General features: G+C 44.0%; 7 protein-coding genes and 2 long non-coding RNA genes across 22 annotated transcripts in view; 5 read left to right on the forward strand and 4 right to left on the reverse strand.

Moving 5' to 3' along the window:
• Positions 1-10,932: 10,932 nt before the first annotated feature.
• CCN1 (cellular communication network factor 1) lies at positions 10,933-14,042 on the reverse strand. Its single transcript, XM_035123273.3, has 5 exons — positions 13,685-14,042; positions 13,109-13,325; positions 12,393-12,731; positions 11,994-12,196; positions 10,933-11,861 (listed from the first exon to the last, which is right to left on the reverse strand). Exons 1-5 carry the CDS (start codon positions 13,745-13,747, stop codon positions 11,562-11,564), a joined length of 1,122 nt encoding a protein of 373 aa, XP_034979164.1. The 5' UTR covers positions 13,748-14,042; the 3' UTR covers positions 10,933-11,561.
• A 2,120-nt stretch (positions 14,043-16,162) lies between these two features.
• DDAH1 (dimethylarginine dimethylaminohydrolase 1) lies at positions 16,163-124,569 on the forward strand. 4 transcript variants are annotated; one of them, XM_088673877.1, is made up of 9 exons: positions 16,222-16,496; positions 23,355-23,452; positions 25,513-25,663; positions 72,796-72,987; positions 106,218-106,317; positions 107,646-107,719; positions 109,017-109,136; positions 123,312-123,455; positions 124,450-124,569. In XM_088673877.1, the coding sequence occupies exons 5-9, from the start codon at positions 106,227-106,229 to the stop codon at positions 124,564-124,566; spliced, it is 546 nt and encodes a 181-aa protein (XP_088530003.1). In that variant the 5' UTR covers positions 16,222-16,496; positions 23,355-23,452; positions 25,513-25,663; positions 72,796-72,987; positions 106,218-106,226; the 3' UTR covers positions 124,567-124,569. The 4 variants fall into 4 exon arrangements, with proteins under 4 accessions (XP_088530002.1, XP_088530003.1, XP_088530004.1 ...); XM_088673876.1 differs by lacking the exon at positions 25,513-25,663 and having other exon boundaries at positions 16,163-16,496; XM_088673878.1 differs by lacking the exons at positions 16,222-16,496; positions 25,513-25,663; positions 72,796-72,987 and having other exon boundaries at positions 23,429-23,452.
• On the reverse strand, positions 92,223-93,658 carry LOC148685012 (uncharacterized). The gene is made up of 2 exons (XR_015950986.1): positions 93,512-93,658; positions 92,223-92,527 (listed from the first exon to the last, which is right to left on the reverse strand). It is a non-coding gene; the product is annotated as an uncharacterized LOC148685012 (long non-coding RNA).
• Positions 124,570-140,140: 15,571 nt separating the features above from the next.
• BCL10 (BCL10 immune signaling adaptor) lies at positions 140,141-148,204 on the forward strand. Its single transcript, XM_035123819.3, has 3 exons — positions 140,141-140,377; positions 143,445-143,733; positions 144,610-148,204. The coding sequence occupies exons 1-3, from the start codon at positions 140,306-140,308 to the stop codon at positions 144,966-144,968; spliced, it is 720 nt and encodes a 239-aa protein (XP_034979710.1). The 5' UTR covers positions 140,141-140,305; the 3' UTR covers positions 144,969-148,204.
• A 2,060-nt stretch (positions 148,205-150,264) lies between these two features.
• Positions 150,265-154,592, forward strand: C7H1orf52 (chromosome 7 C1orf52 homolog). Its single transcript, XM_035123972.3, has 3 exons — positions 150,265-150,562; positions 152,482-152,692; positions 154,019-154,592. Exons 1-3 carry the CDS (start codon positions 150,272-150,274, stop codon positions 154,096-154,098), a joined length of 582 nt encoding a protein of 193 aa, XP_034979863.2. The 5' UTR covers positions 150,265-150,271; the 3' UTR covers positions 154,099-154,592.
• Positions 154,593-176,774: 22,182 nt separating this feature from the next.
• On the forward strand, positions 176,775-235,563 carry SYDE2 (synapse defective Rho GTPase homolog 2). 9 transcript variants are annotated; one of them, XR_015950983.1, is made up of 12 exons: positions 176,775-179,452; positions 186,156-186,854; positions 196,892-197,988; positions 199,171-199,297; positions 207,404-207,585; positions 211,043-211,274; positions 221,488-221,587; positions 225,460-225,649; positions 226,306-226,376; positions 229,771-229,839; positions 231,300-231,364; positions 232,876-233,251. XR_015950983.1 is itself a non-coding variant. In XM_060276766.2 (8 exons), the coding sequence occupies exons 1-7, from the start codon at positions 177,922-177,924 to the stop codon at positions 216,595-216,597; spliced, it is 3,879 nt and encodes a 1,292-aa protein (XP_060132749.1). In that variant the 5' UTR covers positions 176,775-177,921; the 3' UTR covers positions 216,598-216,641; positions 217,224-221,230. The 9 variants fall into 9 exon arrangements, 3 of the variants coding, with proteins under 3 accessions (XP_060132749.1, XP_060132745.1, XP_060132748.1); XR_015950980.1 differs by lacking the exons at positions 231,300-231,364; positions 232,876-233,251 and adding an exon at positions 235,213-235,563 and having other exon boundaries at positions 221,257-221,587; XR_015950979.1 differs by having other exon boundaries at positions 221,257-221,587; positions 231,300-233,251.
• Positions 226,855-264,854, reverse strand: DNAI3 (dynein axonemal intermediate chain 3). 2 transcript variants are annotated; one of them, XR_015950985.1, is made up of 23 exons: positions 264,773-264,854; positions 256,888-257,045; positions 253,165-253,206; positions 251,517-251,698; positions 250,515-250,619; positions 250,285-250,428; positions 248,138-248,340; positions 246,595-246,711; positions 245,750-245,940; positions 244,492-244,616; positions 244,282-244,371; positions 243,464-243,553; positions 241,895-242,023; positions 241,033-241,106; positions 237,868-238,015; positions 236,609-236,696; positions 235,675-235,805; positions 235,281-235,344; positions 233,949-234,152; positions 232,934-233,138; positions 231,993-232,084; positions 231,229-231,351; positions 226,855-227,282 (listed from the first exon to the last, which is right to left on the reverse strand). XR_015950985.1 is itself a non-coding variant. In XM_035121728.3 (23 exons), exons 2-23 carry the CDS (start codon positions 257,027-257,029, stop codon positions 227,136-227,138), a joined length of 2,763 nt encoding a protein of 920 aa, XP_034977619.1. In that variant the 5' UTR covers positions 257,030-257,045; positions 264,773-264,854; the 3' UTR covers positions 226,855-227,135. The 2 variants fall into 2 exon arrangements, 1 of the variants encoding a protein (XP_034977619.1); XM_035121728.3 differs by having other exon boundaries at positions 234,022-234,152.
• A 3,535-nt stretch (positions 264,855-268,389) lies between these two features.
• MCOLN3 (mucolipin TRP cation channel 3) overlaps positions 268,390-287,319 on the forward strand; it is a 20,587-nt gene continuing 1,657 nt past the window's right edge. Inside the window, exons 1-14 of one of the 2 annotated variants that reach the window (XM_088673853.1) lie at positions 268,390-268,604; positions 273,066-273,298; positions 274,758-274,925; positions 277,629-277,782; positions 278,491-278,575; positions 278,656-278,752; positions 279,021-279,120; positions 280,729-280,841; positions 280,949-281,098; positions 282,298-282,399; positions 282,523-282,645; positions 282,999-283,205; positions 284,352-284,482; positions 286,505-287,319. The exon at positions 286,505-287,319 is cut by the window's right edge and continues 1,657 nt beyond it. In XM_088673853.1, coding sequence (XP_088529979.1) covers positions 273,068-273,298; positions 274,758-274,925; positions 277,629-277,782; positions 278,491-278,575; positions 278,656-278,752; positions 279,021-279,120; positions 280,729-280,841; positions 280,949-281,098; positions 282,298-282,399; positions 282,523-282,645; positions 282,999-283,205; positions 284,352-284,482; positions 286,505-286,511 — 1,668 coding nt within the window. In that variant the 5' untranslated portion in view covers positions 268,390-268,604; positions 273,066-273,067 and the 3' untranslated portion in view covers positions 286,512-287,319. Of the gene's footprint in view, positions 268,757-273,065; positions 273,299-274,757; positions 274,926-277,628; positions 277,783-278,490; positions 278,576-278,655; positions 278,753-279,020; positions 279,121-280,728; positions 280,842-280,948; positions 281,099-282,297; positions 282,400-282,522; positions 282,646-282,998; positions 283,206-284,351; positions 284,483-286,504 lie in introns of both variants that reach the window. The other variant, XM_088673852.1, reaches the window with a different exon arrangement.
• Positions 277,041-287,319, reverse strand: part of LOC148685013 (uncharacterized) — a 13,930-nt gene continuing 3,651 nt past the window's right edge. The window contains exon 2 of the long non-coding RNA XR_015950973.1: positions 277,041-277,134. This is a non-coding gene — a long non-coding RNA (uncharacterized LOC148685013). The remainder of the gene's footprint in view (positions 277,135-287,319) is intronic.

A 287,319-nucleotide genomic window follows, 5' to 3' on the forward strand; every position in this document is an offset into this window, starting at 1 on the left:
GCTGATTGACTTGTCTGCTTTTGAGGCCTGCTTTTGAGGATTAGCAGCCAGCCAGGCCTCGATTTTAAAATATATTTTTTTAAAAAATCAAATCACCACATTGCTTACTTTTTCTTTTACCAGTAAGCATGATTATGGTCGTGTCTTTTTGCAATGCACGATCTTTTGGACTGTGCCGCTCCATGATGAGAGCAGAAGATAAAACGCTGCTAACTTGGACACTTCTTGGCAATCCGGGTTTTCATAGAAATCCAGAGATTTATAACGCTGACAAACTGCATTAGCTGCCTTGTGAGCAAATTGGATGGGACTGCTTGGCCTTTCCGTGGGATTTTTGTTTGTTTGTTTCATACCATAGTGGCTGCTTTGGTTCTGAGCAGCTCAGGACTTTCCTGTGTGTGCACAGTTACAAAACACTTGCTGGGGTTACGGAAGGGTGATTAAGCAGACCTTGTTGATTTAGGGGGTTGGAATGGGGGTATCTTCTTGATATGGAAATTGGCCTGAAGCTTTTTTTAAAAAAAGGCTTTATTTCTGGTGGCGCCTATTTTGTGGAACGATGCCCCTTATCCCAGAGATCAAGTGGGCACAGGCTGTTGGGTGCTTCCGCCAGAAATTGAAAGCATACCGCTTCATCCAGACTTTGCCTGACTTTTGTTACCTGCTCCTGGCATTTCTGGCTTTTATTGCAACTAATGTTATGCTGTTTTACAGATAGTGTTTTTATTGTTCGGTGTGGGTTTGTTGGTTATTCTATGTGGATTTTTTTTATTTTTAAAAAAAGGTAGTGTACAAATAATTTTCATAAATAAATTTTTATGATGATGGTGGGAGTACTGATTCAGGAGAGTGGAGGAAACAACTGCCTCTAGCTGCCATTCCCAACTTCCTGCCTCAAAGTCGATGCCTCAGATTTCAACTCCTTTCAGCTTCTGCTTGCACAGCTGTGCTAGCTGAAGCCAATGGGAGTTTGTAGCCTGAAACATCTGGAGGACCCGAGCTTGGAGAAGGCTTCCCTACAGGAAATGCATGTTCTCATCCAGGAGATGTTGAAATGTCAGTAGTCACCTGAGTTTAAAAGGATTGCAGTGAACGGATTGCGTTGGCAGGGAGAAAACATTTTCCTTGCACTCACTTCCATCACTTGAATTTGTGTTGCTGTTCTCTTTTAAGGGGAAGGCAGTCGACAAGGCATAGCAGTTTGACTTCTGTATTCCAGGTCAAGAACAATCCAAAAGCACAAACTTTGAGGTTGGGAAACCCATTGCTACTGTCTAGACCTTGCTACATGCCCGCTTGTCTAATTATGATTTGGACATGCCAGCAGGCTGCTATAAAAACCCAAATAGAAAAGGAATACAAAAGCCAGGCACTTGAGCTTCCCAGGTGGTTTGTGTGACTAATTCTGTCAATATACAAACACAAACACACAAAAACCCAATGCAGTCTGTGGCGGTACAGCCCCTTTATGTGTGATGTTTCTTTGGTCTCCTCTCACCTTGTCCCCAATGGAATGAATGTATGATGGAGGGACTGTACCACACACTTTGCACCAGTGATTCCTACGTGGTGGGGCAAGACCCACTTTTGGCACAAATGACATTTAGACTAGTCATTATGCCAAACCTGGTTGTCCATGCAGAGTTCCACCAGATTCTGACTTCATCAATCCCTTGACGAGCCTATAAAGTTGTCAACGACCCCTGACTCAAAATGTCAGGAATGTAAATGTCATAAAGCTCAGAAATCCTAATACGTACTCAGCATTTATTAATCATCAGTTACCATTACTAGGAATTGTACCTTGTTACTAGATTCAACTGGCTTTGGTCCTCTACGTTGGTTTCTTCCTACATCTGTATTGCAGATGCCACCAATCCTTGTTGTTCCCATAAATCATCTGATTGTGTTGAGTTCTGCCAGTTTTAATTCTGTTTCTCCAACACTTCCAATGAATTAGAGCATTTCTCATCTTTTTCATTCATTTCCAAAGCGGCTTCCCTACCGTATGCCATATTGTTCATTTGGTGAGAGTTCAATAGCCCGTATTTATAATTACCCTCATCGTTTTAAATTTCTCAAAACACCTTTCTCAAGACATCTCAGAGCAACTTCCACAACTATAAGATATACAGGATTTAAAACAAGGTGATAAAAACACCAGTCATCCATATAGTAATAAAATCACCCCAGCTCATAGAAAATTAATGCAGATAACATCAGCAGAAATAGAAACAACATCATAGTTCATCAGATGGCTGAGAGTAGACTTCTTACCCATGATTTCTATAAACACGAGTGCCTTATGGCTTCCCCTACTGCCAGTAGAAATATAATGTTAGTATTTGCTCAAAGCAGCATAGTATATTGGGGAGCTAAGGCCTGGTAACCACTCCCTAATATATTTTGGATGATGGCAATGTTGCGATGCCCTCACTCTAATGTATAATGTGCAGCTAGGTATATCAGATACAGATGGCTGTTTTGTAGAAACTCCCTCAATTCTAGGCCTTCACCACCACAGCAGTCCCAGAGGCAGCAAGAAACAAGCCGGCCCTGCTCATCTAGACAACTTAATATTTCTAAGCTGACAGAAGGAACTGTGCAACATAGCTTTATTAATTCCTTCAGCAGAGTATCAGCTAATTGAAAATAGATCTCCATGTGGAGACAACTGCTTTAACCAGCTTCCAAATTGATGTCATGATGCCTCGTGGTGTTGCTGTGTTGCACCTTGGCCCAAACACTTTGCCCAAGGGTGAAATATTGAAGAATGGATTATATTTACCCCAATCAGGACATTCTGAGCAATTATGTTTCCAAGAAGGGATGTATTGCTACTTTCTTTAAAACAGTTGGAACATGACCCTCCCTCAGTGATGCATTAACAACCTCTGGCGACCCGTAGGTCCTTGCCGTCCTAATCAGCCGGCATGAATAAGCGTCAAGCACACACATAGTTGGCTGCACTCCAGCAAGAATCTTGTCCGCATTCAGCGAAACAAGCTGAAAGATAGGAATAGAAACCTGATAACAGAGAGCAATAAATACCACCGGCACACTTTGTAAACAGCCAAAGCCGGAAGAGATGCAAGCCGTTATCTGGGAAGTGCTTTGCAGGCTGGTCATAGCAAACTTCCCAAGTTCTCTGTGTTCCTTAGTCTTCCTCCTTGAATTCTGCTCCGGGGTTCAGTTGTGCAATTCAGAGTTGTGCGGAGCAGAGCGGCAAGGCTGTAATCCTCCCCATCTGCTAAAATAATGAATTAGATCAGGAAACTACAGCTCCCATCATTCCTGCCATTGGCCATGCTCAATGGGAGTTGTAGTGTAAAGACTGAAAGGCACCACCATATTGACTACACTTGAGTTGGACCATCTAGTGCAACCCTGTAGTATCATCATCTATAAAATTGATAGAAACAGGAAGTGACGCCATATTGAGTGGAGCAGGGAATGGAGTGGGAGGGATAGAGCTAAGAAATGTGTTAGATCTGAACTTCCAGTAACACACTGTACTGCAAGCAATGTCCCTTGGGAATTCTGGACTCTTTGTGAAGATCCTGGTGTTCGGGGGGCAGTTGGAAGGCATGCAAAATATTTCAGAGTGTGGAATAGTACAAGTATTGCAAGGTTTAATATGCACACAGAGAGAGTTGTCATGTTTGTGAGCAAGACGTTTGAGACAATTACTGCATTGCCAAAACCAGGGTGGGCGAAGGCTGGGCTTCATGTTTTTTCCTGTTTATGACAACATAAAATTCTTCGTGTAATTTGTAATCTCGGAAGAAGGAAACTGCAGGGAGTGGAGAGCATCCTTGTTATTTACTTATGGATACCGCATTGACACCCAGTAATAAATCATTGTGCTTCTTGAGCTGACATAATCTAGCATACACTCTTGAGAAAGTTTCCAGGCTTGCCTGTTTTGCTGTAGCACAAGGGTGGCCCCTTGTGGCTTCCAGCCAATTCAGTAAAGGGAATAGAAGTTCACAAGAGAAAGATGGGTGAAGTAATGTTCATATTGTTTTAATGCAGCCTTCGCTAACCCGGTGTCCTGCAGGTGGTTTTGGACTACAACTCCCATCATCCCTTGATATTGGCTATTCTGGTGGGGGCTGGTGGAAGTTGTAGTCCAAAGCGTTATGAGGGTACCAGGTTGGCAAAGGCTGCTTGAAAAATAGTAATAGTGCTCACCTCACAAGCACTGAAATGCAGACTTGCTTCCATTGCATCCTTTCTATCAACCATTTACAGAGTCATAGACTATGCCAAGTTAACTGACATGAAATCTGGGGATAACCTCGGAGCATGCAAATCCGAGCTCTGTAAAGCATGCCAAGCAACCCAATATCAGATAGGATAATACTGTAGCTGTTTTTTTAAATGCATGAATAAGGTTGGAGGGAGGGAGGCTAAGGGACTTCGTATACTGTTCTATTGTAATAAGGTAAATGTGAAAGGCCCTAATCAACCATGGATAAAAAGTAAAAATATACATGCTCACTTAAAAACACACACAAACAAACCCAGGAAATTGTAGTTGCATGAAGCTGCTGATACGTATAATGTCAGGGACTGGGTGGATGAAGAGGAGTGGTGGGAGACACCAGTCTGGGAACCCCCAAGGGGAACCCTAGAGGAGGAAGGCTCAGAGCCAGGGGATTGGTGGTGGGACATTGAGGAGAGGTCAGAGGAAGAGGATTGGGAGAAAGTGCTGAAGGGGCAACGGGGTTGAGTGAGCAGGAAGAGCTGGTGAAAGGGAGCAGTTCAGACTCCGAGGCTAAAGCAGAGGAGGGCTCTTAAGAGGCTGCTGAAGAGGCCAGGGACTCTCCCACTCCTGCTGCGACAAGCTCCCTTTCCCCCTGGTCTCCAAGAACGCGCAGAATAATGAGGAGGGCAGAACAGAGACCAGAGGTGTGCAGACGCAGGTTGAAACTGCTTGGGAAACATCCAGGAGAGGAGGAGCCTTAGAAAGAATGGAAGGCAGGAACCTTTAGTCCTGGCAACTGCTCCATAGGGGCAAGACTTGCTGGGAAGTGTTGCTGAGTTGTATGCTGTTTCCTTTACAAAAGACAGAGATATCCCCCTGTGGCTCTGGAGGCAGACATTTGGGGCTTCTATACTGCCTTTTATGGTGTACCCTGGCTGGGATGGAGGAGGTGCCTCTGTGGTGGCCAAAGGGGGGTGGGGGGAAACACGTGACGGAAGGGGACTGCATATTTCACTGGAAAGTCCCTTAATTTTGGATGGTATTTTAAGTTCAGTGATGAATGTAAATGAAATGTCTCTCTGAGACTCCACAATGTTCTCTGCGTATTCACAGCTGACCTCGGAAGGGACAGAGCGCTGGTAGAGCTAAGGGATCATTTAGGCACTGTGAGAGCAGAAGTAGCATCATGTCTCTCATCTGTAAAATGGGAGTAATAATCTCCTACAACACAGACTGTTGTGTGGGCCAGCACAGTTAAAAACTGTGAAGTGCTGTGCAATCTAAAACTGCTGTATCAATAATTAGCTACAGTCACAGTCCTAGCTCAGAATAGATTGCTTTTTCCTCTCTCTTTTCTCCGTTCTCAGTTTTACCATTGAAAAAGGGACCTTGCAGTTTGTCAGGCAACTGGAAGATTAATAGGATCTTCTGCCCACAGTTTGTTGCTTTCACTCCTTAGCTCATGGGCAGGGGTTGCCCATGGTCTAGGGGGATTTAAAAAGGCAGGGATTTTTTGATATTCGGAACCTATCTGGAAGCCACTGAAGATATTGACACTGCTGAGTCTTTGGCTGCATAGAAAACTTCAGGAATGGCAATATAGTAGTGAGAATTTTCCCGATGAGAGGTTATAAAAGAGCTTGAGTAACCAAAGTTCAGCAAACTGCAATTTCTGTAAGCCATTGGATCATCCTGGAACATGCTGCCTTTTCCAGTATAATGTCTTTGGACTTAGTAACCCCACAGGTTACTAAGGGAGGCATTTCAAGAATGCTTTGTGTGTGTGTGTGTGTGTGTGTGTGTGTGTGTGTGACATCCACATGGATTTTCCATGGGGGCAACCTTTAAAGAGGAGAGGAGCCATAGTTCAGGGGCACTCGCCTTGAATGGAGAACATCCCAGCCTCAGTCTCTTGCATCTCCAGTCCATCAGGTAGCAAGGAGAGCTTGGAAATGCTTCCACCTGAAACCTCCGAGAGTTACTTTCAATCTGTGCAAACAGTGCTGTGCTTGAGATCAGCCAGTTAGTCTAATAAACTAAGGCTATTTTGCATGCCAAATTCCTGCTGGCATCAGCTTACAGGATTGTCCACATATTTCTACAGACTCCTTCCCCTCTGCAGTATGCAGAAGCGTTCTGTGGTGGCCCTCAGACTGTGAGAGAACAAGCCTCAACTCTGAGCCCCCAACTGCAGATTCCTACCTGTGTATCTTAGTTCTCTGTTATTTAAGAAACAGTCATGCTGCCTCTATTAACATCCAGGCACAGAGCAGAAGGAAAGACAAGGAGCAATACTGCCAGCTGCCCCTGAGCTGGAAGGGGCTTGATTCAATTTGATGCACGGCTCAGGTGAAACACAGAAGAGAAATACCTGGTGAATTCCTGTAACTTTTAAAGGAACTGCTGGTTGCAAACTCACCACTCATTTGAGCACAGGAACGTCTCCATGCAGTCACAGGAAATCAGCTGGCAGGTGAATCAAAAAAGCAGTTCATTGTCCATATTGCCCTGCCCCACGAGGGAAAACAACAGTTAGTCCTCTTTTAACTAGTACATTGCTCCTTCCCGGGATTAAATAGGAGCCTGGCCAAACATGCTTCAGTTAGTTTCAAACCTCTCTTGTCAACAAAAATATTGTACAGACAAGTTCAGATGTAGCTGCGACTGGTGGCCAGGTGGTACTTAAATTCCAAACCAGCTCAAGATTCGAATGCCTTGCGGGGAGAGGAACATGACTGAGCAGAGATAAGGAGAGCTGCCATTAAAAAGAAGAAGAAGAAGTGGAAGCTATGCTTATCGAGATCCTTGGCTAGTCATTTGATTGTGATGTATTACATTTATTAGTCTAACGCACGCTAGCAATTTGGTGGTCCATTCTTCCCTTAGACCTTTGCAGAAAATGCATGCATGCATGCATGGTGCCGGAAACCATAGCTGATGTCTCCAGGACTATTGCGAAACTGTAGCAACACAGCTCCCCCATGTGCATATGATGACAGATGTGAAGCTGTGAGGAATGCTAGATTTGAAAGGGAATCCTGGGTTCAAATATCCGCTGAGCTTTTTTAACCAGCTCTCTGCCTCTGCCCAAACTTCCTCACTGGACTGTTCTTTTAAAAGAACAACAACTCCACATTGCCCAGGGATCAAATTCTTCTTCTTCTTCTTCTTCTTCTTCTTCTTCTTCTTCTTCTTCTTCTTCTTCTTCTTCTTCTTCTTCTTCTTCTTCTTCTTCTTCTTCTTCTGCGATCACTCGTAGCGGAGTAAGATTAAGATTGTCTTCCATAAACACTTTTAACATTGGGTCCGTAAGTGACTGTGGAAGCCAATTCTGGATCCACACGTCCTTCCACAGTGGGGACATTGGTTTCCAGGCAGGAGTTGATCACGGTGTGGATTTGCCAAGCGTGCCTTCCTCTTAGCACGTTTCTCCCTTGTGTCCTGAGATCGAGTTTCTTCAAAGCCCACGACACCTTTGGTAAAGGCTGTTCTCCAACTGGAACGCTCGCAGGCCAGTGTTTCCCAGTTGTCAGTGTTTATACTACATTTAAAGATTTGCCTTGAGACAGTCTTTAAACCTCTTTTGTTGACCACCAGCATTACACTTTCCATTTTTGAGTTCGGAATAGAGTAGTTGCTTTGGAAGATGATCATCAGGCATCTGCACAACATGACCAGTCCAACGAAGTTGATGTTGACTAATCATTGCTTCAACACTGGTGATCTTTGCTTCTTCCAGTACACTGATATTAGTTCACCTGTCTTCCCAAGTGATGTGTAAATTTTTTCGGAGATACCGTTGATGGAATCTTTTGAGGAGTTGGAGATGGCATTTATAAGTGGTCCATGTTTCAGAAGCATATAGTAAGGTTGGTAGTACAATAGCTTTGTAAACAAACATTTTGGTTTCCCTGCGAATGTCCCGGTCCTCAAACACTCTGCACTTCAATTAGACCTACTTGATCAACCTGCAGTGTTCAGCTGATGGCTTATTCATATAAGAAGTGCTTGCATGACCCACACCGCTTTTATTTTGGGGGCGCCTTAGGGAAAGATGCTCTCAGTGGACTTTCTCCCCTGACGTTCCCACCTGTTCCTTGTCACTACGGCCCATTTGCTACATCTCCCTCTGGCCCCAGCCTGCCCCACCTTCCAGAGAAAAGAGGACAAGGCAAGCAAATGTTTATTTTCCTTCTCATCATTCCTCTCTTTGATTCTTTACTTAGAAAGTGCAGGTGAACAGTCAGTTAGGAGGAAGAGGAGCAGCAAGAGCAGGAGACTCCAGGAGTTGGCAGTGGGCCTTCCCACTTCGCCATGGGCCTTGGCAGACGCCCAGCCGTGCCAAACTCTTGACACCAGCCTTGTGTTTAACAATTGCTCCACCTAAAGAGCCTCTTGTACATATAGACTCACAAGACCTGTCTTGGCAAATCAGGCCAGCTCATTTCAAAAAGAGAACAGTTAAATGCATCTGGAAGCTTTTAAGGAAGATTGTGTACATCACCCAGAGAGCCCTGGCTCCAGGGAGACTCAGAAATGCAGCAAACAAACAAAAGTCTTTCCTTCCCGTGCTTCCTGAATGCCTGGTGCTCACAGGTATGCTACCTTCGTACGGGAAGGTTTCATTTAGCTGCCGTGGCTAATAATAACAATTGGTAGCTCTGTCGTCCATGAATTTGTCTCATCTACCCCCCCCCACACTCTTTAAAGCCATATATGAGCTAACCAACCAGTCAGGAACTCAAACCCTCAAGGCATTACCATAGACCAGGCATCCCCAAACTGCAGCCCTCCAGATGTTTTGGCCTACAAATCCCATGATCCTTAGCTAACAGGACCAGTGGTCAGGGAAGATGGGAATTGTAGTCCAAAACATCTGGAGGTCCGAAGTTTGGGGATGCCTGCCGTAGACCCACAAAATGGATGATTAGCAATGGGTGTGTTGAGGCTGCACATAGTGCTCTTGTAATCCCGTGGGAAAGTGTCTCCACCTGGCTGGATCTAAAAGCAGCCATTGAATCCCTTTTAGCAGAGTTTTCTATAACGTAGGTGCGAAGAGAAGTATGAACAAGTGGGCCCTTCAGGAAAGTGTTACAGTGTGGAATGCATTCCAGTTCAGCATTCCAGCCAGCCAGCCATGCCATTCTTCAGAATGTTCTCTTCTATTTTCCTTCCTAATGGACATTTTTAAACAACCCTGCCCCCAACAGCTGTTTTGGGGTTTTTCCCCAAACTTCTAGTTTAAAAATAAAATAAAATACCTGGTTCTCTTTCTCTCCCTCCCTCCCTCTGTGTGTATGTGTGATTTCTGTAAACTTCAAGGTTCACCCAAGCCTGCTACTCTACTTCCCACTTGTATGTGGGTGGTACCATTTGACTACATAGATGCATCCGCACTCGTAGCTGAACATCAGAAACCGAAAGGATGACACAGCTTGAGCCAAAGGGTTTCCAGAGAATTGCAGAGTCAGAAGGGGCATCTGGTCCAACCCCGTGCAATGCAGGAATCTTTCACCCGGCGTGGGGCTTGAACCCACGATCCTGAGATTAAGAGCCTAATGCTCTTAATGCCAGTTTGGTCCAATTCAAGACTAGGTATATAGCATTTGTGCAAGCTCCGCTCGCCGAATGGTCTTGCACGAGTCCCAGTCCATCAGCTCTAAGCCCCCCTAACTATGAATGGAAATATAAATTAGCTTTGTTGCTGGATTGTTGAGGATTGATAAATTATGGAGTGTGAAGCACTCTGAACACCAGAAAATAGGGTTGAAATTGTTTAGACTTTGGCTACACTCCTAGACCAACTTCCTTGGGAGAAAGCCTCATTGAACTCAGTTGAAACTTACCAGTAAATGTAATTTTGCCCTTTCTGTTCCTTTTGAATAGTTCTGTTTCCTTTACTCTCTCTTCGATGTTATATTTTACAGGGGTGGGGGTGGGGTGGGAAGCGGAGGCAAAAGGAGAGGCTAGCTCTTGGCCTTCTGGGAAAATACTATGAATTCCTAGCATTCTTTTCCTTTTAAACAACATGTTTACTTTTAATCACCATGTTATTTAGGATTAACACAAGTAATTGCTTCAAGCTCATTTAAGTTTGAATTTAGTGAAAGCAAACTACCTCCTGCAGACTGAAGGAAACCTTTCCCCCACAAACAAAGAAATGTATTCATCTGCAAGAAGCAGCAGCTGTAGAAATCCTTAAAAGCACTAGCAACAACCTATTTAGCTGCAGAGTTGAGTACGTTGCATTTTAGAGAAATGCCATCAATAATTTAAAAATACTTTGGCTTCACGGTGTACTTAACAATCAGTATATGATCTGATTTAGAATCCTTAAGAACTGACCTGGAACAAGCACAATTGCTGTGTTTAAAGATTACAAGTACAAAGATATGTATAATTTAAAAGAGCAAGAGTTACTAACTTTTCTTTGGTAAAATGCTGGCAGAACTAAAGTAAGTCTAACAATGCAGTGCTATACATGTCTATTTATAAACCACACTGAGTTCAATGGAACTTACCCCCAGGTAAGTGTGTATAAGGCTGCAGCCTCAAAAGCCAATGCTGAACATGTTTACTTGAAAGCAAGCCCTCTGAACATGTTTACTTGAAAGCAAGCCTTTAGTGAGACTTACTTTTCTTAGAAATTGCTTCCTATAGCCATCTAAAATTCCATAGCATCTCCTGCTTCCCTAAATCAACACACCATATTAAAAATGAAATTAGGTAAATATTTCTTTATTAAATGATTAATTTCATAAATAAATTCTCTTAATTCATTGAATATAAAATTAAAACATTTACAACTTATTCCAGTATTAGGGATTTTCCCCCCTCCAAAAAACAAAAAAAGCTACATTTTGATAAATAAAATATTCAGCTTTAAAAAGAACTGGTTTCTGTTTGTGGGTATGAAATATATAGCTGGTGCCTATAGCTGCCATAGGCGAGGACTCCAAAAGTGCCCACCTTGGGAAGGAATGTAACCTCGAACAAGAGTTTGGAACAACAACTAAAGCATGGTATTATGTGGAACAGTAAGAAACTGAAGGTTTTCATAACCGGAACAGACGGACAAAGTATAAACAGATCAGTTACAAACAGAAATCAGTCATCATGAAAGTGCTCCAAAATGAAGCAATAAGGTTGCTCCAGTACTATGAAGCTTTAAGTATGCTCAAACTGTTGCATTAATATCCAGTTGCACAGTGCATTTTTGTGTGTCTCAGTGTTGCCCTCCAATGGACAAACGCACCACTTCCGTAAGAGTTCATTTCTCCACTGTTACTTCAAAAAGTAAAAAAAAAAAAAATGGAGCGAGCCTTCCGCTCAAGCCTGCACAAATCACAACCTAGTCCCTAAATTTGTGGATGTCATTGAATAGCCGGTAATTAGGATAGGCCTCGTTTGCATGGGGGCAGTTGTAGTTGCATCTGCAAGACTGGATCATCATGACGTTCTTAGTGAAGGTCTCTCCATCGTCACAGCGGAAACGGATCTTGACAGTCCTGGTCTGCTGAGGCGTGCAGCATCTGCTGTCCACACATGAGCCGCAGTACTTGGGCCGGTACTTCTTCACGCTGGAGCAACCTGCGTAAGTGAACTTGACTGGCGCTTGGGATTTCTTGGTCTTTGTGCATTTCTTCCCCTTCTGGAAGGAAGAGATCAACAGCGTAAGTTAGGTTGCAATTCCAGCCAAAAGGTGCCCTCCACCCAAAACAACCTGGGAATTGTTGTGGGACGGTAATGGGGGCTGTGGTAATGGGGGCTGTGTTGTTTTTACCTTTAAGGAGTCATAGCTCGGTTGGCCGCAGGGTCTCACTTCACATATCCTGGTCTCTTTGACTAGTCTGCAGTTGTGATTATCGTTGGTGACTCGGGTGGAGACGCCCGTCCCACAGGTCTTTGAGCACTGGGACCACGAGGTTGTCTGCACAATGCACTTCGGGTTCTCAAAGAAGTGAGTGCGTGGCTCAGATTCAAAGACTAAAAAAAAGGAGGGGGGAGAAAAGAACAGTATAAATTTCTCATTCTTACGAGCTCTTTGTTTCCCTTCTCATCAACATGCATAGCAAAACACTGTAGACAGATAATCCCCCACACTAAAGAATTTCCAGTGGTAATCCCCCCTCCCCCCTCACTGGCAAAAGAATAACATGACCCTGGTCATCTTAAAACTCACCGGGTAACATTTTCAGCCCTCCTTTCACGATGGCTATGAGCTCATTGTTCCTGGTTAGCTCTCCTTCGGAAGCAAACTCTTTGTCCATGAAACCTTGCAAGTCATCCAGGTTATCTTTGGAGTCATCACAGACCCATTCCTCACAGCACTGGCCAGGGACTTTCACTAGCCTTGGGTTAGGGCAGCCCAAGTTAGGAAGGGAGAGTTCTTGGGGGCACAGCGGGATACAGCCAACCGCTCCATCGATGCATGTGCACTGGTGCTTGCAGTTGGGCTGGAAACTTTCTCCGTTCTGGTAGATTTTGGAGTTGTACTCACAGGGTCTCCCTTCTGATTGTGCTGCAAAGATTAGGAAAGAGGAGAGAGTTGTAAATGGGGGCTCAGTCTGCTGAAGCAGGGTGGGTGTCCCCCCCTTTTCTTTCTGCTCTGCTAAATTCGATTTATGGTAAAGTTCCCTGCAATCCCCAAGAGCTCTAGGCTAGAACAATAAGTTAGTCAGGAATCACTTTTCCTTATGCGCTGTTAGTGCAGCCCAGACATAGTGAATTGCATTCCAGACTGTTGAAGTCATATGCCCTTTTGCCAATCTACCAACAACAAAGCATAACCATACATGGACTGAAAATTACTAAACTTCATCTCTACAAGGACTGGTTGGAAATATATATGCACACACACACTCTCTTCAAAGGGAGCCAAAGGCACAAGCTTTTTACCTCTGCAGATCCCCTTCGGAGCTGTGGAGCTGGCGCCGAAATTGCATTCCAGTCCCTTGGTGTGATCGCAAGGCTGCGTCCTGCTGCAGTCCTCGTTGAGCTGTTTAGCACAGACTTTACAACATCCACAGCCGTCCAGGACCAGACCAACTCCCGGGGCACATCTGGGGACCTCCAGGGGGCATTGGCAAGCAGCTGGGCAAGAAGAAGAAAGCACCTGGGGAGGAGAAGCAGATTAAAAGTTTGGTGAGACACAAACAGGTACAACTAAGCGAAGCAGGAAACAGTCAGCCTTCCTGCCATAAATGCGGACCAAAAACACAGGCACGTCACCTTTGATCATTGCCACTTCAGAGCTCAAGTTCCTTATATTTCTATGAACTGGCAAGAATACATTCTCCTCACTTCCCTCACAACAGGCGTGCCGGCTGCCTCTGCCTTCTCCCAACTTAAGTATATGCCTCCCCAAAGCCACACTATATCTTTATTTTATTTTTTTAAAAAAACCTTTCTGCCCACAGCAGACCAGAGAAGGCAAGAATCCACAGCAAATTAGAAAGAAAAGTCCACACCTACCCTGTTTACTAACTGAAGGAGTGCAAAAGCCAGGAAGAAACAGCTGGTTCTCTGAGAGTTCATCTTCGGTTCCCTTTTTTAAGACGAAGGATTTCTGGTCTCTTTTCTCTCTTCTTCAGCCAGAAGCAAACTTGAACAGAGAGAGAGAGAGAGTAGGACCTAAACAATTTCTCGGTGTTGTCTGAGCGAAGTGGCGGTGACTTTTCGTTTGTTTTAAAGAGAGAGTCGCGAGTCCTGGAGAAGGGGCTTCGAAAGCCTCGGGGGCTCGCCTTGCTTCTCTTGCGGGGAAGGCGGAGAGGAGGACCCGGCTGCTTTCTCTTGGCTCCCGCTGCTCGTGGCGCCGCGCACTTTCCCGGGGATCCCTTTGCCGTCTGAGGAGGCTCTGAGAGGGAGCAGCCTTATATAGTGTGGAGGCGCCGCGTGCTGCAGCTGCACTGACGTTGAGCGTTCCAGAATTCTAAAGCACCAGGAATTGTAAAGCATCTCAGGAATGTTTCTTTGGCGCGGTTTGCATCCAAGCTCCGCCCTGTCTAAGCTGCACTTTTTCCCCCTTCTCCGTCTCACAGCAAGAAAACAGGTTCTCCCTCCCCTTCCCTTTCCAACGCTTTTAAACAATCGCGGAGTTGTAGACTGTAATATCACAAAACGCACGCCGCTCTTTTTTTGGGTGGGTGGTAGAAAATATTATGCTTGGCTATAAGTATTTCTCCTCTTTGCCCCCCCCCCCGAAACTTTCCCCATTCGCAGCCTAGGAAACAAGTGCGTTAGACATATTGTCGGTGTGTTTGCTAAATAGTTTATATGCTATTGAAGATTAAAGGGGAGGGGGAAGAGGCATGCAAATTTCTTAAGACATTCGGATTTGATCCAATAGTGGAATGAAAAGGTGTATCCCGTAACTAAGACCCAGATGGCGTCGTTTATTTTATTTTTTTAATGGGGCATGGGCAAAAGAAATTACTCCCCGTTGTTTGTACCGGTTCCAGAGGGGTCCTCTTGTGGCCTTTATGGGTTGTTGTTTTTTTACCTTCGGTTACCTTGATCTCGGAAGCTCAGTTTCCGCTATTTGAGGTCGTATCAAGCAGAACGTCTCCAGCAGCTCCCTCGCCTTGCAGCTATTAATTAACTTCTCTGGGTTTAATTGGCACATTTCGATGGCTCGAAAAGCAGCTATACAGACCTCCACGCTGCAGATGTTTCCAGCTTTTCAGGGAAAAGATTCGGCTTTTCTTATCTCTCTATCTTTTAAGCCAATAATCTTTAAACTTTGGATGTTGCTGCAAGAATTTCGAGACACTGAGAGTAACACACACACACACACACACACACACACACACACACACACACACACACACACACACACACACCTTTTTAAAGGTCCCTTTTATTATTCTTGATTCTTGGTCTGCCTTGAAGGGGGCTGTGACCGTGTGTGTGTGTGTGTGTGCGTGTGAAATCTGCTTCAATAAAAGCAAAATTGAAAGTGGTTCCTATGAAACAATGAACTCTCCGTGACCTTCCACTCTAGCGTGGAATGATAAGCAATTAGAATAAGCAGCGCCTACCCTGCGTGTCCCGCTTAGCGGTATTCAAATAATGTTTTTTGTGGTTTTTTTTTACTATAACGTGGAGAGTGTTTTGAAAGCTATGCAGATGATAAGCCATATATTGCAATACTTTTACCTACGTACGTTTTGTTCAAAGTACGTAACCCCCCCCCCCCAAAAAAACCCGAATGTTCCTTATTGGCGCTTCAATTATTACGCGGAAGGCAAACACTTTGGTGAACGTGGGCTCCCATAATAAGTCATTTAAAAGCGACGGCGGGCCTTCAGAACACGCCTTCCTTTGCAAGCCTGTTGTTTAGGGGTTTTAGGGGTTTGTTTGTTTTTAGTATTTTCCTCTTCAGTTAAGTTTCTTTCCTAATCCATCTTCTCTGGTTTTAGGATTTGGGGTTTTTTTTTTTAATCGTGGAGGGCACGACGACGACGACACAGAGGTGTTCCTAGCTTCTGTTGTGGCGTCTTTCAACCCTCCTTCATCGCCGTAAGTATTTCCAGATGGCGATTCAGACACCAGACGTAACAATATTTCCATATTTGGTCGAGCAGTAGTCCGCATTTTCCACATTTTTCTGCACTGTTACCCAACCACAAAGCATTCTTGACAGCTTCAGATGTTGTTAAATATAGACTTCACTTTTGTTCCCAGGGCAGGAAATTCTTCGGAATTCTTGATGGGGTGTTTTTCTCCTCCTCTCTACAACCCCTCCTCTCCCACCCCCCCACCCCCACCCCGTCCTTCACGCAATCTGCCTATTATGGTTTAGGAGGAATTGCATTGTGGCTTTTTGCTGGCCTGTTAGTGACAAATACATAACTTAGAAGAAATATCCTTTGCTGGGTATTTTATTCCCCTGGGGGAGGGGGGTGTTGTTGCTGCGCTTAACTTTTAATAAAGCAACTACCGATTCCGTCCGCGCCGTCTGATTTCCAACCACAGAAACGTGCTGCTCCCAAGCAGAGAGACCATATAGCAGTGGGGGGAGGAGAGGGGGGGAGAGAGAGAGGTTGTTGGAGGCGATGCGAAGGGGGGGAAAGCAATGTGATCGACCTGGCCGCCTCCCATGGCCTATACGGGTTGTGTCTTATATGCGCTATTCGACGCACAGAGGGTGGCCCGTGGAGGGGAGGGGAGCGGACCCCTCGCCAGCCCCGCTGCTTCTGCTTTGGAGCAGGGCAAACCCAGACGGCTCGTCGCCGGGTCCGCACACAGGGAGGCGTTTCAGAGGGGCTGGGAGCGTGTTTCCAGGGTAAGTTGCTGCTACTCCTGGGTCCTAATTGGAGGTGGTTGGGGGGGGGGTGCGAGTGTGAGTCTAAGTGAGAAGTTGGGGGCAATGTTCGAGGAATAATAAGCAGCTTTGTTAAATCCTGCAGGGAACTTCAGAAATGACAGGGTGGCTGTTGTTGTTGGGTGTTTTTTTTCCAGGGGAAAAGGGGTTGGGTGTCTCTGCAGCCAGGGAGGTAGAACCAATATAATGGAGCCCTGTGTCCTTTGAGGGGGGGGGGTTGCAGAAGCAGTTTCCACGCACATATACGGTTTCTCTCTCGCCCCCCCCCCCCCACCTTCGACTAAGGGACTACTCATGTAGCTCAGTTGGTACAGCATGAGGCTCTTAATCTCAGGGCCGTGGGTTCGAGCCCCACATTGGGCGAAAGGTTTCCTGCATTGCAGGAGGGCTGGACTCTCGGTGCTCCTCGTGGTCTCTTCCGGCTCTGTCAAATATGGGAGTATTTTCTGACTAGCTCCAGACACCTCCACCCCCCAAAAACAAAGAAGAAGGAGTAAACACGGGGTTGGGGTAGCATAAAAGACACGTCTTTTTGTGAGTGCTGTGCTTCAGGAGGGAATTCTCCATCCCTCTATCCCCACCCCATCAGAAGACAACATCTGTTCAAAAAGGAATTGAGTTCAGGGTTACGACGGCTGCGTTCTCCACAAATCTTCCCCAAATCTTCACCAGAAAGGGAGAAAACTTCAGTAGCTCGTGGCTCCCCCCACTCCTAAAAAAAAACAAAAACCCACGCCTGTCATAACCGATGGGGGGGGTGCGTTGGGGCCGGAGAGGAGCCGAGGTGTGTTGTGGCGCTCCCATGAGGCACCTCCTCCCATTTGCTCCTCGGATCTCAGACAGAAAGTGCTGAGTGGGGCAGCTTCCCTGCGAAGCTGCCTCGTCACTGTTAGGGAGAGTGGGGTTTCCCCACCCCCACCCCCTCTCTCTTGGCCCTCTGCAGCCGGGGTAGTGGGATCGGATCCCTTCCCTTGCTGCCTGGCCTTTGCTTTGGGAAACCAACGAAGCAGAAGTGGGGGCTTGGGGTGGATGGAGAGGGAAAGAGAGAAAGGGCCGGGCGGTGGGGAGAGATAGTTGCCAAAGTGATTTCCGGCTCGAGCTAAACAAACTCCCGAGGTTTCCAGCCCCGATCCATATTTGGTGAAAGTCTTGAGGAGCGTCGTCATCCGCTAGCCACCCCCCACCCCGCAGGAGGAGGACGATGATGTAGTCGAAAGGGTAGGCGTAAGGCGCGTCCGGCTCTCCTTTTAGCAAGGCGAGCTCATTTGGGGTCGTTGACCCTGCAGCGTTCCAGAGATCCGGATCACTCGGGAATCTCTGGGCACGTGTCTCGAGCCTTTCATAGAGAGGGGTTTTTCCTCCCTCCCGCGCCGTCGAATATCCTCTCCGCGCGCAGCTCTGCGTGTGCTCTGCCTCGCGTGCTACTAAGCCAGCTGCAAACCCGGTTAAGGACTTGGTATCTCGGGGCCCTTCCTGCAGGGGACATAGGAACCAACTCCTAGACGCCGAGGTCCTTTTGCCTCACCCACTCCCCAATAAAATATTCGAGGGGTGGGACAAAGTTAATAGTGTGCCACCTCATGTGATCAATTAATGTGGAGGAGGGATTATGTGAGCCCCCCCCCCGAATATTTTATTCAAGTTGGCATCCCTGGTAGGGGGGCTTGGGAGAGAGGGAGAGATGAGCCATGCAGGTGTCTTCCGCTGGATTTGGCAGTCCTTACTGGGCAGAGGTGGGTGACTAGTCTAGGAGTGTGGTGGTTTAACTTCCTTTCTTTCTAAGGTTAAGTTAAAAGGCACAGATTCTAAAGTTGCCAGACCGGCTTCACATGCGACCAAGAGGAAGCACATGGGAGCATCACTCTACATAGGGTCACTGGGCAAGCGGTGGCCAACCTGAGAGGTGCATCTGAGGAAGCCTTGCAATATTATGGAGGGTGCCAAGGCCTGATTCTCGGGCCGTACACAGCAGCAGAGAATCCGAGAGTAGGCCCCAGTATTTTCTCTGTGGTGCTTTGGTGCACCTCTCTTAGATCATTTGATTGCCAGCACAATCTGTTTGTTGGCTGTGTTCAAGCCATAGAGCAGCACCCAAGCCTTTTATTGAAGTCTGGCCTGAGACTTACCTGCACATCCTATTCCTTTGCTTAAGAACTGGAAAGCTGCGTGCCCAGAAGCTGGTCCTACGTGCACATGGGTCCTTTTGCCCACATCTGCTAGCCTGGCGCTCCACCCTCAAGGTTTTCTTTGGATGCCCTTTTGCCACGTCTAAACCATCCATTTCCCCCGTAGTTTCCTGGGAACTGTGGGTTGTTGTGGGTGCTTGGAGTTGTAACACTGTTAATTCGTTTAATATCGTCTCCTGTGAGCATCTGTTGCAAGACTGTGTCGAGCTCACTATAACTGCAGAAATGACTTCATGGTGCCTTGGTAGGCATAGACCAGGCATCCCCAAACTTCGGCCCTCCAGATGTTTTGGACTACAATTCCCATCTTCCCTGACCACTGGTCCTGCTAGCTAGGGATCATGGGAGTTGTAGGCCAAAACATCTGGAGGGCCGCAGTTTGGGGATGCCTGGCACAGCCTCTAGTGCTGTGAAAATGTCCCTAGGTCCTGATTGGCTACAGGAAATACAGGCCTTTTTTGTAATAAAAGATGGTATCTGGCTTTGGTTTGATCGCCCCAGTTGCAAAACCCACATGTGCCTGGATACAGCTTGTTGGTTCAGTAGTGTCTGAGACTCTTAATGATTAGTTAGTATTAGGGTGGGAGCAATCTAGTTCTGCTATTTTCTATTCTGTATCTGACTTCCCAAAATTATCTCTACACTGTTGGCCTTTTCTCAATTGCCCTTTCTTGGTCCTGGGTTTATAATCTCCTTAGTGAAGTATTGCATTTTCGCTGCTGTGGCTTCTTGGAGTAAACTTGGCTCTGAATCTGGATGCTTGGCTCCATGTGACTGGATAAAGTGTTTGGGCTTGAGTCTCAAAAGACAATGAATGGGACTGTTTGACTCCTGTTTTTGTGAATCCCAAGGATGTCAAGATAACAGCCTGAGTTTCCCCTGGCTCAGCTTGCAGAGCTACAGGTTTGATGGCCATATTACCTGGCAGAGTTGGTTTTCACCCTAGTCAATGATCATTCAAGCATCCCTTACACCTGGCATAGGCAAACTCAGCCCTCCAGATGTTTTGGCCTACAACTCCCACCATCCCTAGCTAACAGGACCAGTGGCCAGGTATGATGGGAGTTGTAGTCCCAAAACATCTGGAGGGCCGAGTTTGCCTATGCCTGCCTTACACCAAAGGAACTCCTGGAAACTTCAGGTCTAAGGACACCTTCCAGGAGAATCCTTTACATGGCAGCAGGACGGGATGAGAACGAAAGGAAAAACGAGATAAAACTGATAAAGCTCACCTTACCCAAACTATTCCTGCATATTTTCTTCCCCTCATAATTTCTTTCCCTCTCTATTTCTTGGTTTCCCCCTCTGGCTCTATCCCAGTAAATGTGATATCAAACCCACACACTTCACAAGATCCCATTGGGAGCCTTGAAAGCAGGGGCAAATCCATGCCATTTTACAGTCTTGAGCTGAATTTTAAGGAGTTGAATCCCGCAGCTATGTGAATGACTTTTGAATTCAGATTTCTCTTTTTTTTAAAATACATTTTATTCCAATTTTCCAAATTTAACAAATTAACAAAACCAATCTTTTATACAAAATCTTATATTCACATCTTTTACCTTGCTCCGCCGAGCTATGACTTCCCCCCCTCCCTTCATGCGGGTTTCTTGTTAATTCCCTTTTTTGCAGTTCCTTTTTTAACATATTGGTCAATTCGTAAGGTTTATTTTAATCCTGCGAGAGTTTTTAATGATCTACAGTTTTTCTCCATATAGTCCACATATTTACTCCAGTCCTTTTGAAACCTTGTCTCCCCCTGGTCACAAATCTTGCATGTCAATCTAGCAAGTTCAGCATAGTCCATCATTTTTATCTGCCACTCCACAATTGTAGGTAATTCCTGTAATTTCCATTTTTGGGCTGAATTCAGATTTCTCAGATTCTTTCCTGTTGCAATCTTTTCCGTAGTCTGTACCTTAGAGAATGAATCTGCTTCTCTCTAGACACCCATTAGAATAGCATATATATATATATATATATATATATATATATATATATATATAATCTGATTGCCGTTATGTAGTTAAGGGAGTTATTACCCTGTTTGTCCCACAGAGGGAAAGAGTGTAAAAGAAGATTGGAATGATTCTATTTGCTTCTAAATGAAAGTTGTACGATTACTCCCAGAGAGGAGACAATGTTGAACACAATCAATTGCATTCTGTTTTGATCTGAACATTTCTGCCCAAGGAAAAGCCTTGCATTCATGTATTGTAAGCATATGCCAGGGCTTCTATAGCAGCGGTTCTTGGGGTGATTTAGCTGCAACTACAGGTGCTGCCACAGGCCATGCATGGTGAATTCAGTACCAGCCCCTACAATATTATCCTTGGTCAATGGAGCAAATACTGCTCCGTTGAATTGTGTAGAGGAGAGGGGCAGGATCTGCAATTGCAGAAACCAATCAGTTGGAGGGGATGGTTTTTCTTCTCTTCCACATCCCAGGCCTTGTTATCCTGAGGCAGTGGGTGATCTCCATCAGCGTTTCTTCTGCCTCAATCCTTCTCCCATCTATTCCTACACTTATCTCCCATGAGCCCAGTCACTACCTGTCTCTTTGCTTCTTCTCATCCATCCCAGGGCTAACCTATGGCCCTCCAGATCCTGCTAGACCAGAGTTTGCCAAACTTGGGCCTCCAGCTGTTTTTGTACTACAACTCCCATCATCCCTAGCTAGCAGGACCAGTGGTAATGGGTGATGGCAATTGTAATCCCAAAACAGTTGGAGACCCAAGTTTGGGAAACCCTGTGCTAGACTCCAGCCCCCATCAGCCCCAGTCAGCATTACCAATGATGGGAGTTGCAATCTACTACCATTTTTCAGGTCCACAGATTAACTGTCTACTCTCCTTGGGAACAGACTTTGAATAGATTTCAGAAGTTCAACACAGAACATATTTGCTCCTATAGCATGAAGGTGACTTTGCCCCTTCACACACACCCCTCTTCCCCAAATAATAATTCACAATTCTCGTCATGGAAGGAAAGCCTAAAGTTTGGCTTGCTAGCACCAGTTGCATGCCAGGTTTATGATGCTTTGGCTGGAGGTGGAAACCAGAATTCCAGCCGGTCTTCTTGGTCAGCCAGGGCTCATGAGGCAGTGTTGTGTGCTGTGGGTTTCTGCCATGCTGCACCGACTTCCTGGAGTAGCTTGCAAAGACATGACAACATCAGCAGCAGAAGCTGACTACAGACCACATCATAAACACAGCATTATGGCACGTGGACTTCAGAAACTTTCAGATAAAGTTGTCCCTTCCTTGACATGCCAGGAGTTGAAGCTTGAACTGCTAGTACAGGCTACGATGGGAGAGAGCAGAACTCAACCCTATTGTGCCCTACTGGGTCGTCTCAGTTTCCTGTGTTCATTTAAGGACAGTAACTCAACCAAGGAGCATCTATTGGGGCCAAGGTTTCATTCTGCATGAATGTCCTGAAAATATATATTAAGAATGGAGATGGATGGCAGATATGTCCAAAGGCTGGTGTCTCAATGTTCTCTTAGGAAAGCTCTTGCTCAATGGAAACACCTTTTGTGGTGTTCTTAGCATTTCCAGATTCGAGTTTCTCCTTCCTATGTCTTTCATTCTTCTCCTTTTCTCCACTTTTGGTTTCTTCCCTCAGCTCTACACTTTTCTGCATTTAATGTTTGCGCTTACCTTCGAATGGGCCTCTCCTGCTGCCTTTGCCAGACCACTGGTTCCTGCAGCCCTAAATCATCCCTTCAGTAGTAAATGTCTTGGTTCCGTGACTCACAAGGGAGGTGAAAAGTTGGGGAGGGGGCCAGCTAAACATGGAAATGCACAGAGAAGGCAGCGGAACCAAAGTATGACCTCAGTGTTTAATGTTCAAGTGGTTTCAGGTTTTTGCTTCCTTGGTTTGCATGAAGTTAACGCAGTATTCTTCAGGAACAAATAGACAAGTCTACATTCCTTGTGCAACAACTGTATAAACAAGGCCCGCTAAGAGCAGGTTCTGGGTGCTTTTTCAGTCCTTGGGAATAAGGATTTTCTTTCATTCCTGTGCCTCTACTTTCTTCTGCCATATCTTTGCAGATCTCATGGTTCATCTTACCTACAGAGCCTTCTGGAACTTCCTGTCTCATTGGCTTATTTTTCTTCAGGGAAGAGAGTGGGGTGGAAATCTAACAGTTACCCTGGCGTTATTCAGAATTGCGTGTTCAGGACTGAAAGTGGATGTTAAAAAAATGTTTCGTTTCAAATAGAGGAGGTGCAGGGGCTTGAGCAGAACTCGACGCTATGTTGCTGACCTAGAAGAAGCCCCATCCCCTAATATGGTTGTGGTTACTTACCGGGTAGTGGTAAGGAAAAGGTCCTTGGTACACGCTCAACAATACTCTTTATTGTAACCAGTGCGGGTGGTGCTTGCATTTCAAACCACTTCAGAATCTAAGCCAAGCCCTAATCAGCCCTGAACCATATATTGGATGTGAAGAAAATATGTACTAAATCGTGCAACTTTTCCCCAATAACATGGAATCCAAATAAAAATAAATGCAGATTTCTAAGAGCCAAAACAGACAAAACATTTCCATGTGGTGGTGAAAACATTTATATGTGGCAGTGAAAAAACCCCCATGAAATCTTTATGCTGTTTTTCACCTGAACAGGAGAAGGCTATTGTGACTGACCTGTGAACTTCTAATAACCCGTAAAATGACCGGACAACGAGGGACATTGGAGGGACAATTGCAAGCTAAACAAGAAGGTGAGACTACTCAGCTTTTTGAAAGGTTATTGACTTCCTTAGCACAAGTTTTGGCATGGGAATTTCTGTCTGATGTGTGTTTCTGTGTTCTGAAACTCTTCTGAAATCAGATAGAAGGAGCATAGCTGGGCTATGATGATGAGATCACTGAGCAATTACATTTGATATGAGCTTTTTTTTGCTGCATAGCTTGGCAATCTTAATTGAAACACCTACCCTGTTCTTATACACATTTACTCATTAATTAAAGTAGCATTCTGTTCCTAGCTGCTACTAAGAATATACACACCAAGTTTCAACTTTCTTGAGTGCCTAGAAGAGTCTTAGCTATTTGGGGGGGGGACATTTTTATCCCTCATTTCCAGGAAGACCCTTGCAGTTGTCTCCCTTTTGGATTTTTTGAGTAATCTGCATGTTTTGGGCAACCTGAGTGCCAAATATTCAGCTTCTTTGTTGTCAAGAAGTACCTTAACCATTTGGGGTGAACTTGTGGGGAATGGTGTTTTTAGCTTTGGATTACATATGTGCCAAGCTTCAGAGCTCTAGGTCCTTGGGAACTTTTCTAACAATTTGGATATCCCCATCAGTTGGACACAAGCGTGCACGACTCAAATCACCAGAACCAGTTGAGATGAGATCAAGAGACCAAATAAATGCAAAGGAAACACAAAACAAGTTCTGCTGTAACTGCTAAATTTTAGTTACAGTCTCAGTATGATCTAGTTTCAATTTAGCTCCAATGTGCAAGTAACATGCTACCTTGGGATGTGGCTTTGTGCATTATGCAGAGGGTTTGGAAGGAAGTGGTAGCACTCTTAGTCTTCTGCACTTCAGGTTGATGTGTGAAGGAGGAACTCAGGCTTCTTCCCCGCAAAAAGATGTGTGATCTGTCTGTGGCAGATCTTCAAGTTCCCCTTTCATTAAAGACTTTGGGAACGTGAAAAGCAAATGGGTGATTCATGCATTCTCTCCCCCATACTTGCCGCAGGCAAAGCTTCTATATGCAGAAAGATATGCCAGAGCTGATGGTGGCTGGTGTGTGTGTGTGGAGAGATAATCTAGTGAATTTGTGAACAGCAGCCAAGGATGTAGAGGCAAAGAAGGGCTGAGTCCATGCATGGTGTTAATGACGTAATATTTGAGGGGGTGGGACAAAGCTGAGCCCCCACAAGGTTGTGCCCCTGTATAGCAGCAAGTGTGCTGCTGGCCACATATTCCTGTAATGTGCGCTTCTGTTATGCTTTTAGATGTGACAGAAGGTGTTCTTGTGATAGTTGCCTTCTCATGATCATTGAACCCTTTTGCACCAAGCTATCTCCTACAATCTCACCAAATCCCTCCCTCTGTTTTATGCCAAAGTCAGTTATGTTTGCTCGAGGATGACTCAGTGGCTTTGATCCGAACTTGTTTTTGGTTTGTTAATGCAAGGGAACATCCCAGTTGCCACTCATTGCCTCCTCCCAGAGACGCTACCTGTGCCACATTGTTCCAGAGGGTCTCCCAAATCCTTAGAAATGGCTCTTTAAGAGGGCACGGGAGGTGCAGCAAGAAGGAGAGGGTAGGAAAGTGCCATTGTGCTATCGGATGCATTGCAAGGCTACCAATTCCATGATGCAGTCTGCTGTTGGAGAAAATATGCATGTTTGCGAGTGATTCAAAACCATTAATAGAATGCAGCCATGAGCCTAAATAGAATCTTGGTGCTAAATTGCTTTGAACAATGGTAAAACACCAGGAGAATGCGCATTGAATTTTAATTTGACTTTCTGCAAAAAGTCACTGTTGGGGCTTAGATAATGGAAGTGGAAGCACACTTTTCTTTTCTACATTTTGCACATTAACTGCCACAAACCTGTTAACAGATTTTGCTTGCAGTCAGGATGCCTGATTTTCTCAACCTTTGCTGGTGAATATGTGAGTTAGTTGCCAGCTCCAGTACTCCTTTTCATGTATTTGTGCTTAGAGGTTCTTGCAATGTGCTATATCAAAATGTTTTATTCATCTCCTGGTGTTTATATAACGCTTACATTAATATTTTTTCCACTTCTATATGACCCAAGACCGTGTTAGGCATTTAGAGAACAAAGCAAGAAAGGTGTTGTCCTTTCTTCAAGGAGCTTAGAATCTAATTTTACACATGACGGAACAACAAGGCCATGACAAACAATAGGAGAGATGGGGTGAAAAAGGACAAAAGATCCAGCACGCTAGGTAAGCTTCAGTCATCCATTCAAAGAGCAACATATCACCATGTAACTTAGGTGACTGCCCTGCTCTCAAAATAAAAGCCACATAGCCAGAGCAAAGAATTAATGAGCACCCCTTGTGCGGAAAGAGGTCTACGTGAATTTTAGATTTAATATTGCAATCCAAAGAATGTGCGAGTTAGTCAAAGAAGAAGAAGAAGAAGAGTTTGGATTTGATATCCCGCTTTATCCCTACCCGAAGGAGTCTCAAAGCGGCTAACATTCTCCTTTCCCCTCCTCCCCCACAACAGACACCCTGTGAGGTAGGTGGGGCTGAGAGACTTCAGAGAAGTGTGACTAGCCCAAGGTCACCCAGCAACTGCATGTGGAGGAGCAGAGACACGAACCCAGTTCCCCAGATTATGAGTCTACCGCTCTTAACCACTACACCACAGTGGTTGAAAGTCTGAGAATAATTCTAGCTTTAATAAAATTATCACCCACCCACCCACCCCCATCCCTCATGTTGCCTTCCCAAAGCTGGCTAAGTGTGGCGCTGGGCGTTAGGAAGAAAGCACGGGGGCCGGGGCTCTGGCAGGGTACTGGGACCCCCCCCCCCCCGCTCCATCCCAAAGCTGGGAAACTGCTTTTACATGTACGTCTCAAGGTAATTTACAGACATCGTCTATGGGACAATGTGGCTCTCGGCTCCAAAAAGGTTAGCCACCTCATGTCTGGTCCCTCATTTCCAGGAACTGGAATGCAGAAGCATACATCTCCCTGAACATGGAGGTCCACATATTTGTGGAAAAAATTCCAGCTGAGCTCATATCCTATGAGTTAGTTTCTGACCCAGGCCATATAAGTTCCAGCCGGGAAGGGGGGGGGCAGGAATCCATTGACGCAGATGTCACCTAAACCGACATAGCTTTCATTGTCACAATGACTACAAATAGAATTTGGTTACTCAAGCAGTCGACTGAGCAAACATATAGGATGATCAAACTGCTGCCGTCCTAATTCAGAAAAGAGCTCCTCTTACCTATGTGGTTTGGCTAATTTATCAACAGGAGACAAGTGAACAGACATGATGTCACTCTTATATTCATGGAGGCATTCCAGGAAACCTTGGGGTCAACATACCTGACTTATTGATGAATGGCTTTTTTAACACACACCCCAACCACAAAGACCCCCATTTAAATTAGTATTTAAATTATGCCTTCCGATTTTATTTCAGTGAGAGTATAAACCATGCGCAGATAAACTAAATATGTAGTCATCCTTATGTTGTCGTGCTGGGTATAGTGGTTGTAGAGTTGCTGATCCTTGCCTAAGCTCTTTGCATGACACCTAAGCATAGCAATACAGTGGAACCTCGTGTTACGCACTGTCCTTGCGAACTCTGTGGGTTACGAGCCCTGCTAACCCAGAAGTAGATGCTCCCGGTTGCAAACATTGCCCCGGGATGTGAGCGGAAGTCGTGCGCCGGCAGCAGCGGGAGGCACCATTAGCGAAAGCGCGCCTCGGGTTATGAACGGTTTCGGCTTAAGAATGAACCTCCGGAACGAATTAAGTTCGTAACCGGAGGTACCACTGTTTTGTCTCCAGCAGCAGAGTTTAAGCGCAGGGGAAAGAGGCAAAGGGAATCGTAGAATCATAGAGTTGGAAGGGACCCTGAGGTTCATCTAGTCCCTGGTTCCAAACTTGGGTCTCGCAACTGTTTTTGGACTGCAACTCCTATCATCCCTAGCTGGCAAGACCAGTGGTCAGGGATGATGGGAATTGTAGCCCAAAACAGCTGGAGACCCAAGTTTGGGAAACGCTGATCTAGTCCAACCCCCTGCAATCCAGGAATCTCTTGTCCAACATGGGGCTCGAACCCATGATCCTGAGATTAAGAGTCTCATTCTCTACTGACTGAGCTATTAAGTCCCATTATGCAAATGGAAGTCCACTCGCACAAAACTGGATGTCACCTATGACTCTGTCGGTTAATTTGTCGTATTTCGTTTGATATGGGCAATGGGTTCACCAAACATTTTGGAAGGAGGTGCACATATCACTTTTTTTGGGGGGGAGAAAACCTTATTTCAAAAAGAAAGGGGATGTTGCTGCCAGTGCAGCTTCTCCCATCACAAACTGAAGCAGAAATCACTTAGAAGTTTGTATTTTATACTTCATTACCTTCCTTTCCAGGAGGACTAGCAACTTAAAGAATAAAATAAAAATCTCATAATTCATCCCCCTACTGGCTGTGGGCTCAGTGCTTCTGTACCCTCTGTACTTGCTTCTCAGCTTCCCCACCTCCATCCATTTGTCTAATTGCCTTGCAAAGTTAAAACGAATGGCTGACACTACAGTGCATCCTGTTGCAATGAGTTCCATAAACTTATGCTAACATTCGCAGTCCTTTAAAAGATTGAAGCCCTGTCTCTCTTGGAACACAGATACTGAGATCTGACTATGAAATAATAATAAAAAATGCCAATTTCTACATGCATTACTGTACTATAAGCAGAAAACATTCTGCATTAAATCTTAATGGAGTTTGATGTACCAAAGTCCCACTTGCTCACAGTGAGATACATGCCCAATAGTCACATCTGGTGCCCAGTCCACGCATTTTACTATGAGAGAGAAGCAAGAATTCCCTTTTGGATGTTGTGTGAGAAGCAGGTGACTGTGTCAGCTGCACATCTGCATTCTCTTCCAGGTCATAATATGCAAAATCCGTAGGTCACAAATGCATATCAACCTCTTGATTTTTCTTCCTTCATGAACCAGGCCCACTGAAATACACTGAGCATGTCAGGTGTTGGTGAGATGATACAAGTGTTTCTTCTGTGTCATTTGCTTTCTGATGTCACGTTCACACATGCAAGTCACCACTTGATGCCGCGGGATGAGGGACCTCATCGTGGCTGGAAGTCTTTTCGCTCCGGGAAATTACCGACACTCACTCTCTGTTCTTCTTCCTTGCAAAGTCGTCTATATCATTTTCTGTGCGGCATCCTGCCCATACTTAGCCACACATGGCATTGCTCTTGGAGATAAGGCCTTCCTGCGGAAGAGTGGGCATTTGCAATGTCATGGGACCTCCACATTTAGGCAGCTTTGTGTTCCTGGGAGGAAAAAGCCTTTGAGAAGGAGAAAATGTAAGCAGACACGATGTCATATTTTCCTACCGATAGGGAAGACTTGCTGGCAGCCAAGAAATCATGCATGTGCTTTAAGAGTGATGGTTGACACAGCGTTTCTATTTAGAAATGCACAAGGACCTGCCCACCCCCCCACCCCAATATTACACGCCTGTGAATAAAGCAAATGGTGGCATGCGAAGCTAACCTCTTAGCACGACTCATTTCCAAAACTTGATGTTATTTTATACCTGAGGTTCCTGGAGTGATGGGTTTGGGGCCAGTGGGAGGAGTGAAATTTCATAATTCTCTTATTTATCCATGAGACTAGAAACAGATCTTAGGAAAGAGACGAGCAAAGTTTGGAACAAAAAACAACCCCGGCTCCTGTCCCTTCCAACCCTACTATTCTGTGATTCTATAGCTGCATGTACAATGCATAATTCTTACTTTGACATCCTGCTTTGTCAGCCTAAGCCAACTTCAGCAAAGGATGTCCTGTTGAGCCAGCCAGAATTTTAAAGCAGTGTATAGATTGTGCATCCCTGAGGAATAAAAGTACATTTCCATGTTATGCAGTTTGTGAGGTGTAACTACATCTTTCATTGTGGAAGATGACCAGCTTTTATATTGGTGACGTGAAATCCATTTATTCGTGGTACCGTGTTTCCCCTTTTTTAATACGTAGTCAGAAAGTAAGCCATGGCAGGGTTTTTAACCATTTGAGAGCTATTAGACATACCCCGAAAATAAGCCATACTTCCGCACCAGCTAGCAGGACCCAGCATGCCGGCCGCGACAGGAGGAGGAAGCCTGCCGGGTCGGGTCAGTGCCCGGAAGCGGCGGTGGCTGCTGCAGTGCCGATAAAGCGTGCAGCAATGCCGCACGGAGCACCAGCCAGCAGGACCCAGCTCCTGTAATGCTGGCCGCGGCAGGAGGAGGAAGCCTGCGGGGTCGGGTCGGTGCCCGGAAGCGGCGGCGGCTGCAGCGCTGACAAAGCGTGAAGCAGCGCCGCACGGAGCACCCAGGGCACGAGCAGCAGGAGGAAAGAGAGAGAGGCTCGTTGCTTACGCACTTTAAGAGAAGCAGCCAGAACCGATCTCCACATTCCGAGCCTCCCTTTTGCGCGTGCGGGCATGTTAAAGCCCCGATCAGTTCACTCCCCACTTCTTCCTCGCCATCCCTCCCTTTCACACGTTGCCTCGACCCCGCAGCCCCCCTCCCTGGCCATCGTCCCCTAAGTGCAGCGCTGCTTCGTGCTTTGTCAGCGCTGCAGCCGCACTCTCTCTGTGTGCGCGCGCGTCTCTTTCTTTCTCTCCCTGTGCGTCCGTCTCTCTGTGTGTGCGTGTGTGTGTGCGCGCGTCTCTCTCTCTCTCCCCCATGCGTCTCTCTCTCTCTCCCCCATGCGTCTCTCTCTCTCGGTGTGTCGGTGTGTGTGTGTGTGTGTGCGCGCGCGTCTCTCTCTCGGGGTGTGTGTGTGTGTGTGTGCGCGCGCGTCTCTGTGTGTTTGCGCGCGCGTCTCCCCCCCCCGACAGAGAAAAGGTTCCGCTTCGGCTCGTCATTCAGCCGCCCCGGCCTCCTCACTGAGGGCCGAAGCTGCTCCCCTCCCCCTCCTCCCCTTTCATCCCTCCCTTCCCTCAGTTGGTCCATCAGTCGGGGTTGTGTGCGCGCGCGCGCCAGGAGCATGGCCCAAGCCTCGTCCCCCTCGCACTTCCCTCACAAGCGTCTCGGAGTGGGACGGGTCATGGCCTCCCTCACAAAGTCCCCCCCCCTGTGTGCACATCTGTCTCCGAGGCAGGTGGCCATCCAGCCTCTGCTTAAAAGCCTCCAAGGAAGGAGAGCCCTTGACTCAGGATGGGTAGGAGGGGAAAGGGAAAAAATAGAAGAGGCAGAAAATGGAAAAGACCATAACAGAGTGGCAGAGCACCCTGTGCTCTGTATGCAGAAGGATCCCAGGTTTAACCCCCAGGTACCCCCAAGTTTGAAATCCTGGAGAGCTGCTGCCAGCCTGGTTGACAGTAAAACCTGGAGAGCTCAGTTGGCTAGAGTGTGGTATTTAAATGTGCGCGGAAGAGAGCGCCGAGTGTCCTGAGCCAGTGGGACCCAGTTGTACCAGCACTTAAAAAAAAAAAAAGACACCCCCTGAAAATAAGCCACCGTGTGTTTTTTTGAGGAAAAAATGTTATAAGACGGTGTCTTAAAAAGGGGGAAACACGGTACTTGTTTAAAGAGCCTTTTTTGTTTTATTGTGGCAACGTCAATGGTGGTTTCCCTGTGAGGGAGTCCTGGCCACATCTGGCTTCCTAGATTATATCATAAAGCACTATGCAGTTTCCCTAGGATCACAGAAAAGAGACTGGATTCTACATATTTGGACATGTCTAGACACTTTCATGATTGCTCTGGGACGCATAAGCAGGAAGTGCAATAAGACTGTGGTAGAAATGTTTGTCGGCACATATGCCACTGCTGATGGTAACGGAAAGAAAGCATGGCCATGCTCCGTGGGCATTTTTTTGTGTTGTTTCAGAAGAGTGGTTTTCCTTTCTTATCAGTATTGTCAATGGTACATGGTAGAGATGCAGAACCTGTGACCTCTAGATGTTTTCTGGACTCCCACCTCCCATCAACTCCAAGCAGCAGGGCCAGTTGTCAGGAATGGTAGACATTGCAATCCAATAACATTTTGGGGGTTCACCAGTTCCCCATTCCTGGCATAAGGTAAAGACTGTGCCAGGAAGCACCTTTAAGTATTGCATTAACCTAGTTATTTAATATAGTTAGAGAAGCCGAGATTCCTAGTGTGAAGTGTTAACGTCATTAAATTATCCAGGATACTTACTGACAAGTATTTCCTCCAGCAAACAGTAAAAATCCAGCTCCTGCGTCTGTTAGGTATACAATAAAATTATGAATTGACGCAAAGCTATCCGCCTGTAGAGCAGTTGACTTTTATATGCCATTACACTTTTGACCCTTCTTTCGGTTTTGCTTCTTCGCCTTCAGCGCTGTCTTTTTGCCTAGCTCTCTTTTTAATTGTAGGGTGTTTGCTGTTCCAGCAATCTCCCTTGCTGGAATACAGCACTTTGTGATGTATGGAGAACTGATGGCAACATGAGAAGCGTTATTGCCCTTTCATGCCAGGTAACAGGGAGATAAGTAAATACTGTCTATACCTGGTGTTGACCAACATACCTTAAATTAGGAAGGGTTTGCATTTTCAGAACATGTTGGATATAGAATCCTGGGCACTGCAATGGCAAGGGAACAATCCCAGATTGGAAAAAATGTCATATTGTTCTACTGGCAAAACTTTTTCAATATATGCCTTGAAAACAGCAAATGTGTAACATACAGATTTCCTTGTCCACCTTTTATGCTGACTTTTCTCAGCTTAACAGCAAAGGCAGACAGTCTGTTTATAGCTGGTTCCATGTGCTAGCACAATGCTGTACTGTTTGGCTTGTGGGCTCTGGAGAGGAATGTTTTAAAAATATAAAATGGTTCCATTGACTTTTTCCCCCCTTCTTCTTCTTCCTTAATTCGGGGAAATATTGCTGTTAATATTAGTTGGTGGAAAAGCTTCCTTTTAAGAAAAATAGTAACTCAGTCCTATATATGAGGCTTGAACTGTTGACACAAGAGAAAAGGCTAGAATGTTGTTAGAGTAGGTGCAATAGTGTTCAGAAGGGCTGGATCGAGGATGCAGTAAGAGGAAATTCCTCTCTGCCTCCTTAACATATCCTGTGTAGGAGGCAGTCAGAATAGCAACCCTTAAACTTAATGGAGCACAGAGCTAATGTCCAAATATTATTCCTGCATACCTGCATAACCACCGGAATGATGGGGGTAAAGGAGCAAGCTAGGTAGAAGTGTGGCTAACTTTCAGCTGTCCCCAGAAAACCCTGTGGATTGACTTCTGCTACCACAGAATAATCAATCCCCTATAGAGGAAATAAGCATCTTTGTTCTTTCCATTGATTTCAAGGCACATTGAATGTTTCCCGTTGCCCTGCAACTAGTGTTGAGCTGAATCATTAAAGTACAGTAACACCCAAACACCGGAATAGATTAAAGAATTTAAACTTGGCGAGGGAGAGGGTCAATGTTGGTGCCATTTTGAAAAGTAATGCACAGGTATGGGGAGACATCATTGGACAGAATCACGTGTCGTCGTGGTTCACATGAACACCACTGGAACTTCGTATGACGTGAATAAGCAGAATGGTAACAAATCTTTTTAGTCTTAATTCCATCTACTCCATAAGCACTACTTAGTAAATTCAGCACTACTTACATACCTGCTTAGTAAGCACTAAGTTGAATGCTAGAGGATGTGGGTACTCCTCCATCTCTATCCCTCCAACTCTGCAGCTTACTGAACTTTGCACTTGACCTTCTCCCCCAATCCCCATCCCCGATTCCCAGGTCCATCACCAGTTGTGATCTGCAGGTCAACCCTCTTATGATTCATGGCTTTCATATTCCAAGTTGATGCTTTTGCCTGATACACAGCCTTCTATATAGTGGACTCCTACAAACTCAGAGCCATATGGATATTCCTTTTGTTGCCTGACTCACCTTTTCCTTACCTCCACACGGCAGCGAGCCTATGATCCTTTGTTTTGTTCACGCTGAATACGCGTAACAAAAGTGCATACATCCAAGAGATTTGTATAGGGTAGTTCCGTTATATCTATTTCTGTGGGAAAGGGCCAACATTTTACAGAATGCAATGCTTAGGTGACCATATTGAACTGTGTCATGTGGAAAGAGCCACCAAGAAACAGCGTGTTTGCTAGTGGGGTGGCAACGATTATGATTTATTATTTTATTTAATTATTGGATTACTATTTATTAGATCTCTTACCAGCCATAAAGCAAAAGTAGTAGGGGCAATCTTTGGATTACGTATATACCGTGTTTCCCCCTTTTTAATACGTAGTCAGAAAGTAAGCCATAGCAGGCTTTTAAAGCATTTGTGCAATATTAAACACCCCCTGAAAATAAGCCATACCTCCGCGCAGGAGCGCCGCTCGCCTCGAGGCAGTGGGACCCAGCAGCAGCACCGTCCTTGTCCTCCCGCTGCTGTTGCTGCTGCTGCTGCTGCTGGGTGTTATGTGGTCGTAGCAACCCCTGGGGGCTGCATGGCCCAAGGCCCAAGGCTGAGCGGCGGCGGGAGGCCCGCGGGCGCTTCCGCACCGCTGGAGTGACGGGCGGCCGCGGGAGCGCTGCTGGCCCCTTCCGCGACGCCGGAGTGTCGTGGGCTGCATGGCCCAAGGAAGAGTGGTGACGGGAGGCCTGCAGGCCCTTCTGCACCACCGGGGCAACACACGGCGGGAGCGCTGCTGGCCCCTTCTGCGCCGCCAGAGCGCCCGGCGAGGAGGCCTGCCGCCCCGGTGCCCAGAACCGGCGGCGGCAGAGCGGAGCGCTCCACAGCGCCGATCGCTCCGCAGCGCCGATCCCTCGGAGCGCTCCGCAGCGCCGATCAGGCAGAGCGCCGAGCCAGCGACCTGGCCTCTTCCTGCCTGCCGCCTGCTGCCCAGAACCGGCAAGGAGGAGGGGAAAGGGGCGTCTGGGAAGGAGTCGGGAGGGCCCTTGCTGCATGAGCCGTGGGCGCGCGGCTCCTTCCAAGCTTGAGCGAGAGGCTTGAAAGGGACGCGGCAACGAGGGTGATGGCTGCGCGGCCGTGGGGGCTCTCAGTGCCGCCTTGCCCGGGCCCCACATTCCCCGGAGGCCTTCCATCTTGCCAAGCTCGGCTGGCCAAGCTCGGAAGGCGCGCGGGTGGCCTGTCTTCATGGCCCGGCCGAGGAGGCCTGCCGCCCCACCGCCCAGAACCACAGATACCATAAAAACATAATAACAATAAGACATCCCCTGAAAATAAGACACCGTGTGTTTTTTTGAGGAAAAAAAGTTATAAGACGGTGTCTTAAAAAAGGGGAAACACGGTAGCTACTTTACTAGTTTGCATTGAGGGTTAAAATGTTACAAACACATTCCTCATGAAATAGGACAGAAAACAATTAATATTGGTGGAGAGGTTGTAGGCTAGAGTGCAGTTGAGGGTAGAGATGGGGGCCAGGTCTCCCTCCTGAAGCTGGGAAAAAAAGTTCGTGTGTAATCTTTCAGATTTAGCAGTTTCCTCTTCCCTGAATTTCTCATTCTTTTTGAAGGCTCTGCATCTCAATAGAGTCAGGGACAGCTGGCATGATGACAGGAGATTAAAAAATGAATGCTTTGTCAGCCTCCGTCTGGATGCTACCATTATTTTAATGCTAATGTGGTTTCTCCTCAGTCTTTTTCCCATATGAATGTAGGGAACTAAAGCCTGCTGATATTTATGGGATTTTACTAGATTAGCTTTTTTTAAAAAAAAACAAGCCCCAAAAAACTTTAAAGTAAAAGAGGCAGTTCATTCAGTAGTGGGGGTTTGCTGAAAGTGCCACCTCAGATAAAATATTACAGGAGTCAAGTAAGTATAAATAAGACCCTTGCCTATGAAATGGCTTCTTATGTGAATTTGGGATTAAGGCCAAGAGTATGTCTAGGTTTTAGGGAAATTTATTAGTCGAGGTCAACTGTATTTCTAGGACTCGGAAGATGGGATGGCAAAGAATTTGCCAGTTGGAGTCAGCTACATCCTCAAGTGCCATGCCTTCCTTTTACTGAGAGTTTTCTCCTCTCTTTTTTTATTTAACATTTTGAACTCTTAGGATGATACTGTTTGCAATTTTGACTATTATGCACCCTGAATCGCAGCAGATGAGTAATATGTAATACAGTACCCCTTACTGAACACATGAGTACAGCACATTGTTCTTCTGAGAAAGTGCCAAATTTTAATGTCCCCCTTTTTTGGAGACACATACCAGTAGCTCTGCTATAGGATATTTCTCCCTCCCTCTCCCTCCCTCCCTCCCTCCCTCCCTCCCTCCCTCCCTCTCTTTCTCCTACTTTGGTAATTCCATCTGAAATGATATACTGTTGGCCATCTTAGCTGACACACCACTTATCGGTTGCTTACCCTTTTCCCCCTCGAATAACTACTTACTGGGTTTTGTAAACAAGGATCATAGGAATGGCAAACGATACAAATAAATAGACCCTCCATCTGGCCGCATCAGATTGTCATGAAGTGTTGTGGAAAGGAGAGGGGTTGGGCTGGAGTTAGGATTCCTGCCTTCTCTTCCCAGGCATTAAGCATGGTTTGTATGAATTAGCTTTCAAATTTTTAGGCCAGTTTTTTAAAAAAATGCTTTAAGAAGGGATATGCTGAGGTTGGAATTTCCTCGCTCGGTTCTCTTTCCAATTGGACCCATTGTTTTGAAGTATCATCTAAAACAGGCATGTACAACAGGTGGATCGCGATCTACTGGTAGATCCCCTTGTGATCCTGATAGATTGATACGCCCCCCAAAGAAAGTTCAACAACTGTGGGCCCTCTACCCTAAAAAAATCTCAAGAAGTCTGGGCAATCCTCTCCCCCCCCAAAGGTAAACCACTCTGAGTCCTCCCCCCCCCTAAGAAAAGCTCAACAACTCTGGGCAATCTCCACACACTCTTCTCCTCCCTCCAATGACAACGGGTTGATCACTGTCAGGTTTTATATATATATATACTGGGAGTAGATCACAGTCTCTTGGAAGTTGGATGTACCTGATCTAAAATAAAAGGGATGGTACGTTTTACTTGGTTAGCAATAAAATATAGCTTCAATTTTGTGATGACGCAGCCTCCTTACACTGAGGAGGTACAGACGTTTGGCACTTATTCTGGGTCTTTTGCAGGGGGACGACGGCACTTTTCTGCCACTTTCATATCTGTTTGAGTGGAATCCAGGTTAGGAGTGATTTGGAATAGAAACAGAAATTTTGATAAGACCCTCATTTTTTACCATTGCTAATCTTCCTGGGAGGGTTTGCTCCATTTTATTTCTTCAAATTTCTTAGAATTGTTCGACATACAGGGGGATAGTGAATAGAGTGTGTTAAGGTTTCTTCTGGTAATTAAATATCTTGAGCTTTGTGTGATGGAGTTTAACGCCTGTGAGTTCTCTGAATACTTCTTGGATCTTGGGTGGTACATTGAAGCTTAAAGCTCCAGATTTTGAGAAGCTAACCTGAAAACCTGGTAATGTTGCAAAGTTGCTGAGCACTCCAAGTATTGCTGCTTCCGTGTTTGGCAGGTCAGGTGTCATAATCATTAAATCGCCAGCAAATAGCCTGGTCCTGTAGTTTTGTTTTCCAATTTGGGCTCCCTTGATGTAGCTAAAAAGGGAACACGTGGAGCGAGTCTTCAAATCTCCACCAGGGATGGACTGATATATTTTATCCTTACTGTGATGGAAACTTTAGAGTATATTTGTTTCAAAATACTTGATTGCCCCCCCCTTTTCTTTTTACTGTGAGTCAAGTTACGGTTTTGTGACCTGTTTAAAGTAGAACTTCAAAACAGGGCATTTCTCATGCAAACTTTTCTTTTTCCTTCCATTATCTTCCACTTAATCCTTTAAGAGTGTATCCTCCTACAACTCCTCTCAGAATCCAGCAATTCACAAATACCAGCGTCAGGGGTGACAAAAGCCCAACTGAAAATGCCATCCACCAACAGATTATATATAAAAGAGGCTTCGCAGATGCTTTTCTTTCCTTGGCTCCTCAATGTTTTGTACCCTACTGGCGCCACTGCAATCTTTCCCATTCCCTAGAGCTCTGCCTCCCTCTGAGGATTCCCATGTTTTGTCTTTCTCTCTGTGGTCCTCCTGCCTGCTGTCCATTCATGTTTCTGATTTATTTCACTCACAGTCTCCGTATAGGTTGATGATGTTTTGCTCCAGGCAACTCTATTACAGGCTAAGATTCAAAGAGGGTGGAACTACGCATGAATGGATGCCCGCTGTGGGGGCATAAGTAAATGACAAGGCACTTGCCGTCTTCTCCTCAGGGTAACAAAACACAAGCAAAAAGGCACCCTTTCCCCACCCTCCAGCCATTGATATCATTTAGGGAGGGCAAGGGGCATCTATGTCTCTCGTTCTGCACTCTGATTGACTACTGTAATAAACAGTATGCAAATAAAAAGTAATAAACTATATGCTAAGTATGCATGCCAAAGGCACACATTCCATTGCTTCATAAAACATAGACCGTTTGCCCTGTGTTGATAACATTGCTATAGTAAGGGATACAGCAAAGTGCTCCTTGGGTCACTCCATGCCAAATCACCTGGTGCCGTGTGCTCTCACGACTAAGATTTTCTTCAAAAAAAAATTATGTGTAGATACCTATGAGATAGGGACCCAGGTGGTGCTGTGGTTAAACCACTGAGCCTAGGGCTTGCTGATCAGAAGGTCGGCGGTTCGAATCCCTGTGACGGGGTAAGCTCCCGTTGCTTGGTCCCAGCTCCTGCCCACCTAGCAGTTCGAAAGCACATCAAAATGCAAGTAGATAAATAGGAACCGCTACAGCGGGAAGGTAAACAGCGTTTCCATGTGCTGCTCTGGTTTGCCAGAAGCGGCTTTGTCATGCTGGCCACATGACCTGGAAGCTATACGCCGGCTCCCTCGGCCAATAATGCGAGATGAGCGCGCAACCCCAGAGTTGGTCACGACTGGACCTAATGGTCAGGGGTCCCTTTACCTTTACCTTTTCCTATGAGATAAGCTCAAAATAATATTTTAAGATTTTTTTTTTTTGGCCCAAAATTGGGCGCAAGAGAATTTTTTGAAAATTTCAAATTTTGAAGAAAATCTGAGTCGTGAGAGCATGGTCGACTATTAAAATCAGGTGATTTGGCATGGAATGACCCCCCCTTTTAAATAATGCTGGAAACTTCCTCCCCACTACCCTGAAATATCCCCCCCCATTTGATATGTGAGGGGCTTTATTTCTTAGGGCCCAGTGGCGGCCAAAGAGAGAATCACAGCCTCTGATGCTGTTAAGGGAGGCAGGATCACTAGCGCTGCTTAGATGGCACTGCCAAACAGGGCTTTACATCTGTCCACAAAAGAGCCCTGTGTGGTCGGCCATGATGGTTTCTATTTTATGAATGGGACACAGAGTCCAAGGAATAGGTTTGCCACCAGGGAATGGTCTTAGAGAGCCACCCTGCTCCTGGAAGTCAGCATGGCAGCAGCGATCATCAGGCCTGTGGTGACAACACTAGCATTCAGTTGTTTTGAGGAATAATGAAGTAAGCCAGAGAAAAGTGCTGATAAAATACCTGGAGGGTGTGTGTGTGTGTTGTAGCTTTTCACTTTAAAGCTTTTCCTCAGGTTCTTGGCTTAGAGTGTGGTCATTCCCCTCTCCAAAATGGCACCCGTACAGCCATCTCTACACCCATAGGCCCTCCTTCCCAGGCTTCAACACTATACAAGTTTGAAAGGATCGTCTCATTTCCGGCATTGGTCATTGGGAAGTTCTCCTCTCCCTACACATACGTTCCACAAATGTCTTAGCAAAATGCTGCGGGTCTTCATCTGGATAATAAAATAATAATACAAATAAAGCGTAGCTCTATTGCTTGTTGGGACTTAGAGACAAAAGAGGTTGAATATTCTCTCTGACTCTGATACAAATCGGTGATTTAAAAGAAATCCAATAGAGAAATCCACTTTGGCATGTCATTTGCAATCTTTCTGGCAACCAACTTCGCTGAGACTTTTTGGTGAAGTGCTGAGCTGAAGTGTGTGTGGGAAAGCCTTCACACTGAACTTCACTTCTTGTCTTCTGTGTCATTTTGAACTCTGTCCTTCCCTTTATTTGGACTTTCCGTGCTCTTGTGAAGCATCTTTTGCTGTAGCATCTGTCAAGTCTATTTCATCCTTGTAAAAATAAAGCACGTCTTTTTGCATAAATGAAAAAGCAGACAGAAGAAAGAGCAAATAAGAATCATGCTGCTCAAATTATTCATTTTAGTCCAATATAACTGCAGAGATTGTGGCCTTAGTCCTTAACACTAGAGCATGAATTTGATTTAAATAAACTATTGTTTTAATAGTGATTTAAATATTTTTTTAAAAAAATAATACACCCGCCTTACCATGTTTACCTATTGAATATAAAGGGGCTTGCTCCCAGATAAGTGTGTTTAGGGTTGCCTTAGGCTGTGTTTGCACTTTCTTCACATGATAAGGTCCTCACCTTCATGCCTGTACAGTGGTACCTCCAGGGCCCTCTTAAGTATAGCTGGCGCCCTGGCGCTGTGGTGCGACGGATCCCTCCGGCGCCCCCCCTGCCCTGTTTCACAGCGCAGGCGCCCTGGTGCTCTGCGCCACCCAGCCTGGCTGTAGGGCTGGCCCTGGGTACCTCAGGTTATGAACTTAATTTGTTCTGGGGGTCGGTTCTTAACCTGAAACTGTTCTTAACTTGAGGCACGCTTTCGTTAATGGGGCCTCCCACTGCCGCCGCGTGATTTCCATTCTCATCCTGGGGCAAAGTTTGCAACGCGAGGTACTACTTCTGGGTTAGCAGAGTTTGTAACCCAAAGCATTTGTAACCTGAGGTACCACTGTACAGTATACACAGCCATACTTCGTGATTGACAGCACAAGCCAAAGAATCTATACCAGCCTGGTTGGTTTGCTTAAGGAACTACATGCAGGGGTACAGGGCCGTCTCTAGGCCCGGGCTGGGTGGCGCAAGGCGCCAGGCTGCCTGGCTACCAGGGGCGTGGAAGGGGCACTGAACGGCTGGTGTCTGGGAGCAGCTGCTGCTGGCGCCCCCCCCCATGGTGGCAGTAGCGCGCAGCCATTGAGCTACCTCCATGAAGCAGAATCAGTGAGACTCCTGCCTAGAGTGGCACCACGTGCCTGCTGCCACTCTAGGCAGGAGTCTCACTGATTCTGCTTCATGGAGGAAGCTCAATGGCCGCGCGCCACCACTGTGTCCCAGAGCAGCCGCTGGAGGGAGGCGCCAAGGAGGGGCCGATCCAGGGCGGGAGGCCGAGCAGCCCCCTCTGCGGGAGGTGGGCTCTGCACCCAGGCCAGCCCCCTGCAAGGTGGTGCACGCCTTCCAGGCTCCGCCATCCTCCATCTCCGCCCCTCAGCCGCGCGCTACTGCTGCCGTGGGGGGGCGCGCCGGAGGATTATTGAACCACGGCGCTGGATACCCTTAAGACGTTACTGCAGGGGTATAAGTAATGCACCATTTACAGTTTTGCTACATGTGACACAAGATTTAAAAGTCCAATAACTGATATTTTCAAGAAATCATGAAATTAAAAACTGTGTGTTTTGGTATCATTTGTTGCAGTGCCTTCTAAATATTTGTTGTCCCTTCAAAATATTGTAAACGCTATAGTGAGGTTGTTAGCGCAGGTCAGTTACATACACACAGCCTTTTCTTTTGAAGCAAAGGGATTTGTGTCTTCCTATGTGTAAACAAAGCGAGCACTGGACTACTAGGAAGAGCAAAGGGACTAGTTCATGCTCTTGCATAGAATCTTCCTCCGTGCAATGACACAAGTGTTGGCGATAGCTCAGCCTCAGAAAACAGCCTCAAAACAAGGTTACGAGGGTTTGTTTGTTTGTTTTTAAGATAGGCTTGTTACATGTGTGCACATTTGATTGCTTTTTTTAAAATAAATAAATGGCAATTGTCAGCACTCTGTGCAATCTGAGTAATGAGCTGCATTTGCTCCTGGATATAGGTCCAATGAATTTGCAGCTATCACAGACAACACACACACTCAAACACACGCTTTTGACCATGTTGGAATGGCAAGAAAGTAAAACGAAGAAACAGCCTAACTGCTTTCAGAGCTGAGTTCTTGAGGAACTATAAACAGCTGATTCAGGAAAAGGAAATCATGTTAATATATTTGTGCTCGTAAGAGCATGCCGCTGTGTTGTGGAAAGTGTTCTTGCAGCAGCCTACTGAGTTCAACAAACCATGTGAAAAGCGAATGGTTTGCTCATTTGCAAGCTGCACGCGTAGCAGAACGGGCGTCTGACCATGTGAATGAAGGCAATGTTTAGCAAGATGGCCCCCATAACTTTTTATTGGAGTGAAATTTTAATACACTGTTTATCGATGAACTGAGCTGGGTTTTGTTTTGTTTTTACTTCATTGTCCTCAAAGGTAGAGGATAGAGAGAGAGAGAGAAAGAAAGATAGAGACAGAGAATATGCGTGCATATAAATGAGGGAAAAATTACATACGCATATAACTAATTAGGTTGAAAACAATCAACATCTGATCTGATCCTCGGCTACTCTGGTAAAGTGCTATAAATATATACACGCCTATATTAATATGGAAAGGGGCTGAACGCCCAGAAAGTCTCTTGGCAGCTCCCGCTGTCTGGTTAGAAAAGGAAGCGAGCAACAACATCTGAACATTCAGTTCTGAGACTTGAAAGATTTCTGGATTTTATTATGGGCTCAACAGGGTTTTCATTATACATGTGGCCAAGCGGAGAGGTTTACGCAAGAGGAACATATTGCCACTGAACGTGTTTGTAATTTTACACATTGTTAAATAATTGAGATAAATAGATACCTTTGAACTGGATGCAGACTGAAAAGAAAGGAAAAGCCAAGGGTAAGGTAGGCTAGCAGTGTCAACGCAGATTGACAAGAGTAAACAAAGGCAAAAGGACATCCTGAACCCGATTCTGTGCTGCTAAAATTAATGACAGGTTGAAAGTATTTACTTGAGACCACTTAGATCCGTTTAGCTACTCTTGCTGCTTGGCAAGTCCTGAGGTCGCTGCATCTGCTTCTCCAAACTGGTCCACCCCTTACTCTTTCCCCTTGCTATTCTTAGTAGCCCTTAAAAAGTGAGGGTGAAAGGGCTGGTACTGGAAGGTGGGGTGGAGTAAGGGGAGGCACTCCACAATGAATTTGTTTTAGTCAGTGCTGTTTGTTTGTTTTTAAGAAAAAGTTCTGGAACTCACCACAAACGCCTCCCTTCTTTCTCAACGGCACCCACCTGAGAGGTGCCAGAACTGAGTTCCTTGCAAGTTCCGGCAGAAAAACACACACCCTGGTTTTAGTTAGTATATTGGTTGATAAAAGGGGTCTATTACTACAAAACAGTGGGGACAAAAATCATCAAAGCACCAGCGGAGAGTTATAATAATAATAATAATAATAATAATAATAATAATAATAATTTATTATTTATACCCCGCCCATCTGGCTGGGTTTCCCCAGCCACTCTGGGCGGCTTCCAACCGAATATTAAAACAGTACAGCATTAAACATTAAAAACTTCCCTAAACAGGGCCGCCTTCAGTTGTCTTCTAAAAGTAAAATAGTTACTTATTGCCTTGACATCTGCTGGGAGGGCGTTCCACAGGACGGGTGCCACTACCGGGCTGAATGGTGTCCGGGCTGAATGGTGGGGGTGGAGACGCTCCTTCAGGTATACAGGACCGAGGCTAATGTTATATTGCTAATGTCTCTGTATCATAAAATAATCAATCCTATCTATTACTAAAACAATCACAGAGCTTATTGCAGACCCCCCAAGTGTCCCTGTTTTCCAGAGACAGTCTTGGATTTACAGAAGCTTCTGATTTGATCCTGGAATGTCCCGCTTTTCCTTAGGACATCCCTATTTTCATCAGAAAAGTGTTGGAGGGTATGTTATTGGCCCCATCTAGCTGAAGTTAGATGGGGTCAATACCATTGGTCCAGCTAAGATGGCCAATACTAGGTTGATGTTTACGCCCCTGTAGCTGGTTGGGATCCTATTATCTTCTAGGAACATAACTGAAAGCACAGTAATAACAGAGGCAATGTAGCAAAAGCCACTCCAACTGAGCCCCTAACAACCGATCAATCGCATTGTTGCTGCTGACAAAACCCCTACACTAGCTGTGTCGAAAGCAACCTTATGATGATGACCAGAATGCAGTTCTGCCAGGAAGAGTCCACAACAGGAAGAGTCCCAGAGAGCAGCAGTTGATGCTTGCAGCCTTAAGCTCCAAGCCTCCCCTTTGGTGATGTGTAGACATCAGAGGAGATATTATTGCAGGAATGGCAGGGAGCTCAGCCAATGAGGCAACACCTTTGAGGTTACAAAGCTCCCCTTGGCTTCTCTATTTCCCTCCCCTGTCCCACAGTCTTCCAGATTGCTCCCCTTTCCTTCCTGCTCTCTTGGTCATTCCGCTTTCTCTCGAGCTGCTCAGGTCTGAGTTGAACTGAGCCTTAAGAAGCACATTGCTGAAAGAGGAAGTGGGGGAAATCTTGGCCCTTCCAACTTCCTTTGGCTCTATTAATTTTTCCACATGTCAAAAAAGTAGCTTACCTTTCTCACCTCATAGCACAGGGAGCAGGAAACGGGAGGGGGAGAGAGGCTTAGAGGTTTTGTTGGCGCTAGGGGGAGTCCTCAGTGGCACGTTGGTGACCCCAGAATTAGGCTGTTAAACCGAAATGGAATGTTCCACTACTTCTGAGGATACACGGCTACATTACAGCTGCACCATTTTTGTTCTGCTAAAATTTTATATCTGGATTAACGACCCATGTGCTCTAGGCAGCATTTCCATTGAACGCTCCTAGGTTGGTTTCTGAATCTCTGGCTACCTTTGGATTCAGAAAGATGAAAGATTAAAGGTTTTATAATATGTAGATTGTAGCAAATGCCGGTCCTACAGACCTACAGAAAATGGCTAGCTTAGGCCTGTTTAATATCATTGGGTTTATTCTTAATCAAACTCAGTTGGGTGCAATTTTGTTTGCTAATACGTGTATATATTGTGCATCATACTTGTGTCTTTCTTGTTACACCTAAATGCATCTTGAAGGTCTCACAGTTCTTTAAAGCTTTTATTAATTAAAAATAATAATACTGTGGCGTTTCTCAAGAAGGCTCACCAGCTGACGGGCTCTGACTTTGTCCAGATGATGTGTGAGGTTAGACTGCAATGTAAGATATATCCGGCTCAAAATAGTTTTGTGTGGTTTTTCGTTCACGTTGCTTGCAATGCCCTCATTGACATGCTTCCATAGCTGATGCACACATTATTTCCCCCACTTTGCCAGCATGCATAAAGTTATACTTGGCTGTCCCTTGCTTGTCTGTCATCCTCCCAGGTTGACCTTTAAAAAAAAAGAAAAAGAAATCCTTTCAAACATTGTGCTCTTGCAGACTCATGTAATCCTGGAACGGCCCAACTAGAATGAGAAACAAATGGCACAGACCAGCCACAGTTAAGCACTTGTAAGTCCCTGTCTGGGTAGGAAGGTGCCCCCACCCTTCCCAGCTGCAAATTTTTCCTCTCCCTCTGTGACCTCGGCTGGAGAGAAATGAGCTCTCTGGTAGCTGGATGCCTTCTCTCCAAGCTCCAGGTTGTATGCAGAGTTGGTCCTGCTCATGGTAGACCTGTTGCATTTTATCTTCAACATGAGGAACGGCTTAGGGAGCTGGGTATGTTTAGCCTGGAGAAGAGAAGGTTAAGGGGTGATATGATAGCCATGTTCATATATATAAAAGGCACAGGACTTCTGTGCCTTTAATTGCCCTGCTCTCTTTTGAATCTGGAAACCTTAAAGGGAAACCAGCAGACCCTTTGCTTGGAAATTAAACAAGGGGTTTGCTGGTTTCTCTTTAAGGTTTCTGTTAAGTTGTGGGTAAGCATAGCAGACGACACAGCAATCTCTCCAAAGCAGCTCTTTATTTGGAAGCTGGAACAGAACTGAACTGCATTGCCGAACTGGCCTGCTTTTATAGAGGCTTGCTCAAACAATGTATCAAACCTAATTCAAAGTTCCTTCCTAAAGTTCCCTCCTAAAACAACTGTCAAGGACCTGAGGGAAAAATATATACACTAATACATAACAGTTTCCAGACTCAAAAGAGAGCAGGGCAATTAATGGCACAGAAGTCCTGTCCACTATTGAGTCTGGCAACCCAGAAAGGAGGTCATATAGAAGAGGGTGAAAGGTTGTTTTCTGCTGCTCCAGAGAAGCGGACACAGAGCAATGGATTCAAGTTACAAGAAAGAAGCTTCCACCTAAACATTAGGAAGAACTTCCTGACAGTAAGAGCTGTTCAACAGTGGAACTTGCTGCCAAGGACTGTGGTGGAGTCTCCTTCTTTGGAGGTCTTTAAGCGGAGGCTTGACAGCCATCTGTCAGGAATGCTTTGATTGTTTTCCTGCTTGGCAGGGGGTTGGACTGGATGGCCCTTGTGGCCTCTTCCAACTCTATGATTCTATTCTATTCTATTCTTCTCTGTTCATGTCCTACTCTTAGTAGGACTAGCATTGGATTCAACCCTCCTTGGCTAGCTCACTTGAGGAACTCTGGGAACCTTCATTTCTGGCTACCTGCCTTCTGAGCCATTGTAGGCAATTTCTAGGCCACACATGTTCCCACCTGTCTTATCTTTCTTTCAAGATTGCCTGGGCTCTGATCAAATGGTCTCTAGCAGTCAACAAAAGCTCTAGCCCATCATAAAATAGCCTTTTATGAGGTCCAGCGCCGAGGGCCTTCTGGCTGTTTCCTCGCTACAAGAAGCCAAGTTACAGGGAACCAGAGCCTTCTCGGTAGTGGCACCCACCCTGTGGAATGCCCTTCCACCAGAGGTCAAAGAGAACAACAATTACCAGACCTTTAGAAAGCATCTCAAGGCAGCCCTGTTTAGGGAAGCTTTTAATGTTTGATGGATTTCTGTATTTTAATATTTTGTTGGAAGCCGCCCAGAGTGGCTGGGGGAACCTGGCCAGATGGGTGGTGTATAAATAATAAATTATTTATTTATTTATTTATTTATTTATTTATTTATTTAAGGTGCTACAGGACTTTTGTTACTAAAAGGTCACATCAGTTTGGAGTACCTGCCTGTAAATAGAAATAAAAAGGTGTTCCTAAATCTTCTGCCAATTTATGTGGTTCTATGGTTACATTTGCATTTCACATGCTCGGCCGCTGGGGCTGGTGTGTGTATGGATTGACTCAAACAATCCTTAATGGTCACTTGTGGAGGAGGATAATGATTTCAGTTCTGTGAACAAGACACTAAGATTCTTTTTAAGTTTATGAATATATATCTATATCCAGTGCTTTTTTTCTGGGGGGGACACAGGGGTATGCATACCCCTAAACATTTTGTGAATCTAAGTTTGGCCTCACTGAGGGGCAGTATTTCAATATGAGTATGAAAATGAGAGGACCCCTAAACATTTTTTTAAGAAAAAAAAGCACTGTCTATATCTATATCTATAATCTATATCTATATCTATACACCCTATAACAATACTTTGATAACAATGCCTTTGTTAGTAAGTTTCATTAAAACAGTAACTCGGCTGCAATTGGTTGTTGTTTTAACAGCTTCAGGGGGGAAATAAAATGCAAGTTGAAACTTTCAAATAATGAGCCAAGCATCTTGCAGGGTGCAAATATGAGACTCCATAGGCACCAGGCAGAGGCAATAAGTTGCACCCAACATTGGGGGGGGGGAGGCGTAATCCCTTGTGTGTGACGTCACGCACACGACATTACGCGTGTTGCGATGTTGCACGACTGTTGCAGCCCTCCCAAGTGTCTGTGCTGTGTCTCCCAGCGCCGCAAGGTCACCCAGGGCCATGCAGCAGTGGGAGACACAGCTGCGACAGGTAGGGTGGCCAAGCCACACCTGTCTGAAACGGCATCTCCCAAGATGGCAGAGGGCAGTGGACAAAGGGAGGATGGAGGAGGCTGGTGGGCTAGGAAGGGCTCTGCCTCCTCTGCTGCCTCAAGATTGGGGGGCTCAGCCCCACCCCAACAAACATTGGGGGGCTGAAAATGCCTCAGCCCTATAGAGCTGGCGCCTATGGCACCCAGCATGCCTTTCTCCTAAGGGAAGGCTGTAGTTGAGTGGTAGAGAGCATTTGGTCCCAGGTTCAATCCTTAGCATCTTCAAGACAGGCTGGGGATGTCCTCTATATGAAAACCTGAGTGTGTGGGTAATCCTAAACCAGATGGTCCAATAATCTGGCTCAAGAGTAAGGCAGTTGCCCATGTTCCTTTGTTTCTTGTGTCTCGGAAGCCTGACAAGTGAAATCCTCTATGCTGCTGCTTGTGAGTATAGCCATGAACCCCTGAGGCTGAGGACAACTGAAATTCTGTGTCCTTGGGGAGCTGGCACAAGGACTTAATTATTCTCTCACTTTGTTCCAAACCCAGAGACATTTCACTGAAGCTGCTTGACGCTTTGCAAGTGTATAAACAGCACTACTGGGGGGTAGGGTGTACATACGAAACCTACAGCTCCAGGGAGCCTGGCCACAACAGTTAGCAAGTTAGCAAGACCCATGAGACCACTACCTTGCAACAGCTAAGCTGGTCTGGGGCTGGGCAATGCCTGGGTTGGGTGACCGCCTGAGAAAAAAACGTGTACATTTTCTTGAGTTCGTGATGGAAGAAAGGTGGAATATGTATAAACTACAATGCCGGTCTTAGGAGTGGGGAACTTACATAGGGCGAGTTACGTTGCTTAGAGCAAGTTTTGTATGCTGCCCTATAGGTATACTGTAAGGTCACTCTACTGAGAAAGCAAATGGTTATAAAATGCTGGCGAAATCTTTAAAAGATGGCAAGTACTTCTTGAGGGTTCTACGATACTTTCAGCAGCCCAGCTGGTTGCATGTGCCAAGAAAAGTAAAATTATACAGCTGGTATACATTATGCAAATATATTGCTTTGTATACATTTTGCATAACTTATCCCTCATCCGCTAGTAATGGGGAAGAACAGAGACATGTGCATGAGGCATCTGGCTCTAGGGATTTTACCTGCCATTTCAAATCATTTTGGGTAGCCCTAAGGGACCCAGGTGGACCCAGGTGGACCCAGGGACCCAGGTGGCGCTGTGGGTTAAACCACTGAGCCTAGGGCTTGCCGATCAGAAGTTCGGCGGTTCGAATCCCTGTGACGGGGTGAGCTCCCGTTGCTTGGTCCCAGCTCCTGCCAACCTAGCAGTTCGAAAGCACGTCAAAATGCAAGTAGATAAATAGGAACTGCTACAGCGGGAAGGTAAACGGCGTTTCCATGTGCTGCTCTGGTTTGCCAGAAGCGGCTTTGTCATGCTGGCCACATGACCTGGAAGCTATACGCCGGCTCCCTCGGCCAATAATGCGAGATGAGCGCACAACCCCAGAATCGGTCACGACTGGACCTAATGGTCAGGGGTCCCCTTTACCCTTTAAGGGCTAAAAACAGGGGTAGGCAACCTAAGGCCCGGGTCCGGCCCAATCGCCTTCTAAATCCGGCTCGCGGACAGTCCGGGAATCAGCATGTTTTTACGTGAGTAGAATGTGTCCTTTTTTATTTAAAATGCATCTCTGGGTTATTTGTGGGGCCTGCCTAGTGTTTTTACATGAGTAGGATGTGTGCTTTTATTTAAAATGCATCTCTGGGTTATTTGTGGGGCATAGGAATTTGTTCATTTCCCCCCCCCCTCCAAAATATAGTCTGGCCCACCACGTGGTCTGAGGGATGGTGGAGCGGCCCACAGCTGAAAAAGGTTGCTGACCCCTGGCTAAAAACTTGCTTTTTTGAAAGGAAGGAAGGAAGATAGGACGATTCTTAAAATGCGGACTTCTGTCCCCATTATCAAATAAATTACTTTTTCTGCAAATATGTAATCATGAAATATAAACAGCACTGACTAGGTTATGTTAGGCTTGCCATACGCATAGCTGCCAAGTTATCCCTTTTTTTAAGGGATTTTCCCTTATGCTGAATAGGCTTCCTCGCGAGAAAAGGGAAAACTTGGCAGCTATGGCCATACGTCAGGAAAATTCCTGACATGTCCTGGTTTCCAGGTGTAAAAATGGCATTGGGGGGGGGGAATTTGGCTGAAATGGCAAAATGTCATGGAAAACCCGGATGTATGTGGTAATGCGATGGAAAAAGCAGTGGAAACGGCTCAAAAAGTTTAAAACCAGTATTTTGGAGGGAGGCTCAACAACTTTGCGGGTGTCAGGGATTTTACTTTTTGAAATATGGCAACCCTAGGTAGGTTTCCACGGCAGCACAATCACATAAGTCCCCACTTGCCAGGACAAATCTATGTCACTACAGCAGTCACCAGAGGGAGCTTATGAACTTACTAGACAAGCAGGCTAGCTGCAGAAGGCGTCACTTCTTGAATCTCTTCAGATTTCTGCTTGGTTCCCACCATTTGTTAACTGAAAAAGAGAAGCATTTGTTTGGGGGGAATATTTGGCTTTGTTCAGCCACTGACAATTCAAATGAACAAACTCTAAGCATAAGAGCCGCCTGCCCACTTCTCAGTCGCCGTCCTGAATGCATTTCAGGGCACATTGGTTGTAATAGCAGGTGGGCCTTTGCCAAGGGAAGGGCCTTGGAAACAACTGTGAATTGCCTTATACAATGAAGGATGCCACAGAGGCTGAAATATAGGACATGGACAGAACAATCCTAGCACTCTGGGTAATGTGCCATGTATAATTTCTGTCCTGTTCAGGGTGGGGGAAGCAAAATATTAGTTTCTAAAAAGATAATTTGTGAGCTCAGACTTCTCTGTCAGCTGCAGCATCTGACGTGGAAACCCTGTTTTGACTCATGGCAAGTGACCTGGAGTGAATCGGTGCTGAGGGAAATTTTCTCTGTATGTACATGGCACTATTATCATTTCTCAAAGGCCAACTAAATAGTACATGCAAATGTATGTACAGTAGAACCTCGGTTTATGAACACCTCGGTTTACGAATTTTTGGTTTACGAATGCCGCGGACCCATCTGGAACGGATTAATTCACTTTCCATTACTTTCAATGGGAAAGTTCGCTTCAGTTTATGAACGCTTCAGTTTATAAACAGACGTCCGGAACCAATTACACCCATGCTTCGGGTTAAGTACGCTTCAGGTTGAGTACTCCGTGGACCCGTCTGGAATGGATTAATCCACTTCCCATTACTTTCAATGGGAAAGTTTGCTTCAGATGATGAATGCTTCAGTTTAAGTACTCCGCAGACTGCCTGGAACAGATTAATCCACTTTCCATTACTTTCAATGGGAAAGTTCGCTTCAGTTTATGAACGCTTCAGTTTATGAACAGACTTCCGGAACCAATTGTGTTCATAAACCAAGGTACCACTTCTTCTGTTTTTGTGTCCTTCAGGTGACCTTCAGCAAAGCATGCTCTCTCAACTTTGGACCTCCCACCTGCATTATGGGGATAATAATACTGACTTTGCTTACTGGGTTGCTGGTAAGGTTTACAGCAGGGGTCAGCAACCTTTTTCAGCCATGGGCCAGTCCACCCTCCTCAGACCATGTGGTGGGCCGGACTATATTTTGAAGGGGAAAAAATGAACGAATTCCTATGCCCCACAAATAACCCAGAGATGCATTTTAAATTAAAAGCACACAATCTACTCATGTAAAACACACTGATGCACGGGCCAGATTTAAAAGGCAATTGGGCCACATCCGGCGCACGGGCCTGAGGTTGCCTACCCCTGCTTTACAGCTAGATCATGTATGCAAAGTGCTTTGAACATTTGGAAGTGCTGTACAGATGTTAAATCATGGGTAGGCAAACTAAGGCCCGAGGGCCGGATCTGGCCCAATCAGCTTCTAAATCCGCCCCGCAGACGTTCTGGAAATCAGTGTGTTTTTACATGAGTAGAATGTGTCCTTTTACAGTCAAACCTAGTTTTGCATTCGCCTCCGCTTCGGTTTCCGACCACCACGGTCCCAGAAGTGTTTACATCTGGGTTCTGCGGCTCTCAGATGTGCAGAAGCGCTCTTAACGGTGCTTCGCGCATGTGCAGAAGTGTGCATTGGGGAGCGACTGATTCAGGGAGTGACCGGCTCCGCAGAACAGATTGCGGTCGCAAACCAAGGTATGACTGTATTTAAAATGCATCTCTGGGTTATTTGTGGGGCATAGAAATTCGTTCATTTCCCCCAAAAAATATAATCCGGCCCCCCACAAGGTCTGAGGGACAGTGGACCAGCCCCCTGATGAAAAAGTTTGCTGACCCCTGTGTTAAATGGTTGTGGTGGTGGTGATAAGGGATAGCTTAGGAAGGGAGTGCTTAATTCTTTCCCCTTCTGGTAGGTATTTTTCATCTCCTAATTTCCCTTTCCAATGACCCCCGGTAACTGTGGTTTGCTACATTTTGAACCTGCTGGGGCAGTTAATTTTGAGCAGAGCAACAGCTGGCGACGGGGAGTGTTGATAGCTTTTCACTCAAAGTTTCCTCCTCCTCAATGATGCCTCTTCTTGAAAATAGCATTCGGGGCCGCATAATATGCACTGTACCCACTAGTGGTTTTTGACATGCAAAAGTGGTACTGACATCTTAGTCGTACCTTGGCTCTCGAACGCCTTGTGACTTGAACATTTTGACTCCCGAATGCTGCAAACCCGGAAGTGAGTGTTCCAGTTTGCAAATGTTTTTTGGAAGCTGAATTTCTGACGCGGCTTCTGATTGAGTACAGAAAGCTCCTGCAGCCAATTGGAAGCCGCGCCTTGGTTTTCTAACGTTTTCAGAAGTCAAATGGACTTCTGGAATGGATTCCGTTCAAGAACCAAGGTATGACTGTACTGACATATTTTAATAATCACAATGTTGGCAAAACTTGACAAAAGGTTGCAAGTACTAGTTGGGAGTTTGTGTCTCTTCCCCCCCCCCAAAAGTATTTTTCTTTTCTCTTTGAAGCATAATACCAGATATGCATGAGAGTTTTGTTAACACAAAGCCATCTTTCCCCCCCTGACGGCTGATATGTGATGCTATGCTGTCTCACTTGCGAGGTACATCACTGAATTGGACGCCTGCAGAGCTGCCTCTGTTCAGATGAGTTCTTCCACTGTGCAAAAATGCATGTCAAATGGGAACTCTGAGAGGTCAAGAAATAATAATAATAATTCTAAAAGCGCAGACCAAATAGCTTGCAGTGCTAGCGTCTCAAGCATGCTTGTCTGGGCAAAGCTGGGGACAAACCTGAGACTTCCAGAGCACTTTGTGTCAAACATTGATATGCAAGAGGAAGAAAATGGCAATCGAGGGTTATTTTTGTTGTGCTTGCTGTTCCATAAGCAAAATATATGCGTAACATGTTAGTGGGAAATGCTAGATCATGTTCAGATAGCAATGTGAAGAGGAACATTTTTAGCGGCTTCTCCACAACCATGAGCTCTTTTCCCCTGACACAATTCTGGAGCATCCTTCTTAGGACTTTAAACAGAGGACTTTTTGAAATGGGCTAACTTGTGGCCAGGGTTGGAGAGTAAGGGATTGTGGGCTTCATGGCCAGAAGCAGGAATCAGCACAATGGGGCCCGTGCCAAGACTCACGCCCTAGCAGGCGGGTCACTGCCAATTCCTGATGCCCTGTGGCTCTGCCACTTCTTTTTGCTGTTGCAGTAGGCTCACTTGGCACCTCTAAGCAAGTAAACAATGATAGCAGGGCTGGTGCAGCCATTCGATAGTGTGAGGACACTGCCTCAGGCAGCAGAAGCCCTCGAGCCGACGTCCCTCCTGGTGCCCTGCGTGCCCCACCTCCTCCACCACTGGCATCAGCGCTGATTTGGGGTAAGATCTTATGAAAAGTGAGAGATCTCACCCGAAATTGGCACTGGCTTCTCCAGCAGCCATGCAGGTGTTGGGCCAGGCAGCACAGGGCAGTGTGGCACTTCCGCTGTTTCGCCTCAAGCGGCAAAAGGGGATGAGCCGCCCCTGAGTGAAACGAGGGAGAAGAGAAACGTCCTTGCCTCATCTCTTGTCTCTCTTTCTCTATCTGGACTGAGCTCCAAAGGAAGGGGCAAGCAAATGGTCAGTGGCGGCAGCAGCAGTGAGGGTGAGGTTTGCCTCCTGGAAAAGGGTCGGCTAGGGCAGCTGGCACCTGAAAGTGCTGTAGTTCAGGGGCAGAGCATCTGCTTGGCATGCAGAAGGTCTCAGGATCAATCCCCGGCAACTCCAGATAAGGCTGGGAACGCCCTTCACTGAAGCCCTAGAGAGGCACCTCCGGTCATGGTGGATGATAGTGAGAAAGATAGAAGGCAGTTTTCTCCAACCTGGAACCAGCACTGACTGAGTAGATGCCCTCCATCTGCTTAGGGTTGAGTTTGACAGGATACTCCATATACTTACCCAGAATGTGAAGAATGGATTGGACTAGCTAGAAACTTCTGAACAATGTGAAAACTTTAAACAGGCCATCTTTCATTACTAGGAATGCTGTTTGAGGCAGGTGAAGAAGGGGATGCAGTCCACCCCTGACCCACATATGATAATTCCTCAGAAGCACATGTTTATTATGCGGGATACGAATGCTCCTAAAATACACCACTCTTTCCTGTTTAATCTTCAGTATATCCAGTGACAGGTCTTTAAGTGATGCTGTCAGTCTTGGCTGACAGCTCAAGTCTATTCTTCCATCCCAGCAGAACTCTTTCTTCATCCCCATCCATTGTATGCTGTGTCTCAATAAGTGATATTCAAGAGTGTGGTCTGAAAGCTAAAAGATTTAGTTGATCATGCAGAAAACGCCACAGTCAAATCAGAGCGGGGTGAATGCGCTTCAAGTGGAGCTACCTTTGAAGGTGACTCGGAAACTACGACTAATCCAGAATGCGGCAGCTAAGCTGGTGACTGGGAGTGGCTGCCGGGACCATATAACGCCGGTCCTTAAGGATCCACACTGGCTCCCAGTACATTTCCAAGCACAATTCAAAGTGTTGATGCTGACCTTTAAAGCCCTAAATGGCCTTGGCCCAGGATACCTGAAGGAGCGTCTCCACCCCCATAATTCAGCCCGGACACTGAGGCCCAGCTCCAAGGGTGTTCTGGCAGTTCCTTCACTGTGAGAAATGAAATTACAGAGAACCAGGCGAGGGGCCTTCTCAGTAGTGGCACCCGCCCTGTGGAACGTCCTCCCATCAGATGTCAAGGAGATAAATAACACTACAACTTTTAGAAGACATTGGAAGGCATACCTGTCTTGGGAAGTTTTTAATGTTTGATGTTTTATGCTTTTATATTTGGTTGGAAGCCACCCAGAGGAGAAGGAGGAGGATGTTGCACAAAGGAGATTGTGCATCTTATTTTCAGTACATTTTACAGTGGGACACAAATCGTTGCAAGAGGAAGGGAAGGAAATAGTCTTGGCACATAGCAACACCATTATTTCCCGTGGAAGAGGAAATAAAAATTTCTTCCATATACAGCTGAAGTCCTTCACATTCTTGAGCTTTTCATGGTCAGAGCAGAAGCCTTCGATGACAGCAAGGATGTTAACTTGTCTGGAATCTTTCCCTTTTGCACCTTCCCCTTCCATCCCATAAAATGCAGCCAAGAACAGCGTCTTCTCAAGTAACACAAGAACTCAGCTCAAGGTCTCAAATGGAATTTTCACTATATCGGGTGAACCTCTTGCCTAGGGCTTTGGGTCAAGTCCTGCAAGCTGTAATAACAAAGCCCTGTTAAGAATGGTTACCCTGACCAATGTCTGTTGTTGTCACCATAAATTCTGAAAGTGCCTAAAAATACTGGAAGGACAAAGTGTGGCTTTACTAGTTGACCGTTGTTCTTCCTGCACGGCTATGGACGGAGCAAAACTTACAAGGAATCACGATGCAACAATTGTGCATGGGTTCTGCTGCAGGTGTGTTCCATGCAGGATGACGACCGCAGAATTGTACAGGATTGGAAGGAGCCACCAGGGTCATCTAGTCTAACTTCCCACGGTGCAGGAATATTTTGCCCAACATGGGGCTCAAACCCACGACCCTGAGATTAAAGAGTCTCATGCTCTACCAGCTGAGCTATGACGTCTGGTTCAGATTATATTGTGCTGGCAGGGGCTCAAGCTGCATGCCACACGGTCTGTATCTTTAGCCTACCTTGGTAGCCTTCTGCCAAGCCTCAAAGCGTTCTTGAGTGACAGAATGGAGTCATGTGTGTAACACCAGTACCTGTAATTGGCTGGTAGTATGCAGCCTCTGGATTGGCCAGGTCTTGTTGAAATACTGGGAGCCCGGCCGGATCAACGGGGCAAAACTTCTGTCCTTTGAAGTAAGCTCCTGGGATCCTCAGCTGGGGATCCTACCCTCCAGGTCTAGACTGGGTGTAAGTACACAGGAATATGCCTTATAATGAGCTGGGCTATTGGTCCATGTAGTTCAGTGTTGTCTACACTGTGTGGCAGTGGATGTCCAGGTTTCAGATGATAATTCTTCCCATCCCTACCTGGAGAAGTCAAGAATGGAATCTGGGACCTTCTGCATGCATGCAAAGCAGATGCTGTGGTCATAGGTATGGCTGCCCATAGTTCCAGCTTGGCCTTGATGTGCAATGCACATTTTTGAATTTTTTATATATACATACAGATTTTCATACAAATTAAAAAATAAATAAATCACGGACTAATGTTGAACCAGGACAGAACACGATTAGGAATGAACACAACACAGATCAAAAACCGACTGATCCGCCCATCCGTACCCCAAGAGTGCCTCCTCCTGGCCTCTGTAGACTCTGCAATAGCAATAAACATGTGAGGCAGGCTTTGGGGAGCTGGCACTGCTCCTACCAATCATGGCAGTATCACTTAAAGGAACATAGCACCACAGTCCCACATTGGCTTAAGGAATCCAGTTCCAATTTCTTTTGGGTGGGCAAAGAAATATCCGTGTATGTGAAGTTTAGCCTTGAAGGGCTGCTCTTGGATATACCGTATGCAGGATAAAATTGCAAAGGAGTAATGCGCTATGTCAACTTTTATTGTGTAAACTTTTGTTTAAACCTTACAATAGCAAGAGTAAAAATATTGTCATCACAGCTGGTTCAGATATAAGAGTCAAACAATGGTTTGGCTGTCTGGCCTGAGTTTCACACTTCCCCCTCTCTTCTTCTCACAGGAAGGTCTGGTTCTCTCCCTGACCTCTTAGTTCACAGCAAAACCATTGTTTGCTGTCACATCCAAACTGGGGAAACTGTGGTTTGCAACTACAACTTGAATGCAATTTCCAGTTCTGACATGTGGACAAACTATGGGTTGCCTTATTTGGGTATAATGTTATATCTGTTCTCACCCCCATTTCCCCATTCTTAAGCGAAGGAATCTGTGTGATGGCTAAACATGCCTAGTTTAATTTCACTTAACACTTTAATTCTCTTTGTTTACTTACTTGTTATATTTATACTCCACCTTTCTTCAGTGGTACTCAGGACCGTATGCATTAGGAATTGAAAACAATATAGAAATTGGATTGTATCCAATGCTCCACATATGAAATTTCATATGCACAACAGGACTTTCCTTTCCCTTCCTCTTGCTGTGTGCCTTTAAAATCTGCTCCAGGGGGGTATTCCAACTTTCTAGAGGAGATTTTGAGGGTGCAGAGGCGGCTTCACTGGAGAGAGGAGAGGAGAGGGAAGTTCCATTGCAAAAGTGAAAGTCTGCTTCACAAGAACAGCAGTATTGCCAATCTCAGAAGTCTTTAAAAAAACAGTTCTGCCATCAAAACAACAAAATCCATATTTCACATAATTTTTCAATAATAAATAAATGCATCATATGCAAAACAATAAAAAGAAAGGAAAAAAAGAGCGGGGGGGGGAGAAGGCAGGGTGGAAAATGTGGTGGGTGTGTTTCTGAATCTTTAGTTTCTTGGACCATCATACAATATAATTTATTTGGAAAACACAAGCAACAAGTGGCCTACCCGTTTCCAGTTCATGTTCTTCCTTCATGCTCCAACAAATGAGCATTTTCAGTAACATTTCAAAAACATGTAGCTCTGTTGTTACACAGTAACAGAGCTGTAATTTGCAAGATTTATAGTAATTTATAAGAAATCAAAATGTGATATGTGACAGAGTCTGTTGGGCTAAATATGTGTGTGTGGTCTACAAAATTCACCATATGTCAAGTCAGGATTGGTTTGCTCATCAGACATGCAGCTGGCCAGGGGCAGGTCATGCTTTCAAAAATGACGCAGATGACTAATGGCTGCTTGACAGCATCACCAGCCGCTAACTTAAGATGGGGATGTGCACGATACAGCGTTTTGAGCTCATCGCTCTGGCTCATCCTGACCAGCCACTTAGAGGCTTAAAATAGAAATCACCTCAGCTGGGGAAAGTACCACACACTATAAAGTTTCCAAAAATAAATGTGATTGTTGCAGAACTGATTTCTGGAAGTGGTAATGCACTTTGAGCCCCTTTCTGGCTAATGCATCTGCACTTCAAAAAATGGAATGATGGAGCACAAAAGTAGCCAGGGGCTGCCCTAATGATACGCCCGGCACCAACCCAATAACCCCACGTTTGATTACAGCTGTTAACACTATGCACTTACCCCACTGAAATGGAAACGTAGCCTAAACCGGAGCAAAACCAGTTTAAATATTTTGTTTACAGATTAGCACTGGATCCCTTTACTCTTCTTGATAGAGTCTTCAGGTTTTTTAATTGGTTAAGAATCATTAATAAGACAGCAGCATCAATGTGCACGGAACTTGTATAGTGGAGAAGAAAACTAAGGGGATGAACTGAAGGGAGGGATGGAGATGCAGGTGTAAGACATTGTGGTAGTATTTACACAGCATGGTGGGAGACCCTTCTCAGAACAATCCATACGCCAGGGACGGGCAAGGACAAAAGTGGGCAGAGGAATGGATGGATGTGACTCTTTACTTTGTACAGTAGGCTAAATTCCACCCGTACTGAAATTTAAATATTTCCATACATATCCTAATTGCCACCTTAAATTCTAGCAAGTGAGATGTGTTGTTATAAGAACATAAGAGGAGCCTGTTGGATCAGACCAATGGCCCATCTTGTCCAGCATACTGTTTTCACAGTGGCCAGGCAGATGCCCACAAGCAGGAGCCAAACACAAGAGCATTTCCCCCTCCTGTGGTTTCCAGCAAATGGTATTCAGAAACATATGGCCATGGGGGCAGAGCATTGCCCAGTTGGCTAGTAGCCATTGATAGGCTTATTCTCCATGGTGGTGGCCATTGGTGGCCATCATCGTCTCCTGTGGGAGTGAGTTCCATAGTTTATCAACATGGGGTTGTTGTTTTTTTTGAAGCAAAGCGAACCACAATTCCTCATTTGGACGCAATGCTAAGCCCAGGGATCATGGTTTGTTTCTCCCGCATACTATCAGGGAGGACATTCACAGTAAACCACCAACTGTGTTTTCACCATGTGAATCAGTACAGATCACAGAATAGAACTATAGAGCTGGAAGGTACCACGGGGGTCATCTAGTCCAACCCGCTGCAATGCGGGAATCTTTTGCCCAACATGGGGATCAAACCCACCACCCTGAGATTAAGAGTCCTCACACTCTACTGGCTGAGCTATCCATGTTTTGTTTCAGTTGGGGTAGTGAGGGCTCAATGGTTAAGTCAGATCCTTCATGGAAGAGGTAGGATTTGAGGGGGAATTTTAAACAAGAGAGATGTATCTCTGTAGATGTTCTGGGATGTAGTTCTAGGTCAGTGATGGCGAACCTATGACACGCGTGTCAGACGTGACATGCAGAGCCCTCACTGCTGGCACGCTCCCCATTGGCCCATTCACGCTGTCCCCCCCCATTTGTTCTCCCACTCCTCCTCATGCTACAGCTTGTCTCTACTTTTAAAACCCAGATCCCTTTTTGTTGTTGTTGTTGCTGGTAGTCAGAGATTGGTTTTTTAACCCTTTCTGTGCTGTTTTTTCTGGCGCTTTGGCAGACGATGATTGGGTGTAACAGCATTCATTTTTTAACCCGTTCTGTGCTGGGTTTTTTGGCGCTTTGGCAGACTATGTCGGTGCTGCGTGTTAGTTCCAGTGAATGTATTATTCGTCATTTATTTCTGTTCTCTTCCCCCCCCCCAAAAAGCGCAGCAGCTTTGGGGCATCCCCCCCCCCAAAAACAAAGCAACTTTTGCACACACACACCCCCCAAAAAAACCTCCAAAACCAAAATTATGGTTTTCTTCTCGAAGTGACACACCACCCAAGTTATGCTCGGTATTTTTGCGAATTTTGACACACCAAGCTCAAAAGGTTGCCTATCACTGTTGTAGGTACAGAGAAAGAGACAAGGCTGAGGTACTTGGGCAACTGAGGATGGCAGAGTTGGTGACCTGAGGCCATAGATATAACAGAAAATAAGTGACAATTAAAAAAAAAACTGAGGCAAAGCCAGAGGCAAAGCTTTCGGGTCAATGACAAAGACTCTTTGCTGGTGTGGAAGGGGATGGGAAACCTTGTGGGTGTTTGAGGAGACATGGTATGTGTCCTGAGTAATAAGACAGATAATGTTCATCTAAGACAGAAAGCTGTTTCATAAGGCCTCTATCACCTGCCAATGCCGATCCACACAAAATATCAGACCCCCACATAGATCAATGCAACCAAGACTAAAAGTATGCTGGAATCAGAAAGCTGGAGGCATCTTCTGTGTATTTCAAATGGGAAAATGCTTGTGTGCCCTTGCCAACTGTTGTGGAGAACACATATTTTGTACTGGTGTATTTTTACTTGAGTACAAAATGTGAGAAGACACCCTCCAATTATCTATTCAGCACACTGCATGGGTCATTTGGTGACTGTGTTGCTTTCCTTTTACCCAAGCAACAACCTCTGCCTGTTTTTCTAAAGCTATGGGTATAGATTCGGAAATTTGGTCAGATCAGAGCCACAGAGATACAGCGGTGCTCTATACCAAATTATCACAATTTGGATGGCAAGGTGAATGGGTTCATTTCTTAACCCTGAGAAACAAAAAACATAAGATGTAACCTAACTGTCAGAATGGGTTACTGTTTTATACTAAATATTTTGTTGTTGAAATTTATATAGAATATGTTGTATATGCAGTATATACATGTTTTAAATGGATTAAAAATGTAAATATATAAACAAAAGGGGGTCAGGGAGGTGTGAAAAAAATTAATGGACAATTTATGAACTGAAAGGAGTAATTTTGCAGTAAGTGGTGAAAAGATGAATAGTCAAGCAACACACCTTTTTTGTGTAGGTCAGGATTCAATTTTGGATTGCTGTGTTTTGCTATATGACAAGTTGTTGCAGGGCTGGAAACAGTTTATTTCCGGCATACGTTCTGCTAAAGTTTAGTTTAACTATTACACGATTTGTCTGCCATTTGTTGATTGAGTCAATCTGTTCTTTCCCAAAGTACACTTGAGTTCGCATACAATACCTCCCTGCTTTTGTGCACTTTTCAAGGCAGATGCACTTTTTAACAAGAGTGCAGGCTGAGGAGAAAAGATGTGGCCTGAGGAGACTTCTGGGGATCAAATAGAATGGTTTGGGAGGCTGTGTTTGATCTCTGGGCTGAGGTGCCTCCAAAAGGGGTAGGGGCGCCCTGCCAATCCTTGGAGCGTCCTGGCTCTTTTGGTCCCCCTCCTTGTTTTGTTGCCTATTCACCTGCCCTCTCTCAGCAAGAGAGCAGTAGGAGGAGCAATAATCTCCACAAACCTTGCCTTCTTCCTCTAGGAGTTGGTGCTGATGGAGCCTGGCTGATGGAGTCAAATACAGTAGTACCTTGGTCCTCATACTTAATCCGTTCTGGAAGTCCGTTCCAAAACCAAAGCATTCCAAAACCAAGGCACGCTTTCCCATGGAAAGTAATGCAAAACAGATTAATCCATTCCAGACTTTTGAAAACAACGCCTAAAACAGCAATTTAACATGGATTTTACTATCTAACGAGACCATTGATCCATGAAATGAAAGCAGTAATCAATGTACTGTACTATAAAATAAATAAGACAGTATTGTAGATGATAAAAATGAAAAGTAATTTTTTTTTCTTAGCTGCATTGATGATAGTTACTGTTTGGATGGGGGGGGCGGGGTTATCCATCTCCCCAGTCACACAGTCAATAAGTCAAGCAATCAGTAGCTGAACTGAGTTTCACACAGTCACAAAAACAAATTAACCGGAAAAGCCTCAAAAACAAAAATACAAATGAATAGCAAAAACAAAAGCACCAAACTTAATCCATTCCAGAAGCCCGTTTGACTTCCGAAATGTTCGAAAACCAAGGCGCAGCTTCTGGTTGATGCAGGTGCCCCGGAAACAATAGCCGACAGCCACATCGGACATTCAGCTTCAGAAAATGGTTTGAAAACCAGAACACTTATTTCTGGGTTTTCGGCATTTGAGAACCAAGGCGTTTGAGAACCAAGGTACCACTCTAAATGGGAGGTGGACACAGTTGAGGAGGAGGTGGCAGGTGCCCATCTAGCACATGAAGTTTGGTATTTGTGCACAAGTATTTAAAAATAACTCTTTGGGTCTCAGCACATAACCTTGTTTGGACAGGCGGGCTCTGTTGTCTCTCATACTAGTGGCAATGACAAAGTGACTTTGGAGAGGAATGTGGCCACAAACAGATACTCTATTCCATTTGCCATCTAAAGTTTGTGGTTGTCAAGATATTTCTCCAAGATGACTCACCAATGGAATTCTTCTCTTGACTGAGAATCCACCTATTGGATTACACTCCACAAGTCACCACTTTCTGCACAGGGCCTCAGTATCTGCTTTGCCCACCAGCCCATCCAACCACCCATTTTGCAAATACTTAGTGTAGCATTCAGGACAGTGTCTCCCTGACACTGGGCTGTCACATTGAGCTTGCACACCAGGCATTGGCAACGTTTTCTGGCCGTGAGCCAGAGGATTCAAACGGACTATCGTCCGTGGGCCGGACATGGGCCTGACATGCACAGAAGCCATTTCTGGCATACCGGACATGGGCAGCGTGGCACCAGAAATGGCTTCTGTGGCTGCGCAGAAGCCATTTCCAGCACCATACTGCCCATGTCCGGGACGCCGGAAATGGCTTCTGCGCATGTCCGCAGCGCCAGAAATCGCTTCTGCGGCTGCGCAGACGTGATTTCCAGTGTCGGCGCAGGCGCCATTTTCAGCGCTGCTCAGCAAGTCCCCAAGCCGTGCTGTGCCGGTTTAGCGCAGCGCATGGGGGACTCACCGAGCAGGCGGCTCAGTTCATGGGCGGTCCGTGGGCCGGATAAACAGTCTTCGTGGGCCGCATCCGGCCCATGGGTCAGACCTTGCCAACCTATGTTGCACACTCTTCCCACTGGCAGCATTCGGATGATTGTATTTCAAACTTGATAAGCCAAAATGCAAATGAGCTTGATGCAACCGCATGCAATGGTTTTGCTCCTCCCCTTCATTTGGGCAGGTAAACAAGCCAGGAAGCAGCAATGAACAATGGCTGCCCGTTAAACACACATACGAATGAGCCTCCCACACCCACATTACAGTTAATGGCTTCCATACAAGGCAGGATATAAAGTCATGGTTTCAAGTTGGCTTAATATCCTGGCTTGTGTGGAAGCCATTAACCACAGTTTCCTGGTTTGGATGTAGCAGGAAGCTATGATCAATTGCAGCTTCCTGGCTTGTTTTCTCGCTTGCAGAAAGGGCACATGCAGGCGCAGGAGGCTCATTCGTATCTCAGTTTATTAAGCAATGTTATGATCAAGCCAGATGCAACCACTGTTTCTCTCTGTGTGTGTTTAATGAGAACTTGGACACACATGTCTTCACAAATATACTGTGCTTGCATCTTTCAAGACAGAGCTGAGAAACCTGTGGCTCTCCAGATGTTGGATTATAACTCCTATCAACCCCCTGACTTTTCGCAATGCTAGCTGGGGCTAAGGGAAGTTGTCATGTGAGGGTTTCTCCAGGGCCACATATTCCCTAGCCCCATGTTAAGTGGTGAAAGTATTGCAAGGATCGGTCAGTTGGGCATACTCTGGTCATTTCCTGTGTCACATTGTATGGGAAGATTGAGTGGTATTTAACTAAGTTCCTGCAGCAGCGCAAGGGCTAGCGATACTACAGAGCGATTCCCCCCCCCCTGCATATACTTGTCATGGGCCAAGAGTCAGCTTTACCTGCTGAACAGCAGCCTGAAGGGGGAGAAGGCAGAGGGACCACCTGCAGCTGATCAACTTTCAAGGACACTGAGAAGAAGGCACTGGTGAGAACCAGCTGGCTTCAACTTTAAATAGAGCTCTCAGCAGCAGTCAGATGCTGGAAACAATGCCTGTGGTTCCCAGTCTTACCTTGCTGCTTTCTGTTTCCCATCTGGATCCTTGGCTTCATGACCCCTCTGGATTCCCTGACCCCTCCGGGTTGTCTGACTTTGTGGATTGCTGTGTTGGCCCAACCTGAATCTGTGCTGAATCTGTCTCCAGGCAAACATATCTCAGAGACTCTTACGTTCTGTTTGGGGACTATGACAATACTCTGTGCTGTCCCAAAATCTGCCCTGGAGATTTAGGGGCTTGTGGGGGGGGGAGGAGAGTGGGGAGAATACTGTTTCAATGAAACATTCACATTAGGGCTGTGTTGAATGCAGCTCAATCATGAAGTTTTTAATGTTTGATGTTTTACTATGTTTTCATGTATGCTGTAAGCTGCCCAGAGTAGCTGGGGAAACCGAGCCAGATGGGTGGGGTATGAATAAAATTATCATTATCATCATCATTATTATGTGGATGGCCACTATGAGAACAGAATTTTGGACTAGATCAGAATTTGGCATGTTCCAGCAGACCTCTTGTTAGCTTCTCATGCCCAACTCGTATGATGTTTCTGGGTAGGTGGATGCAAGGCCGGCCCACCCATGAGACGGGGCGAAGCAGCCTGCTCAGAAGGTGGAAGACCCGCCCCACCCCACCCGTGGGCACCCCACTGCCTCTGCTGTCAGTGGAGAAGCAGCGCCAGCACTGGTGCCTAATTCTGGTGAGATCTCACTGGGACCTGCTGCTGCTGCACAACCTAAATTAAGAGACGCTGTGGCAAGGGAGGCATGGTGGGGCGGGGCTGGGTGAGGCAGCATTTCCTATTTTTCCTGCGAAACAGGATGCACTTCCCTTGAATGGGTGCTTGAGGTGGTGGTAGAAATATTCTGGTAGAGAGGTGTGCACACCAGAATATATAGCTTAGTTTGACTGGTTAATCGGAAATGACTTTGATGTGCAGGATGAATGCCAGCTCCTGTACCAGCGGCTTGGTTCTAACTGGTAACTGGTTAGCTAACATTAGTTCTAACACCATTTCCAAGAACCATTTGCATTACCAGAGAAAACCAAAATTGTGGAAAGTGGAATAAAGAAGCATCTCCTTAGATTGGGAAGTAGCAACCTGAAGGACATGCCTGACTTAAATAAAAAATGTATATAACAGTCAAAGCACAGATCCTTTCTTATCCACCTAAAATTATATAAGGTGATCAGTTGGGGTGTGTGTATATATATATATATATTTAGTGTTGGACTGGAAGGTAGTTTGCGGAAAAGAACTGGTGGTTGGAAAATGTATTTCAAACTACTTAAAACTTAAAGCTAAACATTCTGCCTTTTGAGTGTGGCTTTTGTTGAATGGGTTGTGCGCATGACACAGTAAGTGGTGGGGTGTTATGGTAATTACCGTGTTTCTCATATTATAAGACATGTCTTATATTTATTTTTTCCTCCAAAAAACACACTGTGGCTTATTTTCAAGGGATGTCTTATTTTTTTCCTCCTCCTCCTGGCGCGGCCGGCATTGCTGCTGCGCCTATCACTATGTCTTATTTTCGGGGTATGGCTTATATTCCTTGAATGCTTAAAAATCCTGCTATGGCTTATTTTATGGGTATGTCTTAAAATATGAGAAACAGGGTAGTAATGACCCTTGAATACTCTGGTTTACCACAGTGCGGAATACCAAGTGCAGTAGCTTTTCCAGGAAGGTTTAGCTCCATCTTCAGGATTAACTGTCTCCTGTTTCAGCAACTTTTCAATTATTTCAGTCCAATTCTTGGAGTTTCCATTCTGGAAAACAGCATGACCTTTTGACATTTGCCTTTTTTTTTCCTTGCGGGGGTTGGGGGGCGATGTTCCATTCTCTGTTGTTGTTTAGTCATTTAGTCGTGTCCGACTCTTTGTGACCCCATGGACCATAGCACGCCAGGCACTCCTGTCTTGCACTGCCTCCCGCAGTTTGGTCAAACTCATGTTCGTAGCTTCGAGAACACTGTCCAACCATCTTGTCCTCTGACGTCCCCTTCTCCTAGTGCCCTCAATCTTTCCCAACATCAGGGTCTTTTCCAAGGATTCTTCTCTTCTCATGAGGTGGCCAAAGTATTGGAGCCTCAGCTTCACGATCTGTCCTTCCAGGGAGCACTCAGGGCTGATTTCCTTAAGAATGGATAGGTTTGATCTTCTTGCAGTCCATGGGACTCTCAAGAGTCTCCTCCAGCACCACAATTCAAAAGCATCAATTCTTCGGCGATCAGCCTTCTTTATGGTCCAGCTCTCACTTCCATACATCACTACTGGGAAAACCATAGCTTTAACTATACGGACCTTTGTCGGCAAGGTGATGTCTCTGCTTTTTAAGATGCTGTCTAGGTTTGTCATTGCTTTTCTCTACCTTCCTAGTAATGAACTGTGAGGTTATGCAAGGGAGGTGAGTGGGTGGGGAGGGGGGATTTTTGAACCACTTGTTCTGCGACATATATGGGTGGTGGTGTTTCCCCCCCCCCTAAAGTCTGCAGAGCCATTATAGAAAGATCTTAAGACTGCTGCATTGCAGGAAAACCTTCAAGATTTGATTTCTTAATCCTGCTCAGGAAGGGGTGAGAACTAATGGCAGCTAGACTGGAGATAGCTAAACCCTGGGAAGGCTGGCTCCATAGAATCTGGAATGTCCATGGCAGAAAAACTGGCTTTTTTACTTTTAAATGGGAAAGCAAAACCAAAGGATTTATTTTTATTTTATTTTGCAGTCTGGTACTCTTTTTATGAGCTATATTAATGTAAGTGAGCAAAAACTGGACATGCCACATGCATTCCCTCAGTTAAGGGACAAAAAATGACATTCTTCTAAAATGATAAAGAAATAACTTCTATCTTGTTACTGTAGGAAGTGATGTATGCAAAATATAAGTGTATCTGAAAAGTTACCATATAATTTGCATCATAAGAAGATAACATCCCACTACCAAATACCACCCCATCTATATGCAGTTGGTTCACCTAGTTTAAGTGGTTTCTTGTCACTTCCCTTATCTCCCAACAGTCTGGTTTTTGGGGCGAAGTAGGTGCAACAGTATTTGATTGAATCTTACCTGCAAAATAGTGAGAGTCTGCAATTGCCCCTAGTGGGTACCTGATGCAGAAAGAAAAAACCTAGGCAAGTGGATGGTCATGCTACAGATCTTCAGCCAGGGGGCAGCTCCAGAGAACAGTAAGGTGAGAAGGAGAACAGCAGTCTACAGAGGAGCTTGTTGGAAGCCAAACAAAAGTCCAACATGGTCTTTTCAATTCCCCTTGGTCTTAACTTAGCTTTCTATTAATCATCCCGTTGTGCTTATAATTAAGGTCACCCACGTAGGGATATATATATATATTTAACATACTTTTAATACATAGCCTATAAGTGAATTGATCACTCTAAGCCAGGCATCCCCAAACTGCGGCCCTCCAGATGTTTAGGCCTACAACTCCCATGATCCCTAGCTAACAGGACCAGGGGTCTGGGATGATGGGAATTGTAGTCCAAAACATCTGGAGGGCCGAAGTTTGGGGATGCCTGCTCTAAGCTCTACCAAGTAATTAGAATAACAGGCTAAATCCATTTTCATAAGGTGTGATCTTGTGTAAACTGGAGAGGGGGGAAGTGTTCTGGGGGACACTTTTATGAAGGATGATGGCACTATCCTTTAGATAGTGGGCAGATTAAAAGATGACCTTAAAAAAGCCACGTAGGTTAGTTTTATTATGTGATTCAGCTGAGAAGATGATTGAGGAAAACCGTTGTTTGCATGCTGCATTCCATCTCCCCTTAGCTGCTTATGCCCCCCACCAAACTGCCTTTAGTTGGGGGGGGGGCACCTCCAGAATCCTACATCTGTCCCAGTGCCACACTTTCAAAAATCATGGCTCAGAATCAGGAACAAAAATCTGTATCCCCTTTTCTCTCCCATAAAGGCAGTGGAGATTGGGGATATATATTATATTATATTAAAATCAAGGGCTTACGTCATTAGACTGCAGCCGTAAATATAACGAAATGTCAATTGTAAACTTGGGCATTCTGTTCTGAAAGGAAAGAAAACTGGATTCAGCTTCCCCAAAATGACTTGAAATACCATATATTTTGTGTAGAGGCAGATGACATTGTATTAAGTACTGTACATGACAGCAAGCTTGGAAACATCTCAGCCATGACTCTTGCAATGTAGCTGTTCCTGTTGAATTAGCTCTTGTTTCCTCCCATTTGGCACAATAATACAGAAAGCCAAATACAGTACTGTAAATCTGTGAACACTTAAGGGATTTACCACCATTTGTTTTATTTGTAGCCCCACAATTATGTTAATGAATCACCTGTGTTGCACTGAACTACTCTTGTGCTCGATAAAGCTTTGAGAGTAGGGCTGTGAGTCATCAGCTTGAAACTGCACATTACTGAATGTGTGTTCAGCAGCAAGCAGTGGTAATCATTAATGCTCAGGAAAATGGCAATTTCTCACCCATATTCCTGAACAGGAGTAAGCTTCCAGAAGCAAAATTGATAGTTAATTTTTACATCACACATGTAAAAGGGGGAGAAAAGGAAAGGTAAATCTATCAGCTACTCTCTTTCTGTTTTCCATGCCCAATGATGGAGAGTGCCAGTTTCAGGACGGGATGAAGACTGAAAGAGAAGCATGTTGCTTTGGATTTTGGAATGATGGCAAAAGCAACAGCATTTCCAACAGCACCCGATAGTCATATTTGACTGGACTTAACCATCCAGGGGTCCTTTACCTTTTTTTACCCTTATGTACCCTGAGCTAGTTTAGGGGGGGGAAGCTTTGTACGATAGGGGTTCACATTCCCCAAATCTTCGTTTGCTTTGGAACTGTTGAAGTGAGCCCCCTTTAAAATCAAAATTTTCATAAATATCTGCCAAATTACATTTCACTTTCCGGTGTATAGGAAGCAACCTTTTCTTAGGAACTTTGCCAATTGGCCCTTGTCTGTATCATGCCTGTGTCTTATCTGCCAGCTGATTGCGTGCCAAGGTACCAAGATATCCCCCCAATAACTCACACACCACACAATATTTAAGTTTGAGGTTTTTGGCATTAATTTTGGCCACAACTTTATTTAAATACAACTGAATGTGAGTGGTTGCTTAGGCATTGGTTCTTGTCATCTGTCCTCCGCCTGGGACAGATCTGTCTCCCACTAGCCTAGTAGGGGAGCCAGTAGGTAAGCACCCTCTGGGAGAGATCGGGGCAGGGGCCACGCCCTTGACCTCATCCCTCAGATGCTCCCCGAGGCTCATGCGTGGCCCTGGCCCCTAACTGGGATAAACGGACAAACATGTAGAGCCCCAGGATTCCTTTAACGGAATACCGCTAAAGGCAGCAGCAACCATGAGGGGCAGGCCCAACCAAAATCCGTACCCCTCTACCATCCAATTTGAACCAATGCCTAACCGCCAACCTTACAAGTTGTGACTTACTGCAGCGTAGTGGGCAAAAACCACCTGGCACCAGCCAATCAGCCAAGTGGCAAAATTCCTACCAGGCCCCTGATCCAAAACAGGTGACCCCATGACAGGCGGAGCAAGGTCAAGCAAAACACCTAAAATTAGAGGAGGGCAGGCAGGAGATTCGTTGCAAGCAGCAAAAGTGGGGGAAAAGGCTGCTCGCTGAGCATATTTAAGTGCAGAAGCTGTCAATCAAACAATTGCTACATGCTAAAATCCCCAGCAACAGCTCAACTCACCAATCACACATGTGGCCATCCAAACTGACCCGCCTCTCCAACCCTGGGATATCTTGTTAACCCTTCCACAACCCATGCTCTACCTTAAGGGTAGAACCTGCTTTCTCTCCCATTAGCTTGGGCAGTGGATAATTCCTACTCTCCCTTCCTAGCTGAGCTTCTGTTTCAGAAGTTTCCCTCTGTTTTTCTCATATTGCACTGTGTCAGTCTTTTTGTTAAATGACCTTGCAAGAAATCTCTCTCTCTCTCTCTCTCTCTCTCTCTGTGTGTGTGTGTGTGTGTGTGTGTGTGTGTGTGTGTGAAAGAGAGAGAGAGATCACCTTGGTTCCTGATTTGAACGTAGCTCGTTGTGAACTCTAGTACAGCATTGCTCGGACATGCTCATGCTTACAGTTCTCCCATGCAAATTTTGTGGTAAACACACATGCCCTGAATATTCTGTGAGTACACAGATATTCCCCGAATAGTTGGTCAAGTTGTTGTTATTTGTTGTTGTTGTTAAAAAGCTTAATTAATAAAAGTGGGAGATTCTCAGTGCCACATTTTTTAGCCCAAAGTTCAAGTGTCAGCATTGTAGAGTTGGAAAAGTTGCAGGACAAGAGACCCAGTGGTAACTCCCCTGCAAGGAAAGGATAAAGCATTTGGGACTCTTTAGGTTTATTAAAAAAAAATTTTTTTTTAAAGGGACATGCAAGAGGTGTTTGTAGAATTGTGCATGACATGGAGAATGTGGAGAGAAGCATCCCTTCACTTCCTCTCTCATAATACTAAGATTTGGGGTCATTCAGTGGAAGAGTAAGATTCCAGGTTCAGTTTCTGACATCTGCAGGTAGGACTGAGATAGGATCCTGCCTGAGACCTTGGAGACCCACTGTCAGTCCATGACCTAGATGGACCATGGTCTGACTCAGCATAACTGTCTTAGTTACACCTTAAAGACCAACTAAGTTTTATTTTGGTATGAGCTTTCTGAAGAAGTGTGCATGCACACGAAAGCTCATACCAAAATAAAACTTAGTTGGTCTTTAAGGTGCTACTGAAGGATTTTTTTTCTATTTTGCTTCGACTCAGACCAACACAGCTACCTACCTGTCTTAGTTACATAGCTGCCAAGTTTTCCCTTTTCTCGCAAGGAAGCCTATTCAGCATAAGGGAAAATCCCTTTAAAAAAGGGATAACTTGGCAGCTATGCTTAGTTACGTTACTTGAGCTAGTCCCAAACATTGCCGTGATGATCTAACAATGAGGAAGGCAGCTGGGAGTGCTCATTTATGGGCAGTTATGCTATCTGTGTTCCTGTGGGGCTCTCGCATTCCAGAGTCGATGGTGTGAGTCCTGCTCACGGGCACAGCTTTGGATCACACTCAATAGGCACCACTCTTTTGAGTGTCGTGCCAAAAGTGGAAGGGGATGTGCTACAAGTGAGAGAGGATCAGCCAGAGGTTGACTGCAGCCTGCCTAAAATGTCACTGGGGACAGATGGCAATTACCGAATTCACAATGGAGTAAGTACCACATAAATACAGTGTCTGTGCAGGTGAAAAGGCTGAAATAGAATTGCAACCCATTAACTTTGGATCAGGACCAATTGCTTTAATTAGGCTGTTCTGGAGAAAATCCATTGTGCATTGAGGCTAAAGCAAATGAGTTTGGCTCTTAAGTAAACCTTTGTGACAAAATTTATGCAGGGCTCTGAAACTTACTAAAGTGGTCTAACTGACAAAAGAACAGTCCCTTAAATGAGATACAAATTATTTGCTCCTTTTATGACTTTTTGTATCTTTTGCCCTTGCGTACGTATAACCAAAACAAACTTGTTCGATGGAAAGAAGGGGAACAGAAAATACTGCACTCTCCCCCCCCCTTGTCTTTCTCTTTAACAGTGTGGGCTTCATATGCAAGCCCAAAATGAGGCATTCTAGATGTGAAAAGATTTCCTAGCAGGAGCCTGGACATGCATAGCAATTCAGGAAGTGCTTTGTGCTAAGAACAGCCCAGCTAAGTTTCTGAGAAAGCAAGATGCCCAGCAAATGGTGGGAATGTGCATGGAAGCATAGCCATAAGGCTGCACAGTGGCTGAGTGGGTTTTTGGGTAATGACGTCTACTTCCTTCTCCAGCTGCACTGGCCCCAGATCTCTTGCCCCTCCATAGTACCAGGTTTCAATCACTTTGGAAAATGAGCTGGAATAGCTCAGTTGGTAGACCATGAGACAGTTAATCTCAGGATTCTGAGTTTGAGACCCACGTTGGGCAAAGGTTTGGACAAGGTGGCCCTTGTCCCTTACAACTCTGCAATTCTGTAATTCTATGACTGTTGCTTCTACTCATTTCCTGATTCCTGCATCCGCTGCTTCCTTTTCTGCAGTCCTATTCAGCTCTTGCCTGCCATCTTAGCGAGCTCTGCGTAACTCCTTTCTGCACAGGCCCATCCTGATTGCCTTGATCCTGGACTCTATTGCTTGGAAGTTCCTGGTGAATGCAGAGAGTCCATGCATTCAAAGAGAACAGAAGGAGTCAAGGTTCTATTAGCTGTTTTCAGAGTGGGGAATGGGTGCAGTTGAGCTAGCCAAGGGTCTGCTGGATCCTAAGGCAGTCCAGGTACCTGCAAGCTGTGGCAATGGGCCCAATTCAGGCTTGTTTCCTGTATCAGCCTGGAACGTTCACAGCAAACTTGCAGAGCTCTCCCACTCTCTCACCTTCCACCCTGGACAGTGGAATCAGAGGAGCTGCGGGTGCTAATGGTGGCTCCACCACTCTGCAAATCCCCTCTGCTGCCGGCCAGGAGATAGGATTGTGTGCTTAGTGTGGTGTAGTGGTTAAGAGTGGTAGACTCGTAATCTGGGGAGCCGGGTTCGTGTCTCCGCTCCTCCACATGCAGCTGCTGGGTGACCTTGGGCTAGTCACACTTCTCTGAAGTCTCTCAGCCCCACCCACCTCACAGGGTGTCTGTTGTGGGAGAGGAGGGGAAAGGAGAATGTTAGCCGCTTTGAGACTCCTTAGGGTAGTGATAAAGCGGGATATCAAATCCAAACTCTTCTTCTCCTCTTCTTCTTAGCAACAGCCCATCCTCAAATAAATATTGCTGAGATATTTTAAGCAGCGCAAAATGCCAGTAATAGTACTTACTGTGACTAAAACATTAAATCGGGCAAAAATAAAACAACATGTGTAGCTCCTTGCTACGTGGGCTGAAAAATACCTAATGCAATTGTTTGTTTTAATTGAAATGCCTAAACAATTGAATTCCCTCCACTTTTCCTTTAAGTTTTAGGTCATGGAACGCCAGATAGGATTTGCATCACACCCTATCCTGAAGCTTCTATTTGCTTTCAAATGCCAGAATTAACCGCCCGAAACCCGCTCTTGAAAATGACTGTGGAACTTTTATAGAACATTGTACATTAAAATCTGCAGTGCTTCACCGACATAGAAGAAGACATACAGCACATTGTGAAAGGTAATCTTCTATACTGTACCTATTTTGAGAGGTGTTATTAAGACAGAACATTAAAAAAATGATGGTGGTGTAGAAAAGATGGCATTGTTATCTCTGGATGTGAATGCCCATATGTTTCCTTTGAATAACTCTTTGTATGTGATTCCCCCCCCCCCCTCTTACTTATTTTTATTGCAATTAGTAACATTTTGTAAGTATACCAGACAGTTTCTTCCTGATGAGGCTTTCTTCTTGTCAGGCATGAGTGTGGTCTCATTTACATGAAGAGCGATTCAGAGTGTTTGGTATACAAAGATAAAGGGGAAGGATTGGGAATCTGAGGCCCTGCAATTATTGTTGGACTCTTAACTCCCATCAGCCCCTGCCAGCATGGCAAGTAGTCAGGGGTGGTTGATTTCTTTAATTGTGATAATTTATTTAGACCAGGGTTTCCCAAACTTGAGTCTTTAGCTGTTTTTGGACTACAACTCCCATCATCCCTAGTTAGCAGGACCAGTGGTCAGGATGATGGGAATTGCAGTCCAAAAACAGCTGGAGACACTGATCTGGACCATTTCAATAGCAACTTACTGTACATTTCTCTCTCTCTCTCTCTCTCTCTCTCTCTCTCTCTCTCACACACACACACACACACACACACACACACCTCCCTCCCTCCCTATATTTCCAAGTGGTTTACAACATAAATTGAAACATGAAATGAAACGTTAAATATATCAATGTGAAACATTACAAATGAAACTAGAGTACAAAATACAACAAAGACCCACATTTAAAGCAGCATTATTAACAAGAAAACATACTGTTATCTGAAACATACTGTGAATAAGACTCAAACTTAGAAATGCAATAAAAAAGCCCACAACATTAGTGGTTAAACAAAATAATTAAGGTAGGAGGTGTACCCCCACTTAAACCCCTCCCACTCAGTAACATCTCTCAAACACACCCTTAGCACTCTCCCTCATACAAAATTCACTCTCAACTATTCATATCCACCATACTCATAATTCAGGGGTGGTGTGTCCTCCTGTTTCACTGCTTGAGGTGAAACTTTGCTACCTACCCTACCTGTTGCTGCCGGCACTGCTGCTCTGTGATGCCTTGTTGCATAGTTCTCCTGTTCGGATTTTAAATATACTTCAACTGAGAAAATGCACGCTCAGCTGAGCAATTTGTGACCATTAATGTTAAAAAATCTGGCAAGGGGAAATTTCCATGGTGTCCCCCTTCGCCTGATGCCCTAAGCACATGCTCATTTTGCTTAATGGTTAATCCAGCCCTGCTTACGCCACAATAAATTAGTTAGTCTTTAAGGTGCCACAAGTCTCCTGTTGTGTTACACCCGACTAACATGGCTCTGGAAAATGTTATGGGTAAAAACATAAGACTGATTCTCTGAAATTTGAATATGCTTTAAAAAAAAAAAAGAACGTGCAAATTTACTTTCTCACATTATTTTAATCTCCATGACATTTAAATAATGTCCTCGCTTTTAGTGGTTTTCGTCTCCAGAGAGCTTTAGACAAATTAACTAATTCACAGTGGATTCTAGGCTTATTCAGAACGGCGTCACCTTGGCCACAGTCACTGTAGTGGTGTTACTGGAAGCCATTAACACCAGCTGACAGAGACCATAATTGTTATTTTTTTTGCCTCCACAGAGAGTGGTGTTTGCTTCACAGAAAATAATACAGACAACCTTGCACATTTCTGCCAAACCTATCAGTTTTTGGTGCTGCTGCCAGTTTTGACTTTCAGCTTCTAATCTAGAGGGATCGTTTGAATAATTTAGTCAGGAAATCCAACGCTCTTGTTGGTCTTCCATCAAGCCGTGCTTGATAGAATCTGGTTTGTAGCATAGCACTCAGGGGCTTGGTCAGAACCTTTCTGTCTTCTGCTCTGCACTATCTGTGGGACACAAGATCTGGCACCAAGGGTTCCAGTACAGCAAATGGAGCAAAACAATGTTTTCTTGCTCAAGTCCTGTGAACCAGGCCTGCCTCCTGAACTGGTATTGTACTACAGCCCCTCCAAGTGTCCCTATTTTCCAGGGAAAGTCCAGATTTACAGAAACCGTCCCAGTTTCTGATTTTAAGATAAGATAAGATAAGATATCTTTATTGTCATTGTCCCCTTGCGGGAACAACGAAATTACTCGGTTGCTACATCCACTCAGATAAAGCATTCCGCATAATCCAAAATTACAAAACCTAATTAAAAACAGTAAATATAATACAAATAACAAGTAAAATAAGATGACTTCAAAGTCCAGGCTTTCCATTTAAGGCCAAAATCGCTCTAGAGAAGAAACTGTTCCTGAGACGGCTCGTTCTTGCCTGCATAGTTCTATATCTCCGGAATGTTCCACTTTTCCTTAGGACGTCCCTATTTTCATCTGAGAAATGGAGGGTATGAGTTATCTGACCCCTGAGCCACCTGAAGGCAGCCCTGTATAGCGAAGCTTTTTTAATGTTTAATGTTTTATTATGTTTATATATATACTGGAAGCAACCGAGAGCGTCTGAGGCAACCCAGTCAGATGGGTGGAGTATAAATAGTAAAATTATCATTACTGATGAATAGGACATCCCTATTTGTTCCAGAGAAGTCTCATGCACAAAACAAAGTCCCATTCACCTTGCTTAATACAGTTGTGATTAGGAACGAAGGTCCTGTTCTTGTTTTTATAGCAATCTGAGTGCCCAGAGTGCTGCAGGAATTATAAATAATTCCAATCTTATTTGGATTAAACTCAGGTGAGGAGGGGAAACAGAAGTTCTGTAGACCCTTAACATTTAAGTCTGTGGTTAAACCGACTGTACTGGATACAATTCTAAAGGCTATGAAGTCACCTAGAGTCCGCGGAGTATGCCTGATGGTCTCTCCTGCGTAAAACGGCACATTGTACAAAACTGAAAATGCGTTCACTCGTACAGCTGAATTAATTGTCCTGTCATGCAACAGTAAGCTGGGGCAGGTGAGCCTTCTGTTTATTTGCTAGAGTGTTTCTTTTCTTTGTTTTTGCTTTGATGCTGTGCTCCCAGCAGTGGCACTTAGGAAAAAACCTCATCCAGATGCTGTAGCGCTGAGAGCTGATCTCTCTCCCCTTGCAGCAGCAGGAGCCATGGGAAATTATGTTGTACAAGCTCTGGGGGAAAGCCCTTGTGCAGCACATGCATTCTCCGAAGATTTTTAGAGGCCATGAAAGAAGTGGAGGAGGAGTGTGCATGGTGGCAGCTTAACATTGCAAGAGCAGTAGTTTGCACTGGAGCAGAATGGAATGGAAACCGAGCTATCAGGGCCCCGAGATATGTGATGTCCTGCTTCAGACTACAGAAATTGGGTTGTTCTATTTTTGAAATCTCTCCTCAAGTGTTAAAAACTGCAAAACAGAAAAGCAGCACAATGAACAGTTGGCTGAGCTGAAAGCTGTGCACCTGGATAGGCTAGGTTTGTTTGTTTGTTTGTTGTCGTTTTGCAGGGAGCATTCGAAAATGTGACTTATCGGGTGGTACAGCCCACACAAATCTAACTCCCTTTTTCTGCTGGAAGTGAGATTTCAGGCAGAGATCAGATGAAAGAAGGATTCCAGTAGAGCTTCTTACACAGTAAAGTTTCCTGCAGGTCCCCCAAAACCCAGATTCTTCCTGCGTTGCTATCCACTTGCCTCTTTTCATCTCACCTTTGGGTTTGAAACTGGCTCAAAAACACACAATGCCCCACCTTCATTATTTGATTTGTTTGTGTTAAGGTACCGAAATATAGCACAGGTCTTGTGTAAAGCAGCCTAGTAGGAAATCTTGTAGGAAGAAACTAACTGGGGAAAAAGAAACTTTATCCTGGGAAAATCATTGCATTACTCATAAACACGTTTAGAATTGACTTTCATTTAACTTAACCAAGAACCCAAACATCCATCGTCCAAAACTTATTAACAGAGAAATAAGTACTATTCATTTCATTGAAATGGGGATGCAGGCTTTAGCAGCTTAATCAGTCCAATTATTAGAAACTAAGCTTATGTCTAGTTAATCAGCAAAAGAATAATTACCCTTTTGTGCTTTAAAAGGTTGCTGCAAATTGAGCGAAGGAATATGGAGCCAAAACAGAAAATAACCGCTGTGTTTCCTACTTATAACAGTGATCTGGGAAGGGTTTCAGCAGGAGCAGTAACATATTAATACGTGATATATTTCATATCACAGCTGAAGAGTATCGGGCTTTTGCTGCTTGAGGTAAAAGACAAAATGGTGCTCCCTCAACCTTCTACATAGAGAAATTGACTAGACTGGCAGCTGAATCTTACTATAACACTGGTGACAGGATATTTATTTTTTATCATTCTTTATTAAATTTGTTTACCACCCTATACGCATAGATCTCAGGGCGGTTCACAACATAAAATCACAATATGAAAAACACTAAATACATAATAAAAATTAAGAAAGGCAACCCAGTAATCCCCACCCCACTGTACCTGAGGCAGCAGGCCAGATTAGGGGGCCCAGGAGAAACCATGTGGCCCAGGGGGAATGGCTGAGAGTTCAGGAGTAACAGCCACCTGAAGCAGTTGTCTCACTCCGCCTAATGGTATTGCTGGCTCTGCTGAAGAACACCAGGTATTTGGGAGAATAAAAACCATACTGTTATTCATTCTTGATATTTGAGAAATCATCAGTTAAACTATTTTCACCCAAGATTCTCCCAAATTGGCCCACTGAAATGAAATGTAATCAAAAAGTTGTGTGTTACTGAAGGGAGGTAGTTCAGGTTTTTTGTATCAGCTTAGTTGGTGGCGCTGTGGGTTAAACCACTGAGCCTAGGGCTTGCTGATCAGAAGGTCAGCGGTTCAAATCCCTGTGACGGGGTGAGCTCCCGTTGCTCGGTCCCAGCTCCTGCCAACCTAGCAGTTTGAAAGCACATCAAAATGCAAGTAGATAAATAGAAACCACTACAGCGAGAAGGTAAACGGCGTTTCTGTGTGCTGCTCTGGTTTGCCAGAAGCGGCTTTGTCATGCTGGCCACATGACCTGGAAGCTATACGCCGGCTCCCTCGGCCAATAATGCGAGATGAGCCCGGAACCCCAGAGTCAGTCACGACTGGACCTAATGGTCAGGGGTCCCTTTACCTTTACAGTTATGAATTGACTGATTTGTCCAATGATCCTTTCCCTTGCTCACCCACACACTTGCCTGTGAAAACAGCAAGCATAAGTTGAGGATATACTGGGATGGTTTACATTTTTCAAATAACATTTTATTTATTTCAGATTTGTTTCAAAATGTAATGGCTTCTCAAAAACTCATCTCTCTCCCAGAAAGGGGTCAGTCTAGGTTTACTATTCATTGCTCACAGTCCCAATAGTAAGGTCAAGCCCATTGCTCACTCCAGGTCTGGTGTCTGCTTCCACCAAAATCCGGTGGCATGGAAGATGTTAATTCCTCATCAGTCCCATTTTAAAAGCTTAGAAAGGCTGGGGATGAATCAAGGCTAAAGGAAGGGTGGGTTACAAATGTGGGAAAAAATTATTTACACCTTTGTTTAAGGTAAGCTGACCTTGGCAAGGAGCAAGGGTTTTTGGTGATGGCCATGGGGCTATGGAATGACTTCTAGGATGTCTATTAAAGTGCATCCCTGTTAAATGAATTTGTGAGCTGAATTTGTCAGCCTTTTGGATATTTTTTTCTTTTTATTTGTTTGAAAATTTGTTTTTATTACTAATGGTTGCTATGATTTTAACTGTGGTTGTAAGCCACCTTGTGCTGCTATAGGATAGACATATTTTTAAGTAAATAAAGAGTAACTTGGTTCTGACTCCATGTCTTACAAAGTGACCAGAACAGGCTCATACTAACCATTAGAAATCCATATTTGTCAAGGCAAGCAAGCACAAACAAAGCAGTGTTTCAGAGTTGGCTGACATCTTGCTGTCCGCTAGGTTTTTCCTTTCTACTTTGCCTGCAGAAAAGGTTGGCTCTTCGCTGTGCAACAGGTTTTGTTGGGATTTAGTCATTAGAAATTTTCAGGAAATAAATCAACATTTTCCAAGGTGTACTGTTCAAGAGGAGTAAATATTACTTTCCCCTCCTGTGTCAGGTGAAGTCTGTTTAAAAAGAGTTAGTCATAGCAGAAAGCTTATTGACAGTGTCAAGTCAGTTTCCTGCTGCGGTGAAAATGTCGAATTCAGCCTTGGGAATATTTAGGAAAGGGATTGAAAACGAAACTTCCAAGAGTTATTGCGCCTTTGAAGAGATTTGTGGAAATACATACAAAGCCCTAGATGACAGCACCATGCCAAGCCACATTTGGAATATAAGTACAGTGGTGCCTCGCAAGACGAAAGTAATTCGTTCTGCGAGTCGCTTCGTCTTGCGATAATTTCGTCTTGCGAAGCGCAGTTTGCCACGGCAAAAAAAAAGCCGCTGAAAAAATTCGTCTTGCGAAGCGTGGCCATAGAAAACTTTGTCTTACGAGTCACCAAAAACAACGCAAAACGCTTTCGACTTGTGAGTTTTTCGTTGCGCAAGGCATTCGTCTTGCAAGGTACCACTGTATATCTTATCGTGCTAGACTCTGTGCATTCAGATTGCCTGTTCTTTCTAGTTATATGGGATACACAGGATTTGGTTTCTAAACAATCACCATTGGAAGCAGCCCCCCCCCCTTATTCTCTGCCTAGCTGTCAGTTTTGCTGACACTGCTATTCACCTGAATGTAGAAAACTGCGGCAGACAAAATGCCAGGTTAATTTAACTGCATTGGGTGAGATAGACATACCCCATGCATCTTCTAAGGATCTTTTCATGTGACAACGTTTTATCACCTGAATTGTTAGAACGGGAAGGTGAACAGGATGTGCCTCAAAGGAAGGCTGGTGCTAGGGCAGTAGTTTTGATCCAGCAAGTACATTTGAACTGGAAACAATTGGAATGCAGGTCCACTGTATCATTTGAAGGTGATAGTAAAGCTGATTCTATAATGTGACACTTGCAAATTATCTCTGCCTGGAAGTGCGCCTAAAACTGGCTGTGCTACAGAATGACAGGCAGTTTCTAGTTGCGGTGATAGTTTCAGTTCATATGAGGCATTAAAGGATATTCTCAGCTCCTCGCGCTCGCCCACCTCCTCCTATTCCGAGACGGTGGGGAGGGTGCTTCAGCTGGTGGTGGGAGGGAAAGCGGAGGAGAGGTGGGGGAAGCTTGGCAGCCTCAGAGCCAGATGCTCTTGTCGTGGCTGCCGCCTTCCTTCTTCTTCTCTCTCTTCTTCTTCTTCTTCTTCTTCTTCTTCTTCTTCTTCTTCTTCTTCTTCTTCTTCTTCTTCTTCTTCTTCCTTCTCCTCCTCCTCCTCCCCACGCCCTCCTCTCTCTCTCGCTCTCCCCAACATGGCAGGGCTGGGCAGCAGTGGTGCCTCCGCCTTTGGGCGCTGCACGCACGCCTTGGTGCGGGCTCTGCCAGAGTCCCTGTGCCAGCAGGCGCTGAGGCGCGAGAAGGGCAAGGAGGTGGACTTGGCACGTGCCGAGCGCGAGCACCAGCTCTACGTCGGGGTGCTGAAGAGCAAGCTGGGGCTGCAGGTGCTCGAGCTGCCCGCCGACGAGAGCCTGCCCGACTGCGTCTTCGTCGAGGACGTGGCCGTCGTGTGCGAGGAGACGGCTCTTCTCACGCGCCCGGGTGCGCCCAGCAGGAGGAAAGAGGTACCAGGGCAGGGCGCGCTGTGAGGGGGCGACTGAGGAGGGCGGGAACGGGGGACGCCTCTCTCTCTCTCCCCACCTCTCGGGCGGGGGTCGTTCAACTTCCCACCGTGGCCAAAGGAGTGTGGAGAGCGGGAAAGCAGGTAGAAGAAGCACCTTGGCAGTGGGGGTGGGAGTCCAGCATCTTTGGATGGGCCGGCAGAGCGTTGGCAGGCTGCGCTTTGGTCTCGGTCGGACCTGAACGGGAGGTCAGGGTGGGAAGCGCGCCCTGCGAGGGGCTCCTGGACGCAGCAGGCTGCTGCCTCCGTGCACGCTGGGTGTGGGGAGTGTGGTACTGTAAGGCGTGGCCAGCTGTGCTGGGAGGAGGGAGGCAGGAGAGATGCTGGAGGAAGAAGATGCTCAGCACCAAGGCAGCCTCCTCTCTCGTTTCTTGTGAACTCTGAAGCCTTCCCATCCTCGCCCGTCTTTCATCAAGCCAAGTCAGCACAACATCGCAGATTGGGAGAAAAAGTAGATCTGAATGAGCTTTGGGGGGGCATGAATCAGTTTTCAATTGTGGGGCACACAAATGGGCTGTGGCAGGGTGCTTGCTTTAGAAATAATTGGCTGGACTGAAAAGATCATCTTCCTTTCTTTGTGTCTTCTACCCTGCCCGCAATTTTAGAAGGGACAGCTTTTTATTTTATCAATGGGCAGGTTCTTTTCGGAAGTAGTAATGGCTCCAAATGAAACCACAACAGGTTTCTTTTTAATGAAGCCAGATCAAGAGTGATGCTCATCACGTTTGCCAGGAATAATTAGAAACAACAACCACAGGAAACTTCACAGGTGCAAGGAATAAAAGGTACGCTTCTTTGTATTCTGAGTAGGTTATTTAAAGCACAGGTGCATGTGCCTTTGGAAGAACAGCAGAACGTATGAGGACATCTTTCACGTCGATGTATAGGTATCTTTGTGGGGAGCGAAATATCCCCGTTCACTTTATTAGGTGAACAGTTGCTTAGCCTTCCACACCAGTATTTATTTCCTTTTGGTGTTTCTTCCTAAAAATCTGTAGCTTGGTGCAGTTTTCCCAACAGAATTCATGCCACTGGTAATTTAAATGGCATTTTACAGCGCAAGTCAGTGCATGATTACTCTGGAGAGAGTTCCCATTGTGTTCAGTGGGTCTTGCTCTCAGGTGAGTGCAACTGTGCCATGCTCTGCTCTTTCAGGTGAGAGATTGCAAGCTCTCAGGCATTTCTTTCTGTTGCAAAAAAAAACTCTAATAGAAATGGAATTTATCCTGAACAAAGTGGTGAATTCCACATGTAAACATTAAACATTTCATGCATAAATTCCAACCATTTTTATTTAGGGCACAATCCAAACTTGCACATGCACATCATGCTGCCAGGGCTTTGCAAAGCGGCAGAGCTATTGCTACACCTGCAGCTCTACAGCTCACACAACCAGCAGCAGAAGATCAGGGGCAAGATCACCAAGCCTGAGATGGACCTGATGGCATTGCACAATGGTGGTGAGACTAGCTTGGGAATCCAGTGGATCCTGGGCCGGCTCAGTGCCATCTCTTCCCCACCTTTGAAATGCCCCATTTTGGGGTCTTTTGCCCACTGACAACTCTTCCACTCACCTGCACAGTCAGTTACCTGGTAGAAGGCCAGTTCATTCAGGAAAGCTCCACCTAATCCAGGCATCCCCAAACTGCGGCCCTCCAGATGTTTTGGCCTACAACTCCCATGATCCCTAGCTAACAGGATCAGTGGTTGGGGAAGATGGGAATTGTAGTCCAAAACATCTGGAGGGCCGAAGTTTGGGGATGCCTGACCTAATCCAACCCTCTCCCTACCAGCTCAGCATAAGTTTCAATTGCTCTGTACTTTACATGCAGTTTGATCTTTCAACATATCCCAACAAAAAAGTATTGGTGAAAATGCCCCAGTATATAGTCCACATTCAAATCTAAACCACCCTGCAGCTACTACTACTACTACTACTACTAATAATACGGTAATAATAATAATTCCACATTTAAGTAACATAATTAAGCAACAACAAATAAAACTATATGCATGAATAAAATAAGTAATCACAAAAGTAAATTATTTATGAAACTTAATTGCAGTATATATTGTCTAGATAATTTGAATGATGATACAAAATAATACTGGAAGGATTTCAGCAGCACACACTTCTCGTTGTTTCGGCATTTCTGCTGCTGTTGGAACGATCCTTCCTCTCCTTCCTGCATACTCTTCTGGGGGGTTCTCCTGACCCTCAAGAGTGGAAGAGGCATGTGTGGGAGAGGGGAGGAAAGCCCCATTGCCATCGAGGAAGACCTTGCAACTGACATCCACTAGTGTACTGGGTTAGTTGAATCTACCCCACAGTCTCCAAAACTATTCACCTACACATTAATTACACAACACTAATCTAACAACACAACCTACACATATCCAATCACTAATCAACCACATTACAACATCATTCTAGCCATTCAATTCACATTTCAATTAAAAAAAACCCTCCCAACCTTCAACTCACCAAGAGTCATGTGCAAAGAATTAGGTCCACTCAATAAGAACAGCCCAATAACAGCAGGAAAAAAGCAAACTAATAATGTATGCATTTCAACCCCATCTCTCACCTGGAGTAATACAAACACTCTTTGCCACCTTCTTAACCTAGAGATCCCAATCCCTTCCCCACAGGCAGACTCTCTGTGGGGAGGCAGGTGCAGTCACCAACACTCTTGAATGATGCTTGGGACATCCCTATCAGCCAGATAAAAACAAAGACAAATCTCTTTTAACAATGCCTCAGGGACAACGAATCAATAAGCAGGTGTGAGGACTCTAAAGTGGAAACCCAAAAGGGACAAACATCTTTGGTGCCTTCCTGTGGTGTGGGTTCACTGCACTGCAGCAATCTTGCTTTTTTAGATCTATGGGCAGGTGGCGCTTGGCTTCCCAGAGCACTCTCAACCACCACTACCACCATACTTCCAGCTGGTTCTGCTGCAGCTGTAGAACTTTGCAGACAGCTGGGAGACTATTGGGCGCCAGAGTGTGGGGGCTGGCAATGGCAATATTTTTCTCTCCCAATCTCTTTCCTCTACCTTACCAAAAACAAAGAAAAAGTCAATGTTCTTCCAATGTATAATTTTCAAATGTATATTTGCACTTTGTATAGGAAGAATGCTCGGACTATTGAAAGAGAGAGAGAAAGAGAGAGAGAGTCACAAACTCTGCCCCCCCCCTATATAAGCTTTGTGGATTTGTTTGTATATACAAATACATCTTTCCATTTCTTCCTCCATAATCTTGTGGAGATGTTGTGCGATTTTTAGACCTCAATTTGAGAACCAGTGGAGTAGGTAGTTTGGGCAGAACCTGAGTTCTAAGATTTAAATTTATGTAGTGATGATATGCGACCTAAAGTTTGCTTTTGTTTTCAGCAGTACATTATATTCTGCCCTGTTAAATTTTCTCATATAGCCCATGAGTTGTAATTGGTTTCCAGGACAGAAGACAGTCATGTCAAGAACCACCTCTGCAATCCATTCAGACAGGCAGGGATAAGATCAGTGAGCCAGAAAATGAAATAAAAGCAGTCAGCAGAGTCTGATTTGGGAAATCGCTGAAATGGATTAGCAGCTGGGGGGGGGGCAGGGGACAGGCTGCTAAATCCAACAAAAATCTACCATGGAGTACTGATTACTGTATATTGGGTAATAAATGTATTGCATGGATGAAGTCTTAAAAAAGTTAAATGCACTTACCGGTAGGTACTATGGAAATCTTCAGCATATATTTGCAGGAATGTGTCTGTGATTTCAGTAGGGTGTAGTTATATCGGTAATTTCCAGACTGTGTCCTGGTGCATAGTAATGTGCTTCAGGAGACTACTTGGAATAAATAAATAACAACAACAACCACCCCCAACACATACAATTCTGTCTGCTGCATTTCTGTTCTGGACTTGCCTATATTCCAACAGCCTCCACTAGGAGTAGGTATTTTTGCCATATCATATTAGGTCATTCAGTCGCTACTAAAGCGCAAGTGTGGTAGAATTCTCATTGCCATGAGGGGCTGCCTGCTACATCTCTGCATGAGTCATTGATCTGGGTTTTCCTTCTTCCGAACAGCAGGTACACCTAGAAATGTGATTCATGCAGAAACGCAAGGGCTAGATTAACTCCATTTAAGGTGGGGTGTGTTCACTCATCAACATACTAAATGTAAACATTTTTAGGTGTAAGGGTAAAGAATCTGCATCCGATAACAGGTCAGAAAGTTTTCCTCAGATCTTAGAATTTTCAGAAAGCACTGGATTCCATTGTAGGTTTGGATATAGTTCTCTTGAGTATATAAGGTCTGTTAAAGGGTGCAGATTTCCTGTATCTGTTACTGACCTCCCTCCTCTACTCACCAGTATGGTGTAGTGGTTAGAGTGCTGGACTAGGACCTGGGAGACCAGGGTTCAAATCCCCACTCAGCCATGAAGCTCACTGGGTGACCTTGGGCCAGTCAGTCTCTCTCTCTCTTAGCCTAACCTACCTCAGAGTTGTTGTGAGGAGAAAAATGGAAGGGGAGAGAATTGTGCATTTGCCACCTTGAGCACTTTGGATAAAAGCTAGGATATAAATGTAACAACAACAACAACAACAACAACAACAACAACAACAACAACAATTCAAGCAACACTAGGGAATAAGTTGGACAATGGTGCTTATAACTGAGCAGCAAAGAGAAGCAACAAAAAAAACAAAATTTGTGGCTCCGTCTTCTCGCCTACGTATTGTTGCCACAAACTAGAAGGAAGCGAGTGAAAAGGAGGGAGGAGCAATGAGTTTTCCAGAGCATTAAGAATAACCTTCCTGTAATTAAATTGCAGTGGTATATTAACCTAGTTTCTTTGTAAGATAGCAGAACATGCATATATTGCAGTAAGAGATTCATCTGTTTTTCATGTTCAAAATGTAAATTAAAATATTAGATTTATGTTTGATTAGATTAGCACAACTAGGATATTCAAGGGTATTTCAATCTGTTCTGTATCCCACCAAGTTCCCGCACAGTGGGAAAAGGAGACTCTTTTTTTGTATTATCAGGCTGGTATTTAATAAACAGTTGCAAGTGATTTATTGTTGCAATAGGACCCTTATGTTCGGAAATGACTGATTTAAAACTTTGAATCTTATCTGGCATTTGGCTTTTGCCAAACCTGCTTGGCGATAGATCTTTCTCAGTTCACTCATATATCTCCTGAAACTTCTCACTGCTTATGGGTGTCCCCTGGTTTTGTGAAGAAGAGGAGTGCAGAGAGGGGAAAAACAGGAGAGTTGACTTCAAGTGGATGGTGTTAACATAATTTGTATTATAGCATGCTTTAAAGAAAATAGTTCAATATAATGCAGATTATAAGTTTTGCATGATCGTTTTTGTAATTCAAAAAGGCAGATCTCATCAGGTCCCACTTGGCTTCAACCCTTTTGAGACTGCAAGTCCAGATACACTGGTTCCAGATTTGAACTCATCTGGTGGGACTAGGGTGCTCTGTTTCTGTTCTATTAGCCTTTACTGTACTGGAGATGGAGATTCTTAGATGAGCTGCAAGCTTAAATTGTGTGTGGCAAACCTTCAACATTTAGGGTTTTTTTGCGTGCTAGTAGGGTCACATGAGGGAAAAGACAAGAAGTGGACCAAAGCACCTCACTCAGGCTCCGCAGCCTTTCCTTTGATGTCGTACTAGGAAGCATCCACTATGAGGACAGCTTTAAATGGATTAAGTAGTACTACTCAGAACTGTGATATGTGTGATGCAGTTTGTGAAGTTTATCATATGTCCTGAAAACTCTGTGCCAAGAGATGATTAAGGATAAGGTTGTTAATAAGGGGGGGGGACTAATGAAAGTGTTGGCCATATGCTAACTTCCCTATCATTAATTAGAATAATTAACTTCTTTACATTGCACATTAGTAGCAGCAGTAGCTCCAGTCACTGGCAGATCATTTAAAATAGACTCTGCTGCACAATTGGCTGTGGCCCATCAGTAGTTCCATGGGGAATTAGCACTTTACAGTAGATCAAACCCAAGAGATGCAAACTAAGGCTGAAATTTTCTATTATCACTTTGCAGTATTTATGTCCAAGCTTAAATATACCAGTATGTACACTTGGTGGAATGTGTGTGTGTCTCCATTTCCCCCTCTGTTGCATTTAGGCATTACTATGCTCTTGCTCAGGGACGTGGGTGGCTCTGTGGGTTAAACCACAGAGCCTAGGGCTTGCCGATCAGAAGGTTGGCGGTTCGAATCCCCGCAACGGGGTGAGCTCCCATTGTTCGGTCCCTGCTCCTGCCAACCTAGCAGTTTGAAAGCACGTCAAAGTGTAAGTAGATAAATAGGTACCTCTCCGGCAGGAAGGTAAATGGTGTTTCCGTGCGCTGCTGGCCACATGACCCGGAAGCTGTACGCTGGCTCCCTCGGCCAGTAAAGTGAGATGAGCGCTGCAACCCCAGAGTCGTCCGTGACTGGACCTAATGGTCAGGGGTCCCTTTACCTTTACCTTTATGCTCTTGCTCTTTTCCCTGTCTCAGTTGTGAGGCAGACTTCTAAAACCATTTAAAAGCAGTAACGTCCAAAGCCACACACCTACAGTATTTTGTTTCCAATTTCAACAGCTCTGCTCACAAAGACCAACGAACAAAAAAACTATGTGGAAAATCTCAGTTTCACCATGTATGACGGCTGAGAATGCTCACAGTTCGTTAAAGTAATTATAATTATGTTGGTCTTCTCTGAGAGAAGAGCAGAAGAAACATCGCTTCGAAATCAGGTTGCATATCAATGAGCTGTTCTTCATTTTCCCTTTTTGTATTCAGGCATTCACAGCACGTGATGAAAACAATGGCATCCTGGACTGTAGACCAGGCCAGACCCTAGTAGGCAAGTTGCTAGAACTTTTAGAACCAGAAACACATGAAATCAAAGCCTCAATCCCTCTCACTTCAGTTGCCAGTTAATTTCCACCTAGAAACACCAGCATGGCAAAAGACTGCAAAGCTTTAGGTAAGGATGGTGCCTGCTCTTCGGGATATCCCAGAGAGGGAAGTGAAACCTGGGGCTGGCAGTGTGGCAGACGACTCCCTTTGGTGGGCACTTAAATATAACTCCCTACAAATGATGCTTTGCAGAGCAGTTATTATCCTTGAGGATGTGTGCTCCCTCCAGTTCCCATCCTCTGAAACAGATTTTCTCCCTTCCCTTGCCAGAAATAGCTGGTGTAGCATCACCAGTTCTTGAAGAGTGAAATTATGGTACGTGGGCAGGTGGCAGCACCTAGCCAGGTATTAATCCAACAGTGAAACTGTTCTGATCACACTATGCATTCTATGGTCAATGAGTTAATTACTTAGAAAACACCCAACGTACATCTCTTTTCCTGATCCCAGACAGAAATGCTCTCTCACACCCTTTCATGCATGCACATGTCCCCAAAACATTGAGGTCCCAAAGGGACCCAGAATCACATCATGTCCACAGCAGAAGATAGGGAAGTTATCTGCATTGCTGATGCTCCCATTACATAAAGAATGCTGAATGTGTGCTGGCTGTGATTCATTTTGAAGGGTTTTCAGTACACAAAACCAGCTTTGATGGTTTGGCTTCCTTGCCAGATGCATATATATGCAGAAAATGTTTTTACTTGCTGGCAAATATCTTACACAGAGATCTTATACAGAGTGCATCACGCCCGTTTGTAAAAACGCATAGGGACCAGGGCATCTGTAGTGCTAATGTATGGTTCAAATACATTAGATCCCAATTCAGCAAAAGTTAGTTATGACTTAAGTCCCACTGAAAGCAATGGAACCTAAGATAGTCGTGACTAACTTGATCCAATAGCATGTAGCAATAACTAACTTTAACTGAAGTCTAAGAAATCTTGCTTTGAGAGCTCATGGTGTATCTTCATTCAGGATAACAGTTATGTAACATTTGCCGTGTTTTTGCACTCTGAGCGACACATCTCCCTGGTCTTTAATGATAAACAGAAATCATACATTTAACAACACAGTAGCCTTGAATAACACTGTAAACCAGTAAGGCTAAAAGAGCAGAAGAAAGCAAATTCTAATATCCTAGAAATTAAGCTATTTAATTTTCCACTGAAACTGAGTTTTGGCCTGGACAAATAAGGAGCAGAACGAAAGTGCCAAAATACCACAAGAGTGTCTGCTGTTGTCTGGCCTAACCAGAAGCAGGAAATTCTTGCAAGATCCTGTCTCCTGAGATTGTCAGCCAGCTCTGAGGCTCGCCTGTTGCTAGTTATTAGAGAGCAAGGAATGTAGCTGAATGCAGCATCTCTGAAGATGTAAAAAGCAGTGGGTCGCTGGACATCTTTTCTGCATTTTTAAGGAAATGGCCTCTAGGATTTTGCTTTCCCCTATAGCATGTGGCAGAACTTGCTTGTTCTGAGCCATCTGGGTTTGTTTTATTAAAACGTCTACTGCTCATCCTGCAGCCACTTCACTTGTTCCTTCCTCTCCTGTTTGTAGGACACTTAATCTGGATGTGATGTGTTGTGTGTTAAATGTTAGACAACAATTGGGATTGTTGTGTTGCTACTTGTGCCTCAGACTCTCCAAGTGTCCCTGTTTTCCAGTGACAGTCCCTGATTTACAGAAGCCATCCTGGTTTCTGATTTTATGCCATAATGTCCTGCTTTTCCTTAGGACGTCCCTATTTTCATCAGAGAAATGTTGGAGGGTATGAAGTTACCCGACTCTTGAGCCATCTGATGTCAGCCCTGTACAGGTATAGGGAAGGTTTTTTAATGTTTAATTATGCTTTTATATATGTTGGAAGCCACCCAGAGCGGCTGGGAAAGCCCAGTCAGATGGGCAAGGTATTAATATTAATAATAATTGAATAGGACGTCCCTATTTTCATCAGAGAAATGTTGGAGGGTATGGTGTCTTGAGGAGGATTAGATTAGCAGAATAATTTTTGTTCTGTACGAAAACTGCAGCTGTGACAGAATTGTCCAGTGGGATTTCGTTTTATTTTTGAGCATTTCCACAGGAGACATGATACAAAACTACAAAACTACATCACAGAAGCTAGATATATGGGAAAGGAGAAACAATAGGGGAAATGGGCATTGGACAAAGCACATTTATGCTCATGATTTGGTTTGCCACACTCTTCATCAGTGATGTAATAGTAATAATAATAATTATACCCCGGGCTCAGGGCGGCTAACACTAAATATAAATACAGTAAAAACATTAAAACAAAACAAAACAAAAAACACAGTTGATTAAAACATAAGTTAGAATACAGTTTAAGATGCAGCTTAAAATGCAGCCTCATTTTAGTGGTAGCCTAAAATGATCAAAGCCATAAGGGGAGAAAATGTCAAATATTCACCAGGGCCAATTATCCATGCTGGTCCTACATGGGTCAGCAAAAAGAGCCGAGGGAAAATTTATATACAAATCCCATCCAATAAAAAGGGGGGTAGACTGAGTCCAGCCCAAAGGCCAGGTGAAACGGCTCTGTCTTGCAGGGCCCTGATCTCCTGTGGTAGGGCATTCCATCAGGCCGTGGCCAGAGCTCTAAAGGCCGTGGCCCTGGTTGAAGCCAATCTAACCTCCTTGGGGCTCGGGACTTCCAAAATGTTTATAGACCTTAAGGTCCTCCGCAGAGCATACCAGGAGAGGCGGTCCCGTAGGTACGAGGGAGTGTACATGGAGTGTTAGCTTAGACTGGGGGCAGGTTGATGATACCTCTTGAGTTATTATGTTATGCAGTTTATCAGAAGGCTATGGGAAACCATTTTTTAAAAAATTCTGTCTCCCAGACTGCCTCTGCTAAAGGAATATTGCTCAGAGTCCTTCATTTAATAACCACTTTCTGCAGCACCAAAGCCCACACTGTGTAGGAATTTCCAGAATGGCACCTGCGGGCACTCTTACCCTAGTTGCCCACAGAGGCTCTGATCCTTCCCTCAGTGGCTCTTTGGTCATGAGGTGGGTGTGGGGGTTACCTTACCCCACCCTTGAAACTTCATTGAAAAGTACGGAGAGGTGAAGGCCAAATTTGGAAGTAATACCCTTTCCTACTTCATCTTCAAGCTATATGTGTTTTTGTGCCCAAATCACATGGCAAAGAGTAATGTGTGTGCTTTCTCTATTTCTCCCTCACTGTGGGAAGGGGACTGATCTGGGAGCAGGAAACAGAAGTGACCATGTAACTTCTGGTCTCTCTCCAAGCGGAAGGGCTCTCTCCAAGCGGAATATATTCCTGACACCCACAAACCTGTTTTTAGGACTACCTTGGAGAAGTTAACTGGTCACTTCTCCAAGGTAGTCCTAAAAACAGGTTTGTGGGTATCAGGAATATATTCCGCTTGGAGAGAGCCCCACTCAAGTGACTAGCAGCTTGTGATCTTAACCATTTGTGTTGGTTGTCATTGCAACATTCCTAAAACCATGATATAACATTATTTTGTGATGCTGTGCTGTTTTGTTAATTGACACTGCTGTCAGTCTCGTCCTAAGGCTGGGCTGAATAACTGACAGTTGAAACATTCCTTTAACAATATTATAATGATCTCCATTTATCTTGATAGTTTGTTTGTTTTAAAAGATGGAGAAAAAGATGGTTAGGAATTTTTTTCTACTTTTTTTTCTCCACTGCTTCTTTTATTCTAATAAAATGAAGTAGGAAGATGCCAAGGAATGGTAGATGTAATGTTGTATTTTTTTTCTAGTGTTGATGCCATATGACAGCTTTTAATTATAGCCAGCTACTTATTGGTATAGTGACCAAGCAGTAAAATACAGTGGGAAGTTAGTTTTCTGTAAGTACTATTGAAATTGATGAAGCAAGTTAGTCACAATTAACAGAAGTCTATAATTGATTCCAACAGGTGCTGTCACATTTGGAATTAGGGTATATCCAAGCCCTGTCAAAGGCCTTATCAAATAAAATAAGAAACAACAGGGAAGCCCCTGATTGTGCTTGTAGCAAGTAAGCCTCTGATTGGTTGGCCTGGCCTGGTGCTGTAGAATGTTCATGAACATTGCGAAGTATCTGCAAGGGAACCGAAATTTCTGCTATACCTAAGGTCCATGTATGGTTTTACTCACAGTAAAGCCATACATAGACTTTATGTGTAGCAGAAATTTCATTGGGCTGCCTGAGAGCTTGAAATAGATGCTGAGAAATAGGGGAGCTATGGGGCAGGTTGCCCGGTGAGGCAAGGAAGCAGAAGCAAGGATTCACATTAGACAACAGATTGAGAAACAGAAGGCGAAGGGGGGCTCTGATAAATGGGTGGAGAAGGCAAAGGCTAAAAGGGAAGGTGGGACTGAATTTCACATCTTGAATTAAATAAATCAGCCAGTTCTTTCGCTGTAGAATTAAAGAACTCTTAGAAGAAATCCATGTGGTAGAACTAAACATGAAGTCTGTAAGCTCCCTTTCAGTGTCCTTGCCTGTTCAGATTATAAAACAGCTCTGGAGCTCTCATGTTGCATATTTTATTTTAATTGAAACATTTCAACATCTGTATACAAACAGTCGTGGTTTTATACTTTAAGTTCAATTAGGTTTATTGAACTAAAAGTTACTATAAGAGAAAATGTTCTGTGCTTTGTAAATCTCAGCTTCCATGAAGAATGTTAGTTCCAGATGTTAAACTGTTGTTTTTTCAGAAGCCTTGTTAAGTTGCCAGAACATTTTGATTTCTTGAATGATTTTCCAAACCCCAGCTGATTATCACAACATGTAGGAATCCAAATTCGGAGTTTGGCTATGAAGTCATCTCAGCAGCTGCAAGAAATATGTGTGAAGAGACAGGTTCACAGAATTATCCTCCGATGCCCTTAAAAGGTTTAAGAGAAAGGTAAATGGTTCTTCCTGCTCTGCATAACACACTGCTTCTGGTATTTCATCAACATTTAAATCTACCACCTTTGCAGCACCTATTAAGTTTCATTAATTGTGTAACATGTTTATGGTGTGTGCCATAGCCCAAACTTGTAATGCTTAGGACCCCACCCCGAAATGAACAGTTAATGCTTTGAAATTAACCGATTACACGGGGTGCTGTTTTAAGTATGGCTTGTTGATATTGCAAGATGATTTATGAAAGACTGAGTAAAGGTAAAGGGACCCTTGACCGTTGGGTCCAGTCTTCGACGACTCTGGGGTTGTGGTGCTTATCTCGCTCTATAGGCTGAGGGAGCCGGCGTTTGTCCGCAGGCAGTTTCCAGGTCATGTGGCCAGCATGAGTAAGCTGCTTTTGGTGAACTAGAGCAGCACACAGAAATGCCGTTTACCTTCCTGCCAGAGTGGTACCTATTTATCTACTTGCACTTGACGTGCTTTTGAACTGCTAAGTTGGCAGGCGCTGGGACCGAGCAACGCGAGCTCACCCCATCGCATGGATTCGAACCGCCGACCTTCTGATCGGCAAGCCCTAGGCTCTGTGGTTTAGACCACAGCACCACCCGTGTCCCATTATGAAAGACTGAACTTTGGCTCAAAACAATGGTCTGGTTTGGATGTAATGTCGTTGCCTATGAGAAACTTGGTTTGTGAAGCTAGGAACAAGCATCAGACTTGTGTTCTCCCTCTCTCCTCCCCTTTCACGTGACACATTGGTACAGAGATCCTGGTTTGTTTTAAAGCCAGAGTTCCCCGTTACACCCCAAATGGATGTAATGTTACTTAACTAATCAGGGTATTAATCCAGGATACTGATCAGGATATTAATCCTGAATACCATTGTATTCCGCTCTGGTCAGACCTCACCTGGAGTACTGTATGCAGTTCTGGGCACCACAGTTCAAGAAGGATACAGACAAGCTGGAACGTGTCCAGAAGAGGGCAACCAAAATGGTCAAAGGCCTGGAAACGATGCCTCATGAGGAACGGCTTAGGGAGCTGGTTATGTTTAGCCTGGAGAAGAGAAGGTTAAGGGTATGATAGCCATGTTCAAATATATAAAAGGATGTCATATAGAGGAGGGAGAAAGATTGTTTTCTGCTGCTCCAGAGAAGCGGACACAGAGCAATGGATTCAAACTACAAGAAAGAAGATTCCACCTAAACATTAGGAAGAACTTCCTGACAGTAAGAGCTGTTCGGCAGTGGAATTTGTTGCCAAGGAGTGTGGTGGAGTCTCCTTCTTTGGAGGTCTTTAAGCAGAGGTTTGACAGGCATATGTCAAGAATGCTTTGATGGTGTTTCCTGCTTGGCAGGGGGTTGGACTGGATGGCCCTTGTGGTCTCTTCCAACTCTTATGATTCTATGAAGCAGAAGTCACGTCAGAAGAAAAGATGGAAGAAGGAGGCAACCAATTAAAGAGCTAGTGAGCTAGGAGCAACTTCAAATGTGTCTTGCTGAGCCACACAGGCAGGTACTACAAATGCATTACAGTATATTATTTGGCACCAATGGTATCTGTATAAGCAAGATTCACTCTGAATTGAACACCTATCCCAGGCATCCCCAGATTACGGCCCAGGGGCCGGATACAACCCGAAGGGCTCATCCGGCCCGCAGCAACCCCTGCTACCACCACCTGCTCTTACCGGTGTGGCGCGATGCGGCTGCCCACTTCCAGGTCGCAGAGCACTGGAAATAGCTTGCGCGCATGTGCAAGCATCCTTTCTGACACACTTCTGGGTCGGAGGAGGCCCGTGCGCATGTGCACAAGTTATTTCCGGAGCTCCTGGGACCCAGAGGTGCGCCGGAAATAGCGTGTGTGCACTCATATGGGCGCACGCTCCCACGTATTTCCCCACCCTCCGGCCCACCGCACGATCGAAGCCCGGTAAGTTTGGAGACCCCTGACCTAGCCTTCCTCAAAAGGCTTTCAGTGGCATGCTCAGTTTCATTATCTTCCACAATGCAACTATTGCATTTGAGCCTACTATGTTTTGAACCAAAGTTCTTGTTTATATTAATTGAGAGAGAATGCAAGATATCTTGAATATATCAAATGTCATTTAAAAAACCTACGGTTTTGAACCCATCATAACTACAGGCCACTCTCCATTCTGCTGAGCCCATTTTTCCTCAGATGGGTTTTCTTTAGATATACAACATACCACATCCTTAGAGCATTGGACAGGAAACAATTACCATATGTAAATTATCTGCATTTATGTAGATTAGAATAAAAGTTAGCAGCTTGCCCAATAAAATCCTGGCTAATCTGCACTCCGATCATCCAAATCTACTGGTGGCCATGCAAACTTCTTTCTTTAAAGGGATATACCAGTACAGTAGTTAAGATTAAGTTGATGTGATATTTGTAAAAGGAATAACATCTGGAAGAGAGCTAGATGTGAAAGGAGGATCATTTGAGGCTAGCCTGCATTTTCCAATGAAGTCACTCATGCCCGTGAAGGCAGAATTTACTGCTTTGTGGAATGCGGGTTATTTCCCCCCATGATCAACAAGGGATCCCAGTCAAGATATGAAGCAGTGTTTCCGAGTGATTATCTGTACTCTTGCTGCATCATCTCATTAGGTAGCTATTCCCCACACCCCCTCGACCTTTTTTTAATGATTAGAATTTCCAATTTTTCTAGTGCAGAGCTGGCCATCCATCTCCCATCATCCCTGACCATTAGCCATACTGGGTGCCACTGGTGGGAGTTAGTATTACATATGAAGAACCTCAGATTCCCTACCCCTGCCCCAGTACAGTGGTACCTCTGGTTAAGAACTTAATTCGTTCCGGAGGTCCGTTCTTAACCTGAAACTGTTCTTAACCTGAAGCACCACTTTAGCTAATGGGGCCTCCTGCTGCCGCCACACCGCCAGAGCACGATTTCCGGTCTCATCCTTAACCTGAGGTTCTTAACCTGAGGTACTATTTCTGGGTTAGCGGAGTTTGTAACCTGAAGCGTTTGTAATCCAAGGTACCACTGTAGATAAATAGGTATTGCTGCGCCAGGAAGGTAAGCCTGGTTTAGTCATGCTGGCCACATGGCCTGGAAAGCTGTCTGCATTTTGAGTCATTGCACACAGACTTCCAGTTGCAGTTGCCGTTCATGGAGACGCTTCTGGAAATGCGACACCACTGGCAAAACGAGGATGAGTCAGCCTTTTTTGCATGCTGCTGTGAGAACAGCTTTAATGAGTGTTCATAATGGCACCCAAAAATGAATAAATAATGCAAGCCCCTGTTTCCTCTGAATTCTGCACCTGGCACCAGCATTCGCATGACTATTTCATTCCATGTTACATGGCAGTCCTATCTATGTCATGACTACAGTGCCTGTCATATAAACAGGTGCCTTAAGGCTGTCTCCATTGCAATCTTTCGACTCACTTTCAGAACCCTAATTTAATTCTTGCCCCTGGTTTGCATAGTTTTGAACATTTTCTTTTTTTAAAAAAAAAATATTTTTATTAATTTTCCAATTAAAACCAATTATATCACATTCAATATTTCAAATTATACACATATATATATCAATCAAACCGAATGTTATGCCAAATCATCTAAAGAATTTTTTATTTGGGTTCCCATGCTTCAAGAAATTGGGAATTCCTCGCAACTGTCCACTGCCGTCTTTTTTCTAAAGTTCAAATCGTCCTCCAAGTTCATAATAATCCAGATCTTCCCCTTACAGTCACATAGATGTTTTCCACTTTCATCCGATTGTTTCCCAGCTGCTGAGATAAATATCAAACAAAGTTTCACAGATGTTCTTTCTCCTGTGTGAGTTAATCAGTCCAGCCTCCCCATAAATCTTCTTAATGGAGCTCCCTGTTGCGTCGAAGCAGCTCGAAGCAGCGCCATCTTAAAAAGCTCAAATCACTTTCGTTTTCTCTCATAGCCATGAAGATTTATGATCATTATAGAATTTACAGCTTTTCCAGGCAGGAGACCCAAACATCAAACCATAAACTCTTGGTAAATTAATGGATCTCCTTGCCCTATAGCTGAACTTAGCTTCAGGTCGCTGCTCCAATTTAAAGTGCGTCACAGCTCATAAATCCTCCGAACGCGTCCAGAACTCCTTCCGTCCGACTAGGGGGGGGCTTTTCTCATCGGCAACTCCACATCTTTAAAAAATATGCTCAGTAACAACAGTTATAAAGTTCAACTCACACAGTCTTTTGCTTCTCTTTCACTCCAAACAAGCCAGGACATCGCGTCCGGGAAGGTACGAGGCAACAATATGAAGAAAAAAAATAAAAACTCACTTCCCTTATCGCTCCGTCCCCATCAATCCTTCTTCCAGATGCAGTACAGTCTTTGACTCCTCTCCCTCAGCAGCATAAATTTCTCAGCAGTAAACAGCGCTTCTTCCCCTCCTTCTGAAGTATGTCCATAGATTTAAGCCTAATTATCTTCTTTAACCATGGAAATCCCCGCCATGCAGATTAGCGTCCGGGAGTCCTGGCCCTCGTAAGTGCTCAGCCCAAGCTCCCCCCACTCCAAAAACAGTCGGAGTGGGTCTGGGGGCATCGCGGGCCAGCGGCCCCTCTCCGTAACCCCCGGAGAGGGTAGGGGGTTGCCATTTACTCCCCTAGCAACCGCCAAATTCCTTACGAAGGTCAGAGAGATGGAAAACAGGTCCGCCATTCCTGCAGGCGGAAACCGGAACCTAGTTTCGGACTTTCAGAACCCTAATTTAATTCTTGCCCCTGGTTTGCATAGTTTTGAACATTTTCAACCAGAAGTACAGTTGTTCTAATTAAGAGGAACAGAGAGCGCTACTTTGTCAAAAATAGCAAGATTTAGAAGAGTTACCTGGGTGTAAGTCCTATGTGGCATTGAAAAGAGAGACATAGGATTAGTAGGCATTTGTGTTTTCTCCAGGCGTCAACTGAGTTGGTGGAATGTACGCAGCTTAGCTTCCCTCTGATATAATAGTTTCGTAGAGATCAGGGTACATTTTGCCGTACTGTCTAGCAATGTGAGTTTATTCAGGCCGTTTGGCAGACAACCCTGTGCTAAAACTGTGAATCATCCATTGTTGGCTGAATCCACTCTAGTGACTAGTTGCTAAGAGATTTATCAAATGTTCACAAAAGCTTAAGACTGTGTTTGCTCCAAGGAAGGATAGATGTATAAAAACCGAAAGATGTCACCTATTTTCTAAGCAAACAACTCCCTTTCTGTTGTTATAAGCTCAGCCGCTAAGGAAAGCAAAGTCGCTAATTAAATAGGCAAGCTGGGATATTTCTTGTTACATGGGATTCGCAGTTCATGATTTGCTAGGGAGGAGAAAAATTAACGCAACCATTATTATTTTTTAAACAAAGCTACACGTAAGCCACCTGAAGCTGCCCTAGGCCACACATGTATTGGAAAACGTCACCCTGAATCAGATTGTCTAGATCTAGACACACACCCAGAAGTATTTCTTTCACTTGTGACATCACTTCCCACTCACAGGAGCTTCTGTAGCAGTCTCACCTGGACTTTCTCTTAAAAGCTATGAAATTGTTGTTGTGTTAATCAGATTCCCCCCCCCCACACTACTTTTTTTTACAGCCGAGTATATCATAGGAGGAAAGAATGAAACCTCTTTTTAGAGCTCTATAGCACCTTGAAAGGAATACAGTCTTCTTAACAAAGGAAAAGCAGTTTCCTTTCTCTGTTAGTCCTGTTTGTTTGTTTGTTTGTTTGTTTGGCTTTGGTCAGAGAATGCCAACTCCTCCCATCATCCAGCGTGACTGTTTTTGTTTCCTTCTGTTTTTCATGGGTGGTTGTGAACAACTTTTTATCCTACCCAATACAACCATGTTCCTGTGTTCTGAAAGTTGTGTCCAAATCTATCATTAACCAGGGAGGTCCTCTACGTGGTAACAGAAGCAGATTTAGACTACAGTCTTAAAACACAGAAAGGGAAATGCAACATTGAAACCAGTAGAATTTTGTTCTGAATAAGCAAGGATTGTGCTTGCAGCTGTCTTAAGTTGCCAACAGAATAGTTTTCTACCTTCAATGCTGGGGGGAAAACGCCACAACCCACATCTTTACGCAGAGGTCTATGTTTACTTTATACAACACACTCTTATTTTATTTAATAAAAGTTTTAGGAAAATACACAGCATTGGGGTTATTGATATATGTTTAGAAAGGAAAGTACTATAGAAAAAGTGCTATAGGCCACCCTTCCTGGCTTCCTGCCATATCTCCTTCCTTCCTTCTGTTATGTTTCTGGCAGCCTCCCTACACGTGTTTATTTAAATTAGCAATAAGCAATTCAAACTCAATCTTGGCTTCCATTGATAAAAAGCAAAAGGTTCACTGGAATCTCAGTGAAAAGGTATCACACATTATTTTCTAACTGCAAGTGGTATGAAGGTGTATAGATATATAGATATTCTTTCCAGTTCTTCTGCCCCCTTGCAAACCATTGGGATACAAAGATGGGAAGTATATTATGTACATATCTGTTGTTCTTGTCTTGCCTTTCATGCTCTTTTAACAGCATGAGCCAGGGTATAGCTTAAATTGAGAGTACTAAATCACTACCCAAGTGTCCTTATCAATCTCTACTATGTACTTGTTTGGAGCTGTTCTTTGCTTTAGTGCGCACAGTAGCGGAGGTGAACCATGCAAGTCGTTTGTTTGTGCTGTAAAGATTCTGCTGTAGTTTAGGTAGTTGCCTTGTTTCCTTTGCATTGTTTTAATTGTCTGAACTAGTCAGCATGCCTGAGAAAAAAGCCTCTTTCCTGTAAGGGGAATAATCATTGCAGGATATCATCAGTTGTTTTTATACAACTTATATCCCACTTAGTTCCGTCCCCCCCCCCCCGAAGAAACTCAAAGTGGCAACAATAAAATATTCAGGCTTCTCATTTACACGCATTCAAGTCATGCACCACTGCGCATATGTGCAGTGCCAAAAACCCAGAAGTGGAGGAAGAAACTTGAAAAGCTTCAACAAAGCCCCATGGTACCTCCAGCTCATAAGGAGACTCTCCCCAGAACCCGAAAGGGGAGTCCTCTTCCGGCTGCAGGAAGGTTCATTTCACTTACGTGCGCAGGGGGCCAAAACATAACCCCTGCATCAATGGGGAGTTGCCTGTACATACACTGTAATCAGATCAGCAAAACACACTAAACTACCACCAGAAAATACCAACATCAGAAAATAACCCAGCAACCATGCCCCCTCGCCCAAAACAAAGTGAAGGCACAGAGAAAGCAAAACAGCCTTAACATACTCATAATGAGGAGATAACATGTTTTTTCATCTTAAATGCCTTCTTAACCAGATTTTGGTAAATACTTAAAGCCGTGTAGTGCTGGGGGGCTTGATCAATCTCCACTGAAAGGGGTGGTTGTCACCACCAATCAGGTCTTACTCCATGTTGCTCGCCGCCGCTGAGCCACACGTGGCTGAGGAATCTGGACCAAGGTCGCAGATAATGAATGGATCATGCAGGAAAGAACACATAGAAGACAGGACCATTCTGTTCCTTTCCTTTCTAATGTGCCATGTCTTGAAGTCTAGACCAGTGTTTCTCAACCAGTGTGCCTCCAGATGTTTTGGGACTACAACTCCCATCATCCCTAGCTAGCAAGACCAGTGGTCAGGAATGATGGGAGTTGTAGTCCCAAAACATCTGGAGGCACACTGGTTGAGAAACACTGGTCTAGACTATGAGCAGAGCCTGCTTTCATATTCAACTGCCCCTAATAATTTTAGACACTTTATAAATGAACGATAACAACACCTTGTGGCTCTTCCTTGGCCCTTCCCTTCCATCGGTGGTTGTCTGCTGTCCATTGGGCTTGCATAAGGCTGCTGTAAGAGCTTGGCACTTAGAAAGAAGATGATGGAAAATGTCCACATGCCTGGCCAGCCCATGCAGGTAAGAGTCTGCAGTCTGATGGGGTGGCAGAGTGAAAAACCATTCCCAGAACCTTCTGCCTTGGTGGTCTCACTAACCCACACTTAGAATAATAATAATAATAATAATAATAATAATAATAATAATAATAATAATAATAATAATAATATAATAATAATAATATTTATACCCCGCCCATCTGGCTGGGTTTTCCCAGCCACTCTGGGCAGCTTCCAACAGAAAATAAAACATGTCAGAGAGAAGGTTTCTGAAAGGATGAATGAAATGCTTTTGGAGGCATTGGTTGCTTCGTTTTCAGTCACTTCTTATGTGAATGCTGCAAATATAAAACATTATGTTTTCTCAAGGATGGAGGATTCCAGCTCTTCTTTCATTGTAAAAATGCCCCTTGTAAACTAAAAATGTTTAGTTTGTTGCACATCTTGAATGAATTTACTAGTTTTCCATGATGCTATTGTTTTCCGTTTTGTGTGATTTCATAAATTGCAACATTTCCATTCCTATTCAACACAGCAATGGGCATTGTAAGAAAGGAAAGGAAAGGTAAAAAAAGAAAAGAAGTGTTGTTGGTTTTTTTTAATGTACCTATTTATCTACTTGCACTGAGGTGTTTTTGAACTGCTAGGTTGGCAGAAGCCAGGACAGAGCAACGGGAGCTCACCCCATTGCACGGATTCGAAGTGCCAACCCAAAGCATATGGGCTGTGGCAGACCAACTGAGGCCTTTTGAAGACTAATGTATTCAGAAGAAGTTAGGAACACTTCAAAAAGTTTAGAGCTGGGATGGAGAGCTTGAGGTCTCCCAGAGGTTGTTAGTCTCCCAAGTCCCATCAGCCCCAGCCAGCAAAGCCAATGGCCAGGCATGATGGGCATTGTAGTCCAACAACAATTGGGTGGCCAAAGGTTCTCAATCTCTGGTTTAGGACAGAAATGTTTTAGGAAACATGGAATCTAGATGGAAATTTGAAGAGGCCCCAATCTAAGACTTGCAGCATTTAGTCTTGCTCTAATACTGTTGGTATTCTTGCAGTACAAATAAGCTGCCTTTTCTCCCGCGATATTAAATAAATATTGCTATTGCATTTCCAGCTTTTCATACTGTATATGAAGCAAGAAGAATCACATCATTCTTGTGGTTATATTATTATTTAATTCTCCTCCTTTCTCCTTTTGTATTTTAATTAATTTGATAGTAAGGTTTCAGGCAAAGCCTTTTATGTTTTCTTAAAACTTTTTTTGTAGAGTACCTCATTCATTTTAGGTGCTTTTTTAAAAAACAAAACAAAAGGCCACGATAATAATTAAAAGGAGGGACTCGGCAGTAATCTACACCTAAAGGATATTCTGGGCCCTTTAAAACAGAGCAGCTTGTGATCTCTGATCTCTGGAATGGAGCAAGCGTTCTGAATACCTTGCGTCAAGCCCTGAACAAATAGCACAGAAACAGCAGTACTGTACTAAGTGAAATCTGACATCTCAGTGTTAGGGGAAAGGAATGCTCCTGTATGGCTTGATTGTTATCTACATCTTCAAGTGGGTTTATTAGCAATTTAATGGAATATTGGTTATTCAAGGGCAATAGTAGCTCCAGCTGAAATGTCCATTATACTCTCTTTTTCCCATGCACTTTGGAATGAGTAGAATGTGACAGCTGAGCTTTCAGCAAGCTTCATGAATTTTAAATACTTTTCATTGCAAAAAAGGGGGGGAAATGGGGCACATGGCGTGTGGTCAATGGCGAACTTGGAACTAGCAGTCAGTCTGGGTATTATGGGATATTGGGTGTCTCAAAGATAATGAATACTTCGTTTATGCAGGTGCATTCTTGGCCTACCGTGCAGGTCCAAGCAGAATAGATTGTGCTTCTCTCAGTCCAGCATCTAACAATTGACCATTTTGTAATTGTGAGCAGAAAAGTATTTAGAATGTTGCTTTCTCAGCATACTTGTCTAAGATTTACATTTTCTGTCATCGTCTCTATCCAACCAAACATTTTCTGGTATTTTGCAGCATGCTAATTATCGGCAAAAGTTTTCCATGCCTCCGCACCTTATTCCCGTATTTCATCATGTACATTCCGACCAGAATTCTCCCTTCCTTCCTCGTTAGGCCTCAGACTTTTTATATTTTTTCACTCTTGTTCTAAATAATATGGACATATAAAGCTGTAATCCATTAATGTAATAATCACACAGGCTAAAAATAGCACACACATATACTTAGTGACGATGTTGTTTAAAGAGCCCTTCACATGCCTGTTTTATAGCTCTTGCATTAAGCGCTTTTCAAATTAAAGGAACAGTCAAAAACTGTAGCATGTGGGCGTGGGGGCTGCTGATAGTGAAACTGATGTGGGGAGCAGTACTGTGAATCCTTAGAACTTTATGCTTAGGATTGGTTGAAGGAGAGAGATATGTCAATTAAACCAAGCACAACACCTGAATATTATGTGTTTACAAACATGCTTTGTTCATGGAAGCAACCCAGCCAGATGGCCTGGGTATAAATAATAAAGTGGTGGTGGTGGTGGTGAAGCAAACAGTTGAATACTCACATAGGAAAATTAAGTGTTTCACTTACAAAAGAGAAAGAAATTCAGATTTGGATGCATGCTGCAAGCTCATGTTTAGAGCTTGAAAACATAACTCACAGAGTTGCTTGAACATCTGTTTGACCTGGAGCAGTAAGGAATGGGCATCCCTGTGGAAAGCAGTGATGGGGCCTCAAAACCTAATACAGTCATACCTCGGGTTGTGTCTGCTCCGGGTTGCATTTTACCTGGTTGCTACTTTACTTCCGGGTTCCGCCGCATGCACAGAAGCGTTCTGCGTGCTTCGCACATGCGCAGAAGCACTCCATCGCGCTTTTGCGCATGCGTGAAAGTGCCACTCGGGTTGCGGACATTTCGGGGTGCAAACGGCACCCCAGAATGGATCGGGTCCGCAACCTGAGGTGCCACTGTACTAGCCTAAAGCCTTAACGATTGCCAGTACCGCTGGCTTGTTTGTTTCACCAATAATATCAGGTGTTTCTTTAGAGGTGGTGCTAATAGGCTTGTTCAGCATTGCCATTTGTTCTCAAAGAACAGGGTTTAGGGGACAGGGATGTATATATTTTAACATACTTCCCTGTAGTCTATAGAACGAAGTTCTGAACAAGGCATTCACAGTGGGAGAAATTCAGCCCCCACGGAATGACATTTCAGCTCCTGTGTTGGGTTAAGAAAAGAATACTTCTTTGCTGGCCATTTTCTAGAGTGTATGCAAAGACCAGCAGAACTATAGCTTTTTTTCTTTTCTTTTCTTTACATAGATCAGGCATAGGCAAACTCAGCCCTCCAGATGTTTTGGGACTACAGCTCCCACCATCCCTAGCTAACAGGACCAGTGGTCAGGGATGATGGGAGTTGTAGTCCCAAAACATCTGGAGGGCCGAGTTTGCCTATGCCTGACACAGATCCAGACATTTGTTCAACGTTTTCAGCTTCAAGCCAATTTTATAAAATATTGTACGCTATTTGCATCAGGCAGCTAAGAAAATAAAGGATTCGTCTCCCTGTTTCTTTTCCCTCCCTCCATTCTGCTCATCAATGTGTCGTTTCTGTTCTCATTTTGAAAACATTTGTTTTGTTGCCAGAGTTGAGATAACCGAGTGCCAATAAATAACTTTTTAAGAAATGGCTTTCATTTAAAGCACATTGGCACAAATGTGGAAGGGATAGATATTTTGCATATAGCAGCTGAGGCAGTTGATGAACTGCATCTATGTAAAGACTAATGAGTTCCATTTTAAAGTGGAGGGGCCAAGGAAATAGGCTTCTTATAAATGCCATCAAACACATTTAATATCCTTTTTCTTCAAACGTAGCTCAGCTGGCTTAAGCCCAGAGTCTCTCGACCAGATTTATTATGGATTAGATACATTCCATCTCACAACAGGAATGTGCTTATTTGGGGTGGGGGGGTCACAGCACAGAGCAATAAAGGCTTAAGCATTCAGCCACTTGATATATTAACGGGTAGCAGTTATTATAAAAGCCTTCTGTTGTGTGCTCATAACTTAAAATTGAGTCTACATGCAGCTTTCTTTTAAAAAGGGCATCTTCTTCTGTAAGCAAACATACGACTTGCTTTCTAGGGCGAGCTTAAAAACACAGTTGTGAACTTCCAACATAATAAAATTTAGCGGACATCAGAACACCACTGGAGAGCACCTGATGTTCGGAGCTTCTGATATTATAAGCCCATTCCCCACTGCACCAACCACCCAATTCCTCAAGCAGTTTAGTGACTCTTTTTACATTAAAAAAATAAATAAGAGGGTTGGACTTCCCTTCCAACTCTACAGTTCTATGATTATAGGCTTCTAAGGAAGGATAAATTGACTTAAGGGCTTCAATATTGGATCTGGGCACAGGGGGGCCTAAGTTAAGTTCAGGCTCAGTTAAAGGGCTCAGGTTCAATGCCTTCCTGGTCATACTCCGTTCTGTCTGTGACACTCCTGGAATCTGAGGTCGTGAAGGTTTTCCTGTTGAAATCTTCTCCCCCCCACCCCGGAGCTGCTAATAGTCCACTGCAGGCAGTTTGGTGGGGGGAGAAGTATAATGGGGTTACATTATGCCCATTAGCAATTGGGGGTGGTCATTTTGAGCAGAAAGCAGTGATTCAGGGAGAAAATAATAAACCTTCATTGTGCTCTCATATCTATCTATCTATCTATCTATCTATCTATCTATCTATCTATCATCTATATCTATATCTATATATCTGGTCGCAGTTATTCAGTGTTGTACCTAGCTTTCACCCAGGGAGGGAAAGAGAGATTTTAAAGTTTGAAAGGTTCATAATATTATTAATGGGCATTGAACTCAGGTCAAGGCTTCAGGGTTTTTAAAAATGAACTCACTGTTTTCTACCACTGCACTCATTTTTTAAGTCTGGTTCATATTGATTCAATATTTAAGCTTTGACACTTGCAGGCGAATAGATTTTTTTAAAAAAATTATGACCTAGTTTATGAGTTGTCTCACTACTTAAATTCATCTGTTTCATCTGTCCTGTACCATGAGGTTAAACGAATATCCACTTAATCTCAGCCAATTCACTTGGTATTGCTATGACATCACAGGCAGCGGAGACATTTGCTTTCTCCTATTCACATAATTATTTTGCTCACTTTTTCTCAATTGCCATGCCAGAAGTTTTCCTGGTTTATTAGCATTTTCAAAAAAATAATAATTGTGTTTTGTTTTCTTAATTTTCCATGCTATTTCTTCACTAATTAAAACTTTCCTAATAACACCAATCACCGGTGTGATTATGCCAGATTGAAAGTTGGTTCTCTAAACTTGGCTTTTAAAGTATATCACAGACATCCCCAAACTGCGGCCCTCCAGATGTTTTGGCCTACAACTCCCATGATCCCTAGCTAACGGGACCAGTGGTCTGGGAAGATGGGAATTGTAGTCCAAAACATCTGGAGGGCCGAAGTTTGGGGATGCCTGGTATATCACCTTTAAATAAATTTCCGGACATCTCTTTTCAGTTTGATTTGTGGATGTTCCAGTACAGCAGATACAAAGCCGAACAATATTCATGGTTAAGAACTGTGCCTAGGGCTGCAGCCTTTAAATGAAATTCTAAAATGTGTCCTTTTCCAAACAGGTTGAAGTAATGAAGAGAGCGCTTGAAAGCCTTAACCTGAACATTGTAGAGATGACAGATGAACATGCAACTCTAGATGGAGGAGATGTTTTATTTACAGGTACAGTAAAATAAAATTTTTGCCACTTAATGTTTCGGCTGCACAGGCAGCTTGATGGCAAGGTACTGATTTTTAAAATACCATTTCCAGTTTCTCCTTACATTTTCATTAGTTAATTTGCTTGTCCAACAGTAACATGAGACTTTGAACACGGGAAATAATTTCCTAATGCAATAAATTTCCTGACATCAGAATAGCAAGCGAATTAGGAGAAGTAAACTAAGTTTGTTGTTGTTGTTTATTTCATTTCTATCCCACCCTTCCTCCCAAAGGGGCCTGAGATGGCAAAGCAGCAAGACAACACAATTACAAACAAAACAAGAGCATTAATAATATCTAAAAACAATGTAAAAGTGCTATCAACAGGAGTTGCTCATATCACACAGGTGCCCTGAGTTTGTGTGTGTGTTTATTAGCCTGCTTTATTTCATAGGTTGTTTGGGGAAAATAATGTTAGCTTAAAAGCCTTGCGGGGGTGAACATTTTGGCTCCCGAACTCTGCAAACCTGGAAGAGATTGTTCTAGTTTGCGAATGTTCTTTGGAACCCAAACATCCGCCGTGACTTCCGATTGGCTGCAGCAGCATCCTGCAGCCAATCGGAAGCCACACCTTGGTTCCCAAACGTTTTGGAAGTTGAATGGACTTCTGGAATGGATTCCGTTCGACTTCCGAGGTACAACTGTATTAAGATTGCGTCAAAGGTCAGTTATCCAGGTCCGCTGCTCTTTCTCATTGCCGTTGCTGCTTGTTCACCTGCCCTTTTTGAGCTAGTGAGCAGCGAGATGGTGAACAAAGAAGGAATGGGAAGCCCCAGATACCTTGCTCTCTCTCTCAGTTGCTGTCTCTGGGAGTTTATGCTGATTGTGCACAGAGGGAGAGTCAAGTGAATGGGCAGCAAAAGTGATGGGGGAAAAGCTGGCTTCACTCTGAGATGAGTAGCTCATTGAGATGATCGTGCCCATACAACTTAGGTGCAGCACGGATTACTGTGCTGATCTCAAAAGGACAGGAGACCAGGTAAGAACAATAGTACTTTTCCAAGGGTCCAGTGTCTATTTCTATGTATGTATAAGCCTTCTGGCTTTTTGGAGTAGTTATCTATCTGAAGTAGTTTTGTCTATCTGAAGGAGGTGATGATGTTATACTTGTAAGTTACTATTTCTTAAAAAATTAAAACTATAATTAAACTTGATGTTGCAAATATTCAAAGGACATTTCTTTGGTCAGTTTACTTATTCAAATGCTGTTAACTTCGACAAGATTGGACAAAAACAGTAGATTATCTTATTGCATATCAATCATGCCTGTTAATATTTTCTTTTCTCAGGCAGGGAATTTTTTGTTGGTCTTTCAAAGCGGACCAATCGACGTGGTGCAGAAATTCTGGCAGACACCTTTAAGGTTAGCAGAGTTGCAGATTGACCTTCAGAAGGGGGATCCAGTGAGTGGTAAAGTTTTGCATACTGGGTAAAAGGAAGGAGCCAAGAAATATGCCAGTACTGAGGCATCTTCTGTGGAGAATTCAAGGCATTAACACAGTGCAAGGACTAAATACAAATGAGAGAGATTACTACAGCTCTATGCTGTAATATTAAATAAGTATTTTGTATAATATACAGTACACTTATTTTGTGATAATTTACATATTTAAATACTCACAAGTACTGGAATACAATTTCTTGCATGGGTGGTGGTGAAAGTTGTAAATTGCAGATCGATGTGGAAATGGGATGGGAGGAGGCTTAGGAATAAACACATGGAAAAATTAACATGGACTGGGAATAAACTGATCCATCCTATCCCTACACATGAAACAGTTCTATTAGTGGTGCTAAGCAGATCCAATGCAGAGCAGGGGTGGAGATACCTGCAACCCCCATGATGTCATTATGTTAACTCCCATCCGCTCTAGCCAGTATGACCAATGATCATGGATGATTGGAGCAGCCAATAATATTATTATTATTATTTATACCCCACCCATCTGGCTGGGTTTCCCTAGCCACTCTGGGCGGCTTCCATCAGAATATTAAAATACAATGATTCATCCAGTATTAAAAGCTTCCCTAAACAGGGCTGCCTTCAGATGTTTTCTAAAAGTCCGATAGTTGTTTATTTCTTTGACATCTGATGGGAGGGCGTTCCACAGGGTGGGCGCCACTATCTAGCCTAGATGGGAGACTTCTAAGGAGCCATACATCAGATGCTCAAGCTCTTTGGAGGAAGAAAATAATAATAATAATAATAATAATAATAATAATAATAATAATAATAATATATTATTTATACCCCGCCCATCTTGCTGAGTCTCCCCAGCCACTCTGGGCGGCTCCCAATTGAATGGAGTAAAGTGTAATAAATCAATAATTTCTGAAATCATAATTGAAATATTATTTTGAACATTATTTCCCATCCAAACCACATTCTAAGAATGGCAATCCGCTGGCTTCAACATAACCTACTTCCGTGGACAGTATTCAGGAGAAGGATGCTTGTTACTAGGAAACAGTTGTGTCCTTTTTATGCTCTTAGCCACTCAACATTTCTTTTTTAGAGGCTCTTGACTCTACATATATCTTCAAGGCACACAAATTCATGAATGCACTGGGGGTGGGGGGAAATGCAATTTATAATTGTGTTAGTTTATGAGATTACCAGTCTAACGCATTTCCCTTGCAAATGCCTAATTTCTATACAGGATTATGCCGTTTCTACAGTCCCTGTTTCTGACTCCTTGCATCTGAAGAGTTTCTGCAGTATGGCTGGGCCAAACCTCATTGCTATTGGTTCAAGTGAAGCTGCACAGAAAGCCCTCAAGGTAAAGCATGCTAAAAAATAGCCTGTGCTTAAAAAACATTGCTTTTAAACTCAGTGTTTCCTTATAGACTCCGTGTAAGAGGGAATCCAGCCTGTGCAAGCTGCAAGCATCAACAGCCTCAGCAACTTCAAAATGAAGAACCGTTTCAGCTGTGCTATTAAATACATCTTTGTTATTCAGTAACCAGGTTTTTCACTTTAAAAAAGTGCCAGTAACATCAGCTTGTGGGGTTGATAGTTTTGGGGATAACAGCAGATGTGCAGGGGGAAATTAACACTTCCCTCTCACTTACCTTCCAAGTCCCAGACTGCAGAATCCGGGACCGGCAGCCGTGTGACACCGGAAGTTGCGTCGACGTAACTTCTGGTGTCACTTTGCCCTTCTATGGGCACCAAAAATGGCCGCTGCCGGCTTCAAAAGTAGCTTCTACGCATGACCGGAAGTGCGTCGACGCGACTTCTGGTGTCGTCGGCGGCCATTTTTTGTGCCCATAGAAGGGCGAATCAGAAAGAAAAAAAATGGCCGCCGGCAGGAGAAAATGACAGAGAAAAACAGGAGACGAAGTGATACGGGGGACCACTGGGAAAAGGTAAGCAAAAACGGGGGTTTCCCGGTGAAAACGGGGTACTTGGCAGCTATGCTCTCTTGCTGTGGTCCTGCAGAGAACCCCCTCCCCCCCGGAAGCTGTCATTTACAGTGGACCCTCCAGATACAAACTTAATTCGTTCTGGGGGTCCTTTCATACCCCAAAAAGTCTGCAACATGAGGTGCCGCTTCTGCGCACGCGCGTGGCGCCATAGAGCACTTCTGTGCATTCGCACACAGCGAAACCCGGAAGTGTATACACTTCCAGGTTTGCCGCGTTTGCAACCCAAAAGTTACATTACCCAAAGGAAACGTAACCTGAGGGTCCACTCACTGTACTTGGAGTAAAATAAGCAGAATGTATTTTGAGAGAGGGGAGCAACGGGAAACTGGAGAGCTGAATGAAATGGAGTATCCTGAAATAGGCATTGCTCGCTGGCTAGAACACTGGAGAAACCTTCTGCACTGCAGCATTTTGTTATTACAGGTCCCACTTGTGTTAGAGATGTAGCAGAAACCAGAAGTGAAGGAAGCAGCGTTTTAAAAAGGAAATAGCAGCTAGGCATGCTTATTGTTCCGTACTCCCCTGCTCATCATTCTTCCCAGTCACTGCATACGTTGCAGGCCGCCATTGTGTTCAATTATAATATCTGAACCCAGGCCAAAATGCACATGCTAAAGTAGTCATCAGGTTTTGGGGGTGGGGGGAGGGGTGCTGCTATGATTTTTGAGAGCAAGCAGGTAGGAATGTTGGCATCCTTGTCAGAAACCTTCGGATCCTTGCTATTATTCAAGTAAATTAACTAGCCTGTTTATGGGGTATGTTGTATCTATCGTCTGGCCTTAGTGCGTTTTGCTCAGCGGTACAAGCGGTATTGGTTGCAAGCCACCCCCCACTATCACGGAGTATATATTACTCAGAATAGGACTGGAATGTGGCTTCTATTCCTTATCAGAATAGCAGTGGCATCTCATTCCAAACTCCTGTGAGCTCTTGTCCGCTGGGGACCTGTTCAGCAAAAGAGTGTAAGGGAAGCTGGAGAGAAAGCCCAAAGAAAGATGGTGACTCTTGTTTGGATCTTTGCCATCACTTTAACTTGATTTAGGTGCCTCGTATGCTGAGTGTGTGTGAGAGAAAGAGAGATAGTGTTACTGAACCAGCATTAGAACGGCTTCCCTGAAGGCAGCTTGGTATTCTGCACTTTGAGCTGCCATCACTTGAATCCAGCCAACACCAAGAATACCAAGGGACAGATAAATCATACATTCATGGTTCCAGTGCATACATTCTGAGCCCTCTGGTACTGAGGTGTGAGCTTGGAGGAGGGGGGTTGTGTACAAAAACTTGCATAGGTAGTAAAAGGCTGAGCATTTCCGGAGTTATTGTTACGCCCGACCTGTTTTTTGAAAATACATGGCTTGAAATATTTCCTCTGGTTGAGCATGCCCTCATATAATTACTGATCTTTTGTTTTGGCAGATGCCCGCTGTCTGTTAGGCTAGGGTTAGTAGCCTACTTAAAAAATATAACTGTTGTTGCTGAGGGAGTTGTAAATGTTATGTTTATCTCTTGGTTTAGGAAATGTGGTAAGTAAGGGTGATTTGCCCCTCCCCAACGAAAAACCACACATTTGTCTGTGTTAACTGGAAGAAGAAAGGTAAAGGGACCCCTGACCAGTAGTTCCAGCCGCAAACGACTCTGGGGTTGCGGTGCTCATCTCGCTTTACTGGCCGAGGGAGCCAGCGTACAGCTTCCGGGTCATGTGGCCAGCATGACTAAAACTGGAAGAAACTGTTATTTTAATTAAATTTCTTCAAAATGTCATCGATTTTTATGTACGGAAAGACTTATTTTAAGCAGTTTATCTGTTAAAGTGCAAAATAACCAATTGACTCTGGAAACCCTGTAGCTGATTGACAGTTCTAGAGCATGCATATTCTCAAATTCATGATTTGACTTCCACTGCCCCCATCCACAAGCTTTAATTTCTGTCGGAATACCTCTGTCCTAGACAAAAACCTTTTAAATTAGCAAATTAAGCCAGACAGAGTACCCAAAAGAAGATGGATTTTTAAAATAAAAAAATCTGGCTGCGCTTCTCGTTGTTGTTCCTTATCAGGAGTGACACATGAAAGTCATTTCAAAGTCAATGTTCTTCAGTGTAGAAAGTTCATCCCACCCTACTGAAAGAGCAAGTTTACTATGATACCTGCGTGGCTAGCTTGCTATATTTAAAGTTGCAAAAACTGGTATCAAAGCAGAGGAAGATTGGAATTGAGTCGTGCATCAGTGTAAGTCAGAAGCCATGCACACTGCACAGTGAGGTTAACTGGTGATGTCAGGCTAAAGGAAGGAGATTTTGAGATAGGCAGGACTCCTATCAAAAGCAGGCAATTTCTAGGGCAGGTGCTTAATGGAACTTGGAAAGAACAGGAAATCTTCACTGTGCAAGAATTCAACAATTGGCCTTCTGTGGTCGTTTGGCCTGCTTTGGATCAGCAAATCTGTTGAGCTGGGGAGACTTCTTATTTATTAAAGCTAAATAAATTAAAAGGCTTCCTTCCAGTAGCACCTTAGAGACCAACTAAGTTTGTCAATGGTATGAGCTTTCGTGTACATGCACACAAAAGCTCATACCAATGACAAACTTAGTTGGTCTCTAAGGTGCTACTGGAAGGAAGCTTTTTAATTTTGTTTCATCTACGTCAGACCAACACGGCTACCTACCTGTAACTAAATTAAAAAGTGTTCACTCTGGGTCGGACTAGCCAATGGAGGCTTCACCTGAAACACAAATAGCAGGAATTTTTGTTTTGTCCAAACCATAGAAGAGAGAATGAGTGTGCCAAAGGTGGTTCAGGCTTCCCTGTGACCACTATTTTACATAACAAAAAACACACACCTTCGTTGTATTCACATAATTAACATCAGGACAACTGAGATGTTACTAGCGGTGCTTTTGAGATTTTCCTTCTGATTGTTGTGCTCTTTTAGAACAAAATGTTCCAGGACCAAAAAAAAAAACCCAAAACTGGGTTCTCCAGAATCTGTGCGCAGTGAGTCCTGACTAGGAAGGCAAATGCAAAAAGGTGCTTGGAACCTGTGCTTCTTTGAGAAATTTCATTGCCGAAACTTCTGGGTTCAGCTTTCCTAACGAACTGCGAACGCTGCTGTTGTAAAGCAAAAAATGCAAACTGAAGTGGATACCCTTTGGGGAGTACTGAACTCAAATACCCATGAGAGAAGCAAGTAAGATGAAGATGAAAATATAGCCTAATTACTGCACTCCCTGTCATGATAGGGGGAAAGAATAACAGGAATATCCCAGGGCATGAAGAAGCCTAGGCTTAAATTTGCAATCATCAGGGTGATGTCACAGCCAGATTTCTGACACTAGATCCCTTTGTAGAATTCCCCCATTGTAGCCTGAGTAGGTTCTGTTTTTCTTTTGCTGTTTTTGATGTACAGCAGAGCAGAAGCTGTACCCAACAGGCTTGAATAATCGCTCTTTTCAGTGAAATGAAGTTTGGTCCTAAGGATGCAAAGGTTTCACTGCAGTTCAGCCTGTAGCTGAAATCGGATCTACTACTTAGAGCTCCATCTAGTGACTTCCCAGCAAGATCCAGAGGGTTTCCCCCTCGTTTTCTCTGTTTGAAAACAGAAGAGAAAAATTGTTTCTATTAAGATGAGCAGATGCTGCTGGGGGCATCTAACTGAATAAGGCTATTGTGAATGGCTCTTGTTTTGCTTTTTCCTCCTGTTTATAATTGCTGAGGTTTTCTGTAGCTCAGATTGTTTGTGGTTGTTTGTTTGAAATGTTTTTACCCCCCAGATTCCTTGATGTGCTGGTTTAATGACATGGGTTGTGATGGTAAAAGAGAAAACTGAAGACTTGAGGAGGTATAGTATAGAGCAGGCACTTCCAAACTCTGCTCTCCAGCTGTTTTGGGACTACAACTCCCATCATCCCCAGCTAACAGGACCAGTGATCAAGGATGATGGGAACTGTAGTCCCAAAACAGCTGGAGGGCCGAGTTTGGGGGTGGCTGGTATAGAATCGACTACCTTATTTAAGGTATAGAAGAGGAATGTGGGACATGTGGTCCTGCAGATGTTGCTGGACTCCAGTAAGCCTCCACCAGCATAACCAGTGGTCAGGTACGACAGGAGATGTAGTCTAGCAACATCTGAATGGTCATAGGTTCCCCAATCCTGGTGTAGTAAGTCCCTTTAAGATTTATTAGGCTGCAATCCTGTGGAAAGGTATAAGTGCCACTGAATGCGTTGGGACTTATTTCTGACTGATCATGCATAGGGTGGTGCTGCTAGTCTTAGTTTAATATTCATCTTGATTGATGCAGGTTGTTGGTAGAACTAGTAGTTCTTCCTCTTCTGGATGGGATCCAAAACGAAGACCCAAAGTCAAGAGAGAGAAGATATAAACGTTAAGGGCTGGCCCTACCATTGGGCAGAGTGAAGCAGCTGCTTCAGGTGGCAGGTGCTGGGGGCAGGGGGGCCACAATGAAGTACAGTACCAGAGGACAGAGTAAAAAAAAATAGGGATGGCATGTTGTCTGTTGCCTCAGACAGCAAAATGGCATGGTCCGGCCCTGATAAATATCCATGCCTTCCAACATCTACAGAGTCTTTAATAGGAGCAGTAAGTAAAGGTCTTTTGTCCAAGATTTATTCTAGTGGCTAATGCTGGTTGTTAAGAAAGAAAGAAAAAAATGAGGTAACTTGCACTCGCTTCCTAAATCCTCTTCCAGTAGGCCAGTAGTGCTTCTGACTTCCAACAGGAACTTTAGCTCTGAGAAGTCTGGAGCATGCTCCGTGTAACTTAGATTTCCACGTCAGCCAATAGATATCTATCTAAGCATTATGCTTTAAATGGCCCCACTATCCTGTGTTTTGTTTCTCGAGTCACTTTTTAGCAGCCCTTAGAGTCCTGCTGAGGCAATACTTGAACGGATGCCTGTTTCTGATGTAATTCAGTTAAAGTTTCATTAGCCCTGGGGACGCAGGCTAGACAAAATCACCACTAGGAATTACTGGAAGAACAAAAACCCACTTTATTCCTATTATGCTCTCCTTCTCATCCCTTCCTTCAAATGTAAATCCCAAGATTCTGCTTGTTTACTTAGCTGGCTGGGCAAACATGAATGTCCAGCTACCAGGCTCTGTCTAATCCTCTAGAGCTTGTATCAACTTTACCAGGCAATGTACTTCTGTGCTGCTTGCCGTAGGTGGACAGAGGCTCTGACTTATTCAATATTGAGTCCGCTAACTAAAGAAGCCTCTCTTGTGCTTCAAGCCATCTGTCATTTTCAGGCACTTCAGAGCTTTCCCCTTAGTTCCAAAAGGCTTTTGTATATGACAATCTGTATTCCCATTCAGGCTTAAGTACTATTGCATATGCGCCAGCAAAAAAACCAAACAAAACTTGTGCATATTTTCTGGAATATTATATACTAGTTATTTTCCAGTTCACTAACTGCTGAGTTTACAGAGAAATGAAGAGATAACATGCTTTACACTTGAGGCTTCTGGCTGGTGCTGATCACTGTGTGCCACTGAATTGTTCTCCTCTTCATTGGGTTGGGTTCTTGGTGCAGATGTATATTGGACAGAACTTAGTGTGTTCTGGGAGCTGGGAGAGAGGGAGATGGAGGGAGGGTCTGCAAGGGGCACAGGTAGCCACAGGTTTGGTGGAACTGCAGCAACTTGCAAATTTCTCTAGCATCTAAAACCCTATCTGAGGGTATTAGAATGGAGCAAATAGGTAGAGCCATATAACATTTCCTGGGTAGATTCTGTGAGGACTGCTACACAGAGATCTAAACAGGGGTTGGCTAATAATAATAATAATAATAATAATAATAATAATAATAATAATATTTGTACCCCACCATTGGACTAAGTTGCCCCTGCCACTCTGGGCAGTTTCCAGCATATACAAAAACATAATAAAACATTAAATATAAAAAACTTCCCAATACGGGGCTGCCTTCAGATGTCTTCTAAAGGTTATACTGTATAGCTACTCATCTCCTTGACATCTGATGGGAGGTGTTCCACAAAGTGGATGCCACTACTGAGAAAGCCCTCTGCCCGTAACCTCACTTCTCGCAGGGAGGGAACCACCAGAAGGCCCTCGGAGCGGGACCTCTGTGTCTGGACTGAGTGATGGGGGTGGAGATGCTCCTTCAGGTATACTGGGCTGAACTTGCCATTTAGGGCTTCAAAGGTCAGCACCAACACTTTGACTTGTGCTCTGAAATGTTTGGAAATGCTGCTCCAAAAGGCATGTGGTGAAAATGCTTTCCATCCTGGGTTTCGTATAAATTCCCAACATATTGCTGTGTTAATTTTGGAAGTAATGGTAGTTTTCTACTACTTCAGCATAGTGGATGCTGATCATTCTTAATTGCATAGCTGTAGTTGACACATTACTCTCCTAGTGAAACATTTGTCATGGGATTTCAAAGTAATTCAAATAACACTAATTAGCTGCAAGTATATCTGTAAAGAGCAAATTAGCACAATTTCTCAAGAGCATTCTGACTGCAGGAGAGAGCTCACAGCAGCCATTTCAGAATTTTACCAACGCCAATTGAGTAAGAGCCCAACAACCCGAGACACCGAGAGCTGTATCCAATGTTAGTCCTGCTGAGAGTAGACCTATTGAAATGAGTGAACCTAAGGTAGTCATGTTCATTAACTTTCGTGGGTCTCCTTGTAGGACTAGCATTGGGTATAACCACAAAGAATCAAGGATGGCACAATGTGTCCTTGTCTACATATAGGTATCCAAGACATCCACGCTGATGGAATACACACAGGTATGTTTAACCAAGAGTCACAGTGTACCCTGACTTGAGGTTTGCTTTTCTAAGAAGGGCAATTAGGTGCAAGATAACAAGCCAAAGTTCAGTGCAAGTGTGGTAAACTACTGGCACTCATGCATAATTAGGCTCTCTAGGCTTCTCCCACCTGGCTTCCAAGACCAAGCTGCACCTTTTCTGAGAACCTGCTAAAACGCAACACAGTATCTCATGGCCCTGAATCTTCTGCCCTTCTTGGGCCCACGGATCAGTTCACCTGCTCCACATCTCCTGGGGCTCTTGGAGAACTGTCAGCCATTTGTCTTCCACCCCTCAAATTCTCAGGTTTGATCTCCTGGTCTCTACTACTGTGTTCCTCCAGCTTTATTTTATTATTCAAATGAAGTTATTCTAGGTTTTTTGTTTAAGTCGTTCTCCTGCCAGGTTAACCTTCTCCACTATTTTGGTGGTGTTGCTTTTCACTGAATCCACACGCTCGCTCAGATCATCTAGCTTGTTGTCTAGCATTGTCACCCAGCAATCTTTTAAGTTCCTCTTTAAAGGATGAATGTTGTTGCAATAACTCCTCCTTCACTGAATTAGTCAGCGTTGCCAATGTTATCGGGGTTTCCTTGGAAAGAGATAAACTCCCTGTTTAGGAAATGTCTTTGGGGGTTCAAATGTACCGAGAATATCGTTGCAGAAAATGCAATTGCACATTAAGGAAGGCGGATTTGGAATTCCAAATCTGGAATTTATACCACCATGCTTATGTATTGGCAATTATCGGACATTGGAGACCTGCTGGTGGTCTTAATCTCCCGAGTTGGGCAACCCTAGAGCATACATATACAGTGAATGCTTGGGTTGCGAACGTGATCCGTGCGGGAGGCATGTTTGCAACCCGCAGCGTTCGCAGCCCGCAGCTGCGCGTCTGACAATTCAGCATGCGCACAGCACTGAAACCTGGAAGTACTGTAACCCATTTCTGGTACTTCCAGGTTTGGCGTGGAGCGCAACCCGAAAAGACCAACCTGAAGTGGCTGTAACCCGAGGTATGTCCGTACTGGTATAACACTTTTGGTTGGTTAGAATAAAAGTATTTGAAAGTTCCAACAACTCCTGAAACAATTAGGTCAGCTAATGAAGGCTGGTGCTGTTTTCAGGGCCTGCAACATTCCTAGAACCTTCAGCTTTTAAAGTATCCTGAAACCTCATATTATCAGTTCTGCCTTTCCCCACTATTCTACTGCAAGCATGGAGATATTATTTATTAAACTGCAGGTTACTTTAGGCAGGTTGCTCCCTCGCTACGCCAACACCTAGCAGGCACTGAAGCGCTGTGCCCTTATACATTTTTTGAAACATTTTTTTTCCAGATTTCTCTCTCATTTTTGCTGCTGTTGCATAATAAACTAGGCGAATCTGTGATTGCGAAAGAGTTTAGCTAACCACAGAAATGCTGAGAGTACAGCAATTAACCATAGCAAAGAAACGTCAGCAGAGAAATTAAGCTACTAAACGAATGTGTGTTAAAAGTTTGGGAGTCTTCTAATCATGTACCTCTGGCCACCCGGAGCTTGCCAGCTCTTGTGACTGGGGAAGCTGTCCGCTTGGCTTACGTAAATAGGATCTTGGCTTCCCTTGTTATTGTTATTGTTTGCTTTCCTTTGCTTTTCTGAGGACCAACTTCCCTTCTCTTCCCCTGCTCGTGTTCCAAAAGACAGGATGTTCATTCTCCAAAATTTCTTGAATGCAACAGCAGTTTGAGCCATTTCCTGGACATGTTTTTTGCTTTCTGCAGGAGTTCCTAGCAATGGCTGAAGCTATGCACCCAGTACCGCCTTGTTTCAAGGTTGTATCAGAAGAGGCAGCAGAGCAGCTCAGGGACACATGTCAAGAGTAGTGCAAATCTACACCAGAGTGCAGTTCCAGCACCTCTCAGGTTGGCGACATTGTGGGCCAGCACTCCATCCCCCCACCCACCCACCCACTTCTTGCCTTTACATACCTCTGAGAAGCCCCAAATGAACATTTCAAGTCAAAATAGAAGCCGGCCAGTGTGTTCTTTAATATCTATTACTCCACCTAGCTGCTAGCAACCCCTAGCTGTATTGGTAAAGCTACAGATCGGGGCCAATTTGTATTTCCTTTTCTTCAACCCGTCTCCCATGTAGAGGCGGCAGGCTTTAAGCTCTTCGGCCAGGCCTCCACCCACAAATGCCCATGTGCACGTTTGTGTGAGGGCCCTTCTGAGCTGCTCTAGCCATCCACCTGAATCTCAGAGAACGGATGAGGAGGGAGCACATTTATTCGACCTACACCAGAATCAGGGGCGACCGCCCAAACCAGCTAGGGAGACAGCTTGCTGTTGTTTTTAACACCTCTGTGGGCGGTGAACGCAGCTGTTGTCAAACCGGCATCTGTTCCAGGGCTGCCCCAAGTCACCTGGCAACTTACTGTAACAACTTCATGGTGAGTTCCTGCACCTATTTTCTTGGGGGGTGGGGGAGCAGTGGTGGTGGTGAGGTGTACTAAAGAGAGAGTGCCTTGTGGCTGCATGTGTGCATGCTGTAAATGTGTTTGTTGTGTGAAACATGCATGGTGCTGGTGTGAGTGTATATTTGCTGTATGTGTGATGAATGCACATGTGGGTGCGAGTGATGGAAGCCTGCCGGGAAAGGTTAGTCACCCACATAATAAGGCTTTCCCCATATCTACCACAAGTTAAGTAGGCTGTCCTGCATTCACTCTTTCCCTGAACACCATCTGTTTAAAATAAGGTCTCCAGCAGTTGAAAGGAACACCAAACTAAATATGGGACGTCTCATTAAAAAAATAAATAATAATAACAGTGATTTGACTGGAATGGGGTTCGAGGCACAATGGAACAATGAGAGCTGGGATGACAGCATGTGAATGAAGAATACTCAGTCTGTTTAGGGTCTTTGCTAGGCACATTTAATTGCATTACTTGTTATCCTAGACTTCAGTTGGCAAAGTATGCCTTGTAAAACACAATTGGAAAAAATGAGATTGGGGGCTTTGGAAATTTCTTTGTTTGACATCAGGAAAGCGTGACTCAGGCTTTAGAGAATGCAGACCAAAAATTGCCCTGCACAGGAAGGACAGAATTCCCAGAAAAATTATGCATGAAGGAAATGCCAGGCTTTTAGTGTAGATGGCCATGCAAAGGTTTCTGGGCAGGAATCCAGATTCACACATACTGAATTTGTGACTGTTTTAATCTTTGTCAATGATGAAGTTTCCCCCTGTAGTACATCTTAAACACAGCACACACTGGAGAAATGGATGTTAATTTTTTTTAATAATACATACATTTGCAATGAATTAAATACTGTATGCTTGTATCATCTTATATTCAGAAGGCCTTTCTGCAGCAAAATCCAATCCATCACTACCATCTTTTAACTGCTAGCTGAAAGAGAGGTTTAGGAAGAGAGGGGTTTCATTTGCTCCAGGAAGACCTTTTGGTGCATTGTGGTGAAAACTGGTTTGCATCTAAATGATAAATGGAGCGGCTTCTTCCCATTAGTTTTGCACAGATGGTTCTTTCAGATATCTGCATGAATGTGCAATTTGCTGTGCTATCAATACATTGTAGAAGATGTCTCGTTTGGCGCACTTTGTAAGCAATACTGATACTGCTGAAATTTGAAAAAAATAAAGGTTCTGAATATGCATTTTCCCAGCTCACAGTTCGCAGATGTATTCCAAGAAGATCTCACTTGTCCTGAAATCCTTTGCCTACATGGAATTTAAATGAAAAGTATTACGGGTTTATGTGCCAAGTTTGTGCTTGGGAAGTCTACATTCATTAGGTTAGGCACTCAAGCCAGCAGCGATGTTGGTACATGTTCAGAAGTTAATTGCTTTGATCCTTATCTTGATGACACTCTGGTTTATAGACTAAAAAAATGGAAATGTAATTTACAGTACAGTACCTTGGCTCCAGTTGTGAGCAGTCAACTGCACCTGGAATTTCCAAGTTGGAAAAAGCCATGTATGCCTCAAGAGCATTCGTGTCCTGCATGCAGCCCAATCTTGGCAAATGATAGATGAGAAAGGAATAGATGCAGGTGGGCTTGTGTGCAGGTGGGCAGTATGGCTGAGGGAAACCTCTTGCCAAAGACCTTGCTGACTTTCCTGTCCCCCACACTTAATGGTGTTGAAGAACATGCATGCATCTTTGAAACTTTCTTGTATAAAGGGTCACATGCAAAAAGTATTCTGAGACTATATGAATATAAATATTAATAGCTATCAAACACACAGAGAGAGACAGAGCATTCTCCAATAATGCTTTTAATTGCTAGTTTGATTCCCAGTCAAGCTGATGGGAGTTGGCTCATTGCTGACTTCAAATGCAGAGCCATCCCTGAACCACATGGCTATTGCATAGACCTGTAGGTTGTCACATTAGAGACAAAACGCTGCTATTTAGTCATTCTAAAGTGTTTTGTCTCTTTCTCTTTCTATTGGCCCTATTTTCATCTAAGGAATGTCGGAGGGTATGGATGGAGAAATAATGTGATCTGGTATAAGTCAGATTCCATTGTCCCTATGTGATTCCTCAAATCACAGCTGTGGGCCCATCTTATACCCTCTTTTCAAATGTTAGTTACTTAGACCAGTGGTTTTCAACCAATGTGTCATGGCACCCTGGGCTGTCTTGAATGATGGTCAGGGCAACCCCGGCCTCTGCCCCTCTTTCCTTCCCTCCCTTCCTCTGATGTCCTCTTGCGTCTCTGCCTCCCCAAAGGCTTGCACAGCTGTTTGTTGCAACAGCCCTGCTACAAGCTCCCTAGGCAAATGGTGCCTCTGGGGCTGGCCAGGGGGTGCTGGTTGCCAGGAGCGGAGGTGGCCTCGGAGTAAGCAAGCAAGCAGGCGAGGGAGCCCAGCCAGCCAGTCCACCAGCCCTTGCTGTTGGGAATGGACAGAAAAGTCCCAGGCCCCTGTGAGGCAGTGTGAGGAGGCACCTCTCTTTGCGGCAGGGGGGCAGCTCAGAGACTATGGGCAGCAACAGTGGCTGCCCGGAGGACTCCTAAGGAGAGGGGAGAAGAGAGGAGGCTGAGGGAACACTCCACAAAGGAGGGTGTTTAAAAAAAGGGGGGGTGAGAGGCTGCCAGCTCTGCAAGCAAAGGGTGACATAACTGGGCTCCTGAGCTCCACAGGGGTGCCGAAAATAGAATGTAGTTGGGCAAGGGAGCCATGGACTGAAAAAAGTTGAAAACCTCTGACTTAGACTATTAAGGTAAATAAAAGAGCTTAAACTGGTTCATTTGATATTCTTCCACAGACACTATGTGCACAAACTATGGGATAGTATACAACACAAGCGATTGACTTTGCTGTTTCTATATTTGTGTTTGGTTCACATCTTTGGATTTGTAATCTACTGTGTTCTTTCCAAATGCCTTCTGTTATTCCAGAGTTTGGTCTTGGTTTAATTTGCTGTTTCACTTGGGGGTCTTGCATCTCTCAGAAAGTATTGCTCAGTAAAAGGTTACATGTTCCAAGGAGTCCTTGCATACTGTAAACAAAATCAAAAGGTGTTTGGTTTCTGTGCCTTCTGTTTAAATGATTGTTTGCAACTGACTCAAAATACATTCCTGAGAGCTGAGCAACTGCTTCCATAAAAAAGTACAATAGCAGGGATTTATCTCCCTTTTCCCTTCAAGAGTAAGGCACCCAATTTGTGTCAGATCATATCCAATCATAGGTTCTTTTTGCACTGATACCAGGAAAATGGTGCTACGATAAATTATATACCTTAAATGGAATCTAGACAGATTTACTATGAACAGTTCTAGCACAAACTGAATTAATTCTCAACCAAGGTAATCCAAATATTGTGCAAAGGAACAGTATTTGCAAACGAACTCATCCTCCTGCTACCTGTTTGATCTTGAGATTTATCTATTTGATTTGTGATAAATGCATATAAGAGCATGAATCTGCTGCAAGGATCATCTAGTTCAGGCATCCCCAAACTGCGGCCCTCCAGATGTTTTGGCCTACAACTCCCATGAGTCCTAGCTAACAGGACCAGTGGTCGGGGAAGATGGGAATTGTAGTCCAAAACATCTGGAGGGCCGAAGTTTAGGGATACCTGATCTAGTTCACTGTTCCCTATCCTATAGTGGTCAACCATATACTCCTGCTCCCTCTGTGCCAATCAAAAGTATTACTGCTTCTGCCGGCAATCTGAAGTGAAACAGTCCAGAATTTCTACCAGCTTAGTTTATCACTTCATTCTGAGTAACTGATATTGAGGATTGAAACTTCCATAGAGGGCATGTGCTATTGTCAACTGTAATCCTATACACGCTTACCTACTGGTAAATCTCACTGAACTCACCTGGTTTACTTCTGAGTAAACATGTACAGCAGACTTCCCCTGTAAATGCCATAGCTCTTTCCTAGAAACTGATGGAAACGCACAAGAGACAGTAGCAGGCTTTACTTTCAGAGACTTGCTTTAAGAAATCCTTCCGCCATCTTGGAAAGTATGCAGTCCTAAATTGCAGTCCTAAATTGTACAAATGGAATTCACTGTGACTTTGCTTGGTGCTAATACGTTTGGCACTTGGAAGTGCTTGGTATGCATTAGAAAACTCTCTGCAGCAGCAGTACCTTTGTGCAATTATTTCTTGTAACCCCCTCCCCCAGAAGAGCCCGTTCCCCGCCTTACAGCTGATGAAATCTTGCTCTAAAGGTCTCCACCTTAACTTTCCATAACAGACAATGCAGCAGATGAGTGACCACCGCTACGACAAGCTTACAGTTCCTGACGACGCTGCAGCAAACTGTATATATTTAAACATTCCTGGCAAAGGTCATATCTTGTTGCACCGAGCCCCTGAGGAATATCCAGAAAGTGCAAAGGTAAAAAAGCAAATAGAATAAAAGCTCCTTCTTATAAGGTGCCGATCAATGCTAAACTAATAGTGGCTGTGTAAGGGAAGGTGCGGAATGTTACTTTGGCCGTGCCTTCAAATACTAGCTATTTCCACTCTCCCTTGCACTGAAGTGCGTTAAAAAGGAAAAAAGGAGTGGAAAGGTGAAAGTTTTATGTGCATGGTGCTAGCAAAAAAAAATTAAGCAATGGGTCTTGTGCTGTGAATTCCAACAGCTTTTCTTAGCTGCTCCAGGTGATGGCACAAAGGTTGCCATTTTCAAGAATGTACCGTACCTGAGTGCAGAGCATTTTTGTCTCATTCATATGTGTTTGCATGACCTCAGCATAGGAGACCTGGTTACAGTTCCTGATCCTTAGCTGATCCTTCATAGCTCTTTTAAGTTTTCCATCATCTCTGCTTTGTAGAGGATTCAGAGTGCAGGTTTGGGATACTTGCTGCTACTGTAGTACTGTTTGGTTGAATCAGTTCTATAAGTGATTCCGACACATGCTGCAATTTTTAACCGCCTGATACGGTAGTTGTGCAGGTCTTTCCTTGGTTCGCGCCATTAGCACACTTGCATTTTTTGCTCTGATGAATCATTTCCCTGTATCCCCTTTCCAGTTTTAACAGTTTGTTGGACCGAGAGAGGTCTTTAACCAGGCATCCAGAAAGTGCTTGCCCAAAAGGAAGGCCTATTTCAGACTGAAATATGTGCTCCCAGTGTGATCTGGGAGCTGTAGACTGGTGTGTGTGTGTGTGTGTGTGTGTGTGTGTGTGTGTGTGTGTGTGAGAGAGAGAGAGAGAGAGAGAGAGAGAGAGAGAGAGAGAGAGAGAGAGAGAGAGAGAGAGAGAGATTTCCAAGTCAGAACGGGGGGGGGGGAGGCATAAGTAAATATGGAACCAAACCGTTTCTGTGAGAGTAAGAAATTCGCAAATGTAAACCTTTTCCCTCTTGTTTCTTTCTTTTTCCTAAATAGGTCTTTGAAAAACTGAAGGACCACATGTTGATCCCTATAGCGAACACAGAGCTTGAAAAAATAGATGGGTCGCTCACATGTTGTTCTGTCCTTATTAATAAAACTTCACAATTATGAGTTTACAGACTCCCTCCCTTGTAACTGGCAATAACGTACATGCTAGGCAGATGAATCTGTACCTACTTTTTATTGGTTCCCTTGACAATCTACTGTACCACTGTGCTACTAACCTTTGTTTACAATGGTGCCCTTTCAGGTGGTAATTAAGGTGTGTGTGTGTATATATATGTGTGTGTGTGTATATGCTTTAGGTGCAGGATTGTATGAGGCAAGGCAAGTCCCCTTAACGGCACATACAGACAGGTGCTAGAGAAAGTATAACTTTTCGAATTTAGCCTCCCTTCACACAAGCCAGCTTTGTAAGGGTGTGTTGTGTCCAGCAGTATGCTGATGACTGCCCACCTTGTGCCCCAATGTAATGCAGGGGTTAGGGGAACGATGGTCCAACTCTTTGCTTCTGCTGATGTTGACTTCGTCACGGGAATTTCAAATTTGTTCCCATAAGGGCTTTCACGTCTTCTTTCCCCATTGATCTGCCTACCTTCCATCCCAGGTATTCATGGTCAAAAAAACGAACTTTAGAAATAACAACAAAGCTACGGGTTATCTTCATGTTAGAAAAGAGAAATGGCAGAAGAGGCTACCAGTAATTAACTCTTCTCCCTCCTGACCACTTTTTAAAACTAAAGATTGATCTTCAAGCATCTTTTCTACCTTCTGGGGGAAAGTTATGGTACTGTATATTTTCTCCCATGAGTAAGAAAACAGCTTGAGGAGGATTTCGTGGGGGGTGGAGGTGGTGGAAATAGTTAGATGTGAAAGGCTTTAGCAACCCCTCCCCTGCTTATTCCTCCACTTGGACTTGAAGATATCCACAGCTGTTTTTCTTTACGAAAGGACTACATGTGACTGCCATGTAACCTCTGCCATGTAACTTCTGTAACCTCAGGCTTGAGCGATAGCTGGGACATAAAGGGCTCAGAGTAATACCAATGCCTTTAACTGGGGATGCATTAAGATGGATTTCATGCCCTCAAATCAGACTGTTACACTTTGGTGGCCTCTAGTCATTCCCCCTTGAATTTTGGGATGCTTGCTCATTAAAGCAAGATCTTTGTGCCTGTGTTAGGTGGGTTGCTTTTGTGCTTTGCTGAAGGCATGTGTTGGGATTGAAATTTACATAGCGTGCCATCACGCATGAGGCTTATATTAGTTCTTCCTTCAATCCATTTTTAATGTAAATGTGAAATCTACATTGGCCGCAATACTCATGTTGCAAAGGCCTCTAATGAACATCTATAGCTGACATTGGTTCCGACATCTGTGCTCATTAGGAGTAATGCAGAAATCAGCCTCGGTTTTATTCATCCCTTATTTTTTCTCTTTTGTTCTGTGTCTCCCTTTCTCGTTTTTTTCTTCTTCTTCTCCCTCCCCTTCTACCTTTGCCTTCCGTTTTTCTTGTCATCTCTCTTCCAAAAATCCCTATTATACCAGTAGGTAACTAAAAAAAAGAGAAAATTGATAGCATCATGAACCTGGGCTTCTGCATAGTCCTTTTTAGAGTACCAGCTGCAGTGTGAAATGTACTGTGTTTTATTATTTCACAGTATTGTGTTGCTGCTCATGCCATGGAAGTGCATTAGAAGAGAATCGTGAGCAGAATCTATTGCAAACGGCGGGTGGCACCTAGGGAAAAAGTGTTACCGCAGAGGAGGATTCTCGGGATTTCATTCTGATAGTCTTGAATTTCAGCAAAGCTTAAACCACTTGTAAGTTTATCCTAGTGTATCCTAGAAGCTGAGACAATGGTCTCGTTGTTTATCCACTGGATAGGCAGATAGCTCATAAATAAATCTTATATCAACCCTGTTCTAAGAATAATCCACAGGTTTATGTGAATCTCGAACTTAATGTTCTGACAACCATTCAGTCGGCCTTATGATGTTAACAAATTTCTTCTTCATCTCCCCTTCACCTATTTTGCTTTACTTTTCATGGAATGTTTTTTTGTTTTGAATTTTTGTTTGATCAGAGTTCTTCTGAGAGCCAGCAGTGAATTTCCTGAGAAGTTTCGGTAGTGAGAAAGAGATTGCGGGAGTTCTAGCTGCAGAAGTTTTGCTTTGGTTTTTTACTGTGGTGTATCCCTTCGAATAGGGACCCAGGTGGCGCTGTGGTTAAACCACTGAGCCTAGGGCTTTCTGATCAGAAGGTCGGTGGTTTGAATCCCTGCGACGGGGTGAGCTCCCGTTGCTTGGTCCCAACTCCTGCCAACCTAGCAGTTCGAAAGCACGTCAAAATGCAAGTACAGTAGATAAATAGGAACTGCTACAGCGGGAAGGTAAACGGCGTTTCCATGTGCTGCTCTGGTTCGCCAGAAGCAGCTTTGTCATACTGGCCACATGACCTGGAAGCTATACGCCGGCTCCCTCGGCCAATAATGCGAGATGAGCGCGCAACCCCAGAGTCGGTCATGACTGGACCTAATGGTCAGGGGTCCCTTTACCTTTACCTTATTCCTTCGAATAAGGAAGAGAGCTGTCTTCCAACAGGCCGCCATGACTACTCAGTCTAAGCTTTCAGGTTGTTGTGCTCGGAACAATGAATATCTTGGATGGTTTTTCTAACTTTTAATTGTGTGACTGTTTACTATGGAATTCAGCTGAAAGAAATATTTCTTATGGTAAATTCTGCAACACACTTAAGGCCTTAGTCATAATGTTTTTTCACCACACACACAAAGAATATGAACAATCGCATTCTCTTGGAACCTGTTAAGTCATTTCAAAGAATGGAGATGCTATCTAGCTCAAGTAGCAGTAGGAACTCTCCAAGGGCTGACATACGGTCTGAGTATTTTATCAACTTCCTGGTTAAGGCCACTACTGTATTCTCCAATGCTAATTCTGTCTAGTTGCTGAGGTGTCCTAGAAGGAAGGAAGATCGGGTAGCCGAGTAATAAGGAAAGAATCTCTGAAACTATTTAACCATGTAGGGAATCCAAGAAATGTAAACTGGAAAATGCTACTACCAATACCATCCTGTTGCCTTTTAGAAGGATTAAGTATACTTAAAAACTCTGGTTCGTGATTCTTTTGCCCTTTCATTTCTCCCTTTTGAGGAGAGATTATACTGCATCTTATTCACTTGTCAGGTATTGTTCATGTTCCATCAATCCAGAAGCCTTAGAATGAGTTTACTTGAAATTTGTGAAGTGAAATAAACATTCATGAAAGAGGCAGTGCTGATTCGTATGGGAAGGGTTTTATGCAGTAAAGGGAATTAATATGAAAGCAATGCATTTCTTTCACCATTTGGAATTCAGTTTATAAGAGAGAGAGAAAATAGTGGAAGAATTGCAGTGATTTTTGTGACAATATATCCTTGCAAGGAAAAATGAAATAAAAACAGCTGCAGAAACCCACTCTTCAAGAAGTCATCCTCTCTCCAGCTGAAGGAAGAAAGAGGAAGAGGTGTGAAGTTATCTTCCCCAAACACAAGCCCCACAGCCCAAAGGATGAGAGTTCTGCTCTGTTATGTTTCAGTGGACATCATGTCAATCAGTCTCCTTTACTGGCATGCAGGGACCCCTTGCCACAGAAGTAAAATATGCAAATTCCTGTGAAAGGGTCTTCATCCTTGATGCTTTCTTTTGTCTCTGCATTCCAGCTTCAGAGCTGTGTTGTCAGCATGCCAGGCATGTATCTTTCTAATTGAAGACTAGTAGATTATGTTTCTCAATTCTCATCTGCTTTTTGTGTAGAAATTTGTGTGATGGGTTGCCTCTGCTGAGCTTTTGATAGTTCGTTGAAGGCTTTTTAGGCACGTAGTTTAATTTTATTTATGGATAAATTCGTATGTTGCTCTCCAAAACCAGTTTCTGTATAGTTTCCGAAACAAACAAACAAAAATGGATTGCTATGCCTGATTATGCAACAGTTCTAGGATTGCCAGCTTTCCTGATTTTTATCATTATGGTCCAGAAAATTCCTCTCACACCCGGTATCAAGAAACATCCTTCCACAATGGGGGGATTTTCAGAATTTAAAGGGTGTTAATGTAGAGTGAGAGAGACTCGTTTAGATCTTTATATGTGTGCATACTTTGTATTCTTCCAGCGGGTACATTTCCCTTCTCGTTACTGTGTGCCACATGGAAGCATATGGAAACACATGGAAACACATGCTCCAGAATCAATGTTTACAGTTCAACCTTGTAGCATAGCAGATTCCTTTCTGAGGCTGGAACTAGACTCTACAGCTAATGTAGAGCTATTGCCAAAGCCAATTCTCCCCTTCAATATCTAGAGGTTTGTAACATAATCACAGTGAGTATCCTCATAAGTTATGGGTGGGGTTGGGGAAAAGAAAAAGGGTCATGGAGCTGTTGCTTTCAGCTACTGCCTGCATCTATCTAATTTTGGCCTGAAGCACTGAAACCTTGTCTAAATAATTATTTAAGCCTATGTTTGGCAGTTTGCCAGTTGTACAATCAGTAGACTCAAATGGTAAGACCTTTCTTACACACCACTGCGTCAAACTTTGTTATTGAATATTCCATTATAGAAAATAACCATGTATTTAGAAAACTGCTATTTCAATTGACAGTAGTTCAGCCTGGCCTCCTCTCAGTCCTGATGTTTTAAATTCTTCAACGTGTATCGGGCGGGGCATTTTTTTAAAAAATGCAACACCCTTTCCTTGAAGTGTAGTCTAGATTGGTAAGAGTCCATTTGCCACCTGTTGATTCAGCTGGTAAGGTAAAAGTAAAGGACCCCAGGGCAGTTAAGTCCAGTCAAATTCGACTATGGGGTACGGTGCTCATCTCCGCTTTCAGGCCGAGGGAGCCGGCATCTGTCTACAGACAGATTTTCCGGGTCATGTAGCCAGCATGACTAAACTGCTTCTGGTGCAGCGGGGCACAGTGACAGAAGCCAGAGCGCATGGAAACGCTGTTTATCTTCCCGCTGCAGCGGTACCTAGTTATCTACTCACGCTGGTATGCGTTCAAACTGCTAGGTTGGCAGGAGCTAGGACAAAGTGCCATAAACTGGCCCTTAGCTTCTGATAAAATCTAAAATGACCTCCCTTGCACTACCCAATTCAATGTTCGGAACTGCTTAAATGAAAAGATGGCAAGCCTAGCACTGTTGTATTCTGCAACTTACTTTGTTCCACTGTTTCTTCTGTCGTCCATGACCTGCCCAGAACTTTACACTCCCCCCCCCAACACTTTGGTGGTTACAAAATTGGAAGCCCCAGATAAGCTCTCCCATTCCATTTCTTTTTATCCTTGTGTTGTTTATTTTATTTTGGGGCTGAAGAAAGTGATGCAACTTGTGGGTTTCCTTGTTGGACAAAATGTGATTGGTGTCATCTAAGGTTCCCCTCCTTATGCCAACAAGAAGTTTGTATACATGATGTACCTTATATTGCTACACTTGGCATTTTTCCACTCCCACCCACACCACAAAGTATACACTCAGTTGAAATATTTCACAGATATGCCCCGTTTTAGACGTTTACTGTGGCATTTTTTTTTGTTAAGGACAGGCGGAACACAACAGTCCCCATAAGATGGGATCATAGCTCAGGCAGAACATCATGTTCAGCTTAAGTGAAGAACTGTCAAAATCTCCCCCTCCCTGTCTTCTCCCTCACTGAAAGCAAACTCTGGTACAACCTCAGCACTTATTTAAATATAGGCAGGGCAGAATCCATTTGAGTAATAATCAAATGTTTCTCAGGAGTTGGTACATATCCATACAAAAGAGAGACTGTGTTGTTGTTTTTTGAAGAGCATTTTTTCATCTGTTAGAAGCTGTGAGCAAAATATCAGGGACCTTACTTGAACTCCCAGAAAGCTTGACACTGGATGCTTGGTGGTGTAGCTTGTATGAGATCTACTATGAATCAAGTGCATTGTGTTGCTTTACTATGCACAGATACGACTACTAAATTACCGCAGTATTTTAGACTGTTACCTTTGAGAGACCTTTATTACAATCCAGTATATTGTTGCCCACTTTTTTGTGCCAAACATCCACGCATTCCATAGTCTGTTAACACTGGAAAAAGTTGATCCAGATTTTCCATTTTCTTTCGTCTTCTGCTGTTTCAGTACTTCATGTACACACATATCACTATGGAATAAAGTGTCAGTTGTAGCTGGACTACCGGTATGTGTGTTTTGTTCCAGTAGATGACTTGAATTTTCTGCTTAGTTTGGGTTTACACAAAAGTTTGCATTATTTTGCCAGCCATGCAGCCTAATTAGAGAAGTGGAGTTTAATAACAGACATTGCTTTTTAACATTGGGTTGGAAATAATAATAGTAGTAGTAGTAGTAGTAATAATAATAATAATAATAATTCAATTTATATACCATCTCTTATCAGAAGATCCCAAGGCAGTGCACAACATTAAAAACACATAACAGAACATCAAAGATATAAACATAATTGAAACATTAAAAAACATACTGACAAATCTAGTTTGTGACTTAGGATTTCACAGTGAAATCAATGTGAAAAAATTAGTCATGACTGAAATCTCATTAATTTTAATGGGAACCAGCAGTGCAGTTCTGTATATGTCTACTCTAGGAGAGACCCAAATAATTTGACTGCCTGAGGCAAAGGTCAAGATTCCACCCCAATTCTATATTCAGAAACTGACTGGAATGGCCATGGAAACTTATTTCAATAATTGCAATGGGAGGGCACAAGGAGAAGGGGACAACAGAGGATGAGATGGTTGGACAGTATTCTTGAAGCTACGAACATGAGTTTGACCAAACTGCGGGAGGCAGTGGAAGACAGGAGTGCCTGGCGTGTTATGGTCCATAGGGTCACGAAGAGTCGGACATGACTAAACGACTAAGCAACAACAACAATGCACCTGAAGGCAATGGGCTACTTATGGGGGTGCAGGACAGGCCATATGGCATACAAAGCTCTGTCCTGGGTATGACCCAGGAGGTTCATTCCTGCTTCCCCACCCCCCGCAGCCTGACACAGTTGCCTCACTCTCCCAACGGTAGGGCTGGCTCTGTTCTATACAAAATCGAGTCTGTCTGAGCTCAGTGGCACCTAGTCAAAAATTAAGTTTGTACAGGATCACTGCTGGGTAGAGCAATCCTAACCCTGCATGGAGCGGGGGTGTGTGTGTGTGTGTGTGTGATAAGAGTGGCAGAACCACCATTGCATCAGAAGTCTCAAGGCACAATTGGGGAGGGGGTTCTTGGTTTGTTGTTGTTTTCCTGCACCAGCTCCAAGCTGACACAATATATTGCCCCCCTCACCTGGCAATGGGGCCAACATAGGATCCAGCTTAGCTTTCCTTTGACCAACTCCACCTTGGCTCCTATACCATTGGTAGCCTCCAAACTATTTGGAGATAGGTCAGAGTCCTCTTGAATCAGTGGTAATCTGCTCCACCAGTGGAGAGAGGACTACACTTCATCCTAAACTCCCCCCAGCCATCAACTTTTCTGGGTTAGCATGGTTCCCTAAGTCTAACAAACAATGGACCCAACCCACAGTTCATAAAAGCAAAATATTCCCAATTAGTATGTTGGTAATGCTATTTAGATAATTTGAGTACTTAACATTTATATAGCAATGTCCACACTACTTTAATAAACCATTACTGCAGTCCTTAACAAACATCCTGTAAGATGGGTCTGTGTTATTATCCCTATTGTAGCTGAGGGTGCAGGTAGGGATGTTGGATAAATTTGATTTATTTCAGATTCTGATTATGAACTGACTTGATCAGTGCCTCCCAGACTTGTACCTGTACAGAAGAGAACATAGCCACCCAGAGTGGCTGGGGTGTTGTTGTTGTTGTTGTTGTTGTTGTTGTTATTACCATTACCATTATTACCTTTGGTTTTCACATGCTCTGAATTACGCAACACGGTGCTTAATTTAAAATAACAGAGCAAAATGCAGTTTAAAATCATATTTTGATATAAAATAGTATAAATGTGAATGCCGTTGTTTTCAATAAAGAAAAAACACAGGTCAGTATGGAAAATGCAAAGCAGAAATAACTGGCCACCGTATCTTCTTTGGTGTGCTCAGATGGAGATAATTTGCAAGATCATTGATGAGCACCCTGCCCCGAGATCCTGCATCTCCTGTTTCCACATTTTCTTCACCACTGATCACCGGTGTGTCATTAATAAGTACTTGAACCTAACTGGAGCTCTTGTGAAGCAGAGAGTTGAGAAGGAGAGAGAAACTTCCATGAAGAAGTGCCCTAAAGTCGCCATGTTTCATCAGCATCAGCTTCCCTGTGGCTTGATTTCATGTGGTATCTTTTGAACGAGACGGCATCTTGTGCTAAGTCGGGAGAACTTTGCAGCTCAGCTCTACAAATATTTACTTGGAGGTAAATCCCACTGTGATCGATGGAACTTACTCTGTATGTAGGATTGCTTCTTTAAAGAAATAGGATTACAATTTTTTAAAATAGCAAAACCATTTAGGTTACAGAAAGAATAGTTTATATTATTCTATTGCTTATATTTTTATACCTGCATTTGATTATTATATATGATAATATTAATATGTGTGTGTGTGTGTGTGTGTAAAAAAGAACAGCATATACAGTAAGGATATATTTAGAGCAGGGGTGTCAAACTCAAATTCATCGCGGGCCGCATCAGCAGTTTGGTCACCCTCAAAGGGCCGGTTGTATCTGTAGGACTATGTGTCCACTCTTTATTATCATAAATTATTCTCACTGAATTCAATTATTACTGTCGGCGCGGCGCTTCAGCAGCAAGGTCCCGCTGCTGGGTCGCTGGATTTGGGCTGGATTTGGCCCCCGGGCCTTGTGTTTGACACCCGTGATTTAGAGAGAAGAGTTTTTCACAGCAGTATAGTACTACGGTATCTAGTGACAGGTGGAGGCCATAGCTGCCAAGTTTTCCCTTTTCTCGCGAGGAAGCCTATTCAGCATAAGGAAATTTCCCTTTAAAAAAAGGGAGAACTTGGCAGCTATGGTAGAGGCTGGTATGACTATTAACATGCAACATTAAAGTCTACATTATATGTAACATTTACCATACTGTATAAATCACATTACGTTAATACAATATATGAATTTGTATTTTTTTTTGTGTGTTTTTTTGATGAATGAATCCACCCGTCTATACACACACACACAAATAGTTGATATACAGTGGTACCTCGACTTACGAAGGCAATCCGTTCCGCTGCGCTCTTCGGAAGTCGAATCCTTCGTAAGTCGAAGCGTCCAATTTGTGCATGCGCAAAGTGTGATTTTGCGCTTTGTGCATGCGCAGGCCGCGCCCCCGCTTCTGCGCATGGGCAGAACATGCGCACAGTGAAAATACTTCTGGGTTTGCGGACTTCGGAAGTTGAAAACTTCGGAAGTCGAGGCATTCGTAAGTCAAGGTACCACTGTATTACAGTAAAGGTTGCATTAACCACTTGCTGGAAACTGCAGGAGGGCAAAGTGCTCTTGTGCTTGGGTCCTGCTTGTGGGTTTCTCACAAGCATCTAGTTGGCCGTTGTGAGAACAGGATGCTGGACTAGCTAGGCCACTGTCCTGATCCAGCAGGCTATTCTCATGCCTGCTTCATTCATATTTAGATTTATTTATTAATTAATCACTTCAGCTTCATGACTGAATGGTTGTTTTTTTAATCCTGTCTGCCAACCTTAATGCTAACCCAGAGCTTTCCAAACTGTGTGTCGCGACACATTAGTGTGTTGGCTGCAATGTGTAGGTGTGCTGCATGAACGCTCCTCTTGGGGCTGGAAAGGGGTTAGTTTAACCTCCGGTTTGCTAGTAAAACTGAATGCATGTCTAAAAAGTGTGTCACCAAAAAGAAAAGTTGGGAAAGCTCTGTTCTAACCACTGTTCTAACCATGGATTGAAGTGTGATTTTAGCTAATTTGGCACAGTTATGAATACATAAGGCACAAACACACAGGGCCCATGATCAGAATCTCCCACATTTTTTTTTTTTAAGTTAAATAGTAGCTCGGTATGTATGTGTTGGATTGGGACTGCAGTACTGCAGCTAATATTGCACAGGTGCAATGTTTTTGCCCTCTACAACTAAAAACACTTGGAGATTGGCGCTTTCAGTTGGGGACTGGTATGTTGCTGTATTCCCTTGCCATCCAATATGCAGGGGTTTTTGCTCAATTTCAGAATGGTATTTCAAGGAGGGAACAAAATTGTATCCCAACTGACCAGAAATCCTAGCCTACCTTCTGCTGTTGAAATATCAACTGCTGCTGAAATATCAACAACCTCAGATATGCAGATGACACAACCTTGATGGCAGAAAGCGAGGAGGAATTAAAGAACCTTTTAATGAGGGTGAAAGAGGAGAGCGCAAAATATGGTCTGAAGCTCAACATCAAAAAAACCAAGATCATGGCCACTGGTCCCATCACCTCCTGGCAAATAGAAGGGGAAGAAATGGAGGCAGTGAGAGATTTTACTTTCTTGGGCTCCTTGATCACTGCAGATGGTGACAGCAGTCACGAAATTAAAAGACGCCTGCTTCTTGGGAGAAAAGCAATGACAAACCTAGACAGCATCTTAAAAAGCAGAGACATCACCTTGCCTACAAAGGTCCGTATAGTTAAAGCTATGGTTTTCCCAGTAGTGATGTATGGAAGTGAGAGCTGGACCATAAAGAAGGCTGATCGCCGAAGAATTGATGCTTTTGAATTATGGTGCTGGAGGAGACTCTTGAGAGTCCCATGGACTGCAAGAAGATCAAACCTATCCATTCTTAAGGAAATCAGCCCTGAGTGCTCCCTGGAAGGACAGATCGTGAAGCTGAGGCTCCAATACTTTGGCCACCTCATGAGAAGAGAAGAATCCTTGGAAAAGACCCTGATGTTGGGAAAGATTGAGGGCACTAGGAGAAGGGGACGACAGAGGACAAGATGGTTGGACAGTGTTCTCGAAGCTACGAACATGAGTTTGACCAAATTGCGGGAGGCAGTGCAAGACAGGAGTGCCTGGCGTGCTATGGTCCATGGGGTCACGAAGAGTCGGACACGACTAAACGACTAAACAACAACAACAACCTTCTGCTGTAATACATGGGTTTGGCTTTCCTGGTTAACATATCTGGAGAGAGGTGCCCTGCAAGCATTTTTCTGCATGGCATCTGCTCTCTGCCACAATGTGGTCTGACCGATGAGATTGATCTAGGCAAGCTCAACCATATGAAGCAGTCTTATGCAAAGGAGGCTTCTGCTGGGTTCTCCATAACATTGTAAAGAAGAAGGTAAAAGGTGAGAGGTAAAAGATTCCAAAATTACTTTCTGCGAATTCCCATCTTGACCTGTGGAAAAGCATAAGCCTGAAGACAGTCCCCTTGCGGAAAGATGAGTTTTGCATTAGGGACTAAATCAAAAACAGAAGGTCCATTTCATGATGCAGAGCCGAGTTAAATGTGGAAGGAAAGAGACAACAGCCACGGCAAAAGCAGGGGTGAATGCTGTTGCCACATTTCCAAGAAAACATCTCTGGCAGAACAGTAAAAGGTCATAAATGTTACATGTATTTAGGAAGACATTTGCATGCATGATGTGGATTTTTCCTTAAAAGCCTGCCGACTATTTAAAGGTGGCCTTTGATGATTGCGAGGCCAACAGAAGTTCAGATTGTCAAGGATTGATCGTGCAACTGCAAGAGGAACGGTGTGATAATAAAACCACTACCTGCACAGCAGAGAGAGTTGGGAAGAGAGCTAAAGAGTCAAGAGCTATGAATGTCACATGTAGATGACCTGGATACAGCAATCATTCTGAGCGATCTCCTTTCAGAGCTCCTTCAGAAGGAAGAGAGAGAAATCTTCCTCTTCCTGATAAGGAAAACTGACAGCTTACACGGAGGGAGAGTTTCTGAGATATGGTATGAAAGGAGGGGGCAGGGGAGGCTGTGTGTTACAAGACTGAACGTGGTTCCTGGTTGCTAGTTCCTTACTCGACACAGAGGTACACAAGCAGCTTCAACAACTATGCACACAGTAGCACCAAATCATGAACACAATGACTTGAGAGGATATCTCTTTCAGCATTGTCTCCTACCCCAAGCCTTGTTTTTGTGCCATTGATCTTTTGCCCAACATGGGACTTGAACCCATGATGTCCACAAGTTCCCGTGCTTGGAGAGAGAGAAGCTTCTCTATCCACTTTCTCCATGCATACACTTCTGTCACGTTGCCTCTTTCTCTACAATGTAGGTGGAAATTTCAATCTAGTAGCTATAAGTTATAAGAATTTAAAGTAATGCTGGAAATGATTTGGGGGGGGGAGTTGTGTTGGGGTGAAAGTGTTAAACAGCAGAGACCTCTAGTGGGCACTCAATAATTAGCACTGCCTCAAATTTGCTTCAACATTGTATCTCCCATAGTTTACCGGTAGTATAATGGTCAGAATTTTGAAGGAAGGTTGACAGTATACAAAACATGTTTTACTTTTGTGGAAATAACAATCTCCACCATCTACTAAAAAAACGGTGCGAACACTGTTTACAGATTAAGTCTAACACACACTTTATTGTGTCTGATAGCATTATGTCTATAATATAATATAATATAATATAATATAATATAATATAATATAATAATATGACAATATTATATTATTACTGCGAGCCTCAGACTATAGTGAAGAAGGTATTATTAGCAGTGCAATCCTACTCACATGACTACTCAAAAGTAAGTCTATACCAAAATAAAAACTTAGTTGGTCTTTAAGGTACTACTGAAGGAATTTTTTTTATTTTGTTTCGACTCAGACCAACACGGCTACCTACCTGTGACTTAAATAGATACAGGATCCTGACAAGTGGGAAATCCCACAATAGTTTCCTCAGGTAATTCTGTGTTTCCCATATCTGTTAACATTAGCTAGCTAAAATGAACATCTATTTAAAGGGTCTTTTCACAAGTGATTACCTTGATAGAATCTGACTGTAAAAAAGGGGAGGAAAGAAACAAAGAAAGAAGAAACTAAAAAAGACACCCCTTTTATAAATGGCTTCAGGGCCAGGCTAGATCAACCATAAGAGGCAGGTAGTGTGATGGTGTCACAAAAGGTTAGCCATTTAATTCATTATTTAATTTATTTTTGTATATTTGCTGCAAGAGGGATGAGAGTTATCTGTGAGATTTGCTGTCTCAGGTGAAATGAAGTACGTAAAGTACAGTACAATTCTTACAGATTTTTTTTTTTTACAAGGGATCCTATTAAAATTACCTAGTTCATGCTTGTACCTCTGGACTGCACCCCCCCCCCCCAAAAAATCCAGATGCAGTGATTCACTGCTAAGACACGCATCCCAAAGAATTTGCATGATTTTATACAGATTCCCAGCAAAAACCACTATAAAATTAGAGATTGTTTCCATATCCATAGACTAGACTGGGAAAATCACAGGTGTGGGACAGGTTCCTGGCACTGTCATGGTGCAAAAACATGATTACAGGGCGTGGATCCTCATGGAATTCTTGGGGTTTTCTCCTGACATCTCCCCCAAACCAGAGTGAAGGAAAAGGTTACACCTGTGTCCTCGGACTGTACAATAAAAATAACTCTATGGCACCAGTATGGAGCTTAAGCACAGATCCTCATGCATCCTCTTAATTTTTATATGCGATTCTGGAAAACTACCATCAAATCACAGAGCACATCTGCATCCATGTATATTATGCAGTTTGATGCAGAGGGTGTGTGCGTCAAACACAAATGCTTAGGGATTTGTGCCTTGGGTTCACATTTTTGTGCCATGAAGCAGCACATCCATGACTGTACTGTGCAAGTCTATGGACGTAGATATAAACTGATGGCGAATAAATGAACGAATGATATATCTTTTTTATATTTTTTAGTTAACAATAGTTAACCACAACCTTATATGCTTTGAGCTATGTGTGTTCTATCTCTATTTGTTTTGCTTTTGTGAGCCACCTTGAATCCTGGTTCTGACTGGGGGGGGGGAATTGTGTACACTTGAAAACGTTGGCAGCATTAAGATATATTCAAGTGTAAATAAGTTTTGATGGATGTAATAATGGAATACTGAATGGTTTAGTTTATGTAAAATATGCAGGGATTTATGATATGCAAAATGAACCATGGAAAGAGAAGAAGGGAAGTCACTGATATTTTAAGGATGTTTTAAATTAGTATTCTAAATTGTAAAACAGAAAATTTAATAAAAATTTATATTTACATACATAAGAAACCTAGTTCTGTGAGAAAGGTGAGATGTAGATGAATATAGAAAGAATAACGACAATATTAATAACGCAGCCAAAATAAGCACAAAAAGACCAAGCAGAAATGATTGGCAATAGAATCATAGAGTTGGAAGAGACCACAAGGGCCATCCAGTCCAACCCCCTGCCAAGCAGGAAACACCATCAAAGCATTCTTGATATATGCCTGTCAAGCCTCTGCTTAAAGACCTTCAAAGAAGGAGACTCCACCACACTCCTTGGTAGCAAATTCCACTGCTGAACATCTCTTACTGTCAGGAAGTTCTTCCTAATGTTTAGGTGGAATCTTATTTCTTGTAGTTTGAATCCATTGCGCCGTGTCCGCTTCTCTGGAGCAGCAGAAAACAACCTTTCTCCCTCCTCTATATGACATCCTTTTATATATTTGAATATGGCTATCATATCACCCCTTAACCTTCTCTTCTCCAGGCTAAACATACCCAGCTCCCTAAGCCGTTCCTCATAAGGCATCGTTTCCAGGCCTTTGACCATTTTGGTTGCCCTCTTCTGGACACGTTCCAGCTTGTCTGTATCCTTCTTGAACTGTGGTGCCCAGAACTGGACACAGTACTCCAGGTGAGGTCTGACCAGAGCAGAATACAGTGGTACTATTACTTCCCTTGATCTAGATGCTATACTCCTATTGATGCAGCCCAGAATTGCATTGGCTTTTTTAGCTGCTGCATCACACTGCTGACTCATGTCAAGTTTGTGGTCTACCAAGACTCCTAGATCCTTTTCACATGTACTGCTCTCAAGCCAGGTGTCTCCCATCCTGTATTTGTGCCTTTCATCCCCCCCCCCCCCAAGTGTAGTACTTTACATTTCTCCTTGTTAAAATTCATCTTGTTTGCTTTGGCACAGTTGTCTAATCTGTTAAATTCATTTTGAAGTGTGATCCTGTCCTCTGGGGTATTAGCCACCCCTCCCAATTTGGTGTCGTCTGCAAACTTGTTCAGGATGCCCTCAAGCGCTGCCACGATTTATGTTAGGGGCGCGGAACTTCGGCTAATTACTTTTTATTGATTTACTTGATTTTTTTTTTGAGGGGAGGACAGTTGCCCAGACTCAGTCGGTAGAGCAAGTTGCCTCTTCTATCTCAGCGTTATGGGTTCGAGCCCCACGTCGGGCAAATATTCCTGTGTTTGCAGGGGGGTTGGACTTAGATGGCCCCTGGCGGCCCCTTCGAATGGTATGATCCTGCAATTTGGGAAGAAAGCAGCAGCGCCCGGAAGGGCGCGCGCGCCTGCGCCAACTGTAACCCTTGTGCGCCGTCTCTCGCCACAGCCGGCGGAGAGTGGGCGCGGCCGAGGGAGAGGTGGGCGGGGCTTCTCCCCACCCCGGCGCCGGAACCTTCGGCATCTCCCCGGGGGAGTCGGGCTTGAAGGGCCGCTGAGGAAGAGGGGGGAAGCGGCTCCCTTCTCTTTCCCTCCTTCCTTCCTTCCCTCCCTCCGTCCCTTCCCTTCCCTCTCTCGCCCTCTCACCGTCGCCCTCCGAAGCCGTTTCCGCCATGGCAGACTCTGGGCTCCCGGCTGCCGGGCGGCCGCTCACCGACGACGAAATGGCGGAGGTGAAGAAGGAAGTAAGGCCGCGAGAACGCAGAGTGGAGCCTCTGCCCCTCCAGACACGCGGGGCGGGAGGGAAAGCGGGGGCATTCGTATTGTGTGAATGGAAAAGCGTGTCGTGGGAAATGGGGAGTGCGGTGGGGAGAGGGGTAAAGCTTTTGGGGAGGGGTCGTGTGGCGGGGTGCTTGTTTATAAGGCAATGAGTGCCGAGGCTGCCGTGTTCTCTCTTTTTTTAAAAGCAAAAAGCACTGGTTTGTTTATGGCTCCTCTGCCAAGACACTCTCCCGCCTTTTTCCCCTCTCTCCTGGAAAAGAGGAGATTCTGCCAGGTACGCCTTTTCCTGCCTCTGTAGGATGGGCGTAGTAGCTGCTGCTCCCCACCCCCACGTCAATTTAAAAAATAAAAAACTTAACTAGTGCCCCACCCCCACTAACCAAAGTTTGCCCCCCCCACTACTCCCAACAAAAATCCCATGCTCTGTAGCAAGGGGTGAGAAGGAGGAAATGCACACCTGCGGGTGTCTTGGATAAGATCCTGGCTCTGGCCTGTAATATGGATATTGTCCTGGGGTAATGTTGTAAATATAATATGCCCTTTTAAAATGTGGGTTTTTTGGGGGGGTAGGGTAGTTATTGGGTTGTTGTTTTTATTTTGATTGTTTATTTTGTGGTTTTATATTTTGGATTTTATTCTGTGAACCACCTGCCCCTGAGACCTCTGGGTATAGGGTGGTATATAAATTCAAATAATAATAATAATAATAATAGAGACCCCAGCCCCTAGGAATTGGGTGCTTCTGTGCACCCACCCCACTGCTCAACCTGCTTCGGAAGGACTGTACTGTATTAGAATGTAAAATATACTGTACTAGGTGAGAGCTGTGAGTAATGACAATCACATTACCTAGCAGTGAGGCATGTTCTCACAGGAACGTCACTGTTCTGCCCCGTTTGTAAATTTCTACGTAGGAGTTTCTCTTGGAGTGTTTATAGGAATTCCCCTCTTTTGTTTCTGAGCTTGACACATGTATGAGTCAATAAAAGTAGCTCTTGCTAGTTCTATTTTTTCCTGCTATGAAGTCCACATGTACTGTGTACTGTATGGAATATACAGTGTTTGTTCAGAACCATAAATCTCAGTACATTATTACTTTATGCTGGGCCAGAGGGTAATAACAGTTTATGTTCACAGCAGTAGTGTAATGACAAATTTAGGAAGTGCAGGTTCCTTCTTGATGTCACAGCTGCTCCTCTTCTTAGATTGCACCATAATATTATACGTAATTATATAGTAATACTTTGGGATGCATTGCAATCAGCAATGCAGATCTCCATGTGTTGCCTTTCAGCTAGATACAATTTTTTTCTGTGCATGTATACAAATAAATGATTTGGAGTTCTGCAATATTTTATTTCACAGTGACTTTCCTTCAAGTTCCATTGTACTTAACAGAATTTGAGCACCATTCTCTTGAAGCTGAAGTGCTTTGTGTTTTCAGTGTCCCTAAATGCTAAGCTTTGGAGTATATGCCTCAGTTTTATTTCCATGCACCTTCATCCGAGTGACCCTAGGAGCCAATCTTCAGAGGCTGACTTGCCTCCTTTCAATTGGATTGGCTCCAGTCTGCACAAAGGGTGAGAAGACCTCTTCTCAGTGGCTAAAAAATTCCCCTTTCATGCTGATTGGGGAGCTCTAGAATACTAGAGAGAAATAGCTGAAACACCTTTGGTAACCCCTTGCTGGCAATTTCCTTTTTGTTTCCGTAGTCAACATACTGATACTTTACCTTAACTTGAAACATCTGATTCCTTTTTGGTGTGTGTGTGTGTTGGTCAATGATAGTGATTAATGAAATTTGATACAATTTGAAAGCTAGGATGAGTATTTGAATGTGCACCAAGAACTGTACCACACCTGTTTTATATTCGTAGCACAACATGTTGTTGTTGTTGAGTCGTTTAGTCATGTCCGACTCTTCGTGGCCCCATGGACCATAGCACGCCAGGCACTCCTGTCTTCCACTGCCTCCCGCAGTTTGGTCAAACTCATGTTTGTAGCTTCAAGAACACTGTCCAGCCATCTCGTCCTCTGTCATCCCCTTCTCCTTGTGCCCTCCATCTTTCCCAACATTGGGGTCTTTTCCAGGGAGTCTTCTCTTCTCATGAGGTGGCCAAAGTATTGGAGCCTCAGCTTCACGATCTGTCCTTCCAGTGAGCACTCAGGGCTGATTTCCTTCAGAATGGATAGATTTGATCTTCTTGCAGTCCATGGGACTCTCAAGAGTCTCCTCCAGCACCATAATTCAAAAGCATCCATTCTTCGGCGATCAGCCTTCTTCATGGTCCAGCTCTCACTTCCATACATCACTACTGGAAAAACCATAGCTTTAACTATACGGACCTTTGTTGGCAAGGTGATGTCTCTGCTTTTTAAGATGTTGTCTAGGTTTGTCATTGCTTTTCTCCCAGGAAGCAGGCGTCTTTTAATTTCATGACTGCTGTCACCATCTGCAGTGATCAAGGAGCCCAGGAAAGTAAAATCTCTCACTGTCTCCATTTCTTCCCCTTCTATTTGCCAGGAGGTGATGGGACCAGTGGTCATGATCTTGGTTTTTTTGATGTTGAGCTTCAGACCATATTATGTGCTCTCCTCTTTCACCCTCATTAAAAGGTTCTTTAATTCCTCCTCACTTTCTGCCATCAAGGTTGTGTCATCTGCATATCTGAGGTTGTTGATATTTCTTCCGGCAATCTTAATTCCGGTTTGGGATTCATCTAGTCCAGCCTTTCGCATGATGAATTCTGCATATAAGTTAAATAAGCAGGGAGACAATATAAAACCTTGCCATACTCCTTTCCAAATTTTGAACCAGTCAGTTGTTCCGTAGCCCGTTCTAACTGTAGCTTCTTGTCCCACATAGAGATTTCTCAGGAGACAGATGAGGTGATCAGGCACTCCCATTTCTTTAAGAAGTTGCCATAGTTTGCTGTGGTCGACACGCTCAAAGGCTTTTGCATAGTCGATGAAGCAGAATACAAGATGAAAAATTCATCTGTTGCTAACTTTGTCATTTCTTCTTTCTAGGTTTTGGAACGATTGCGCCGCTATCTGTGTGACAAAATAATTGCAGAAAGACACTTTGATTATCTACGTTCAAAAAAAATACTCAGCAGAGAGGACACTGAAGAAATCTCTTGTCGATCCTCAAGTAGGAAGAAAGCTGGGAAGCTGCTGGATTACTTAGCAGAACATCCCAAAGGACTGGACGCACTAATAGAATCTATTAGATGGGAAAAAACACAGACCTTCTTGTTAGAAAAGATAACCGATGCTGTCTTGAAGGCAAAAAATGAAAAACTGGAAAGCCTCAAAGGTAAATGGAATAACATGCATTTGAATCTATTCCAAAAGGTTTTGTAAAAATTAATTTTCATGCAACCTGCTTCTGTGCGTGTTTGCTCAAAAATGTGTTCCACTGATTTCCAGGGACTTATGCCAGGTAAAACTTTACCCAGAGTTTTCTGCCTTCAGTTGTCTGTGGGTTTTGGTCCTTTTTTCGTACTTAAGTTGAATAAACCCAAAGCACAAGCTACTGACCAGAATTAGTTTGGTCAAAGTCAGATGATAGCATTAGGGTGGGGGTGTCCTTTGGAAAGGAGATACAGTGGTACCTCGACATCCTAATGGCTCAACGTACGAAGGTTTCGACTTCCGAAGTCGACAAACCCAGAAGTCTTGTCGTCGCGCATGCGGTCGGCGCCTGCACATGTGCAGAAGCGCAAAATCGCGCTTCGACAACCGAAGACTTCAACTTACGAAGACGGCCGCGGAACAGATCGTCTTCATATGTCGAGGTACCACTGCATGTGGAAGAAGTTACCGTAATGTATGTTTCTATTTGAGTGTTTCATGTCTGGCCTGGGTAGTTGCATTGGATTATATTGGTAATTGGTTTCTGCCTTTTAATTTTACCTCTTAAGAACCTGCTGTATCAGGCCAATGCTCATCTACTGCAGCATCCTGTTCTCACAGTGGTCAGCTACATCTCACAGTGGTCAGCTACATGCCTCTATACCTGAGGATTGGAAAGTGGTCAGTGTAACACCAATGTTTTAAAATAAGAACCAGTACTCGTAGCACCGCATGCATGGACTCAATAGGCAGTGCTGTAGACTTTAAAACTAAAACAAAAAACCCACCACACTATGTAAATTGTATGCAAATGATACATTTTATGTCTTTATTACAGGCTTGAACTGTCGCAACTGCATGGCTTCAGTGTATGAGCAATCAAACAATCTCTCTAGATCACAGTCGAATGAATCTAATCTCTTTGAGAAACAAAAAGACAGAGAAACCACCTACCTTCATCCAGAAGAGTTTAATACATCTGCTTTTGTATCCGCTGCTTCTCTTCATTCAATGAATTTGCCAATTACTGAGGTTGGAAATACGGAAAACTCTGTTTTCTCAGCCACGCTTCCTGGCCCTGGAGATTCTGGAGCCCCACCTCTTCCGCCACAATTGCAAAATGAACAAGAGGAAATATGTACGACTTCGAGTGACAGTCCTTTCCTGCCTTTAAGATCCCGCTCTCTTCTTCCGTAGCGATATTTTTCCTTGAGTACTATCATGCTGGATGCCTTGAAGAGTTTTGGGTGGTGGGGAAAACGTGTCTAACTGTAAAGTCACAATAGATCAAGATATAGCTTGATAGCTCACTGCATCTTATAGGTTTTTTTAAAAAAAGAAAAAATCTGAAATGTTTCCCCCATTAATTCATATTTTAAAAGTTCATTTGTATGCTTTTAATGATTTTTTTTGCAGTGTAAAAGCTTTTAAATGGTATTTTATATTCAAAAACAATATAGGCAAAATGATGCTCAATTGAACATTTTAAGGAGGTTTTTCCTACTGTTGTCTGTATGCACTGTGCATAAAATTCACACTGAGAAAGCATAATTTGATCCTCTTCTGCATCGTAACAGCAATGTAATCTGGTGATTTTGGGGGGCTTGCTGATTCCTGAGAACTTCCTAGTTTTCTCACAACTTACATCAATTCGTGCTGATGCCAAGTGTCACGAGGAGGGAAGTTTTGCACTGAGGAAAGTTTTGAGATGAACGTAGTAGTCATGGATGAGGGTGGTGAGTCTTACATCTCACTGGTGTTGGCATTATGTTGGTAAGTTCTGCTTGGTTACTATTGACAGGAAGTAAAGAAGCCTTGGAACATAGGGAGATGTATTCTTTGTTTGCAACCCAAGTATATGGTTGTTTTGTAACACATCATGGGGTGTCTGCCTTGTCCAGTTTTTGTGTGACATGAACAAATTCCTGGCTGTAGGGTTAAGTCCCTTATTTTGGAGTAAGATGATCTTCTGAGTAATATTCTATTGCCACTGATCTTCAAAAGCAATTAAGTGTGCACTTCACAAATCAAATTCATTTTTATTCACTATCAAAACATTAACTTTCTAAGCATTTTACTTCAGGCTTTCTAAGCATTTTACTTTGGGCTCCTTTACAATACTGAATATATAAGGGGACGACAGAGGACGAGATGGTTGGACAGTGTTCTCGAAGCTACGAACATGAGTTTGACCAAACTGCGGGAGGCAGTGGAAGACAGGAGTGCCTGGCGTGCTATGGTCCATGGGGTCACGAAGAGTCGGACACGACTAAACAACAATATCTAAAATTAACAGCTTAATTGCACTCTCAAAGTGAAACAGGTTGTCACGAATATGAATTCCCTACAAGCCACTAAAGGGGTTTGTTGTTGCTAACTAACAGGGAAAAGATGCAGCAAAAGAAAGATGGCAGTAAAGAGGGGCCTTTCTTTCCTTTGAACTTCCAGGATTTGCCATTTTTTTAATTAATTTTTTTCTAAACCTCTTTTCTACTCTTAATACTATTTTTTTCTAAACCTCTTTCCTGTTCTAATACTATTGTTGCTTAGCTTTACTAAAGATGTGTACTTCTCAACATTTGTAAATGTACAACTAAACAAACATGATATTCTTTTAAATTCCAGATGTATACACTTTAAAAAGTATTTGCGCTCTGGGCATTATCAGGGATGTAGTGTGTTTTTTGCTGTCTTCTGTAGTAACTGTATGTCTACTCTAAACCTCAGGGAAGCAGTGCCTTTTTTATATCCAGTCAAAAAAAGTTGTCTTTTGTGTGGTTTCAGAAATACCAACGTATTGTGAAATGTGCCTGCATTTTTCTTTCACAAGCCCTTGGATTAAAACGTGCAATAAATTACACTAATTTACAGCCTGGTCCTATGCATGTTCACTCAGAAGTAAGTCCCACTGTATTAGGATTACAGGCAAATATTTTAAGAACATTTGATCTGATGGTAATGGGTCAATTACACTGGTCACTGTCTGCAGAACACAGTAGATCTTAAGCACAAACTGATCTGGTGGTGGTTCTGTCGCAGTATATTAAGTACTTGCTTGCCATGTAGCTTGCCTGAACTCAAACTTCCATGCTGGTGATTTACAGGGCATTAAGTTCCTTTATCTGATTACCTACTCTAGATGTTGCTGTGTTAAAGAAAACCTTGTATTCACACAACCATGAACTTAACATTTAATATTGTGTGATATTTTCCCCTGAAAAGCTTTATGGCTTTCTAGATTTTGAAATTGCACTAGGGTTTATTCCTCTCCCAAGCATGCGATCCCATATAAGCCCAAATGTACTTGTGTGGAAATTGCCGCTGTTTCTGTGACTATTTCTGACCATAATGTGTTCTACTGTGAATTGCGGGCTGTTCACAACTGCTGTATCTCCCCCCCCCCCCCAATAAAAAAGGTACAACCAGTATAAAACAATATTGAACTGAAAAATTGTTTGGAAACTCTAAACTCAAATTTTCAAAAATATTTCTCTTGAAACTTTTGAAACAAGCAATCTGAGAAGCATTAATTTCTAATAAATTGTCATTAGGTGGCGCTTAAAAAAAATAAACCTCACATGTGCTAAGCTTGCTTTCTATTCTATGGCAGCTGTTTTCTTAATTGCTTTGCTGAGCAGCATTGTTCAAGGGTTGTTGACACCTGACAAATACATTTAGAGCAGGTTATATCTTGGTGGTATTTCAGAATTGGAGGATCATTGTAGCCTTCAACAGGTTCCCTTAACAGCACTAAGCTCTGATACATTAACCATGATAATTAAAATGAACATCCATGTTCAGAACCCGTGTGCTCTGCATATTAGAGGCTTGTATGTGTACAGCAATAGGCTAGTTGTTTTCATACTGGGCTTGTAGATTTCTGGGAAGAATCTGGCTGCCTGCTGTTGAAAAAAAGTGCTGGAAGAGAGAGACCCTGGTTTCACACAATTCTTAATGTATTGGTGCCCGGGGCAGAATGTTTTTCTTCTAATATGATCATTTGTTTCTGCTTAATTCTACCCATAACTATCGGCCTAAGGTATTACTCTTAGGAGTGGGCTAACCTTGGATTGGTCACAATTATTCTAACATTGTAACTTTTCATGAATACTATAGAAACCACCGTTGATGCTAGCCAAATGCCATAACAAATTCATTCTAGCAGATACTGTAGTTATGGTAATGCAAGAGTGTAAAATAACAAAAGCTTTACATCCAAGTAAGGCTACATGGCTACATAAAGCATGACATCTAAGGTTATTTAATGTGTTTGTAAATATATTTTGCAGCAGAATACTTGTTGGGATAGGTCATCAATGAATTTAGCAGTGAGTGTTAAAATATTTTTTTCCTTCCCTGTAATGGCTTTTGTTGTCCTTGCAGTCAATTATAAGTAACAATGAATTTTTAAATGAAATAATGTTTTGACCATACAGTACTCTGTCTTTCTCTATTGGAATATAAGGTGAGAAATATTTGGGTGGAAGAGGTCAGTGTTTGAATGTGTGGTTGCTTTGGAAAATGGATGGCTGCCAAAGCTTGGATCTGCTGTAGGTGATCAGAGTAAAATATCAGCTGTTGCTGGTTGCTGGGAAAGAGGCTTTGGGATAACTTTGGACCACACAGCTAGTACAAGGGTTTATAAGCCTCCAGTAATGTGCTGCTCTTTGAAGCTTAGTTTTTCCTTTAACTACGGGATTTTGAGTAACCAGGCCTGTGCTCTTTTTATATCCTGTTGCACACAGAATAGCAAAGTCTTGTAGCATTTTACACATCAAATTTATTACAGCACAAGCCGTTGTATTTGCTGACCCCTGGCCTAGAGGGACTTCATTTGTTCTTGCCCCAAAGAGGCAGATTGGGGATGCCTGCAATGTACCATCCACCCTGCTGCACCACAGCCTCCCTGACAAAATTGGCAGAGATGACATTGGAAGGAGCATTGGAAGAGCCTATTCTAGGCTGCCATAGGACCTCTTGGCCTTCATGGCAACTTTGGGACTGTCAGGGACCCAATGCACAGAATGGGACAACTTTGGATTTGCCCTTTGCTGCAGGGGCAGAGGTGAGTGGTCTGAATGCAGCAGGGAGATTCCAAACAACTTTCAGATAACTACCTGGTGAAGTATCAACTCCTTGTGACTTTTCCCCCTTCTGCATGGTCTTCTGCAGACTCCTGCAGTGGAGAGAACTGGTGATAAGTGTTGAGGCCCTTCTTTCACTATGGAGAGGTGAAATGTGAAGGGACATCAATGTTATTGCTGCTGAGCACCCTCTCCACAATGCCATGGAAAACTAGGGAGCTGTGAGCAATGAAGCAAGATGTACAATAGCTAGAACACTGATAGTACAGGACCCATGGGCGTAGGCAGGATTTTTTTGGGGGGGGGCTTTTGTTAGGGGGGCAGAACCTGCTACTGATTTTTATTGATGGGGGGCAGCAGCTGCGTCCATGACAGGACCTGTTACAAAGGTGAGTGAACATGCCTTTGAGCATGTTACCATGCCTATTGTGTAGCAGTCACAGGCAAAGCAACCTGCTTTTTTCTCTGCTCTTCCATCCTCAACTTCACTGCCCAGTAGAACTACTTTGAATAATTCAACACATTAACATCAGCCCATAAAGGAGGCATTTAAAGAATCCTGGGAACTCTATTTTACTCCACACTCAGCAACAATTCCTAGCGCCTTTAACAAACTAAAGTTCCCAGAATTTGGGGGAGCGGGGCCCATGTGCTTTTTTTAATGTGTGGATGTGACGCCCTAAGACGACAATCCCATACCCTCCAACATTTCTCCGATGAAAATAGGAGTGTCCCATTCCATAATGATAATTTTACTATTTATGCCCCACACATCTTACTAGGTTGCCCCAGCTACTCTGGACAGCTTCCAACATATAAAAAACCATAATAAAACATTAAATATTAAAAACAAACAAACTTCCCTATACAGGATTGCCTTCAGACTGCTTGGGGGTCGCATAAACTGCATCCCCTCCAACAGCAATAGGGAGGTCCTATTATCCATCCCCTCCAACATTTCTCCAAGCTACGGACATCCTAAGGAAAAGTGGAACAAATCAGAAACCGGGACAGCTCTAAATCAGGGACGCCCCTGGAAAATAGGGACACTTGGAGGGTCTGCAATCCCGTTCACTTGGGCGTGAGAGCCCCCATCGACCACAACACAAGTTATCTGTTAACACTGGATATATATATACTGTATATATTTCCCCCAAATTGGGCAGCAGCAGGCTGCAGGACTGAAGCCATGCCTGAGCTCACGTGGGCTCGTGCTTAGCGCGCGGCTAAGAAAAGAGAAGAGGCGATCTCTCTCCCAGCGGAGGTGGCAGCCTGAGTTCGGCCGTATCTTCTCTTTCCTTCCCCAGGCCTGAGAGGGCGGGGGGTGGTGTGTGTGTTTTTCCCTTCCCCGGAACCTCCCTCTCCTCGCGCCTCCGTTTCCGCGGGCGGGTGTTTCTGCTGCACCGGTCCCCCGCCATGGCAGCTGCGGAAGGGAAAGACCCGCTGGGCTTTTTCGCCGCTTATGGGGCCAGCGACGACAGCTCGGACAACGCAGGCTCGGACTCGGAAGGCGACGAAGGGCCCGGCTCGGGCCGCGGCGGGGAGGCCAAAGGGCCGCCTCTTCTGCCGAGGGGCAGCCCCGAGGACAGGCCGCGCTTGCCCGGGCCCGACGAGCTGTTCCGCAGCGTCCACCGGCCGTCCTTCCTCTATAATCCGCTGCACAAGGAGATCGACTGGGAGAGCCGGGTCCTGCGAGCTCCCGAGGAGGTGGGTGGGGAAGAAGCGGGGGGCTGGGGAGGGGAGGGGTGGTGGGTCGCTCTCCTCGCGCGACGAGGGGAGGAGCACGCTGGGAAGACCTAACATGATATATTCCTAAAGGGCGGAGTTGTATACGGGAGGGACACACACGGTGTGCACCCAGGGGTGAATAAAATGGGTTTTTATGGGGGGTGTCACATATTTCATTGGGGTGGCTGAAGGGACTTTGACCCCTAGGAGTTGGCTCCTATGTGTGCATCGCTGCCAGGGCGTGTAGGTTTTTCAGCTGTGTGTGCCCCTGGCAGTCTATACTTGTGTTTCTTGTGTCCTAAATTTATTTTATTGGGGTGGCTTGTGGCCTAAAAAGGTTGGTTTAGAGCCCTTGGCTGGAGAGGGTAAAGGGACCCTTGACCATTAGGTCCAGTTGTGACCAACTCTGGGGTTGTGGCGCTCATCTCGCGTTATTGGCCAAGGGAAGCATCGTATAGCTTCCAGGTCATGTGGCCAGCATGACAGCCGCTTCTGGCGAACCAGAGCAGCACACGGAAACACCGTTTACCTTCCTGCTGTAGCGGTACCTATTTATCTACTTGTACTTTCAGGTGCTTTCAAACTGCTAGGTTGGCAGGAGCTGGGACCGAGCAACTGGAGCTCACTCCCTCGCGGGGATTCAAACCGCCGACCTTCTGATCGGCAAGCCCTAGGCTCAGTGTTTTAACCCACAGTGCCACCCGCGTCCCTTACCTAGAAGCATACACACACACATATCACACATATACACATACATGTACACACACACATCTGTCTATCTTAAGTGTTGGTTTGCTTCTTCGGATATATGTTATCCTGAGTTTCAGGTGCATATGGAATGCTGAAAAGTTGTAGTGTGATGTTAATGACATTATAATCAATGGCTATGCATAATTGATGGCTACCCATAAAAATAGTATCTACAGTAGATCAGTGGTTCCCAACCTTTTTTTGGCCATGCCCCACCTAAGCATCTCTGAAATCCTGTGGCATTTAATTCTTATTATTCAAAAAGTGAACTATTCATGTGGAGGAAGCCTAAAAGGCCATTAACTTGGTTTAACTCATTCTCAAATTGCCCCCCTTTAAAATCAAATTACCCCCCCCCCCTGTGGGCAGAACCATAGAGCTAGATATTCTGGTATTGACTATTCGTCTGGGAACAGAGACGACTGTCATTGAAGGTCCAGCTTATGGCAATAACAATTGCCCCAGCAGCACTTGTCTCTTTACAACTTCTCAGTGTTAAATATGTTAGATGTTAATTTTTTTTAATGAAAATCCTGTGTTGGTCTTTCCATCCTTCTAGGGGAAGGGATGGGGATTTTGTGGTCCTCCAGATACATTGGACTCCAGCTCCCATCATCCCTGACCATTAGCCACGGTGTCTGAAGCTGGTTGGAGTTGATCAAAAGAAGAAAATCTGGAGAACTTTAGGTCCCCAATCCTTCCCTAGAGCCAGAGGCTGCTTTAAAGTCTAGAAAGGGTGACTGTGCATTAAAAATACGGAACTCCTTGGTCAATGGGGTTTGCTTTCTTGTTTGTATCCAAAATATGGAACTTATTTATCCTATTTGGGATGAAGATGGAGTCTTTCTCATAGATCAGGGTTACTTGTTGTATTCCTCCTCTGTTTATCCTTGTAATGAGTGGCTTGGCTTATTTGCTTAAACCATTTTGATTTCTAAATGGCTGTGGCATTGATGATACTATGTTGCTGCTTTATTCATTCATCACTGATACTGCTCATTCATTAGATGTTGGGTATATTTTCAGATATGAGAGCAAAACAGCTTGTGCCTTTAAATATGCCTTTAAAATGTATTACACGATACATAGTCCCTGCACTTGGTCTTCTGACAGCGCAGTATTTTAATCCAATGTGTTTCCCCAAACAGCCTCCAAAGGAGTTCAAGGCATGGACAACACATGCTGTGCCGCCCCCTGAAACTTATAGTGTCAAAGAAACAAAGCCACTGCCACCTCCTGAGCTCGATATGGCAATCAAATGGTCCAATATGTATGAAGATAATGGTGATGATGCTCCAAGGAATCCAAACAAAGTTAACTTCTTACCAGCAGAAGAGGAGCAAGAGCATGTAGAATCAGGTAACCCTTTGTATATAAATAATTTGATTTAAATCCCTCTCCCGTTAGAGACTTACATCAGTGCCAATTTGTGTAGTATAGTTTTTAATTCAGGCATACTTTTAGCCAGCAGTACATCCCGTGGCTTTTTATGTGATGTAAAAGTAAAAGTAGCATAGTTTTCCTGTTATAATTTTACACCTGAAAGTAGTTTGGATTGTTTGTCGTGGAATGTGGGGGCACAGGAAGTACAAGGCACTTCCTGTTTTTGCATGCTTACCTATAACAGAATCTTTGCATCTTCCCCTCAAGATGGGGATTGAGTAGTGCAGGAAAAAACAGGGTGGGGGAGTGCAAGACATTCATTTTCATTATGTTTATGTCCAACTTTTCTTCTATTATAATGGAATCCAAGATGGCATACATGTGGATCCCAGGTAGCCACAAGACAGCAGATCCAGACTTGCTTAGCATCAGCAAGGCTGTATCTTTGTGTATTTTCAGACTATAATATCTATTTCTCCTCTTCCTCCTTCACTTCCCTAACATTCAAAGCCACTTTTGTCTGTTGGCTTTTACTGATGCTCAGGACTTTCTGTTTTGATAATGAAGGTGTGTGTCATGTTCTGAGGTATTTTAAGTAGTTTCTTCTTCAGGACAATCTCTGAATATTCTGATACTGAGTTTTTCGTTGCATAAATCACTGGAGGATATTGCTGCTTCTAATAAATGTTTTAACTTGCTATTTTAGATTTCTTTTGGGCCCTTGTTTCAGTGTTTGCTTTTTGTTTGACTGCTATTCCTAAGCTTTGACTAGAATGTTTAACATTTAAAAATGTACCTCCATTCTACCCCATGCTTACTGGGCGATGCTCAAAAGTAGAAACTACTAAATTACAGACTGTTACTGGACACAGAGATGTGCCAGCACAATCCTCCCTGTACCGAACACTTTGTTTTAAAAAAAATTGTTGAACTGCTCTTACCATTAATTCCCACTTGATGTTCAGCTATATACTTTCCTGTAAGTTAAACCCATTGGATGTAATCCTGCAGTCTGCTAAATCAGAAAACACACACTTCAAGGAATATCAAGTCCCTCCTCAATTTCCCCCAGCTTAAAAATATCCAATTCCTTCATGCAGCCTTTCCTTATAGGACTTTTTTCTATACCTCTGATCATTTTTGTTGCCACCTTCTGAACCATTCTATATCCTTCCAAAGTGTGTTGCCGAGAACTGGACACATTATACCAGATGAATTGAAGCCAAGCTTTTGTAAATGAGGCTTTAAAAACCTCCAGCTTATGCATATATTTGCAATTTATAAATACTTTTTTATTTGAAGATGATGAAAAAGATGAACCCGCTTCATTTAAGAAACGCAAGCTAGACCCTGAGGAGCAGATGAGGAAAAAGAAGCAGTGATGAATTGAACAAAAGTTTGACTGCTGAAAATGTTGTTCTTGAACATGTAGAACATCTGCTGAACCTTGATTTCACCACTGGACCATGGGGGGGGGGAGCATTTCCAACCATACAGCACATTTATGGACTCTGTTATTATACAGGAAATTACAGAATGCATTGATTGGTATTGTTTTAGCTGTCATGTCTGTAAACCCACAATGTTTCAATTAGAACCCTTTTAATTAAAACACAACCTTTTAGTATATTGTAAATATTTGTGCAGGCTATGGAATTTCAGAGTGTTCTGTTCATTCATGAAACTGAAAAAAATGTGAGAATTGTTTACTGACCTACCATTGGGGTAGAAGATATTTGTTTCTAAAATCAAGAAATGACATTTTAAAGGGGTGAAGTTTTCAACAGTGTATTGTGGTGATGATAGTGATACTATTTTGAAATGTATGTAAAATATGTAAATAGGTCACTGAAATAAAACTATATGTTTGGAAGTGTATCTGGTATCCTTACTCCAAAACTGACTAAAATGTGCATAATAAAAAAACTCCATAATTTCCTATAAATCAGGAATATCTGTGTTGAGTCACACAAAGCTTTGTATGTGTTTTTAATATGCCCCCGCCCCCTGGTGAGTTGTACTTTTATTGCCATTTTTCGTTTTTACCACCATAGATGTGCCATTTGACTTTTCTTTCTTAGACTCAGAAAGGACTTTCTCTACAAGCAAGAAAACAGCAGAATGTTTGACAAACACACAGCAGTGTTCCAAAATATCTGACATTTGCTATCTGAAACTCTGTTGCCTCACTCTTCCTAATTGTAAGTCTAGCCCTGCCTTGCTTTCTTTGAATTTAACCAACTAGTTGCCTAAAATGGTGTTGCAAGCTTTTGAGAGCTATCAAGTATCTCTGCGGCAGCAGCAACAACAAAAATTTTTTTATAACATGCCTGTATATTTTCTGAGAACAGCAAGGAAAGTGAGGCAGATTATATGAATCAGACAATAGTTACACTTTATCCTGAGTAGTGTAGGAACCATTAAAAAAGTAATGACCCTTTTGATTTTAGATTTGTGTTCTCTCTCAGTCATTCAGATTTTGAAGGATTTTTTTAACAAGAAGATAAAGTGAATCAAAAATAAAACTTTGTAGTACAGTGGTGGAACCTCTGGCTTTGCAGGCCTCATAAGAGCCAATAGGCACATTTGGCTCATGAAGCTGTTTTGGCCAAGCCACACCTACCTGTCTCATCACCTGATCTCAGGTGTGCAACAGGTAAAGCTACGGTGAAGCTGAATTCAAAAGGAAAGATTATTCTTCTTTGGCAGCCATGGCTTGAAGTCACCAGCTTTCCAATTTGGCACTTGAGTTCATTTTAATTCAAGACGTGCCTGCTTCGGATTGAAATAAAAATCTCCTGATGTCATACAACATCAGGAGATTGACAAGGGGATGGCCCAGATCCAACAGAAAGCTAATTCTGCCCATGCTCTACTCTCGTGGCCTTGGTTTGAAGAAAAAGTGACAGGAAACCGTTCCTTCAGTTTGTCTTTTCAAGAGACTTGGCTGCAAGCTCTGAATAATTTTTTGTTTTTGGTTATTGCTTAGTACCTATGACATTTTAACACTTTAAAATTCTTCACTTGAGTTGCAGTTTCTAGCAAGCATTTGTTAGGCTGAACACACAATTGCTCCTCCATCTGGTAAGAAGAAATGCTAATTGGTTGCCTGTCTTAAGAGGTGCTGCTTATTCATGCAGCATATGCTCTGGCTAAAAGGATAGATAAAAGTGGGTCTTACTTTTAAGAGCTAACTTGGGAGCTTTCGCCTACACAAAAAAGTGCTGACTGCTTGTGCTCAGTATGTTTGCAAGTGACAGATGTTCTCCCGGAGCAGTCTTGTGTTCTCGGAGAACAATGAGTGTAGTAAATAACCCAGAACCTTGTGTGCTTTCAGGCGTCAAATGAGAATCACCAATCAGCTTGGAAAGCAGACGTCTCTCCCCTCACGGACACGAAAAGGAGGCTCTGGACAAAAGTTGCCTACCAAAGGCCCCAGGTTCAATCCTCAGCATCTCCAGGTACAACCAACAGAGAATTCTATCTGAAGCCCTGGAGAGCTTTTCCCCTTCTGTGTAGTAGACAATTCTATGGGGACGAGGGGGGTGCCGTGGTCTAAACCACTGAGCCTCTTGAGATTGCAGATTGTAAGGTTTGTGGTTTGAATCCCTGCGACGGAGTGAGCTCCCATTGCTTTGTCCCAGCTCTTGCAGTAGAAATTGGAGTTCTTGGTAAAGTCCAGAAAAAAACAGTAAATTGCAAGAACTCAGGCCAGAAGAAAAATGGATTTCAAATATATCTTCACAAGGTTTTATTTGTGTGATGAAGAGTTCAAATAGGAATCAATCCCAGTATAGTAGGCAAATAAAAACAAATTCCAGTAAAAATCAGGACAAGGCCATGTCAGCAAAGATTCACAGATTCTTCGTCAGCAAAGATTCACAGGTCAGAGTGTACCAAGTCTGTTTGCCTCCGCTCTTTGTCCCAGCTCTTGCCAACCTAGCAGTTCAAAAGCATGCCATTGCAAGTAGAAAAATAGGTACCACTGCGGTGGGAAGGTAAATGGCGTTTCCATGCGCTCTGGCACTCGTCATGGTGTCCTGTTGCACGAGAAGCAGTTTAGTCATGCTGGCCACTTGACCTGGAAAAACCTGTGGACTAACGCCGGCTCCCTGTCCAGTGTTCCTTTACCTTATCTTTAACTTTCTGAGCTAAATAAGCCATTTGTCGCACTTGGCAGAAGGCAGAGGCCTCAGCCTTTGTTCCCTGTTGCATTTCTGACTGCAGTATGGATTGTAGTGTGTTGACACATCATCCACTTTGAGTTATAATGATGAAAGCTGTAGACCAAGTCACTCAATTAAATATAAGAACTGAATAAGCAAACCTTTCTGCAAAAAAGCGACTAATAAAAGCAGCCCCTAAGTTGTGGAACTCTTTCCAAAAAAAAAAAAAAAGGCCAAAAAGCAGTTCACTCTGCAGTTTTTGACAAACGCTGGGGATGCACCACTTACCTGGCCCTGAGAGGTATGTATTTGAGGACCCACCCTATTTTCATGAGTTTTAAGTTGTTTTGAACTGGGTTTTTTTTTAATGTTGCATTTTAAATTGCTATCACCTGCTCTGGGACCTTTGGATGAAGGGCGGGTGGTTGTTATCATCATCATCATCATCATCAATAGTTTGGCTAGGAAAACAAAGTTTTAATTCTGAATTTCCTTGAGAGTCCGCTAGGAGGTGCTAAATTGATGTTTTTCCATTTGAAGCGGTGCTTTTAATAGGGCAGGAATTTGTTTAGACTGAGGGGAGGAAAATAACTTTCCACTCAACTAACTCCTTGTTGAAGGTTGCACACCTGCTGTCTTGAATCTGTGCTCCCTCTGACCTGGAGCTTTTGTTTCTGCTTAACGGTCTTTGCAACGTTCCGGGTTTTTTTTGTTTGCTCTAGCCAGTTGCTTGAAATGGCTTTTGTGTGTCTCAAGCGGCTGTGTTTGTATTTCTTCACCCAATAAATATGTTTAAATAGCCATGTCAGCCTTAAGTTATGGCTACTTGTGGAGGTTGAAAATTGTGTTTTGGGGGTTCAGACCTGAACTCCTTATTTACATCTTCTCTTTAGTGCCAGGGCACAGCCGGATGCCCATAAAACCAGCACTGGGGAAAGGAAGAGGCGCAGACACAAAATATCATTATTGACAATTTGTCCTGCACAAACTATTTGAAGTGGAGCAAATGCCGGATAGAAAACATACATTCTGTTTGTGGATAGCTTTAAATTCAGGGTTGTAGTTATGCTGTTTCAAAATATTTGCTCCAAATTTTGTTCTTTGGTGCATTTCCTGCACCACCCCTCTTCAGTGCCTCAGCTGTGCGTGTTTTGTTGGCACATTCTGGTTCTCTCACCTGGGAAAGCCTGGAGTAAAATTGCTTTGCTTAATGTGATGAAATGTGTGTGAGGAGAAATTGCCTCTGTGTTGCGACTTAAAAGGCCAAAGGTTAACCAAAGCAGTTCACACACACCCTGGGGCAAATGTCTCACCACCAGATGTCCCTGGAAGCAACTGTGGAATGTTAGATAAATCTGCGTGTTCCTGAACCATGAACTAGATTTAGATTTCAGCCAGTCTGCTTCCTTTTAAAGTCCATAAAACTACCAGTTAATTGTATCAGGTTATTTGAGTCATATGGGGTTTAGGTACTGAGGTTCATTTAAACAAACCAGGGCTAAATAAAGCCATTCATTGACTGAGCATTTTTATTCTGCACCTCTCTCGCTGTTTGACGGCTTGTAAACACAACGAAAACGCAACCGTTAAAATGTCAGCAATGTTGTTGATTTCATTAAATGGCAGAGAGGAGACGATCTGATGATAACCATGGTTTGATTACTGGACGTTGGGGTTTGGGCTGAACCATACCCCGTGTCCTATACATGTTATTTCCTTTTTAAAACATGACTAGTCACTTTGCCACTGTCATTGCATCAGACGCCGGCTGCAGAATTGGTTTTTGACGCTGGGTCCTTGGTTTTCTGGTCACGTTCTCCCAACTACATCCTACCACCCGGGTCTCACAAGTTACTGTCCTCCTGAGATGGTCCGGCCTCATCCACAAGCCGAACGTTACCAGGTGCAGTGGCTGGTACAGTGGCATGGCTTGCGATGTGGCATCAGTGCATCACAGCATCTAGGATGTTACCCTGGTACAGCAATGCAGGGCAGCCTAAGAACCTGCAGAAGTCAGGTGTGTGTGGACAGCGAGCATGCTGGGAGTTTTCTAGGGCTGAACTGCTCAGCTACCTCCACCCAGGACACTGCTTGCAACTCTCCTTATGGCTGATCTGGAAGCTGCAGCCAGTGCAGAAGGGTGCAGTGAGATTGCAGAAGCTGCTGAAAGAACTGCACTGGCTGCCAATGCGCCACCCAGACAAGTTTAAGGTCTTCAGGGGTAAGTTAGGCCGAGAGACAAGGCCACAAAGCGAGCAGAGGTTCAAACATGGAAGCGTCCACACCCAAACAGTGCTCTAGTGCACAGCCACAGGGGGTTCCTTTGACTCCCACATGCTTCTGCATCTGAGAAATATGACCCTGCAGTTCCTTCACATGGTGCCCTGATTTGATTTTTGTTGGGGGAGTTCACAGCTCCCAATCCTTGAAAAGCTCCATTGCCATTGGTTGAGGTCATCAAAGGCGGCTGCATGCTGAGTCTGCAGCTGCACCACCGAAGAAGAGGACAGCTGGAAGGGACTTAATTTTTATGCAAATGAACTGTGGTCCATCCGTATCTGGAAATCTGCCAGTCTCTCCTGCTTGCGGTGGCAGTTTTCGTTCAACCTCAGGGCATTCTTTCCCTTCATTTGTCCGGAAGAGTGAAGGATTTAACAGTCAGAGGTAGCTTGCTGTTCCTCCAAGGGGACTCTTTTTTACTTCAGGCAATAAAAATACCGTACTTTTCTGTGTATAACACGGCCAGATGTATATTTTGGACTCAAATTTAAGAAAAGAGGGGGGTGATGGCACTTTTTTTTGCAGAGGATTGACCAGGGTTGTTGAGCTTTTTTTTAGGGGGGATTGCCGAAAAATGCCCACCAGCACGCGTCGCAAAATCCACCTCTCGTCTGTCCCCTCACCGGCACAAGCTGCCAATCGCCCACCCAATTGCCGCAGCGTCAGTCAATCAACACCACCCATTGACGCAGCAACCAATAACACACACAACGTCCACCTTGTGCACTACCCATGTATAAGACAACCCCAATTTTTAGCATGATTTTATACACGGAAAAGTACGGTACCCTTAATTCTGTACTGTTTTATTATTTAAAACTAAATTGGGACACGTTGTCTTTTTGACCCTCTCAGTTCTTTGTGGAAGTAGAGATTTCTCACTCTTATCTATTTGCTATACAGTTTTTAGAAGTTTCAGAAACAACAGCAGAAGCTCGCAGACAAATAGTTGCTTCAGTTTGATATCTGAAAGCTCTGCTTCTTGACATCACCTTGAGACCCACCCTTTCTCCTGTGTTGAATTCTATTTTCCTTCCTAACTCTCTACTAACCGCTGGGGTGTCCATGAGTCCTATTTTACAGAGGACAGTCCCCTGTTTAAAGGGCTGCCAAGTCCAAGTTCAGTTTAAAGATAAAGTCCCCATAAAGTTCCTCACTAGGTTGAGATAATTGTTTTTCAGCATTTGTCAGGAAAACTCAAAGGGTCCGGTTGGTTTTGTGAATCAGCACAAGGCTATGTGTTCTGCGTTAGATTCCAGCACAGCTTTTCCACATTCCTCAACAAACCAACATATAGAGACTTCACTGTGATTACAGTGTGGTGATGATGGTCCCCTCTGTGCCTGCCCCGAGGAAGAGTATGAACAAGTCACCTCTTTTTGTTCCCTTTCTACTGCCCTCACAAAGCATTCCCTGCCGGGCTACTTGAGCAGTCTTGGAACAAGATAAACTTAGCCGAAAGCAGTTATAGACATCTTCTATCTGTGGTGGGAGGTCTGAGGGAAAGGAATTTGGGAGAAGTATCAAAAGTTGAGGGAACTGGGATACAAGGGGAGGGAAGAACTTCCACTCCTCTCACTTGACTGATAGTCCTCACCCAGACAGTGGAAGCAAGTGGGATTTGGGGAATTGAAAAATTGCAAGTCTCTCTGTGGGCCAGAAAGAAGATAAACAGGAAATACCATGTGTATGTTTAGTGTAGGTGAACTCTCCACTTGAAGCCTCGCTGAGTTTTTCTGCAGCTGTTTGTGTACTCTGTGTGTGTGTAGAGAGAGTGTGTGTGTCAGAGAATGAGGCATGACATACATATGTATGTGTGAATGAGTTCTGGCTTTCTACCCCACATTGACCACTTCCCTGCCCCTTTGTGGAAGAAAGATTCCCCACCTCAAGAAGAAACAGTAAAAATGCCACAGCCCCCATCACTAAACTTCTAAATCAGGCATCCCCAAACTTCAGCCCTCCAGATGTTTTGGACTACAATTCCCATCTTCCCCGACCACTGATCCTCTTAGCTAGGGATCATAGGAGTTGTAGGCCAAAACATCTGGAGGGCCGCAGTTTGGGGATGCCTGATCTAAATACATATCCTACCACTTTAAGCAGGCTACCCCCCCCCAAGAATCCTGGGAACTGTAGTTTGCTAAGGGTGCTGAGAGTTGTTAGGAGGCAACTATTACTATTGTTACAGGCTTCTGTCTTTTCTTTGTGTAATTACTCTTGGGATTAATATTATAACCAGGACATCATGCTCTTAAGCCACACTTCTGTGTCACTGCATTTTTGTTTATTTGTATCAGCTTTTATTGCACAGAAAAGACCATAACATTTGCTCACTTAGAATCATAGAGTTGGAAGAAACCACGAGGGCCATCCAGTCCAACCCCCTGCCAAGCAGGAAACACCATCAAAGCATTCCTGACAGATGGCTGTCAAGCCTCTGCTTAAAGACCTCCAAAGAGAGCCTGGAAGCTGCACTGGATTATTCTCGGTTGTTTCAGAATCACAGTGTGGAACAGGGAGGGCAATGCTTGAAATAAAGTATTCGCACGGAACAAGTGGGTTTAATTAGAAAGAGAGAGGGTCATGACGGCACTCTATAAACTCAGTAGAGTGGAGAGAACAATTGGTATTAATGAAGAACATTGGTATGGGAAATGGTAACTTCAAGCTGTCCATTCATAAGCTTCAGATGGAGAATAAGAAGAAAGCCACATGGTCTTCAATATATACAGAATTGGGGCAGATGATGACTATGGTTCCATTTTCATCATTGTCTCCCTGGCTCCAGAAGGATTCTTCTCCCCCTGTTAACATCTTAGTATTAAGTTGGCTTACCTCTTATCTCTGGGTTGAGTCAGAGGTTGAGAGAGCCTCTGAGATGAGATATGGATGTTGTAGAATGCAAGAGGCCCTCAAAATATTTGTTTTAAGGCCACCTTCCCCAACCTGGCACTCATCAGATATTTTTTGGACTATGACTGCCATCCGTCTCAGGTAGCACAGCTATGGCTGCGAGTTGTAGCCCCAAACATCTGTAAGATCCCAGGTTGGAGAAGGCTGCTCTAGAAGATTCTCTGTGGCGCGGAAGAGTTTCACTCCACACTCATCACAATGTCAGATAATAAAGGCATCTTCCCCTGATTGGCTTGGGTAGCAAAAACCCCATCCTCTTGTCATCTTCTCTTCGAGCATGTGGCTGACTGAACTGCTCCTTGAATTGCATAGCATTACTTACCTGGCATGAGACAACGCTGATATCTTCTGATTCTGGCATGCTGTAGTTTGATGGGTTTAATGATTTATTCCCTGCACTCATCTCTGTCCTCATGGCAATGTGGCATATCGTATGGTGTAACACTGGGTTGCTGAAGGCTGGATTCTGCCTTTAGGGCAGGGATGATATAACTTTTGGCAGTAGGAGCCAGTGTGCATGTTGCATTTACCTGAAGCCCTGTAAAATGCCTGACTATATCCCATAATGGACATTTCTATGCAGAAGAAATTTATCTTTACCACTTTCTTCTTATCAACAAATCTCAGGCTCTGATTCCAAAGAGGGTGTGGCTTGTTAGGGAATCCATTTGCATAATGTCCGAAGATCGTTGCAGAAGCAACCTTATTCTTGGAAAACCATGTCTGAGTTAGTTGTAAAAGAATAAAATGGTTTCCTTGCTATGAGTGTTCTTCAGCTGAAAGCAAAGCATTTTGGGGGGTGGGGGTATGGTTTATCAATACCAGTATCATTTCCCCTCAAACCACCACAGGGATTTGCCTAGAACGCATGCCATTAAAAAAATAAAAATAACCAGCAGCTGCTTAAAGGTTTTCAAAAGCCACACTTACTATTTCACGGTTTTTTGTTGTTGACATAGGTGGTTGGCTTCTCCTGGGGAGTTTTCTCTGCTTGCTCTAACAGTTAGGAGGAGGGAAGCTACCAAACAGGCCCGGCAGGTTACAGTGGTGTGTGTTTGTGTGTGTCTCCCAAGATTCTTCCTTTCAAGGCCTGCAGGCTTTGACCTGCTAATAGGTGCCCAAACAGGGACCTATCCATCACACAAATATGCAACAACATCAAGTCAGAAAGATTTGCAATGTAGCGATTGCCTCTTTTAGCGCACAGTTCAGCCTCTTCAATAACTATGTGACACAGCTGGAATATGCTTAGAACAACGTGTTTAGAGTTGTTAACCCAAGAGCTGGCAAGTGTGGAATAAGTTCTGTATTTTTCTTTGTCTCCCCCCCCCCTTTTAAACATAGACTGTAAATTACATTATCCACTGACTTCCCACCCTCCCTTTCCATATTTATTACCCTTGAATGCTGCATATTTCACATATACTATTTAACAAAAATTATCTTAATAATTCACACTGTTGCTCTTATTTCAAGTCCTGCTCATGTTTTCATCTCACCATAGTAGTTCTTTAAATACTCAATAAAAGGTCTCTCGTCCTCAATGAATCTTTCATCATTTGGGTCTCTGCTGTTAACCTTGCCAGTTCTGTGAACTCCATCCTTGTCAAAAGCCAGTCTTCCTTTGTTGCAACTTCTCCGCTCTTCTTTCTTCGGGCATATAGTATTCATGCCGCTGTCATTATATACATGAATAAATTAACCAACTTTTTTACTACACCGTTATCTATAATTCCTCAAAGAAAAGCTTTGGGTTTCTTGGGAATCATCAACTTGAACATCTTTTTAATTTCATTATTCATCGTATAATGAGTTAGATTCTCATAAAATATCATATATCTCAGGCTTCCGCAACCTTGGACCTCCAAATGTTTTGAGACTACAATTCCCATCATCCCTGAGCACTGGGTCCTGCTAGCTAGGGATCACGGGAGTTGTAGTCCCAAAACATCTGGAGGGTCGAGGTTGAGGAAGCCTGATATATCCCAATATACATCATATAATGAGTTCCGTATTTTTCTTACGGCTCTGCCAACTGTAGGAATTCTCAGACCTGGTGTAATATATACACACACACCTGATGTGTTAAGAACACTCCCTCATTCTTGGAGAACCAGGCAGCTTCTGATTTCTCTTGTATCATGCCTCTGCTCTTACCTGCGCCACATCCCCGCAAGTTTTTTGAACTTCCTAAACAATAAGGCAGCTGAGTCAACCCTTAGTAAAAAAATAAAAATAAAAATCAGGTTTTGTGCCATAGTGGCCAATGCGACATTCTTTTCCTTTTGCGGCATCAGGTCCAAAGAAAACAATAACATCATCCTCACTCTCCAAATCAAGTATCACCCAGATTCCATTTGGGATTTCCTTCTGTAATGCTACCCTCTAATTGTATTTTTTTTTAAGACCAGCCTTCCCATTCCTATGCTCCACAAGGTGATGTGGTCAGCAAACGTAGAGGTCAGTTTTGGGATCAGGACATCTTTTGCACCCCACATCCATGATCAAGTTATAGCAAACATGCAAATGATATTCTGTTAACAGGCAGGGGTGTTGCTACAGTACTTAAAGGACTTTGGGCAAATTAAGAAGCAGGTGGCTGGTTGGGGGGTCCCTACAGGGCGAAATTTACACCCACGCCCCGTGGTGATTCCCAGGTGCATTCTTCAGTCTGAAGGTTTCCTGCATCTTAGGGTTTCTATTTGCTTTCAAATCAAGCCATGCTTCACCCCACCACCTCCTCAAATGGCAATACAGTGGAGCAGTGTTTGTGTTCAGCATTATACACTGCCTGCTGAAGGGTTAAACAGCACTAGAAGCAACAATATGCACTCCAGGTAATAGATGACAAACCATTTTTCAAAAACAACCGCCAGCGTTTCCTAACCCATCTGTTTCCATCTTTGACAGAAAGGGAGAACAGCTTTTTTTGAAAAACTTAAGAAATGGGTTTTAATCATTAGTATTAATATACATTCTAAAAATATTCCAGCTGTTGCAAGCCTGAAACAAGCTGTTCAGCAGTGAGACAAAGTGGACCGTTTGTGAGCTTGTAGCTTCTGGACTCCAGCCTTAATCTGTCAAACGGCATATGAGTTTATAAACAGAGATTAGTGCATATGTGGTATTTCCCTGTCTCCCCCCCCCAAAAAAAAAATAGTGAAATGTTGCCGGTGCTTTAGGAATGAATAGGAAAGATTATGCCAAGAGAGATGTCTGGGAAATCAAACTATTAGAGCGGAGATTAGAACAAACCAGTGCTTTTATCCACAGGAGAAATGCAAATATTTTGAATATCTTTGACCTCTAAAAATTCTCAACAGCAATCGCCATCTGAAGACCAAGGCTTACTGTGAGGTTGGGGTGGGGCGGGGGGGGGGGGGGTAAAGAACGCTTCGCAGACCTGATTGCATATATACAACAGAGCCAGCTAAATATATTTAACTAGGATGGAAGATCTTAATGCCGTTGCTTCACGCTTATCATATATGTCTGCAGACCCTCCAAATGTCCTATTTTCCAGGGACAGTCCCGGATTTACAGAAGACGTCGCGGTTTCTGATTTGATCCCGCAATGTCCTTAGGACGTCCCTATTTCCACCAGAGAAATGTTGGAGGGTAAGGAGTTATGTAACCCCCAAGGAGATAAGTAAACTATACAACCTTTTGAAGACATCCGAAGGCAGCCTTGTATAGGGAAGTTTTTTTTATGTTTCATGTTTCATTTTGTTTTTATATGTATGTTGGAAGCTGCCCAGAGTGGCTGGGGCAACCCGGTCACATGGACGGGGTATAAATAATAACATCATTGTTGTTGTGATGGTGGTGGTTGTTTAATAGGACGTCCCTGTTTTCATCAGAGAAATGTTGGAAGGGAAATGTGTATGTGTGTGGTTCTATTGTGACTCTTTTCTTTCCATGATTTGAGAGCTGCTTAGGCAGAAGCTCTTTAATTACCGGTAGTTGATTGCCATGTGTTAGGGTAACGGGGGTCAGTAAAAGAAACAGGAGCTCAAATGCTTTTAATGGTTGCAAAGAGGGGACTTCTGACAGGTACTGCTTTGCAAAGCACTGCAGCACTGTGATGGGAGAAGCTTCACCGTTCAGTCTTTTCCTTTAAATGCAGCTTCCCAAAGCACATGAACACTCTCCGGTATTGTATTTGGCAACTTGGTAGCAGAGACCTAGCCTTAGCAAACCCCTCAAAGGTCAACGCAAATGAGCCACGTGCCATAAACGAATAAAGTCAGCACTGTCCTCTTTTAACCCTACAGTGAAGCCCCCAGTGCAAATCTCAACTGTCCCATCACTTCAGAAGGTGGCCTTATAGGCAGCAAAATGTTTTATCATTTGTAGCTTCTCTCTTGTGATACGGAGGTGATAACATTGGCCTACTGACAGGGCTGTTGTAAAGGGAGCCGAGATAACGTATTTGAAGAGCTGTGAACTCCCTAAAAAGGTACAGTATAAATGGCTAACAGTTCTTAGAAGCTGCCCTGCTGCACACACAAGAGACTTTCTGTGCAACTATTTACACTCTGATACCTAAAATGCTTTTCCAGCCCTTTGCTGTGGCACAGAAGCACTGGCGTTGCATATGCAAGGAATGAATTTGTGTGCTCATAAAGGTCTATGCAATGGGTTCCCCCCGCCCATTCTGGTTTCGGTAAAGAAATACTCCCCCCCCCCTCTTTTAAAACCACTATGTGTATGTATAACATAGCTGTGACTCATATGTGAAATATTTCATTTGTTTAATTGCATGGCAGAGTAAACAGACGTAGAATTCCACATGCCTCCAGGCAGTCTGAGTTTAAGCTTTGGACTTTGCTTGCTTGCTAGCTTTTTACTTCTCTCTCTCTCTCTTCTGGCTTTACAGCCTTTCGACGTACAGGTATATTACTGAAACTGCCTGGTGTATATGCAGCTCATGAATAGACTCCCTAATTAGCAAAATGACAAAATACAGAAATGCTTCACCCTTCAAGCTCTTGCATAAAACTGTGAAGAAAAATCCACAGTCTTTGGTACAACTTTTACAAACTTTTCTTTTTGGGGTGGGGCGGTGGGGTTTGGAAACATGGTGATGATGATGGCGACGACTTGTTCTGGCTCATACCACAGTATAACCTTTCTCATTAACCTAAACAGAGAACAGCATATGGTTTTCAGTGGTATAAATGCTTCAGGCGATGCTCTTGCCACCATAGCTACATTCTCTTGTTCAGCTTTGAATTACTTTTTTGTTTATTAAACAGAACTAAGCCTGGAGAGTTCAGTTGATTAGAGTGTGGTAATGATAAATGCCAAGGTTGCAGGTTCAATCCCCCTACGGGACAGCTGCATATCCTTGCATTGCCAGGGGATGGACTAGTTGTTCCTCAGGGTTGATCCTTGCAACTCTAAATTCTATGATTTTATGACAGGCAAATGTGTGTTTGTGTGGTCATGCACATCTCACAGGGTGTAAGACTAAAACACACACAAGAATAGGGCAAAAAATGTTACCCATGCAGAAGTGAGAGGTACAGTGGTACCTCTGGTTGAGAACTTAATTCGTTCTGGAGGTCCGTTCTTAACCTGAAACTGTTCTTAACCTGAGGTACCACTTTAGCTAATGGGGCCTCCTGCTGCCGCCGCGCCACTGGCGTGCAATTTCTGTTCTCATCCTGAGGTAAAGTTCTCAACCCGAGGTACTACTTCCAGGTTAGCGGAGTCTGTAACCTGAAGCATCTGTCATCCGAGGTACCACTATATTAGTAGACTTGGGGGAGGCCCAAAGTTTGTACGGACACAAAATAGCCCTAAAGAGAAAAAAAGTACAGTGGTACCTCGGTTTATGAACACAATTGGTTCCGGAAGTCTGTTCATAAACTGAAGCGTTCATAAACTGAAGCGAACTTTCCCATTGCAAGTAATGGAAAGTGGATTAATCCGTTCCAGCGGGGTCTGCGGCGTTCGTAAACCGAAAATTCGTAAATTGAGGTGTTCATAAACCGAGGTTCCACTATACTGTATAAATTGGGGCTAGAATCCCAAAACATCCCCATACGGATAAATATAATGTCTGTAACGGGGAAAAGCTGAGCTGGTATCTGGGTTGGAGTGGAAATAGAATGAAGTGAACAGGATGGTTGGAAGAAGGAAGAGATGATGATAAAAAGTGTGGAATGACGCCCCCCCCCATCTCTACTGATAGATCGTTTCCTGGCTCACAGTGAAAAGTTGTTTTTAAAATGTCCCGAGGGATGGAAACAAGAACTGTCCATACAAATCAATTGAGAAATTCAAGACTAGACGTGTCCAGGATTGGGCCCCAGTGTGTATCCCCCATCCCCTCATCAATTAAAAAAAACCCCGAAAACTAAAGGTAGCAGCAAAAGGGGTAAAAATGTTGCTTTTTCAAACTTGCGGGGTTTTTTTTGGGGGGGGGACCCTCGCTAATGCACATTTCAAAGCAAATACAGTTCATTATCCACACCAAACCATGTACCGGTAGTTCACACTGAATACTGCAGGGCAGATGCTGAGTGCTTTACAATCCCCTGGCAGTGTTACTCTGCAGTACCCTGTTGCAGGTTGGGCAGAAACTGAGAGAAACCAGAAATCTGGAAATGCTATCCGCTATTTTATTTTTATCCCCATGCTGCAGGCTGAGCCAGTGTGCATCAATCCAGCAGGTCGGTTCATTGTTACATCCTGTGGCAGACTGGAGGCCTGTGCCGCAAGTAGCTTCCACTAGCTAGGCATCTGCACTCCACTATTAATGCTGCAGGTCAGAGGTGGAGCTGAAATCCGCCACACCCTCTCAGGTTGCAGCAAAGGTCAAGTTACTTAAATTGCCTCCTCAGGCTGCATGCTGAAACCTCAGCCTCTGTTGACTTGCATGCAAACTGCTTGCTCTTTTAACTGGTCAAAACCTTTAAAAAAGGAAAAATATATACATTTTGTACACGGCTTAACATCCAAGTTAGAGCAGGGGCCTCCTGTCCTTGATGCTAATCCCCCGCCCTCAACCACAGGCTCAGGTAACACCCCTCCTTATGGCAGGAATATGCTGCAGTATTGTGTTGTGGTCTTCCAACTAGTTTATACTAAGTTTATACACCATACATTTAAAGCACTTTGGAAGCATGTTATTTCCCCCCCCCCCCAAAAAAAAGAATTCTGGGAACTGTAGTTTGCTCCTCACAGAGCTGGAATCCGCAGCACTCTTAACAAACTACAGTTCCCGGGATTTTGTTGAAGGAAATAATGTGCTGCACAAAACTTGAAAAGGAAAACATGGCCGGAGGAACGCCAGGTGCATCCTAATGAGGACTCTGCATGCTCAGCAGCCATGGAAGGCTGGCTGACTCTTAGGAGTGAGCTCAGAAAACAAGGCGGAGCAGGGCTGAAAAGGCCGTGGCTGGATGGAACCTGGGGGCACTCTGCGCTGTGACATTTTGTTGCAGCAGCTCCCACTTGAATCAATCAAACAGACTGGTTATGCTTAACACAGCGAACTTTGCGATAAAAGCCTCTCAATTTGGGAAAGCTCAAGAATCCTGTCTTGTGCCCTGAGTTTTCCACATTTGTGGAATATCTGTGATGTGTATTATAATGTGTGTCTTTTTTAAAACCATATACTGTATGCTATAATATGTTTTTGAGACCGGTCTGTTTTGTTTGTTTGTTTGCTTGCTTGCTTTCTATAACCTGTATTTGGCCAACCAATAAAAACATGATGATGATGATGATGATGATGATGATGATGATGATGATGATGATGATTTGGAGACAGGCAAGCCTAAATGACACCAATGCTACAGGTCAGAACATGCTAATTTTGGAATAAAGGCCATTGCACCTAGCAAGACCTCTTTCTGAATAAACATATTCCAAATTGCTGGTAAGGTAATCTGAGAAGTAAAGATAGCCTTGTATGCATCCACAGTCACTGCTGGCGTATAAGCTCGTACACACACACACACACACACACACACACACACACACACACACACGGGAGTGGTTTGTCATGTGTTGGGCCAGGGTTGCCTCTATCTCCACAAGTGCACCGGGTGTTTGCTCTTTGTGTGCCAGCTCCAGTCCTTCCTGTTTTGGCCCCACCCACTTTTTCTCTTGGCCCCGCCCATCACTGGAATGCAGTTCCTGGAAGGCTCCCTGTGGGCTAAAATATGTCCTCCGCTCCTGATGTGCATAATACTAAGCTAGCTCTTCGGGATTTCAGGCAGGACTCTTCCCCATCCCAATCTGCTTTCAAGCAGCTTCCTATGCCCCTACTCTGGGTTAAGTGGAACAGCCTTGGCGAAAACCTTAAAAAGCAAACTCCAGCTAAGAATCGGCAGCCAGCCAACCGCACAAACCTGGTTGAGTAAATATGAGAATCGACCTTCAACGACCTGCTCTTTTTGTCCCAAGGCCATTTAATATTGACTATAATCTGGTCAGCAAATACAGGGGCATTGTTAATAGTATGCAGGGTTTTTATTTTTATTTTAAATGTAATATGCTGTAAATAGCTGAGTAAAGCACAGTGGGCAATTTTAAAATCAAGATCAATTTAAAAACAGAGCAGAACACCAGTGTCATTGAAATTTCATTGTTGTGCACGAGTTTGAAAAAGCTCAGCTTGCATAAAGGGATATGCTGAGACAGAATTGACCCTGGAAAAGGAGAAGCAAGGTCACTCAGAGTTGTTTGCCAGTTTAACTTTTCCTTACCTCAGTCGAAATTAGCCCTCAGGCAGGTGTCCTTGCTTTCAGTTCAATATCAGCTGCAGGACTTAAAACCACTTGCGCCGGAGTAATTCCTACAGATGGGAATGAAACTAAGCCAGTGGGTCAAGAGACTTAAACCAGTTTGCATGTGAGCTTTTTGTTGTTCTTCCTTTACCACGGAGTTGTGCTTTGCCGGAGACTTTTATCACTGCAAGCATCTTGAATTTCAGGCCCATGGCAGTCATTAATATTCTTCCTTCGTTGGTGCCATATCTGATAGCTGAGGCGCCCCCAAAATGCAAGCGAGTGGGGACTGAAATCCTACCTGCATCTTATTAGAGAAGTATGCGATTGAATATGTATCGAGGCATTTAGCAGCATTATTTTAATGTAACGATGAGTGAATGAGTGAATCAAAACACAAGGTCCTGAGATGAATTTCAGAATGGGCAAACATTCTTTCATAGATTGCTGTTGGTCATTGGAAGGAAGCCTAATTTTTACAGCACCTATACAAGAAAACACTAACACAGTTCTAGAATACTTGGCTTCAGTTCATTCGATAGGATCTGATTTTTTAAAATTAAAATTATTTGCAAATATAGGGTAGTGATATTTTAAAAGTGTTTTCTGCAATCACCAGTTTGCTGGAAGCAATCTGCTAAGTCACAGAGCGATCCTATGAAAGTTCATAAACATGGGCTACACAAAGGAATCCTGTTCATGTCTACTCAGAAGTAAATTGCACCGAATAGGATTGCAGAACTCTCCCACTGGAATCAAAGGGACTTAAACATGCTTGTGTTTGGATCATGCTCCTATTGGTCTGGTCAAGCTGTGCTTACAAACTGAAGTTACACTTGTTGTCCTGTGAAAGTCCATAGCTGAACAAACTTGCTGGGAAATTCCATTTTATTGCAATGGGATCATTTCTTAATAATCATTTGTTGCTATCTATTGGTAGCAATTGGCTATTGGTTGCACAACAAGGTTTTCAAACTTTGTTTAATATCAAATCATTGTAAAGTGATATCTTGATGCTCTAGTGATGCAAAAGAAGTAACATGTCATTTGTTCCCACTGTCTTCAGTTAAGTGAAGGAATGTGCCAGATGTCTGCTCCAAGGTGGGGGATATCAGGAGAACCCCAGAACAGTGTGCAGAACAGATCATTTTGTCTGGCAAGATGCTGTTCTTGTGCAGATGAATTCTAGCCACTGATTTTAATATTGCTATTTAAAATCGCTGTAACCCACCCTGTGAGATTCTGGTGAAGGCAGGCAAGACATTGAATGATAGATAAATAATGCTCTCAGCTCCTCCTTGGTTTTGCGCCGTGTGTTCCAAGGCTGGACTCCAGCTCATGTTGAAAGCTCTGGCTTTGCAAAGCAAGATACTGTACTGCACTGTTTCTTTCCCACTCTAGTTATAAAATAATTATTGTACATTGGATCCCCCTTCTCCTTGATCCCACTTTGTGCAGTTGCCTTTTGATCTGTGCTACCCCCCCCCCAATATGCAGTATTTTTGTTAATGTTGTGTTAAATTGATAAGCCTTTCTTTCACCCCACGGGGGCACCCTAACACCAAGTCACAAAAGAACGGAACCATTCACAAGCAAGGAACATTCATTTTCAATATGTCACTGCTTTGACATTCCTGCTACCAAAATGTCAGAGTAAATGCTGACATTGTTTGCTAACATCTACTGTCTAAGCACTAACCTTTGATGAGCAACTTCAGGGCCTCTTTTCTCCCTTCCGTTGTTATTTTCAAACATATATCTAAAGTAGACTTGGACCAGACAGCCTTCCCATAAACTGCTGTCCTCTGTAAAGTAGGATACAGTACATGGTCACCCTACATGAAAGCAAGGTGTGTTATCAGCTCCTTATGAATGGATCCATAATGCATCCATTGGCATATACGTCATCACCATACTGAATATTTTTCAGCCCCGCTTCAAAGATACATTATTAGGTTATTAATATTCTAATTATTTCCCCCATCCCATCCAGGCTATCCCTGTTGTGAAAGAAAACAAAGACACAGAGCAATGTTTTCTTTAAATGTCAGGGGAAAGATAGGTTGAAGCCATTATTTGTCCCAGGGAAAGATCAACCACCTTTTTTGGCTTATGAAAAAATGGCTTGGATTTTTTTCTTTTAAAGAAACATACTGGTTTCAGTAAGGAAACCATTTATCAGTCAGCATTTATCCAGTAGATGGAATACTTCTGATACTTATTTTGAGAAAATGTACATTGTGTTGTACTTTTATGTTTAGGTCTGCGTCTTTGGATTAAGGTAAAGGTAAAGGGACCCCTGACCGTTAGGTCCAGTCGCGGACAACTCTGGGGTTGCGACGCTCATCTCGCATTATTGGCCAAGGGAGCTGGCGTTTGTCCGCAGACAGCTTCCGGGTCATGTGGCTAGCATGACTAAGCCGCTTCTGGCGAACCAGAGGAGCGCACAGAAACGCTGTTTACCTTCCCGCCGGAGCGGTCCCTATTTATCTACTTGCACTTGACGTGCTTTCAAACTGCTAGGTGTGCAGGAGCTGGGACCCAGCAACAGGAGCTCACCCCTAGGCTCTGTGGTTTAGACCACAACACCACCCACGTCTTTGGATTAGTTGGGGATATATTTACAGGGTCATTTTGCAATATGAATACTGAGGGATACTTCAGTCTCAAAAATGGGCATGTGAATGAAATAATGACCCATGGTGACACAATCTGGTCCCTTGGCACCATTTACCGTGTAGCCGAGGCCTTGGATTACATAAAACATTTCCACCAGCTGATGGTAAATCAGTGTGCTGTAGGGAGTTCTGGGAAGACAGAGTGTATTCTGCAACAAAAGGGCTTGCATAAAGGCTACTCATTTTCAGCAAGGGACATCTGGCATCCCTATTTCAATGTCTTCAGTCAAACAAGCTCCCAAGATGAAGTTGTGTTAGTGGGAGAACACTGACATAATTTTTAAGATCAGCGGTTCAAAAGGCTCTTCTTCAAAAACCACTTTGTGACCAATTCCACAGCACATTTTCTTTTTCTGTTATACGAGACCAGCTGTTGCACTTGTCTATCTTCTACTTCCCTATGCTCACACAAAAGCAAACAAGGGAACAAATACTCTCTGCAGCTCCACTAACCCCTGTTGCTTCATTGTGTTTTTCTGCAATGTTTGTTGAGAAATACTGGATATAAGAAAAAGAAATAGAAAATGCTCACCAGTATATTACATAGCTAATTATCGCATTTAAACATTATTACTAGTTTTAAACAAAACCATAACAGGCGATGGTCAACATTAGTCATACCCAGAGCTGATGCATTCGGATCAATGGACTTCTGATACTTACTTTGATACAAATCAAAGTAAATTAATTTGATTTGAATGAGTAGGGCTGCAGGCACACCACCCATTTAAAAACACAACTTCCTCCAAAGAATCCGGAAAATGGTAGTTTACCGAGCCACACTTCCCAGAACTTTTAACAAGCTACAGGTCCCAGGATTCTTTTGCGGAGGTTATGTGTTTTAAATGTGCTTTAAAATATAGTGCATATACAGCCAAAGTCATAAGTAGATGTAATCCAATGTGCTTAACTCTCATTATGGATATTGCTCACCATGTGTTAATTTAAGGAATGTTATGTGACAGAAGGAAGAATTAAACAAACACAAAAACACATTGATTTCCATGCCCTAAGTAATTGTTTTTATTCTCTAACAAACAGCCCAGTTATAACACCAATCTGTAATAACAGTCCCTTCTTGGACACTTGAAATACCACTCCGGACAACATCCGCTCTGTCATTCCCTCTCTGATAAATTTCCAAAATGAGGGGAAAGATAACACAATTTTGCCTTGTTTCTTAAAGTTAATACAATAGTACTTAGCGATTGATCAAAACAGCAACTCACTTCTAGGGGCTTTCAAAATCCCCAATGTTGAGCAGAAAATGGCAACTCATCTATTTCTCCAGCTCCTGGGACAGGTTGCAGACTAAGTAAGTCTTTGACCTTAGCTTGCAATTTCCCTTTGGCAGAGAGGATTCCAGCCTCTGGGGACATAGTGTGACAGGGCAGTGTCCTTGCCTAACCTTATCAGGGTCAGGAGACAGCAGCTGGCCCCCAAGGCTACTCCTACCTGCCAGGTGGCACTGCAATGCCAAAAAAGGGGCTGGTGGTGGCAATTGGGGAGCGGGGGTGGTTGTCATCCCCCAAAAGTGCCTATTTTGTCCAACTGTTCCCTTCTTTTAAAGGGTCACATTGAAACTGCAGGTAAGTGTAGCGCTCCATTGCGGAGACTGCAGTGCAAACTTCTGAGGGCCTTTCCATGGTGTTGGCTCCAAAAAGGGATACTGCAAGTTGCAATCGATTAGGAAAAAAATTAGCAATACCAAAGCCCTAAAGGTAGATTGGCTCTTAAACATGGCAATGAATGTGACTTCTAAATCAGACTAGGGCTTCCATATATTACTTTAAATGAAATAGAATTAAACAGGCACCCAAACAATAACTGCCGTTTGCAAGGATACACCAGAATAAAAGTGCATTTTAGATAACAATAATTGCTGTTATAATCCAGAGAAAAGAAAAAAGGAGCAACATACATTAGTGAATTGCATATAATTTTCTCATGTAATTGCAAAAGGATTATAAGTAATCCTGTGCTCGCTCTGCCTGCTTATTCCAAAATTCTTTAAACGTTTTCCGTTCTTGCTCAGATCTATTTCTTTTTTGTGTGTGTCAGACTCAAAGGATCCAGGCGATTTTATTTAAAAGTTGCCAGTTCTCAACTTTTTTTATAGACTGTTCCCCTCAGATGTGGATACCTATTTCTTTTTCCAGTACTTCACATACAAAATCCTTGCTGCTAGAATCATCAATCCTCGCAGCTAGAATCCTATTATAATTTCTCTCCCTTTTTTTCCTCATCTTCCAAAGCACTTGAATGCCTTCGCTTGTGCGACCATATGACAGGGAGAAATCTAGCCTCTGCCTGGAGGAGGAGAAGACACACTTGCTGAATATGAACCTCTCCAAAGAGGTCCAACAAGGCCTGTTAGTCAAAGTGAGGCAAAAGATGCTGAAGGGTGGAGAGAACTGATGAGATGTTGGACCTCACAGGGGTCGCTAACCTGTCTCCCTCCAGGTGTTCTTGGACTACAATGTCCAGTGTTCCTCACATACTGAGGCTGGCGAGAGTTGGGCGTTCACACACACACACACACACAGCTGTGTGGTCTTTCCTGTGCCTCCTAGGCTGGCTTGTTGCCCTCAAGTGGAGGGGAGGATGCTTTCCCCTCACCAGCAGTGGAGGACTTTTTGTGGGGGGATACAAGGGATCTATCTATCTGTATAATAATATGCCGATACCAAGCCTGATACCAGTAATACCAAAGTTGCCGTGTTACCTGTTGCTAGACCGTCCTCCAACACACTTGCAAACCTGGAAAATGTTTGAAAATCTTACACTGAGTTTATTTTTACAACAAGCCTGCAAGCAGACCCATTTATTTTCATTGTGCAGATGGGGAGCTGAGGCATAAGAACTAAAGAGACTTGCTGGATCAGGCCAAGGGCTAACAGTGGCGGCAGACAGGATGCCCACAGGAAGTCTGCAAGCAGGATTTGAGCATGACGGTTCTCTCCCCACCTGTTTCCCAGCAAGAAGCCACGGTGCTTAGCAGCTGCTGGCAACCTAGCCTTCTATGAATTTGAGCCCTTCAAATGAGTGGTCATAACTACTCATCGACTTTCCGGTAAGTAAAAATAGGATCTTGAACAGGGAGCCCTGGCAGATCTGTTTCCTTTTGCTCCATGTAGACCTGCAGAGAACCTAAACCGGCTCCACATTTTTGCTTCCATTGAGGTGGTATAGTTGTGGCAGGTTGAGACCAGGGGTTCTCAAACTATTTTCTCTGGGTCACGTGTTCAGGATAAAAATTTGCTCTTGCCACACCAAACTTACTTTATTGATAAGAAACACACTGAAAAACAAAAAAGAAACAACTCCTGGCAAGGCTTGATTTATAACACAGAACATATAATATGACATTCAGAAAGTACAGCTACATTTAAGAACAGTAACCATTCCCAAAATATAATTATAAATGAGCTGCTTGCCTATGTACCATAAGTATGTATGCAAATTCAGTGCAAGGTGTGAGCTTGCTTTTGCAGGGTGATTTCATTTGTATAAACTCTTCTCATCAACGCAAAGAAGCCTTTCTCTTTTCTGATTTTCCTATGCCTGTTCACAACAGCATGTAGTGGAGAACTGCAGAAGAATAGCCAATGCTCTTGAAGAAAGGCTTGGAGACTGCTTCTGGTTGAATTTCCCCCCAAAATTATTGCAATGCTATGCTATACTGAAATGTTTAAATGTTTTTGGATTGCCTTTGAATCTTCCTGAGCCACTTGCCATCATCTCCTTCTCCTGCCACACCCTTTGAGAACCACTGCCCTACGCTCTAGCTATCAAAGGGAGAGGAGCCTCCCCAGACAAAAAAAAAGGGGGGGGGAGCGAAGCAGCCTCGGGCTAAGCCCAACTCTCTGCCCAAGTTAGGCTCACTAAGGCTCGCGCAAAGTACTGTAGGTGCATGATTAGAGGGGCCAGTTAAAGGGTTAATTTCCAGGGGAAGGAGGGGAGAGGGAGCGGTGCTCGCCCCGCCCCTGCGCGTGGGGAGGGGAGGAGGTGCGCGGGGTAAAAGAGAAAAGGGGAAAAAAACTTCGCCTCTCCTGTTGTTCTCCGACGTCCTATCCCAGCCTGTGCAGCCTCAGGGCTGGAACGAGGCGGCGGCGGCGAGGCCGTGTGCGCGAGGCTCCTGCGAGAGCGCTCAGCCCAGCTGCTGGCAGCAAAGCATGCGCATTGCAGGGCGCCCTCTCACCCCGCTCAGCTATGCCAAATATGTGGTGAGCAGCGGCAGCAGCGAAAGAGGAGAGAGAGCGGGACGCGTGAGAGAGGGGACTATGGGGCGCTCGTGCCAGCCGGGCTCCGGGCTGCAGCGCTCGCCGTCTCCCTCGGGGAGACTCTTGCGCGCAACAGCGGCGGCGGCGGCGCCCAGCAACTAACCCCCAGGCGGGGAGAGAAGACGACCACCGCCAGGCATGGCTGACCCCCTGCGCAGGACCCTCTCCAAGCTGCGGGGCAGGCGGGCGCAGCGAGGGGCGGCGGGGGAAGCCGCCGGGCACCCCAGCGGAGGCGGCGCCCTTCGAAGTCGAGCACAGCAGAATCTGGCGCGCCCGGGAAACGGGGCGCCGTGCGCTCTCGGCAGCGGCGGGGTCTTCGCGCCCCACCTGGAGGAGCCCGCGCTGAGGGAAGCGGAGGCTTGGTCCCGGCGGGGGAAGGCAGCAGCTTCGGCGCCTGAGCAAGAATCCCCCGGAGCCACCATTGCTCGCCTTTGCCCGCCGAAGAACCGCGTGGAAGGGACGCTGCCTCCGCCGAGCCCGCCGCCGGAGCTCCGTGCGCCCCCGCCGGCGGCCGAGCTCTGCTTCTCGTCGTCGTCGTTTTTCCCCCGGGAGGCGGACTCCGGCTCTGCGCTGGAGCGGGGCGGCGGGAGCGAGGAAGAGGACTACTACGACAACCACAGCCTGCCCGGCTGGAGCTGCCCCAAATTGGCGTGCCGAGCGCAGGGAAACGCCGACGGCAGCGTGGTCGTTGGTGCCGGCGGCGGCGGCGGCAGCCACAACAAGGCCAGGGCACGGGAGAGCGCGGGCAGGCTTCGCAGCCAGCTGCAGGAGGCCTATTACCTGCTGATCCACGCCATGCACGACCTGCCCCCGGCTAGCCCTGTCGTCGGGGCCCGCTCCCCGCAGCCTGTTGCCCACCCGCCGCCCTCCTCCTTCCCCTCGGCTGGAAGTAGCCACGATGCTTCAAGCTGGTCTTTCTCGTGCGGGGACGGGTCCCCGCCGTCGCGAGCGCCCGATTCCGGCTTCCAAGGCTCCGGCAGGGCCCCCGCCTGGCGCCGGGGCATCAGCAAGAGCTTGGAGAGCCTCCCCGGTGCCCAGCCGTCCGCCAGACCGCCGCCCTTGCGGAGGTGCAGCAGCGACGGAGCGCTCGGCCCCTCGCCCCGGGGCCACCTGCTGCAGCGGCCGGGCGCGAGGCAGGGACTAGGCTGCGTCCTCGCAGCTGCCGCCGGCTGCTCTGGCCACAGCAGCAGCAGCTGCGAGCAAAGCCCCGGCAGCCGGAGCGCTTGCGAGGGGCATCCGTCGGCGCTGCCGCGGGACGACTTGGACCGCTTGCTGCTTCCCCAGTTGGGCTCGGAGCTGTGCACCGCCCTGGGCGACGCGGTGGCGCTGAAGGGCTCCGCGGATACGGCGGCGGAGGGGGGTGGCGGCGGCGGCAGAAGCCACGTGCGCCCTCCGGCAGGTGCCCACGGCAGCCCCTTCAAGCCTCCCGCCGTGACGGTCCGGAAGCTGCAGAAATGGATGTACAAAGGACGCCTTCTCTCCCTGGGCATGAAAGGCCGTAGTGAGCCAGCGGGGGTTTCTTCTTCTTCGTCTCCCGCAAAAACCTCCAGGACCTGCGGGCCACCTCTTGGCAGAGAAGAGGGGCCAGCAACGCCGCCTCCTGCCCCCTTGAGGGGTCAAGGTGGAAAAGGTCTAGGATCCCCTTCAGACCAAAGAATTTTGCTGACAGGTAATGATTTTTGTGACCACCTTCCCGCTCCTCACTTTCCCACGGTTGGGGGGGTTTGCAAGCCTCCCAAAAGTTGTTCTGTTCTTTCTCCCTTTAATGGATAGTGGTGCTGTGCTTTTAACAACTGTTTGATAGAAAGAAAACACTTCAGTGCACTTTGCCTCACACTTGCATCTCCATGGTTGGGAAAAGCTTCACTTGGCTGAATTGCTTTCAGGTGCAGAAGACCTTGCCTTTGTTTATTTTAATTAAGGAGCAGGCCTACTCCAAGCCTCACCTGCACTGTTGCATTCTGCTAAAAGCAAAATAATCTCAATTTCTGGGCTGGATTGAGTATACGACTAATGCTTACGGCATGTGAAACATGTTGAATGCTCTCTGCAGTATTGCATTAAAAATAGCAAGTTTGCAATAACAGGCATGCAAAGTGTTGAGAAAGAGACCAGGCTTTCGTAAAGTTTGCATGCCAAATACTAATTTGCAAGTAGCGTGCGGGATTCACATGAAGGGAAAACACACACACACACACACACAAATGAGGTCACTTGTGTTTGCAGATCAAGACAAGTAGGTTAGTTAAAGAAAAGGAGAGTACATGTAGAATAGGAAGAAATACTGTACACTAGCCATAAAGGTAAAGGTAAAGGGACCCCTGACCATTAGGTCCAGTCGTGACCGACTCTGGGGTTGCGCGCTCATCTTGCATTATTGGCCGAGGGAGCCGGCGTATAGCTTCCAGGTCATCTGGCCAGCATGACAAAGCCACTTCTGGCGAACCAGAGCAGCACACGGAAACGCCGTTTACCTTCCCGCTGTAGCGGTTCCTATTTATCTACTTGCATTTTGACGTGCTTTAGAACTGCTAGGTTGACAGCCATAACTTCTCTTTATTCCAGTGCGCAAGCTGGAATTTTTTTTTTAGCTCATTTATGTCCCACTCTCCCATTGGGAGAGTTAAGCAGTTGCATAGACTGCCCCCATTCAAATTCAGCAAAACTTTAAAATGCTTGCCTTTGGCTCTATTGTATGCTGCCATTAAAATATTAATTAAGGGTTGGGGGGGGAAGGAAAGGCGTAATGCTTCTGAGCCTCGATTTCTCCAAAGGTAAGTTGTGGGAATGGCTTTTCCACATCAAATATCGCTGCAGGTGGAAAGCTGGCATAGCAAGGAGAGAGGTTCTATCCTAACATTTCCCCTTGCATGCTGTTTTTAATGTGCAGGGAGCTTTCTTTTAATTTTAGGCTGGGAGAAGAATTGAAACACTAAGGACTTGCCACAATTGCAGCATTTGAGCCTGGTGCAGCAGTGCAACCCCTTTCTCTGGTGTAAGAAAGCCTTGAAGAGGAGCCTATCTGGCACAGTGCTACAGTACTCTAAATCTGATGGGGAGGAGCTGCCTCTTAACAGTCCTCATTTTACCCCAAGTTGCAGAGGAAAGAGTTGCCCAGTAGCACTTCCCCTGCTGCAAACACAATGTGAAAACTCATCCTTGGTGTGGAACTATTTCTCTCCCCCCCCCCAGCAATTTGTCTCTCTCCGCCCCAGTTACTGTTTTAAATTGTAACCTCTGCATGAAATCTTAACAGACTTGTGACACTTATTAACCATAAATGTTTAGTTACTCTTTGAGTACAAGAAGTATCATGGAAAATACTTCTCTTTTTTATCTCTCCCTCCCACCCCTGAAATCTCTGCCCAGTGGCAGGTTCACAAGTACACCTCCTCACAATTCTGGTGACAAAACAAAAACAGGGAGGAGTGGAGGGGGGAAGCACAGTGGGGTGGGGTGGGGAGGAACATGTCAAGCACCACTGCCTCATTTATTTCTATTGGCCCTGAGGGGGTGAAACATTCCCAGAAGGGTTGGCAAATCAACATGGGCGCTTCCAGAAAAATGCCTCCCTTTTATACATTAATCTCACAACGTGTTGCTAAACCATGTTAATAACTCACTTATTAAAGTACCCGTATATGAAGTAAGCTTCCAGTTTCCAGGTCCCTTGGTGTTTAATTTCTCTGTAAAGTCCACATTATTGTGGATAATCCAGTATTGTATGTAGAAATGAGAAGCGACAGATCGGAATAATAAAAATAAATAATCGGAAAGTGCTTAATTAGCTTTTTCTGGGCAAGCCTATAGTAAGTTTCCTTTGTGAAATACTTCCAAGTTCAGCAGAACATTGGGTTGGATCCCAATTGAGTCGCGCTTAGAGCAGCCCCATTGAGTTATTTATTTAGAAGATTTTAAAAATGCTTAATCAAAGAGCTTTCTAATTTAGATGGTTAGCTTAGTTGTTTTGATTGGTTTATCCTAAGGAGAGATACAGTCCTTTCCACCTGTTACACCCATCTTTGGCCATCTGTGTTGTTCTGGACCATTTTCTGCTGTATCGCCCTCTGCTTAACATCCAAGAAACAGTACAGCTCAATAAATCCTATATTGTATTTCCTTATTTAGTTTCTCAAGGCAAAAAAGTGTGGGAGAGACAAATATTAAAGATGCTAGTATGGGGTACGATGGCACCCACTTGAAAACAGTTGTTGCGTTCTGTACTAAATCAAATTTCAAGGCGCCTCCACAGTGCCCAGGTCACCAAAGAAATCAGTACTTAGCACACCACTGACCACATTCTGTGACAATTAAAGAAAGCCCTGTGTACCTGCTATGTCTTTAAAGCACATTCTTTCACTCAAAGTAATTCTGGGCGCTGTAGTTTATTCCTCACAGAGATACAATTTCCAGCAATCCTTAAACAACAGTGCCCAGAATTCCTCGAGGAAAGTAATGCATTTTGCATGTACTCTAAAGGTACAATGTGTGCGCAGCTGAGTGAAAGTATTTTTGAAACAGGCAAATTATGTCAGTGTAGACCAGGGGTAGGCAACCTAAGGCCCGGGGGCCGGATGTGGCCCAATCACCTTCTCAATCTGGCCCGCGGATGGCCTGGGAATCAGCGTGTTTTTACATGAGTAGAATGTGTGCTTTTATTTAAAATGCATCTCTGGGTTATTTGTGGAGCATAGGAATTCGTCACACACACGCCCCCAAAATATAATCCGTCCCACCACATGGTCTGAGGGATGGTGTACCAGCCCATGGCTAAAAAGGTTGCTGACTCCTGGTGTAGACCAATGTTTCCAAAGTTCCCTGGGGGGAGGCGCTGGAATGATCCAGGGGGGCAGTTGTAGCCTTGGGTGCAATTGGGATGGGGCGTTGAATAAAAATAAGGGGGCAGTAGAAGCATGAAGAGAAGAAATTTTTGAAAAACTACATGTTTCATCTGTTGTTTACAACTACATCTTTATTTACTATGTTGTAGAACGTAGGTAGAAATATAGATACATAAAAGAACACAAATTTGTTACTGCATCTTTCTGTTTGTTTGGGTAAAGAAGGTAGATTTCCAGGGGGGTGCTGGGTAATGTTTTGTTTTTTGTTTTTTCCTGAAAACGGTTCAGTAGGCTAAATACTGTAAGTTTGGGAACCTCTGGTGTAGACCGAGGCATGCTTCCTTTGAAACCAAGCCCCATTGCGTTCAGCAGGATTTACTTCCAGGTAATAAGATCACACAATTCAAAGATTATACAGGGTTTGAATATATTTTCTTCATTGCATCTTAGCACCCCCCCGGCCCCCCACCTTAAATAACTTCTAATTAGGATTGCTGCAATAAATCTACAGGATCACTGTGGTGCTTTGCCCTTGTTAAACTTGTTTCTGCTGTTTTTGAAAACTAGACATAGCCTTAGGTCTGGTTTGTACATGTGTGATTAATGTTGAGTAGCTATGGATATGAGTTATGTGTTGAGAATCTGCTCTCCGGAGGGCTGTTAGCTTTCCTAACTTGTCCTTAGTGGAGGAGGGAAAACCACCCTTTTAATATAGGGTGGACATTTGTGAATTGCTTCACAGTCCTACAAACACAGAGATGTGTATCTTGCTAAGGTGCCCGGTTGTAAAGAAACAGACTGCGCAGGAAAGGGGATTTCAGCAAGTGCATCTGTCAAAATTCTAATTTCTACGGGGCAGTTAAAGAGAAGGTATTCTCCTTCTCCTCTGCAAATGTTGCCCCCAGGGGCAGCTCATGACAACTGGCCCACAGTACCCTCAAGTGGCCCGTTCTCCAACAGCCGTGGTGTTAACAGTGCTTGTGTGAAATAGTCACTTGCATTAGCAGGTATCGGTGCTTTTTATAATGAATGAACCAGCTTGTAAGTTACCGTAAACCAGGCATCCCCAAACTTTGGCCCTGCAGATGTTTTGGACTACAATTCCCATCTTCCCCGACCACTGGTCCTGTTAGCTATGGATCATGGGAGTTGTAGGCCAAAACATCTGGAGGGCCGCAGTTTGGGGATGCCTGCTAAACGTTAATAACTTATTTACTGTATTCAAATACTTCTCTTTAACAGTGTGTGGTCTCTAATCTTAACTGAAAGAAGCAGTTGCTTTTTAGTACAGTTTCTTTCATGTTTTAACTTTTCCACATTCGTGTGTGCGGAATACCTGCAGTGGAAAATGCTCTTCGAGGGTGCCTCCCCAGTTTTGTTTTAAGTTCTGTTTTAGGATTATGCCTGGTTTAAAGTTTCATTGCTCTAAATCCTCCTAGATTTATTGCAAAACACTGCTTCAGAAAAATATAATTAGCCAAAGCATTCTAAGCATTGGTTGCACAATAGTACTACATTCTGTGTATTGTTTTACAGACATGGGAAGGTTAAAATGCACATAATTACAAGGTGCCTGTTAATTGTACAGACTTGAGTAGTCATAGGAAAAGAAAAAGTCTTACTCCAGAAATCTGGGTTGAGATGTAAGAATGCTTCTTGCCCCATACAGGGGTGGACTTTAGTCTTTCAGGTTTCAAGTAATAACAAAATATATAAACCAACATAGTGAGTGATTATTATTAGTAGTAGTATTTTAACAAAGAACTTATTCATTTGCATTTTTAAAAACAGACAGAATGAATTCTGTCTGCTTAAATAGGTTGTATGGAGGCATGGGTAAAGTTAAATAAAGTAAAGTTCTGTTCTGTTCTTGGTCGTAACCTTGAGTTTGATTGACTGATGGGAATTGTTCTGCCTAATGGCTTTATTTTTACAATGTTTTTTTTTTTTGCCCAATAACCTTAAATATTAATTTGTTCCATAGGGAGACAGTAATACAGCGAAATTTTTCTTAAACCCGGCTCCTATATTCTAGTAAAATTACAGGATTTTTCTAGTGAGTATTTGTTTAGCATATGGACCAGGCACCCCCAAACTTCAGCCCTCCAGATGTTTTGGACTACAATTCCCATCTTCCCCAACCACTGGTCCTGTTAGCTAGGGATCATGGGAGTTGTAGGCCAAAACATCTGGAGAGCTGCAATTTGGGGATGCCTGATATGGACTGTTGGGGAGGCTTTGAGCATTAGGTGGTCTTCTTAGTAATGGCAGTGCAGTTATGGAAGGTGATGCCCCTAGGTTCAACTGGCAGCCAACATTGTCCACCTTGACACAACCTGCTGAAGAACTGCCTTTTCCACCAGGTTTTAATATAGTAGCATGCTTGGATCTCAAGTAGCTGGCCAACTGTTCTTTTTTATTATTATTGCATTGCTGATACTGTATTTTGTGTTAATGTTTATTGTTTTGTGTATTTACTGTTGTAAATTGCTCTGGGGTCTTAGGACAAAGGGCAGGATGCCAGTGAGAGAGAGATGTTCCTGAGGAATAATTGCAAGCGGCCAGAAATGGAGTAAAAGGGAACCTTCACCATATCTGGAGGAACGAGAAGACATGAAACACTGAAATAATACATGATTAAATGATTGCATCATTTTTTCCTGTGCCCCTTATATATTATTCACAGGGAGCATAGAAGTTTTAAAAACATCCCCCCCCCTTTTTAGAATAAACGTTTGTTTTATGAAACATAGGAAGAGTAACATTTGTAAAAATGCATCTCAGATAAATCTATTCTTTGGTTATTTACTTTCATCCCAGAAGGATGAAAGAATCTGCTGGGCAATGATAGCTACATTATAGCATGCTCCCTAACTTAATGTTTATCAAGCAGTAACTGATATTGGGGGGGGGGGGAATAGATCCTTTTCTCGCTGTGTCTGCACACTTGGAATGTGATACAAGTTCAGACATGACTGTCCTACCATTTGTAGTTATTTCAAGACTTTTATTGCAGTCGGATCTGTGCATCTGGTCAGATTTGAATATTTAGCCATCAAAATATCCCCCTCCCCGCCCACCATCCCTGTTGTATATTGAAACTGTGTGGAATGCCTGTATGCTGAGCTATGCCTGTACGGTATATGGATATAATGTGTGTATAATGTATAGCTACAGAGTTTATGTAGTTCTTTGATTTAAAAAAAGGGGGGGGAAGTAAAAAATCAAAGGAGTTCTGTTTCCATCAGAGCTTTACCTTTATGTCAGCCTTTGCCAACCTGGTGCCCTCCAGATGTTTTGGGCTCCAATTTCCATCAACCCCAGCCAATAAAGCATGCTGGACGGGCTGGTGGGTTTTGTAGTCCAAAACTTTTTGGAAAGGCACCAGGTTGGCAATGGCTGCTTTACGTCTATGAAACAGAAGCTTTTTTTCAGGCTTTCTGGACACTTGCAATGTGGTGCTTTAGACCACCCCACCCCACCCCCATTTCAATTTGCTCTCTCTGTTTCCCTTCCCCCTGTCCTTTACAGATTTGATTGAAACAGTGTACATACCGTCAGTGAGCCGAAGAGAACTTAAGAACTTCAAATCCACCGAAGTCGCTGAGTGCAGGCCTCGGATTGCCAGCATCACCGTGTCCAAGAAACGTAACTGGCTACATCAAAGTTCTCCAAGGGTGCCCAATTTGGAAAAAGGAAACTCATATAAGAAAATTTCAAGAGAAACCCACCAGAGACAGAAATCCCCCAGCCCATTGCTTGAGCCGAAGATGCCTCACCTTTTCCCCAAACTTCTAGGGCACGAAAGCCCTAAAAGAAGACTTGGTTGCGTACGAGCTGTTGAGAATGGGTCAAGCTCTTTGGCACCGCGAAACTGTGCTTTAGATTTTGGGGATGATAACGATGCAGATGATGAAGGAGAAATATGGTACAACCCTATCCCTGAAGACGAGGAGCCAAATTTCTCTGGTTTTAATGCTGACCATTTGGACCCTCAAGCCATTAATTCCAAGGTGCCTTCCGGGAATGACTTGGTTAAAGTCGTAAGGCCTAACGAAGGCCTTGCACATGTCTTCGACTGTGTCGGAAACGCTCTGCCCAGGGAAATTAATGAAGTAGATGGTGTACATTCCATGGAACATTTGCAAGTACTCAAGCAAAAGACTATGTGCAGTATTCAGACTGGGTTTGCGGTGGAGGATAGCCCTACATTAAAAGGTACTTTGGGAGGTAAGAGGAGTACAAACATTTAACCTACTGCGATGATGTTAAATTTTACATTTCATAAGGTGGTACTAGCTATCATTTCAGGGTAAACTGCAAGTCCCATTTCTCTGGAAGTTCAAGTCTTACGCAAGCATTAATTCATTCGTACAGCTTGATCAATGCATCTTCATTCAGAAGTGAACTGATTTTTTAACCAGACTTACTCTTTTAGAAAGCTTTATTTTCACTAGGCCTACTTTGGGTTTCTTCTGTAACGAATTCTGAAACTTTCATTTGCTCAGGTAGAAACATCTCTCCCATTCGTTCTTCTAGTAGGTTTGCGGAAACACTATTTTCAGCCACAATTGAGAATTAGTTATATCCTACAATATGAGATCTGCCGTTGATTTTTGTTTGCGTAGAACTGACAACATTTTAATTTTTGTTCAGTTTTAGAACAAACTATATAACACAAATTGCCCATTACAACTTACTGAACATTTTTCTTAATAGTGCTATCTATAGGGATACACCTAACATTGTTTCTGAATTGGCATTGCTTCTCAGAGTTTTTTTTAAAAAACAAAAACAGAAAACATGGAGTGAGGAGGGGGGATTCCATTTTCTGTGTGCTTTTAATTTCTACAACAGCAGAATTATGCTTTTCTTGAGACATACTGTACTAGCTATTTTTTTGTGGCTTCTACTGAGTTCATCGTAATATATATTTTATTTGCAAGCTGGGAAGGTGTAAATATGACCGCTGTAGGAAATCTACATGCATTTTATGCCATGTTTCATGGATTAATTTCTTAATACATATATAGCTCCCACTACCGGTAGTATTGGCAGAGGACTTGTGATAGAGTATAGTTTGTTTTTGAATTAAGGGAAATTATATAGAGGCTTTCAACTCACTGGGGAAAATTTGTTGCTTAACTAAATCAAGGTAGGTTCATGATTGTGGTGCCTATAATGAATCCTGGTGAAATTGATTGCAAATTTATCCTATACTGTTCCTTGTGTATTGAGTTAATGAATGCAGCCTTGGCTCTGTGTGCATTGAATAGTAATCACATTGAATGCAATAATTGATGAAGAGAGTCCCTGCTGTTACGTAATTGGCTTTATTGCTAAGGAGTACTTAGTGATTCTTTTAATCCTGTTAAGGTGTCTACAGTTAATTTCAGTCAAAGCTGAAATGACAGCTCCTCCAGACAAAATTGCCACACACAGGGCAGCAGGGCAAATAAATTTGTTTGTATGAATGTGTAGTACTGAGTAGCACATGCAGTTACTCTGAAGTGGTACGTAAATGTCTTCATGGCTTTCAATCATAGCTGGTTGTTATTGTTTTCTGCCTAGTGATTTTCTAAATATTTTCCCCCAAAAGGAAATCCTTTGGGGTGGGGCAGATGCCAGCTTATGTATAGTTTTTATGCTGAGTCCTGATTTTGAAATACTTTCCTGGTCCATAATTTACCTGTTTCCATAACAGCACAACAGATTTGATTGTTATATTTCCCAGAATATCTTTTAGCAGATCTGGAATATCATCTAATCCTCCTTGTTGCCCAGTAATGGGGACTAAACAGCTTAAGTGCTGCATGCAAATGGGATTTTGTGTAGCGCTTCTTCAAGGGGACTTACTAATAAATGTCTTTAATATCTTTCCAGGTTCTGATTTGCACTAAGTATGATTTTTATTGTTACTTTTCTGCAAATCAAGATAGGGCTGCCATCAAACACACTGTTCCATATCAAGCTTTGCATCAACGTAAGGGAACTTACCTTTCCTGCCATTGCTCCACATTGTTGACTGTTGCTGATGGGGAAAAAAAACACAAAACGTGATGTTGTCAGGACACGGGATAACTTTTACTAGCCAGTGCAAAAGGGTGAACTTGGCATGGTTGTGCTTTGTCCATTTTTCATTCGACTCTTCTCCCTGACTTTTAAAACCAGCAAGAGGTAGATGACATACTGTCGCCCCTTTACAAAGAGAGCAACTTTCTCTTCCAACTCTGCATGTATGTTTCTAAACCTGGCAACAGAACCATCCCTCCTGAAGGGCTACTGAAACAGAAGTCTTGAACTGCATAACCACAGAAAGACTGCTTGAGTTGGCTTCTCAGTAAGCGTCACATTGTTTAATACTCATCGTGCTTTCTAAGTCACTCACATTTTACTGTTTTATTTTCTTGGTACAGAATTCTCCTGTATGTGCTATGCCATACTTTTTTTTTTTACCATTCCAGAATTAAGAAGCAGGCCTCTTGTAAGAAAAAACAGCAATCCTTAACTGCCTGTCTCTCTGCCTGCCATAGAGGAAATCTCTTTTTTAGACAATTGCAAGCTTTCTGAAAATAAGTGTCCCTTTATTGCTATTTCCATCTTAACTATAGTGTTTGCTGCTGAGGTTTTCAGAGATAATGTTTACTGAATTATACCTAGCATCCTTGAGACTTCCTCAAGTCATAAAAAAGGGAGAGCAGTATTTTTAGTTCAGGAGGTACTGAAAGGAACATTATTTGCATTCCATCCTGCAGCCAAGTAGTCCATATTTAGATAAAAAAGCTTTCTGTTTTTATTGTAATGTGTTGCCTTTTATATAAGAATTGCAGCTTTAGAGTTTGTAAGGCTTTCTGTATGAATGTGTAGCTGTGGGAGAAGAAAGATAAATAGCCCTGCAGACTTCCTTCGAAAACAGAAGGCTGGTGCTTTTGATCACAATTTTATATACCCAGTTTGCATTAGACCAAATGAAAGTGTACAGTCCAAGGCAATAGCTGTATCCGTTTAGTATAACTGGTGGCGGGGGAGCATGTTGAGGACTCTTGAGTATTGACTTCTGGGGTTAATTTGAGTCAGCCTTTCTGCGTCTGAGCACAGTTGTGTACATGTTGATTTAATTAGGATTGACTTGATGGATTAAATAGACTTCGATTGAGTAGATGAAGATTGAGTATAGGAGATGAGATCTGACTTTATGAAGTGCAGTGATTCCCATGCGATGCTTGTTGGCCTCTAGCTTTGAAATAAGTGGTGTGCGGCTGTGCATTTAATTTCTTTACTGCAGAAGCTCTCTAACTTTTTAAAAACTAGGTAACACAAGCTCATGGGCCAACATGGCTATCTTCACTTTTTGTGTTATCTGCAGAAGGCAGTTTATAATCTTGTGTAGTTCCCCACCTCCACCCCAGGTGCCATATAGAAAAGCTTGCAGGCACCTCTGTGCCAAGATTATGAATTTAAACTGACCGCAAAATTTGCCTTTTCTTTCCCTGTTACTTATGTGTGAGTGTCTGCACATGTGTTTATGATGGCAAAAAAACACCAAATAGTGGTGTTTCTGTTTGTCCCAATGGGAACTGCATAGGTGAATTCTCCATTATATAATACTCCTTGATACTTCCATCCTCACTTTCAGAGAGCAGTGTGCATAAAGGACAATATACAGCAAAAGCAAAAGACTTGTTTGTTTGTTCTACAATAGAGGGGGTATTGGTTGAGAGACTCTGGGAGCAGAACTTGTGCTCTGAAGGATTGGGGGGACCTTGCTGTGCCAACCACGGCTTCTTGTAGAGGATGGGCTTCCTTCCCCCAGATATTTTCCTGCATCCATCCTTTCCTTCCCCATTTTCCTTGGCTGACAGCATGTGTCCCTCCTTAACCTCATCCTTTCCTGAGCAGCTGGAGACAGTCATCCTTGTGAGGTGATAGCCATTTTGAAATAGCTGCTGCTTGAGGAGAATGGTAGGCTAGTGGCTTGAGGCGCATGAGTAGAGTTTCCATTGAGGGACTGCTATTCCGGCCTGTACTGAAGCTACATTCTGCATTTGTTTCAAGCAAAATGCCAGTCGTGCCTTCAAAGCAGAACTAGATTGACTTTGGAACAGTCATATAGTTTACGACTCATGCGAGAAATACCTTTGTGTGTTTCTGTTTAGACTTTTTTGCACATTCACATATCATCTGATCACTGTTCTGTTCCCCTTCACCTGAACACATGTTCTACTTTTAGCGAGGTTTTGCAATAATTTAGCGACGTTTTACCATAAAATGGGGAAGGCGCAGTTCAGAGGCAGAGGGTTACTGGCTAAATGCCAGTAATGAAAGTAAAATTTAGCAATGTAAAATAAAATACCAAACGTTCTAGACTGGAGCTTTCCAAACTGTTTGGCGCGACACGTTAATGTGCCGGCTGCTGTGTGTCACACAAACGTTCCCCTTGCTCCCCCCCCCCAGGGCTGGAAAGGGGTAAGTTTAACCTCCGGGTTTGCTAATAAAACTGAATTACTGTGTTGTGAAATGATGCATGTCTAAAAAGTGTGTCATTGGCATGAAAAGATTGGAAATCTTTGCTCTAGACCCTTTGTGAGCAGCAAGATTAACAGAGGTTAATCTTGGGAGAGGCTGAGGACACCCCTTAACTTTTCAAGGAGCGGGCTGGGCCCCCTCAATATTCCATGGCCTGCGATGGGCTTTGCAGAGCATCCCTGCAGCTGCGATGGGCCTTGCGGTCTCTTACCGCCTCATGTGATGTCATGCACGCATGCCAGGCACCCAGTGCCTGCAACGATAGATATAGTATTGATTTTAAAAATAGCTTGAACATGCATGTAGGGCCATGAGAAGGCCTGAACCTCCTCATGGATACCATATGGGAAAGATATAACGAACTGAGATGGCTTAGCAACAGAGATGTCTCCAGCATCTACATCTGTAATAAACAGATGCCACGCTGCCAGGAAGAATTCCGGTGCTGCCCTTTCAATGTCATTTGTCACTCTAACAAATTTGGGTGAGGGGAGAGAAATGGACTGAAGCCACCGGAAGTTAGACGGGAAAATGTCAAGAACGTTAAGATTGACTTCTCAGCTGTAATGAAGCCGAGGAAAGTTTTCTAATATCTTGGCTGGCTTTCCTAAGCCTTTGCCAGAGGCTTCTGACAGAAAGGGAAGATTGATGTTAGCAGGCGAAAGCATGGCACTGATTACTATAGAAGGCTCCAGAGCAGGCCACCAGTGGGACTTCACTGTGATTTGCAGTACAAGGGAAGCCTTTGTCCGGTTTTATCAAACACCGCATTTCTTGCGAGCTGCTTGCCAGAAAAGCACAGCAGGCGTGCTAGAAATAGTCTGTTCCCTGCAAGGAAACAGCTTCAACAGAAGCGTAGCAACTGGGAGAAACAAGAAGATTCATTGAGGCATTTGGAAAACAGACTTTGTGCAGCCTTGTATTCTTTTAACTTTTTTGGGGGGGGTCTTTTTTTTTTTTAAAAAAAAATGAAGCTCCTTGTGAATTTGTATCTGGGAAGAGAGTTATTTGTCTTCCTGAAGGATTTTAATGAACTTTAACTTTGTTAAGCTTCATTTTCTAACTTGAAACGTGGCATGGGTATTGAAGAATCATACCTGCTTTGTCCTGTGTGAGTAGGCAACAGGTTTGGTATTTCTAGGCAAAGTGCAGTAACGATGTAGTTACTAGTAGAAATACTTGGTGCATTTTTTTTTAAATAAAAGGGGGAATCATTTTGTATTATAGTGTTGTTTAAACATTCATTTTATTTTATTTTCAAGCAGGAATTTTTATCACCGGAAGTGAGAATGCAGTGTGACTATTTGAACTTTTTGCTGCTTTGACTGATGGAAGTACTTCCGCAGTCCCACTGCTCAATGTTAGGAAGTGATGTCCGCAGTCCCGCTGCTTAGGTTAGGAAGTGATGGCCTAGAGCAGGGGTGTCACACTCAAATTCATCGGGGGGCCGCATCAGCAGTTTAGTCACCCTCAAAGGGCCGGTTGTGTCTGTAGGACTATGTGTCCACTCTTTATTATCATAAATTATTGTCACTGCATTCAATTATTACTGTTTTTTGTAATAATGTAAGCTCATTCCCGCCCCCACGCAGATCACATTCCTGCGTCGTGGCGCATGTGTGGGAGGGGATGTAAACGAGGGAAATTTGAACAAAAGGTGGGGATCGACGGCTTCCGGGGGGGGGGGGCTCAACTAAACCTTCGGCAGGAAGGAGAAAGCCACTGCTGGGATTAAAAACCTGCAGATGGAAAGAGGGCTTCCCTCTCCCGCCCTGCGCACGCCCAAACCCCGCTAGGCAGGATGCCACACGCTGCAACCCACCCCATGCTTTGGAGAGGGGCAGGAACATGCGGTGCAGCGCCAACTCCCTGCTTTGCTTTTGCATCCTCCCTCCTCAGCGCCAGAGTCCCTTCCCCTCACGCTGAGGGAGGGCAGCGGATTTCCCGAGGAGGAAGGCGGTGGCAGCCCCAGCGGACGTGCATCTTCGCCTCAGAGCTGCTCTTCCCCCCACCCGCGCTGTTGTCGTCTTCGCCGCCGCCTCTCCCTACCGGGACTGCAGGTAGAGGAGGCTTGAAAACCTCCCCCCCCCAAAAAATCCCCTCCCACCTACTCAAACCGCGAGGCGACTCCATCTGGAGCCCTACATCACGAGGGGCTGAGAGGAGGAGGCGGCAGAGCGGGAAGAGCAGGAACCCGTGCCATCATCGCCGCCTCCCTCCCGTCCGCCCCCCGGGGAGCAGCTCCGCCGGAACTGAGAAGCCAAAGGGCGGCTCGGGGGTGGGGGGCAGAGCAAAAGCCAGGCACCCTCCCGAGTATGAGGAGAAAACGGGGGAAGAGCGAAGAGAAACCCGGCTCCATCAAGAGAGCGGCTGTTGCGCTTTGCCTACTTCCCCCTCAGGCTCACTCCGCGTCCCTTTTGCCCGCTCGCTCACCCACCTCCCGGATGCAGCCGAGGAGAGGAAGGGAAGCGGCGGGCGGCGGCTCCCCAGTGCCGCCTCACTCGCTCTCGGAGACAACAGCAAAGCCCGCCAAAAAAAATTCCAGCGCTGCTCCGTCCCGTCACCAACTTTGTCGGCGGCGCCTGTAGGGCTTTCCTACCTCCTCGGCGGGCTTCCTCCTCCTCCTCCTGCATCTCACTTCCCCATCTGGCCGTTGTGCCACCGCCTCCCTCAGCCTCATTCGAAATTGAAATTCCCTGGCCAAGGCCATCAGCGCGCCTCCAGCGCCCCGGCCTCCGCCTGCAGCCCCGCCCCCGGTTTTGACCCTCGGCCAATCGCAGGCTCCAGAACTACTCTTAGCGGGTTTTGGCGGCGGCGGCTACGCGGGCCACATGACGAGGTCTGGCGGGCCGGATTGGCCCCCGGGCCTTGAGTTTGACACCCGTGGCCTAGAGGCTCAGTCTGGTCCCTTTTGCGTAGCCTAGGAAACTAAGGATACTCTTCTTGTTGTGAATCCTAACCTAACTGCTTTCTAATGACCTTTGCATGTGTCCTGGAGTGAGCAGCAAGCTATACATCATAAGCAAAAGGATAAATTGAATAATATTTCACCTGAGTCTCTGTTGGCATGAGAGTAGGTTCTTGGGCGATGCTAATGTTATTGAATCTTCAATTCTTATTCTGTCCAAAATATGGCCATTGCTAAAATTAGATAAATAGGCATTTGTTAACCTGTTGGTCTATGAAAGGCTCATGAGAGAATTTTGTGAGTTTTGGAGGTATGCTGACTTCTGCGGCATATGGGATTTTTGGATTGGGGCAGTGGTGAGGGAAGGGTTCTTTGTAATGTAATCACATGTACACCCAATAGCTGCTGGTCCAAAATATCCAGATGAAATAACTTCGTAGTGGAGCAACCCTCTTGTTAGCAGCTTCTTGTGAAGTCGCAGCCTCAGTAGAGTCTGCTCTGATAACAAAAATTAGGAAGCAGTTAGTAACAGATGCTGCTAAAGAGGAACTGTCAGAAAGGCAGTAATAAATTCTAGAATCTCACCTGACCAGTTCCTATGAATTATGACCAGTTCTGTGTCTCGTTTTGGTCTGTGACCGTTTAATAAAATTTGATTTGACCAGTTCTGTGAATTCGCCAGTTGTGTGAATTATGAAAATGTGAATTACGTTTTTTATATAGCTCTGTAAATCCTAAGAGAGAAAATCAAAATAAAGCCACTGTTTCTCTCTCTCAGTTTAGATGTCATACCAAATAGTGGTTTGCACTAACCATAGTTTAGATTCCAGATTGTTGTTTGAGTTCCCAACATATGGGCCAACTTCTTTAGAGATACATGCTTGCTTTTACTTTTCATCTCATCAGCAGTCTTGTTTCTAGGTGCAAGAGCTTCCAGAGGTAGCATAACAACTATGGTCAGTTCACAGCACAACGGTTAGCTGAAACATATTCTATGTTTTCGGATTCTAGTTTGCTGGCTGATCTCAAACCATGCTTTGCCAATTGAGACTTTGCACTAATCTGTAACTCACAAGGAGAGCAGGTGCTTTTGTTTTTTGTTAACTACAGCTTGTTTTGTCAGAACCCAACAAAAAAACATGCACAGTTTATCTTATTTTTATTTGGAAAACTTAAAGGTAAAGGTAAAGGGACCCCTGACCATTAGGTCCAGTCGTGACTGACTCTGGGGTTGCGCGCTCATCTCGCATTATTGGCCGAGGGAGCCGGCGTATAGCTTCCAGGTCATGTGGCCAGCATGACAAAGCTGCTTCTGGCAAACCAGAGCAGCACACGGAAACGCTGTTTACCTTCCCTCTGTAGCGGTTCCTATTTATCTACTTGCATTTTGATGTGGTTTCGAACTGCTAGGTTGCCAGGAAAACTTACAGACTGCTAAACATGAGCAGATATCATAGCGATGTACAATAGTATATAAGAGAACTTGCAGGCTCTTTGCTATTTTCTGATTGGATTCAATCATATACTGGCAAATTCAGCTTGTGAAATTAAAGCTGATTTGGAAGCTTCTTGTGCAACGAAACTGCTTCCTCAAAAGATCAGACTCTTTCTGATATGGAAAGTGAACGAAAATGCAATGGAAATTGTGGTATAACTTTTGCTTCATTGCAATGTTTTCCAGGATTCCTGGGGAAAAAATCTAAATGCTCATTATTTAATCTTTCTGCAAACAAATCAGGGTGAACCCTTAATAAACAGGTCATCTGGAAAACCCAAGGCAGATAAAAATAGTTTTACTGGAGAGATTCGGTGTTAGGAAGCTGCCTTATTTCAGCAAACCATAGTTAAGATTAACCACAGTTTAGAGGTCACATTACTCCAAACCCTGTAGTTAGTCAAAACAGAAGCTAGAGCTTCCGATTTTCTCCTCGATACTCACCTAGGCTTATCGTAATAAATCTTAATTTATTATGATGCCCTCATGCAACCACAGGATGCAGGGCTTCTGATTAATGCTTTCAGTTTTTCTTCTCCTGGCTATGATTAAATTTTGTTTTTAAAAAGAACAGTCATCCTAGATTAGCACGCAAGCTGGTAATGCTTTGCTGAATCCACTGGATGCTTTCTTAATTCCTAGGTGGCTATCACCTGGGAGCCAACAGCTTTCCATGACACACATAAAGGGGCATTGTGCAAGAAAGGAAGAAGGCACTCTGGGGCTTGAAGAAGCAAGGCAAGTTAGAACTGTTAAAAGACTTCCAAAAGCATTCCATCTCCACGCTGCACATCAGAAGCAGAGGGGGACATTGTTGTTCGCCAAGAGGATGCAAAATTACACTGAAACACGATACAACTGTTAAAAAGATGCAAGTTCTAGAGCAAAAGTGGGTCCCCTTTAATTTTCCATTCTTTTCCAGTGGCTTGACCTGCAGACAAGGTACAGGAGTCTTTTTTTCACATGACTTGCTTTCACAGAGCAGTTGCATTCAGGAGTCACTTCTTTTGAAAGAAGCTAAATTAACAAGGCAATGAGATGGCAATGCAGAGAGACAGAATAGTAGTACATAACCAGGCATGGATTGGTTAATTGTTCCTAGGCAGATTCTTAAGGGAAGGATGGGGCAGGTTCCTTGTGTGGTTCTGCTTTTGGCAGAACAAGGCAGAAAAGCACAGTCCATAGGTCAGAGCATGTTGTAGGTGCATCTGATGCTCTGCGTTGTCCTGAATAATACCACACATACCCTTTTCAGGTCCTGGCAAATTAGTAGCTTCTTAAATTAAATTTCATTCATTTTTAACATGTTCCTTTCTTCTTTTCCCCACCCCTGCAAAGGTCCTGGGATGTTGTCTGCAAGCAAGTCTGAGGTGGGAGTGGCAGAAGGTTCTCCTCCGAGTCCTAACCCTTTGAAGAAAGGTGGTTCGATAAACTGGTCCTTCCCTGACAAAATAAAATCCCCGAGAACGGTGAGGAAACTTTCCATGAAAATGAAAAAATTGCCAGAGCTGAGCAGGAAGCTGAGCGTCAAGGGAATTTCAAGCCATAGTAGCACGGACAATTCTTCGTTGCTTAAGAATAACTGCCAGGTCATAGGCCACGGGTCGCTACATTCTTCCGGGAGCATCACTGCAGCAGCTAGCAGGAACGTCATAAGCCGGTACCATCTTGACAGCAGCGTGTCGTCTCAGCACAACTACAAAAAGAAAAGCAGTGGCAATTCGAAATCCTCCAGCAAAGGGGGCTACCTCAGCGACGGAGACTCTCCTGAGCTTATAACAAAATCAGGGAAGCACGGCGTAGAAAGCCGGGCTGGAAAAGGAAAGGAAGCGTTCCCAAGCAGCAACGGTAGTAAGGCGGAAATAGACATTGACGCTTTTAGGCACTACAGTTTCTCTGACCAACCTAAATGTTCCCAGTACATATCTGGACTCATGAGCATCCATTTCTATGGCGCGGAGGATCTGAAACCACCAAGGATGGACTCCAGAGACGTCTTCTGCGCCATTCAGGTAGATTCGGTAAACAAAGCGAGGACGGCCTTGCTGACGTGCAGGACAACCTTTTTGGACATGGATCACACTTTCAACATAGAAATAGAGAATGCCCAGCATTTGAAACTGGTGGTGTTCAGCTGGGAGCCCACACCGAGGAAAAATCGGGTCTGCTGCCATGGGACGGTGGTCCTCCCTGCTCTTTTTCGGGTGACGAAGACTCATCAGTTGGCAGTAAAACTGGAGCCCCGAGGTATTATTTATGTCAAGCTGACCCTTCTGGAGCAGTGGGAGAATTCTCTCAATGGACTAGATGGAGAAAGAGAACCGGTAATGTTTGGAGTAGATGCTCGGAAGGTTGTGGAGAAGGAAAACGTAGGCTTGATGGTGCCCCTGTTGATGAAGAAGTGCATTATAGAGATTGAAAAAAGAGGCTGCCAGGTAGAGTTAATTAAAAATAACAACCACTGCATTCTTCTGCATTTAATTTTTGCTGCTTAGGGCATTACCCTTATTTATTTATTTACTTTTGCTATAAATAATGTTGTCTTTGTTGGATGCACCATATTCTTCACTTCCTTAGTTCGGGGTAGTACACCTGCATTGCAGTGGGATGAAGGCTGCTCTCTCCTGCCCCTTGCAGTCATGGAGACATGATGTGTTTTTATGATACAATAAGTGGAGGGATAAAAGCAGTCTGTGCCTTCTGGAACGCCAACACATCTATTCTGGGTCTAAGTTTCCTCTGACCTCAGGAACTTCCAAACCTGGAATATGGTGGTAGTGAAATTAATTGGTTTTTTTGTGCTAATCTAAACAAAACTGAACAAACAAAACAGCTAGTTTTTGCTGTCCCAGTGTGGAAGATGAAGTTGTAGTAAACAGTTTTGATGGATAGATTCCTCATAGGGCAAGTTTAAATGTTTTATTGCTTTTATGGGAATTGCAGTCATCACATGATAAGCTGAGAGCATGTAATTGCTATCAGAGGTTATTGCGTCCTCTGGTCATAATGGGATTATTGAATTTCCAAGAGTGGAGAGAGAGAGAGAGAGATTTCTCTCCCTGCGGCTTATTTATTAAGCCTTTTATGGGTTCCTAATAAAGGAGCCTTTGGGGGCAATTTTCTAAACAACTTTGCTACATATAGCCTAAAGACAGTTTTGTCTGCTGGCTGGCTACCGTATCTATGTAGAAAGCATTCAGTGCCTCCAAAGAAGCAAACTGGTGTCCTTTGTAATTCTCAGTTTCAGCTTATTTTATCACCTGATTTTAATTTCCAGGCTTCCAACAGTTTGACTCCACCCCCAAAGGCACACTCCTCCATTGTCTCTCGAGACAGATGGATGCCAACAATATTCATTTACTTCGTTATATCCCTGGCAGAGTACTCCGTAGAATATTGATAACCATTATGTCTTTTTCTAGCGAAAAACTGTACTGCGTGCCAATGATACAATCTACGTGTCTCTCGGCATCTTTGGGGAATCTTGCATGAACATCTTGATGCTTCTAACTGGGCTTACTAAAAACTGTATTTGTGCTTGGTATTTAACTTACAACCTTAGTATTCCTTAGGTGGCAAAACTGTGCCATGTTGTAAGGTTATGATTTTGCTTCTAGGTTGTAGGCCTGTACCGTTTATGTGGCTCAGCAGCTGTCAAGAAAGAGCTTCGTGAGGCATTTGAGAAGGATAGCAAAGCAGTTACTCTCTGTGAAACCCAGTACCCAGATATAAATGTGATAACAGGTAATTTCTTTTATAAAAAAAACCACACCTTGATTATTATTATTTTTTAAAAAGGGAGAACATGCTTAAAATATCTGTAATGTCAATGGGAAAATGATTTTCATTTTGGTAGTGTACAAGTGGAGCCATAGATATCATTACAGTGGTACCTTGGTTGTTGAACTTAATCCGACTCATGGAACCGTTCGAAAACCAAGGCACGGCTTCTGATTGGCTGCAGGTGCTCCCTGCACTCAATCGGAAGCCGTGCCCGATGTTCGACTTCCAAAAAACATTCGCAAACCTGGAAATAAGGGTTGAGCTTTTGTGGAGTTTTGGGTCTTCTGCTTGGACAGTTCCTCAATGCTCATCTCCTTAGGGACTCCTGATCAGGGCTAGTTCCCATTTATCTGATGAGAGTGAGCTTTTGTCACAACATTCTGTGTATGCATGCTTTAGAACAGAAATGAAAAAAAAATGCCCAGAGTAAGTAGTTGCATTGGCTGTAGGTAGGGATGAAGCTGACATTTTTAAAATAAAGAGTATGCTTTTTGTTTGGTTTTTAAGAAAGCAGAAATGCTCAGGACATGATCAATAGAACCCTCTAACTACCCTGACCAGTAAGAGCCAGCTGAGAAAGGGGAGGAAGAGAGCTCCATTTTATGCTGACCTGCATGCATAGGGCAGGATTATGCCATCGGAACAATCCTGCGTGTTATTTTTTGGCTGGGTTTGGGGGCATGAAGGTTATATCTTACAGCTATTTCCTATTGTTATTTGCCAAGGTCTACTCCCACCCAGGATCCAAAATGGACATGGCTTGGAGAATGTAGTATCAAACAGAGAATCACTCAGATTGTCCTGCAAGTTTGGTTTAGGGTGGAACAAAATTAATATATTTTGACTTACTTTGCTTCTGGAATTGCTCTCCTCAAGTAGTTTTTGGCAGGTCACGAAGCCATGGGAATACTGGAGGAGATTTTAGAGCTGCTTTGGAATTTAGCAATAGGGACAACAACTTTTATGACATCGAAATTGCTTATCTTGGGGGTCTAACGGCACATTGCATGCTGGTGCCTGTTAACAGTAGGTCTTGTCTGAAAGAGCAAAATGGAGGGGAATTTAGGTCAGAGAAGTGAGGGGGAGAGAATGAGCCCTTAACCCTTTCCTCACCCATCATCTTGCTACTTCAGTTCAACCTCCAAGTGTTAGCCCCACAAGGTTCAAAGTGTGTGTTTACTAGGGCCTGGTTACAGGTAGGTAGCCGTGTTGGTCTGGATCGAAGTAAAATAAAAAAATTCCTTCAGTAGCACCTTAAAGACCAACTAAGTTTTTATTTTGGTATGAGCTTTCGTGTGCATGCACACTTCTTCAGATACCTGGGGGCCTGTTTACCAGGGCCTGTTTGACTAAATTGTGTTCTGAGTCTAGGCAGTGGTGCACCTGCCCATTATTTGAGCATAAATTGCTCAAATAAAATATAGCAATTCTGAACGTCTTCTCTGGTGTAGATGAAACTGAATACCTTGCTTGAACTGTCTTGATTCATCTCTTGAAATCTCCGATTAAGCTTTCCCCTCAGCTGAATAAAAATGCTCATGGATTCCTTTTTATGGAAAATTCCTCTTTGTGCTCCTTTTCCATCTTGGATGACAGCGAGCCTCAAGTGTGGAATTTCCTGTGGGATGGACAGTTTCAAGCAACGCCCTCTGAATTACAGCCGTTTTGAGAATAGAATGTCTCTTGCAATCTTATCTCTCTTGATTTGAGCTGCTGCGGCTGCTCTGCTTCTGTTTGTGTGCACAGGTTAGGCTTTATAGCACTGCGCAGTAATGAGAACATAGAAGACTCGGGTCAATAGTTCCCATCTACTCTAGCATTCTGTTTCCAACATAAGTCAGGCAGAGGTCTCTCGGAAGCTTCCAAGGAGGGCAAGAAATCAGTAGGTCTTGCCTGCTGCATTTCTCCAGTATCTGGTATACAGTGGTACACTACCTCGTAACGTGGAGGTTTCCTTTAGCAGTCATGGCAAACAGCTGCTCATAGACCAACCCTGCATTAATCAGTCTAAAATGTGGAATGCATGAACAGTGGTCAGAGATGATGGAAGTTGTAGTCCAACAACATCTGGGGTGGGGTCCACAGGTTCCCCCCCCCCCTTGTATAATGCTTCTTTTAAAATAGCTATCTAGGCTAGCAGCCATAGCATGATTATATATTGCATTTAAATGTGGTTTTGTATTTGAGCATTAGTGAAAATTCCAGTTACAGTCATACCATAGATCTCAAATGCCTTGGCTCCTGAACAAAATGGCTCCCAAACGATCGAAACCTGGAAGTGAGTGTTCCAGTTTTGAATGATTTTCAGAAGCCGAACGTCCGGCGTGGCTTCAGATTGGCTGCATGATGCTCCTGCAGCCAATCGGAAGCTGCGCTTTGGTTTTCAAATGGTTCTCCCAGAACTTAATCTGTTCGAGAACCAAGGTATGATTGTACTTCAATTCTCCAGCAAACATTGCAGTGCCTGTATCCTTCATTTTGGTGGCAGCACTTTTAAAACAACAACAACAACACTGTTCCCAGCTAATGACAAATTCCAATAATGCCTGGATCAGGTTGATTGTGTGACTGCTGAATGGTTAACCTTTAAAGCCCAATGCAAGGGTTTTATTCTGCTGTGATGTATCTAGTGATACATCTAGTGATGTATTCTGCAGACATGGTAAGATGTGTGTGTTGTTATTGAGTTCATAAGAATCTGAGCTTTCAGTTTTTTAAAAAACAAAACAGGACATTTTTCTAGCCCTCGTCATTACTCAAAGCAGGCATAGGCAAACTCGGCCCTCCAGATGTTTTGGGACTACAATTCCCATCATCCCTGACCACTGGTCCTGTTAGCTAGGGATGATGGGAGTTGTAGTCCCAAAACATCTGGAGGGTGAGTTTGCCTATGCCTGGTCCAGGCATCCTCAGACTTCGGCCCTCCAGATGTTTTGGACTACAATTCCCATCATCCCTGACCACTGGTCCTGTTAGCTAGGGATGATGGGAGTTGTAGTCCCAAAACATCTAGAGGGCCGAGTTTGCCTATGCCTGGTCAAAAGCCTAAATGAGCAACAGCAGCACCTGTTGAAATTGGCTTGGAGCTCAGCAGAAACAAAGAGGACTAATAACTCACTGGGTAAAGGCAATGCTGTCTGCATGCAGATGTTCACAGGTTCGGGGTACCTGGCATCTCCAGTTAAAAGGAGCAGGGCTGGGAAAATATGCTCCCTGAGACCTTAGAGTGCATTGCCAGCCAAAGCAGACAGCACTGTGGGCTAGCCAGGCCGCCAGTCTGACAGTACGCACAGTGCTGCGTGCCAACATGTGTTATAACTCTAAGCCCTGCAACACTTTGGATAAGGCCGTGCTATTTGTTTCAATAGATGAGAGCAATAATGGCCATCTGTATACGCTGTAACAGAAATCCAAACTGGATGCTTCTTAAGCAAAATCAGAAGAAAAAGAGTGCTGGTGGACTCGGGTTTTTGAAAGGTTCGTTTGTTTTCAGACAAGATCAGATACAACGAAGCAGGTTTCAGCAGTTTTTGCTTTGCCACGGCAAGGGCGGCACTGCCCTCTGGTGAGGAAGCAGATTCCTCCCAGCGTCGAAACTGCAGAGTTGGGTTGAGGCTGTCCTGCACAGTGGAGAAGCACGTGGGCACAAAGTCGCCCATAAGTGCTTTTGCCAGCAGCTGATGCTGGTGCGAGGGTTGGCAGAAGGTGGACTCTCAACTACCATTTTGGGTTTGGCCAACCAGAAGTTGTAGACCACTGTGATCAAAAAGAAAGGGAAGGAGAGACATAGAAATGGGAGGTGTTCATTGTTAGAAGCGTAGTAGGAACCAAAAGGGCTAGTGGTGACCAGGGAAACGCAACAGAGGCTCATACTTTTCATTAAAGCTCATCTTGTGACTCCTTCAAAGGTCGGGAGAATTCAGCTCTCCGTCGAGTTATTAGCTTTCAGCAGGCACTTTGTAGGCATTTGCAACCGTGAGGGCTAGAAACCTGTCCTACAGCTTTGAAGGGTATGACCCCTCCAAATAGCAAATTCTGTTTTTAGAAGATATGTATTTGCTGATTTGGATGGTGCAATTTCACTGCTGGGATTGAGGACGGTTTTAGTTCTTAACATTTATTGTTTTGAGGCTGATGTGTACATGTGTATGATAAAAACACATTGTTCTAGTTAAAAGTATTTTGTTGAAACCTCAGCATAAATCGTAGTACTTTTAAAAGCTAATTCGTATTTGATGCTGCTCCCCCATTCCCACTTTTTAATTAACTGTGGGGTGTCCCTAAGACTCTAAAAGGCACTCTTTTACTTTGAAAACTCCAGTTGGTCAAGGAATGTGCATTTAATTATTAAACCTCAACTGAGGAATGCTCCTCTGGCTGGCAAGCAATTAAATGCACATGTGATTTAGAATAATGTGTTCTGCTGGATTTGGAACCTGGTTGGTTTCTGACATTGCTGCATCATTTCTGCTTCCAGCCATGTGAATTCTCATCTTGGAGTAAAGCATGTCATACACTTAACAGTTCAGTGGGTCAGAAAAATGGGAAATTAATGAGGTGGATTGGGGGAGGTATGTGTTTTCTGCTTGCTGCCTAAATTAGTTCTGTGTGGACAGTGGTGTATCAAGAAAAATGCAGCTGTCAGGAGAGGCAACTCCATAAAAATAACTGTCGTCTCTTATAGAACTCAGCTAGTGAAAGGATTTGGAGAGGGGAGGCGGGTCAGAGGGCTCACAAGTTATTCTGTTCAGGAATTAAGCAGGAGAAAGTGTTTTGAGAAGGAAATGCCAAGTGACTCTGTTGCATAGCTCAATGCTGATGCTATGAATAGACATTGCAAGTGGTGCCTCTGTGCTGAATGTGTTTAAAATACAGGACAGATTCCTTTCCTATCACTTGCATATGAGCTGTCTGCAAAGCTCTTTTTTTTAACCATTCTGGTGACAGAATTTGATATTAAACACACCCACACCCGTTTCACTATTTTCCCAAACCCATGATTTACAAAGACCAGTTTCTGTCTATTTGTTTCCACTGCTTGTCGAGGTTGTAAATTTACGCCCTACCTAGACTTGAAATAATTGTGCGAAATGCATCCCTTCAGCCTGCAAAGTAACCATCAAACCCTCCTCGCTTACTAGCAAGGTTTGTGTCAGATGGGCCTCTTAGGAGCTGTGGAATTCATAAAGAGCTGTTTAGTGTCATGTTGTAATTAAACAATTAGCCTTTACATTCTGACTAGTTCCAATATTCCTTGACATCAAAATTATGTAGTCTTTGGGGCTTTTTCAGCAGTGCCCCCCCTTCCCCAAACAAAGAGTGAAAATAGAATCCCTCACTTTACTCTTAAGGATTTTTGCTCTTAACAAAGTCTTCAATTAACACAGTTCACATTACAGTTGGGTCATAGGGCAGGATTTGTGGTAGGCACACTGAGGGCTTGCAACAAGTCTTGCTTTGTTAAGGAACACTCAGCAGTGGTATTTCTGTCATGGTTCGAGGATTAGCAAGGCCTTTATTTGGCAGATACTTAAACTGGTATCTTGGCTTCCTGTTTTCAGTTCTCTTTGTTTTCATTCTACATTAAATGGTGCTATTTATTGAAGCGCAGGCTGTGCTTACCTAGTTGGGCCATGAGTTATGAACAATACAAAAAAGGTCCCATGCACCACTGCAAACCTCCCCCCTCCCCAATTAAAACAACTGAGCTGCCATTTAAGAGTTTATAAAGCTAGGTGCTTGGATTTCTGAGCCTAGCACAAAACAAATATATTGGTTGCCGTTTGGAGTACGGTATTCCTAAAAAGTGAGGGGGGGGAGTAGTTTTAAAGCTTGTATGGTTGCAGAATTTTGTTGGGGATGCAGTTTGTTTCAACTTGACTGCTTGACTTTAGTTTCTCAAAGCAAAATGTTGGGGCCTAAAATGAATAGGGTTACATGGTCTACAAAGCAAACTATATAAAGTGTCTGAGATCTCACTATCTTTCTCGGAAAGTTGTTTGTCTTCTTCCGTTCACTTGGCATTTGGTCACCAATCAAAATACCATAACCAGATTTTGCATGCTGGTTGGTTCCTGAGATAAAGGAGCAGATTTTTTTTGATTTTTTTTTTTTGGACACCATTTTCAAGCAAGATGACAAACTGAACCTTTCAAAAGTGTGCTGATTTTAACAACTGATTTTAAAACTGCGCTGATTTTTAAAAATTTAAATCAAGTAATGGCAGGTATTTCTCCTAGTATGAAATTACTCTTGCACAGGGATGTGATGCTGTGTATTTGACATCAGGATTTATTTTTGCACAAGTACCTGTTACATTGAAATTAGGATTTGCACTCATCATTCTACGTTTCCTAGAGTGGCTTTGTATTAGAAGGGGGGAAACCTAGTGTGATAGAATATTGCTGGTGTTTGGCACATTACTTACGTGAAGAGAGGGCAAGGGTAGGGTTGATTGCTCCACCGTGTCTTCCAAAGCTTACTCAGTGGGGAACAGTCGAACATGTGGAAGTTGTGTGGTGTACATAGTGAGAAGCTATGGCAACCGCAGTGCACAGTCCTGCAGCACCCATCACCACATTTAAAACTCTGTACACTTGAACAACAAGAGTCAAGAGACCTATAGACAACAAACCGTTCTGAATTGTAGCAGAGGAATTCAGAAGTTGCTAAAAATGTTTGCTGGCTCCTTGATGCAGTTTCTCTTCCACAACCACAACACATTCCACATTCTTGTGGAAGATGGCATCTTAGGTCTGGTCTACAGATGCAACAGGACGGGGTGGTAGAATTGGTGGTCTCGTTTCAGACCAGAGGTTGCAAGAAACGGGGGGGGGGGGTTACATTTTTGAGTGCTCCAGCCTCCAATATGTTGAGAGCTTGCTTCAAGTTGATCTGCACAGTAGGCGAAAAGGTAGGCTAGAACTCTTCTCTTCAATGATTATTTTCATATTTCCATGGAGGTGTGTGTTTGGGTTTTTCTAGGGGGTGGTGGAGTTTGGTAGAGGAGCGGTTAAAAGCAGCACGCTCCACTTCTAGCTTGAAGCACGATATAATCCATTCTGCCACCTTGTTCTTCTGTGGGTATAGACCCAACCACAGTGCAAAAAGTTCTAAACACAAGCTTCATTTTCTTTCCTTCAGCCCAGCTGATCCTTATTTTGCTGCTTTAGGTTTGAGCAACTGCTTCAGGCTGTAAAGATTTCTCTCCCTAGGGTGTGGTTTTTGTGTGAGCGCCAGTTCTGGGCTTTGAATAGCATCACAATGGTAAAGTTAACACAGTACTTTTTCTTCTGCCAGTATTCAAGAACTGGTACAGTACTACAAGATTTCCTGATATGGTGAATGGTAGTCTTGAAAGGGCCATAGCTCAGGGGATAGAACATTGGTTTTGCATGGAGAAGTTCCCGAGTTCAGTCAGTGGCATCCCTCACTAGGGCTAGGAATGTCCTCTAGAGAGCCACTGCCAATCATTGTAGACAACACTAAGCACATGGACTGAGTATAAGGTATCTCCCATGCTCCATAAGCATATTGCACTATCAAAGAGGATAGTGCAAAATGGGAAAACAGAATATGCAGAAAAGGAAAATGTCCCAGTCATTCCATTCTACCCTGAATGTCCAGTTCTAAGATTATTGGAATTCTATATGGCATAACTCATCAGACATTGAAATGGAAAGTGTTATAGTGTTGCGACAGCTTCCCCATATTATTTAATTATTAGATATTATTTTCTTTTTTGGCCATCCATCCATTAGCAAACATTGAATACAGAATTTGTGAGGGAAGGTTTAAAAATCGGAATTAGATATTGTTGCGAGACCCGAGAACTGGAATTATTTGCAGGATTTTATAATATGCAAAATGGGCCATTTGGAACACGACATGCTCATGCATACATGCCTTGTGATATATTCCCATACATACATGTCTTGAGGTCCTGGGATGCTCTGGGAGTGGTACCCTTGCGCTTTGTACATATGCTCACAGTGTGTGCAGGGAGGTGCCTGCTGGCGTCTGCCGTTGCAGTTTGTTCATTGCACCTTGTCTGCATCTCTTCTGAAGGTGTTCTCAAGGACTATTTAAGAGAGCTGCCTTCTCCCTTGATAACCAAACAACTCTACGAAGCTGTGTTAGATGCCATGGTGAAAAAGCCCTTGAAAATGACAGCGAATGGATGTGATAATAACCCTGGTGATTCTGAGCATACCGTGGCTCTCTTGGATTGCCTTCCGGAAGTTGAGAAGGTAAGTATCATTTACTGGTCCGCTGTAGACGGCATATTAAATTCCAAACCTCTTTTAAAGAAAATGGATTGCGTCATGACCTGAGACAAGTGGGCTCTTCCATAAGATGTTGGACTACCGTGTTTCTCATATTATAAGACATGTCTTATATTTATTTTTTCCTCAAAAAAACACACTATGGCTTATTTTCAAGGGATGTCTTATTTTTTTCCTCCTCCTCCTGCCGCGTCCGGCATTGCTGCTGCGCCTATCACTATGTCTTATTTTCGGGGTATGGCTTATATTCCTTGAATGCTTAAAAATCCTGCTATGGCTTATTTTATGGGTATGTCTTAAAATATGAGAAACAGGGTACATGAATCATACAACAGGGGGGGGGGTCCTGAAAATATTGCTAAGCGGGTAGTTAGCTCAGTCTAGTGAATCCATTCTTATTCATGCCAATATTAAACTGTTTTTGTCTTTGCATTGCTGGGTTTCCATGATGCTACCGTAAATAGTGTTAGCTGACATTCTGTCCAGATTTATGTTGGCATTGATGGAAGTGCAGCAGCAGAGATCATTCCATGTGCAAATTAAAGGTTTACTTTTATTGGTATTAAAGTCAACTAGTCAAGAGGGGGGTAGGTGGAGCTGTTGCTTAAGCAACCAGGCTGAGAGTAGCATGGTGTTTGCTGAGGTAGAATCTGCTCCTATTGACTATGTCATTTTTCTCTGTGTGGCTCCCTGTGCACTATAAATTTAAAGCAGCAAACATGCTACTTTAAACAGTCAGGACATCTTGCAAAGAATTATGGGAAACTTAGGGTTTCTTGTTTTTGTTTTTAAAATATTTTCATTAGCTTTCAAGTTATTATGGAACCACAGAGATTGCTAAACTATAACAAAAATTCAGTAATATATCCACCCTTAGGACCAGGGCATACAGAACCTAAACAATATTAAATAATAGCATCCAGCCTGAAATCATGACAACCATATTTCTCTAGACTGCATGGGGAGAGACGCCTGTAAATCTGAAATTAAACTGTGTGAAATTTAATTCCACCGCAGTGAATAGAATGATCAGAACCTTAGTTTTTTAAGGGTGCTGGGTGTTGTTAAGAGACCACTATTCTCACAGACCTAACATTTCCAGCGTGGAAACCCTTCTCAAATAGATCCATGAACTCTGATAATGCTTCTTGTTTGCCTGGATTTTGGGGGGGGGGGCTAGAGATGGATGTGCGAGTGTGTTCAGAAACTAACCTGCAGACCTGGCATCTAGATAATATAGATTGCGAGTGTACTGCAGGAAGCCTAGTGTTCTGCTACTGTCGCCATGCTCCCAGTAGTGAGCAAAGCGAACTTTAGACTGCAGGTGTTTAAAATCATCTGCTAAGCACAGCCATTTAATGCTCCATCTCAGCAGATCATTCCCATGTAAACAGAGGGCCTGGGAGCCAAAGAAAGAACATATGTACATGGCAGCAGCAAACAATACCTGCAGCTACAGCTCTGCTTTTAATTATCTGTTTATTTTCTACACAGTTCCCACTACCAAAGAGAGAAACTAGGGTGTTTTTTTGGGGGGTGGGGGGACTGAACAGTGGCTTTGTCTTCCACAGTGGAAAATAAAAAAGCAAATCTCCCAACAGTTCTCTCTTAGGCATGCATGGCCCCTTTCAGATCCCCATGCAGGCAAATGCAGCTTTTGGCAAGCACTGTGTGGTTGCTTTCAAATAGTAATTTAAAAACAGTAAAGTGCTACATTTTGTTTATGAATGAGATGGTGCGACGTCTGTGAGTGACTGAAAATAAACGAAAGGCGGGATCGTTCAGCAATGCTGATGGAAAGGCCCATTGATTTTGAGCAAAGCCGAACGCTGTGAATGTTTAACCGACAGTCAACAATAATGCGTGTGCCTGTTCTGAATATATCAGGAGACAATGATTTTATTGACTTGCTAAGCTGCCCTGTGTTGACTATTTATCCCTGGACCACTGTAATTTTCAAGCACCTCTAACGAAAGACTGCTGCTTAATTAATTTCACATACAGACAACACACGTGGGCATTCTAACCTTCCCAGTGAAGGGGAACCAGCTGCGCCATTTTATACTCGGGCAGCTAGACAGGGGCAACTTTTCTTTCTACGTTGAGTTACTTAATCAATCCCAAAGCTTTATTTAAAAACAAATACTTATGTTTTCCTCTGGCATCTTATCCTTTCCTTATCCAAGAGGGGGCCAAGAGGCAGAGATAAGGCCCATCTCAGCTCCCTTCTGGTCTCCCAGAACCCAAAGAAGTATGAAGAGGGTGGAGCAAAGACATGCAAGATGGCAGAGCCTCAGATTGCCTGGGAAAGAACTGGGGGAGGAGGCAATTTAGGGAGCTGGGGGAAGACGTGGACCTTCAGTCCTTACAACTGCCACAGTGGGGCAAGATCTACCAGGAAGTGTTGCTGTGCTCACTAGGCCTGGACCTCCTGAGCTTGTTTCCTTGAATTAAGAGGGTTAAATTTACTGCCACTGTGTGAGTTATCACTGACCTGTTCTTGATACCCACCCTGACAGAAAGGATGATGGGAATTGTAGTTCCACAACATCCTGGAGGGATACCAGGCCAGCTGAGTTCCGTGGTGGAACTCTCACATGTTGCTGTTGTTGGTGTAAGAGAAAATTATGTGTTGTACCAGTTGGAGAAAAGGACACTTTGGCCAGGATGCCAAGAGGCACACACCTGCAACAGGAAACCATGCATGCTGTGGTAGATTCATTGCTCTGGTTTTTGCTATTGCTATGCCCACTGCTGAAGAGCCAAGTGCTGAGGCAAAGAGCCCCCTGCAGTCTAACTACAGGGCTGTTTATGGGGGGGGGAGGTGGAATTTCTGTGCTGGCATTATGGTTAAAATTCTGCCCTTAATCCTACAGGCTGCTGTGCCAATAAAACAGTTCCTTGATAGCTAAAGCTTCACTTTGAGACTGGATGTATTTTATAATGCTTCCAAAGGGCAGGGGGGAGGACCCAGTGTGAGCATAAAACATGCTAAAGATTTTTTAAACTGTAACTAAAATGGACCATCTGTGACTGATTATGCACCCAAGTATGTGATGAAGCACAATTCTATGTTTATGTGGAAGTAAATCCCACTGTTTTCAGCTAGGCTTATTTCCAAGCAAGTGTGCTTAGGGCTGCAGCTTAGTGCTCTTTGGCAAAATTTTCCTTGAGAAGGAATTACAGAACACAGAGCAGCTGAGAAAACACCAGTTATCTGCGCCCTTCTATGTGGCACACAAAAAGGTACTATCGAAAGGTTATCTTCTGTTGACTGTTGGCATCGTGCATAAATGACGATATTGTGGCTATGTGAAAAGGCCCGCTTCTTCAAGAGGATTAGAAACAAAACAAAAACCCTCTTCCCCTCCCCCACCATGAAGCTAACTAACTCAAATTATCCCCCCCCCCTTTTTTTAAGGCTACTCTAAGGATGCTGTTGGACCATCTGAAATTGGTGGCTTCGTACCATGAAGTAAACAGAATGACATGCCAGAACCTAGCTGTGTGTTTCGGGCCTGTGCTACTGAGCCAGCGGCAGGAAACCACCAATCACAACAACAGAGTTTTCACAGATTCAGAAGAGCTTGCCAGTGCCTTGGATTTCAAAAAACACATAGAGGTTTTGCATTACCTCCTCCAGCTGTGGCCAGGTAAAAGTCTTAGAGAAGCATATCTGGAAATAATTTAACTCTCTTATTTGCAGAGGGGGAGCTGTGTTGGGCTGTAATCCAAACCCCCACACTGGGCTGAGGAGGGAGGCAGTCCTTGGCTCACTTCTTCCAGCTCTGCTGGTTCCCCACCGGTTTGCCCAGTGGATAGCCCTCAAATGGGGCATTCCAAGGGCAGGGCAGCGTTGAGCCAACCCCACTAGAGCCCAGGCTGCTCTCAGGGCCAACACTGGCCAGCATCAAGCCTGATGCAGCCTGCAGGGCATCGGAAGCAGCAGCCGCGACAGATTTGGATTGCAGTCTTAGTCTGTTGCTGCAAGAAACCAAACAATCTTAGCACATTTATTATGGCTTAGCTTTTGCAGAGTAGGGACTACTTCAGCTGATGCATGAAGCATTACCCTAAACCGGCAAATATAGGTACATATATGTGTGTGTGTGTGTGTGTGTGTGTGTGTGTGTGTGTGTGTGTGTACGTACGTAAACACACACACACACACATCTGTTGTAGAGGAGGAAACAGTGTTGTAAGCAATGAGGTTGGGGGCAAATAAAAATCACAAATTACATAGTGTGACAATTACATTAAAGTCGAAATGTATGTAACATCGTAACAAGGACCATTTGCAAAGCAGTGTTGATGGTAACAAAAATACACAATCCAGGCATGAGTGAGCTAATCACATCTATAGTGGAGTTACCTTGATTCAGGCTGCTGGCGATAGGACTGAACTTCTTGATAAGTTGTAATTCAGCAGGCGTCAAGGTTTCCCACCTGAAGTTCCTTTGCTTGAGAATGGCCACTGAGAAAGGTGATGCAAAAGGGTTTAAATAAAAAGTGGTGATGGTTATTATTATTTTTTTGGCATGCCAACTAGAGGAGAGGAAGTGGATAAACAGAATATGAATGCTGAAGTGTTCCTTCCCCCCACCCGCCCCCGATCTATAGCATAGCAAAAAAAATGCCATTTTAGGTATGAAGCCAGAGTTTGCTTGTGATATTTCAGAACGCTCATCATCACCATATCGTTCTGGTGGTTGCAGCAAAAGGCACACTCTCTCAGTATTTTTCTCCATTGCCGATTACTGGTGCCTCAGCAAATAACTTGTGCCTTAGGAATATTTCCAGAATGCTTTCTGGAGCCAGAAATATTTGATATCAAGCTCTTAATCCCATTTCAAGCAGAACTGCTTCAGTAGTCAGGAATAAAGCTGATGATCGCAGCAGATTAAGTAGGCAAGTCTGTGAAAGGCTGTGTACTGGGAGGACTGTCTCATTTTTTGCATAAGTGTGTTTTCAATTGCCTGCCGCCTTGTAGTTTTGAATGAGCCACACTTAAGAAGGCTTGATCCTAACACTGGCTAATGACAACTTTTAAGGTCAGCTGTGATCAAGTGAAATTCATTTCACGATAGGTTTGTGGCATCACTTTCCAGATCAGATGAGTCATAAGGAGATGGAGGGTTCCCCTGTGCTACCCACTGGTTCTAGTCTGGTTGCTGATATGGGCCATAGAGTGGATGGGGCAAGTCTTCTTCAACTGCCTTTTGGGTGCCTAGACCACATTTAGAAATTGTTTCCATCTCCTACCATTCCAGTTTCTACCATCAGCCCTGATGGTAGGAAAGATTGGGTATTCAGGGCAGAACCCTAGCTTCACTGGTTGTCGATTGGTAATGTACTGATAGCCCAGCCCACTCTTAGAAATGGATATTTATGGCTTTCCAGTGTTTATGTAGCAACAATATCTCCATTTCCAATCTGTGCAGTAATGTGGAATGTTCTTCATCCACCGGTTGATCCCCCCAGTGCATAGCAACGTAGCTGACTGGAGTTGTGTGCTAACATTCTCAGTTGGTTAGAGTGTGGTGGTGATAATGCCAAGGTTTGATCCCCGTATGGGATAGCTGCAACTCTACAATTCTATGAGTGCAGCAAGCAGGACGCAGTGCAGATCTGCAATTAAATTTCACTGAATTGGAGGCACAGGAAACTATTGCATGAATGCAATGAAGACAAAAACTTAACTGACCCCAAACATTTAAAAGCACTCACGTCCATGTGCCATGAAATACCATTGTTGATGCTGTCCCCTGAGCTATTCTGTTTGCTGCTCTACAAGTGCAAGGAGCATCCCCCCCAATGGGTCCCTGTTCCTTGGTGCTCTTGCTTTTGTCTTTCTTTGCCAGCGAGAGCTTCTGCAACGCCCTAGTTGCTGCACAAGTTCGTTCACCGCCTTTCCCACAACGGGTACAGGGGAATCCTCTCAAGGCAGCTACTCCTCGAACTGCTGTGGCAGGCCAGGCTGAAAGAAGAAAGTGCCTTCAGAGTAATGTGTCTGCTCCTCAGCAACAGCATCTTCTGGTGGTCACATGTATAATGCTAGCTATAACTTGCAGCCTTGCTTTCAAGGTCTGTTCGTTGCAACCCTGATGTGGCCATGCAGTCAGTGGAAGCTGAGATAGTTTCGGTAATTGGACATACCCTAATGTTTGCCCAGGAAACGAGGGCTGTGGCTGGTTGCCTAGGATTTATGAATCTCTGATTTGAACGTCAGAGTTATAAACGTACAGAATGTACGGAGACTGCTTTGCCATATAATACTTTTTGTGTGCGATTATTGTCGAGGAAGCTAACCGTTGCACAAATGAGAGGATTGCAAAACTCCTTGTAGAGGCATGATATTGTACAGCGTCTTTCGGCTCTTGAAGAATTTAATTAAACATTGTGGAGTGAGCTCTGTTCCAACGAAGAAGCCAAAGCCAGAGCTTGGGCTCTCAAAGGTTACGCCTCCAATGGATTTGAAAAACTAGATAACCATGTTTGTGCTCTTCGTGGTTTTTTTTAAAAAATTTTAAATGGAAAACACATGCTCCTTGTTCAGTAGGAAAGCTCAACAACGCTGGCACTTAAGGTTTAACACATGACCCTTTTGCCTTAAGAGAGCAAAGCCTAAACAGAAGAGCTTTTGTTGCTGCGGAGGGTTTTCCCCACTCCCGGTTTCTTAAAGAAAAAAAGCCGAATTGTTAAAGACGAATAACAAGACATATCCCCACCAATAAGGCTTGCTTTTGCAGGGGGCTCCCAGCTTGTAGTGTGCTGTTTATGGGCAGGATGTCTTTACATACTACTGCAAATGCTGTGTCTGCAATTTTTACTTTTTTAAAAAAGAGAGCCTCCTATTCCCCATTTTCGTGCTGCTAACATGTCCTGCTTTTTTTTATTTTTGACCTCTACGGTTGTACTTTTGAGCCCCTTGATGGTGACTTCTGTGGTGGTTTCCAGTGACTTGCGTGGCTGAGAATCACAGCAGTGTGCTCTTGTAATCTGGCGACCCTGCAAAGAATCTGACCTTGTCTTTCAAAGCCAAGGAGCTTGTACTTTCAGCACAAGTCAACACCAATATTTCATCGGTGGAAACACCCCCCCCCCTTTTTTTCTTGGAAGTCCCTTGTTGCTTTCGTCACTAAACTCCTCCATCTCCTAGTCAAGCCCTTCAGATTGACCAACTATAGGCCTGAACTGTGTCTGAATTAGACCATCTGGAAATCGTCTGGAAAGGCTCCTTGGTTGGCAACTTGTTTCTGCAGACAATACAGAATGCTCTGGCAGAGACAATTCTGCTGTTTGCAGAGCGCAATGAACACAACTGCCAACATCACTCTGCTTTGACTCCACTAAGTCATCTGGCTGAAGGAGCAGCTTTTGCAGAATTGCCTCTTTGTTGTGGGGTTTTTTTTTAATTCCCAGCTTTAGGAAACAGGCAGGAGGGCTCCAGCATCCTGTCAGAGCCCTGGCACCTCCTCCCCAAAGCCCAGGAAGCTTCTGTCCAGCTTAGGGAGGGAGACACGACATCAGGACATCAAGACATCATGTGTGCAACGTCACCCCATCACCCTGGCAAGCCTCTGGCCCTAACTGTTCCTGCACAAAAAATTTCATGGCACACCACTGATGGGGAGATGGCCCCTGTGTGTTCATTTGTCTTCTCTTTTCATTGTGGGGTGTCGGATGGGGAGTTTGTGCGGTTGGAAAAACTAGTTTAAAAAACACTGGCTTTCTGTAATACAGCTGCCAAACCTACACTTGCTAGAATGCTCTGTTATGTTAACGTCTGCATCCTTTCCCATATTAGTAAGAATCATACCTGACACACATGCCATGTGAGAGGCTCAAACTGTAGTTTTTAAGTATGAAATGCAAGAAAACCCCTTCTGTCTATCAAACTGTCAAAGCATAACAAGGTCTAACTCTCTCCCGTTCCCCTTTCATATGTCTGCCATGCCATGCATGATCCTGCCCTCCCCTCTTTTTTAGCCCAGTTATCTTCCATCTTCATGCCTAAATAAGATGTTTCCCCAGACTTGGATTAGCCTACCCCAGGCATCCTCAAACTTCGGCCCTCCAAATGCTTTGGACTACAATTCCCATCTTTCCCAACCACTGGTCCTGTTGGCTAGGGATCATGGGAGTTGTAGGCCAAAACATCTGGAGGGCTGCAGTTTGGGGATGCCTGGTCTACCCTACTCAGCGCTTGAATTGTGAGGGGAAAGGTAGCGGAGGCCTCTCATGAAATCCAAAAGGCCCACCCCAGACTTTCATCAGTTTTCTCCAAATCACGGTGCCCCACTCCTGTAGAAGATGGGAAGTCGGCCCCTGTTACAAAATGTGATGGCGACAGGCCCCTTCCCCACCCCTCACCCCACTCACAAATTCAAGCACTGCTTCCAGGTCCCCTCAATTTCTTCTGCATCATGACAACCTTCCTACTTTCCACAGTTCTCTGTTGATAGCCTTTCCTTCTCCCTCATCCTTTAGCCAGGCCAGGGCGATACCTGGTTTTCAACATTGCATTATTTATCGCCACCTAAACCCCGCAATATACCGACATATCACGATGTGTGAAATAAGGATGGAGCTATGTAGAGACATTGGCTGGCTTCACAGTTTCCCCCGCATCGTGATTTTTGCATAGCAGACGCACGCACTTGTGTGCACACGCAGGCACACGCACTGTAATTCCCAATTGTATTTCCAGGTCAAAAATTATGAAACCCATATCACGATATGGACTTAGGTTTTGGACGATATATCACTGAGCCCTACCCTTAGCAAGTATTCAAGCATTTGGGGGAGGAATTATGCCCCTTTCATGTTCTGTATTGCAGCCAGCAAACTGCTAAAATCGAACAAAAATGGCATGATCGTAGAAGCACCATGGGATAAAGATAATTTACAGTTGAAATATTCAGCTGTCAGCTGTCAATAAAACATCTGTACTATTTAACCATAGGGAGCCGATAACCAGAGGAGACTTAGTTTCTTGGAGTGTAGATCCATGAGTTCAGGTAACAAAAATTGCCAGACGTGTGTTGCATGTATCCCCCACCACTGTCTCTGAGCTGGAGTATATGGCTGCTTAGAGGTGTGGGGGGAAAGAAACCTTTGAAAAGCTTCAGCTGCCTTTGCACACACTTGGATCCAAAATTGTCAGCTTTCTGGAGTGGTGGCTATGTTTGCAAGCTGTTTTAACACTTGCCGGGCCTTGCTTTTGTCTTACACAGCTGAATGTGGATGGCAGATGAAAGCCCAGCCCTCACTTGAACTGCGTTGTGTTTGCGGGTTTGTGATTAACTTGCAGAGTTCATTGAGGCGCTTAGAAAATTTAACAGACTCCTACGGTTGCAGGTGGACTAAGGCATGATAGTTTTGAGACGGAACGTTTTCTCCCAGGCTTTCCCCTCCTAATATAGGAATACTAGCTAGCTCCACTACCCCAGTAGTAGAATGTTTTGGCTGTTAAGTGTGCATGCATACATGCATGTTCCAACTGTAGATAAATAGAGAGAAATAATGCAATGTTAACACTGTTGGTTTCTTGTAATATACGCCATTCAGCTAACATGTCTTAAAACTGCTGTTTGTCTTAGTGCAACATTCAGCCGTCAAAGACTCTGCATTGTCTGAGCAGCAGTCGTCTGTGAATTACTTGAGGCCTAAGAAGCAGCGGCCTCAGATGTTGAACTTGAGCAGTACTGAGATGTCTGGGATCCTCAGGTCCAGGCCAGCCAGACTGGATAGCCCTTCAAGCAACCGCTATGCCGGAGACTGGAGTGGCTGTGGGGAGAGCTACTTCGTCAGCCCCAAGGAGACCCTGAACGAAGCAGACTATGACGATGTTCCTTCGGAAGATGCCGAAAGTGGCGATGACGGTGGTGGAGTGGATGGCTCGGAGAAGCTCGCTGAACGGCCCCATTGCATGTCCAAAGAACACACTTTTCAGGCCTATTTGACGGTGCAAGCCATGGATTCTGCAGGGAACCACAGAGTAAACCTCAAAGATCTTCAGGAAAGCATTGATACTCTGATAGGAAACCTGGAACGGGAACTCAATAAAAACAAGCTCAACATCAGTTACTGATAAGTAATGTCCCTCTGCAATACCTTTTTCTCTCTTTTTTTTGATGTCTCCCTACCCCCCCCCCCCCGTTTCTTCCCCAAAAGAGAGACGGGTGGAGTGCTGTTATTTCCATTGCATCGCGCAGTGATTTTGATCCACTGTGGGCTTAGTACATTGGTATTAACACAATCTGTTATTGTTTTGTTGTAATTTTACTCCCCCTTCCTTCTTCTCTGTTGACCCTCCTGGGTTTAAAATGGTACGTTACTTTTCATGAGATGATTGCAGAATTTCCGTTTCCCTTTCAAGGTACTATGCACTTAGGAAGTTTGGACAATTTATGCAAGGTACACAAGGCACCATCTCTGTCTATTACAACAGGAACAGCACTCATTTGTTCCTGAAACTTTAGCCCTGGTACAGATGTTTTCCCAGAAAGGGAGGATTAACATTGCTGCTTACCTGATAATTTGCAGCGCAAACTGTAGGTAGATCATTTTTTTTCTACCATATTTTGACACCTTATTCACTTGCAATGCAAAGGCTGCTATAAAAAAAAAAGCTTTTTATATATACCTATATAGCTATATATGAAAACGTTTAAATGTACAAATATTAATGTATTCCTGCATTAACACTTTCCTGCAATTATTTAAAAGTGAAAAAAATATTTTTCTAACTTTTTTTTGTCTTTTTTGTACATATTTATACACATATATTAAAAAGCATTGGCTTGATCTACTCCATTTGGAGTACAGTGCTTGTTCACCATATCCCTCCTTGTCCTTCCTCTCCCCCCCTGCTAAGTTGTTCCAGTTGACAAGCAGGAAGGAGCCAGATTAAATTCAGCTGCAGGCGGAAGGTTCCCCTCCCCTGCTATAGAACATAGCATAGGAGATAATGCCGCCTCCTGCAAGACGCATCTACAGGCGGCATACTTGGCTGTTGTCGGAAATAGGAGGACACTGCATTCGTTCCCCCTTCCCTGTCCAGCCTTCCCTTTCCCTCACCCCAAGTCAAGAAACGAGAGCCTTGCAGGGCAAGTTCTATGAGACATTATGAAGAGCATTTGCTGTGGCTGCCTGTTTCAAACCCTTTGTATCATCGGTACTTCAGGAAAGGGACGCTTTATATTTGAATATGAATACAACTTCTAAAAGGAATGTGTGTCGCAAGATGCCAAAATAAATGGCCAGCTAAGCAGCAGTGGATATGGGTTGGACCAGAAGGGACTTGCTGAATACCTGCGAGGAGTTTGAAGGCCACAGGTGACATTTATATCTCTCAGCCGTACATGTGCATAACTTTCCCAGATAATGTGTGCTTCTTGCATCGCGCAATTTCCACGTTTTTAAGAGTTTCTAGAGAGGCTTTGGCAATGGGAACAATTGTTTCCCAGAGTCCAAATTTCACACTGTGGTGGCTCACAAATATGCATATTATTTAAAATGCACATTGCCCCCCCCCAATACACATCCCTGTAACCCTTTCCAAAGTTCAGCCAGATGCAAACATGGACAGAGCAGTATTTCATGCATGATCAAAGGCTCTGTTAATGCCAAATTTTCGGAATAAGTTAGATGTGTGTGTGTGCGCACGCGCACACACAAACTCAAACTCCATGAGACTTAAATCGGGATGGATTTAAAGACTGAACGTGTTTCCTGGTTCAGCCTCAAGTAGCAAGCGTAATTCAAGAGTGCAGATCCCCATGCTGAACCATGTTTATGAAGCTGTAGTCCTTGTGAATACAAATGCAGTGATCGGGGGATTATGGGAACTCTAGTCCAGGACAAACCAGAGGACTGCAGGCTCCCCAAGCCCTGCTCTAAATCAACCGTCCTCAGCATCTGTAGTCCAGATGTTTTGGTCTATAACTTGTATCATGCCCAACCATTGGCCATGCTACTTACATCTGTTGGGAGTCAAACTCCAACAACATTGGATGGGCATCAAGTTGAGGAAGGTACTCTAAATGTTTTGGGGTTTTTTCTCCCCTGTTCAGAGTTTTGCCAGTGTCTCATGCTAACCAGACTGGCTGCTAGAACACAGAAGTACAGGATGTGGCCACCGCTCCCCACATAGTGGTGAAAACCATCCACTGTATCTAGAGCTTTCATAGGATTTTATTTTTATTTATTTTTATTTTATTTTTTAAATGTAGAATGGGCCTTAGGACAATATATCTAGCTCCCAAGTAGTCCATATGCCTTGAAAATCGGGGCACAGGTTGTAAGGTAGGAGATATGTTTATAAAGGGGTACGGCATGTATGAATCCAATTGCAACACATGTTTTACGTGTCTGCATAATTAGCATACACAATCCTAAGGCTCCCACACCAAGCTGCATATTGTGTGTGCCAGTCTGGTGTCAACGGGCTCCTGGGTCAATACAGCCTCCTGGGTCTACTCGTGTAGTAAACACTATAGGTTTTGGGTATCTGATGCAAAGGTATATGAACAGAGAGATCCTGGTTTTTTATTTTAAAAATTTTTTAAAAGGAGGAGAGTAGTCCTATTGGTCCGAGTGGAATATTTTAGATGTTCTGAAAGCTTAGTAGATGCTAAAATGACTGTAGCCCCCTCCCCCCAAAAAATCCATCCTATTTTTAAAGGTTGACACGTGAATTGAGAAAGTGCCTTTTAAAAATAATATATCTAGGTCCTGAATGCATTTTGAAGTTCTTAGTATTTGCTCTCATACCAGAAATATTAAACAAGTATTAAATGAGACTATCAATTTACTGTTTATCTTGCCAGTTGTCTTAAATGAGTATTATTGACAGCTCCTCAGCCCTTCCCTTAGAAGGATAAATGTGACAAAACGTTTACGAAACTTGTCCTCGGATGTTGGCTATCTTAGTAGTTGACCAAAGCAAATGCAAGTCTTATGCAAATATATAACTGAAAACTCAACTTCTGTCCACTGTCTAGCAATAAGACCCAAGCAATAAAAATTATACAACCAATTGCCTCATTTTAAAAAAGGCTGCATTATTAATAATGCAGAGGAGTAAGTTTTTAAATGGAAATGCTTTTTAAAATATAGGTCAGCAAAGGTTTATGAAATAGTGCTTTGGGTCTTGCAAACTCATGACACACTGTAAGATTTAATTTTCTCCTGTATTATGTTAGCGGCCGCTCTCTTGGCCTATGGACCTTGTGTAAATGCTATTTTAACTTGTTTGTTTCCCTCCTATATATTGTCTGGCTACTGTTGTTGTTGTTGTTGTTGTTGTTGTTGTTGTTGTTGTTGTTATTATTTATTTTGCCATGTTTTTTCCTAAATATCTCCACTTTTTATCCAGTGTCCTTTTTATTAATTTATTATCGTTAGCGTCTCAGTACACAATACAGTCATTGCAATTAAATAACAACGATACTGTTTGGAAATTTTAACCTGAAGCATTTATTGATAAGCTGGTGTATTTTTTTAAAAGTATATATGTACAGGAAGTGGATTATTTTTAAAAATATAAATGTTAATTCTGAATAAAATCTGGATTAAGAATAAAAATGGGTTGCATTTTGTAAAAGGTTGCCATCAGTGCTATTTTTCTAGGAAAAGAGGTGCTGGAGCTCACCATGAACAACTCCCTCGTTCTCTTAGAATGACAATGGCGCCCACCTGAGAGGTGCCGCAACAGCGAGTTCAGGCTGGAAAAAGCCCTGGTTGCCATTATTCGAAGATAAGTTGGATGTATTTCTGATTCTACATAATACCTTGAAAATGTATTTGCCCACACAGAATCTACTGTGGTTGTGAATGTAAGTTTTCCTTCATATTTTTCAGGGCTAGTCGTTCAATGCCAGCGACTGAGAGGGAGGACGAAGACCTAATCTCATGCAGGAATTTGAGTGGCGACTTCAGTGCTATTTCTTCCCAGCCAGAGGTAGTTTATCAGAAAACAGATTTGTTTCCAGCTCACTGGGTGAATTGTTGCATTGTTACAGCACGTGTTTTGCCATTTGCTACCAAGCCAGGTTTAATGTTTTGCTGTTATGGAATGAGTTCAGCTGAAGATGCGTCTCCTAAAATAGACCTGCCTGGTCACTGAAGTTTATGGTGTGAAAGTGCTCCCAATGTTTATGGCCTTCTTCTCTGTTGCCATCTTGATATTCTAGGATACCTTCCTAAGAGATGGAGTACAGTATTGTCTCCTCCCAAACATCCATTTCTACCTTTGAAAACTCATTGCCTATCTGATCTGCTTGCTTCTGATCTTCTGCATTCGTGTTGTTCCGCTGACTATAGTTTTAGATAAATGAGAACTTCAACATTGGGAAACTCTTTAGTTTTTGTATATCAGAATAAGTAGCAAAACCTTGTTTTGTAGTTTTGGGTCTGTGGTGTCTCATTCACGCAGGAAAGCCACTGATGTTGCAGTTGTCTAGCAATGGACATGGATGTACAAACGAAGCCTTCATGTCTCAGTGGATGGATGATTGGAATTGGGCCAGAGAGAGAGCCTAGCTTTGCGTTTTTCATATTTGCCCTTTGCATAATGAGAATGGAAGTAGCCTACTTTGTCGCGTTGTGAAAATCACAATGCCCTTTTAGCACACACACAGACATGCTATCAGAATGTTTAGCTTTCCAACAGCTTTTGAACATACAAATTCCCAACAGAAAATGAGTAAAATTCTAGTCTATACACATTGTATCTCGAGCCAGAACAGCATGTTGTTGAGTAATTTGATCAATTTCCCAGAGGCCTAATGAGCTACAAGCACACAAGGACTCTATTGTCATCGTCATCGTCCCCACCTCCCTGCTGCAACATATGTTAGAGGGGGAATAATCACACAAATTAGGCCATTGTGCATATGACTGTACATGCAAGTGCTTCTCATCTAGACCATTTCCAAGGGCGGTGGGGGGGGGATGCACTCACTGCCCCCCCCCTGAACTTCTGCGCCCACCTCCCATTCACGTTCACTTTCCCACTGGACTAACCTGTACAACTGCCTATAAGCAGGGGTGCAGAACCTGTGGTCTTCCAGATGTTGCTGGACTCCAGCTCCCACCATCCCTGCTGATGAAGCTGGCTGTGGGTGATGGGAATTGTAGTCTTAACAACATCTAGAGGGTCACAGGTTCCTCACCACTGGCCTACAGGGAGAGTTCAAAGCAACTCACCTTTGTTGTTGCTACTGGTAGTAAGCTCAGGGCAAGCATGGAAAGAGGATAGCTCTAGAGGTTGGAAACGGGGCCCCAGATGGCTGCTCTGCCACTACCCCGGCCTTGCCTTGCATGACAGGAAGTTCATGGTTGTTCTCCGATCCATAGAACAGGCTGTGGAACTCAGTAATGTATGAGCAGTGACTGAATTTAATTCTCTTAGCAAATTTCAAGATTTCAAGTTGTCTTGGCATTTTGGCCAGTAGTTTTTGTTATATTTTTGTTACATTGCAAGTAAACAAAAAAACTTTAGTTTTAAGAAAGCCTAATACTAAGTCCACCACGTTAGAGGTATTTATATCCGTTTTCTTTGTAGCAGTTGTTTGTGGCTATTTGAGAGAGATGCACGTTTTCCATACACACTATTTTAGAACTGAATGAAAGCTGCGCTTGTTTCAACAAGCACAGATGATAAAAAAAAATTATGTGAAAACTTGTGTCTCCCAAATAGGAATTCATCATCTGTCAGGAAACAATTTAATGATGCATTTGTTAAATTGAAATGCAATCTGAGAGCCTGTATTAAATGGCTTCAAATCTGTTTTAAATTAATGGCTTCAGCACATCCCTGCTTAGAGATAGATTGTGTGCCTGCATGATTTACAAATTAGATGTGTGGAAATTAAGAACTGTGATGGTGACCCACTTGGTGGTTTTTGCTCATTTTATTAGAACCTTCTGTGCCATGCATGTAAATGTTTCCTGCTCTTATTAAGAACAGAGGAATGCCAGGATTCTACCCTGGTTAATACAGTTTACATTTTACCAGCATAAATACATTGCTGACTGGTAGTGCAATCCCCCACCCCAGCCTCAATCCGTAGCTGGTTAAGTGTATGAATGCAAAAGAGCCCCAAACCTGTACTGAATTTCAGCTTTCTGTCCGTTGTTCAAGCCACCTAAACTGGTGGTATATGTTTGTGTAAGCTGTTCCTTGTTATATTATGTAACAGTTTATATAATAGGGTCCACTCTATGTACATATTGCCATCAGGCATAGTCCCCCCCCCCCAATAAAGAATAGGATTAGGATTCAAATTGCAGACAAACAATAATAAATGCAAGGATTACAGCTTGCTTGCTTTAGGAAAGATGAACATCTTCTAACACACGAGTCTAGGATTTCCAGTTTCTCAAGAGAAGATTGTAGGTCAGCCTGCAGTGGATAGCTTGGCGAACCCATATAGTTTACCTGCCTTCCATCTGGCTGATTTACTACTGCAGCAGGCAGGCATGGAGTGTGGGACGTGATGGGGGTGGGGGGTTGAGGTCAGCATGGTGCAAACAGGCCAGCAGAGCTAACCTGTGTTTGGCATCTTCAGCAGGTTTGTCTGGGTTTATGCAACAGTGCAAATGAATGGTTCATGTGATTCATTCTTAACGTTGCAGTTTAAGCAGTGCATGTGCTTTTTATTAACTTTTTAAAAATGCTATTTTTTTTGGTGTGGAAGCCTTTTGCAATGCGATTATTTCAACAATAGTGAAGTTCTTGTTTGCAGGCATTTTTGTTCTTCAGTTCTTAAGTGCAGCCACCCCATGTTCCTTACTCGTGAATAGAGAGAGAAGCATTTGACAGCAGACTACTGAATTGTGGCCTCTTGTTATCTGCCTCCATCTGTCTCTGTCCACCTTTCATATTTGAATGCTGACGGGTGGAACATTGTCAAGTACAAGTTTATTGATCTAACCCTGCCTCCACCATATGGTTCAGATGGAGGCCCCATGTCTGTTCACCTAGGCTGAACCTTCCAGCTCATTCTTTTGGGGCCCTTGGTAGCTTATTTTGCAAAATACACTAAGGAAACTAGTGTTTGGTGAGCCAGCCAGTCCCCTCCTCCCTGCCCCGGTGGGTGGGAGATAGCTACAGTGGTATGCTAAAAATAGCTGGTAACTTCTCTTATAAAAATAGATCCTCGGGATTTTTGCAGCACAAATCTCTAAATCTGATAAGCTTGGGACGCATCTGGTTGTTCAAGGCCACTAATGTTTTAGGGGGGCTAGTCTAGTACACAAAATGCATGTGTGGGTATTTGAAGCACATTTATCACTCCCTCTCTCTCTCTCTATATATATATATAATTGTGGCTGTACTCAAATACTTGAGGGTTTATTGAAAAGGTAGTGGCAGGGATCCACCTTAGCTGTTCTTTAGCCTGTCTGTGTATGTAAGAGAAAGGTGGGTAAACATATTTTAAGGGGTCACTTGTTCATCACCTCGTGATATTTGAATGTGCTGTCTTGGGCATACAGTCTGGGTCATGTGTATGTGTAAGAACATAAAGGAAGCCCTGGTAAATCAGACCAACAGGCCACCTCGTCTTGCTCTTACGGTGGCCAACCCAGATGCCTCTCCCGACTTCTGAATCCCAGCAACTGGCATTCAGAGGCATGCTGCTACCAGGTGTGAGAGAGAGGATCTAAGAGATGGTGACTGAAAGATCATTTGGACTGGGGAGAAAAGGAGGACAGAGACCTAAAATGGTCTTTGGCCACTGTGTATTCTGTTAGACCTTCTGCTATTCTATTTTTTTTAATGTTTTCTTCCCAGCTTTTCTTCTAATTACCACTTTCCTGTGCCCCAAGGTGGTTAGCATCTACTACGGGTTGTTGAATTAGAGGCGGTACGATGGCCATCTTCAAATATCTAAAGGGCTGTCACATGGAAGGTGGATCAAGCTGGTCTTCTCCTGCTCCAGAAGGTAGGACTCGAACCAGTGGCTTCAAGTTACAAGGAAGGAGATTCCGGCTAAACATCAGGAAGAACTTTCTGAGGGTAAGAGCTGTTTGGCAGTGGAATGGTCTCCCTCTGGAGGTTGGGGACCCCCTTTCATTGGTGGCTTTTAAGCAGGTTGGATGGCCGTCTGTCATGGATGCTTTAGCGGAGATTCCTGCACTGCAGGGGGTTGGACTAGATGACCCTTGATGTCTCTTCCAACTGTATGATTCCCAACAGTAATTGTTACTTTCACTGATGAAAGCTAGACAGGAGCAGTGGATATTGCAGACTGGTAAGAGTCGCTTTGCAAACTGTCTCCATGTGTCTTTCCGCTTTCTGCCCTGGCCGTATGGACACTTGTTTGACAGAAGCCTCCGCTACCACAGCAGGCTGTGGAAAGTGTGGATTCACCCTCTTAAGAGTCTAACCTGCCCTTCTCTGAAGCCTTTAATTTCTGCTTAATGGTCTCTGATTGTTTACATAGTACCTGACCTGGTAACATAGCAATAGGCAGTACTGCATGATGAAAAAATGTCACCCCAACCAATAAGAGAGTGACATTAATATTAATCAGGTGCTGTTCATTAGCACAGGTAAATAGTCAAGCTGTTGTTTAACTTCTCCAGGGGGAAAGCTGCTCTCCTGCTGCAATACAGCTTTTGTGTGTCAAGGGAAAGGTGCTCCCTTCAACACAAATCTTTTTACTATTTCAGTTTGTGCATCCTGACGTTTATATGTTGAGAATGTGTACTGGGCAGAAGAACTATGTAAACAATGACTGCAGGTGAGTTTGAATGGTGATTATGCCTCTTGCTTGGCTACATGGGGAGAAGATGTGTTTGTGGAGAGGTTGTAGCAACCGCTGACTTTTGTGTGGCTGGTTGCTTACTGTTAATAGTTAAGTCATGTCTGTTGCGACGCCCATTTTTTCATTCAGCAGCCTCAGAAAGGGGTTCGTTTAACCTCCGGTATGCTAGTAAAATTGAATTACTGTGTCGCGAAATGATGCAGGTCTAAAAAGCGTGTTACCAACGTGAAAAGTTTGGAAAAGCTCTGGCCTAAATCAACCTTAGCCACTTTGAAAGCTGAAGTATTGCTGAGGCCAGCTGTTAACATCATCTTGGAATCTCTGTGTACGTTATGTGATAACGACTGAATATGCAGTAGATTATTGCATTAAGGCGCTACAGGTTCTAATTAATCTCAAATGCAAAACCAATTATTATATTGTCAATACACACCTTTAGCCATGTGTGAAAATGTTGCTTACCTGTATATTTATTATGATACTGTACCTACAGCCATATTGGGGAGGGGGGCATTTTCCTACACTGGACAGTCCAACCCTGTACTGTTCAATTTGCAGCCTGTCTTTTTTTTTTTACTGTAATAAAAAAAAAGACAGGCTGCAAATTGAACAGTACAGCAGCAGGTCCTTTTGGCTTGTGGGAGCTCTCCTGAATTGCAAATTTTCAAAACCACACAAGGGTCTTCTCAGGTCTTTGGATCAGTGTCATTCTAAATATGTTGCTGTCTTATGCAGCTAGTTGGTCCTGGAGGTGTATTTATCTGGTCCCTTCAGTATCCCAAGACGAGTCAGAATGGTCTTCTCTAGATCCAAATAGTCTATATATTCTTGATTTGTCTGTTCTTCCATTAATTCTCTTGACCGCTGGCCACCTGGCGGTCTCTGCAAGGAAGGAGGGGGAAAGTTGTAAATACATTTTTGAGTTGGAGGGGGGAAAGTTAATTCTCAAAGCCTTAAAATATAGCCTCTTAGGTAGATGATGATATGATTATTATTATTAAGGACCACTGGATGGTTAAATCCATTCAAAGGCGACTACAGTGGTGCCTCGCACAACGAAAAACTCGCAAGACGACGAGGTTTTCTATGGCCGCCCCTTCATCTTGCGAAGCGCGGCCATAGAATGTAGCAAAGGAAGCTGACAGCTGATCTTCCTTTGCCGCCTTCCCGCGCTACAGCTGGTTTCCCGGGGCTTGCCAAGCAGGCAGCGACAAGCCCTGGCAAGCAGCGCGCAGAGCCGAAGCGCAGTGGGCACTGCTTTCCGGGGCTTGTCACCGCCTGCCTTGGCAAGCCCCGGCCGCGCTTCGGCATCGGGGTACGGAGCTACCGCCTGTCTTCCCCGAGGGGAACACAGCCGACATCGGACTGTATGCGAGGCGGCAGGGGAGAGAAGTGGAGAATAAGGATCCTTATTCTCCACTTCTCTCCCCCACCGCCTCACACACAGCCGGCATTGGACGGGGCTTCGGAGAAGGCACAGCGCTTCTCCAAAGCCCTGTCCAATGCTCCCGGGTGTCCATGGCATTGGGGGGGGGGGGTTGAGAAGCACAGAATAAGGATCCTTATTCTCCACTAATCCCCCCCGCCGCCTCGCACACAGCCGACATCGGCTCGCAGTTTCCCATAGGAATGCATTGAAACTTAATCAATGTGTTCCTATGGGTTCCGGGGGACTGGCAGCGGCGCTTGCTCTCTTGGCTTGGGGAAGGCAGGCAGGCGCCAATAGGAACTGCCTGCCTGCCTGCCTGCGCCGCTGCCAGTCCCCCGGAGCCCATAGGAACACATTGATTAATTTTTTGTAGGATAAATTGAGTCCTGGAACGAATTAAATTCGTCTTGCGAGGCACCACTGTTTGGGGTTGTGGTGCTAATCTCTCTCAGGCCGAGGGAGCCGGCATTTGTCCACAGCCAGCTATCTGGGTCATGTGGCCCAACGGAACAAGTGCAGGGGCGTCACAATAGGGGGTGGGGCGCCGCGGGGGCAGCACGGCGCCCCCTCGCTACTGTGGCAGCGGCACGACCGCCATCGCGGAGGCCCCAATGTTTCTGGCCTCACTTCTTCCTGGTGGTGCGGAGGCAAGCGGCGGCTGCTGGCACCCCTTGCCGCTCTGCCTCCACCTGAGTAGGAAGAAGACAAAGCGTGCGGCAAGCCGATCCATAGCGCGCTTTGTCTTCTTCCTACTCAGGCGGAGGGGCGAGGGGCACCAGCGGAGACGCCCCTCGCCGCTCCGCCTGCGTAGGAAGAAGCACACTATGGAGCGGGTTGCCGGCGGCGTGCCTTCTGGTTTGCCACCCCTGAACAAGTGCCAGAGTGCACAGAAGCACTGTCTACCTTCCCACCACAGCAGTATCTATTTATCTACTTGCACTGGCGTGCTTTCGAACTGCTTGGTTGGCAGGATCTGGGACAAAGCAAAGGGAGTTCATCCCGTCGCAGGGATTCAAACTGCCGATCTTCCAATCGGCAAGCCCAAGAGGCTCAGTGGTTTAGACCACAATGCCACCCTTTATCAGAATATCCCAGGACAGTGAACAACATTAAGAATATCATTACAGAACTTCAATGATAAAAACATAATGAAAAGCATGCGGAGACAGCCTGTTTTCTCTTGTCCATCCTCCAGGCCTCTCTGTAATGGGGGGGGGGCATAGAGGAGGGCATCAGATAAGGGCAGGGTCCAGGTTGGTTCATACAGGGAAATGCCTTCCCCTCAATACCCCTTGAGGTCCTGAGCCTGGTGGCTTTAGCAAGCAACACCACCAAGTGTTCATATTCAGGGTACAAACCCTGCTTCTAAAACAAGAACACTTTACCAGTACAGCAGCTCAAACATGTTGTATACTACAAGGTATCCTTCACTGAATTTGCTACCTCAGACATGGAATCAGTAGGGGCTGGCCCATATTGGGACAATGCCCCATGAACGCTCCACTTGCCTGCCTCACAAGTGGTCCAGGGGGTTGCACTCCCTATGATTCCTCCTCAATCCCAATGATACCTTTTTTGAGAGGGTGGAGCAAAACTAGTATTCGTTGGCGCTGCCTGTCATTGATTCTAGCTCCGCCTACTGGGCTTCTGCCCTACCAGTTCCAGTGAGCAGCAGCCGCTACCGCGTGTCACATGACCTTGTACGGATGCCAAGAGCTACTATCGTTTGTAACTCACAGCCCCAAAAGGCACAAATTCAAACTCTACATAACAGTAAATCCCCACCACTATGTTTTATATTATAGTTATCATGTTTTGGCAAAGGCATTCAGTACATGCCCTTCCAAAAGCATTTCCCAAAGAGGCTGGGTTCAGACAAGATGCAAAACCATTGCTTATTTTAATGCTGAAACCATGTTTTATGTAGTTTTTTCCCCCCAGCCAGAACTCAGTTCCAGCACCTCAAGTGAGCACCGTCGCCATTGTAAGAGAACAAGGGAGGTATTCATGGTGAGTTCTAGCACCTCTCTTTCTACAAAATACCGTAGCCCTGGAGCCAATCATTAACTGAAACCAGTTTACAAAGCACTGTTAGCCACAGTTAAGAGCACTATCACAAACCATGGTTTTGTGTAACGTCCGAATGAAGGGAGAGAGGAAAAAGCATAGGGGAAAATGAGGAGACCTAACCTTCCTTAAATTATGATTGTGATTAAATTTAGTTTCCCTACACTGCACAGGGTTGGACTGCTTATAAACTAAAGGAATGGAAAATAAATAGAATACAGTGGTGCCTCGCTAGACGAAATTAATTCGTTCCAGGACTCAATTCGTCCTACGAAAATTTCGTCTAGCGAGGCACCGTTTCCCATAGGAATGCATTAAAAGTCAATTAATGCATTCCTATGGGCTCGGGGGGAACTGGTGGCAGCGGCGACGCTTGTTCTCTTGGCTCGGGGAAGGCAGGCAGGCGCTTCCCCGAGCCAAGAGAGCAAGCGCCGCTGCTGCCAACGACAGAGCCGGATTGGAAGCTTCGTCAGATCCGGCTCTGTCGGGCGGGGTGGGGGAAAGGCGAAGGAATGATCCTGCGCCTTTCCCCCACCTCAGCCAAGCCCCATGCCGCCGAGAAGCGGCGGCGGGGGAAGACGTTCCCTCGCTGCCGCGTCTTGCCTGCCTCCCCCGACATGGAGCGCGGCTTCGGACACCTCCGAAACCGCGCTCCATGCCGGCTGTGCGCGGCAAGACGCGGCGGCGGAGGAAGACGTTCCCCCGCCACCGCGTCTTGCTTGCCTCCCCCGACACACAGTGGGGATCGTAGGGCGCTTGAGATGCCCCTACGATCCCCACTGTGTGTCAGACGGGATGCGGGGGGGGGGGCAGGAGAAATCCTGCGTTTCCCCCGCATCCCGCCTGTTGAGGGGCTAGAGGCGGCGGCGGGAAAAGACCTTCTACCGCTGCTGCCTCCCCCCCCCACTGAGCACAGCTTCGGAGGTCTCCGAAGTTGCGCTCCGTGTGGGGGGAGGCAGGCGGGAGGCGGCGGTAGAAGGTCTCCCCCCCCGCCACTCAGTGTCCAAGGGGAAGACAGGCAGGGGCAGCCGCTGCAACGCCGCGTTTCGGCTCCATCCCCCCTGGCAAAGGAAGATTAGCTGTCAGCTTCCCGCGCTGACAGCTGATCTTCCTTTGCCGCTTTCTATGGCCGCACTTCGTAAGACGAAGCGACGGTCATAGAAAATTTTGTCGTCTTATGAATGCCTCTCGCAACGCAAAACTCTTTTGTCTAGCGAGTTTTTCATTGTGCGAGGCATTCGTAAAGCGAGGCACCACTGTACATGAAAAACAGGCACATTTTTCAAAACCTTAGCACTCCTAGCTTTTTTTGTCACTTTAAGAGAATCTTACCGTTTTCTTCATCAAGTTCTCACGCTCCATATTCTCTCTTTCTTCATCTCTGAATTCTCGCCGCTTTTCAGAAAACTCCAGATGTTTGACTTCTCGCTCAAAGTAATGAAGGACACTAGAACGCTGATATTCCAAGGCATGTTTAGTTTATGACAGGTATTTTAAATATCCATCAACGAAAACATAGGTGCCTCATTTCCAGCCATGGGAGCCGAACCAGGTTTCCATATTACAGATGTGTGGAAAAATGGGGGGGGGAGAGAACCATGTACCCCTCCTAGTCTTAGCTGCTCAGAAGAACTGGGATTAAAATTTAATTTTTAAAAAAGAATGAATGAGTCTCTTGATAATGTAGTTTCTCCCCAAATCCAGCCACCAAAAGTTTGTCAATTGTGCCAATTAGAGGCTGCATTTAGGTGGTCTTCACTGACAAAAGCTGGCCAAAGTAACTGCCTGTTTTCCAGTTGAGTTCTGCTCCCATTCCAGCCCCAGTACACAATTGCTTGTGTGCAATTGCCAGCTAACTGATATGACTGTTACACAAATGCAACAACCATCGTGTTTGCATTTTTCTCTGTTAATCAACAGGATGCCACCAGATCATAAAATCATAGAGTTGGAAGGGACCCCAAGAGTCATCCAGTCCAACCCCCTGCAATGCCAAGCCCACTACAGCCTATAACTCTTAGAACACCATGCAAAAAATCTTGTTTGCGGCTCCCCTGCCCCGCTCCCTAGTCAAGTTTCTGGAACAGGTTACATACCTCATTGAGGGAAGGGTGGCTTAATGTCCACGAAATTTCCAAAACATGCAAGGTGCCAAAGTCGTCAGATACTGCTAAGAAGTGTTGCTTCGCTGTAAGAGAAGACAGAGAATGCAGGAGGAGTTGTACACAAAACACAGAAGAATTTTGTGTTCAGTATTTGTGGCAGAGCAAATGAGCTGTAAGGGTTAATTTGGGAACTCAATCTCTTCCTAGCCTTCTTGCTCTTTGCCCCAAACCTTATTAAATTGGAATCCCCACATACAGTTTTTAAGCCTATTTGTTCAAAGTTTGGCACCAGAGAGCTAAAAGCAGGAGCAAATATCTCAGTGTGCCTACATACTGTACAGAAATATCACAATAAAACATTATGACTTCTAACATCCAAAGACAAAAGATTAACTTTCTACGTGTCTGACTGCAGAGCTAACTGCACGTTCTACATTAATCTGTGCAACTGAGTCCCAGTGCTATTTAAAAATAAAGTAAAAGCCCATTTAGGGAGGATGGAAATGGGTGCTGACAAAACAGGGGGGAGAGCAGGAATGTGAAACCACACGGGGTGTCAGGAAATGATTTTTCCCTAGAAAACCACCTGGGAGTGGCTCCTGAAGCAGCTTTTCATGTTTTAAAAAATGGCACCTGGACTCTGTTTCATGCATCTGCTTGTAATGTGTAGTTCACCCAAGGCCTTTTTTCCAGCACTCATTCCACTTTCAGCTGCTGAAGACAGAGGGTAATGCTTAGACCAGCAGACCTAGGCAACATTGCATTGCTGCTTTCCCTATTCTTCCTTTCCCTTGCCACCTTATAGCCAACTGTGCATGTGATACAAGTTTGATATCTCCATTTGAATTGCCTTCCTTTTTTTCTAACCTGGCAGACCCACTGCAAAGTTACATTCAAAGTAAGGAAATAGGAAATACGGTACACTGACATACAAGAGTATATCCAGGGTTTGATGCAAGTAATCAGCGCAATACAGACGTTTTGGGTCTGAGATGCTTCATGAGTCTTCTCCAACAGGTCCCAAATGTCAATATTTCCATCTTCTCTCCCAATGAAGAAAACACCTGGCCTTGATAAGGACCACTGCCCAACAGTGTATCTCTTTGCTGTGCAACTTGACACAAGGAGAGGTCCGCTCTTCATTAAAAACGCAAAGACCAAAAGGAAAATAATAATAATAAATAATAAATAAATAATAAATAAATAAATAATAATGAAACAAATACCAGATTAAAATTGTTCACCTAACACTTCCATCTTCCTGTCTTTTTTTGAGTATTCCTGCCTTTTCCCATCCCATCCCATCCCATCAAAATGGGGGCTGCGGGGAAATCCCCATTAAACTGTTCATCAACTTTCAATCATCATGCTGACAAGTCTTACACATTGTACAACCAGTTACAATTCTACGTGAGAGTGCTTTTTAAAGGATTTTGTTATATTTGGGTAACTTAACTGCAATTGAAGAATACAGGAAAATTAAATATAAATTTATTCGGGATCTGTACCCTCAATTTATGGCAGGTGCATGGGATATAATAAATTCCACTCTACTGGCAGAAGATGCTATGCTTGCATCGTGAATTTATGCATATACGCTGAAATAGTGAAACCTCTACACCTGTGGGGAACTGAAGAATATCCTTCAGTATGTCCTGAATCAGTTGGGCACAGTATTATTCAAACAGGAGCAAGAAATAGGGGTGTTATCATGTTTCTGTTTCTTGCAAAAAAAAAATCCAATATGTTTCGAACTATAACAGCTCTTGATTAGAGAATTATGGCTGGTTTTAAAATATTCTGTTATATTCACTGAGAGGAGTCATATAACATATAAACCATCTGCAGGAAACTTCTATTGAAGAATATCAAAGGAAATAGTTAAACAGGTCAATGTCCCACCCCTAACCCCCAACCCCCAACAAATAGCTGAAAACACATTCCTACCTGTTCCTTGTGCTACATTTGGAACGGACTTGTCACCCCCTTCTTAAGGATTTCCCATTCCAGAGGAACATACCGTGACACCTTCTTTCCATATTGCAAAATTCCAGCCTCCAACAGTGAGAAGTATGTCTTTGAAAAATGGAGACCTCTGTACAGTGTGGACAATTCCATCATGGATGATGTACGTGTTGGATGGCTTTTGACCTTACAAGAAAAAGAGAGAGACTCTGTTTTGTATGTGCATACATTTGTCTCTTTGTCACATTTTATCTGGCTCTTGCAAGGTGTTGAACTAGTTGGTAAGTGCCTATTCCGTGCCCATTAAAGAGGTCAGGATAAAGAAAAGAATTGCTAGGAGACCCGTCACAGAGTTACAATCCCCAGCACCCTTAACAAACTAGAGTTCCTAGGATTCTGGAGGAAGCCATGATTGTTTAAAGTGGCATAAGTGTGCAGATGTGAATAATGCCTCAAAGTACAGGTCCATATGCCACAAATGCATATAGTTCCTCTGTGCAAATTAAAGAAGGTAGATTGGGTCTTACCAGCCCCACACATTGCTTTAAGGGCAGCAGGGCACACAACAAAGTTTTTCAAAAGTTTTTTGTTTGTTTTTTAAAGGAAGGTCAGGCGATCTAGGTCCTCCCTGCACAAAAAATCCCCAGGACTCAGACCCCCCCCCCGACAACCCCCTCACATTGCCCCTGAACCTAATCTAACTAGTTCCTTTACCTACATCTAGTTTTTGAAAGATGCTCTGTTCATCTGTTCTCATCTGAACCCCACAGCACAGTAAGAATACATGCATGTATCTCCTTGAGTAATAAACCTTAGCTGCAGTGTGCGAGGGGAATTTAAAGTCCGTATGAAAATTTGTCAGGAGTTTCTGCCAATATACCCATGTGATTTTTCCTGATTTAAATATTTTGGCAAAGCAGTATTTATTACCCTTAAGACGTGCATTTTTAAAGCATTGCTTGGCTGGAAAACCACACAGCACAATTTGGAGAATTGTAAAATTTTCAACAGTGGTTTCGTTTTGATTCAACTGTTGCTTTGGAAATGCGAAGATAATTGAATTTATCCCCCATGCCCCATTGCTAGTAGTAGTGTTCTCAGCATTTATTTGCCTTTTCTACCTCTCCCTCTCTCTTTTACTCAGCAACACCTCTCTAATGCCAAACTCATTACTGTACTGTTAAACTCAGTTGAGTAACATTAACACTGACTAAAGAAACTGTTACTTGCAGATTTTTTTTTTCAGACCTGTGTTTTCCTTGGTTTAAAACAAACAAACCACACGAATCCCACCCAGAGAAATTAAAAGCATACCAAGCAGTCTTCCTGAGTCCCCATCTCTCTCCATCTTCCAGTCGGTACAAAGGACTTCACCATCCTGCAATGCCATAAAGTGAAATACTGGTCACAATTTTTAATTTTTTAAAAAACTGAGCTTTGATCTCTTTTGAAGCATACAAAAGTGTTTGCAAAATTGAAACAATTTCCTGCATGATGCCTTGTTTTTAAGATGCGCCGCAAACTGAGAAAATGCAGAAGAAACGTGGGGATGGTTTTGAAGGTGCTTTTTTTAAAATAAATAAATAAGTAAAATACACTTCATGGTGTGGTTATTACTTTTCCTTTAAGTTCAGGCCTTGCATTCTCCCATTGCCTCTTATCTCCCCCCACCGTAAACAACAATTGTACACCCAAACGTCCAACTTACCTCAGTCCCAACAAAAAAGCTGCTGGTGACATTTTCTAGCAACTTCAGAGGTTTCATGGACGTGGCCTGTATCTGGCTATATGGCAGCTTTTCCACAAGTGCCTCCTGTTTGACTTGGGGCTGTGTTTTGTCTTTGGAAGAATGTGGATAAAATCACTATGCAAATCGTATATACAAAAACTCCTGAAACTTTCCACATTCCTACTCACTCACTGCTATCATTTCACGTGTTTTGCATTAAAAACGACAACTACTAAGCACAGCAATCGTTCCCATTACTTAATGCCTTTCGCAGAAGGTGAAATCCCACTCGTGGCAAGCTATGGAAAATCCACATTTCAGAATCGTCATTGTCCTGCAGTTTATTCAGTTAGGAGTTCTCAAGAGAATTGTTATCTAACTCCCTCAATGGGTATGTTTCTCCATGTTTTATGAGAGAAATTGCTGTCAATTTCTCCAGGTTATCTTACGGCGAATAGACATGCCCCGAGGGAAGCATGTATGGCATTTAATGAACGTGCTCTCTCAAACTCCTAGGGACACCCCCCCCAATAAAATATTTGAGGGAGCCAGCCTCTTCCCCCTTCCCAGTTGATTAGCATTGCCATTCAAATGGTGTGCGTGCGATGTGTCTTGTGATCAATTATGTGGGGTGGGGCGTACCTGGGCCCCCAATATTGCATTCAAGTTTGCATCCCTGCTCTCCCCCCCCCTCTCCACTAAAAGTAGATTTAGTAAGCACCCACAATACATGTATAGTGTTGGGCTCAGAGGTTTTGCAAGCAAAAAGCTTAGCTTCCTGTGCACCCCCCCCAAACCCCTCCCCAGAGGGTATGGGGCAACCCTGAATGACGTAGAAACCAGGTGGAGGGAGATGTGCTGGCATTAGTCTATACAGTGCATGTATATATAATGTAAATATATATATACATACCTTGAATTTTGGTATGGTAATGCTCTTCTCTGAAGCTAAGTTTTATAGGGCTGTACTCTGCGCCTGTATCTGTCTTGGGCAGGTTCAGCTGTTTTAAGATAAGCAGAGCATTATCATATAATCCACAAAGAAACTTGAGTTAAAAGTTACATCACTTTCAGGTGTGACCAGACAGAAAGGCAGCTTACACATTGAGTGGTATTGAGATAAGAGGTCAGAAGTATTAAGTTGTGCCACGCAAGCCCTCACCAACCTGGTGCCTGCCAGGCAATTTGGACTACAACTCCCATCAGTCCCTGTGGGGCTTGCTGTCCAAATCATTTTTCCATTCATAAGTTCAGTTTCTTTCCATTTCCACATCAGATTGCATTTTCTTTCTTTTTTTTAAAAAAAGGAAAGTCCTTATGAATACTCATCAGCATTTTACTATGAATTTCTCCCCACAAACACGTTTTCCTATGTCATTTTGCCTAATATACACCTTTTACCAAGCAGGTTTCCCTCCATAATAATGCATTTGTGCCTGCTATTTTTATGAATGCACACTTTATCCTAGGGATGCAAAAATAAAAATAAAAATGTACACATTCCCCAGCTGGAGAATTGCACTGCGAAATTCAGAACTGCGCAAATTTCGAAGGACGGCTGCTTTTCAGTTTGCATTTTCTTTCAGAACGTGTGGATTGGGTAGGGCTTGCTTTTAAATGAATCGTGTTTATCCGCCATCCCTGCTGCAGAGTGGGACAATTTGTACATGCAATTTAAAATGGGTGAAACTCGAAAAATTAGAATAGCGTCGAAAAGTAATGCAACTTATTTTATTATTAATTTTTACAAATGCTTTCTTTTGGAAATTCCACAGTAATAAAACAAATAGTTACAATAATACAAAAATAAACATCGGTATTGCATTTCATTAATTCCATTCCATTTATAATTGACCTGCCTAACGACAAGTAATTACAATTACAACAAATAAAGACTTGACATATCTTGCTCTGCATGTCATGCATCTATCTCATATATTGGTTTCACCTTTTAAGTTGCATTACTGAAATAAATGCACTTTTCGACGATATTCTAATTTTCCGAGTTTCACCTGTAATTCTTTTCCGAAACATAGAGTGCTCAGAGAGAAACCTCACTGCCTTGAGGAGATGAAAGGTACAGTAGAGAAATTAACAATAAAACTATATGCTGTAGCCACATCATCCCTATCAATTCACCTTGGTGGCTCTCCTGAATTCATAGCCCCGTACCTTAATGAGAGGCCTCCAGCAGAGATCCAGGTGTTTGAAGGTAGTAGGCACATCAGGCGGAGCCAAAAGCACTTTCTCATCCTTTTTCTTCTCATTTGAAGGCTGGAGAGCAGGCCTGTGGGCTCGAAGATCCCAAAAATAGATTGTGCTGTGAAGGAATAGACAATGATAGAAAAGTTAGGTTGTAGCTCCAGCCTGCCTCATCCCCTTTCTATGAGATAGCAGTTGTTTAGGAACAGCCGAATACATCAGGTAAGCAGATGTCACAGAAAAAGGAGCCCCTTGGGGTGTCATAAGGATTACAATATGCTACAAATGGAGAGCATTTGGGAGGGTGAAAGGTGAGTCCCTACTGGGGTGCCAATAAGAAACAGGTTTCAAAAAACACAATCATGATGGGAGGTGGTGGTGAAGTAAAATGAGCAGAAACAAGCCCTAAATCCACCGATTAATCTACAATAAAAGGGGAGGATTTTTACTCTTAACCCAGCCCTGAGCAACTTGCGATTACATCCTCCAAACCAAACGCAGCCCATTTTAGCTATCTGATAATCCCCTTTTTGCAGTGTCAGGTAAAGGTAAAGGGACCCCTGACTATTAGGTTCAGACATGACCGACTCTGGGGTTGTGGCGCTCATCTCGCGTTATTGGCCAAGTGAGCTGGTGTACAGCTTCCAGGTCATGTGGCCAGCATGACAAAGCCACTTCTGGCAAACCAGAGCAGCACACGGAAACGTCGTTTACCTTCCCGCTGTATATCTACAGTCGGTATAAGTATGCCTCAGTTTGAGTACCGTGTTTCTCATATTTTAAGGCATCCCCAAAAAATAAGCCATGACAGGATTTCTAAGGGTTGGTGAAAAATAAGACATACCCCGAAAATAAGCACTATCGCAAAGCCCCGACCGAGCGAGAGGCGAAGGCGCGGGACCCAGCAGGAGCTCCCTGCCTGCTTCCCCGAGCCGTAGCGCATCGGGGGACAGAGCCGAAGATCGGCGGGCGCTCCTTGCTGGGCTTGACAAGCCCGGGAAACAGCGCCCGCCGATCTTCGGCCCTGTGCTGTGTGACAGGCGGGGGTGGGGGGGAAGCGGAGATCGTTCTCCGCTCTCCCCCCACCCCCGCCTGTCACCGAAGATTGGCGGGCGCTGTTTGCTGGGCTTGACAAGCCCGGCAAACAGCGCCCGCCGATCTTTGGCCCTGTGCTGTATGACGGGCGGGGGTGGGGGGGAAGCGGAGATCGTGCTCCGCTCTCCCCCCACCCCCGCCTGTCACCGAAGATCGGCGGGCGCTGTTTGCTGGGCTTGAGAAGCCCGGCAAACAGCGCCCGCCGATCTTTGGACCTGTCCTGTGTGACAGGCGGGGGTGGGGGGGAACCGGAGATCGTTCTCCGCTCTCCCCCCACCCCCGCCTGTCACCAAAGATCGGCGGGCGCTCCTTGCTGGGCTTGACAAGCCCGGCAAACAGCGCCCGCCGGTCTTCGGCCCTGTGCTGTGTGACAGGCGGGGGTGGGGGGGAAGCGAAGATCGTTCTCCGCTCTCCCCCCACCCCGCCTGTCACAGAAGATCGGCGGGCGCTGTTTGCTGGGCTTGACAAGCCCGGCAAACAGCGCCCGCCGATCTTCGGACCTGTCCTGTGTGACAGGCGGGGGTGGGGGGGAAGCGGAGATCGTTCTCCGCTCTCCCCCCACCCCCGCCTGTCACCAAAGATCGGCGGGCGCTCCTTGCTGGGCTTGACAAGCCCGGCAAACAGCGCCCGCCGATCTTCGGCCCTGTGCTGTGTGACAGGCGGGGGTGGGGGGGGGAAGCGGAGATCGTTCTCCGCTCTCCCCCCACCCCCGCCTGTCACCAAAGATCGGCGGGCGCTGTTTGCTGGGCTTGACAAGCCCGGCAAACAGCGCCCGCCGATCTTCGGACCTGTCCTGTGTGACAGGCGGGGGGGGAAGCGGAGATCGTTCTCCGCTCTCCCCCCACCCCCGCCTGTCACCAAAGATCGGCGGGCGCTCCTTGCTGGGCTTGACAAGCCCGGCAAACAGCGCCCGCCGATCTTCAGACCTGTCCTGTGTGACAGGCGGGGGGGGGGGAAGCGGAGATCGTTCTCCGCTCTCCGCCCACCCCCGCCTGTCACCGAAGATCGGCGGGCGCTGTTTGCTGGGCTTGACAAGCCCGGCAAACAGCACCCGCGTGCACTTTATTAAAAAATAAGACATCCCTCAAAAATAAGCCATGTCGTGTTTTTTTGAGGAAAAAATTAATATAAGACATGACTTATAATATGAGAAACACGGTATTTTCAGTTTAAGTACTCCGTGGACCTGTCTGGAATGGATTAATCAACTTTCCATTACTTTCAATGGGAAAGTTAAGTACACTTCAGGTTAAGTACAGACTTCCGGAACCAATTGTGTTTGTCTCTTGATGGGTTTTCCATATGTGACAAGCTGGCTGTGGTTAGCTTGGGTGTATGTCACAAATTCTAACCTTGAGCATGTGGGGGGCAAGGTGATGGAAGTCAGTCTCTGAAGCCTCTCCTATTTAGAGGACTATTCTGAATGCCAGTGTGTGTGTTAGAGAGGTTTTCCTGCTCTTAATCTTCCTTTGCCAACACACTAAATCTAACATCTAGACACTCCACGGCATGTGCAAACTAAATGCTAATGGAGCTGCTGAAGAATACTCTTATGTGAAAATGCTCGTGCAAAAGTAAGTTTTTTTTTAAAAAAAGTTATGCAAGATTCCATAAAGCGAAACCTTGCAGGTAACATTTTTCAACAGCTTAATTGGTAGTATGGGACATCAGGATTTTTCTCTCTCGTCTATTGGTATTAAGTAGTTATTACACGAAACAATGGAAAGAAAAAAGAAAGGGGGAATTGAAGAAAGAGTGAAGACAGTACCTTATCAACCTGCTTCAGAAGTCACAATGTGTTTGAAGACATTGCCAAACCACAGTTTCCTGGTTATGACATCACAGGAAACTGATTTAGGAAATCGGGACATCTTTGCCAAAGCAAGCCACAGGAGAGCAGGAGCAAAGAGGATGGGCAAGGAGGGAGCCTGCAGGCACGCAACTCATTCCTGGTCCAATAAACCATGGTTTAAATGTCAGAGATTGTGACATCTGAATTGGGCCTTGCATAATAAACCTTGAAGAAGAAGAAAGACTTACCAGTCTGGGGAGCAGGTGACAAGCTGTACACAAACTCCGGCTCTGTTTTCAAACATAGTGCCCATTCTGTTGATCTTAGAAATAGCAAGTAAAACAACGTTTATTAGAAACAAAAATACAAAAGGCAGTAGCTATACAAGTGTTTTGGAGTAGGCATGCTCAACAGCAGGGATGGGGAAACTGTGGCCCTCCACCTGTTAAGAACACAATTGTGGCTCTGTGATGGGAATAGGCATCTCCTAACAACTCCATGCACCCCTAACCAACTACAATTCGCAGGATTCTCTGGGGGAGGCCATGAAGGTTTAAATTGGTATGATGCTGCTATAAGTGTATAGAGCAGATGGGGCCTAATTCAAATCTTGCCTCTTTCATAAACATACTAGGGCGCCTAAGTACTGCCCTACCCCCTCAACTGCAGCATGACGATCATTTGGCCTACCTTACAAAGCTGTTGAAAGGGTTGTTGAAATAATGTACATAAAAAGTTGGGAACACTGGGGAATTATCTATAGTCATCATAATGAGGACAGGCTAGAAATTCACAGTCAACATCCACATCACACAACATTTTTCTTAAAGGGCACACACACACAAGTTACAAGCGTATGCACAGTTTTTCATGCAATAATTAAATTTATCTCATTTACCAAAACAAAACAAAGAAGTATGGTGTGAAGCAGCCCTTTGAAATCACATGGGTAATTCATACTGAGCTAAATATGCATGGGTTGCTTAGTGTAGATCACTGTTCCTGTGTTGGTCCCAGACAGTAATACAGAAGTAACAAATAAGGCCTTATTTGTATTTTTCTCTTTTGCATTAACAGTACAGATATGAAATACTTACAACTGACTCTTACCTCAAAAAACTCTGGCAACCACTGTATATCTGTTATTACTGATTTATGGCCATATTCAATGGAAGAGACTGCACAGTATCTCACCAAGTGTGGCTCCTTCCCAACTTGTTGTTCCAGCATGAAACTTGGCTGAAATTGAACACAAATTAGTGTCCACTAATTTCCATACATGACAGAATCATAGAATGTTGGGAGTTGGAAGGGACACGAGGGTCATATGTTATCCAATTCCCTGCATATAATCTAAGCCCCTGCAATGCAGGAATCTTTCACCCAACACAGGGTTTGAACCTGCGGCCCTGAGATTAAGAGCCTCATGCTCTACTGACTGAGATATCATTTGTATCCATTGCATGACCCAGCTCTTTCTAGTTTTTCCATGCTTTCTTGGTGGGCATTGCTTCTTGCATCCACTTGCCATTCCTGTTTGTATTGTGAATAATTTTGAATACATCCTGGGGTGGGGGGAGGAAACGGTCAAGAATTCATTGATACAACCTGACCTATCTAGCTAGCCCATATTCTAGGGATTGAGTCAAAAATAATAATACTCTTGCGTTGTATGAGTGAGCACCTGGGTCTCCCTTTGTTTTTCAGGGGCAACTAAAAACACAAAGCCACAGTTTCCTTTCACACCTGAACAAGAAGAAGAAGAAGAAGAGTTTTGACTTTATATCCCACCTTTCACTCCCCTTAAGGAGTCTCAAAGTGGCTAACAATCTCCTTTCCCTTCCTCCCCCACAACAAACACTCTGTGAGGTGAGTGAGGCTGAAAGACTTCAGAGAAGTGTGACTAGCCCAAGGTCACCCAACAGCTGCATGTGGAGGAGCGGGGAAGCGAACCCAGTTCACCAGATAACGAGTCCGCCACTCTTAACCACTACACCACACTAGTCCCTTTTAGATCCCTTGAAAGGATAGTTACAAATTTTGAGCTCTTGTTTCTTCAATAAACTAGAATAAATGATGCAATGTGTACATTCTCAGGCCTATGGTACATTGCTCCACATAGAAGTGGGGAGCAACTGCATGCAATACAGTAAACAAATGCAATGTAGGAACTGGGTAATCACTTTCCCTTGTTGTCACAAAAATGGAAATTGCTAATGGCTGTAGCTTTGGGGTGCCTTGCAGAAGCATCTTGCTGGGAGGAGGGAGCAGAGCAGAACTGTTACACTAGCTTCCTAGCAGGTGGACTGCTGTTGCTTAAAGGAGAGAGGAAAGGGAAGGGAATGTGGTGGCGGGGAAGTCAGTGTGACATGAGCACACCAAAACAGCCCATCTCATGCTCCTCCTGGGGCATTTGCAGCATGCTAGCTTCTCTCCCGCCACCTCCTCCCCCCTTCTGGCAAGCCACAGCGACCCACCTGCCAGAAAGCGAGCATGGTGGATCTGCCCCACTTCCAGCCCCTTATCCCTATGTTACACTTGTGTGCACACAAACAAGTGCTCTGGAAAGCCTGCAACTTCATTCCTGCACAGAAGAAAATGTGAAGCAACTTTCTCAGTGGTTCCTTGAGGAATTCATGATACGGAACGTTAAAAGCAGAATCTTTAAAAAGTACCAACCATGTTAACTGTGGTATTCTTGCTCCCGCCTGTACCAGACTTAGCATTTCGTAACCTTTCTTCATACGCTGAAATGTCCCACAGTACAACCTGGAATGGGAGGGCGGAGAGGGGAAATGACACGTTAGAAGGCAGATTGTCCTGTTTTAATGGACACTTTAATGTGCCACGTGATGGAAGGATAGAATATGCCTCTACAGAATATGCAGAGAGGGCCAGCTGAGCTCACAGGGAGAAGAAATCTGTTTTGTACTAATAGAAAGGGAACCATTTTTATGGTGGTTTTTTTGTTGTTGTTTTTATAAAAAAGTCCCATACAATGGCATGGGGATTCCAGGTGTACTTCAATAAACCCTGAATTATCTAAATGAGGGTGTGATGCAACATCTAGGGAAGCCTCAAAGTAATCATGTAGGCAATGTTAGCATTCTGAGCAGGGGTTGCCAATGCGGCGCCCCCAGGCACCCTTGGGCCCACAGAGGTCTTCCCTGGCACCCATAGGATCCCACTCCTGTGCTGAAATTAGGCTTGAAGGAAGCATTCTGCTGCCACCAAAAGAATAGGCTGCAGTGTGTGCTTGGTTGTGGCGTGTATGTGATGCCCTGGCATTTTCTCCAGTTTGCAAATGTGATCACAGACCCCAAAAAAGGCTGGCAACCTCCGATTTCGAGGGTTAGATGAGAATGACCAGACCCTGCATGGGCCTTAGCCCTTGCTGGTCCCCCAAACATATGCAAAACTGCTGGAGCAACTTATTCCGCAATATCGATGTATGTTGCAAATGCAAACAGGTAGCTGAAAAATAATGGAATCCTAACCTGTCCATTAATGCAGCCTCCTGCAATGATGTTGGGATTGCTTGGGGAGAACTGAAAGCAGTAGATATCTTCAGGGCACTCCAGCATCAGCTAGAAAACATAAATATCCACATGGGGAGGGAGAAATAGATCAGATCTGAGGACAGTCTTATGCTGAAATTATTGGTCCTGTTCTTTAAACACCTCAGAAAAATCCAAGCCCTCCTTTACCTGGGGGTGAATTGGGTCTGCAAAACTCCAAAAGAGAATTGGTGCTTTCCACAAGAGCAGTCGACCAGAGTTGTTCACCCGCTCCTCGTAAGACAGTCGCTCCGTTACCGCTACTGCGATGATCCCTGATTGAAGACAAATGTAATTTCACCTTTTGCAAGGGTAAAACTCCGTTTAAAGTGGTCCATGTCCACACTCGGCCATGCTGTCAGAAATTTGCGCCAAGAATTGTCCTGGGGTGTTTCAGAAGAGGTACAAATCCCAAAAGCTAATCATCACCATCACTTCTCGATGGCAGTGAATTCCACAAGCATTACGTGAAGAGATGTTTTTCTTTTGGCTGTCCTCAGCCTTTTACTAAGCAAGTTTCTGGGCCACCTAACACGATGGTGGGGGTGGCAGTGAAGAAACAACTCTCTTATCTGCTCTGCCCACGTTCTTCTAGTCATTTACAGGCGCTGCTTTATATTCTGCCTCCTAAGTGGAGCTCAGGGTTCTAGCCTGCCTGCAGCAGGAGTCTTAAAGTAGCATGGGTTGCCTGTGCCCGGGGCCGTGTGGAAGGCGGGTTGTGAGGGAGGGAAACGGATGCAAGTATGCATGCAAATTCAACAGCCTAACAGTGTCTGCATCACCCAAGAGATTGCAGCCTCGGGGATAAGAAGAGGAAGTTGTTCCATTGTTTGGAGAGCTCACTTCCTGGTTTGCATGGAGAAGCCGTTTTCAATGGAAGCCCACATCTGTATTGAGGCAGTGCCGGGTGTTGAAATTTTGCGCCGCTAACAATTTTGGGCCTGGGGCAACCACCCCGTGGGCCCCCCATGCTACGTCACTGGTGTTAACATCCAACTTGACTCTTAAGAGTAATGAAGCAGAAGGAGACTGCAGCAATAACACCGTTTCACTTTCATTTCTGCTACAGCTTGCCTAGCGTGAGGTAACCCAAGTTTCCTAAAACAGGGGTAGCCAGTCTGGTGCAGTCCAGATATGTTGGGTTCCAACTCTCAGCATCCTTAGCCATTGACTGCTGGCTGGGGCTTATGGGAAAGTTGAGGTCCTACAGGATCTGAAGGGCACCACTTTGACTACCCTCGCGCTAGCACGCTACAAAAGATTTCCTCGTCTCATTTTCCTTCGTGCTGCTGATTTGTTCAGGGAAAGGGCCAGTGGAACGCGCAGTGTGGCTAATCTTTAAACCCAAGACTTCAGGACAACCCTCACAAAGTTTCTGCCCGCAAACCGAACGCTCCGCAAACTTTACCATAAATGGTTGGGTGCCAGCAGACGCAGCTCACGGTCCTGTCCTTGAGGTAATGCAGGTCTGTGAATGACTGGTACTCCTTGAGGGAAACGTCGGACTTGCCCGCAAAACCACTTTCGTCTTCCGCAAGGGCTTTCCAGTCGTCAAAAAAGGCATTCAGGATCTCGTTCTGCTGCAGTGCTATTTCTACTCTGGAACGGGGACATGTTTTGTTTTCTTTTTAATAATAAAAAAAAATTCAGATACTGCATCTCAAATTGTTATATAGCATAGATTTGTTATTTCAGGGAGGATGCACTTTTACTTTTAAAAAATAGTGTCACTAGCACTAAAGCAACATGTGCCATGGCTTCTTTATTTGATACTGTAGACCAGTGTTTCCCAAACTTGGGTCTCCAGCTGTTTTCGGACTGCAATTCTCATCTGGTCTTGCTAGCTAGGGATGATGGGAGCTGTGGTCCAAAAAAGCTGGAGACCTACCGGTAAGTTTGGGAAACATTGCTCCAGACCTATTATACAGATCTTAGGCACACGTTTGAAAGGAAGACATTTTCCACATGATACCAGGAGCTGCTCAAGATGCTGGAGATAAAAAATATGTCCAAGTGCTTTATAGAATGGGCATGTGTCCTCCTTTACAGAGGACAGTTCTCTGTTTGAAGGTCTGTCTGGTTTAAAGATTAAGAACCCTAAGGAGGGAAAGCAGAAGTCTTCGAGATCAACAGTATTATATATAATTTCTTGGGCTGAGTATTCCTTAAGTGACCCTATCCTCATACTTTATGACTGCAAGAAATCTTGTCTATGTCTCCATACAGAACTTGCAGTGGACCTTGATACTTCACCTTAAAGCCACAGAGACAATGAAGTCTTTCAGGTCTTCCGATGACAAATACTTCTCTTTTTCTTCCTCTGAAAAGTCCCTTGGGTAATACTGCGTTGTTGCGTTTTTGGGGTAGGTCCTATGGTGAGTGAAAACACACTGTTAAGAAAAAAAAATGGGAGGGAAAAGGAAAATCCACAACAATGAAGGCAGAATTGATGAAACTTCACACAGTGCTTCCTCCTTTAGCCAGATTTGTGTATGCCACTTATTTCCCAGCGTTCCCGCATTCCTGCTGCACGGCACCATCTGTTACTGATGGGAGATGAGAAAGCACACAGGTAAGTCTGGCTAAACCAGCTGTGGTCAGCCTCTCTGACCTGTAGGGCTAACTAGGCCTACACTTGAATATAAGACATCATTTGTGGGGCAGGCAAAGTCATACTTGGACCTGTCAAACCTGGCCCACCGGTGGCAGCGGAGAGAAGGATTTCATGCACCTCCTCCACGAGAGATCCGAAGGGTGGCAACACAAGAATGGGCCTCTTCTTCAGTGGCTTCCCACTTGTGGAATGCTCTTCCCAGGGAGGCTCGCCTGGTGCCCTCATTACATATCTTTAGGCGCCAGGCGAAAACTTTTCTCTATAACCAGACCTTTGGCTGATTAACATTCTGTGGCCTTTTGAATGTGCTGGGGGGGGTATTGGTTTGTTTTTGTTTCGTTATGTATTTTGTGTTCGCATTTTGTAGTTTTATGTTGTGAACCGCTTTGTGATCTTTGGATGAAGAGTGGTATGCAAATTGAATAAATATGAATAATAGTAGTAGTAAAAAAATATGAGGGTGTTTTATTTGGTTTGTTTGTTTTTGCATCAGCCCCATTTAATACCATGCCTAGTCCCATCCCCACAAAAGAAAATGTAGTTGTTTGTTAGGGAGTGATGTTTGATGTACATAATCTCAGGGAATAGTCAGAAGACATATCCCTGGGAAGGATCTGAAGTAGCATAATATAGCAACCACACCATACCTTTAAAGTGCTATTATCCCACATTAACAGTAATGGATTCCACCTCCACCCCCCAAAAAAGAGAAATCCTGGGAAATATAGTTTGTTAAATGTGCTGAGTGTTGTTAGGAAAACCCTGACAGAGCTACAGTCCCTAGCACCTTTAACAAACTACAGTTCGCATGATTCATGGGGTTGGGGAGCAGCCATGACTATTAAAAGGCTATGCTAGTGCTATAACAGTATGTTGTGGTTGCAATCCTTGTTAAAGCTAAACAGGTATAAGGCTGGTCAGTAGCTGGATGGTCGGCCAATTAGGAACCCCATGTATGTTGCCTTGAACCGCATCAGAAAAGAAAGGCAGGATGTAGTAAAATAAAAAATCTGAAATGGCACTCTCTGCTTCATACCGCTCTGCTTGAAAGTAAATTTTAAAAAAGTGAAAGGTGCCCAATTCTAGGTTTCCCTCCATTCAGATAATGAAAGAAAATAATGGGGCATTGTTTCTTTTTAAAAATTATTTTAAATGTGGTTTTTAAAAAAGTCTTATACTTACCATTTTGTTTGAGTTCCTATTTCTTCTACTATCGGGACAACCTGAGTGCCAACATTTTTCTCAAGCTGCCGAATGGTAAAGTTCTTATCGAAATAACTCGTACATTCCACGTAGCCGTGTTTAGGGTCAGCCGAAGCGTTTCTGTTGCGAAATTTAACCCGAGCCCCAAATTCTCTCTGCCGCCGAGAAATCTTATATTTAACCTGAAATTTCAGCCAAAATATTTCTCAATGGAAACTCTTGTTTTTGTATGTTTGAATGTGCATTGTCTTAAAATAGAGAATAACAGATCTTTAAGATCTCTTACAGGACCTGCATTTGATCTGATTTTACAACCATTTTTCAACATGCTCATCATTCCCCATGGGAAGGAACAACTGAACTCTTGGGATGTGCTTGTTATGAGACCAGTTTGTTGGTGGAGTAGTCTCAAGTGTTCTCACCAAACCTTCTCATCCACATCCGGAGGTCCTCTTCTGTGGAGTATTTCACAGGTTACCACCTCATTTTTCTCTGCGTAAAATCCACACTTTGGCCAAGGCTAGCAAAGATTCTGTAAGGGTTAGGTTCTCGTTTTTCTAGATGCTTTCTAAATCCACTCCCTACTCAGGCTTTGAAATCTGAAAGAATTCTAGTCAAAATTGGGCAACCCAGGATCCAGAAGTGCAAGCTGGATTTCGAAAGGGCAGAGGAACCAGAGACCAAATAGCAAACATGCGCTGGATTATGGAGAAAGCTAGAGAGTTCCAGAAAAACGTCTACTTCTGCTTCATCGACTATGCAAAAGCCTTTGACTGTGTCGACCACAGCAAACTATGGCAAGTTCTTAAAGAAATGGGAGTGCCTGATCACCTCATCTGTCTCCTGAGAAATCTCTATGTGGGACATGAAGCTACAGTTAGAACTGGATATGGAACAACTGATTGGTTCAAAATTGGGAAAGGAGTACGACAAGGTTGTATATTGTCTCCCTGCTTATTTAACTTATATGCAGAATTCATCATGCGAAAGGCTGGACTAGATGAATCCCAAGCCGGAATTAAGATTGCCGGAAGAAATATCAACAACCTCAGATATGCAGATGACACAACATTGATGGCAGAAAGCGAGGAGGAATTAAAGAACCTTTTAATGAGGGTGAAAGAGGAGAGTGCAAAATATGGTCTGAAGCTCAACATCAAAAAAACCAAGATCATGGCCACTGGTCCCATCACCTCCTGGCAAATAGAAGGGGAAGAAATGGAGGCAGTGAGAGATTTTACTTTCTTGGGCTCCTTGATCACTGCAGATGGTGACAGCAGTCACGAAATTAAAAGATGCCTGCTTCTTGGGAGAAAAGCGATGACAAACCTAGACAGCATTTTAAAAAGCAGAGACATCACCTTGCCTACAAAGGTCCGTATAGTTAAAGCTATGGTTTCCCCAGTAGTGATGTATGGAAGTGAGAGCTGGACCATAAAGAAGGCTGATCGCCGAAGAATTGATGCTTTTGAATTATGGTGCTGGAGGAGACTCTTGAGAGTCCCATGGACTGCAAGAAGATCAAACCTATCCATTCTTAAGGAAATCAGCCCTGAGTGCTCCCTGGAAGGACAGATCGTGAAGCTGAGGCTCCAATACTTTGGCCACCTCATGAGAAGAGAGGAATCTTTGGAAAAGACCCTGATGTTGGGAAAGATTGAGGGCACTAGGAGAAGGGGACGACAGAGGACAAGATGGTTGGACAGTGTTCTCGAAGCTACGAACATGAGTTTGACCAAACTGTGGGAGGCAGTGCAAGACAGGAGTGCCTGGCGTGGTATGGTCCATGGGGTCACGAAGAGTCGGACACGACTAAACGACTAAACAACAACAACAAGGATCCTACAGTTTATTGCTTCTAAAAAGATAGTATATTTAAGGCTGTTATTTAAAGTAGACAGTCGTACCTTGGATCTCAAATGTCTTGGCTCCCAAACGATTGAAACCTGGAAATGAGTGTTCCGGTTTTCAAACGTTCTTTTGGAAGCCAAATGTCCTGGCTTCCTGCAGCCAATCAGAAGCCGCACTTTGGTTTCCGAACATTTTGGAAGTCGAACAGACTTCCAGAACGGATTCCATTCAACTTCCAAGGTACGACTGTGTAAGACACTGTTAGGAAGACTGACCTTAGTTGTTCTTTCCTTAACAGATTCTTCTTCAATTTCTTTTTCGCTTCCAAGCGAAACCCAAGGTTTCCACACAGGAGGTTTGTATACATATTCTTCTGGGCTGCCCTCTTTGACCTCTTCCTCTTCCTCTGGCTCGGGAGGCTATCAGGAAAAATATTTGCAAAGGTGAACGTGCATCGATACGATACAAATAAAGATAAATGCAACATTAAAAAAAAAAGCCTTACATGTAAAATGCTTTCCTTGGCCTCTTCTGTCGCAATAAGATAAAATATTTGCCCATATTTTAATTCCCTGTCAAACACTATCAGAAGTTCTTCCCCAGGATATTCCTGTGCGAATACAAACAGTTGAAAAGTTTTAAGCAGTTTAAAACTATTTCTAAAAGCAACTATAACTGACAGTTGAAGGAGTTGGATACGTTTAAGCTTGGAAAAAAGGAGACCAAGGTGATATGATAGCTATATTCAAATATCTCAAGGGATGTCACATGACAGAGGGAACAAGCTGGTTTTCTCCTGCTCTGGAGGGTTAGGGCTCGAACCAATAGATTCAAGTTACAAGGAAGGAGATTCCAACTAAACATCAGGGGAAACTTTCTGAGAGTAAGAGCTGTTCGACAGTGGAACGGCCTCCCTCATGAAGTTGTGGACTCTCCTTCCTTGGAAGTTTTTAAGCAGAGGTTGGATTGCCATGTGTCACAGATGCTTTAGTTTAGATTCCTGCAATGCAGGGAGTTGGACTGATTGACCCTTGGGATCCCTTCCAATTCTATGGCATCACTTCAATATTGATGGATTGGAAGGTTCTCCGCTTACGTTTTTGGTCTAGCACTGCTTCAGAGGAGCAGGCTCCCTTAAGCTTCTTCTCAATGTATCCTTCTTCCCATTACTTTCAAGAATGCCCTCTGCCTGCCAATGCAACTGATTTCTTTCTAGATCACAACTGCTCATCCCACACCACATACTAGGGGTCACTTTTGGGGCCCATAGGCACATTTACAAGCCAGAGAAACTGTTGTGGGAAACACATACACCGCAATCCGTGTTAATGTTGGGCATTCCTTTTGTGAACCTCATGCCTCCATCACAGCCACTTCTAAGCTTGTGCTCAAAAAGACTGTTTGCCAGGAGGAGTAACAAATCTTAAGTGAAATAAAGTTAGGCCATCAGTTTACCAAGTTCCAGCACAACCCCCTGTATACAACATGCCCCGACAGGGTAACTCACTAAGATAATTTTTTTGAAAGGATGGAAGTCTGAAACTGCAGCTCTTGCTTTCATGTCATCAATGATGTCCTCTCTCTTCAAAAGTTTATGAGGGTTTTCCGCTGTGACATCGACGTCAGCACGACAATGAAATATCTCCTGAGTGTTCTCAGTGAGGACCAAGGGGAAGATTTCTGGGTGGCCTGAAAGAGTAAAGAACAATATAGAAACACCACTTCTTAAAAGGCTGGCTGTATTTATTTCAAGTACCAATTTGTCCCACACATTCTAGAATTCTTCAACAAGTATAACTAGGTACTTTTTGTACCCTTACAACTATTAATACAATTAAATGAGATTTTCCACCCCCTTTTCACTTCTTTTGCCATATACCCTAAAACGAAACCCCTTTATTGCAGTTAATGGGGCAACCGCCATGGATACATTATGAATGGAAAAGAGCTCAGGGTGAAGGAATTTATGTCCGTGAAGATGTCAAGGACAGGCTTTTTTATTTTTAGGCATTTACAAAGCTGAATGAAATCTACATTTGGGAATATTGATAAGCTTTAGGTACACATGCTTTGGGGGGGAAGTCTTCACTCACTTAATCCTTTTTTTTTTGAACTGACAAAACGCTAAATCCTATTTTAATCCAGCTCATCCAGAAATCTAAATCCCTCAGCAAACGTCTCTCACTTAATATGTTACATTTCATAAACCCTACATTTATCCCTTAAGCCCTGTCATTTCTGGTCCTCCACTGCACCTGCTCAACTGCAGCTATTCATTAAAAAGGAGGAAATAGATGCCTGGCACATTCGTACGTTTGGCACCACGAGCCCCAAGAAAAATCAGCTTGGTAATATTTTCGCTTGAGGCAGAACGTACCCACAAGCTCACTGAGGGCCACACAAATGGCCAGAAACCTTCTGCAAATGGAGTAGGCAAAAAATGGTGGGCCCTATAGATGGATATTATCCCACCATTCCTCCAAAGAGTTCACGGTAGTACATGTGGTTCTCCCCTCCCCATGTTATCCTCACTACAACCCTGTAGGGTAGGGTAGGCTGAGAAACAGTGACTTTCCCAAGGTCGCCCGCTGAGTTTCATGACCAAGTGGGGATTTGAACCTGAGTCTCCGAGATCCCAGTCCAACCATTACATTACAGATACCAAACGTCTTATGAGATACACTGTATTCTACTTAGCACTTACAAATCCCAGCTAATCATCTGCTCCCCTTTCCTACAACTTCCCAAATAGACATGTGTTCTGTGTTATTTACCCCATAGCTAAAAGAAGAAGAAGAGGAGGAGTTTGGATTTGATATCCCGCTTTATCACTACCCGAAGGAGTCTCAAAGCGGCTAACAATCTCCTTTCCCCTCCTCCCCACAACAGACACCCTGTGAGGTGGGTGGGGCTGAGAGACTTCAGAGAAGACTAGCCCAAGGTCACCCAGCCGTTGCATGTGGAGGAGCGGAGATGCGAACCCGGTTCCCCAGATTACAAGTCTATCACTCTTAACCACTACACCACACTGGCGTAGAAGATGCAGCTTCTGAAGAGAAATATTTCTTTTTTTCCTTTCCCAGCTAGCCTTATGGCCTTAAGACTCTGTCTGCTGCATATTATTCAAAAACTGTTTTTTTCCGTATTGAACTTACCCATGCTTGCCATCGATAAATCCACTTCTTCATCTTTTTTTGCTGAAATGAGATAAAGTGGGGTCTTAGCATAAGAACGTTAAGAAGAACCCTTCTACACCAGACCAAGGGCAAATTCTTGCCAAGTATCCTCTGGAACCGAAGGCATGAAACAACCCACTCACACCATTGTCTTCTCCATTATATGTTATTCAGAGGTTACACCGTACTACACTATCTGAGTTTGCTTGTTTTCCTTTTCCCTCCCCATCCCTTTATCCCCCCCCATCCCTTTTCCCCCTCATGCCTTTAAATTTAGATTGTAAGCTTGCACAAGATCTCATGTTTATGATCTGTGTACAGTACATTTTTAGGCGCTTTAAAATAAAATAGCCATAATTCTATTTCCACCTGGAGGTTTCATAAAATGTTGAGGACTAGTATACCCCACAAATTTGTTGAATTCCATTTTAAAGTCTCCTTTCATCAATCAATTTCAGTGGCTGAGCTATAGCCTGGGAGCTGGGGCTGCTAAGATCTCTCCCATTCGCAACTTTACAAACCTTTCTCATGCTCCCCGCAAAATCTTTTTTCCTGAATTAAAAGGCCCCCAAACACTTTAAAGTTGCCCTTTGATCATTTCGGTTGTTCTTTTTATAGCCAGTGTTATATTTATATATATATATATATATATATATATATATATATATATATATATATATAATCCCAGACAGGATAATTAAAGCACATCCAACACACATTTAAAGCAGATGACACCCCTCACAAAGAATCCTGGGAGCCATAGTTTGTTCAGGGTACTAGCAATTGTAGTTCTGTGAAGCCACAGTTTCCAGGATCTTTTGGGGGGAGGGGGGAGTCATGTGTGCATCTGCCCTCCCAACTCTACTGCTGCCCACTGTTCCTACCAGAGAAACTGGCATGGTTTGGGATGGGGTATGGTAGACTCCGTAGCGGAAGAGGGAGAACAGTCTAAAACTACAAAGCCAATGCAAAGCTACCCAATTTTGCCCAATCCTCCAACTTTTTCAGGAAGTGCAGGGGATTGTGGTGAACAGGGGGTGAGGAGAAAGTGCAACTTCCATCTACATGTGCTTCCTTCACCCGATTATTCTGAGGACCCAACCCACTGAACTTAACCATTTTTGCTTCTGCTACATGTTGAGTTTCACCCCGGCCTTTTCAAGGAGCTGTCTAGGCGGAAATGGAGGGGTGGAGGAGCCATCAACAGTAACTGAAAACCTTCAACTTTTGAGTCATACCTTGGATCCCAAATGCCTTGCGACTTGAACGTTTTGGCTCCTGAATGCCACAAACCCGGAAGTGAGTGTTCTGGTTTGTGAACGTTCTTCATAACCCAAACGTCTGACGTGGCTTCCAATTGGCTGCAGGAGCTTCCTGCAGCCAATCAGAAATCACACCTTGGTTGTCAGACATTTTTAGTAGTCGACATGACTTCCAGAACCAATTCCATTCGACAACAGAGGTACGACTGCACATGAAAACATCACAGAGAGGCTTCCGGGTTCAGCGCCAGCGTCGATCGGCGGGGCTTCGTCTCGTCTCCGAGACGGCCCGTCTCTGCTAGGAGTGGGGAGGGCAGCGAGAGCGACGCTGCGCCCCTTAGAACCTCGGGAAGGGCGTCCCGAGGGCAATTTGCTCGGCACAGACCCAATCCGGACTCCCCAACTCTTCGGCTAGCTCTAATAAGAGCTCCGGAGCGAGGAGGGTAGAAGTCGCGGGGGCCATTTTGAGCGGCAACGTTATTCTAGCAGGGAGAAGCTTCAAGCCGAAGGCGGAGAGCGCTGGATTCTTCCGAAAATAAAATGATTGGAAAAGACTGTAAGTAACCTCATGATTTGGATTATTATAAAACAATTTGGATCTGGGAGAGAGGGGAGAAAAGAGGAAGCCACCCCCCCCCCACGGCAACAAAAGAGACAGTAAATAGAAACCCGAGGCCATAAACAGAAGATTTACAATTCAAAGGATCCCTCAAAGGCATCAAAGAGAATCTCCCCTTTGATGCAGGGTGAAAAGGGGAGAGAGACTGCGGTTTATGACTGCTCTGCAATAAGAGGTACAGCCTAAGAAAAAAAACCTTTCCACTCGGGAGCCGGCAGCCCAGACAACCCAGTGAGTTGTCAGGATTTATGAGTCAAATTTTACTTCACTTTGTATTTCTGGACTTTGTGGAATCTCTTTTTTGGCTTAAGTGTTTGTGAAATGTGAGTTCGAACTTTATTGTTAATAAGACTTGAAGAATGCAGCCAGCTTGTTAAAATGGAGTCGAAAAATAAACTGTGATCATATTCCACCCCACGTGACAAGTTTTGACCTTGGCAGGACTGAAATATGTCAACAAAAAAGTGTTCCCCTGAGTTCCAGCGGTCTGTTTTGACCTTAATGTGGGAAACAAGAATAGAGTTATGTCAAGAGGAGACACGACGGCAAGAGTTACAGGAAAAATTCCAGGAGGTGATGGCGGAATATGATTTTTTAGGAGATGAAGCTTTGGACACTGAAAAAGATGAATGTGAGAATGACAATGATGGGGAAGGAAAAGAAGAAGATGAGGATTGTGATGATTCAACACAAAATGAAGCACACCACGAAAAAAATGATGACTCTACTCTACAAAAAGTTGGATGGAGTGCCCTGCTTTTGAGGGGGGCACGATTGGTATCATTGGAACTCCAGAACGCCCACAGGGAAGAAGGAAAAAATATGCAGAGAAGAGAAGAAATTCAGGGGTCCTGTATGGTGGCCTGGATGACAAAAGACTGTAAACAGGGGGTGGGGTGAAGGGAAAGTGATGTTGTGATTAAGGATGGATTAATAGGTTTATAACTGGTCTGCTGATTTTGGAATTTGCTGGATTGGGGGGGGAAGCCGGCAATCGGGGATGTAAGGTTAAATTGAGAATAGTTATAGTTTTAAAAGTGAATGGATTTTGGAAAATGTGAAAATATGGAGGCTTATAGAGGGAGAAAAAACAAAAAATTAGGCACGGGAAGAGAAAATGGGAGTTTGATTTCTCAGTGATTTGAATATTAGATGAAAATGTTAACAATTGATTTATAAGTTGTATAAGATGCAAAGGTGTATTTTTATAAAGTAAGAAACTGTTGCAGATGATAAAAAAGGGATGAAAACCGGGGAAGGGGGGGGGAGGGGAAGCCCACAAAATATGGTTTTACAACTATGAATGCAAGAAAATTTTTTTGTTTTGTATTGTTTTTTCTTTTTTCTTTTTTCGCTCTTTCTTTTTTTTCCCCCTTTTTTCTATTTCTATTTTTCTCTTTTTTTTTTTTTTTTGGTATGACAATAGATGGTTGGATGGATGTCCTCCTGCGTACTGCCCTGGTTTGCTGGAGCTCCCTGGTGGCAGGGGGGGGCTTTGGGGTCAGGGGAGGGGGGGGAGGACAGAAACCCAAGCATAAAATGGACCATCTCTGACTGTTCACATACATGGGATACTTCTGTGGCAGGGGAGGACCCATGTGGGTGGGTAGGAAGGAGGTGGAAAAGGGGTTTAAGTATGTACCTTTTTTTTTGCTTTTTTGTATTTTGTAAAATTAATAAAAAGTATGTTCAAAAAAAAAAAAAAAGAAAACATCACAGAGAAATGTTGTTGGGCATACTATCACACGTATTATTGCCTGGCATCCAAATTCCTGACAAATTACTTTCTTTAGTTCCACAGTTCTGCGGTATTATACTTACCAGCACTTTTTTGCTTCCTTTTGGGTGAGCCTTTCGGCGATCCTTTGGGCGACTTTTTAGGTTTCGGCGATCCTTTAGCTTTAGGTTTCTTCGCTGAACCAGGAGCAGAACGCGGTTCGGGAGTTTCTGCACTTTCAGCCATTTTGAAAGATTTCTGCCTAGAAAATAGGTGACATGTGGATAATGAGGCGGAATTCAGGGGGGGTGGCTTAAAAACTCATTCATAACATGATAGTTAGAGCCACATCGTTGTGTGACAGTGCAGGCCGAGACTGATGGGAGTTGTAGTCCAAAACAGCTGAAGGGAATCAGGTTGGCAAATGGCTGCCTTATGTGCTATTGAGGCAGAATGATGTTTGCTTCAGTTTAGCCCAAGTAATTTTGCTACCCCAAGCAGTAAAATCCATGAACCTTCACCCCAAAATTCCTTGCAAAGGAGCCTGGACTCAATTAAGGCTGGATGACGGCCAGTAAACTGATTTCCGAGTATGCATTCCCTGCTTTTGATGGAGTCCTACTCCCCCTGAAAATGAAAGTTCATAGTCTGGGGGGGGGTTTCCCTGGCTCCACCTCTGTTGCTAGGGGCCCAGGTGACCTCCCTGACTAAGAGTGCATTTTACCCCACCACTGTCATCCATGTGCTGGTCCCCTCCAGACTGGTTTTACTGCAATGCACTCTTTGTGGGGCTGCCCTTGAGGTTGGTCCGGAAGCTTCAGCTGATGCAAAATGCAGTGGTTTGACTACTCACTGGGGTTTGACTACTCACACTGCCAACATGTCACCCCACTGTCGAAAGACCTGCACTGGTTGGCAATTAGCTGCCAGGTTACCCTGAAGATACTGCTTTGGTGAACAAAGCCTATACAGCTTGGGACAAGAATAACTGAAAGATAGCCTCACTCTTTATATATCCAGCTGATCACTGTGCTCAACAGGCTAGGGCTTCCTGCAGCAGCAGGTCGGCTCTGCACAAGTCATTGGGCCATTAGTGCTGTGGAATCCCTCCCCCTTCTCTGAAAGGCACCATCTTTGTTTTCTTTTGCCACCTACTGAATGCCTTCCGCTTCCAACAAGCCTTCCTGCCTCCCTCTGATTTTTCCGAGTCTGAATCTGTATCAAAACTGCTTTTCAGATTTGCCACTGTAAGCTAGTTTTGGAGGAAAGGTGGGGTACAACTGTAACACAGCCTCCGATATTTCTCTGATGAAAACAGGGATGTCCTATTCCATAACAACAACAACAAGTTTTATTATTTATACCCTGCCCATCAGAGGCCTGGGTTGGGGTGACTTCCAACATATATAAAAACATAACAAAACAAAACCCTTCGCTATACAGGGCTGCCTTCGGATGTCTTCTAAAGGCGTTATTAGTTACTTATTTCCTTGGCTTACAAGGGGTTGCATAATAATAATAATAATAATAATAATAATAATAATAATAATAAATAAATAAAAAATAATAAAAAATACAGAGGATGCTGCTTGGGTTGAACACTATTTGAGTGTCCCTCTGTAACCTTGCAATAATAATAATAATAATAATAATAATAATAATAATAATAATAATAATAACAACAATAATTTATTTGTACCCCAGCCACTCGGGATGGCTTCCAACAAAAATTTAAAATACATTAAAAGGTTGGAAGGTTGCTTAGGGCAAATATATTAGGTTACATGCTGTTTCATTGGCACTCCCGAGACTATCACACACCTAAATGTGAAGCCGAGTTGGACTGAATGACTGACTGCACAGTCCTTTACAACTCAGTGATTCTACGATGATAAGACAGGGGTCTTGGCAAGGGGCTGCTAAAGTGGTCAAGCTGGTTGAATAGAAATCCTAGCTCTGGTAAAGGAGCCGGTTCTGTTCTTAAGAACGAAGCATTAATGAATCGCTAATACAGAAAAGATGAATGGAGGAAGGTTTTTAAAAAGTAATGGGGGGCGGAATAACTCCAGCACCATCATGTGGAAATGATGTGCATAACAGAAAACAAAATAGTGGCTTCATAATTTGAGTGACTGTTTTTATTTCCCCCCCCCAAGGTGTCACTGTGTTTAACCCAACGCTATACCAGAAACCAAATTCTAACAAAGCAGATAACAAAAGAGATGGGAGATATAGAATGTAATCCAACCTAAGTTAAGTGCTAAACCTGATGTCACAGGGAGAGATTTGAGCAAATGCTCGCTTCTTTCCCTGTGTGACTTTCAGGTAGGTTTGCCATATGTCCAGAATTTCCCGGACATAGGTGGTACTCAGCCCCGGAAAGAGTGGAAATTGCTGAAACGCCCAGGAAAACTCGGACGAACTTTGCCAAAGAAAGCTCAACAACTTTTGTGTCCAGATTTTCACTTTTTGAAATATGGCAACCATACTTTCAGGGTCTGGAAAAATCACAAAGGATGGACCAAGCATCCAGTTGGTGGCTATGGAAGCTCTGTCAGTCGCCACTTTACAGGGAACTGAAATAACTGCAGATTGGAACATGTGATTTGCTTCCCTCTCAAGTCATCCAAACAGTCTAGTCACATGAACAAAGGCAACACTGGTGTTTCTGAGATTAATCACAGAGCTAATTTTAGAAAAGCGGTTTACAAAGCAAGGCAGAAAGTTCTTAAAAACAGCTACTTATCAAACTGATTGCTCTAAACCTATGGTGTATTGTTTTTGTTGCCTTTTTTTAAAAAAATGCATGTAACTCTGATCCTTCTTTTTGAGTGCTGAAACTTTGGAAAGTGGAAAGAGAATACCAGATATCAAGAATGAGTGAGAGGAGCTCATTAATACAGTATCAGTAGCTAATGGCTACAATCAATGTTGGAGGCTGGACATGACACTGTTAAGAAATAGCCAGAGCTAGGTAAAGTAGGGCAAAATATGAAACCAAAACAATAATCTTTCTACCCTGAGACCTTTTTGAGCTGCTAAAGTGTTGCTGTTTTACAACTTGATGGAAGTAGAATTAAAATGGTGGTCCCAATATTCAGTGGCCAACTTCCACTGGCAAGAGTCTAAGTATGTTTACGCAGAACTAAGTCTTGTCTAATTCTCAACAGCAAAAGTATCTAGTTGAAATGGACCTTGGGCCTTCATTTCCTGTTCCTTCCAGCTCGTCCATCATTTCCTCTTTGCAAAGCAAAAATGCCAACATTTGCTCATTCATCCATTTTATTTTTATTAGCTCAATTGAGTTCTATCAATAAATACATTTTAAAAAATACATGCAACTTTTTAGACAGGAGATTAATAAAATTAGGGGAGAAATTCTGGCTATGAGAGAAGAGGCTGCTGAATTGAAGCTTGGCTAAGCAAAATCTCTCTTGGATTATCCGATAAAATCAGATGCAGCAGGTAAGATCAGATTTTCGCAAGGCACAGCAGCAGAACAATGAGAAAAGCTCTCAGGCCAGGGGGATACAATCAAAATATGGCTCAAGCAAAAATATGGATGAGCCTTTAGTGACTGGCCACTAATGGGGTAGCTTTGGCAACTCTGCGATAGCTCAGTTGGTAGAGCAGGACGTTCTTAATCTTACGCTGGGCAAAAGATTCCTGCATCGTAGGGGGTGGACTAGATGGCCCTTGGTGGTCCCTTCCAACTCCACAATTCTATGAGTCTATGATCCCAGCACTCACGGCATGAAGCAGCACCAGTGAAATTTGTGGCACTGGGGAAAAGGGAATGTAGCCTGCGGAGGGTGCCAAGGACCATACCAAAAAGCCTGTAAGCTCTTCAACCGTGCCTTAAATGAATTATGCACATTATTTTTAAAATGCCTTCATTTTTTCGGTCCTGAATCTCCAGCCAATAAGTGTAATGGGCAAATTTGGTGCATATTCTTTGAGATGCTACATTTTGAGACGATAAACATGGTAGCGGAGAACAAATCAGTCCATGTTTTTTTTTACATGTGATCTGAACAAACTGCATGATCGTACGAACCACACATCAAAAGCTCAAATACAGATATAGCCTTCTAGAAGTGTGATGATTTTGGTCCATGGTAGAAGGCACAAAGAAGCATCTCTTCAGGGCTATATGTGAACCCTCAGCCATCAGGACCTATTTTAAGTGCTAGAACTTCAGCCCTGTAATTTGTGAAATAATCGCAATAGCTTTGTGCATGTTAACTAACTCCCCTAGCTCAGTAACCACAGCCAGACATGACACAACCAAGATTACAGAAGGACATCTAGATCTGAGGGTGTAGTACAGTATATGAAAAGGTCCTGCCACAATCTTTTTACTCTGAGTCAAAAGCAGGGAACATCTCTTTGAACTCCTCCTGCACTCTTTGACGTGAGTGTTGTGGAACATAACATTTAAAATTAATGAAGTTCAGTCAAAGTGGAAAATTTTCCCAGTAGATTGTGACCAAGGCTCCTAAGGGCCTCTACTGTTTCCCTACAACCTTTATTTAGGTAGACAAAATAGCAAGCAGCTCAAAAATAGCAGCTCAAATATATAATTATATTTTGCTCAACCCCCTCCCCCCCCCGTTTGGGCTAATTAAAAACACTTTCCCATGAAACTGTCATCTGAGCAAAAGGTAACTGTTAAGTGTTTTAGCCTGGGTGTTTGTAGTTGTGCATTTAGCCAACCTAAATCTTGAGTCATGAAATAATGTTTAGAACTGACAGTGCATTAGCAGAACTACAGGCGGCTTTTAACTTTGTATCTAAGTATTTTGTATTAACTTAAAAGTAACAAAAACAGAGAAGTGTGTTCTTCTAATTATCTAATGGGCTGAAAGAGTTAGCATTATGAAACTAAGCTACCATGTTGCTAGGTGCTCAAGGGGAGGAAAGTTAATTAGTTATCAGCAAAGACATGGATGATGTCTGTACCAAGAAGGAAGAACGATTAATCGGTGACCGGATCGAACTATTTAAACATCACGTTTATGTGCAGTACCCATTAAAGACTGTAATTTATTTCATTACAAAAGAACTGAATCATCAGAATACGCAGGTATAAAACATGAAGTTCTTTTTTACAAATGTACTTGACATCTCAGTCCTTGAAGATCCATGCTTCTGTCAGAAAACAAACTGTCTCATATTTTTACAGCTAAAGTCTGAAATGATATAATATCTGACTACTGAAGTGATCTAATATCCGAGTGTTTTAATTTTAACCTTGAAATTTGTACAGCAGCCACACAATATATTTCTATGACTCCTCTGGTATTTTTTTTACTGAAAGCCCATAATTTGTTAAAACCCAGTTTGTGAATCCAGGTAATGGGAAACTTTAACAGAGTTCCACAGGTATGAATGGGGAGAAACTCAACAATTTCAGTGAGCGCATCATGAATGGAAGAGGAGAGAAAGAGAGAGCGCTGTCAAAAATTGGTGTAAAGAGAGTCGGTGTGATGTAGAGATTAGTGTGTTGGGCCAGAACTGGAGAGACCAGGTTTCAACTAGGGTGACTTTGGGGCAGCCACAGTCTCTCAGCCTGGCCTACCTCACAAGGCTGCTATGGGGATAATCGCTACAGAAGCAGAAAACTACAAAATAAGACAGGTTGTCCTTTAACTAGCCAGCCAGCTCTTCCAATAAGCTTCCTGTGAAGACAACTCCTGTGTACTTGCTTTAGAAAGGCCTTGGTGCTTATATACTTAAGGTGATAACAGTACTCCTGTCAGGTTAATCTTTTCAATATTTTGCATCATGTGGAATGGACTCCTGTATCATTTGGAAACGAAAGTGGGGATTCTTCACCATGGTCTGTATGAAAGAGAGGGTTTAGTACTAAATATCAGAGGCTGCCGACCATGGTTGTATCATTTTAGGCTGTAATTCTCTACACAACTGCACACAGTAATCCTGCGGGTGAGGATTTACATGTTTGTTACTGAATGGATTTGCATTGTGCATTGGATCGCTGTATTACTTTGTGCCTTTGCAACAGGAAATATGCTCAGAATATCACCACCGGACCAGAAGCAGCATGTGACAAAATGAACTGCAGTCTACAGAAGTTTGTGTCACCATACTTTTGTTAATCTTTAAAGTGCCACAAGTTTTCTTTGGTTGTTTTTTTCTGCAGGGAAATATCACTAACCCTCTGGAAGTAACCTGCTTGTACATTTTTTTCAGATTTACACAGAAACAAATTTAAGCAACTTTCACTACAGATATGTTTTCATACAGATGCCATATGAGGTACAGAATAGGAAAGGTTCGGATCAAAACAATTCTATTTCTTTAAACATTCTTTAGTTCTCTTTTTTAAAAAAACTTTTGTCTTCTGTCTCTCTGAAACATCTTTGCTCCATACGACATGCATAATTAATGCTTGAGAAATCTTCATATCGCTCCCAACCCGTCACTATGACTGAGAAAACATCAACCAGTTTTTCTGGGCCATTATTAAGCTATATCTCCTGACCTATTACTGATCCAGCAACCATAATGTGTGTTTTGTTTATTTATTTTCTGCTACCTCCATTCTTTAGGATCAGTTTTGTGCAGTGCTATTTTTTATATATATATATCGAAAAAGAGGTGTACCAAAACTCACCATGAATGCCTCCATTTGTTCTCTTATAATGCCAATTGTCCCCACCTGAGAGGTGCTGGAACTGAGTTCCGGCAAGTTCTGGCTGGAAAAGCCCTGTTTTTGTGTAATATCCCTGTGTGCCAGGGACAGGGAGCTTGTGTGACCTTCCAGATATCATTGGATACCAACTCCCATCAGTCCCAGTCAGCATGGCTAATGGCCAGGGATAATTGAAGTTGTAGTTCAGCAACATCTAGAGAGGACTGGTTCCCCAAACTAGCCCTATGCAGATTACCACTTTTCTTGACTCTGTAATTCCCCTACCCTGACACATGTGTTGAAAATGATCACTTCACTTGCAGGTGCAGATATGCTGAGCTGATTAGTCTTAAACTAATCAGTAAGCTCCCTGTGTGAATGTGCTGCCATTGTTGTCAATAAGCCTCCACAGTAGCCTCTCCCAGTCGGTAGCTCTGGAAAAGACTTTGCCAGATGAATGAAGAGTCTCTGGCTCTTGTCACATCTACACCATACATTTAAAAAACATGCCCCCACCCAAAGGTTTCTGGGAGCTGTAGCTCTGTGAGTGTGGTAAATTGCACTTCCCAGGATTCCCTGGGGGAAGTAATGTGCTTTAACCGGTGTGGATGTGGCCTCTGCAGAGTTTCCCAAACCCCAAAACTTGGGTTTCCAGCTGTTTTTGGACTACAGTTCCCATCATCCCTGACCATGGTTCCTGCTAGCTAGGAATGATGGGAATTGTAGCCCAACAGCAGCTGGAGACCCAAGTTTGGGAAACCCTGAATCAAGCAATTCTGTGTCTTCCTCCTCCTTAAGTCAGAGGGAAGTAGGTCAGCCCTGAGTTTACATAAACAGATGCCAAGCTAAACTTGAAGTATAATTATGGGCTAGTTGAGTGTTTAGATCTGGGCAGGATGAGAACATGCCATCAGTTCCCCATCTATGCAGTGGGTGCAATCAGGGTCGTCCCTCCCAGCTGGAACTCACCGGGGGGCGCCATTGCCATTATAAGAAAACAAGGGAGGCGTTCATGAGGAGTTGCAGCACCTCTTTTCCCTAGAGAAAATAGCACTGGGTACAATAGTATATTCAGATTGGTGACCAGGCATGCACAGCACTGCTGAAGGTGCATTTCTAAGGGATTAGATGAGACGGCAATGAAAGATTCTGAAGGAATACCACGGATAAAGAATTAAGCCAGGCATGCTTGCAAACTCTGGCTGCAATCTGCAAGCTCCCGGTCAGCGACCTAGCTGGCTCCACGGGCAACTTGGGATGCCCCAGCGCAGCTGCCCCCCCCCCCGCCCGGAGTTGCACGGTCCCGGTCCCGGTCCCTTTCCGCTCCTTACCTGCTTTGCAGCGTCCCCCACCCTCCGTCCGCTTCCCAATCTGAATGCCGCCTCCCTACCGCAGGCGTCGTTCAGTTGCTATGATCAACAGTTGCTATTAAAGACTGGCAGTTGCAATAGCCAATAAGCATTCGATAGGCATAACCCGCCCCTCCTGGAGGAAAGAGCCATTGGACGCTTCTACAAACGACGCTGGGAAACATCGAGAGGACTACAACTCCCAGCATGCACTTGATTTGGCCTCGCAGCCGTCGGTGGAAAGAGGAGGGAGAATTGTAGTTTTCTTTTTGCGCAGGCTTTGGGGTGCGATTCGTTGGAGCCCATTATTGGCGGTTCCTTTGAAATACCAAACGTCCACTTTTCAGCTAGCAGTTCTTTTTCTTCTTCTTTCCTTGAAGCGTTTGTATTTTATTTCCAATTTTCTTTCGAAAGATAAAACGTCCTCCTGAGCCATTGGGAAAGCAAGAGAAGACAGCTGGATCACTGCAGCAAAATATGCCTTCGCGTCTGTCGCTGACTTGCTCATCTAATAACTTTCAAGAGCTTAATTATATACTTGAGCGTTATTTGGATTACATCTGCGGAGATGCAGTCAAAGGGAGCTATTCAGAGGAGCTCTCCCCTAGCAAGAGATTGCTCCCTATAATTGTTACTTTGTGACCGAAAAGGAGATTTCATTAAAGATATTCAGGAACTAAACTTGCACGCAGTTTTCTTTACTGAATTTGGGAGGGAGAGAGAACGAGAAACAACTGACACAATTGCTGTTACATAAAATGCTTTCACAAAGACTGTACATCTTTAAAAAACAAAACAAAAAACACACCACGTATCTCCACTATATCCAGACATCTTTATAACACCAATGTATTTCCAGAGACTTTTTAATGACAGAAAACAATTCCCGAGGTGCCCAGGTTGACACTTATTTTGGGTTATATTTCTAATCTTATCATTTGGTCACCATCTTTTAAAACGGTGGCTATGACGAATAAAATGAATAAATCTCGACATCTTGGTACCAGTGAGACTGATCTTGAATTTCTAAATTGATTTTAATGGGTAATGCGATAACCTACAGCTAAAAAAATGATTTACAGTCATTAAAAGGTTCCCTAATGCTACACTGCATTGAAACATTAATTACAAAGTAATGGTGATGCCAATACAGACTGTGTAGAGAGCCTTTCCTTCGCTATTCAATAACTCTAACCATATCCAAATTTCCTGGGTGGAGAGCAAGAACTACAGGGAGTTTTGTGTACTTATCCATCTTGTGCTTAATTTCTAAACTACAAAGTGTGGAGGTTTCAGCCCTCTTGAAGTCACACCTTTCTGCCCTGTGGAATTCTTGTCCCAATCCCTTGAATTCCACTGGGATTATAATAAATATGAGGTGGAAATATACTGCACATTATGAGCTCAACAATAAATCTGGCCACAGTGGAACACCAGCTGTAGGTGAGATAACTAAAGCTGAATAGAGGTCATAAGAATCATTGTGTAGATGAGGAGACACGATTTGGATGCTCCCAAGTTTGCTACTTTGGAGTGCTGGGTCTGCAAGTGTGCCTTGAAGAAGCCCGTATTTTACGGGAAAAGTGCAAGTGTAATACTATTTAGTCATAATCTAAAACCAAGGGTTTATGTGACCATAAACTTGAGGCTTGGCTGCTTTAATGCAGAACATGAGGGGATGCTCTTGATAACTTCAGGAAGTTCCGTACTGTAGCTATAGTATGTTTCATTCACAGAGTTGGAAGGGACCCTGAAGATCGTCTAGGCCAATCCCCTGCAATGACAGGAATAAGCAGCTGTCCCATAAGGGGATTGAACCTGCAACATTGGCATTATTAGCACCACTCTCTAACCAACTGAGCCAATCCAGGAAGGGTAATGGCCTGCCACATCACACAGACAGGTAATAGGGGACACTACACCTTTGTTCCAGCATCTGACTACCTATTACCCCCTGTGCACAGTTCAAGAAGGTGCAGATCCTGGTCTATTAGGCACTATGTGTACCACAAATACTGCCTTCTCTCATTTATTCCATCACAAGAGTGTTCTTATGACATCAGTACAACAAGTTCAAACAACAAAAGGGATTTAGAAAGTTATTTTTAACTGTACAACCATTGTGGCACTCCCTTCTCCCAGAGGTCTATTATTAAAGTATTGACTCAATACAGTACTTGCTGGAAGCGCCTTTTAATTTGTCTATAGTAAATGCAGCTCACATTCTGCAAGGATGGGCGTATTCCTAGGATGCTATAAATTCCCTCCCTCCCACCCACCTGTGCACCCCATGGAGAAAAGCATGTGAACAGAACTACAGCACATCTCCAGTCTATATTACCTGTTTTGCTACGTTCTGTTGGAATGGTGGCAACATTCAAGAAAAAACCATATTTAAGCCTTAAAATTGATCTTTTTCTTTTGAGTCAGGCTTTGCTAATGAAACTCATCCATCTGTTTGTGTATCAAATTTATTTAATAGCTACCTCTATTAAAGATATTAATGGTGCATTTAATTATATAAGTTCAATATATTGATTGTGTGCATATTAAATAATATTAAATATATTGCAAGCACTTGAATTTACAACGTGGAAATGTAATTCGCTGTGCGGTCCGCAGATTCTGTGCCAAAGTACCCTTGGTATGAAAAGTTGGACCGCCCTGGTCTGTACCAAGAGGGCTACCCTCTGGGTGGGAGAAAAATAATAATAATCTCACACTGCCTTTGTCCATCACCCCACAAGGTAAGAGTCAGGTCCGCTGCAGGCAGCAATCCAGCTGTACTAGCAGCTCAAGCCAGGGGTGCCAACTTGAATAAAAAATTAAATTGTACTAGCAGCTCAAGCCAGGAGTGCCAACTTGAATAATATATTGTGGGGCCCAGGTAAACCCCACTTCACATTATCGATCACAAGATGTGGCACACACACACATCATCTGAATGGCAATGCCCATTAACTTTGGGGGACCCAGGCCCTTCAAATATTTTAATGTGTGTGTGTGTGTGTGTGCCAACCAGGGCCAGATTTAGTTTTGATGAGGCCTTACTCTACCGAAGGTAATGGGGCCCTTTATATGTCCAGCTGTCCTTTGTCAACAACAAATTGTCGCTGTTTTTTGTGTGTTGAATATACAGTGTGCTATATGCTCATTTATGGACCTAATAGGTATCTAAAGCCATTTGCCCGTGCAGAATGTAGGCACCCTATATATAGAAATGAGCAAACCAGGGATATTTTAGGGAGCAGGCTAGCAGGCGGGGCCCATTACATACATCATAGGAGCCTACACAACACAAAACACTTGGAAATGTACACCCATTTTCCCCCTTAATTTTTTGGGGGGCCCCCAACAAAGTGGGGCCCTAGGCTATAGCTTGTTTAGCTTATACCTAAATTCCGCACTGGGCAATGCCCATTAACTTTGGAGAACCTTCAAATATTTGTGTGTGTACTGGGACCTCTGCTGCTGCTGCAGAGAGAGGTAAGTAGGGAGGCATTTCTGGTCTAGTTTGTGCTCACACCGGCAATCTTCGCCTGCGGGAGGGGGAGAGTCAAGCTGCTACTGCTTCTACTGCTGCTGGAGCGCGCTTCGGCAGTCACGTGGCGCATTCTCCTCCTCCGCCGCCGCAGTTCCTGCGCCCGGGAAGCTTCGCAGGCACCAGCTCGGAGTGTCCGCCCTCCCGCCTCCTGCTGAGGAGGACGCTCCCCTCCTCCTCCGCGGCAGCAGGGATGAAAGCGGACTCCCCTTGAGGCGCCGGCCGCCTCTTCCTCCTGGCGATGCGCGCGCCCTTCCCCGGCAGGTAGTGCAGGTGAGCGAGCGGTGGTGGCGCGTTGCCCTCTCCGCGGGCATCAGGTATCGCTTTGCGCCCGGGCGCGAGGTCTCTCTCTCTCTCTCTCGGCGTCCCTGGTGGTGTAGTGTTCAGCCGGCGGCGTCTCTAAGCGCTTGTGGCCGCCTTAATGAGTAAGTCTCCGGGAGAGGCTGGTTCACGGATGGGGGGAGCGCATGGAAGGGAGAGGCGCGGTAGGCTCAGGCGCCCCAATGCGCTGCTTCTCTCGCCGTCCCTCCAAAGGTCAGTCCGGGCGCTCCTGTTTTCTCTCCGAGGCAAGGAAAGGCTCTCCTCCTGGTTGAAGATCTCGCGGAGGTCATATAACCGGGGTGGGGGCAGGGAGGAGAGAAGGAGACAGACTTTCCCCCCTTCGTTTTGTGCCCCTTCTTCAAAGAGGCTGGATTTTGGAGCTGAGCATCAGACAGGCAGGTGGACGCGCGCAAGGATTATTATTATTATTAAACGAATCTCTTTCATATGATCAGTTGGTATTGTCGAAATGGATGGTTTCATTGAGATTCCTGCATTGGGGGGCGGGCGGGTTGGACTAGATCCCTTCCAAATCAATGATATGGAAGGTGCTTACCGGTACTTGGATCCCCCCCCCCGCGGGGATCCTTGCTTCTTTTCTCCAGTGCTTTGGAGGGAACTCATTGGTAGAGGGAAAGGCGCTTTGTGTATGTTCAGAGGCATTGCCTGCTTGGTCAGATTTTCAGGGCTATGGGGTGGTACTGGAAATAGACGGCGCTGGTCTATTGGTTTATTGGATTAAGCATCTTGCAATTGACTATAAGGAGGCCCCTATTAAATGGACAATTAAAAATGAAAGTTAAGTATCAATTTGTTTTAACTCATGGATTTTGGATAATTTATACCCATGCTCTTTTTCCTTTGTTTCAAAACTATTCTTTAGTCATGAAAGCTTATGCAGATTTAATGACATATCTGATTAAAACCAATTTGATTCATCCGTACAATGACTTATACTTGAAAGTTTCACTGCAATCCTGACCACACTTACCTGGGAATAAGCCCCATTGATTTCCTTCCTTCCTAAGAGAGGCTGGGATGGTGAATATGAAGTCAACAGAAATATGCTTGTTGTTTCCACCTACAATCTCTATATCAGTAGATGTGGGACTTTGATATGGGTATATCCAGTAACCTTGCAGAAATGTGAGTAATCACTCCAAATGCCTGGTGATTTTACCCATGTGGTAAAATCTTTATCCCTTCCAAAGTTTCTTGTTCAAACAGTAACAGAAAATGTGGACTCTTTGGACATGAAAATGATCCCGATCAGTGCATTGGGCAATTTTAATTGCAGTCATTTATGGATACATTAGGGACGCTATGTGATGCTCCTGTTAGCTAGCAATTCTTTGCATGTATCCGTGCTGCGTATCTTGTCATGCTATCAGCCGTGAAAATGAACAGAACATCAGTTCCTGTGTAAATATGTGCCACTCTTGCAATGCCCTTGTTTCCATCAATTGGTGTGTGAGGGAGAAGAGAGTTGACATAGATTGGCACTTATCAGCTGCACAGCTGATAAGTTTTCTGGGTTTTTAAAGCCCAGATTGCATGTTAACATATTTTTAAAGAGCTAAATTAGGGACTTCTATCTAGTGCAGAAATTTGCGTCATTCATCTGTAGTTACAGACCCTGGTTTGGCAAAAAGTGAATCGAAGCCACTACTTTGTAGATTAGCTGCTGCTTTCTCACCTGTGCAGGATTTTCTTCTTCCAAAAATTGAGCCGTTTTTGTTTTCTATAATGGCAATTACAATAACCCTATACATGTCTACTAGGAAGTAAGTCCGGTTGGGTTTAATGGAATGTAGTCTCTCAGGTAAGTGTGTATAGAATTGCAGCCTAAATGACCCAAAGAGGTCAGGTTAGCGTTTTGTGATGTTTTTCACAACTTGATTATATGTATGTTTACCTGAAAGTTAAGGCCCCTAGTGGGATTATTTCCCTGCGGAAAGCTGTCATCCAATGTGCATTTCCTTTGGGAAAAGAACTATTAGATTTACTTCTAAGCATACGTTCGGATTGGATTATACAGTACCTGATCTTAAATGAACACACTGCACCCTGCTTGTAGGCTCTTGGCATATTTTGGTCACTGCTGCAGGTAAAACGCTAAATAATTAACGTACCATTTGCAAGAGATAGGGGGTAGGGGCAAGAGAACTAGAAGCAATGTCAAGCTGTAAATACTTCTACGACATTTGTGTAACAAGCAAAGCAAAGGGGATGTTCTCCATTGGCAAGATGTATTATACTTTCTGGGGACCTCAAATCTAAAGCAGGGCCAAAAAGCTGCACAGTTGCAACCAAGACTTCCAAGTACCTTCCTTCCCTTTACTGCAGGGTTGGGGAACCTGTGCCCATCCAGAAATTGCTGGACAGAAACTTCCTTCAACCCCGACTACAGGCCACTCTAGCCTTAACAATATCCAGAACGCACCAGGCTCCCTGCTTGACATCCTCATTGCTGGTCACAGAAATAAGTTAGTAATTTTAAACTCAGGGGTAAAGAGAGGCTCTCCCTTTAGTTTCCTCACTTTTAAAGAATCTGCATTCTGCAAATAATTATCTTGATACAGATTTGTATTTAGTTTCCCAAACTTGGGTCTCCAGTTGCTTTTGGACTACAGTTCCCATCATCCCCGACCACTGTTCCTGCTAGCTCGGAATGATGGCATTTGTAGTCCAAAAACAGCTGGAGACCCACGTTTGGCAAACCCCGAGTGCAAGGATGGAGAACCTGAGGCTTTCTAGATGTTGCTGGACTATAACTCCTAGCATTCCCTGATGATTGTCTATGCTGGCTGGAGTTGATGGAAACTGAAGCACAACAAATACCTGGAGAACCGCAGGTTTGGTGATTTAGTCAATCTGCATCTTGGAATTGTATGTGGGTAAGAAATAAAGAACACTCTGATCAGATGACCCGTTTTACAAGAAATACAGATAAGTTCCAATTAAGAATCTATATGCAGGGGTGTTGTTTTTTTTTGCATAGCTTTTTATTTTTTAAACCCACTTTAAGAAATCTGGCTTCTATTGTATCCAAACTCTAATAGGAAAACCAGAAAAAAAATCAAGATGTGGAAATATTGTGTTTATGGAAAATGCTTTCGTTGCTCATCTCTAAAAATAGTGCTTTCTGTGAGTGAAGCATGGGAACTGTGTGTGAATTAGTTTTTCTGTACTCTTAACTAATTCACCCTTCCCTGCTGTGCTTAGTCGATGACCTAATAAGCCTGATCATATGGGTTGGCTTGGCATGAGTGTATATATCTGGTTTCTGTTTTACACCATACACATCTGGGCTGTAAACTGCCACTCCTAAGGGCAGTGGTTCTCAAAGCGGTTCTTTCCTCCTCTGGGGCACAGTTTCAGAATAAAAATTTGCTCGTGCCACACCAAATCTTTTTATTGATAAGAAATACTTTGGGGGAAAAAAAACCAACTCCTGGCAGTGCTTGATTTATAACATAGAACACAACTACTTTATAATATGATCATGGGACATCCAGAAAGTATGAAAACGATGCAGGTAAATAAGAACATGGGACCATTCCCAAAATAGAATTATAAACGAGCCTCTTACATATGTACCTTTCGTACATATACAAACTGAATGAGAGGGGCATGAGCTTGCTTTTGCCGGGTAATCTCATTTATATCAGGTCTAATTTGAGACGAACAAACTCTCATCTCCTCATTAACACAAAGAAGGCTTTCTCTCTTCTGATCTTTCATATTTGTCAAGAATTGAAAATCCCTGTTCACAACAGCATGTTGAGGAGAACTGCAGCAGAATAGCTAATGCTATTCTCCAGCACTCTGTTCGAACGGCAGTTCAGGGTCAAAACTAGGATTATCCTCAGTATCATTTTATGTTCTTGCTCTCATTGTGAGCCCTGTTTAGGGAAGCTTTTAATCTTTAAGAAATTAGTGTATTTTAATATTTCTGTTGGAAGCCGCCCAGAGTGGCTGGGGAAACCCAGCCAGATGGGCGGGGTATAAGTAATAATAATAATAAATTATTATTATTATTATTATTATTATTATTATTATTATTATTATTCTGCAAATTAAAAATAAAATAAAATTCTGATACGATGCTACACTAAAATGTTTAAGTGTTTCTTTGATGGTCCTTGAATCTTCCTGCCATACCATCCTCTCCTGCTGCGCCAGTGTGTGGCATGCCACACCCTTTGAGAACCACTGCCTCGGGAGGTTGGGCCAGATGACCCTTGAAGGTCCCTCCCAACTCTGCAATTGTATGATTGTATGATTCATTCATGGAGACGATAGACCAGCTCAAATAGTAGAGATGCTCCTAACCACAATTATAATTTTTCTGTTAGTCATTCTGAGGTTGCTAATGTCTCTTTGATTTAATCACTGGGTTGCACATTCCAGCAATGGAAAACCCTGAAGTGGTGGTTGTAAGCAGCTGCAGTTCCCATGATGATGAAAACGTTTACGGCTACAAGAGGCGCCCTTCAATGTGTCAGGAGTTGCTTCTGGAAGATCAGCTGAGAAGGAAACTTAAATTTTTCTTCATGAACCCCTGCGAAAAGTTCTGGGCCCGGGGGAGGAAGCCTTGGAAACTTGGCACACAACTTCTGAAAATTGTCATGGTTACTATCCAGGTGAGAGACAATGGGAAAGCCGCAAGTTGCCTTTTAGAAACCCCCCAAACCATCTTATGTTGCTTGGACGTGATTCCAAGAGGCTATTGATACTGAATTGAGATTCTCATTTGAGAAATACATTTCCAGAACTACTTTTAATACTAATGGAAAATGTCAAAACTTGAAATAAAAGGGAAACAACTTCAGTTGTTTCAAATTATGAAAGTATGGGAGAAAAACAATCTCCTCTGATATTGGAGGACTGATACACACCCAGCTATGCCACTAAGCAAAGTGAGAGGTGGGAGCTACCCCCGGTTGTTCTTTCGGAGCCCTCTAGATCAGGGTTTCCCAAACTTGGGTCTCCAGCTGCTTTTGGACTACAACACCCATCATCCCTAGCTAGCAGGACCAGTGGTCAGTGATGGTGGGAAGTGTAGTCCAAAAACAGACGGAGACCCAAGTTTGGGAAACCCTGATCTAGACATTTCCTTTTGTTGTCACATGACACAGTATACAACTATACACCATACATTCCCCCCTCACAGAATCCTAGGGACAGTATCTTCAGAGAGATACGATTCCCAGCACCCTCAACAAACTGCAGTTCTCAGGATTCTTTGGCGGAAGCCATGCACTTTAAAATGCACGGCATGTATGCAGCCCGAATTGTCACCAATGGCTATTTTTTTGGGTTGCAAAATTGACCCCTCCACAACAGTGTTGGGAGTAAAATCAAACCTCCAGGCCAGTCAGCTTCTGCACACGGAGAGGGGAGGGGGGTGTCATGCTGTCCGTTGCCTCGGGCTGCAAAGCGCCTTCGGCTGACAGTCAGTTTGATAGCCATTGCACTGTCTTCACCTTTGCAGATCCTAGATAATAAGCTATACTTGCAAATAGAGAGTGAGAGATGTGAAGGTTAAAGTTGCAGGAAATCCACTGCTTGCATTCAAGGCCCAATAACGGATTGGAAATAGGGAGGTATACACCCAGTAAACTGAGAGTGTACTCCTACCTTGCCAACTTTTTCTTCGCCAAATCATATTAAAAACCGAAGAGAATAATAAGGTTGCAGTTCTGAACTCTTATACATTTATGATAAAGTGCCATAATTGTATTATTTTAGATGCCTGCTGAAAATGTTTTCGTTGGGCCTATCCAGACACATCATTGGTTACATGTTTTATTGCATTTCATTTTTTTAAAGGATGTTTTTAAATATGTTTTTATTTGAAATTACAGGTGTGTGTTTTCTACCCTGGGATCTTTCGGGAGGAAGGGTGGGATATAAATTTGATAAATACAAATATGGTCTTAGCCATAGCTGTCCATGCAGCAGGGAAATGACCTGTGTAGAAATGTGCAGCTTTTAACCACCTGAAATTATTCGGAATACAAAAAACAACATTATTTGGAATAAAAACCACAAAAACTTTTGCTCTCTTCTTTCTTTCTTTTTGTGTGTGGTTGCCTTCAGCTGGTTGTGTTTGGGTTAAGCAACCAAATGGTAGTGGAATTTAAAGAGGAGAACACAGTGGCTTTTAAACATCTCTTCCTGAAAGGCTACACAGACAGACTGGATGACACCTATGCAGTTTATACGCAGATGGATGTCTATGATCAGATCTCTTTTGCAATAAATCAGGTAATTTCACTTCCTATGAGCCATCTAGAACAGGCATCCCCAAACTGCGGCCCTCCAGATGTTTTGGCCTACAACTCCCATGATCCCTAGCTAACAGGACCAGTGGTTGGGGAAGATGGGAATTGTAGTCCAAAACATCTGGAGGGCCGAAGTTTGGGGATGCCTGATCTAGAAGCAATTTACAATACAATAAATATAGCTGGGGTTATCCTACAAGGGTTCCGTTTTCCATGAAATTTAAAGCTAGCTTTAAAAAAACAAGCTACTACTCCATATTAAAGTCATTTGTGAGCATTAATTGCACAGAAAATGGGCAGTAGGACAAATCTGTTCTCTGAATTTTATGGTTTTTGTTCATTTATTACACCTTTCTCCTACCTTTTACTTGAAGGAGCTCAAGACTGACATAATACAAGGTTCTTTTCATACATTACCCTCAAAACAGTCTTGTGAGACAGGCTAGGTTGAGTGGCCCAAGGTCACCCAATGAGCTTTATAGATGAGTAGAGACTTGAACCTGGGCCTCCCTGCTCCTAGTCCAACACTACACTGACTATACAGACTTTCTGTACAGACAGAATTGCACAACAAAATGGTCAACACTAAAGCTCTTTTCGGGTGCTTCTGCAGGGAATGGGGAACCTGTTAGTCCTCCCCATGTTCTTGGACTTCGGCTACCTTCAGCTTCAGCCAGCAGAGCTTAATGGTCAGGGGTGATGGGCGTTGGGAGCCCAGCAACATCTGGAGGGGCCACAGGTTCCCCATCTCTATGCTATTGTCTGAAGAGGGAGACCTTTAGGCCTGCCCCAGAGCTGCATGACTCATTCAGCTTTTTGCTTTGTTTTCAGCAAAATCATGCAATGATGTCTTGCGCATTCCACAGAGAAGTAGGGACCCTCACCTAGTTTGCATGGCTACAGAGAGTGAGGCCAAAAGAACGTACCTGCAGAACTGGCGCACCAGTGTTCACTCCTCAAGTGATAATGGCTAAAAAGCTGTATGGTGTAGGGCAGATAACGGCTGATCCGTGGTCCCTGAAAAACATATCGCACAAGGCTTCTCAAGTGCTGCCAGTCAGATGAATGTCCACGCATTGCAGAATGTTTTGGCCCTCACAGTTTGATTTCAAACCATGCAGGCTAAAAATGGGCCATGTGATATCAGGTGGGTGGCCCCACCCACCTGTTAAGCTTAGCTCATGGATGGGTGTGTCAAGATGAAGGAACCCATTTGCCAGATTGATCCAGTCCCCCCACCCCTGGGCTTAGTTGTAGAAGTCTACTTGAGCCCAAATCTGGAACATGTACTTGTTTTGATAGCAGCTTGAAAAACATTTCCTCACTGCAACATTTGGGAGCTAAGATGTAGAACCTGCTTCCGTCCTTGTCTGGCTACCTACCTGTTTGGCAAGGCTAACAATATAAGGATTTCCCCGTATCCCATCTTGTTTCCACGTGGCCCAAAAGACACTACTGCCTGAGGCAGAGTAGCAAATGCTGCCAATCTAGGTGCAGAATAAGTAAGGCCAGTCAAGTTATTTTGGCTCTGGAGGCAACTCCCCCCCCCCAAGTGCTGCTCCTTGTCTCTGGCTGTAAAAATCCAAGAATTATTAAACACCTAACCATTAGCTGGCCTTTCAAGAAACCCAAACCAGTTGTCTGTGGTGATCACCTCATCCTGCCTAATGATAGGGCCGGCTCTGTAGTAATTCTGCAGGGTCACAGGCAGGCTAACCCTTGTTATTTGTCTTCAGCATCTGAGCATAGGAATAGCTAATAGATAACATCATCCTCACGAGCCAAACTTTCCAGAAACTCCTTCCCACTGATAAACTACCATAGTTCAAGAGCCTGTAGATACAGTCTCGTTCAAATTGGTGCATGCCTTTTGTGAGGAAAATTGTAGTCACTTGCTGGTTTTCAACTATTTGGGTTTCTCTTGTGAAACTCCCTGTGAAAAATCCTTAAAGGGCAAAGAAACTGCTCATCTTTGTCCTAATTGCTTGTTCTCCCCATATTTATGGGAAGCAGGCAAATAGAAGCTCAATAAAATGCAGATTGCAATCTCGACTTTGTCCATACAAATTGAACTAAACCCAGTGAAACCAAACATAGCTCAGAGAACAACACTAAATTTATTTAGGTAGATTTAATCATTTATCTGGATGTCCTCAGATGCTCCCTTGACCTTACAGGAGGATGACCCATTTCTGGAAATCAGAAGAGTTTACAAAATAAACACCAAAGACAAGACAATAGAAAACGTTACTTTGTAATTACAGTTACAAAAACCTAACGCAGCCAATAACATAAAATGCATTCAAAGCTGCACATTTAAAATTAAACATTAAAAGCATGTTGAAACGAAGTTATTTTAAATAATATTTCTAGAGAGGTGATCTGTGCTGGTCTGCTGCAGCAACACCAACAAAGAGTCTTGTGGCACCTCAAGATGTTACTGTGGCATAAGGTTTTGTAGACTCCAGTTCATCGTGCACCTAAAAACCAAGAGAGGGGACCAGAATATCTCCAAAGGGAGGACGGTCCACACACATTTGGAACCACCACTGGGATGATCCTGCCTCCAGTAGCTGCTTATCTGATATTGTGTGTCAACAGGATGGAGAGGGAGTCATCTGAGCTTTCTCTTGATTGTCAGGCAGGTTCAAATGGGTTCACTAACCATCTGTCAGTTTTGGGTTAGTATTTACAGCTGCGTACCATATCTGTTGGAAATCATGCCTACGAGAAGAGAGGAGCCGAAGAGACACCTATGGCCATATGCCAATACTTCTACAAGCGAGGAACCATTTGTCCTGGAAATGACACTTTTGATATTGATCCAGAAATTGAAACTGGTAATATATATATTTATTACTCAAGTCTGTGTTTGAGAGAAAGGGGGGGGGGAGGTCAATTTCCTTTCATCACTCATATGTAATATCAACTATTACTCTTGAGGTTTGTACACACACCATCTCATTCTAGAATCAATGGAGACTTAAGTACTTCATTTCCCCCCCCCCCCCATATAGCCCACATACATAATGTAGATCCATTGTGTTGCTGTTTTCCCCTGGGTTTTTTTATTTACAGTATTGAGAAACTGGTGTTCATTCTGAAATAAGAGCCCATTTCACATTGATTCAGCATTACTCCACATTTGAAAAACAGATGTTGGCGGTCCTGACACTGAGGGGCGTATCCTTAACTGCCCAATGAAGTTGTGGGTGGCTGTATACCAAGATCACAAACACAACTTCCTTCTTCCTTCTCCTGGGGCACGGCGCAGGGAGAAAAAGGCGTGGGTAACTTAATCAAAGGGAGAGCTTCCCAATGCATGTCAAATCACCACGCCTACCCTTGTGGACAGCAGGATCTTCCCAAACCTGGGTTTCCAGCTGCTTTTTGGACTACAATTCCCATCATCCCTGGCCACTAGTCTTGCTAGCTAAAGATGATGGGATTTGTAGTCACAAAACAGCTGGAAACACTGATCTAGACTCTTCTTTACCTTGCGAGATGCTGAGTACTTCCCACAAAATCAGTCTGCTTTTCCCTCACAGAATGCTTTTATGTGGAACACATGCTGCCCTTGGAAAACAGGACACTGGGGAAGAACATTTTGAACTTCACTCTAGACTTCCATAGGTGAGGCGGGAGTTCTCAGTTGCTGGTGTGCTCGCATGTTGTTGGTCATGGTGAAATAAAATCCCAAAATCTTCTTCTAGACTCGTGACTCTGCAGCTCACATTCAAACTGAAGGCTATCAATCTCCAGACGGTTCGTCATCACGAACTACCAGATTGCTATGAATTCACTCTGACAGTAAGTACAGGCTTGAGTTGAAATGTTCCCATTTGCTGTAGGGCCCCAACCAGTTTTTCCAAAGGGCAGCTTGGAGAAGGGGTGATGTGAACCCAGGAACCCATCAAAGCCTCGAGCAAACAATTGGGAATTGTAAGACGTTTCAATCCTATGTGTCTTGCTAGAAGAATGTTTGTCAGATCCAGTCTGTCTTAACTGTCAGTGTGATATATGGCTTCAGAGCTTTCTCTCTAAATAGATAACTGCTTTTTTGTCTCTGACCCCACAGATAGTCTTTGATAACAAAGCACACAGTGGAAGAATCAAAATTAGCCTAGAGAACGATATTGCTATCAATGAATGTAAAGACTGGCATGTTTCTGGGTCACGTAAGTAAAAATCTCATGTCCAGGTCTTTAAAAAAAAAGCAAATTCAATCAGTGCAACAGGTGGGAGAGGATAATTCCACCCTGTGTCAGCTTTGACTGTTTCCTTGAAGGTTTCATATTCATGAGCATGTTCCCTCAAGTTCGCTGAAAACTTTGACTAGTAGAATTGCTAGGCCACCCCAAATTGCACCATGATTCAAATATTAACAAAGAATAGAAACCTCATCTCCATTGTGGACAAGTCTCCCAATGGAAATAGACTTCTTCTCACTTAGCATCACTGCTAAGGGCTACTTTTCATATAGCACTTTTTAAAGATAAGCAGTATATGGATATTGTTGGTGTTACATACAGTGGTACCTCGGTTTAAGTACACAATTGGTTCCGGAAGTCTGTACTTAACCTGAAGCGAACTTTCCCATTGAAAGTAATGGAAAGTGGATTAATCTGTTCCAGATGGGTCCGCGGAGTACTTAAACTGAAAGTACTCAAACCGAAGCGTACTTAAACCTAGGTATGACTGTATTTGAGAAGGAGAAGGAAGACATAAAACTAATTAGCAAGACAACATTTAACACTCTCTTAAAAAATATATAAAAAAACTGTTGCCATTGGCTTTGGGGCTGAAGTCCAGGACCTCACTCAGTTGTGAGTGCAGAAGGGCCCCCCAATGCAGGTCTGCCTGGCTTTTATACACAAACACACACTGTGTCTGTCTGTCTGTCTGTTTGTCTCTCTCTCTCTCTGTGTGTGTGTGTGTGAAAGAGAGAGAGAGAAAATATATATGCACACTTTATTGAAAAATAAAAAGTATATAATTACAAGTGCACAGAGTAAGATAAGACCCAAAAATGAAGAAAATAGTACCCATGTAGAAAACAAAACAACATTTATGTATGCGACAACAGCCGCACAGATGCTACTAGCCCAGGGATGGAACGAAGAAAGAGTCCCTGGCAGAGAGGAATGGCAAACTAAGCTGATGGACTACGCCGAAATGGCAAAGCTGACTGGAAAGCTCAGGAACCCAAGAGGACAAAAACTTTAAAAAAGAATGGGAAAAATTTATAACTTACTTAGGAGACCACTGTAAGTAGATGAAAACATTAGCAGGATTTTAATACCACTTGTAATGTAACAGGTATTATGGATAATCTGGATGAATATAAAATATAGATTAGGAAATAATATGTAGCTGAAAATGTTCAGGTTAGGACCCATGGAAGGGCTGGGGGGGGAAGTCGCAAGACTCAGAGAAATCTCTTTAAATTTATATATATTTGCAATTGTTATAAACTTTGCTTGTTTGCAAAATCTAATAAAAATGAATTTCAAAAGAAAGAAAAAGAAAAGGACAAAAAAATGAAAAGGAAATTGTATACATTACAAAAAATAAAATGAAATGAAATGTTATTGTAGTTAAGTTATTAGCCCTTAGCCTAATATGGTATTTATAAAAATGAATTCCAAATATCGTTATATCCTTCCATGGCAAGTTTACGTTTGTAAGATACTACTATGTACTGGTGTGAATGAGAATGGGGTGGAGGAGGGAATGACTATTACCTACAAGTTTGTTATGGTTCCCCCCCCTCCTCTCTCTTCTAGTACAGAAGAACACGCACTACATGATGATCTTTGACGCCTTTGTCATATTGACATGCCTAGCATCCCTGGTTCTCTGCACACGATCTGTGATTAGAGGAGTTCGTCTGCAGAGGGTGAGTTTAGGGTTTGCCGGATGGCACTTCCTAGTATATTGTCATTTGCAGCTTCTGATATAATAATTCCTTTCCTTTTTTCTCTATGTCCATGTCCCCTCTCTCAGGAATTTGTATCTTTCTTCCAACAACATTATAATAAAGAAATCTCTTTCATGGATCAGATGGAATTTGTGAATGGCTGGTATATCATGATCATAGTTAGTGATGTTCTAACCCTAATTGGTTCTACGCTGAAGATGGAGATACAGGCTAAGGTAGGCAGCAGGCCTGTATGCTGAACAGGAAACAAACGTTTCCTCTGCTCTTAAACTGGCCTTTAATACCTTGGCATCCTAGGTTAACAGCAATCCTATACATGTCAGTTCAGAAATAAGTCTTCAGTTCAATGGGGCGTACTCCCAGCTTTGTAGGTCTAGGAATTGCTGCCTAAATATTTTTTTGCCTGCTTTTCTCCCCATTCATGTTGTGATGATAAGAAGATGCTGCTGGATCAGGACAATGGCCCATCAAGACCAGCATCCTGTTCTTACATTGAGGCTGGTCAGACGCCTGTGAAACCCACAAGCGGGATTGGGGCACAAGGTCACTCTCCCCTCCTGCAGATTCTAGCAAATGGTATTCAGAAGCATTGCTGCTTCTATAACTGTGGAGGCAGGCATCATAGCTAGCAGCCATTGATAGCCCTCTCCTCCATGAATTTGTCTAACCCACTTTTAAAGCCAACCAACTTGGAGGCCATCGCTAGCTCCTGTAGGAGCGAGTTCTATAGTTTAATGTATGAAGTGGGAGCCGGAAGCATCTCTGGGCACGTGGAGGAAGCTCTTCAGTTGTGCATATATATTAAATAGATGTTCTAATACACACCACTTTCCAAATACTAATTTCATCTAAAACAGGGTTTTCCAAACTTGGGTCTCCAGCTGCTTTTGGACTACAGTTCCCATTATCCCTGACCACTGGTCCTGCTTGCTAGGGATGATGGGAGCTGTAGTCCAAAAACAGCTGGGAAACTCTGATCTAGAAGCAACCCTACTCATCTCTCCTGTGCACCTTAAGTCTCTCTGGATCTTTCTGGAGGCTTCTTGTTCACCTGGGTCATAGTGTCACCCCTCAGGAAAAGGATGGCCTTACCTGTCTGCTACTGCTGCAAAAGTAGTTGATGTTTTCCCCCTGATTTTTGTCTAGCAAATCTGGGGTGCCTCCTGTCTTAAAGTGAATAGAGAGGGTTTTATCTAGGACAGCTTGTACAAAATGCAGTCCACATATCTTATCAAATGCTACCTCTCACCAAGACAGGTGTTTGATAAGGAGGCAGGTTGTGATCCAGATCTACATTGCACCTATCCTCCCACCCAACCACCACCATAATGCTACTAAGATTTAATGCTATTATACCTAATCTGGGTAGTTATACAAAACAGCTAATAACATCCCGAAATTCTGTTTCGTACAGAGTCTAACAAGCTACGATGTCTGCAGTATCCTCCTGGGAACCTCCACCATGCTTGTGTGGCTTGGAGTGATTCGCTACCTAGGCTTCTTTCAGAAGTACAATGTAAGGATCACCTAGGACCTCCATGCTGTTGGTATTTATTTTGTTTCCTGTTGCTATCTAGCTGTACTGGACGCAGGACTGAAGTCTGATCGACAATACTGGATTTTGTTTTGTTTTCTGCAGCTGCTTATTTTGACACTACGTGCGGCTTTGCCCAACGTCATCCGATTTTGCTGTTGTGCTGCTATGATTTATCTGGGCTATTGTTTCTGCGGCTGGATTGTTCTGGGCCCATATCATGTTAAGGTATTGCAATCTAGGGTTTTTTGTTTGTTTGTTTAAGCCTTGCATATAAATTTATTTAGCTCCTTCTGCCCCTTAAAACACATATCTACTGAGGGAGATGAAAAAGCAACCCATGGATTTTATTTAGGGCAGCATGCCCCAAACACAGAGTTGTTTCCTATGTACGGCCCTGTATATGGAGAGAGTATTAAAGTACAGTCCAAGTGATCTACTGTACTATTTATACAGTATACTATGTGAGGCAGGGACCCACCCACCCCCAATAAGGTATATAACATGTTTGTTTGAACTTGCTTCACTGATCTGTCAAAAACAAACACCTTTTTTGTTTTGTTCTGGTTCCCCTCTTCCAGTTCCGTTCCTTGAACATGGTTTCTGAGTGTCTCTTCTCATTGATAAACGGAGACGACATGTTTGCTACTTTTGCACAGATGCAGCAGAAAAGCTACTTGGTTTGGCTATTCAGTCGGATCTACCTCTACTCTTTCATTAGCCTTTTTATCTACATGGTTCTGAGTCTCTTCATTGCCCTTATTACAGACACCTATGAAACAGTTAAGGTATGTGTGAACCTTTCCAGAGTGATGCATGCTCTGATTATCTTCCGCTTAGACTACTGCAATGCGCTTTATGTGGGGCTACCTTTGAAGGTGACCCGGAAACTACAATTAATCCAGAATATGGCAGCTAGACTGGTGACGGGGAGCGGGCATATAACACCAGTCCTGAAAGACCTTCATTGGCTCCCAGTATGTTTCTGAGCACAATTCAAAGTGTTGGTGCTGACCTTTAAAGCCCTAAATGGCCTCAGCCTAGTATACTTGAAGGAGCATCTCCACCCCACCCCACCCCGGTTTAAACATATATGTTTCTATATATGCCATCCAAACGTCCCAATAGATATCCAAATGAATTTGATGTTTATAAGGAATACATTCCAATGCAACAATTGCAGTGAGGTACTTGGAGAATTGCATAGTAGATTTGGGGTTTCCCAAAAGCTTGAAGTCTTAAGTTCCAGCAACCAGAAGGTTTTGCTAAATACACTTTTGGTGTCCTGCTGTTGGTTCCCATACCATGGGAATATAATTTAAAAGTACATGGACATTGCAAATATCTAGGATTTCTCCAGGACAAAATTAATGCCTACAGTAACTTCAGACCCAAAGGAAAATATCACTTGACACACCTGCATCATATGTAATGCATTTTCAGCATTACATCTCCAGCATCTATCTGCATCAGACGTTGCCTCCCTAATAAAGAAAGACCTTGGAGTCCACAGCTGTGAATTAGTACTGGCAGATTTTTTAAGGCAAGCATTAAGGCACTGTGCATGTGCAGCCCTAATGTCTAGCCTATTTTTGGAGTTTTGGGGGGTGGGAAAGCATTTGCAAGAATATGATTTTCCTTCATACTTTGAAGATTCGTCTCCCATGGATATGAAGAAAGTGCATTTTGCATGTTTACATGACAGGTATATAAAAACATTTTATAATAAACCGCTTTATCCTTCTCCCCAGCCCAATTTTTCTACCCAGCAAGTCCACCCACAGCACTCCAACTCCCTTTAAAAAAACAAACAGGTGAAATGGTATGCTGTATAACAATTAAAACAAAATTACACCTCTCCATTGATTTGCATACAGTGGTTTGTTTGAGATTCCGTGCATTGGTGCTAAAAAAACAACACTTTTTTTTCAAAGCACTACCAGCAAGAAGGTTTTCCAGAGACAGAGCTCCGTGCATTCGTAGCACAGTGCAAAGATCTACCAAACTCTGGGAGGTACAGATTAGAAGACGAAGACCCTGTAACAATCTTCTGCTGCTGTAAGAGGTTAGTAACAAAATGCAAACCCGTCCCGAGAGTTGCCTAATCATTTCCAGAAAGTATCACTGCTAAATTGTGCTCTCTCCCTGATCCCGATTATGCAAAACTGAACTGGTTGCTACAGTTTCCAATTCAACAGTTGCCATATTACAGAACTGAAGTTTATACAGTACAAGCAACTCCCCACTTACGTTCCAGGCCCCCACGCACATAAATGAACCCGCGTGAAGTGCGGAACACCCTTTAAAAGCCCTCCCTGCCACGCTCTCTTCAATCCATAACAAAAAAAAATACTGTATCCAAAAATATCCACAACTAGAATTGAAGCTCTGTTGCCAGCAGGAGGCTGGGGGACACACAGGAAAGCAGCTTCTTCTTCTGCACTTCCCTGCATGCCAGCTGCTAGGTGGGGAGGCTAAGCAGCATAAACAAAGCCCCACTGTGCTTTGTTTTCATAACTTCTTTTCATAACTTCCTCCACCCACACTGATGTCCTCTTCGGGCTCTGGGGTGTCCTTGTGAGCCATAAGGACTCTCACACTCTCTCCTACCATTTCTGGGTATGAATTGAATTATTTCCCGGTGCCGCGTGTATGCATGGTCGTGCTCAAGTAGGACATACGTAGGTGGGGGGAGGGGATGCCTGTATTACTCGTATACTCCAAAATAAGCATTGAGCTACTCTGTATTATACACCCTTTGCAAGATGCAGTTAGTTCTCTTTGAATACAAACTAATGCATTTGCCTAATATGTTTTTAAATGTGATACCCCCTCCTGGCAGACTCACTGTAGCTATAAGGAATGGGAGTTTAAAAACCATCCAGAAATGTGCTTTGGGCCGCTCCAAACAACACCAAGTTTAACTAGAAATGCATAAGACATGCTACATAGTCATTTATACAGTGGAACCTCGGTTTATGAACACCTAGGTTTACAAATTTTCGGTTTACGAACGCCACAGACCCATCTGGAACGGATTAATTCACTTTCCATTACTTTCAATGGGAAAGTTCGCTTCAGTTTATGAATGCTTCAGTTTATGAACAGACTTCCAGAACCAATTGTGTTCATAAACCGAGGTACCACTGTACATATATTCACACAGATTTGCATGGAAGCAGCATATCTGAAAGTGAGTAACAAAAATTAAGCATTAGGCAGGATATGATTCTCGGGCATCTGGAAAGCGAAAGTCTCCCACTTGAATCAGTGTATGCAGGCCTAGAATAAGGTACAGGGGTGTGAATGGGGAAAGCGTGCCCTGGGTGTCAGGTTGCCACCCCCCTGGTGCTAGCCAATAGTTCAAGGATGTGGGGAGTTGCAGCACAACAACATTTCACTCCTCACCCCCATTTCAAAGGCAACTGGGGCTGGCAACATACAGGGCAGCAAATCGCCCTGACTGCTTCATGTTCTTTGAATATCTCTCGGCTTGTGTGGGGCCAAGAGGCATCCAGGGGAAACCAAGGGGAAATGGGGTGCCACACTAGAAATCTGATACCAAAAATCTGAGCTTGCCAGCAAGGTAGCACGAGGTAATTAAAAAAAAAATCCAAAAATTGGGATTGGCAGGTATCAAAAGAAAGGAGTGGAGGGTCCCAAACTTAAGGCCATGTTCATGAGGGATCCAGAGGAACAATGCGTTAAGAAGAAAAAAATCTGTGGGAAGGGTTCTGATGTGGGGACATAACAATGGGCCACAGCATGTACCACTGCACTCTTTTGGCGGGAACTAGAAATGTGATCTTGCCCGTAAAATGGAGTGCACATAATGTATTTTGCATCGAAACAAGAAGAATTGCTTCATGAAAACAAATAATACTGTGTTCTGAGCACACCAAGCTCAGCCGAAATCGACAATCTATTAAATTATCAGACATGCAGTGCAACCTACAGCAAGTTTACTTAGAAAGAAATATTTAGTTCACTGAGACCTTATTTCCAAGTAACTATGTTGAGTGCTATAGTTTTACTAGTTCCGTTATTTGTGTTCAAAGGAACTAATCCTGATCCCCCCCCTTTCAAGGTCTTAATGAGAATAGCAAGAATTCTTGAATATATTCGGAGATTCCTGGACGGCGCTCTCATTACAGATACTTAACTGAACCATCAAAGAGAAAATTCTTGTACACAAGACACGAAACACCCACAAAGTTCCTCGCAAGATTAGCTAACTTTAATTACTTCCTAGTGCATTCATTAGAACTTCAGCAAAAATCAAAGCAGAATTGCCTGGGTTTAGAAGCATTGTTGAATATTGGTATATTACTATCATAGTCCTACAGGCATGATGTGTGAATACTGTCCACTAATGATTAAGGACACTAGGTGTTTTTCAAAACTGCTTTGTTTGTTCTAGTTCTGTGTACACATCTACATTTCAAGTTGAGACAGTAGCCTTCTTGATGCTGCAATGGGTCAGGGCCAAAGTGATGGTGCAGAGACTGTTAAAAAAACCCTAATGGGCTTCAGCAGGGCCTTTATTCAGAGGGGACTCACAGGAACTCCGTTCCTGCACCTCTCAGGTGGATGCTGTTGCCATTCTGTGAGAATGAGGGAGGTGTTCATGGTGAGTTCTGGCACCTCTTTTTCTAGAAAAATAGCACTGGGCTTCGGTCTCATAAAAACCTCTTTGAAAAGTACCCAATATTTAGATGTAGCTCAGTGTCTTAGTGCATTAAAAGAGTTTACATGGTATTAAAAGTGAAAAAATAATGCTAAAAATAATGGCAAAGCACAAAAATTACAATTCAAGCTTTCTCTGCACTTGGTCTATGACACTGTGTGACCCAGCAGGTCCATGTGTGTGTATGTGTGTATGTGTGTGTGTGTGTGTGTGTG

Source organism: Zootoca vivipara, chromosome 7 (genome assembly GCF_965207765.1).
Source record: "Zootoca vivipara chromosome 7, rZooViv2.hap1.1, whole genome shotgun sequence".
Classification (NCBI taxonomy): Eukaryota; Metazoa; Chordata; class Lepidosauria; order Squamata; family Lacertidae; genus Zootoca; species Zootoca vivipara.

Coding starts and splice junctions, on each gene's coding strand:
- C7H1orf52 (XM_035123972.3), top strand. CDS start 150,272: ATGGCAGCTGCGGAAGGGAAAGACCCGCTGGGCTTTTTCGCCGCTTAT. Junction 150,563..152,481: donor TCCTGCGAGCTCCCGAGGAG/GTGGGTGGGGAA, acceptor TTCCCCAAACAG/CCTCCAAAGGAGTTCAAGGC. Junction 152,693..154,018: donor GCAAGAGCATGTAGAATCAG/GTAACCCTTTGT, acceptor TTTTATTTGAAG/ATGATGAAAAAGATGAACCC.
- DDAH1 (XM_035121893.3), top strand. CDS start 80,373: ATGGCAGGGCTGGGCAGCAGTGGTGCCTCCGCCTTTGGGCGCTGCACG. Junction 107,720..109,016: donor TTCTGGCAGACACCTTTAAG/GTTAGCAGAGTT, acceptor ATTTCTATACAG/GATTATGCCGTTTCTACAGT. Junction 123,456..124,449: donor AATATCCAGAAAGTGCAAAG/GTAAAAAAGCAA, acceptor TTTCCTAAATAG/GTCTTTGAAAAACTGAAGGA.
- CCN1 (XM_035123273.3), bottom strand. CDS start 13,747: ATGAACTCTCAGAGAACCAGCTGTTTCTTCCTGGCTTTTGCACTCCTT. Junction 12,732..13,108: donor TCCGAAGGGGATCTGCAGAG/GTAAAAAGCTTG, acceptor TAATCTTTGCAG/CACAATCAGAAGGGAGACCC. Junction 12,197..12,392: donor AGGGCTGAAAATGTTACCCG/GTGAGTTTTAAG, acceptor CCTTTTTTTTAG/TCTTTGAATCTGAGCCACGC.
- BCL10 (XM_035123819.3), top strand. CDS start 140,306: ATGGCAGACTCTGGGCTCCCGGCTGCCGGGCGGCCGCTCACCGACGAC. Junction 140,378..143,444: donor TGGCGGAGGTGAAGAAGGAA/GTAAGGCCGCGA, acceptor TCTTCTTTCTAG/GTTTTGGAACGATTGCGCCG. Junction 143,734..144,609: donor AAAACTGGAAAGCCTCAAAG/GTAAATGGAATA, acceptor TCTTTATTACAG/GCTTGAACTGTCGCAACTGC.
- DNAI3 (XM_035121728.3), bottom strand. CDS start 257,029: ATGGCTGAAAGTGCAGAAACTCCCGAACCGCGTTCTGCTCCTGGTTCA. Junction 248,341..250,284: donor TTAAGGAAAGAACAACTAAG/GTCAGTCTTCCT, acceptor CTGAAATTTCAG/GTTAAATATAAGATTTCTCG. Junction 227,283..231,228: donor AGAACTTGATGAAGAAAACG/GTAAGATTCTCT, acceptor CCTTCCTTGCAG/AGACCGCCAGGTGGCCAGCG.
- SYDE2 (XM_060276762.2), top strand. CDS start 177,922: ATGGCTGACCCCCTGCGCAGGACCCTCTCCAAGCTGCGGGGCAGGCGG. Junction 207,586..211,042: donor GCCTTCCGGAAGTTGAGAAG/GTAAGTATCATT, acceptor CCTTTTTTTAAG/GCTACTCTAAGGATGCTGTT. Junction 211,275..217,223: donor CCTCCTCCAGCTGTGGCCAG/GTAAAAGTCTTA, acceptor TGTTTGTCTTAG/TGCAACATTCAGCCGTCAAA.